Below are 260163 nucleotides of genomic sequence, written 5' to 3' on the forward strand. Positions count from 1 at the left end.
TCAAACACTTATTTCGGAATGTAGCCTGATTTGAGTGGGTTAGGGCTTACCTACAGGATAAGGCAATTTAAGAAGTCCGATAGAATGATTACAAAATGAAAGTCATGAATACAGCTGAACTAGGTAGTCTTTTGCCATAGTGACGAATGAACACATATACACACACACACACACAGAGACAAGAAGAATAATGAAGGGAATCTACAGTTCTTCTAGCTACATTCTTTCCAGATCCCACAGATTTACTTTGAGACATAAGGCTAGACCCACTCCCCTGAAATCACTGGATACTCAGGCCCTGATCCTCAATTTAGATATTTTAGCTCCTAACTTCCACTGAAATCAGTGTGTCCCTTTGATGCATTGTGCACAGTTATACAGTACCTCTCTGACAATTTTGGGTTAGGGTAAAATCAGTGGAAGTTAAGACCCTAAATACCTTTGAGGATCTGGGCCTCAGTACCTTGCAGGACAGAGACCGCACTCACTATGCAAACTCATTGTACCACACTCTGTACAGGGCCAATGGACTCCATCAGTGTCTTTTCCCCTACTTGTTTTGCCACTTACATGACTAGCACCAGATGCAGGAGCTGCAGAAAAGTTGGTAGCTGTCACAAGTCCAGAGGCCCTTTGAAGAAGGTACTTTAATCCTGAAAATAGTCAACAGGAACGTAACACCCAATGAAAAGGAGGAAGGATGAAAAGTTGTGGGGTTTTTACCATGTTCAGTGAGCGCATTTCTTGTGGAAGTTGCCACGCAGCCAGCTCTGGAGATAAAGGCTTCTGCTATCCACAAGGCAACTACAGCATAGGTACAAGTGGTTCAAGTTTTTCCCAACCATCTCATGGACATGCTGTAGCAACCCTAACACTTATAAAGGCGAGAGGGTAGTTTATGTATATTTGGTCCTTGGCCTCTCTGCAAACATGGGTGTCAGGGAGTGCCAATTGGAATTGTGGGTTTTCAATAAATTGTGAGGTCATAAGGGGTCATTATGATCATCAAGCCTGACCTCCTGCATAACAGAGGCCTGGTTTTGTGACATGTATGGCTGTCCACAGAGATCTGGACAAAGACCATAAATTCCTTTCACATATGCCACACGATAGCAAACACATAGTAAATCTCTTCAGTCGCTACCTGTCTGGAGTCCAGCAACCATCCTAGAAATTGAAGTGTTTACAATCTGTCACTAAGCCCCTGAGCCATACAGTCCCCAATGAAGTTACTGAAGAATCTTCTTTGTCACAAGCATTAAGTACTGTAGTGTTCTTTATGAATGTGCACAGTATCAAGACTACCTTATTGGTATATGACAGGTCTCCCAGAATTATGTACGTGCTACTCTTGATTTATCTTTCACACTCTACAGCACACAGTAGCTCTGTGATAATTCTGGATTAGGGTCATGCATATTTGCCAAGGCAGGTTTCCCACAGGAAATGGTTTTAAAATAGCTAATTAATAAACTAACAAAAAAAACAGGATTATCATGGAAAAGCTGGCAGACCTTAAGGAAAAAAAAACTTGTTTTTAAATATGGATTCTAATTTAATCCAGCGCTGATATAACAGAGAAGCAAAGAATGATCGCTCACACATGGTATAGAATAGAACTTGAATGCCTGTATATCATGAGCAATTACCTTGAATTTATTAGGGCTCTTATAGACAGGCAGCACTCAACAAAAGGAAAGACAATATTACAGCAGATATGCTAAAAGTTAGCATTACCTCTGTCTCCCTTTCTTGTTCCAAGTTTCTCCCATAAAACCTAGACATTATGATAACTAAATCAGAAATAGGTGAGTAACTTAAAATATTGGTAATAAACAACACCATTCACAGCTCCTCTTGTTTTGGTGTCTTAATACAAATTTATTGTTCTAACAATAATAATGTGCGCACAGTCACAAATGGAAGTGTAACTTTAAAGTTGCTGCTGTCTCTTTAAAACCTCTCCAAAACCAGAGCCTAGTGAATCCTTGAAGACCATATAACTTTTCCTGACATTGTTGAGAGAAAAGACTCTTGAAGGTAGGATGTTAAATAGTTTGCTTATTGGATAGGAATTAAGATCCCTGATTTCATTTAAAACTGTGTTTAAGGTTTTCTTGAACATCTTTATAAAGATCTCAAACAAGAATGGGAAGACAAAAAAATTGTGAAATCATTAAATTAAATCATTGTGAAAAATTAACATCGCTTAACCAAATCCTTGAGACAAGCAAAATACTAAATACCTATTGTAACAATGTTGCTCATTGTGAGACAATCAGAAGTATGTACTCTCCAATGATTGGAAACCGGCTATATATGCGATTGATTAGCTTCCTGTCTGGTTTATTTATATATCTTATATTTATATTTAGTTGGCTTCTATTTACTTAATGAACAAGTCATTTTATTGCATTTCCAGAATAACTGATTTAAGTCCTACAATAGTTATATATTTCACATTTAAAACTAATACATTTGGATTCACTTTACTTTCAAATCAGCTTTTAAGATAAAGCTTCTGAGCTAGTATGTCTGCAAAAAAGGAAATGTCAGGTTTTTGAAGTGTCTCTATTCAGCAGATGAATGGGCTCTCAAATATCCACTACAGATAATGAGGTCTGACATGATTATGTAGCTACCTATCTTCAACAACTCTAGGAACTGAAAACTGAGCTGTGCAAAGACTCTCAGAAGTTAGAGGTAAAACAAACTTTTTAAAAAAAACTAACCTTTTAAAAAGTAAGAATTTAAATTCTAACTTGGGGAAATTGTGTGCTTCTACATCACATGTTTTCAATCCATTGGTAAAATAGATGTATGTGAAAGAGATACACAGCTTGCATTCTGTCATACAGACATCAGTAACTCTCCTAGGATTAGGTTAATTTAGCAGCGCATTGAAAAGAAATAGCCATGATATTGGCAGTTGTAGGTAAATTTACTTTAACTGGATTATCTCAGTTAGGATATCCTATTTCAGTCAAGCTCTGGCTCCTTGCCTCTATGCATGCTAATATAATTGCTATTCCTTAGCTACTAACCAATTTATTTGAGCATAAGCTTTCGTGAGCTACAGCTCACTTCATCGGATGCATACTGTGGAAAATACAGAAGACGTTTTTATACACACAAACCATGAAAAAATGGGTGATTATCACTACAAAAGGTTTTCTCTCCCCCCACCCCACTCTCCTGCTGGTAATAGCTTATGTAAAGTGATCACTCTCCTTACAATGTGTATGCTAATCAAGGTGGGCCATTTCCAGCACAAATCCAGGTTTTCTCCCCCCACAAAAACCCACTCTCCTGTTGGTAATAGCTTATCTAAAGTGATCGCTCTCCTTACAATGTGTACAATAATCAAGGTGGGCCATTTCCAGCACAAATCCAGGGTTTAACAAGAATGTCTGGGGGGGTGGGAGGGGGACAAGGGGAAATAGGTTACCTTGCATAATGACTTAGCCACTCCCAGTCTCTATTCAAGCCTAAGTTAATTGTATCCAATTTGCAAATGAATTCCCAATTCAGCAGTCTCTCACTGGAGTCTGGATTTAAAGTTTTTCTGTTGTAATATCGCAACTTTCATGTCTGTAATCGCGTGACCAGAGAGATTGAAGTGTTCTCCGACTGGTTTATGAATGTTATAATTCTTGACATCTGATTTGTGTCCATTTATTCTTTTACGTAGAGACTGTCCAGTTTGACCAATGTACATGGCAGAGGGGCATTGCTGGCACATGATGGCATATATCACATTGGTAGATGTGCAGGTGAACGAGCCTCTGATAGTGTGGCTGATGTTATTAGGCCCTGTGATGGTGTCCCCTGAATAGATAGGTGGGCACAGTTGGCAACGGGCTTTGTTGCAAGGATAGGTTCCTGGGTTAGTGGTTCTGTTGTGTGGTATGTGGTTGCTGGTGAGTATTCGCTTCAGGTTGGGGGGCTGTCTGTAGGCAAGGACTGGCCTGTCTCCCAAGATTTGTGAGCGTGTTGGGTCATCCTTCAGGATAGGTTGTAGATCCTTGATAATGTGTTGGAGGGGTTTTAGTTGGGGGCTGAAGGTGACGGCTAGTGGCGTTCTGTTATTTTCTTTGTTAGGCCTGTCCTGTAGTAGGTGACTTCCTGGAACTCTTCTGGCTCAATCAATCTGTTTCTTCACTTCTGCAGGTGGGTATTGTAGTTGTAAGAATGCTTGATAGAGATCTTGTAGGTGTTTGTCTCTGTTTGAGAGGTTGGAGCAAATGAGGTTGTATTGCAGAGCTTGGCTGTAGACAATGGATCGTGTGGTGTGGTCAGGGTGAAAGCTGGAGGCATGTAGGTAGGAGTAGCGGTCAGTGGGTTTCCGGTATAGGGTGGTGTTTATGTGACCATCGTTTATTAGCACTGTAGTGTCCAGGAAGTGGATCTCTTGTGTGGACTGGACCAGGCTGAGGTTGATGGTGGGATGGAAATTGTTGAAATCATGGTGGAATTCCTCAAGAGTTTCTTTTCCATGGGTCCAGATGATGAAGATATCATCAATATAGCGCAAGTAGAGTAGGGGTGTTAGGGGACAAGAGCTGAGGAAGCATTGTTCTAAGTCAGCCATAAAAATGTTGGCATACTGTGGGGCCATGCGGGTACCCATAGCAGTGCCGCTGATTTGAAGGTATACATTGTCCCCAAATGTAAAATAGTTATGGGTAAAGACAAAGTCACAAAGTTCAGCCACCAGGTTAGCCGTGACATTATCGGGGATAGTGTTCTTGATGGCTTGTAGTCCATCTTTGTGTGTAATGTTGGTGTAGAGGGCTTCTACATCCATAGTGGCCAGGATGGTGTTATCAGGAAGATCACCGATGGATTGTAGTTTCCTCAGAAAGTCAGTGGTGTCTCGAAGGTAGCTAGGAGTGCTGGTAGCATAGGGCCTGAGGAGGGAGTCTACATAACCAGACAATCCTGCTGTCATGGTGCCAATGCCTGAGATGATGGGGCTCCCAGGATTTCCAGGTTAATGGATCTTGGGTAGTAGATAGAAAATCCCAGGTCGGGGTTCCAGGGGTGTGTCTGTGCGGATTTGATCTTGTGCTTTTTCAGGGAGTTTCTTGAGCAACTGCTGTAGTTTCTTTTGGTAACTCTCAGTGGGATCAGAGGGTAGTGGCTTGTAGAAAGTGGTGTTGGAGAGCTGCTGAGCAGCCTCTTGTTCATATTCTGACCTATTCATGATGACAACAGCACCTCCTTTGTCAGCCTTTTTGATTATGATGTCAGAGTTGTTTCTGAGGCTGTGGATGGCATTGTGTTCTGCACGGCTGAGGTTGTGGGGCAAGTGATGCTGCTTTTCCACAATTTCAGCCCGTGCATGTCGGCGGAAGCACTCTATGTAGAAGTCCAGTCTGCTGTCTCGACCTTCAGGAGGAGTCCACCTAGAATCCTTCTTTTTGTAGTGTTGGTAGGGAGGTCTCTGTGGATTAGTATGTTGTTCAGAGGTGTGTTGGAAATATTCCTTGAGTCGGAGACGTCGAAAATAGGATTCTAGGTTACCACAGAACTGTATCATGTTCGTGGAGGTGGAGGGGCAGAAGGAGAGGCCCCGAGAAAGGACAGCTGCTTCTGCTGGGCTAAGAGTATAGTTGGATAGGTTAACAATATTGCTCGGTGGGTTGAGGGAACCATTGCTGTGGCCCCTTGTGGCATGTAGTAGTTTAGAAAGTTTAGTGTCCTTTTTCTTTTGTAGAGAAGCAAAGTGTGTGTTGTACAGAACACCGCTAGCCGTCACCTTCAGTCCCCAACTAAAACCCCTCCAACGCATTATCAAGGATCTACAACCTATCCTGAAGGATGACCCAACACTCTCACAAATCTTGGGAGACAGGCCAGTCCTTGCCTACAGACAGCCCCCCAACCTGAAGCAAATACTCACCAGCAACCACATACCACACAACAGAACCACTAACCCAGGAACCTAGCCTTGCAACAAAGCCCGTTGCCCACCTATCTATTCAGGGGACACCATCACAGGGCCTAATAACATCAGCCACACTATCAGAGGCTCGTTCACCTGCACATCTACCAATGTGATATATGCCATCATGTGCCAGCAATGCCCCTCTGCCATGTACATTGGTCAAACTGGACAGTCTCTGCGTAAAAGAATAAATGGACACAAATCAGATGTCAAGAATTATAACATTCATAAACCAGTCGGAGAACACTTCAATCTCTCTGGTCACGTGATTACAGACATGAAAGTTGTGATATTACAACAGAAAAACTTCAAATCCAGACTCCAGTGAGAGACTGCTGAATTGGAATTCATTTGCAAATTGGATTCAATTAACTTAGGCTTGAATAGAGACTGGGAGTGGCTAAGTCATTATGCAAGGTAACCTATTTCCCCTTGTTTTTTCCTACCCCTCCCCCCCAGACGTTCTTGTTAAACCCTGGATTTGTGCTGGAAATGGCACACCTTGATTATCATACACATAAGGAGAGTGATCACGTTACATAAGCTATTACCAGCAGGAGAGTGGGGTGGGGGGAGAGAAAACCTTTTGTAGTGATAATCACCCATTTTTTCATGGTTTGTGTGTATAAAAACGTCTTCTGTATTTTCCACAGTATGCATCCGATGAAGTGAGCTGTAGCTCACGAAAGCTTATGCTTAAATAAATTGGTTAGTCTCTAAGGTGCCACAAGTACTCCTTTTCTTTTTGCAAATACAGACTAACACGGCTGTTTTTCTGAAACCATTCCTTAGCTAGCCACCTGCATTCCATGAGATAATTGGTTCATTTTCACAGGTTTCTATAGCAAGCCAGTCCTTGCTCTGTTTATTAAGGTATAGCTAAGATGATTTAATTAGAATGATATGAGGGTTCCTCTTAAATGCTCGAAGATAGTGGATTTTGTATGTAAAGATGCAGATATTCTAATAGTAAGAATCTTCTTGTGCAGCTTTTCTTTAAATATTCCCATGGGCTCATTTGGACACTAACTGCAATGCAAGCTAAAGTGCCCTTTAAATGATAATACTAAACTCTTAAACTGTCTAACAGCATGGATTTCTCTAGAGGTTCTTAAAGTATAATCTATGGTGGAACTTTGTTATAAACCCCTTTATCATTCAAAGAATATTAACTATAAGTGTACATAATTTATATTCATATTTAAACAGTTTTTTTTTAAAAAAGTAGCTCTACTTGTATAAGAATCCTACAGTAATCACTTAAAACAGTTCTCTGAAAAAAAAAAACTTCCTAATTAAGTCTATTACTGATTCCACCAATAGCATAATTAGAACGCATAAGCACTAGAAGTTTAGTATGATTATTTCTAATATGATATTTATCATCTCGTTTTAGTCTTAACACTTATAACACCAATAGGATTATTTCTCATTAAGATAGTTCACAGTAATAAAATCCTCACTTACCCTGCTAGAGTAATTACAAACATCTGCACAACTTTAATACAAAGATTGTAAGATCCTAAAGGGGATACATTAAGTTGCTTGAATAAAAGAAATCAAAATCTATTTTACCTTTGGGAAAGCATTAGTGATTATTTGTACAAAAATCATTATGGAAAGTCAGGGTGAGAGATTTCAAGTAGACAGCAGATATAAATAATGCTCATTTGCTATTTTAGGTCTGTAGCTGTTGCCTATCTTAACCAAACTAAATTTTGAAATGATTCTATTTCATACCTAAATCAAATGTAACTTTGACTGATTTGATGCTTTTGCTGGTTTCTAATGAAAAGATCTTGTTCATAAATTAAGATTAAAAACCACAAGCCAACAGTTTTACCACTTTCTTTTAACCTTGGTGCCGTTGTTCCAAAGTTTACTGTGAAGATATTATAAGATCAGTGAACACATTGTCATCAGTATAAAAGGTACTGGCTTTTTAGGATGAGAGTTGATTTGGGTTACTGTAGAATTGTTAGTGCAGTAGTATAGGACTAGGAACCGGTAAATTTCTGGGTTCTAATCCTAACTCTATCATTGACTTTGTGTATCCCTTTGCAAATCACTTTTCAAATTAATTCATTAATGTTAATCCAGAACTTTGGAAATACAAAGCATTATATAAATACTAAGTCTTCAGTCCAACAAACATGCCTGAGAAGAACTCTACTCATAGTGTCATTAAAGTCAATGGTGCTATTCACAGGTATGTTAAGCCCGTGCATGATCAGAGCCATTGTTATTGCTGCTACATAAATTATTTAAAGGAGTAGATGTTTACCTGCAATCCTTAGAGAAGTCTTCCCACTGTCTGTAGGTCTTTGCTTCCTTGCCATTTGAAGTGCAATAGGCAGTGTTTCCACCTGCTTTCCTCTTGAGGTTAGTGATGAAGAGGAATGGTAAAGTTTGTTATAAAATGTCAGTAGGTAGCCAAGGAAACTAGGAAGCATCTCCACACCTTTTTTCTTTTTCTTTTTTTTGTCTTAGGCAATTCTTAATGCCCTCTCCCTACCCCACCTGTGGCCTTCCCAAATCTTTTCACAGAATGTTTGCAAGGCAGTAGGCTTTGTCTCTCCACCACTTTCAGGTTAGTGGCTTACCACGGGGGACACTCAAATGTTCTGCTAGATAGCTATAACGTTGTTTCATATATTCCCTCCAGTCTCCCATTGAGACAGCTATGTTCTTTAGGTGAGGGAGGCAACAGGGATCAGTGGATAGGCCACTAGACTGGGAGCCAGGAGACCAGAAGTCTACTTCCATTCTGCCACCTCAAGTAAGCCACTTATCTTTCTGTCTATTTTCCCCATCTATGAAAAGAAATTAATGTTACTCAGCCATCTCTTGTACAATGGTTTGAGATATATGGAGGAAAGGCTTATATAAGAACAGTATTATTGTTTAGATGTGGTAGACTGCCTTACATCTCCGTGGGTAAGTCTATTGTCTGATCAGATATTATTAGTACCCCATGTAGACCAAATGATATAACAATAAGCCCATAGGGTTTTCAAAAGCAAAATGTCCTTTAGATATTGATCTCATAGACTAGTATCAGAGGGGTAGCCGTGTTAGTCTGTATCCACAAAAACAATGAGGAATCCGGTGGCATCTTAGAGACTAACAAATTTATTTGGGCATAAGCTTTCATGGGTAAAAAAATCCACTTCTTCAGATGCATAAGCTAGTATCTTTCACAGAAGTTTAAGGTGTCAGCAAACTTCCTTTCCCAGGCGTCCTCGCAGCTTTTTGATCAGTGGTAGTGGTAATGGAAAGTGTGAAATGACATTTACTTTATGCTAGTCACAGAAATGGATGCCACTTTAAAAAAAATCATTACTAAAGGATTGGACCACGTGGTCTGGGAGACCACCGTGATATAAGCAGTGAGAAATTAGGTCCTAGTCCTACAATCCATGGGGGCACAAAGGGCTGCTGGTTTCTCCGAGACCTCTTTCAATTTGTCCATCTCTGCAACTTCTCCTAACTAGCTCCTATATCAGGTTCTTCCTTGCAATTGTCTTGCTAGCAAGGGATCCTTCTGATCATCTTCCCATTCATTCCACACTTCCAATAAAATATGGTGGGGGGAAGTTCACAGGGACTTCATTTGACCAGGCATTCAGAACTTGAACCTGAGCTTGCAAACATTTATGCCTGTGAGAAATTCCACTGAATTCAATGGGACTACTCACTCGTATAAAGCTAGGCATGTGTATGCGAGTTTTCTGGATTGGGACCCCTGTTTAAAGCTGCACTAGCCTCGTTCATTTCTCCAACCTTAGCCACTATGTTGCTAATTAGCTAGTCACTGAGTGTAGGAAACAGTAATATTTTCTGGCCTGTTGACAGTTGTAGTTTTTAAGGCATACTGACACAACCACCTCTTTGAAACACTGAGGAATGTGTTGTGATGTGGTTGGATCCGCGTGGCTACTATAAAGGAGAACGATGCCTCTCCAACCTATTAATGTTCTCTGGGAGAATCCATAGAGTAGTGAATGAGGGAAAACCACTGGATATGATTTAGCTGAACTTTCAAAAAGCCTTTGAGGAGATCCCATGCAAGAGGCTATGAAGGAAACTAATCAATTGCAGGGTGAGAGGTAAAGATCTATCCTGGGTTAAAAATTGGTTGAGAGAAAAAACAAAAAGTAGGAATAAATGGCTAATTTTCAAGCTCATCTGCAGTTTACTCATGCCATGTGTAGGCTTCTAGGGCAATGAGCCAGCCCAGTCAAATAACCCTGGGCTATCCCCAGGTGTAGACTATTAACTCATATTACCTACAGCTTCTTTCAGGGGCTTCTCATTTCTGAAATCTAAGTAATTTCAGTGGCAATACTTAGGATCCTTGGATCTCAGGCCTGGGTGACTCATTCTAGGTGTGGCTTCCCCTGGGTTCCATCAGATTTCTGTCTGATCTTTTTCCTCACAGGTGAATGACTCTGGGAAGAGAGAAGTGGCTGAGACTGGCTTCCTCTCAGTCTTTGAAGTAGGTAAAACAGTCTAATGAATGTATGAGTGATAGGGAAAGAGAGCAACAAGGGAAGTAGAGTGATTGTTTCCCATTAGCTAGTACCTGCTTCTTGTTGCAAGGGTGGGGATACAGTGGAGACAGTGCATGGGTTTGTGGTCTGGGCTTTGCTCTTATTGATGCTGGATTATTCCCTGACATGGACATGTTAAAACCATGTTTAAAATAGAATTTGCTTGTGCAAAGCAGATTTAAACATCACCAGGTGAAATATTTCAAGTGAGGCCTGATCCTTTTGTATTTCCAGATGGAATTTTGCACTAACTGTCAGTACTGGAGAATTTTGCTAATCCATAGGCCTTATTATTTTGTAGAATAAGAAAACAGTATTGAGGAAGCCATGGAGGGACTTCCAGCACACAAGAAATGTCCAAATAGTAACAAAATGGCACAAAAGAGATTGGTGCAAAAAGTGAACAAGTGTGTTCAAGTTGACATGGACTTAGAAGAGGAGTCCCTCAGTGCAGATCAGAACACCGCTACAAATATCTGCCCTCCAGAAACACCAACCCTTTCACGGCAGCCACTAAGAACTTCAGAGAACTCTCTATCTTCCCAGCTACTGGCCTCTTCAGCACTGCCAAGGCAGTGTGCGCCTCCACTTCCTGCTCTGCCACCATCCCTCCTGCCCCCGCCACTCCCTCTGTGGCCTTGTATTGGGCGAAGTATGGGACCCATGCCACCCTCTTATCCCCCATCATGCACTAATGCTGCATGTGATGGTGCTTCTTCTGGACATGAAAACCAGCCTTGTCCTAAGAAGGCAAAGACACCAACATTACGAATGAAGCCGTTTGACTGGCAGAAGCTTCCCTTGGATGTGGTGAGAGGTAGGGGCTTGTAATGCTGCATTCATGTACTTACTTTACCACTCTTTAAGAAAAATGTCACCACCAAAGGTTAGGCCCTGATCACTGCAAGCTGCTTCATATGGGTGGCTCCTTACGCCTGTTCTGAGTCCCCCTCTGCCTGGAAGCAAGCATCCCACTGCACGGTGGGGCTTGAGAAACTGGGCTTTTAGTTAGTAGAAATATTTGCTTGAGTCAGAGGCCTTGTGGGAGAAGCACAGGACTGGGAGTCATAAAATCTGTATTCTGTTTCCGGTTCAGCTAAGTGAGAACACTTTGACATGTCACTCAACGCCCCTGCCCCCCCCACCCCCCCGCCTCAGTATCTCATCCATAAAATAGGGTTAATACAGAGACTTTACTAATTCAGTGTACTATAAATTCAGTTAAAGAGCACAATAATGCTTTAGCAATGAACTTCACCAATTTGTGGTGTTGGGTTTTTTTGTTTTTTTTTTTAAACTGGTGTTCTGATATTGTCTTTGATGGAAGCAGCAAAACAGATCTCGCACTGCCAGAAAACATCAGTCACCAACCCATTTCCAGGATTGTTTATGCAGCCTTGGGAGTCCTTAAGTATTTTAGGCAGAGATGTTAATCTAATTTGAGCTCAATGTCCCGTGTGTGCACACTGCTATTCTGCAATATGTAGCTGATCAGCTAGAGTAAACAGAGGTTAGTAGAATCCATTTAGCTCGGCTGCTGTCTTCAGTTCATTTAATTACAAATGGCTGTAGTTTTCCTGATTTAATTCGCCTTCAAACTTTTGGGATATTGTCTGTGGGAACTGCCACTCTGATAATTTCCCAGTGTTTCCCTTCTAGTAAGTAGTATTGCTTTGAACACGATATGCTGAGTTTTTAGATGTCTCTGTAGTCCCAGTCTTATTACCTTATCTTTTTCAGAAAGTCGCTCCATGTGGGCTTCAGTGACCAGCAGCAGCGATGACGTTATAGAGCCTGATTACACAAGCATAGAGCAACTCTTCTGTGTTTCACAAACAAGCCCCAAGGAGACAGCAGTACCCAAAATAAAGGAACCAAAAGAGGTACTTGAGCATGCCTCACTTCTGGCTATGGCAAAGATCATGGAAATGGCTTTCTTAAAATGAAAGACTTTTATTTTTGGTTGTCTCCTGTATTTTTATACCATAGTTGACTCTTTATTCTTATTAGCCTTTCATAATGCAGTAAGACGCCAGGGATATATTCCCTCCCCATGCCTTTGATAGCATGTGGCTTATGCTTTTAGGGTACATGAATGACAGCTTTACAGTAAACAATATTTCATCAGCACCAGTGAAGGTTAGATGCAGTCTTGTGGGTGGGTAGTGGGTGGAAATCAGGCACACTAGGGTACTCTGCCGCCTTATAGTCTTTGGACAAATGACTTCACCTTTCTGTGCCTCAGTTTCTCTAGCTATAAGCAGGAGATGATACTTGCACTCCTTTGTGAATTGCTTTGAGCTTAACTTATGAAAAGTGCCATCTAAGTAATATAAACCTGATACGCTAAAATCAAAAAGCCCTTGCCTAGATTTTATTAAAAAAAGGAAAATGTTTCTTCTCATCTGATTGCGTTTTTTAACACAGATCACATTTATAGATATGAAGAAAAGCCTTCTCTTGAACATATTTTTGAAGCAATTTAAATGGTAAGATTTGATGAGTACCTCATTGTTTGAATAAAATACAATAATGGCATGCAAATCAATTCAACAGAAATATTTTAGCAGATCTAAAATATCTTTAATAGGGAGTCAAAAAGTGTTTTCTTTTAAAACCGTAAGATATACCTGGCAATATATTCCTGGACCAAGTCCCAGATTGTGCTATAGGACCTAAGGGTGAATGGGCTAAGCCTCCAGACAAGGAATATTGGTACATAATAACAAAGGAATCTTTCAGATTGGTGCATCTGCTGGGCATTAGTGACATAAATGTTACTTGCTGACATCAAATGTGCATGGAGATTCCTGATTGGAAGTTCTAAATCCATTCAATAATTTAAAGAAACACTTCAAGTAATTTAGACCCAAAATATAGTCAGTGTCTTGAGTCATCTTTTCTTTCAAGAGGAAAATACTCTACTAATTAATAATGTTGTCAAATTCATGGGCTGAATTAGCCCATGGGATGGCGCGAAGGGGAAGAGATCGCAGCAGGACCTTGGCCAAATCTCTTCCACAGAGATTTCCTCACATGATCACATGGTGAAGGTGTACTTTCTCCCCCCACACGCACATAACCACCATGTAACAGGACATCTCCACTGGAGCCACACTGCCATGTACTCCTGCCTGGGCATGGCTGCTCCAGGACCCACCTTTAAGAGGAAATCCATACCTTGGAAGGAATGTCCCGGAAAAGATAGGTCAGCCCCAGCCTGTACTAACTTAGTATAAATGCTGCTTTCTGTGTGGGATATAGGGGCGGAAGGATGGAGAGAATGGTATGTAGCCCATCCAGTCACTGCTTCCTCCCTCTGTATGGACCCCTAAATGTAGAGAGAGGCCCACATGGGATCAGAGAGAGATTGGAATGGTGTTGCAAAGCTGGCTGAGCCTGTCCTTCCATTTGTGAGTGACGAGATCCATGTAAGCGTGACCTCCTCTGCTCTCAGCTTGGTGGTCATGCTCCATCCCAGTTAGTATAGCAGCTGTGAGTTTGCAGAACCAACACCAGAATCTTTTTGATTCATGTCAAATGTATCTTGTTTCACCAAGTTTGGGACAGCAGGGAGAGGTCATGAGGGGGTTCGGATAAAACATTCTGATATGCGCCCATCCCAAACTAGTGACATGTCTTCATTACGGCAGGAAGAGAGTTGTCTTTTGCTTTGACTTCTCTGAAAGGTGGGGCGGGAGGGACGAAGGAGAGAGGAGGAAGCTGGGGGATTAGAATCTTTCCCTATGATACTGGAAACTCAACCAAACTAAAAACGGAGCTTTTTTGGTTCAGTGTGCAAGCCAAATGAAGTTCAAAATGTTGCCAAGAAACATAAATAAACAGCGACAACTACATTAGGCTTCTAAAATTCTTCCCATTTTAATAATCTAAGGGATATGGATAAATGGAAGGTTTGCCTTTTGCACAAGCTGAAAAAATGGATGGTCATAAGGCTCATTAAGTAACTTTAGGAATGGTTCCAGTGAATAGACGTCATTTGAGGTGACTATGGGCTGCTTGTCGAGCCTGTATCTGCATGTGACTGAGTGATAGTAGGAGCTGCAGATGAACAATTCTTCCTTTCTCTCTCTCTCTCCTTTTTTAAAAAAAAAAAATTGTTTCTAACCTGTCTTGACAGTTTCTCTCTTCGTATCATCCTATTTTTCTAGCACACCTACGATCCTAGAAATAAAAGTAGGTAAACACAGTAGAGGGGAAAAAGCAGTAACTTCCACTTGACCGTGATCCATTACTGATGCAATGTTAGCTGCAGAATCAGTTCCTCTTATATTTGGCATGTTACTCCTAGTTCTCCTGCAGCTTTTAAGTCTTTCCTGCAGCTCGAATGAGGAGGTTGCTGACATGATTAAGAAAGGGGACAGGACCAAGTTTGATGCTGACACTCTGAAGCAGCTGATTAAGCTACTGCCTGAAAAGCATGAGGTATTGACACTATTTATTCATTCTTGCACACTGTAGACGTGTCTGGTTCTGTTTAAAATACAGACGAAATCCCAGTCCCAGCTCTTAAGAGCTCACATTGTATGGGACAGATTCTGCAACTGGATCCAAGGGTGCTCTAAGAGGTAATGTGTCTTCCCATCTGGAGCTGATTGCAGGATCTGGCACTGAGACAAAGATTAGACAACATCACGTTGGGAGATTCAGAGTGGATATCATTTTAAACACTGGGTTTAGCACAGTGGTCCTTTTAAATTGGCTGGGTGGTAGTCTAATGTTAAAATATGTTAGCACAGTGGTTTTCAACCTTTTTTCATTTGCAGACCCCTAAAATTTTTTGAATGGAGGTGCAGACCTCTTTGGGAATCTTAGACATAGTCTGCAGACCACAGGTTGAAAACTTTTGTTCTTTGGTAATGACCCCTTAGACATAGTCTGCAGACCCCCAGGGGTTCATGGACCACAAGTTAAAAACTACTGTGTTAACATATATAGGCTTCTCTAAAGAAGCCAGATTTCCAGATGTATAAGGAGGAAACTTTTAAGTTCAGAAGTGGCTGCCTAACTTGGGTGTATATTAATATTCATTTGTCTGGTGATAGATCCTCAGACCCCCCCCGACCCCTCCCCCCGCACCAGGTCACAGAAGAGGACCCCGTTGTGCTGGGTGCCATACAAACACAGAACAAAAAGATTGTAAGCTCTTTAGAGCGGAGACCATCTATGAATTTGCACTCACAAAACAGTCCTTGGATGCCCAGTTGCCCACCTTGTCCATGTAAATACTCATTGACATGTGCAGCATTAGGCGGTCGCTTTTGAAAAGTGGGCCCTGTGTGAGTATGGAATGCAATTACCAAATGCAATTATTAGTGTTAACGGATTTATTCCTTGTTAGATAGAGAGCCTGAAATCCTGCAAAGAAAAAGCAAAACTAGCAAATGCAGACCAATTTTATCTCCTCCTCCTTGGGATTGCTAGGTAAGGGAAATCTTCACTGATTTCAACGTGTGTGTGTGTGTGTGTGTGTGTGTGTGTGTGTGTGAGTTCTCTCTCTCACAACAGGGATCCTCCCTGGGGACTAAACCCACAACACTAGATGCCTGTGCCTCTCCTGCTTAATCTTAAGTAGCAACTCCTCTATTTGCAGCTGTAATAGACTCCTTTCTTCTGTGCACCAGCCACTGTCAGGCGTCACATAATAAACACTAAATAGTGGATTATGTATGTGCCAGACAGTATTTGACCAGAGGAGCAACCTTCCTGAATTAACTGGGCAGACTGGCAAACGTACAATCATCTTTGTACTATTTATGAGAACACTGTGACATGTAAATTGTAGTCGTATTCTACAAAAAATCCGAAGGTTTGACTATTCTGCATCCACAGAGAGACTGTTTTTAACATTCTGCAAAATGCTGTAGAAATTTATATCTGTCTCAAACTGCATTTATTGCTTTAAAATAACCCTTTTTAAAATGCTTTCTTGGCTATTCTAACATTTGTATACATTACTGTGGATCATTGTGCATCACTGAGAAAGATTCAGGATTTCCATGCAGGCAAATACTGCCTCTCATTTAAGAGGAGAAGTACAAACCCCAGCCAAAGCTATATAACAGGAAGCAGTGTGGTTTAGTGGACTGGGTCTCGGGAAACATGAGTTCTATTCCCATCTCTGCCACTTGCCTTCTGGGTGACCTTGGGCTAGTCATTTCACCTCCGTATGCTTCAGTTTCCCCATTTGTAAAGCACTTTGAGATCGACTGATGGAAAGTGCTAGGTATTATTATTTTATTACCATAATTGCAATGATGTGTTTTTCTTGCGTAGGTTGCAATATGATGTTGCCTACGTGGGTGTTCTGGTGCTATGGGGCGTGTTTATAGGACACTTGTCTAAATGTCTCAGAAGGTTTGATTTATTTGTAATCTAATCCAATGAGGGAAATATCTCACGTGGTGGCATTAAGAGAACAAGATAATACTTGCGCTGGTCTTCAGCAACATGTTGCTGTCATGCTAGACATGCTTCAGCTTATTTCTTGCATTGACTTTCTCTTTTAGCTACCAGTTGCGAATTGAATGTATGCTGTTATGTGAAGAGACAAGCAGTCTATTGGATTTGCTATGGCCTGAAGCACACATGATCAGGAGAGCCTGTGAAAGTAAGAGGGATGCAATTGTATCACTGCTTTGGGCTCAGAGCCAAGTGAAAACTCGCTGTTAGTTGAAATGAAATGACACCTACAACCTAGACTGGATGAGTCTCTTCATTATCTGAACAGGAAGCTCTGTGGGAGCACTAGCCACAGATTTCCCATTTCTGGAATATTTGATGCAGAACTGCAATTTGTACAGTTCAGCTGTGAGACGGAACACACAGAATGGGGGAATGCTTCTAGCAGATTGTGAGTAAAATATAGATGTGCTGACTAACTCCCTACCAAAGATCTCCACTAGTGAGGGGGAAGGTCCCAAATTCTACATATAGACCACTTGTTTTTTGTTTTAATCTAGGCTTATTTTTGTGTGTACCTTTTTTTTTTTTTTTTTTTTTTTTTTTTAACCATTGGGAACATGCACAGCAAAACACCTGATGATGACCCTTTTGGCCTGATCCACTTCAGAAATTGTTCAAGCAGTTCTTCCTACTATTGATCAATTTATACATAGACATATTCTAAACGTAAAGGGAAGATCAACTTTCCACATAACTATACAGTCCAAGCCTACTTGGGCCATTTTTATTCAAGTTATTTATTCCTGTTTCTAATTTGTACTGGACAAACAAATCCTATGCCTGGCATGTTTCCAAAGCCATAAAAATACTGGCCCTGCCTACTCTGAGAAAAGACCTTGGGGCAAGCCCTATTTAAACTTCAGGAAAATCCAATTTCCAGGTCTTCACTGAATTTATTTAAATCATCCATTTTAATTTTTTTAGCTCTTCTTACCAGTCACCGGCTGCCCATTTTCTGTCAGTTGATTCTTAAAGTTGGAAATTTTCTGAACTATGTAAGTAAGGCTTTTTAAAATCATTACATTTTTATAGATGGTAAAATATCATTTCAATCCAGTTTCCTGTGTATGTATAAAATAAAAATAACAAAAATTGAATAATGGAGCTTGCTTTATTTTAAGCTGAAACAAGGATTTTATTTTATTTTATCTATCTTTTTTAGGGGCGTCACACTGGAGATGCTGGTGGTTTTAAAATTAACGCTTTGCTCAAACTAACTGAAACCAAAGCAAACCAAACTCATATTACTCTGCTCCACCATATTTTGGAGGTACCGCTGCAGTTTCTTACTGGGAAGTTAGTCTTGCATGTAACATATTTCCAGACGTACATTCAGCTAATGTTAATGTGCTCTAATTTAAAATGTACCTCATTTACATTTTAAGATCTGCCCCTGTACCTGTTGAAGACAGTGGGAGCTTTGCCATTGATATCAGTGAGGACAGGATCAGATCCATATACAATGCCGTCTAAATTATACCGAGGTCCTGTTCTTGACTTAACGTATAAATGGCCATACTGAGTCAGACTATCTAGCCCAGAATGCTGTTGTCTGACAGTGGCCAGTGCCAGATACTTCAGAGGGAATTAACAGAACAGGGGAATTTATCAAGTGACCCAGCCTATGTTGTCCAATGCCAGCTTCTGGTAGTCAGAGGCTTGGGGACATACCGGAACATAGGGTTGCATCCCTGACCATATTGGCTAATAGCCATTGATGGACCCATCGTCCATGAACTTATCTAGTTCTTTTTTGAACCCACTTCACAACATCCCCTAGCAATGAGTTCTACAGGTTGACTGTACGCTGTGTGATGAGGTACTTCCTTGTTTGTTTTAAACCTGCTGCCTATTAATTTAATTGGGTGACCCATGGTTTTCATGTGAAGGGGTAAATAACACTTTCTGCACCCATTCATGATTTTGTAGACCTCTTAAAATATTGCCCCTTAGTCAGGGGTGGATTAGGGTTTTGTGGGGCCCCTAAGCCAGAGCAAGTGGGGACCCCTTCCCACCCCTTCCACTTGCAGTCGCTCCCCCTCCCCCCACGCGCTCCTGCTGGGGAGTGGAGGCTTGCAGGAGTGCCAGATGGGCAGATGGAGCAAGCCCCTGTGCCCCGATCCCACTCCCCGGCTGGAGCACTGGGTGGGTGAAGTTAGGCAAGCCCCCATCCCTCAAACCTGCTCCCTGGCAGCAGTGCCAGTGGATGGCTGGAGTGAGGCAAGCCCCCATGTCTCAATCCTGCTCCCCGGCAGGAGTGCCGGATGGGTGGAGCTGTCAGGTGCGGGTGCACCCATTTTTCTGGGGGGCCCCAATTGGCCGGGGTGCCTGGGCACAGACCCCATTGGCCCAATGGCTAATCTGCCACTGCCCTTAGTCGTCTCCCTTTTTCTTATCCGAACAGACCCAGGTTTTTAAACTCTCTTCATATGGAAGCTGTTCCATGCCCTTAAACATTTTTGTTGCCCTTCTCTGTACCTTTTCCAATTCCAATATCTCTGTGGTTGTTGTTGAGATGGGGTGACCAAAACGGCCCACAGCATTCAAGGCATGGGTGTGTCATAGATTTATATAGTGGTTTTATGATCTTTTCTTATTTTCTATCCCTTTCCTAATGGTTCCCAACATTGTTAGCTTTTTCGACTGCTGCTGCACATTGAGCGGATGTTTTCAGAGAACCACCACAATGACTCCAAGATCTCTTTCTTGAGTGGTAACAGCTAATTTAGACTCCATCATTCTGTATGTATAGTTGGGATTATGTTTGCCACTATGCATTACTTTGCATTTATCAGCTTTGAATTTCATCTGCCGTTTGATTGCCCAGTCACACAGTTTTGTAAGATCCCTTGATAACTCTCCATAGTCAGCTTTGGACTTAACTATCTTGAGTAATTTTGTATCATGTGGAAATTTTGCCACTTTTTTACCCCTTTTCCCAGATCATTTATGAGAATGTTGAACAGCTTTGCTTCCAGTACAGATCCCTGGGGTGGGGGGACCCTGCTAATAACTTTCTGAAAACTGATGATTTATTCCTACCCTTTGTTTCCTATCTTTTAACCAGTTACTGACACATGAGAGGACCTTCCCTCTTATCCCATTAGTGCTTAATTTGCTTGAGACCCTTTGGTGTGAGACCTTGTCAAGGCTTTCTGAAAGTCTAAGTACACTATATCCACTGGATCACCCGTGACCACATGCTTGTTCACCCAGCCAAAGACTTTTAATTTTCTTGGAGGCATGATTTCCATTAATAAAAGCTTTTTTAATGTAATATCTCCTAGCTGCTCCTTTTGTCTCCTCCTATCTTTGCACCTTCATTCATGCTATTCCCATGCTGGGCCAATCTGCCAAATTAAATGAATTTTCTGTCCTCTATTAGTGAGAGACAAGAGGTCAGGTTCTTGCATCGCACAGGCCGGCTGGTGTACGTTGGCCACAAACCCTGGCGAGCACCACCCCAGTAAAAGGTGATTCTGCAAGTGGTGTAGAGCTGGAACAGAGGCTTGTTTGGCCCGCATTCTCTCTGGTGCTGGCAAGGCAGGAAAAGGGGGTGTGGTTAGAAGAAAGGTGTCTTCAGGATGTTTCCTTTGCCATGCCATTCCTGGGTTGTATTTTTTTGTCCCCTTGTAGGTGTAATAGGCCAGCGCAAATCAGCACAGTCATCAGGTTGCTTTGTCGACACAGTGTAAATGGAGAGCATCTATAGGAACACACTGGGGTCAGAGCAATTCAAAGGAAACTTTACTCACACACCTCTGATTTGACTTCTGTGCATTTTGGCCCTGCCCAAGAATCTGTTTCAAGAAGAGTTTCTTGTTAGGTATGTGGAGGGTCTAGCATGTAGCACTTACTATAAGATGCAGCATTTACCCTATATATACCAATTATCAGATTTCAACATAGTAGAGTCAGATAAACTGATACTCCCCACGTGTACAATGTGTATGAGACTATTTAAGTCAATGGAGTAATAACAGGGCTAAACTTACCACAATACCTGTAAACCGTACTTTCTTAGTTCTCACTTTTTAAAATTAAGCATCTCGGTGCCCACATGAGTAAGGAAATGCACTATACAAAATAAACAAATTTCACTTACATTTTAGGAAATCGAAAAAAACCACGCAGATCTACTACAGCTTCCCAGTGACCTTGAATGTGTTTCAAAGGCAGCAGGGTATGACCTTTTTTTTTTTTTTTTTTCTTTTTTTAAATCTTTAAGGGTGGGATCTACAAAAGTACTTAGGCACATAAACCGCAGACTTAAGTGCCTAAAATAGGCACTTAAGTCCCAGTTTTGGCTCTACTGAAATCCATAAAACTCCTGTTGAAGCCTGTAAGCACCTAAACTTGCTCTGAGTCTGTTTCCAGAGTCAGAGGTCCTGAGGTCCCTATAGTTCTGCCTCTGAGCATGTGCATTGCTGCAGACTGCCTAATTGCTCAGAGTGATTTCACAAACCAGTGGAAGCTAGGCATTCAGCTGCATAAGGCCTGATCTGACCAGTATGCATATGCAAGGCCTGATCTGACCAGTGTGCATGCTCAGAGGCATCCTGCTGGATCAGGTCCGATTCAAAATCTGGCTGGATGAGGAGCCGCTGCCATCTGCCTTATAACTTTGTAGCGCAGTGGTTGGAGCACTTGCCTGGGATATGGGAAAGCCAGGTTCCATTTCCCCCTTCTCAGGCAGAGATGGAGAAAGGATGTGAACAGGGGGTTCCCACCTCTCAAGAGCAGTGCTCTAACCACTGAGCTATGGGATATTCTGGGGTGGGGCTCCCTCAGTTTCTCCTGCTAAAGCTATTCCACTATGGATAAATAATGAAAGAAAGACAGGACCCAGGATCTCCCACCTTTTAGGGGGGTGACCATAATCACTGGACTACAGAGTCATTTTGTTTCTCTCTTTTGCCTAATGACTAAGTATTTATCCACAGAGGAACACAGTCATTGAGGGAACACCAAATCAGAATTAACATTATAACTAGTGCTGATTTATGCTATATGCATTCACAAAATCTCTGTGGTATTCTAGGAGTCTGTTTTCCTTGCAGCTAGTCACTGAGAGAAACTGTAAATCTGAAGATGGACTCTCATGGTCAAGCAGTTGCTAAATTAAATGCAAAGAGTGTATTTTTAAGAAAATAGGTAGCATTTTGGCTTTAACTTAAATTCTGAAGTAGCTTGCTAATGCTGTTGGAAAGTAAAAGTATAAATATTCCATTACCTAAAGTTCAAATATGAGTATTAGTATAAACATGCTCATCATATATTTCTGAATGTAATGGTACTGGGGTTACGCCACTCCCTGAGAATTTTCAAAACAAATTTTCAAACCCAAAACCCTGTTGATTTAAATAGATATCCAGGTTTTCATTTGTAAATATGAAAGGGGGGGAGGGGTGGCTTTAACGCCGCTTTAGCGGTTTACATTTGGATGTACAGTATAATTCTGCCTCACATTATGAGGATACAATGCTTTGCCTACCATGAAGGGATAATCAGAAACTGGAAAGTATGTTTGGGCCCCTATGCTGCTGCCACATATGCTTTTGAGGTTCCCCATGAGCACAGAAGTCCACCCACTGGGATGCTATTGCAGGACTGGGATTTTACATCCTTCCTCCGTTAACAAACCAGGCTAGTCATTATATTGTTTGCAATCCTCTTGGTTTACTACCTTCCTGTGGAATTTTCAGAACCAACTTTGAAGTTATGAAGGCAGAGGCAGATGCCCATTTAAAGAAACTTTTGAAAATTGAGCATAACATGTCATCAATAGATGATTTAAAAGCACAGTATGGAAAGTCTATTCAAGTAAGTAACATGAGTCTGATCCATCTCATGCTTCCCTCTTCCAAGATGTCCTATATCTCTAGGAGGTCACAAACAGGTCAGAAAAAAGGGGTGTGCCTTAATTCCTAGATGGGAGGAGGGTCCTGAACCCTTTTTCAGAGTTCATGTGCAGTCGCAGTATGGAAATGGTTGAGAACCACTGGTCCATTTAATCCCCCCCTCCCCCCCAAAAAAAGCTAAAATTAAGCTTAGGATTCTATAGTACACAGATGTACCACTGCGGCATGACATCTTCTAGAAATGCCAAGGAGTTATTTGTGTTTTTTGCTTGAAAAACTGTTCACATTCCTGAAGAATAGCAAGGTTCTTTTGTATCCATTTATAAGCATTGATTATCACGGGTCCAGTCTTACTCTGCTTAACTTAACATAACAGGATCAGGCCCTTCCTATGTTTAGAAAGTAGGTGCATCTTAAACAAAACTAAACCCTTGTGTATGTATTGCATATCTCCAAAGTAAATAATTCACTATCACACCATCCTTCAGAGTCTGTCATATTATGAAGAGATACTCTTAAAGCAGGGTAATATTAATTAAGGGCAAGGAGGCAGTCATGTTCCTCACAAATCTTCTGCTTAGCCATGTAATGCTGGCCAAGAATGCCAAGTGATCATGTTGTGACAGTGACAATACATGTGTTGCAGGTAGGTAGGGTTCCCCAATAGTAACATACTTTTGAGGAAAACAACAATTACAAGTAAAGTAGCATACTGTAACCAGTTTTAACTTTCCATTAATTGCTGTGTTTCCAAAGCAAGCAGTACTTAGAGTTCTGTCTGATTTTCTAAAAGCTATTGCACTGATTTGTTAACTACTTTGCCCCTCCTCTTGAGACTTCAGGGTAATTGAGATGCATGTTGCTTTTAACTTGAATAAATTGCATTGTAAATATGTCTCAGGACCATATAAACCTTTCAAAAGAACTGGAGGAGGAACTTGGCACCATTGCAAAGAAGAAGGCAGAACTTGCGGATTACCTCTGTGAAGATCGAAATAAATTGTCATTAGAAGATGTGTTTAACACAATGAAAACCTTCAGGAATTTATTTATCAAGGCACTAAAGGTGGTTTACACTTGTGAATAATTAGGGCTAGATTGTGATTTGAACTTTTCACACTTCCATGCATGGGTGATTTCCCCTTCTCTTCTAAGCCCCTTTACACAGATATATGGGCTACCCAGACCTTGGATCTGAGTACCTAGGAGTCAGTGGGGCTGTTCACCTGCTTGTGTCCCTCCCCCTCCCCAGCAGGTGTCCAGAGAATGGGTGAACAAGCTAATACAAAAATCCATTATTTATATAAAAGAATTAAGGACGCTCCAATCTCTTGGGCTCTACTTAAAATGACTGGCTGGCCTCAGTGAAGTAAAAGCTAGTGATGTGTAAAAGTGAGTAAGCAAAACTGATACATTTTTAGAAGGGAGTGAAGATCTTACTGAATAGCAAGCCTCAAAACATGATAGGCAAGGCCTACCAGGTGTTTACTCTGAAGAGCCTTCATTCTACCACTCATCCCACAGCCCAGAATCTGAGTGACTGAGTCACAGCAGTGGGTATCAAGTGAAGAAGCATGTTTGGAATAGCTTTTGCTTATAACTGCAAATATCTCCATCAGCTCTTCTCTAGTTAACTTTTCTCTTAAATGTTTTATTTAACATTCTATCTGAATGTTTGTATGTAGGAAAACCAAGAAAGGAAAGAACAAGCTACAAAAGCAGAGAAAAGAAAGAAATTGCTTGAAGAGGAGGAAGCTAAGCGTCAAAAAGGAGAATATGGAAAGATCAGTAAGTCTCACAAATGTATTTTGGAATTATTTGCTACTTTTTAAAGAGAATGTATGTCTATATAGATGTGGATAATCTGATTTGTGACTGAAAAAGCATTGGTTAATTTTCTAAGTCCTTGGCATACTTATTCCATCAGATATGAGAGAAATTTAAAAAAAATACTAATTTTGAAGCCCTTTTTTCACACAAGGATGATAAAAATGTACACACCTCTTTTCTTACACCCCTCACAATGGGGCTCGAGCTGAAAATAATAACTCACAGTAAACAATGCATTAGCAGAAATAGAGGCTAATTTAAGTTTGGAGGCTTCTGATTTCTTTGCATTTCTTTTAATGCTCGTTTGCATCTTTTTAGGATATGACTCCATTAAGGAATATTTGAAACTAAGCTGTGTTGGGCAAAGCACATGTTACTCTTCCCCTTCTCCTCCTCTTTTCTGTCCTGATTAGGGCTTTGATTCAGTAAATGCTTAAAATTAAGCACATGCTTTGCTGAATAGGAACTGGATGAGTTGTATTCTTAAAGTTAAGCATGCACCTAAAGGGATATGCATTTTTAGTGTAAATGTGTGCATGTGTAAATTTAAAATTCCCTTTATATTTTAAGTTCACATTACATGAAGGTTTGTGCCAGTAAAATCTGATCACTTGATTGTTCAGAGATTGAATGTAAAAGGAGCATTAGCACAGCTGAACAGGATTCATGAAATTGACTGGATGGTCACACACAAATATTTTGCATTTTTCAACAAGCTCAAAGTAAGAATCTGTGGCCAAAAAAGCTCAAATCTTCTTTAGTCCTATTTGTTTTAACATCTATTCCAGTTATTGATCTTTAGAAACTTCTAAAGAAAAATCTGAATGTTGATAACCAACCACAAGAGGGCCAAGATTGTCATTGGACAGACTGTATTTCCAATGTGTTGTCATTAGCACATAACAACAGGTTTCAGAGTAACAGCCGTGTTAGTCTGTATTCGCAAAAAGAAAAGGAGTACTTGTGGCACCTTAGAGACTAACCAATTTATCCCATCATGCACACTGTAGGGATAGTGGTCACTTTGGATGAGCTATTACCAGCAGGATAGTGAGTTTGTGTGTGTGGTTTTTGGGAGGGGGGTGAGGGGGTGAGAGAACCTGGATTTGTGCAGGAAATGGCCCAACTTGATTATCATGCACATTGTGTAAAGAGTTGTCACTTTGGATGGGCTATCACCAGCAGGAGACTGAATTTGTGTGTGGGGGGGTGGAGGGTGAGAAAACCTGGATTTGTGCTGGAAATGGCCCAACCTGATGATCACTTTAGATAAGCTATTACCAGCAGGACAGTGGGGTGGGAGGAGGTATTGTTTCATATTCTCTGTGTGTATATAAAGTCTGCGGCAGTTTCCACGGTATGCATCCGATGAAGTGAGCTGTAGCTCACGAAAGCTCATGCTCAAATAAATTGGTTAGTCTCTAAGGTGCCACAAGTACTCCTTTTCTTTTAGCACATAACAGTACATTTAATGTAAACTTATATTTAATGTAGTCTTACTAATTAGAATCTACATTTTAGTGTAAATACAAAAAGTAATTTAATATATTGGAAAGTTACTTAAATATAAAATTAAGAGTGAAATTTACCCCCCATGCAGAGAAACAGCACAAGGCCCTTCACCATTTAAGCTTTCCAAATTGGGTTTAAGAAGGACTCAAGCGGTGTTGACCCACTGCATCAGGGTGAATCCCATCCTATATGGGTATAACTCAAATGTGAGTTGGGAATCTGGACTGAAGTTTCTTCCTCAATATTTATTGCAGAAAACTGTGCGCCTAGCTACTTCAGCACTTGTGGCCATTCTTAGCTGCAATTTCTATTCACATTGAGTTTTATTAAAGTAAGCTTGGGGACTATCAACTCTGATAAAGTTAGAACCTGGGTGTTTGTCTTATTTAAGCTCCCCTGAAAATTCCCATCCTATGTATACAACTCAGACATTTTAGAATCATGGTAATGGTGTTTTAGGTTTTTTGTTCATTTGTTTTTAAGTAGATGAACTAGATTTCCGTTTTTAAGGAAGAAAAACTGGATGGCAATGGATTAAGTGAAGTCCTATTAGCATGTATGGACCAGATTCTTAGGCCTTGATCCAGCAGAGAGTTAAGCACATGCTTAATTTTGCTCAGTGAGTAGTTCTACTGGAGTAATTGAGACTATTCATATTGTATAACGTTAATTAAGTGCATAAATCTTTGCAGGACTGGAACCTTAATCTTTGATTTACTGACATGAATGACTGTCACAAGTTCCTTCAAGCCAATATCTGGTTTCTGTATCTGTGCATATAATTGAGGATCACATATCTGCGGATGACAGACAGGCCCTTAGCTGTAGCTGTCTCTTAGGATTTCAGAACACACGGCATCAAAGTATTTTGATATGTATTATAATCTCTTCTTTATAGTTCAAAAAGGAGATGTGAGACCAGAAGCATGTGTCCCTGATCCCTTATTAGCAGATATAAGGGAAGGCTTTCAGCTATGGAAAACTACTAGGAACAAGTCTAAGCCAGAAATTGTTCCCAAAACCTCACCTACTGAAACTGGTAAGAGCACAGATCCAACTGCACCTGCAATGTGGCTACAACTATTAAACTCTAGTCTTCCATTAAACAATGCTAAAAAGATATAGGTTAGGATTTTCAAAGAAGCCCAAGGGAGTTAGGAAGCTAGGTTCCACTGAATTTCAAAGGAATTTAGGTACCTAGCTCCTTTAGGCTACTATTGAAATCTCAGACATAAGAGATTTTTATCTGCATTATTTTTGATGCTTTATAATGGACAAGAGATTATTTCTCTACTGCTTCATTTTTCTTTAGCTTCTGTTACTTCAGCTTCCATTACCTGAAGTTATCAGACAGTTACATTGTTGAAGTGCATCACACCAGCTTGCTTCAAGAAACTAGTCTATATATATTGTGTATGAGATGCTGAAATATTTGTTTTGCTTTAATCAAGTGAGAAATATGAACTTATTTTAATGCAAACATGCATATATACACTTTCCTATTAGTTAGAATTTTATATGAACTAATTTAATTACATGTCTTGTGTCATGGTTCCTTCCTCACTCTGAACTCTAGGGTACAGATGTGGGGACCTGCATGAAAGACCCTCTAAGCTTATTCTTACCAGCTTAGGTTAAAAGCTGCCACCACCAAAGTGTTACACAAAGAACAGGGAAAGTGCAACTTGGAAACTTCTTTCCCCCCAAAAAATATCTCCCCAAGCACCATACCCCCTTTCCTGGGGAAGGCTTGATAAAAATCCTCACCAATTTGCATAGGTGAACACAGACCCAAACCCTTGGATCTTAAGAACAATGAAAAAGCAATCAGGTTCTTAAAAGAAGAATTTTACTTAAAGAAAAAGTAAAAACATCACCTCTGTAAAATCAGGATGGTAAATACCTTATAGGGTAATCAGATTCAAAACACAGAGAATCCCTCTAGGCAGAACCTTAAGTTACAAAAACAGGAATATACATTCCATTCCGCACAACTTATTTTATCAGCCATTTAAACAAAACAGAATCTAACGCATATCTAACTAGATTGCTTACTGACTTTTTACAGGAGTTCTGACCTGCATTCCTGCTCTGGTCCCGGCAAAAGCATCACACAGACAGACAAGACCTTTGTTTCTCCTCTCCCTCCCCCCCCCTTTGAAAATATCTTGTCTCCTCATTGGTCATTTTGGTCAGGTGCCAGTGAGGTTATCTTAGCTTCTTAACCCTTTACAGGTGAAAGGATTTTTCCTCTGGCCAGGAGGGATTTAAAGGTGTTTACCCTTCCCTTTATATTTATGACATCTTTTCAATACTGGCAATACTAGATGTCTTTCATATTGGACTGTCCAATGACAAGTGTAAGCAACAAAGATATACACACACAAAAGAGGAGTAGGGGTTGGTTTAAACATCTGGTGTTAACTTATATTCATCTTATTTTTATACAAAAACTAGTGGCAGAAAGTAAAATTCTGTTAAATTGATGAAAAGCAATACAGAGTTCAATGTATGGTACAGAAGTTCCACTGAATTAAAAGGGCCTGTCCTGCCGTCTTTGTGCTCTCAAACCAGCCACTGACTTCTAGAGCTGCAGAAGCAGACCCCAAAACCAGTTTCTTAAGCAGTGTTCATTTTTAGTGAGAGCCAAATTCTGCAATCCTTTCTCAGGTAAAATTCCAATTGTCTTCAGCAAGAAAGGACTTCAGCGTTTGGTCCTTAAATAATAAACTCGGAGATGTCAAAAAGGTCAGCATCAATTGGAGAAGTGTGACTAATTGTTCACCCTTATCTACTACTTACAATGGTGGAAGATTCCAAGCTGCAAGTGAAACCAGTTGAAGGGAAATGTAGTTTTGTTACCTGCTTCTTCTTTCCTCTTTGATCATTGATTTGCAGTGATAAAGTGTAATAGTGGTGAAAAAGTACAAAGAATAGTCTGCAGGAAACAAGACACAGAAACTGAGTGTCTGATAAGTAGTACTTTGAAATATAATGTAAAATCTTGACGGTTTATTAATGGAGCATCATTTAAAAATAGATATACATTGTATTGTTTTCTATTTGTACTTGATGCATATTTTGTTCTTGTCTTTGTTCATCTCAGTACAATGCTAAACAAAGTTGCCTGTTGTGTATGTTTTGTTTTCTATGAAGAAAAAATGGTCATTCTTTTACTAAACTGAGCCCTCCTGGTCTCTCTAAGCATACCCTTTAGCTCTCAAGCCTCTAGAGGTCACCTGTCTCTCAGGGTGGAATCACATGATTCTCTCACTCTCAGACCTAGCTCTGGGTTGCAGTCCCCTGGTACTAACTGTGATTATCTCAGCAGGTCTGACCTAGACACAGACCCTGCAGTCCTGTATCTTCCAGGGCAACGACAGTGATAATCAGTGACCAAACAGCCTTCTGAAAGCAAAGTATCATTTATTTACAACAAAAGAATTTCAGAGAAAACATACGTTGAAAACAATGAACCACCCTATATATACCACACATATATTATATATATAATATATGTCTGCTTATGAAAAATCTAACCATCTCATGCATGGGGACCCTGGAAGGACTAATTCTGTAGACTCTTCTACAGAGCCCCCTCTCTGTCAGCACCTTAGAGACTAACCAATTTATTTGAGCATAAGCTTTCGTGAGCTACAGCTCACTTCATGCATCCGATGAAGTGAGCTGTAGCTCACGAAAGCTTATGCTCAAATAAATTGGTTAGTCTCTAAGGTGCCACAAGTACTCCTTTCCTTTTTGCGAATACAGACTAACACGGCTGTTACTCTGAAACCTCTCTGTCAGCGTGTGTCCCTCTCAGAGTTCACTGGCAACACCCTGCACAGCCCTTGGCAACTCACCACCTCTCCTTTTCCTCAGAAGGCTTTTTAAGTGTTCTTTTGAGCTCTAGCCTCCAAGCCTGGTACAACAGCTGTGTCACTTCTGCCTGGAGTCTGGAAATCTGCCATTGTTTGCAGGGCCGGCTCCAGCTTTTTTCCTACCCCAAGCGGCAAAGAAGAGAAAAAAACAAACCCCGATTGCGTTGCTGCTGAAGAGGAAGGGAGGGAATGATGGACCTGCTGCTGAAGACCCGGACATACCGCCCCTTTCTATTGGCCGCCCCAGGCACCTGCTTCCTTTGCTGGTGCCTTGAGCCGGCCCTGAGTGATTGGTAACTGCCCCCCAATGTTTGCTGGGAGGTTGCTTATCTGAAACCATTGTGTTGCCTTCCTGTTTATTCTTCCCACAGTCCCCTATTAAGCATTCAGACAGGAAAGTCTAGCAACCCCAATATACAATACCGTCCCTTCACTGACCCATCACATATCATGTTCATCAAATGGTTACGTCTCAGTACATCATTACATATCAGCTCCATGTCTATTACACTCCCTCTCTTCTTTTCTTGAATGCTTTGACAGGTAGGGAATTAATTTAAATCTCAATTTCTTTAACTATTATCATTAGGCAGAAGACTTTGAGGAAAAACCTCAGTGTAGACAAGAGTGTGTGAGTGTGTATGAGCCTAAATAGTTCTAAATATACTAGGAATCTTGTAATTTCTATAGAAAGTGTAAAGATTGTGTGCTCCATCCCTCAGCTCTTACAAATTCATATCGGTCTATGTGACCAAGAAAGTTCAGTATTCAACACAGTGAGACATTCCCCCTCTGGTGTTATCCGGACCGGTGATCTGCTAGTTCACTCCAATCCTTGACTCTGGAAGCCAGCCTTACCTTGCTCTGCTGTGAGAACCCCCACTCCTGGGCTGTTCACGCACAGCCTCTAGCACGTAAACTGCTCCTTGGATTGTGCTACCGAATGACACTAGCCAATATCTCTGGTCCCAGACACAACTCTAGGAACCTCTGTCTTGCAGTGTCCGGTTATGCCTGCTGGATGCTGCAAGCTTATATGAGTTTGTCAATTTAACAAAGAAATTGATATGTAGAATCATAGAATAGCAGGGTTGGAAGGGACCTCAGGAGGTCATCTAGTCCAACCCCCTGCTGAAAGCAGGGCCAATCCCCAATTTTTGCCCCAGATACCTAAATGGCCTCCTCAAGGATTGAACTGACAACTCACAAACTCGGGTTTAGTCAATGCTCAAACCACTGAGCTATCCCTCCCCCCCAGGTTTGTTATCCCAAGGGGAGTCTCTGACATGCTTCAAACCAAACACACTGCTTCAGGTAGAATAAACAAAGATTGTTTAACTATAAAGATAGATTTTAAGTTATTATAAGTCAAAACATAAGTCAGATTTGGTCAAATGAAATAAAAGCAAATGGCATTCTAAGCTGATTTTAACTCTTTCAGTGTCCTTACAAACTTAGATGCTTCTCACTACAGGCTGGCTGGTTGTTCTTCAGCCAGGCTCTCCCCTTTGATCAGCACTTCAGTCGCTTGGTATGGTGTCTGTAGATGTAGGTGGAAAAGAGAGCGCAAGCATGGCAAACATCTCTCCCTTTTATCATGTCCTTTCTTCCCTCTTTGCTTTGCCCCCTGCTTCAGAGTCAGGTGAGCATTACCTCATCACAGTCCCATACTGACCAAAGGATGGGGGATGACTCACTCGAACAGATCCTTTTGCTGCTGCCAGTGTCCTTTGTTCCTGTGAGGCTAGGCTGGGTTTGTTTCATACCAATGAGGTATGAACTGCCTCTCTGCTCTTGGAGAGTTTTTTCCTGGGCTTATTTTAAGCCATGAGGATACATTTTCAGCTTCATAACTATATACATGAAATTATAACCTATAATATTACTGTAACAATTACGATAACATCACTATAACAACAATGCTCAGTGCATCGTGAGCCTTTTGAAGACACCCAACATGATAAACTTTGCATTGGATACCACACAATCATTTTATAAAGATGACCATGGGGTGCTGGGTGTTCCCCCAAGGTACAAAGCATCACACACATCCACACAATGATGGAGAACCATGTGCATGAGGCTGGAACACGTTCTGTGATCTTCCATCCACCTTTCCCTCAGCAACACAGCCCCATGTGTCTCAAGCCAAAAGCCGTTGTGTCCATTCCCTCCCCACCGACACACACATACACTGACACAGTTCCTTAGGTCTCAGGTATTAATGTGCATGTGTGACACCTCCAGTGACACAGCCCCGTCCAGGGGTGCTGGAACAATTTGTATAGCAGTGGTGTTGAGCGCCATTGAACCAAACTGTAAACCTTGTATATCATGGAAACCACTTCAAACCAGGTGGGTGCAACAACCCCCCCACAACTCTAGTTCCAGCACCTATGGCGCCATCTACCACAGGCTGGAGTGTCTGTCTGTCCCCAGCCAGGGTCATCACTTGCTATGGGGAAAAGGTGGCAGTTGCCCTTCTGACATTTATTCCCCCCCACAACTTTTGGGATGTATAAGTAGGGGCATAGCGAGCAGATCGAGGGACGTGATCGTTCCCCTCTATTCGACATTGGTGAGGCCTCATCTGGAGTACTGTGTCCAGTTTTGGGCCCCACACTTCAAGAAGGATGTGGATAAATTGGAGAGAGTCCAGCGAAGGGCAACAAAAATGATTAGGGGACTGGAACACATGAGTTATGAGGAGAGGCTGAGGGAGCTGGGATTGTTTAGCCTGCAGAAGAGAAGAATGAGGGGGGATTTGATAGCTGCTTTCAACTACCTGAAAGGGGGTTCCAAAGAGGATGGCTCTAGACTGTTCTCAATGGTAGCAGATGACAGAACGAGGAGTAATGGTCTCAAGTTGCAGTGGGGGAGGTTTAGATTGGATATTAGGAAAAACTTTTTCACTAAGAGGGTGGTGAAACACTGGAATGCGTTACCTAGGGAGGTGGTAGAATCTCCTTCCTTAGAGGTTTTTAAGGTCAGGCTTGACAAAGCCCTGGCTGGGATGATTTAACTGGGAATTGGTCCTGCTTTGAGCAGGGGGTTGGACTAGATGACCTTCTGGGGTCCCTTCCAACCCTGATATTCTATGATTCTAACCCCGGTGCCTCAGGCTGGAGTGTGTGTTTCCAGTGACACAATCCCTGGTGCCTCAGGCTGGAGTGTGTGTGTGTGTGTCTAGTGACACAACTCCAGTGCCTCATGCTGGAATGTATGTCCGTCCAGTGACACAACCCCGGTGCCTCAGGCTGGAGTGTGTGTGTGCGTGTGTCCAGTGACACAACCCCTGGTGCCTGTGACTGGAGTGTGTGTTTGTGTCCATCCAATGATGCAACCCCTGGTGCCTCAGGCTGGAGAGGGAGTATGTGTGTGTCAGTGTAGTGTATCCAGTCACAGTCCCCCCCGAGTGTGTGTCGGCTCCGGCTGGGGCCGGCCTCTGAGTCCGCCTGCCCCCCACTGCCCGCCCCCGCCCGTCCCGCGCTCCGGGCTGGCCGGGCCCTGGGCAGGCGGCTCGCGCGTCAGCGCGCGGGGCGGGCTCGGGGCCCGGCTAAAGGGGCGGCGGACGCGGCGCGGTAGCGCGCACACAGCCGGGCTCCGGGCCGGGCGGCGCTGAGCGAGCCAGGCAGGCCCCATGGCCACCAGCCGGGCGTCCAACGGCCGCGCCGCGCACCCCAGCGCGGGGCTCAAGCGGGCGCGCGGCGAGCCGGGAGGCAGCAGAGTGACCGTGGTGCTGGGGGCGCAGTGGGGGGACGAAGGCAAAGGGAAGGTGGTTGACCTGCTGGCCACCGAGGCGGATATCGTCTGCAGGTGCCAGGTGGGTGCAGGGGGGCGGCGGCGGGGGCCGTAGGGGCTCGCAGGGGGGCAGGCTCCGCGGCTCTCATGTGCGCTGTGGCGTCTTGCTTGGCTCCTGGCGTGTTTACCCTGGTGCCTTTATTAATTATTATTCTTCTCTTCGCTCCGATTTGCCGTTTCTCTTCGTCTCGCTTTTCTCGGGCCCTTGTTCTGTCTTTTAACCCCTCTGGCATCTTCTCTCCTCCACTTTCCCCGGATCCCTTTTCTCTTTCTCCCTTTTGTCTCTCTTTCGGGTTCCCCCTTTTCTCTTTCTAGCTCCAGTTTCTTTAATCTAATCTATCTATCTGATCTCTGGTATCTTTCTCTTTATTTGTCTATTTCTGATCTCCCTCTATCTCTGATATTTCTCTTTGTCTATCTCTGATCTCCGCCATCTCTGATAGGTCTATCTCTGATATCTTTCTCTTTATCTCTCTGTTTCTGCCATCTCTCTCTGTCTCCTTTTGCCATCTCTGCAATCTCGTTCTGCCATCTCTCTCTCTCTCCTCTTTGCTTTTCTGGACATTCGCATTGTTTCTCTCTCCTCCTGTCCCCCACTCTCTGGTCCCCTGTTGTCCTTTCTCTCCCTTGTCTCTGTGCTCGAGGAGGAGGTGTGATTCTTCCCCAGGACCGGGCTGGGAACCTTCCCCCTCCTCTGGTTGCAGATTGAAATGTCACTGGGAAAGGGAAAAAGTCCTGAACTATAAATATAAATAGCTGAGCGTTCATGATAAGAGACACAAGATCCCGATGTTCAGACAGGCATGGGCCGTGACTGAGCAAGGCGTCTGCTGCCGTCTGATAGCGGCCCGTCGGCTGGCTGGGGACGCGATGCATGCAGCATGTGTCAGATGATTGCCTCTTGGAGAAAAGGTTGCCTAAGGTGACCAGAAGTCGGAGCAGCTAGTGTTTCCTGGGGGCCTGCCCTCTCCCCTCCTTGCACTACGTCCTCATGATCGATGGATGCTTGCCCCTTTGGGAAATTAATCTGGCTGGGTTCTGCAGGAGCCCTACATTTCTGTGATTATATGTAACAAGTCCCAAGATCTTTCGTTGAGCAGCCCTTTCCACTCAGTTGACCACTTGCACTTAATGGATTTAATACTACTCCAGTTTTGTTATTGTGTAAGGGAGAAAGTACTAAGTAGTTCAAAGACTGGTCACTAATAAATCTTAGTTTTCTTCAGTTTTGCCACCACATGTTTTGGATGGGCAGATCTTCCCTGCAGAATTGCTTGAAACTTCTTTTAAAAATATTTTGAAATAGAATGTGTATAGTGAAAATAGAGAAAGGAAGTAGCCACTTGAAGTATTTTTGTGTGGTCATGGAACTTATTACACTGCTTTGCTTAGATTTATTTCTGATTTGGTCTGAATACTAAATAGAGTATAGTTCACAGAGGCTCAACACACAGAGACTTGTTTAGTATAAGCTAAAGAATGTGGACATATTGTATACAATATACATAATCTTAATTACTTAAAAAAAAGATAGTCAAAGCATGAATCATGAAAGTGCTTATGCAAACATAGTTACAATGCTTATCTGAGGAAGAGCTCTGTATAGATGGAAAGCTTGTCTCTCATACCAACAGAAGTTGGCTCAATAAAAGATATTAACTCACCCATCTTGTCTCTCTTATCTTTTAACTGTTATAATTATTTCTATAAATTTTATTCTGATTGTATTCATACAAGTTCAGCTCAGTTAACAGGTTATATGAACTGTTTCGGTTTTAAAATGCACAAGGACAAGCAGTGAAAAGCACTGATATCCTTGAAACTGAGAACCCCAAGGACATTTCCTAATTAAATAAGTTAAGTAAATAATATTTAACTTATGTGTCAAAGTTTAAGAATGTGGGTAAAGTATTTTCAGTTGGTATTGATCTTGAATCCCCTTGGCAGGTTCTCTCTACAAATGGAGACTAATGAATGTGCATTAATATGACTGTACTTAAGGTTCCTCCACAATTTTCTGTGTCAACTTTCATAAGCAGCAGTGTATACTCTGGTTTTAGAACCACTTTAGGAGACTGAGGCAGGGAATTGGCTTGAAAAGCTTAAAACTGGACCTGGAAACACACTTTATTTAGGCCCTAATCCTGCAAATTTGTAAGCGTGCTTAATTTTACTACTGTCAGTAGTACCATGGCAGATGGTAATAAAGTTAAGCACAGTATATATGTGGCTGGAGGATTTGGGTCTTAATGGGTGGTGGCTGAGGGAAGACTTTAGTCATTTTGAAGGGAAAAATAAAATTAGAATAGCAATTTTTTATATTTGAGTGGCAAAAAAGTAGAAGTAGACATCTTAAGGTGCTTTAAAAGTGGTCTTTTTCCAAATAAAATATTTAAAGTGCTAATCTGGATTACAAATTTGCTATTTAGAGGACAACATTTTTAAAAGATTGTCAACTTAATCATATATTGTGAATAAATCATTGTAGCTTGTGTTAATATTAACACTATAGATTATTAAAATGGAAAGAAGTTTAAAAATCCTGTTTAATTTTGACAGGTTTCAGAGAAACAGCCATGTTAGTCTGTATTCACAAAAAGAAAAGGAGTACTTGTGGCACCTTAGAGACTAACCAATTTATTTGAGCATGAGCGTTCGTGAGCTGAGCTGTAGCTCACGAACGCTCATGCTCAAATAAATTGGTTAGTCTCTAAGGTGCCACAAGTACTTGAGCTGTAGCTCACGAAAGCTCATGCTCAAATAAATTGGTTAGTCTCTAAGGTGCCACAAGTACTCCTTTTCTTTTTGTTTAATTTTGACTATCTTGTTTCTTTACTATTTGTCTCCTCATTGGCAATGAAAATCAAAGAAGTCTTTTTCACTTGTGTTTATAGTCAGTTTCACATTCAAGGAGACAGTTTTGTAAACACATAAGCATGTGTGTAACTTAACTCATGAGAATTCAGATGGAATTGCTTATGGCAGTAAAATTATACACATGTTTAAGTGTTTGCAGAGTCAGAGCCCAAGTTCTCAATATGGCAATGTTTGGTTTTCAGGCTCTGGGCATAGACAATTGGGACTTGGATTGTTCAGGATTGCATTAGTAAATAAAGGAAAAACTGAATTTGGAACAGAAGTTCATTAAATATGTTTATTTTTAATAAACTGAGATAAGTTATGGTACAAAATGCTCATTAAAGTGATATACAACAGCTTGTTGTATATTATTATTGTAAAACTTTAACCCCCTCCCAATGAAAAAAAACTGCCTACTCTCCTGACTGTAGAGGAATGTTTATTTCTTTTAAAACAGTTGTTTCTGCTGGAATCAAATCTTTATGTCATGGGAACATGTTTTCTGGTCTAAGGTTTGTAAAGTATTTTCCTTTCTTTTTAATAGAATTTAAAATTGGGGCCAAATTTGTTTCTCAGGATCCCTTTAAAATAACAATTAAAAAAAATTAATGTGGATTCCAACTGGAATTTTTAGTATGTGGATTTATTAATGCAAATCTGTGACAATCAGATTCTCATAGATCTCAGCTGGGGAAATAAAGCAGAAGTCACAAGGACTAAATTAAAAGTGGAAAGCAGGGGTAGTCAGGAACTGTGGAGGTCAGCTGGAGAACATCCAGGTTCTTCTTCCCCATTCTGTCTTGCTTCTCCATATCCACATGGGAAATCTACAGTCACCCGGGCAGAAAAATCTGATTGTGCATTGGCCAGCTGGATTCTGCAATTCTGGCTGTGTTTGCAATATTAAATTTCGAAGGAATGGCTGATTCCCAAACTTTTTTGGTCACATTGTTTCAGGTGAGTTTTTTTTTTTTTTTAATGCATACTTAAGATATCTGCCCTGTAATTTATCTCAGTTTTACAACAAGCAGAGCTCAAAACTTTAGCTTTAAAAAAAAAATGAAATTTTAGGATGAAATCCTGATCCAATTGAAGTTAGTAGTAAACTTCCATTGAAGTTAATAGGGCCATGATTTAATCCCTGTAGTTTGCAGAATACAGCAAAATAAATCCTTGTGAGTCTCTTCTAGTTCAGCAATTACTTTTGTGCTTCTATAAATATGAAAGATTGTTACCTAGCTATAATCATGGACCATTCTAGGGGGCATGTTTTCAATCTCCCTTAATTAAAATGCCTGCCAGATATATGAGCAAATCTTATTGTATATGCAAATCCACAGAAGCAAGCACAAAAATGCATTTTATGTACAAATAAGTTTAATGACCCTAACTACAATTAGCTTTGTGTAAGCATACAAGTGGGATTACATACACATTCAGAAACCTGGATTTGTGTATTAGAGGTGGGCAACAGAAAATTTGGCCCCACAAATTTAACTCAAAGCAAAATTCAGAAATAAGAACATAAGAATGGCCATACTGGGTCAGACCAAAGGTCACCTAGCCCAGTATCCTGTCTTCCAACAGTGGCCAATGCCAGGTGCCCCAGAGGGAATGAACAAACAGGTAATCAAGTGATCCATCCCCTGTCGCCCATTCCCAGCTTTTGGCGAACAGAGGCGAGGGACGCCATCTTACCCATCCTGGCTAATAGTCATTGATGGACCTATCCTCCATGAATTTATCTAGTTCTTTCATTTTCTGGCAAGTTCCACAGGTTGACGGTGCATTGTGTGAAAAAAATCATTTTTTTTTAAGCCTGCTGCCTATTAATTTCATTTGGTGGCCCCTAGTTCTTGTGTTATGCGAAGGAGTAAATAACACTTCCTTATTTACTTTCTCCACTCCAGTCATGATTTTATAGACCTCCATCATATCCCCCCTTAGTAGTCTCTTTTGCAAGCTGAAAGGTCCCCGTCTGATTAATCTCTCCTCAGCTGGCAGCCGTTCCATACCCCTAATCATTTTTGCTGTCCTTTTCTGAACCTTTTCCAATTCCAGTATATCTTTTTTGAGATGGGGCAACCACATCTGCACACAGTATTCAAGATGTGGGCGTACCATGAATTTATATAGCAGCAATATGATAGTGTCTGTCTTATCTATCCTTTTCTTAATGATTCCCAACATTCTGTTTGCTTTTTTGACTGCCACTGCACATTGAGTGGATGTTTTCAGAGAACTATCCACAAGGACTCCAAGATCTCTTTCTTCAGTGGTAACAGCTAATTCAGACCCCATCATTTTATATGTATAGTTGGGATTATGTTTTCCAGTGTGCATTACTTTACATTTATAAACACTGAATTTCATCTGCCATTTTGTTGCCCAGTCACCCAGTTTTGTGAGAGCCCTTTGTAGCTCTTTGCAGTCTGTGGAAAAGTGGGCTAATGTTGGCTTCTAAGAACGGTAACACCCACAATATAAAATACTGTGCATTAATCTTGGCTCCCTGCAGTAACTACACAGAGTGGAATAAATTAAGGGTTTAGCTGAAAATATATAATCTTAAGTAAAAAAAACAAACAATCTTTAACGTGCTGGTGCGTTTTTGGGGGCACGTCAGGCTTTTGATTAATAGGGTATCAGGCATAAATGTGAAAGTTTATTGATTTTTAGCCTTCACGACATTGCAAGATGCAGCACCTAAGGGTAGATTTCTAGTGTAAAAACCACTTTAAATAGTTTGGACAATCTGCAGCAGTGGCTCTCAACCTTTCCAGACTACTGTACTCCTTTCAGGAATATTATTTGTCTTGCATACCCCCAAGTTTCAGCTCACTTAAACTACTGGATTACAAAATCAGACATAATACAAAAGTGTCACAGCACAATATTACTGAAAAATTGCTTACTTTCTTATTTTACCATATAATTATAAAATAATTCAAATCTAAATATTGTAGTTACATTTCAGTATATAGAACAGTATGAACAGTCATTGTCTGTATGAAATTTTAGTTTATAGTGACTTAGCTGTTGTAAAACTAGGCAAATAGCTAAATGAGTTGAGTACCCTCTGGAAGACTTCTGTGTACCCCCAGGGGTACATGTACCCCTGGTTGAGAACCACTGCTCTGCAATCATGTTAAGAATGACAGAAGTTCTATAATGCCGTGGTTACCAAACTGCTGTTCATGGAGAATCTTTGTGGTACGCAGTGAGCTGAATAATCACATGATGCTGGCTCTCTTCCTTGTTTTCAGGAGCTAAATTTAATTAAAAGAAGCTAACTATACATTAGAGAGACTTCTCTAAAATTTTCCTTTTTATATATAGTTGCCAAAGGGATGTTGCATGATCTCAAACGGGAGACGGTGTGCTTTGCACTATCTTGGGAAGCAGTTTGTGAGAATCTTTCTTGTAGTATGTGTTTTCACACTGAAAATGTTCATAAATTCCAGCTGTGATGCATATCATGCAATTAGAGCTGTCAAAAATCATTTGACACTTTTCCAACCAAAAAAGATTAATATTTTTTATTTTGTCAAAACAGAAATTTCCTCAGAATAGTCATTTTCTGATTTTAGGTTTTATTTTGAAAAACTAAAAATGGTTATTTGATTTTCAGTTGCCAAAAACTCAAACTTCTCGGTTTTCAAATTTCAGCAAACAATTTGGCCAGATCCCCTGAAATGTTTATGAACTTTGTTTTTTACAACCTGTAGGAAAAAAATGTTGACAAAACAATTCCATCAACATGTTTCATGGAGAGGGAAAATGAGTTTTCGTTATAAGAGAGGCTACATTGCTGATAAATCCTTCATGTGGTCCTCTTTTAACAGTCAGTAAATGTAATAGATTTTGTGGAACAGACTGATTAGAGTAGCAAAGTATTGCTATACAGCATTTATGCACCTCCCTAATTTCAGCCTGAAAGAAGTATAACATTGATTCAACAATAGTGACTAGTCCAATAAGGTAATAAGATTAAAGATTCACTCCTATTAAAAAAAGAAAAGGAGTACTTGTGGCACCTTAGAGACTAACCAATTTATTTGAGCATAAGCTTTCGTGAGCTCACTTCATCAGATGCAGCTCACAAAAGCTTATGCTCAAATAAATTGGTTAGTCTCTAAGGTGCCACAAGTACTCCTTTTCTTTTTGCAAATACAGACTAACATGGCTGTTACTCTGAAACTCCTCTATTAGAGGCTGGTTTTCCCCCTCTGTCAGAGGTCATGCATGCCCTGTCCCCTTTTGGGATGGGGTACGGGTTGTTATAGGCTCACAGGCATGTCTGCACAACCCCTCTGGGTCTCAGAGTAATGTGGCCAAACAGCCAAAGTCAGTCTACCTGCCCTCGCAATCAGGGCAGCGGAGCCCAGGTAAGCAGAGCAGCCCTCACAATCAGGGCCCAAGTCAGCAGAGTTGGTGTGGCTGGGCTGCCACCCCAGGGTGGGCAGCAGCCAGGATAGGGGGATCCACCCCATCAGGTCCCAACCCAGGGCCCTGTCAGTGGCAGTGTTGCCCACCACCAGCTCAGCAGGGATCCAGCCAAAATACAGCCAGGTCTCCAAACACCTCCTCACAAAGCCTCCCTGGGTTACTTCCTAGCCGCTTGTCTGCGGCTTGTGGTCTCATGGTTTCCCCGGTCTCTCCTCCTTCTGTGGCTTCTGGAGTTAGTGGGTAACTGCCATCCAGCTGGCCTCTGCATCATGGAGTGTCGGCAGTCCTTCAGCAGGAGTCTGTAGCAAACCTCCTTCCTCACCTGCAGTCAGCCTCAAATGAGCTGGGCTGCTCCCTTTATACCTGGCCTCCAGTCAGAGCATGCCCAGCAGAGCTGAGGGGGCATGGCCTCCTCAGCCCAAAGAGAGGAATTAACCCCCGCAGTCCCAGTGCGGGGCATGCACGCCCTGTTACACCCTCCCATCCATGCCAAACAGTGGACTTGTGAGATCAATGACACTTCTAGCTTCCAGATGTCTGGAAGGAAGGACTCTTAAAGGATTCCTGAAAAATACAACCTGGCAGCTCATGTCAAAATTCTTTTAGGAATGGGAAGTAGAGATGGAACGCCAGTTTAGTGGAGGTGGCTGCTGTAAGAGTTAGCCCAGTTCCATAAACAGTGGGGAAAAGTTTGCAAAAATCTATGGCTTACAAAAATCTACCATCAGGGCAAGTGCTATCTATTATTAGTTGTTCTCTGAATATATAGGAAAATTGTAGATAAATCACCTTGTGATGTTATTAATATAAACTGTGACCGTATAGATCATTGTTGCAACCAAGATCATATAGTGGCACCAAATCTTGTACAAAGAAGGTCCAGTAAGGTGTCTATGAAAAGGTTATGATTTGCTGGTTATGATTATGCTATCTATATGCGGGTATCATTTTTGTATTTAGAGTTATAGGTATTGGCTCTATACTGTCTGATTTCAAACTTGTGCTATGCTTCTGGGTGACACCCCAGACAATTTGGCATCAGCACTGCCTAGCCTGTTTGATGGCCCATTAAGGACCATCAGCTGTACAACTGACCCATTGAGAGAAGGCAGATACACCTTGTGACTCAGCAAGGCATGCAGGGACATGCCTATGGACAGAATTCTAAGGTTTTTCCATGCCATGTGTTGGGTAGTTTGTGCTTGGACCAAAGGAGGCATAAGCATAAGCAAGGGACTATAAAAGGCAGCTGCACCGTCTACATTTTGTCTTCAATCCTGCTTCTTACCTCTGGAGGAACTTTGCTACACTGAAGCTCTGAACAAAGGACTGAATGACCCATCCAAGCTGTGGATGTACTCCAGAGACTTGATTTGAGCCTGCAGTTTATTCCATCACTGCTACAAGCCTGAACCAAGAACTTTGCCATTACTGTATGTCATTGATTCCATTTAATCAGTTTTAGCTCTCATCTATATTTCTTTCTTTTTATGAATAAACTTTTAGATTCTAAAGGATTGGCAACAGTGTGATTTGTGAGTAAGATCTGACTGGTATATTGACCTGGGTCAGGGGCTTGGTCCTTTGGGATCGGGAGAACCTTTTTTCTTTTAATGGGGTATTGGTTTTCATAATCATTCATCCCCATAAGGAGTGGCGCTGGTGGTGAGACTACGGAACTGGAGTATCTGATGGAATTGCCAGTGAGATAAAACCGAAGTCCTCTCTGTTTGGCTAGTTTGGTTTGCCTTAGTAATAAAGGACACCCAGCCTTGGCCTGTAACTGCCCCGCTCTAAACAATTTGTCCTGAATTGATACTCTCAGTAGTGTCCCACCAAAGGCAGCATCATTATACACCTGTATCCAAGTTGGATTATTTTCCAATTAGGAATTGTCTCAGCTTTACAATAAAAGGAATGTCAGGCATGGATAGAAAGAGATAAAAATCATGGGTGATATTAGTGACGAAAGCAAAGTGCTGTAATTTAAAATGATAATGTAAATCCCATAATCTCTCGTTATTTCTCAGTTGTGACCCAGAAGTTTACAAACTCCTTTGTACAGAAGAGGTTATGAACAGCACATTAAAATGAAGTGTATCAGATGTTATCAAGTGAAGTGTTGAAAGATTATCAAATAAGAAAATCTAGGGGAGAGACTGGGATTCAGATGGAAGTGTAAAGGCTAGCAGGACTTGAATCCAGCATCCCCACACTGCCACCAGCAATTACCTGGCTACTCCCTGTAGCCCACAATCCACAGACATTTGATGCCACAGGAAGTTACACCTCAAGGGGTCTGATTGACAATGGTCTTAGCCATCCCTGATTGGCTCCTTGTCCCTATATAAGCCCATGGAGCATCCCTAGAAGTGTTCAGGTAACAGTATGGATCCTTTATGAGCTACCCTACTTCTCTGTTCCTAATCTCCTTGTATTGACCTTGGCTCTGACTTGTATTCTGACTCCTGATTGACCCCTGGAATTACCAACACAGACCCTGAGACCTGGTATTGACTCTCAGCCTGATTCCTGACTCTGTCTCTGACCCTCAGTTTACCTCCTGACTCTGACTCTAGCTTGGCCCTCAGCTTGACTCTTGACATTGATACTGGCTGTGACCCCTGGCTTCAGTTCCAGAATCCTAAACTCCTGCCACTAGTCCTGCGTTCCTTTGCCCAGGATCCTGATGGCTTGCCTGGACCATCCCTAACCTGTGGAGAAGGCTGTCCCTGTTGGACATCGAGGCAGTGGGTTGCCCCCTTCCCAACATGTCCCAAGGGATCCTAGACACAGCTGAATGGGGTGACAGCCCGCAGGAGGAGCTTCCCATATTGCAGACACAAGTGGTCCAGCTCTTGTCTGTGAACCAGACCCTGTAAGTGCAGACCACCCAGCTATTTGATGAAAATGCCATGTTACAGGCCCAACTGACACAGTATGCCACCAAGAACCAGATACTGTGAAAGCAGGCTGCCTGGGTGTGGGAGGAGAACACTGTGCTACAGTCATGTGCTGCAACAGCATACCTGGGCCAAAAATCCCCTTCCCAGAGCATTTTAGCAGAGACTACCAAAATTTCAACCAGTGCTGCCTTCTGTTCCTGCTCTGCCCCCAGTTCTTCTCCACTGACCAGGTCAAAGTCTCCTGATGGGAGAGGTACTGCAGTGGGCTTCACCCTAGTACAACTATGGAGCCCAACATTGCCAAACTGGGACACCTTCCTCCAGGCCTTCTCCTCTATTTTTGATGACCCCACCACATTGTTTGTTGGAAGGACCCCTGCGAAAACTATAGCCAGAACAGGGACCGACTGGCTCCTCCACCACCCACTTTTGGCAATTCAGCTCCAATAGAATGGAATGAAGCAGCCCAGCTCTACCAATTCAAGGGGAGATTACGTGAAGAGATCCAGCGTAAGCTAGCTCATGTGGAAATCCCAATCCACATAGATGCCTTCGTCAGTCTTGTCATAAGCATCAATAACAGGCTGCGCAAGCGAAGAGAAGAGAGGAAGTGCACGGCCACCCAGCAGCGTATTAACGCCTAGGCTGACAAAATTGCAGGGCGGCAAATTTATAATAGCAGCCAGAGGCTGCTTCCCCCCGCCCCAACTCCACCCCTTTCCTGCCCCCTCCCTGGCCCTATTGGTCCTCTTCCCCAAATCCCCGCTCCAGCCCCGCCTCCTCTCCTGAGCGCGCCGCATTCCCCCTTCTTCCCTCCTCCTTCACGAACCTGTTTCGCACACAAGCACTGGCAGGGAGAAGCAGGACCTGGCAGCACGCTCAGGGGAAGAGGCAGAGCAGAGGTGAGCTGGGGTGGGGACCTGCTGCGGGGGAGAGCGGCAATTATTTCAGGGCCTAGGGGCAGCAAAATCATTAATTTGCCACTGCTGCCACCTAGCTGATGTACCCCAGTAGGCTTACATTACTACTAAAACCCATGAAGGAGGAGATGCCATCTTCTCTTAGCACTTGTTTCTATAGCTAGCCACTAAAAGGAATGTAAACTTTGTGTAAAGAATGGCACACTATAAAAATTTAAAATTCATTCTTTTAGCAGTTCTGGTGATTGTGGTGATACCCACTCTAAGTCATATTTTCATAGCAGTAATAAATATATATAGGGTACATCAGATCATTATAGATTTAGAACAACATGGTGACACAGCTATTTTAAATTTAGGCCTCTCCTTTGGGTACCAGTGGGATCTTGTTAGGACCACCTGGATTATAAATACAGAAAGAGAACGTCAGGTTTAAAGTTACCAAGAAAACAAGAAAACAAGCTTCCTAAGAAAACAAGCCTAATTTCCAGTATCATATATAAAATCTACTAAATGTATTATCTGATATAAGCATTAGAAGAAAACAGCTGAAAATTAAGATCAAGTGACATCTTTTTTATTTCATTTGTTGTGTGACTGGCTAGCCAGTCACACAATTTATTTACAGATATCAGAAAAGTAATGTTCATGTCCTTAGGTCGTTACTCCCCCCAGGAACATCACTACTCTTCTGCAGAAGAGACGGGCTAAAGATGAGCAGACATCTTATGCTGTTCCGGTTTTAATTCCTCGGTTCTGGTGTTCTGCTCATTTTCATCAGGATGTCTAATTATCCTGTTTAGGATTTAGAGTGAATGGGCTGTAACAAACTTTGAATATGTTGCTTTCTTCCCATCTTCTGCAGCCCAGTTTTGGGGTTTTGTTCCGAGGAAGAGGGGTTCTATTTACAACCAAGAGTTATTTAACCTTACTCGTATGAAGTATGAAATACAGAGCTGCAGTTAAGGATATTAACTTTAGAAATATTTTGTATGTTCTTTCACAGGTCAGAAGCTTTGCTCAGGTCTCGAGCTGTGTGTATTTGTATTTATTTATCATACTAATGATGAGCTCATTAGGCTTTAGGAGATTGAAACATTTTGTTCTGATTTCAACATCTTACAATTTAAAAAAATTTATAAAAGTAGGGGGTTGCACACCTCGTAGCTTCTGTAGGCCAAGCTCATTGGATGCACCAGGGGCTCCTAGCATCCCTCCTTTCCACCCCACAAGCTCCCTATGTATGGCCTCCCATCCCCTTCTGTTTAGGGACTCCCTGCAATCCACTCACATGCCAGAGGCTCTCTGTGTGCCTCCCATCTCTCCCTCCCCCATCATTCTTTCCCCAGAAATTGAGGGGCTCTGTATATCCCCCATTCCTCCATGCTATGATCCCCCATGCTGGTGGCTCGGTGTGCAGCCCCTTTTTCCCTCCATGCCAGCCAGGGTCTCTATATGTCCCACCCATGCCAGGGTCCCCATTATTCCTGCATGCCAGGGGCTCCATGTACCCACATTTCCCCATGCTAGGGACTCTGTATGCCTCCTCCATTTCCCCATTTCTCTCTTTTCCCCAAACCAGGAGCTCTGTGTGTACCTCCTTTCCCCACATGTCAAAGGCTCTTTATGCACCGCCATTCTCTTTTTCCTCCTCCATCATGCTTTCCCATCCCCCTGCCCCCATGTTCTCCTTTTTCCTTCCTTCTTTCTTTCTCTGTCAGTATTTTAAAACTGTATTGGGAGGATAAGAACAGCTAATGTGAGGCATGTTGTTGTGCTGGAAATTGCAGAGCTGGTTGAAGCTTGATACGGGAATACAATATCACAGATAGGCCTAAACTCCAAAATCTTTAAAACTGGAAAAGTTTTAAATAAAATGATGTACTGAAGAAGGCAACAAGTTTTATGAGGTAACCCAAGAGACTTCTTATACTGTGTCCTTTGCAACCTAGGCACTACAAGGATGGGTGTTTGATAATATATTGTAAAAATAAATCTATTTATCAATGTATGCATTCTTTTAACGGAAGTCTCACCATGCAGGGACTCTTGTGCAATTAGTAGAATGCAGCAGTCCCAAGGAATTCCCCTTGTTTAAAATGAGAAAGTTGGTCTTATCTACACTTAAAAGTGATGTCAGCCTAGCTCCATTGGTCAGGGGTATGAAAAACCACATCTCTAATTGAGGGCTTGTCTACACTTAAAACACTGCAGGATGCACTGCACTGCAGTAGCGCTTCAGTGAAGATGCTACCCACACTGATGGGAGAGATTCTCCCATTGACGTAGCTCTGTCTACACCGGGGGGTTAGGTCCGTTTAACTCTCACCCCGAGAAACATAGCTATCCCAACCTAATTTCCTAGTGTAGTCCAGCCTCAGATATAATGGAAGACGGCTTCTGTCAATGTAGCTAACATTATTTAGGGAGTGGAGTTCCTGTACCAGCAGAAAAACTGGAACCCTGTTGGTGTGGACTACGTCTATCCTAGTGGGCTGTCCTGGCATAGCTCTATGGATATAGGCTTACTCTCACTTAGTGCAACTTCCCCTCTTATGTACACTTAAATCTCTTTTTGAGCCTGGAATATGACATGCATCTCAGGCTGCACTAAATTTAGACCAAATTGTTGGAAAGGGTTTTAAAGATTTAGAAGAAAGACAGTATGATTTTAAAACAGCACAGGAATGTAGAAAAGTTAAATAGAGCAGCCTTTGGGCTGGAATTTATTGAAATTCCACATAACATACAAATGAAAACAAGTAACATAACAGTAATATTATGTACATACTAATGTACATAAAAGTGCATTAAAATAAACTAAAATACCTCAGATTTTCTTTCATATAATATAAGCCATGTAGTAATGAATACACAGTGTTGTCAACTCTTGCCTTTTTGTCATGAGTCTTGTGATATTTGATGCTTTTTATTAAAGCTCCATTTTCTAGAGCTATGTAATTACCTGAAAATTTCTGATTTCATTAAAAGATACAAGTTTCTAGCCCTCGTGGTTGTGGAGAAAAGCTTGCAAATGTGACCTGAGTGCACCCTAAAGGCTCAAAACCCAGAAGGCAATTAAAAGAGAACCCAACCTTTATTTTTTTAATATTTATTAAATCTCATGATTCTTAAATCAATCCCATGATTTTGCCCTTAGTCATGGGTTTCGAATGCTCTGAGACTGTAATACTGAATACACATCCTATAACACAATTAATATAGCTATGAGGGCTCCAGGCACCCATGGTCAGCCCTTGAAGGGAAAAAATATCTTGTGGTGTTCTTGAGCAAACTACTTGGGAGTTAGATCCCTAGGCACTTGTAAAAATCCCAGTAGTCACCTGTCTGTGTGTTTTGGTGCCTAAACAGCATTAAAAATCTGGCCCTTAGCTTTCAAGGGTCACTTTCAGTTAGACTTAGGTTTTTAAGTACCTAAGACAAGTTTAGAATATGAGACTTAGGTTCTTTAGTAACTTAGGCACTTTTGAAAATTTCCCCCCTATTCTCCAACTGCAAGACATTAGTGACTTAAATAACAGAACGCCACTAGCCATCACCTTCAGCCCCCAACTAAAACCTCTCCAACGTATCATCAAGGATCTACAACCTATCCTGAAAGACGACCCATCACTCTCACAGATCTTGGGAGACAGGCCAGTCCTTGCTTACAGACAGCCCCCCAACCTGAAGCAAATACTCACCAGCAACCACACACCACACAACAGAACCACTAACCCAGGAACCTATCCTTGCAACAAAGCCTGTTGCCAACTGTGTCCACATATCTATTCTGGGGACACCATCATAGGGCCTAATCACATCAGCCACACAATCAGAGGCTCATTCACCTGCACATCTACTAATGCGATATATGCCATCATGTGCCAGCAATGCTCCTCTGCCATGTACATTGGTCAAACTGGACAGTCTCTACGTAAAAGAATAAATGGACACAAATCAGACGGCAAGAATTATAACATTCAAAAACCGGTCGGAGAACACTTCAATCTCTTCGGTCACTCGATTACAGATCTAAAAGTTGCAATTCTTCAACAAAAAAACTTCAAAAACGGACTCCAACCAGAGACTGCTGAACTGGAATTAATTTGCAAACTGGATACAATTAACTTAGGCTTGAATAAAGACTGGGAGTGGATGGGTCATTACACAAAGTAAAACTATTTCCCCATGTTTATTCAATCCCCCCCCCCGTCCCACTGTTCCTCAGACGTTCTTGTCAACTGCTGGAAATGGCCCACCTTGATTATCACTAGAAAAGGTCTGTTCCCCCCCCCCACCCCGTGTCGCCCCCCCCCCCCTTGTTGGTAATAGCTAACCTTAAGTGATCACTCTCATTACAGGTTTCCACACCCTCAGTAGGTAAAACAATCACATCACCTTCATGCTCTCCTTGTGCCCTGGCTAGGATCTCACCCTGATTAGACAGAGTTGCTACACCCTTTTCCAACAACACACTAGCAACAGGCAAAATACAAGCACCAGAATTGTCTGGTCTCTGGGATTTTACATAGCCCTGGTCTACACTAGGACTTTAGGTCGAATTTAGCAGCGTTAAATCGATTTAAACCTGCACCCGTCCACACAGTGAAGCCCTTTAATTCGACTTAAAGGGCTCTTAAAATCGATTTCCTTACTCCACCCCTGACAAGTGGATTAGCGCTTAAATCGACGTTCCCAGCTCGAATTTGGGGTACTGTGGACACAATTCGATGGTATTGGCCTCCGGGAGCTATCCCAGAGTGCTCCATTCTGACCGCTCTGGACAGCACTCTCAACTCAGATGCACTGGCCAGGTAGACAGGAAAAGAACCGCGAACTTTTGAATCTCATTTCCTGTTTGGCCAGCGTGGCAAGCTGCAGGTGACCATGCAGAGCTCATCAGCACAGGTGACCATGATGGAGTCCCAGAATCGCAAAAGAGCTCCAGCATGGACCGAACGGGAGGTACGGGATCTGATCGCTGTTTGGGGAGAGGAATCCGTGCTATCAGAACTCCGTTCCAGTTTTCGAAATGCCAAAACCTTTGTGAAAATCTCCCAGGGCATGAAGGACAGAGGCCGTAACAGGGACCCGAAGCAGTGCCGCGTGAAACTGAAGGAGCTGAGGCAAGCCTACCAGAAAACCAGAGAGGCGAACAGCCGCTCTGGGTCAGAGCCCCAAACATGCCGCTTCTATGATGAGCTGCATGCCATTTTAGGGGGTTCAGCCACCACTACCCCAGCCGTGTTGTTTGACTCCTTCAATGGAGATGGAGGCAATACGGAAGCAGGTTTTGGGGACGAAGAAGATGAGGAGGAGGAGGAGGAGGTTGTAGATGGCTCACAGCAAGCAAGCGGAGAAACCGGTTTTCCCGACAGCCAGGAACTGTTTCTCACCCTAGACCTGGAGCCAGTACCCCCCGAACCCACCCAAGGCTGCCTCCTGGACCCAGCAGGCGGAGAAGGGACCTCTGGTGAGTGTACCTTTTAAAATGCTATACATGGTTTAAAAGCAAGCATGTGAAAGGATTACTTTGCCCTGGCATTTGCGGTTCTCCTAGATGTAGTCCTAAAGCCTTTGCAAAAGGTTTCTGGGGAGGGCAGCCTTATTTCGTCCTTCATGGTAGGACACTTTTATCACTCCAGGCCAGTAACACATACTCGGGAATCACTGTAGAACAAAGCATTGCAGTGTATGTTTGCTGGCATTCAACCAAAATCCGTTCTTTCTCTCTCTGTGTTATCCTCAGGAGAGTGAGATATAATTCATGGTCACCTGGTTGAAATAGGGTGCTTTTCTTCAGGGACACATTCCTGCTGGGCTGTTTGCCTGTGGCTGAACAGAAATGTTCCCCGCTGTTAGCCACGGGGAGGGGGGAGGGTTGAGGGGGTAGTCACGCGGTGGGAGGAGGCAAAATGCGACCTTGTAACGAAAGCACATGTGCTATGTATGTAATGTTAACAGCAAGGTTTACCCTGAAAGAGTGTAGCCACTGTTTTATAAAATGTGTGTTTTTAAATACCGCTGTCCCTTTTTTTTTCTCCACCAGCTGGATGTGTTTCAATGATCACAGGATCTTCTCCTTCCCAGAGGCTAGTGAAGCTTAGAAAGAAAAAAAAACGCACTCGAGATGAAATGTTCTCCGAGCTAATGCTGTCCTCCCACACTGACAGAGCACAGACGAATGCGTGGAGGCAAATAATGTCAGAGTGCAGGAAAGCACAAAATGACCGGGAGGAGAGGTGGAGGGCTGAAGAGAGTAAGTGGCGGGCTGAAGAGAGTAAGTGGCGGGCAGAAGACAGGGCTGAAGCTCAAATGTCGCGGCAGCGTGATGAGAGAAGGCAGGATTCAATGCTGAGGCTGCTGCAGGACCAAACCAGAATGCTCCAGTGTATGGTTGAGCTGCAGCAAAGGCAGCTGGAGCACAGACTGCCACTGCTGCCCCTCTGTAACCAACCGCCCTCCTCCCCAAGTTCCATAGCCTCCACACCCAGACGCCCAAGAACGCGGTGGGGGGGCCTCCGGCCAACCAGCCACTCCACAACAGAGGATTGCCCAAAAAAAAGAAGGCTGTCATTCAATAAATTTTAAAGTTGTAAACTTTTAAAGTGCTGTGCTTAAAGTGCTGTGTGGCATTTTCCTTCCCTCCTCCACCACCCCTCCTGGGATACCTTGGTAGTCATCTCCCTATTTGTGTGATGAATGAATAACGAATGCATGACTGTGAAGCAGCAATGACTTTATTGCCTCTGCAAGCGGTGATTAAAGGGAGGAGGGGAGGGTGGTTAGCTTACAGGGAAGTAGAGTGAACCAAGGGGCGGGGGGTTTCATCAAGGAGAAACAAACAGAACTTTCACACTGTAGCCTGGCCAGTCATGAAACTGGTTTTCAAAGCTTCTCTGATGCGTACCGCGCCCTCCTGAGCTCTTCTAACCGCCCTGGTGTCTGGCTGCGCGTAACCAGCAGCTAGGCGATTTGCCTCAGCCTCCCACCCCGCCATAAACGTCTCCCCCTTACTCTCACAGATATTGTGGAGCACACAGCAAGCAGTAATAACAGTGGGAATATTGGTTTCGCTGAGGTCTAAGCGAGTCAGTAAACTGCGCCAGCGCGCCTTTAAACGTCCAAATGCACATTCTACCACCATTCTGCACTTGCTCAGCCTGTAGTTAAACAGCTCCTGACCACTGTCCAGGCTGCCTGTGTACGGCTTCATGAGCCATGGCATTAAGGGGTAGGCTGGGTCCCCAAGGATACATATAGGCATTTCAACATCCCCAACAGTTATTTTCTGGTCTGGGAAGAAAGTCCCTTCCTGCAGCTTTTGAAACAGACCAGAGTTCCTGAAGATGCGAGCATCATGCACCTTTCCCGGCCATCCCACGTTGATGTTGGTGAAACGTCCCTTGTGATCCACCAGAGCTTGCAGCACTATCGAAAAGTACCCCTTGCGGTTTATGTACTCGCCGGCTTGGTGCTCTGGTGCCAAGATAGGGATATGGGTTCCGTCTATAGCCCCACCACAGTTAGGGAATCCCATTGCAGCAAAGCCATTCACTATGACCTGCACATTTCCCAGGGTCACTACCCTTGATATCAGCAGATCTTTGATTGCGTGAGCTACTTGCATCACAGCAGCCCCCACAGTAGATTTGCCCACTCCAAATTGATTCCCAACTGACCGGTAGCTGTCTGGCGTTGCAAGCTTCCACAGGGCTATCGCCACTCGCTTCTCAACTGTGAGGGCTGCTCTCATCCTGGTATTCATGCGCTTCAGGGCAGGGGAAAGCAAGTCACAAAGTTCCATGAAAGTGCCCTTACGCATGCGAAAGTTTCGCAGCCACTGGGAATCGTCCCAGACCTGCAACACTATGCGGTCCCACCAGTCTGTGCTTGTTTCCCGAGCCCAGAATCGGCGTTCCACAGCATGAACCTGCCCCATTAGCACCATGATGCATGCATTGGCAGGGCCCATGCTTTCAGAGAAATCTGTGTCCATGTCCTGATCACTCACGGGACCGCGCTGACGTCGCCTCCTCGCCCGGTATCGCGTTGCCATGTTCTGGTGCTGCATATACTGCTGGATAATGCGTGTGGTGGTTGATGTGCTCCTAATTGCCAAAATGAGCTCAGCGGCCTCCATGCTTGCCTTGGTATGGCGTCCGCACAGAAAAAAGGCGCGGAACGATTGTCTGCCGTTGCTCTGATGGAGGGAGGGGCGACTGACGACACCGCTTACAGGGTTGGCTTCAGGGAGCTAAAATCAACAAAGGGTGTGCCTGTACATCAAGGAGTATTTCAGGCAGGACTGCACGGAGGGTTCCAATAAGAAATGGTGCACCAAAGTTATCGTTGTTATTGGAACAAGGAGGTTAGCCTGGCCTCTGATTGATACATGGCTAGATTAACCTCGCTGTGCCTTCTCTGTGACTGACTGCAGTGTGATCTAGACAGGGGAGGAGGAAAATGAGTACAAAACAAATCTGGTCTATTTCTTGTTCTGACCCACTCCATCTATCCTTTACATCTTTGGCTGGCAGCAGACAAAAAAGGCGCGAAATGATTGTCTGCCCTTGCTTTCACGGGGGGTGGGAGGGTGGGAACGGGGTCCTGACGATATGTACCCAGAACCACCCGCGACAATGTTTTAGCCCCATCAGGCATTGGGATATCAACCCAGAATTCCAATGGGCAGCGGAGACTGCAGGAACTGTGGGATAGCTACCCACAGTGCAACGCTCCGGAAGTCGACGCTTGCCTCGGTACTGTGGAAGCGCTCCGCCGAGTTAATGCACTTAATGCACTTAGAGCATTTTCTGTGGGGACACACACACTCGAATATATAAAACCGATTTCAAAAAAACCGACTTCTATAAATTCGACCTAATTTCGTAGTGTAGACATACCCATAGACACTAACTGGATGCGACCTAGTTACAGTGCCATTCTCCCGAGCAGACACAAACTTAGGACCCTTCCCTTCCTGGGCTTTAGCTGAATCCAGAACCAACTCTGAGACAACTGCACTATTTTCAACCATCACAGGCTGAAAGGGCCCTTCTGTCTGCTCCACAGACAAAGAAGAGCTGGACACACTTTCTCCTTTACCAAGCACCTTGCCACTCCCAACAGATAACCTGCCCTGCCTGTGTCTCCCCACACTCAGCTGGGGTCTCAGCTCCCACTGTGCGCAGCGCTGCCCTTGCTGTCCCAGTGGGGGTAGGCAGCAAGCTCGCTGCTTTCCTCACTGCATCAGAGCCAGCGTGAGCCCCCTCTCCACCGATTGGTTCCCTGGATTCAAATTCAAACCCTTGGCAGTTACAGGAGCAAGGCCTGGATCCTGTCCCAAAGAGACACAGTCACCCCACAACAGGGTCTCGCAGCTGGTATCCTGGAGAACCCCAAGGACCAGCCAGCCCGACCCCTCCTGGGTCTGCACAGGGATCTGGGCCATAGGCAGGGCGAGGGGCTTCATCCCTGGGACCCTCACCCAGCTCACACACCCCTCAGCATCTGAGGCTGCACCACCCAGGGCCTGACAACAGTTCTCTCTGTCCCAAGATCTCGCCACCCCAGGAATGTCTCCCCATTGACCATCACCTTCCGCTCCCACTGGAGGTCCGAGGGGCCTGACCCCAGGAAACTCCACACAGACATATATGTTGGGGTCAGGAATGGGAGCCTGTCCACCTCCCCACCCATCTGGCTGACGGAGTCTATGGCCTTGGGACCCAGCAAAGGAGCTAGACACCGGGGCTTTTCCGCAGGGTCCCCCTGGTTCAAATCTTCAGCCTGCTCAAAGGCAGTGAGGTGGGCATCCACATTGCCCCGCACCTTAACCAGGGGCAGCAATTTAGTCTCGAGGTTCCCTGCAGAACTGGCACCCCGGGGTCTATCCCCACTCACCTCTGGGAGGTCCCCTAGGCCTCTCCGCTCCACCACCGCCAGTTCATGCTGCTGCTGCTTCTGCAGCTCTTTCTCGGGCTCTCGCTGTCTCTCACAGTCCTCTTGCTCTCTCGGACTCAGCTCCAATCCCATCCATCTCTGATCCCCCGATGGGGAACCCGATCATGAAGACCCTCGTCTGGTTGGGGACAGGAGTCTTGGTGATGCCTGGCTACCACTCCAGCTGCTCCCAGATCCTGCTATAGCCCCATTTGGGGTCAGGAATCTGTTCCTTAGAGCGGTCATCCTCCTCCAGCTGCATGATTAGCTGTGCTTTGGTGAACTTTCCAATGCTCAACCCTTCCTTTCTGCATAGGGTTACAATGTCCTTCTTAAGGAGACGGTGACAGGCCATCACTCCGCTCTTCCCAAGTTGTTGTGGACTCACAGGCCTGTGTGCTCTCAGCTCCCCACGGTTTCCAGGGAGAACCCCTAGTGTGCCTGCCCTTCTCGAGGTCACCACCTCTTTGCCAGGGTCGAGCTGCAGACTCCTCCGCCCCTGGGACCGCTTGCTGCAATCCACCCTGTTGTGTATGGTAACACCCATTGTTTCATGTTCTCTATGTATATAAATCTCCCCTCTGTATTTTCCACTGAATGCATCCGATGAAGTGAGCTATAGCTCACGAAAGCTTATGCTCAAATAAATTTGTTAGTCTCTAAAGTGCCACAAGTACTCTTTTTCTTTTTGTGGATACAGACTAACATGACTAACATTGTTTCTTGACTTTAGCAAAGCTTTTGACACGGTCTCCCATAGTATTCTTGTCAGCAAGTTAAGGAAGTATGGGCTGGATGAATGCACTATAAGGTGGGTAGAAAGCTGGCTAAATTGTCGGGCTCAACGGGTAGTGATCAATGGCTCCATGTCTAGTTGGCAGCCGGTATCAAGTGGAGTGCCCCAAGGGTCGGTCCTGGGGCCGGTTTTATTCAATATCTTCATAAATGATCTGGAGGATGGTGTGGATTGCACTCTCAGCAAATTTGCGGATGATACTAAACTGGGAGGAGTGGTAGATACGCTGGAGGGGAGGGATAGGATACAGAAGGACCTAGACCAATTGGAAGATTGGGCCAAAAGGAATCTGATGAGGTTCAATAAGGATAAGTGCAGGGTCCTGCACTTAGGACGGAAGAACCCAATGCACAGCTACAGACTAGGGACCGAATGGCTAGGCAGCAGTTCTGCAGAAAAGGACCTAGGGGTGACAGTGGACGAGAAGCTGGATATGAGTCAGCAGTGTGCCCTTGTTGCCAAGAAGGCCAATGGCATTTTGGGATGTATAAGTAGGGGCATAGCAAGCAGATCGAGGGACGTGATTGTTCCCCTCTATTTGACATTGGTGAGGCCTCATCTGGAGTACTGTGTCCAGTTTTGGGCCCCACACTTCAAGAAGGATGTGGATAAATTGGAGAGAGTCCAGCGAAGGGCAACAAAAATGATTAGGGGACTGGAACACATGAGTTATGAGGAGAGGCTGAGGGAGCTGGGATTGTTTAGCCTGCAGAAGAGAAGAATGAGGGGGGATTTGATAGCTGCTTTCAACTACCTGAAAGGGGGTTCCAAAGAGGATGGCTCTAGACTGTTCTCAATGGTAGCAGATGACAGAACGAGGAGTAATGGTCTCAAGTTGCAGTGGGGGAGGTTTAGATTGGATATTAGGAAAAACTTTTTCACTAAGAGGGTGGTGAAACACTGGAATGCGTTACCTAGGGAGGTGGTAGAATCTCCTTCCTTAGAGGTTTTTAAGGTCAGGCTTGACAAAGCCCTGGCTGGGATGATTTAACTGGGAATTGGTCCTGCTTTGAGCAGGGGGTTGGACTAGATGACCTTCTGGGGTCCCTTCCAACCCTGATATTCTATGATTCTATGATTCTATGGCTGCTACTCTGAAACCTGTAATTAATTAAGATGAGCTATTATCAGCAGGAGAAAAAAACTTTTGTAGTGATAATCAAGATGGCCCATTTAGACAGTTGACAAGAAGGTGTGAGGATACTTATCTCACACCTTCTTGTCAACTGTCTAAATGGGCCATCTTGATTATCACTACAAAAGTTTTTTTTCTCCTGCTGATAATAGCTCATCTTAATTAATTAACCTCTTACAGTTTGTATGGCAGCTTCCACCTTCTCTGTATGTGTATATCTATATATCTTCTTACTATATGTTCCATTCTATGCATCCGATGATGTGTGAGCTGTAGTGCACGAAAGCTTATGCTCTAATAAATGTGTTAGTCTCTAAGGTGCCAGAAGTACTCCTGTTCTTTTTGTGGATACAGACTAACACGGCTGCTACTCTGAAACCAATCAGACTATAGTTCTTGAGAAAGCTGGGAAAAACTGAAAAACTAAAATAAGGTGGAAAACATGGGGACCTGACCAAGACATGGATGCAGAAATAATAAAGATCAAACTGCCAAATCTTTAGCTGCAGTAGTAGAGAGACATAATAATGTCCTTAATCATCTGTTTGTGTCTTTCTTTTGCAGGGTGGGAATAATGCAGGCCACACTGTCGTTGTTGATGGGAAGGAATATGATTTTCACCTCTTTCCTAGTGGCATAATTAATCCAAAGGCAATTTCTTTCATTGGTAAGATAAACATCTTGTCCTGTTCAAAAGTTAATGTTGCATGGAAGGCAATCATAATCAGGGTTTTATAAAACAAATAAACAAAAACATGAAAGGTTGTGAGTAAGGATTCTTTTGGCTTCAGCTGTTTTATTTTTATTACTACAGTTGTAAGATTATTTGCCACATTTCACACCGTTATTTCTTATTCAATGTCATGTTAATATCCATCATTAGAGAAACCGTGAAAATATAAATCTTCCTTTCTGTATCCTTGCTTTTTTAATGATATTTGGGAGTTCAGCTCTTGTCTTCCAGATGTGCATGTTCAAAATTGCATATGCATATACATTTGCCTGCACTTTGCAGATGCGAACACCTGTACATACACTAACCGATCCTTTTACTTTTCTCTAGCCTCTCCTCTTTTCCCAAATTTCAGAAATAGGTCCCAAGATTCAGTGCTTTACTTGGCAGAATATCTTCCAGGCAGTCTTTTGCCATCCATACTTCTTGAAATGTGTGCTCTTCTGGGCTGATGTCACATCGCAATGTTATGATTTTTGTGTTACAACATCATGATATAAGTGTCATTGCAACACTGCATTCATTGGGTTTGTCGAACATGGTAGCTGGAATGCAAACCAGAAGCTGGATTTCTAAGAATGTATCTAGCTCCATTTCCTACATACTGACTATCGCTAGCATGAACTGCATTTCATGAATAATTTTTCAACAGGATATTTACTATAGCTGAACTAAACTAATGGGCCGTTTGAAAAAAATAGAGGCCAATGGTCAGATTTTAAAAGAAGTTAGTGCTTGAGCCTACCCAAGTGGTAACTCTGTACTTGTTTGCAAATTGGTTGTTTTACATGAACAGCCTGGGTTTTCTTGGCACAATTTATGCATCTGAGTTTGACTATTTGGTCCTAGCAAATAAACAAAGATTTGAATGGTTTGTATCTTGCTTATTGTCCCTAATTATACCACTTGTCAGCAACATAGATATTACAGGGAATATGCAAGACATGACAAATGTAATTAAAGCTTTTAGAAAAAGTAGATGTCACAGTACACTCCTTATATGAAGTATACCTTACTCTGAGATTTTACGTTGTACTAATCAAAATAGCTTCAATTTTCCTTTAACATTACACCAAAAGCAACACTAACATACTGTTATAAGTACTCTAAAGGTTGGCCTGAGTCAGATTACTTAGGGTTGGTCTACACCGGGAATTTACATCAGCGTAGCTGGGTCGCTCAGGGGTGTGAAAAATCCACACACTGAACGACGTAGTTAAGCTAACCTAACCCCCAATGTAGACATCAAGTCAACAGAAGAATTCTGCCATTGACCTAGCAACTGCTTCTCATGGAGGTGGATTAGCTAGGCTGATGGGAGAATCCCTCCTGTTGACAAAGGTAGTGCCTGCACTTGAAATGCTACAGCAGCACAGCCCTTAGATCCAATCCCAGATTTTAAATCTTTTCCCATTCCAAATTTTGGAGGTGCTCAGATTTGTGGTACTGGTTCCAGCCCATCTCTAGTTTCAATACTAAAATATACTAAGTAAAACTTCTGTTTTTCTGGTGATAAATATGGTTGGTTCTGTTTCCAACTAATAACTAATAACCAATCTAGATTTATGCAGAGAAGCAGGTACTGCATGTATTTCTGGTGCTTCCAGGAAGAAGCAAGTAGCAGCTGTTTCCAGCCCACCATGTCTCTAATCCTTCCTCATCTCCAGTACACACTGTATTGTTTATGGAACTTAATTTCCAGTTTTAAAGAAAAAAAACATTTCTCATGTATCACAGTAGCTATTTTGAGCTCAGTGTAAAGATATAAGAACATAAGAGCTGCCATATTGGGTCAGACCAAAGGTCTGTTTAGGCCAGTATCCTGTCTTCCAACAGTGACCAATGCCAGGTGCCCCAAAGGGAATGAACAGAACAGGTAATCATCAAGTGATCCATCCCCTGTCGCCCAGTCCCAAATGCATTTGATAGATGAAGACTTAAATAATATCAGCCATATATGTCCCTGGTGTAAGTCCATTGACTTCTTTGAGCTTACACCAATGTGGAATTGAGGTCCAAAAGCCATTTCAATCAAAAGACTCCATTGACTTCAGTTGGCTTTGAATCAGACCCCAAATTCAGATCTGATGTAAGCAGGTACCATTCTATTGACTTTAGTAGACTTAGCACCTGTTTATACCAAATGTGAATTTGGCTCCAAAGGTTCTTAAAACCAATTAATGATGAGCACAGGGTAATCTTCAGTCCTAGGGAAGTTTTAATGAGATTTTTTCAGTACAAAATATGATGTTTACATGAGTCATTTTAAAGGATGGATATTCTATCTCCTGCTTTTTAAAATAAATCTTTTGTGTTTTCCCAAAGGTAATGGGGTGGTTATACATTTACCAGGCTTGTTTGAAGAAGCTGAAAAAAATGAAAAGAAAGGTTTGTGTCAACTAATCTTGTAAATAATTTTTTTTATAATGGTAGGTAAATCAAAGTACATTTCAGACCCAGATTTTGACCACTTGCCATAAATATTCTGCACAGCAATTTTCCAATTTAAAATAATTTAGAGAGCAATCCTGACAAAATACAGGGTGTAAGTGTCTTATGGACAAATTTTAAAGAACAGTCTCTGAATTCTATGGGGGCAGTTATTTGCTGCAACAAAAGATAAGGTGAAATCCTGGTTCCACTGAAGTCAGTGGCAAAAATCCCATTGACTTCAATAGGCCCAGGATTTCTGTGTCCTAGCTTCTGTGCAGAAATGTTTATAATTGCAAATTCTATGCTTTGGTGGGAACAAATTGTGGGTACAATTTTTAAAAATTTAGTTAAAGCTTTTTTTCATAGACAGGCAGCACTTTGGAAAAAAAATTAAAGTATCATCATTAGCAACACAGTTAATAGCTTTTGACTTAATTTATAACAAAAATTGAATGTGTGCTACAGTATAATGGGATTATGAAGAATACCTGATACCTTTATCCATACCAAAATCAGAAAGTATTGTCCAGTTGAAAACAGTTGATTGATGTGTTAACCAAGGTGACTTCTACTCCATTTAAAGTAAACTGTACATCTGGATTTGCAACACATTTAACAAGAAAGAGAATTAGAGGAAAGATACAGTAAAACTAAAAGTAAATGCCCAAGTCTGACAACCTCAGTAGAATATAAATCTTAAGTCTTTAATGTATATCTTCTGACAGGTTTAAAGGATTGGGAGAAAAGACTCATCATATCAGACAGAGCACACATTGGTAAGTATTTATCAAAGTGAAGATTAAAGCATAGAAAGGACTGATAGGAAACGCAAATGATAGGCCCAGGATATGCATTCAAAACTGCTATTTTACCTTGAAAAGGAATCCTGTATTTGTATCTAATATTGTTTCTTCCCATGCTGTAGAGAATGAATAAACTTTACCAGTAAGATATTAATAGAATTTATAGTTCCTAATATGTAGTTCTGCGTATTGTTTTCATAATATTCTGTAATACTTCATGTGAGAACAGTGCATATTCAACAATCACAAAGGCTTTTGGACTTAGCATTTAAATTGTAGATACCAGTGTGTTTTGTTTTGTTTTTAAGATGTTTTTCTCCTTCGGTGTCTCATCCTGTTCCTGTGGTTTTCCTTTGCTGTGCAGTGTTTGACTTTCACCAGGCAGTTGATGGACTTCAAGAAGTACAGCGTCAAGCACAAGAGGGAAAAAAGTAATTATATATCAACATCTTTATTACACACACACACCCCTCCTGCCCTGGGGGTTCTTAGCTGAGTTGAGCCAGATCCAAGGATTGAGGCCTTTTCTGCACACAGTGCATAGTAGCAATTATTATGCATGTGTACTGAAGCAGGAAAACTTCAATATCTGTAATAATAAAAAGTTAGAGCTTTATTCATAAAATATTCGTCTCCATTTTGGAACACTTCCCGAATATGTAGTATAATGAAAAGTTTTGATAAAACTCAGTAGCATAAAACATATTTTTATACACACGTTTAGACACACTTTTTTCTTTATTTAATTAGTATTGGTACGACAAAGAAAGGAATTGGACCAACGTATTCTTCCAAAGCTGCACGAACAGGCCTTCGTATTTGTGACCTCCTTTCAGACTTTGATGAATTTTCTTCAAGGTACAATTATTAATACTTCTAAAATAGTCCATAGAGGAATGGTACGTTTTGGATGACAAGTTGGCTTTATAAGGGGATATTTTTAAACTAGTGTGTATGAGTTTGTGTGCAAATCCTTTAAATAAAAAAAATTAAGGAAGTAGGTGCAGGGGAAACTTTAGTAAATATTTATTGTGTGTGTGCACAGCTTCCAGTCACTTTAAATGACCAGGGCATGGATAAACGTTGTTTATACTCGTATGTGAGTCATATGTATTTTCACTGGAGAACCTTTACTATACTTATTTTATGATACAAACTGAATAGTTGCCAAAGATTTTTAAAACAGAAACTACTGCAAGTTCTGCATATACAAGTTTTTGGTATTTTGCAGGTTCAAGAATCTGGCACACCAATACAAGTCAATGTTTCCCACTTTGGAAATAGACACAGAAGGGCAACTGAAAAAACTAAAGGTAAAGATTTAATATTGGGGAAGATTCATATAGTCATAGATTCTAAAGCCAGAAAGGAACACTGTGATCATATATAAAGATGTAAAAAGAACCAAGGTAGAAAAATGTTAAAATCTAAATCCAGCTGAAAATGTCTCTGAATTATTTCTTATAAAAACTGTAAAACTACAAAAATTGTATAAGAAATTAAAGCATATTGAGGAAATACATACATACATACATACATCATCATACAACTGATGAATCACAGTAAAATATATATTTTATAATAGAATGCTCTCAGATAAGGAATATTAAAAATAAGTCCTAATAAAAAGAGATGTTCAAAACATAGTTATTATTCTAATGTAATGTGTATCAAGATAAATTGATCATGCTTTATTAAAGAGATCTGGGCAATACAGACTTGCGGTCACTTTTCTTATCCTTCTGCCCGTGACTGAATTCTAGGCTATCTAAGAGACTTCCAGGCCTATTGCAGAACTAGTTTTAGCAATTAGTTGTTGCACAGAGCATTTCTGTCTCATCCATATGTTAGTATGGCTAGATTATGTTCTGTTTAAAATATGATGTAGCTGTGCATCATTGCTGCTGAGGTACACAATATAGAAATGGTATACAACATTCTAACAGTAATCGTCTTTTTGGGTGTGTGAGTGATTAGGCACAGTTTTGTTATGGCATGATAACGAATTGTTTTGTTTTCCAGGTAAAATGTAGTTTTGAGGCTGGCATGTTAGAGTCATTTGTGAGTTTTTACAGCTGACCATATTGTTCATTGCTCCAGCCATTCTGGTAGCATTGTTTGGTGAAATGTACATTTATATTGAAACTTTCAGGGATACGCTGAAAAAATAAGACCAATGGTCCGAGATGGTGTTTATTTTATGTATGAAGCTCTTCACGGCTCCCCAAAGAAAATTCTTATTGAAGGTGCCAATGCAGCACTACTTGACATTGACTTTGGTAAGTAACCCTGTAAAGTACATTTAACTCCTGAGAGATGGCTTGTTTTCATTTGTCTTTGCATCAGCTTTGCTAACAGTAGGAAATCAGAAAAAAAAATCCTCTTATTATATCATTTGGGGATTATTGGGAGAATGGCCAGAACATTATTTCACTTTTCATAATTCTGAACTAAACATTACTGTTCAGGCAAATAGCAGCAGTGCACAAATGCAGTGGCTGATGATTTTACAAGATATGCTAAAGGAGGTGGCTTTGCCTCTGTGGGCCCTTACACCAAATTCTGTTATCCTAAATCCAACCGAAGTGAAAGCTTTATCAGTTTCAATATATGTATACTAGCCTGGTGGATAGGGGGAAGTGGTAGATGTGGTATATCTTGACTTTAGTAAGGCTTTTGATACTGTCTCACGTGACTTTCTCATAAACAAACTAGGGAAATACAGCCTAGGTGGAGCTACTATAAGGTGGGTGCATAACTGGTTGGAAAACCCTTCCCTGATAGTAGTTATCAGTGCTTCACAGTCAAGCTGGAAGAGCATATCAGGTGGGGTCCTGCAGGGATCGGTCTTGGGTCCAGTTCTGTTCAATGTCTTCATCAATGATATAGATAATAGCATAGAGAGTACACTTTTAAAGTTTGTGAATGATACCAAGTAGGGAGGGGTTGTAAGTGCTTTGGAGGATAGGATTACAATTCAAAATGGTCTGGTCAAACTGTAGAAATGGTTTGAAGTAAAGAGGATAAAATTCAATAAGGACAAATGTAAAGTACTCCACTAAAGAAGGAACAATCAGTTGTACACATACAAAATGGGAAATGACTGTCTAGGAAGGAGTGTTGTGGAAACGGATCTGGGGGTTATAATGGATCGTAAGCTAAATATGACTCAACAGTGCAACGCTGTTGCAAAAATAGCAAACATCATTCTGGGATGTATTAGTAGGAGGGCAAGCAAGACACTAGAAGTGATTCTACTCCATGCTGATAAGGTCTCAACTGGAGTAATGTGTTCAGTTCTGGGCACCATATTTCAGGAAAGACATGGACGAATTGGAAACAGTCCAGGGGAGAGTCATAAAAATAATTAAAGGTCTAGAAAACGGGTCTATGAGGAAATATGAAAAAAATGGGTTTGTTTAGTCTGGAGAAGAGAAGACGGAACAGGGACATAACAGTTTTCAAATACATAAAAGGGCGTTAGAAGGAGGAGGGAGAAAAATTGTCTCGTTAACCTCTGAGGATAGGATAAGAAGCAACGGGATTAAACTGCAGTAAGGGAGGTTTAGGTTGGACATTAGGAAAAACTTCCTAACTGTCAGGGTAGTTAGCACTGGAATAAATTGCCTACGGAGGTTGTGGAATCTGCATTATTGGAGGTTTTTAAAAGCAGGTTAGAAAAACACTTTTTCAGGGAGATCTAGATAATACTTAGTCTTACCCTGAGTGCAGGGAACTGGGCTAGAAGACCTCCAAGGTCCCTTCCAGTCCTCTGAGACTCTACCTCTGAGGACAAAAGAATGGTGCACTACAGCTAACAAAGAGAGATCTACTTATGGGTATAATCACCTATATTTCTATTGGTAGAAATGTGACAAAGTAAGCTTTAGCAATGAGGAACATGAAATGGGCACTCCCTGGAGAATATCATTCTGCTGGCTCTGAAATCTGAGTTGGATACTTCCAATGGGTACAAATCTGGTTCCTTTAAGTCTCATGCTTGAACACAGGAAAAAACACCCATGCTTCTTACTCTGGTATTCTGAAATGTCAAGGTATTCCTCTCAGCAGGAATATGTGTAGGAACCCGGAAGAAATGTATCTGATATCACCGCTTCAAAATGCATGTCCTGCTGAGGAGCCAAATGGAGAGAGTAGTCTTCACAACTGTCAAATACCATGTATGAGGGAGCCATATATAATGATACTTCCAAAACCTAACCTTTAATCTGGTGTGGTGACTGCATGATTAAACCTGTGACAGCTGGCAGAGCTGCAGGTTGGCCTAACTGACTGCAATGATGGTTTGTCTTCAGACTATCGAATCATGGAAATGTAGGGCTGGAAAGGAGCTCAAGAAGTCATGAAGTACAGACTCCTGCACTGAGGCAGGACTAAGTAAATCTAGACCATCCCTGACAGGTTTGTCGAACATCTTCTTAAAAACTTCCACTGATGGTGATTCCATAACCTCCCATGGAAGACTATTCCAAAGCCTCAATACCCTTAGAGTTAGAAAGTTTTTCCTAATATCTAACCTAAATCTCCCTCGCTGCAGATTAAGCCCATTGCTTCTTGTCCTACCTTCAGTGGACATGGAGAACAACTGATCACTGTCCTCTTTATAATAGCCCTTAATGTATTCAAAGACTGTTATCAGGTCCCCGCTTTAGTTGTCTTTTCTCAAGACTAAACATGCCCAGTTTTTTTTAACCTTTCTTCATAGGTCAGGTACTATTATAGCTCTATATACTTAGCAATCCATTGGATGGCAGAATCGTAAGTCTGTGTTTAATGTAGCAATATTGTATGTGGACTGCAGATGGCCATGTTCTCTTTTCATCTTTTATGTTTTGTGCTCTATGGCTGAAAGTAGAAGATTCCAAGTGAGATTTTCTGCCCTGTTGGTGCACAGAGATCTGCATGCAATGAGGAGGATACATACCATGCATGGGGCAAACCTTCCCTCCTCTTCAAGCTTGCACAGGGGTTATTACTGTCCTTGTACTGTGGAATTGTGCAACAAAAAATTATCCTTCTCTTTACCTATGCTGATCTGCCAGGTGTATAGCATGATCACTCAGGCACTACACCAGTAACAAGATTTGCCTTAAGAGGCAAGAGGTGAAATCCTGGCCCCATTTCAGTCAATGGCAGTTTTGCATGTGTGCATGCATACATACACACACACAGAGGTCTCACTAAAATGCTATTGAGAGTAATTCATGTTCATTGGGAATGAAATTCATCCCAGTGCAGGCAGCCTGTACAATACTCTGTGCACCTGTTATGCTCTAAGATTGATATCCATTGCATCCACATAAAGCCTCTGAGTACTTGGGCTCCATGAGGTTGAAGTGCAGAACAGTAGGGAGGTGAAATCCATGCTCCATTCTAGGGCCAAGGTGTAAGGCAGCTGAATAGCATCCTGTAGACTGGGAAAGAAGCTGAAGCCCTCTGCCAGTTGTATAGGACTGTCTGATCCACATAAAAGTGACTATGCAGTCCCTGCTCTTTTGTGGCCTTACAGGCCAGATTGCGGGGGCTGATGTAGACACATGCAACTGCTTCCCCAGCAATTCCACATTGCAGCCCCTAGGCCTGCTTTGAATGTCATCCTGACAGCCAGTCTTAAATGGGATGCAAGAGATGTATGCTTATGACCTTGTGTGGGCCTTCTGTATTGGGATAAATTTCACTGTGAAAGAACTGTGGTTTTCTTAATTTGGCAGAGCTAACGATTTTGGGCACTCTGAAAGCCGCCTTATATCACATGGAAGCATCAGTCAGTAAAGTTATCTTAATTTGAATAAAGTCACCTTTAAATTTCTAATGAGACTTTAGAGAAAAAAATTATACTACTGAAGCTACTCTGATCACCAAGTGGGAGTGTTAAGGGAGCAGAGCTCAGCTTTCTCTGCTAAATTGCTACCCCTCCTCACCTTGGGGTAAACAGCACTTCTCCCTCCTCCTTGACTGGTGTGGTGAGAGCTTCTCCTATAGAGTCAATCTAATTTAGCCACCGGTGGTAACCATGTGAAGTTACAAATGCAAGCCCATCTTTGATTAATACAAGGAAAGGTAGCCTTTGTTTTCCATCACCATGGAAACAAGGTTGTGCTGTTTTGTTTTGTTTTTTGGCAGGCACGTACCCATTTGTGACATCATCAAACTGTACTGTGGGTGGTGTATGCACTGGACTTGGTGTTCCTCCTCAGAACATTGGTGAAGTATATGGTGTGGTGAAGGCATACACTACTAGAGTGGGAATTGGAGCCTTTCCCACTGAGCAGATAAACGTAGGTTTAACATTACATTACAGTAACCGAGAAATAAGGTCAATGGGATAGAATATTGTAACAGGATAATGGTCTCCTGCTGACACATAAATGCCAAGCCAATGTCAAGGGACCACATTCATCCCTAGTGTAACTCAGTTGAAGGCAGCCTGAGATGTTTTTTGCAAAGCAGACAACACTGATGTGATGGCATTCTATTACAATCTCTGTACCTGTCATAACAAATTACAGATATAAATGTCTTCCATTGTTGTATGCTGTGTTGTTGTAGCCATGTTGCTCCCAGAATATTAGAGAGACAAGGTGGGTGAGGTAATAGCTTTTATTGGACCAACTTTTGCTGGTGAGAGAGACAAGCTTTCAAACTTACACAAAGCCCTTCTTCAGGTCTGGGAAACGTACCCAGAGTGTCACAGCTAAATAAAAGGTGGAACAGATTTTTTTTTAGCACACCCATAACGGGTATCATCAAACAACTACAACCCATACCTGATGGGGATCCCATCTGGAAAGAAATCTTTCCTGAACCCCCTCTTCTGGCCTTCAGACAACCCCTCAACCTCTTCAAGCTCATCATCAGAAGCAAGCTCCCCATAGACCAGGACACACCACCTCAAAGCTGCACCAGACCCTGCCAGAACAACAGATGCAAAACCTGCAGACATTTCTCCACTGCTACAATGATCAACAGCCCCCACAACACATCTTTCAAGAACAATGGATCCTACACGTGCCTATCACAACATGTGGTGTATCTTAACTGCCCAAATAGCAACCATGCGCATGAAACTAGGCAATCACTACACTCTCAGATGAGCACACATAGGAAAATGATAAAAGACAAGAATACAACATCACCTGTTTGATGAACACTTTTAACAAAGCAATTACTCTATATCTGACCTTTCAGACCTTATCCTCAAAGGAACACTCAAAAGACAAGCCTTTTTGAAAGCTTTTGGGAGCTTAAATTCATAATTTCGCAAGACACTAAAAATCATGGACTGGATAGAGACACTAGATATGGCTTATTACAACATCTATAACCCCCTAACAGCCCCTCCCTCCTTTCTTCCGTATGACTGGAGGGGTATTAATGGGCCACTTCACCTTGAGTTGTCCCTTGCAATATGTGTTAAATACTTATGCTAAACCCTCTTGTACTTAGCTGTGACACTCTGCTGAAGTTTCCCAGACCTAAAGCTTGTAAGCTTGTGAGCTTGTCCTCTCACTAACAAAAGTAGATACAATAAAAGATATTACCTCACCCACCTTATCTCTCCAGTATAAATGTCATCATTTTATCTCACGGCTATTGGTGCAGTTACACTGGCAATTGTTTGTTGTTGCCAGAACCTCCAGCCTTCACTCAGGCAAAACTCGTTGCTTCACTAGGAATTTTGTCTGTATAAGAACTTGGGAACTGCAGGTTATAGTCTTGTGTTATTAACGATATGATGTATTCTGAATGATTTATAAAATAGACCAGTTTGTGCTTCAGCCAATCATGCAAAAACTTCTTGATTAAAAATGGGAAGTGGGTAGGGTTTTTAAATGTATATTGTACCTTCATTATCAGTAAACTGGATGGCTCAGGAGAATAATAATGAGATATGCGTCCATAAACTTCTAGGTCTCTGGTCTGAATCCTCTTTAATGTTACAGTGACTAAATCTAATGGATGCAATGAAATGAATTGGTGGTCTGGTTCAGTTCCTCATGGGAAGGTTTTTCTCTTCTTTTTGTTCGCATAACAAAAATTGCCATCCCAATGGGCACCAGCTGGCACTTTTAGTTATTTGTATTATTATAATGACACTTTTTATTAATATTTATTATTTGTATTATCATAATGCCCAGGAGCCCCAGTCATGGACCAGGACCCCATTGTGCTAGGCTCTGTGAAATACAGAACAAAAAGATTGTTGCTGCCCCAAAGAGCTTATGGTCTAAGACAAAAAAGGCACAACCCCTCCTGCAAACCACCAGATGGAAACAGACATACTGATGGGGGAGTGCAAGGAAATAAACTCTTAACAGAGAAATCAGGGGCTGAATTGCTAAGAAGATTTTCTTATCATATGAAGGGGAAATAGGGGCTCCTCCAAAATAAGAACCAGTCATACTGAAGCATATTGAAGCACATTGTGGGAAAAGTCATACTGTTGATGCTGTACTGTACCAGTTTCTGTGGATAGGGGCATTAGTTTCAACTGAAGTCCCCTTTTAAGAGAACTAAGCTTTACTTTAAAAAAAAATTGATTTGACAGGCTGAGGTTTGTTACCTCTGTTGTTGAAACACCATCGACGTCTCTTTATCTTCCTGTAGGAAATTGGAGACCTCTTGCAGTCCCGAGGCCATGAATGGGGAGTAACCACAGGCCGGAAAAGGCGCTGTGGCTGGTTAGACCTTGTCATTTTGAGATACGCTCACATGATCAATGGATTCACTGCGTAAGCGTCACAGATTTTGCGTTACATATGGAACAGATAATTTTGTTTTTCACAAAATAAAATATGTAGGTCAAGTTAATATAAGTGCAGTTAAGTGTTACATTTTATTCAAAAATGCAATAAAATATTGTCATAGGGAAAATAATCTCAGACTGCTACCTAAATGCCCATGAAATGCAAATATGTGTATTCTTAGAGCTAGAGACTTTGTGTGATATGATGACATTCTGATACAAATACTCATTTGCTCTGCACCAAATGACTGATGTCGAACATATCAGTGTATCAGAGTTTGCTGCAGCCGTTCTTCTGTCTGTCATTCTTTACCTAGTGCATTCAGAAAGACTCCCATTGACTCCAGCAAACATTGGATTGGTCCATTAGAGAGCCTGGCAAAGATCCACAGGATCTGTGCGATGACCCAGCTTTCAAACAGTTTCTTGGCCATCTGTGCACCAGGCCCCCAAAGGTCCCACTTTTCCTTAAGGGTAGGCCACGCAGACTCAGCATCTCTAAGATGGTGCCTCTGGGCTGCAGCATTCTTGCTTCTCACTGAGAGCTCTGCCCATTGAGCCCAACTCGGAGAGACTCGTGTTCAGGGACGTGCACCCTCTTCAGGGGTCAATGCACGAGAATTTGCAGTGTCTCCAGGTAGCATTTTCAAAACAGAGTAGGGTTTGTTAGTGAACTGGAACACAGCATTGGGAAGTCCTGAGGTTTGCACAGAGAAGCAAATGTTAAGGCATAGTTCATACTGGCCAATTCCAGGGCTCCCTCTTAAGCCATACAACTATAGGAACCATCTCTGTTTCCTTTCCCTATCTCGGTCCCTTTTTCATAGGCTATATCTACACTAGCACTTTTATTGGTCAGGGGTGTGAAAAAACACCCCCTGACTGACATAAGTTCCATTGAAAGAAGTGCTGGTGTGAACAGCGCTATATTGGCAGGAGATGCTCTCCCCCAAACATAGCTACCACTGCTCCTGAGGGTGGTTGAATTATGCCGATGGGAGTGCTCTCTCCCGTCGGCATAGAGCGGGTACATGGGAGACCTTACAGTGGTGTGGCTGCAGTGATATAGCTGTGCCACTGTAAGGTCTGTAGTGCAGGCGTAGCCTTGGTCCCAGGTAGGAGCTCTGAATCTCTCTGTGACCCCAGTTCCTATCACCCCCTCTGGTCACCATCCTGCATTGTCTTCCTGCTGAGTTCATGTGTGCTCCAGCCAGTCAAGCTAGGAGCCTCCTGTTAAGTGTCGGTTGTTCAGTCCTTGGGGTTTCCATTCTCTCTGTAGGGCTTTCCATTGATATGGGTTGGTCCCAGCCAGTCCTCAGTGCGGAACTTTCCAAACTTTTTGCTGGCACAACCCCATTTTAATGAAGTATTTCCTGCTGAGACCCCAGACAGCATGGACGATGCCATTTTGAAAAGCAAAATGGCATCCACCATACACTAGGGATCACCGCAACCCCATCTGCTGATGATGCAACCCCATTTGGGGTCGTGACCCACAGTTTGGGAACCACTGCCTTAATGACCCATTCATATCATCCCAGACAGCTATGCCACTGTAGTGCTGTAGTGTAGACGCTTGCTACAGTTACAAAAGTCATTCTTCCATTGCTGTAGTAAATCCCACCCAAGAGGCAGTAGCTCTGTCAACAGAAGAATTCTTCTTTTGACCTAGCGATGCCTATACTGGGGCTTAGGTCAGCTTTACTATGTCTCTAAGGGGTGTGAAAACATAGATTTTTATCAGTCATGAAACAAACATGAAACAATCTTTCTGCAGTAACTTATCTGAATGTTTTGTAAAATTAGTGTTTACCCAAGGCCCTATGTTGTTTTCACTTCTGCATCTCCATTCTTTGTAGAAGTGACATTAAAGAGCTATAGTCTGTTTCCTTTTCAGTTACATGGAATTACTGTTTTCCCCATCAGCAAAACTATGTTAATCCTGGGGACTTTGGCTCAGATCCTCAAAGGAACTTAGACTTCTAATTCCAATTGATTTCAGTGGAAGTAAGGAGCCTAAATACTTTTGATGATTTGGACCCTTGACACCTAAGCAACAATAGGAGGTGTATGCCAGTGGCTCTCAACTATCCAGACAACTGTACCCCTTTTCGGGAATCTGATTTGTCTTGCATACCCCAAGTTTCACCTCATTTAAAAAGTACTTGCTTACAAAACCAGACACAAAAATACGTACATGTCACAGCACACTATTACTGAAAAATGACTTACTTTCTCCTCTTTACTATATAATTATAAAATAACTCAATTGGAATATAAATATTGTACTTATATTTCATAATATATAGAGCAGTATAAACAAGTCATACTAAATTTTAGTTTGTATTTACTGCACTAGTCCTTTTTACATATCCTGTTGTAAAACTATGCAAATATCTAGATGAGTTGATGTACCCCCGGAAGACTGCTGTGTATTCCTGGTTGAGAAGTGGGAACCACTGATATATGCCATGAATGAGGCAAAGAACAGCAGCCCTGTGCATCTCTTTCCAAATTTTTAATGACTCCTTCATCCTCCCAAAGTCAATCTAACATTGAAAACATGCGTATGTCTGGCCAGATCCCTAGATGAGTGATGCAAATATCAGTGGAGCTACACCGAGGATCAGGCATGTTGTTTTTAGAGATATTTGGGTACTATTTTCAAGTGCAGTTCTACTTCGAAAAGTGACTCTGCAAAAACAGCACCTTAAGATTCCACTATTTATCCCTTTATGATTTCTACATGAAATGTGTTTTGTAAAAGATAGCCAGGCTATCAATTAAATAAACTAACTCATCTAGGGATCTGGAAGTCAAGCTGGGATCTTTCCTGACTGCATATCATCATCAGTAATAAAGGTTCTGTAGGCCAAATTATGCCATCAGTGGGTTTACACAGGGCTAAGTGCTTGGCCCTGTAACTGGAACTTATTAAACAATTCTGTTGAGGCCGAAGAAAAAATAGAACTCAGCTCTTTTTCTCTTAGCCTTGTTAGTTCTGCAAGGATAATGTGAGTAAACAGTAGTACCACTAAGGTAAGAAGATGTGCATCTTAATACAGTGACTACGCCTGATAGTTAAAAGTGCCGTTTCACATAATCACTTTTCAGTGCATAATTGCATTTTAAAGGATGTGATTGAACACACTGTTGTTCACCTATATGAGCAGGCAAATGTGTGGAAGTAAAACATGATAATTTGGTCATCACAGAGGCATGAATTCAATTAACAAAGTTCATATTCTAATATGTCTGAATTTTCCTTTATACTGGGTTGGCTGAACTTGGTCTATGAGTACAAGAGTAGAAAAAGCAGGTGGAAGGGATTAAAGAAGACGATGATAGAAGGATTCAACTTGTGTGTAACTTTATCCAATGTTTTTCTGGACAGTCTGGCATTAACAAAACTGGATATTCTGGATGTCCTTGATGAGATTAAAATCGGTGTTGCTTACAAACTGTCTGGAAAAAGAATTCCATATTTTCCAGGTATGTTTTTAAAAAAAGAGTCTTGGTGATCACTTCTCTCTTTTCTGTTAAGTATTTTGTACTTAAAAGCCAGACCTGATTCTCTGTTGCCCAGCGCTTTGTAGGAACTTACACCGAAGCAAAGTGGTGTAAAACGCTTCCACCAAATCAGAATAGTAGAGTTTTACTGTCACTTCGTACAGGTGTAAATGACTCCAAGATATAGGACAATGGAGAATCAGGCTATGTATACACAGTGATATTGGATTTTTTGTTTTCGTTTTGGGGTGTTTGTTTGTTACATTTTAATCTCTGATGAACGAGGGCTGCAGTCTCAGGAGTATGTCAATGAAATCATGCTTCGCAACGGAAAAGTAAAGGGAGTATTGTTATGTTGTAAAAGCTGAGACACAGAGACAAACTGCTTTGCTCTCTTTGCAGAGTGCCAGTATAATTAGCAGCAATTGACATTTTAGTTCATAAAAAGATACAGTCCATTTCAATACATGTTAAAACTTTTTTGACTTTGGTTTAAAATAACATGGGATTTCAGATGTTAGGACTCTTACTGGTCTAATGATAGCCTACCCCATAATGCTTTGCAGCTTTTCATGCTCTGATTTTCTTACCCAAATGGTGTTCTCCAAGCCTGAGGATCCCTCCTATTTTTTCACTTTTACTCCTCCCTCTCCGAGGCCCTGCATTGTGCCAAAGTATCCTTGGGTAGGGATTTCAAGGCAGCCTAAGGGAGTTAGATGCTCAGCTCCCATTGAATTTTAAGCTGGAGGGCTTCCTCTGGAGGCTCTCTGTTTAACTTCTAAGTTGATTAGAATGGCTACAGTAAGTAGACTCCTTTCCCCCATGAGCTATGTTTACTGTTCCCAAAGGTGGCCAACCTGAGCCTGAGAAGGAGCCAGAATTTACCAATGTACATTGCCAAAGAGCCACGGTAATATATCAGCAGTCCCCCATCAGCCCCCTGCCCCCGCTCCCAGCACCTCCTGCCCACTGGCAACCCTGCTAATCAGTGCCTCCCCTTCCCTCCCTGCACCTCCCAATCAGCTGTTTCACGGCATGCAGGAGGCTCGGGGGGGGGGGAGGAAGGGGAGGAGCGAGGGCACCACAGGCTCAGGGGAGGAGATGGGAAGGGGTGGAGTGGGGGCAGGGCCTGATGGCAGAGCCAGAGGTTGAGCAGTGAGCACCCCCTGGCACATTGGAAAGATGGCATCTGCAGCTCCAGTCCTGGAGTTGGTGCCTATACAAGGAGCCACATATTAACTTCTGAAGAGCCGCATTTGGCTCCAGAGCCACAGGTTGACCACCCCTGACTGTTCCCATGCCCTGCTGATGTCATGCCTGAGAATAGACAAGACTCACTTGTAGTCAATACGAACTTGCTGTTTTTATTCAGACTGCTGCACACAGTGACCCTGTAGCTTCCCCTGGCTCTCTAGTTGCCAAACTAAGGGCTTGGCTACACTTGCAAGTTAGAGCGCGTTAAAGCAGCCCTAACTCATGACCCGTCCAGACTAACAAGGCACTTAGAGCGCCTGGACTCTGCAGCTGGAGTGCTCCTGGTAATCCACCTCCACGAGAAGCATAACACTTGCTGCGCCTCGGCTGTAACGCCCCAGTGTCAGTGTGAACAAGGTATTGCATTACTGCGCTCTGATCGGCCTCCAGAAAGGTCCCATAATCCCCTTACATCAAGTGGCCACTCTTGTCATTGTTTTGGAATCGGCTGTAGGAATGCGGCTGTGCCCTTTCAAAGCTCCATTTCTGACAGCCAGCTGCTTATCTGCCCCAGGACAAAGCAACCACTGGTGTGGAATGTTGCTTGCTGTGAGTGTGTGAGAGAGAGAGGTGGAGGAGAGGGAGGGTCTGCTGCTGTCTGAACTTACAAGACAGAATGCTGACATGCTCTCAGCCCCCGCAAAACCCACTCTCTCTCCCCTCACATACACACAACACACTCCCTGTCACACTCCCCCCCTCATTTGAAAAGCATGTTGCAGCCACTTGCATGCTGGGATAGTTGCCACAATGCACTGCTCTCTGTGGCATTGCAAGAGCTGCTAATGTGGCCATGCCAGTGCTCTTGAATCTGACAGTGTGGACACATGGCAGTGCTTTCCCTACTGCGCTCTCCAAGGGCTGGTTTAACTCACAGAGCTCCACATCTGCAAGTGTAGCCATGCTCTAACTAAACAGCCTATGCCTAATGACACAACACAGGGTTTCCCTAACTTACGCAAGGTCACTTATGGCTCTGACTGCTTGCCTACACTGAGCAGTCATGGAAGAGTCCACTGACCAAACCACAATGGCCTAAGGCTCTGCCAGTGCTAGACCTTTGGGTCAAAAATTTCCCACCATTTCAACTAGTTCAGCTCCATGGGTGGTAGCGATGGTGAGAGTTCTGTGTGGAAAGGGCTGCCTGCAGCTGCCAGCATTTTAACCACTGTGTTATTTAACTCTGTCCTAGAGATGAGACACTGGCTAATGTGCTGGCTCCCATTTTTGCTACCACTTGTACAGTTGAACTGATTAAAAAAACCAAACAGACAAAGCTTCTGTAGATAAGGCCTAAAATAATTGTTTCCTTATCTTCCTAGAAATATTAGTCTCATCAGTATAGCTCTATATATAGCATCACAGGGTACTGAGGAAATGAAACCAAATGAGCTGGATCCTTTTCATCAGAATGGTCTTACTCTGTAGGACTGAGGCTTGGTCTACACTACAGACCTAGATTGACATAAGCTGCTAGCTATGTCAGTGTCTACACTGCAGCCTTGCTTCCGCCGCTGGAAGTGCACTACTACACCGACAGAATAGCTCCACCTCCGCGAGAGGGGTAGGGCTTGTGTTGGTCTAGTTAGGCAATGCAGTGTCTGTCTAGACACTGCGTTCCTTACATCAGCTGTTGGCTGCCCCCAGCCGGGCTCCTGCCCGGTCTCCGCTCCAAGCTGGGCTGCCACCCAAGTTCCTGGCTTGGTCTGCAGCCCAGGCTCCCCACTGGGAGCCCTGCTGCCCCCCCCCCCCGGGTCCCAGCTCCCCGCTGGGGACACAGCAGCCGACCTAACTCTGGGTGGCAATATCCCTGCCAGAGGCGATAAGCCCCAGGCGCTGCCCCTGGTTCCCGGCGGAGAGCAGGGAGGCGAGAAGCCCAGGAGGCAGCTGGGCTCCTGGCGGGGAGCTGAGCAGAGCTGAGTGCCCTGGCTCTCAGCCCCCCCGCCTCCCCTCCCCCCCACACACACTGCCCCTCTTCACTCAGTGGAAGCGCTCCTGGTGAGGAAGGAGGGTAGTGTGGACATCAGCCACCGCATTAATTACTGCTGTGGCTGTAAGTCAATCTAACGTGGGTCAACTTAAGTTTGTAGTGTAGACATGCTCTCAGTTTGTCTTTGGATATACCGACAACAACAGTACTAGTAAATAGAGTGAACTGATGGATCAACATTATAAATGTTCCTGTTTCATGTCATTATTTTCATTTTTTTAAACATTCATTAAAATTTTCCTGCTCAAGATCTATAGATATCATCTTTTAAAGTAGAACTATTGTATTCATACATGTTGCTAACTGTGCTTTCACAGCTAATCAGGAGATACTGCAGAAGGTGGAAGTAGAGTATGAAACAATGCCTGGGTGGAAGACTGACACGACTGGGGCGAGGAAATGGGAGGATCTCCCACCCAAGGCACAAAATTATATTCGATGTGTGGAAAACCATGTTGGAGTGCCAGGTAAATGTCTCTTCACCTGTGCTCATGGATAGGCCACGGCATGTACATGAGGCTGTGAATGAATACTCAACCTGCTAGCCAGTGTAGAGCATTGATGGGGCCCAAAGCAGTGGAGATACCAGAATTGGGAGGCAGGTGGGAGATCTCAACCAGAAGCAGCTCGGGCAGCATACTGTGTTCTCGCTCTCTCTGCTCCCCCCTTCCTCCCACTTGTCTTCAGCTTATGCATGTGGGGGAGGTTGCTTTTCTTTCCCTTCCCTCCAACCCCCTTCCTTGTGCTTCAGAGTGTGTGTGTGTGAGGGAGGAAGGGTATCACATACTGAGTCAGGTATTAGAGATTGTCCCACCCACTGCTGCTGCTAATGGTGGTGGGGATGGTAATGGGACCATGGAATTGGCTCCTGCCTGCAGGAGCTGGAGGGGGAGGCAGTTTGCTATCATCTGCTGCCTAGCCAAGTAGCTATCCTGGGCTACCTGTTTCAGCCCCACCATTCCCACCTTTGATATAGTTGACGGATCTCCTTTGACTCCAGGACTAGGCTGATCCCCAGTTTTGGGGTCTGGAAGAGTTTTTTCCCCATATGTCAAAAGTGGCAAATTACCATATGGGTTTTCACCTTCCAGCCAGCACCCAGGAGGTCGGATTTGGTGGGTGTCAGTTACTTGTCACAACTTTAGCAGATTCCAGTGCAGTTGTGGGGTGGGTTAGAAGGTGTTTCATGGAGGTCCCTGTAACTCACAGTGCTGTCTGGACACTGGTCCTGAGAGCAGCAATGCATGGTGAGCAGATATGTCTCCATGGCTCATGCAGATGTGGCTCCTCCTCATCTTATATCTTCTACCTCTGATGTGGAGGAGGGGAATGTGTTTGGGGTGTTAACTTCCAGTCAGGGTCCCTTGGCAGCCCTTAGGGCATGGCCTTCACACCGATTCTCACATTTGTAGTACCCAGGGCCATTGGTGCCAGTGGAGAGCTTCACTGGGTGAACTCTACCAGATAGTTGGATGATTACCAAGGCTGCCCAGAAGATTCAGGGGGCCTGGGGTCTTCGGCAGCGGAGGTCCTACCGCTCCGGGTCTTCGGAGCACTTTGCCGAAGACGTGGAGCAGAAGGACCCCTCACCGCCGGAGACCCGAAGCGGAAGAAGCGGTGGCGGGTCTTCGGCAGCGGGTCCTTCACTCCGGGTGTGTTTGGTGGCACTGAAGGACGTGCCGCCGAAAACTCTCGTGGGGGCCCCACTTGCCCCCCCCCCCTCTCGGCAGCCCTGATGATTACCCCATCTGTGTAATCATTTTAAAATAAAGTGACAACCTCCATATTTAACCATGCTATGGTGTTTGTGTCTCATGGTTTTCACATCTACATTGAGAAGACTATAAAGTCTGACAGAATTCTTGCTTTAGATTGCATGGGTTTAGCTAGACATCCATCACCCAAGATAATGACAGTTGACCATGCAACTGACGTGCCTCACCCTTCTGTTAGGCCTTCAAACTGCAATGCTTTGTGTTTATAGCATAATTACTCCATGCTTTCAATGCTCCAGTATACTCTGTGTTAGTGATACAGCAGGAGAAACTATTTAAGAGAGACACTTTTTCAGCACTTTGTTTCAGGTTTGGAGTTTGTTGCCGATTTTGTACCAAAACTTCATATTAAAAAATTAAAATGATTAAAATTAATTCATGATACTATTTACTCCCAGTCAGTGTTCTAATAGTCGTTTCTCTCCCCTTCTATCCCTCACCAGTAAAATGGGTTGGAGTTGGAAAATCAAGAGAGTCAGTGATCCAGCTATTTTAAACAAAGAACTTCAGTGATGAGAAGCACAATTTAATGTTCATCTGTTCCTTACTACTCCCAAGTTAAAATGGAGCTGCTGTTTAAAACCAAAATGTTCTTCTAGGAAATTATTTGTAAGAAATATATATTGTATACTTTAATATTTTCATTTGCCAGTAAATGCAAATTGTCAGTGATAAAAATCTGCTTGGTAGCTACCATCTTTTTCTCCCACACATATGCGCAAAAGCATAAAGAATTCAGTAACTGAATAAGAACTGGAATGAAAAAACAAGTGGTTTTCTTCCCTTTTCTCTGACTTGAGCCATGTTGCTATTCAGAAGTGTTTTACGTCCATTTCTTTGGGCTGATGACAATACTGAACATTTTTCAGTGGTTACTGAATGATTGGAAAAGCTGAAGTTATTCTTCAAAGGGAAAAGTTATAATTCCTGTTTCTATGGGTTGGCAGCAATAAGACATATATATTGCATTTAAAATTGTCCTGGTTATGTAGATCTTCAGTCCCCAAAACACAGTAAAATTAGGTAGGCATTTCTGATTTCATAAAGCAAGGCAAATGCGATTAGCTTGAAGCCTGAGATATTTTTTTTACAACCTACTAAAATAAATGGGAGAGAAGCTACAGTGATTGTATCACAAAGTGATGCAAGCCAGTAACTGAGGTAACTTCTGGGGATGAGCCAGACTGGAGATAGCTGAGCTGTCTATGTATTTCCTTCAAATCTCCTGTTTACCAACAGGCACCCCACATGGAGGCTGGCAGAGCAGCTTTCCTCCCCTCTTGTGCAAAATAAAGGAAATCAGAGGAGTGATGAAGGGTATAAAGGGCCCCAAAGCCACAGAAATGGTGTGTGGGGGAGGGAGGAAGTAGAGCCAATGTAGCATGATGCATCTTCTCCCTGAATCTGAGATGTGTCTCCATGCAAACACTGTACTTCTGGAGCAACCCCGATTTTGTTGGGCATAGGTGGTGAGGCACTGGAGAGTACCAGCTGTATGGTGACATGCTGTCCTCCAAATCTGGTGCATTTCCAAGGATAAATCTATGCATGATTTAATGCTGCTAGTTGCAGCCTTAACTCCCTTTCCCAGCTTTTGACCCCATGCACCAAACTGTAGGGGGTGATACCTAGTGCTAAAGGAGGGAGCATATGACAGCACAGCTCCTGACAGGGCTAAGCTGTTTGGGCTAGTGAGGTACAGCACAGAGGTTCCAAGATTTCCAGGGATGGATCTGGAATTCCTCATGGATCCTCTGGTTCTGCATGGTTAGAAGGTCATGCTCTCTGCCCCCTCTGCATGGCCCAAGCCCCTCTTTTAGAGAGGTGAATGCTGCGGAAACTGAGTTATTCCAAAAGTTACGGAATTTTCAGAGCACATTGACGTTTCTGTGAGTTTTTCCACAGGTAGGGAGAATATAGCCCAATATTTTTATGATATTCCCAGATACCTTGGTGCACATCTAGGAATGGCATCACCACCTCTGCTGGTTCCCAGTGCATTAAGGCCATGATTTCCTTTGTGAAAACACCCCTTTTTGGGACAGTACTTCCAGGAGTAATGGCATCCAAAATGGTGGTACCCTTGGGTGCAGAATGGGGAAAAATAAGACCTGTCCATGGACCTCCAAACACTTCCAGATCCAGTTACCTCATGTGCACTCCCCCATGTTGTCCCATCTCTAACAATTATCTAGATATCTTTTAACATTTCAGATCTGTTGTATTTTTTAAAGTAAACATAACATATGAGCAGCCATGGCTTCTATAATCACCAGGTAGTAAAGCAGTTTATGTTACCACACAAAGATGCATTGAGGCTTGTAGTACAGTCCCTCTGCACCCTCCTCTGGTAGCAGTGCAGTCTCTTCACACACCCCTCCAGCGCAGCCTGTGGCTTTGTGGATAGGTGCTGGGTTCGTAAAAATTGAGTAGGGGGCCAGGAGTTAGAGCCTGAGGATTAAACCCTCAGTAGGGGTATAAGGAGCAGAACCCCCCTATACTTGGTAAGGCATGGCAGAGGGGCAGCTGGGCCAAATTTGAGTGTCATTGTGACCCTCTGCACCAGATCGCAGTGCCACTCAAATTTGGTCCAGTCAGGCAGGTAACCACAGCTGGGGATGGGCCCGCTTTCCCCATGAGTCCATGTAATCTGGCTCCTATGGCTTTATGCCATCGTCTAGTCCTTTATGTCCAGTGATTTAAGCACAAGAACTCCTGAGTCCTAAACCTGACTTCTTCTGTGGCCTAGGGCAAGTCATTTAACCTGTGTGCCTCAGTTTTGCCATCTATAAAATGGCAGATAATAATACTTACCTACCTCATATAGGTTTTGTGAGGATTAATTAATATGGGCCAAATCCTGTAGTACTTACCCTTCTCTTTTATTAGGCAAAACCCCCATTGATAATCAATGGGAGTTCTGCCAGTGTAAGGACTGTAGGATTTAGATCTTATGTAGTGTTTATAAAGCACTTTTGAAAAGTGCTCTGTAAGTGCTAAGTATTATTATGATTAGCACTGTAAAATGTAGCTCATGTTATGAGGTATCTTAAGCACAAGCACTCTTGGCAATGCACTGCTAATCAAGTTTCATTTCCAATGGGCTCAATCTCATGGCAGTGATCAATTAGAGGGTTCAGATTGATTCCTTCCCTCAGCCCACTGTCCTCAGCACATTTTTATTAGCACAAAGCCATTTTATTTGGGCTTTGTTCAGTTTTATAGGATTAGGTCCGCAGTGAGTAACAGTTACTCACAATGTATCAACAACCATTGGATTAAGTGATCAACCCTAAATAAATCATTTTGGTACCTTAAAAATGAAGTTATTATAAATTAATTGTCACAGCATCAATGTCTCTTGCTTGACCTAGACCTTTATTTTCCATGAAGTGCCTTTCCATTTTGCCTTTGCTTTAGGGCCTCATCCAAGCCCACTGAGACCCTTGATTTGCACCACATCAGGAGACCATTATCCTGTGACAATGTTATGTTCCTTGCATTTAATTTAATTGCATAGGTTTTTTTAAATTAGATTTCTTCTCCTCCTGAATTCTGGGAATTTTGCCACTGTGTTCAGTGTGAACAGGTTCAGGCCTTTATTTTTAGAAGTTCTTTACAGGCTATGTGATGACACAAACTTTTAAAAGGAACACGTTCGATTTAAACCATACGTTCATCTTGACTGTTTCCTGGGGCAGACTACTTTAGATTGGAACCTTTGCTTGGAATTTCATTGTAATAATAACCACTGTGGCTAATTTAATTTTTCTTTGTACACAAGTTGAATGTAATAATTATTGAAAGTTGTTCATGTATCATGTTAGATGTACTGATGGAAGAATAAGGGAAATATCTACTAATATGGTATATTATATTGTGATGGATTACAGTAAAAAAAAGTTACTAAACCATTCAGGTAAAACATGTATTTGACAGATTTTTGTCAGACTTGCCATCACATTGCGGCCTTCATAATCAGGTGTACACTTCCTAACATATGCTAGTTTTTTGGGTGGTTTTTTAACTGACCTGTATATGCTCTTACAGCACTGGCCAGCTGCATTTTATAAATTGAAACAAATAAAACAAAGAGTTTTCAAAGTAATGTGCAAAATGTACATACATTCACCCACGCACCCATGTAGATATTGCAGGAAAACTTTGAAATCTCATCTCATTCTTTTACCCTCAAAGACACATTTAGATTCATTTTAAAACAAATGTTTCTTAGAGTTTGGGGATAAAATTCACTACTTTCAAATCCAGAAACATAGACAAGTGTTTCCTAATGCTTTTAAAATAACGATCAAGAAGTTTTGCATAAGAAATGGATATTTTCTTTCTAGCTATGAGCAGCAGATATTTACTATTGGCATTTCATTCGTATATTCTTAGGAATGGATAGGGTGAGTCCTGGCTAGCAATTCCTGGCAGAAACACTTACTTCACTCATGAAACAGAACTTTTCCCTTTGAACATTTTGTGACTGACTCCAATGAGTTCTTTCCATGATAAATTGCTTAAAGAAACTTGAACAATTAACTCTTTACAGTTCTTTATCATTACAAATCCATCCATAACACACTATTGGGGAAAGGAAGGAAAAAATGATCTCACCTAATACAACTAAGGCTAACCCCTACAATATGGCAGGCCTTCAGAGTGGTGGGGGTGGGGACTTTTGGGATCCTGTTTTACAGGTAGGAAAATCTCCATTTCTCATTATCTCCTGAAATCAATCTGGAATAGGCCATATCCAATGAGCGAGAGACCAGGTCAGTACATCTACTGAAGGAGATGTCTGAAAAGGGACTGGGGAGACTTCTGTGTTGCCAGTGGATAGATCTTGTCTACAAAGGTTGACTCACTTTCTTCCAGTCACATGAAGACACCCTTAGTGAAATGAGCTTTGACTGGTAACTGGCCTCCAAAGCAGTTTCATCACACCCCATAAGTAGGGACTTGTGTAAATCACAATTTATTTTTAGAAAATTAATGACAATGCAAATGGCAAAGTATTGAATTTCACTGAGTTTGCACGGAATGAATTTTACAAGTTAACATTAGTCAATTCAAAGGATGAAATGAATTTTACAAGTTAATTTGACCAATTTTACAACTAAAATGTATTCCATCCTGGAAATTGACTAACGTTAGCTTGTAGAATTCATTCCATCCTTGGAATTGACTAACATTCACAGTTTGGGGGCATTTTCATGATTTCTGTGTCCTCCATGAAATTGTGGTTTACACAGGGCCCAATCCATAAGGCACTGGTGTGTCTGGAGCTGCCAAAGACAGAATGGAGACTGGGTTGTCTGCTGAAGCTACCAGTCAGGAGCCCCTCCATGGGATAAATTCTGCTTTATGATCAGTCCAGATGGGCAGTGGAGAATGCTCCACCCCACTCCTGGTTTAGACTCGGGAAGAAGGGAAGGAGGGGGGCATGATGAGAAATATCATGTGGAAACTGGATAACCATTTTTACTTTGTTGAAACACACTAAATAAAGGGCATTACTGGTCCTAACCATTTTATAACAATAATGACTGTTTATGGGGCCAAATCTCACAGGTCCTACTTACTCCTTACAGAGGGTCTGATCCACAGACATGTGGCCTTGTATGCATGGATCACACTCCCTCCCCGAGGGAGTGTGTGTGTGGTGGGTTTTCTCACCCCCTTTCCATACCAACCTCTGCCCCTCTATCTCGCTCTCCTCCCCCACCCCCTGCCACCCACAAACCTTTCAGAGGGCACTGTGTGCATCTGGGAATCTACACAGTGGGCTGGCGCATCATCTGTCCCTCCCCCTCCCAGTGAATCCTGTAGGAATCAGGGCAGAAAGAAAAGACAACTCCCAACTGTTATCCTTCTAAAAGTTCCTTCTCTGTGGTGTAGGCCGCCATTAAAGAAGTTCCCCAGACAGTCATCAGATGCAGAAATGCTAGCTGTATGGCGCCCGTAAAGCTATACTGCCAAAAAACAGGGGTGCCAAAGACAGTCAGCCAAAAAAACGAGGAGTCCTTGTGGCACCTTAGAGACTAACAAATTTATTTGGGCATAAGATTTTGTGGGCTATAACCAGAGGTGAAAGTAAGCCGATCCGGTATGACGTACCGGCAAAAGCCAGTACACAGTACTGGACCGGACTGACTTCCGCAGGCTGCCACTTTAAATACCTTGCCAATACCTTCAAAAGATGAGCCTGGGAGCACAATTTCATAACTTTCTTAGACACTAAAAATCATGGATGCAATAACTGATGCATAACTGGATTTATGACTCATTAAAAAAATCTATAGCCCATTAACCTTCCTTCCGCCTAGACTGCAGAGGCGTTAACTACCCACTTCACTTTGAACAGTCTCTTAGAATATGTTAACTGCTTATGCTAAACAAACTGTTCCACCTTGTCATCTCTGTGACACTGAGTGCCTTTCCCACCCTGAAGAAGAGCTGTGTGTAAGCTTGAAAGCTTGTCTCTTTCACCAGCATAAGTTGATCCAATAAAAGATATTACCTAACCCATACTGTCTCTAGCATTTATTCAGGTATGAACACATCTATTTAAACCAGACACATTTTGTGGTCCACTTCTGTATAAGCCTGCATTAAACACTGAACCTGGGACCAGATGCTTAGCTGAGATAAAATGACATTGTTCTGCTTACACCAGTTGAGGTTCCGGCTCAGGATGTGAACAAAGGGGAAATATTTAGTACAGAATGTATCATGTAGTCCCGTAACAAATACCCATTACATAGCAAAATGATAATAAAAATATATTTTTGCTTTCCTATTATCAATCACTTACTCAATATGTGACAAAACTGATTGCCGATGCAAATCATTTTTAAATCTAGGTGCACCTGCAAAAATATGCATGACCATAGAGCTAACATAACCCCATATTTGTATGCATAAACCAGAATTTGTGCACACAAAGTAGCTGTGGATACAAATGTTGACTAAATTCCTATTATGTGGACAAAATGGGTTCATTATACAGTATTTAGTGCATTTGTGCTCACATATTTGCATGCACAACTGCATAGCTAAATTCCCTCTAAGCTGCATGGCCGTGCAGCAGCCTATTTAGTGGTGCACAGGTGTTCAGGGATGTGGCAGGGAGAGATTCCTTTCCCCCAACCCTGGCCCCAACCCAGCCCAGCCACGGACCTGCCACGGCCGTGGGAGAGGCGCCCTGAACCCAGCCTGAACCCAGCCCCATCCTGGACCTGCTGCGGCCTTGGGAGAGCTGCCCCACCCCATGCCTCAACCCAGCCCCAGCCCGGACCTGCCGCAGCCGTGGGAGAGGTGCCCCTCTCCTGGCCTCAACACAGCCCCGCCTGGACTTGCTATGGCTGTGGGAGAGGCACCTCTCCCGTGGCCCCAACCCAGCTCCGGCCCAGACCTGCTGCGGCAGGGAGAGGTGCCTCTCCCCCAACCCAGGTGCTGCTGTGGGGAAGGAGTGCTGGGAGGACTTCTTGCTCCCCGTCGCAGCCCCAGGGCAGCCTGCATCCCATCCCCTCATCCCTGGCTCCATCCCAGAGCCCGCACCCCCAGCCAGAGCCCTCAACCTCCTCACACCCCAACCCTCTGGCCCAGCCCTGAGCTCCCTCCCACACGCTGATCCCCTCGGCCCAACCCCCGCCACATGAATTTTGTTATGTGCACCAATACGGAGGTAATGTGTCGCACCTCACCTCCATACTGGTGCACATAACAAAATTCATTCTGTACATGGGTGGGAAAAATTAGAAGGATCGCTGCTGCATAGTTCTCTTTTTTTAGTTCTACAGCTAGATTAACATAATCTGGAAGAAAACAAAAGGAAACCACTGTCCATAGTAAAACCTTAAGGGAGACATGTAGAATGGGTAGAAAAACTAAATAAAGAGGCCTCTTTGTAACACCTGTACATATCCAGCTGCAAAAACCAATGACGGATCTACAATAGAGTATCAAACCACAGTACTGGAAACACCCTGCAGCAGTAGTGAAGGAAAGCACGAATGTTGTTGGTATAGCATAGTTGATAGACTAGTAGCACTCTATGAAATTTGTCCAAGCCGTGCTAATTTAAGAGCAAGTGCGGGCTGTCACCTAGACTGCAGCATCTTGGCATAAAATGGCATAGTCTCTAAGTCTGCACTTATTCTTGGTTTATCAAACTTTATTTGATGCATATATTTATTTATCAAGATTAGAACCATGATCTCTGCTGCTAAAATATAAATATTCATTATAAAATAATAATGTACAACTTTGTTTTGGCACTTGCTATCACATAATTGCTGAATATGTAGTACCTTTCATGGAGTTTGTAAACATGTTGATTTGTTAAGGTTGACAGGCTATAATTAGGCTTGAGAGAATTCAATTTTTTTTAACTTGATGGATAATATTGATGTTTATTTTTAATCATTTTCCAACTTTTATCGATTTAAATATTCACACTTGTACAAAATTATGGAGTTTAAACTTTTTTTTATTTGTATCTATTTACATTTTCACAGTTGTTGGAAACTATAGAGGAGTGTCAGCAAATATGTGGGGTCAGGAAAGTAATTATTTAATGACAGTAGATATTGAGATTCAAAAAATTAAAGCTTATAAACATTAAAACACAAACTGTCAACATCCCATGTCAAAATATATAAACTAAGTATCCTTAAATCAGACTAATACATTATCAAGCAGCATTTTTCTTACTTGCCTATCTGTAAACTTGATGGAAATTTGTTATTGCTACCACTGTTATATAATTGCAACAAATTTTGTACAAAGTGTAACACATGGCCAGAAAGGGTTAAGCACCCTGCAGGCTAAGTGACCCAAAGCCAACCATTAAAGACATGTTAGAAAGTATCTGAAGGGTAATTAGGGCCATTCCCTGCTAGACAGGCCAGAACTTTGAAGTGCAAACCTGTATTAAGAAAAGGAGTACTTGTAGCACCTTAGAGACTAAAAAATTTATTTGAGCATAAGCTTTCGTGAGCTACAGCTCACTTTGAGGTGATACTAATTGTGTGTGTTTACTTATATTTTGTTTAATAATTACCCATGTAAACAGACAGTTTCTGTCTGTCACTATAGCTATTGATTCAGAGATCAAAAGGGAATATTAACACTTAGCTGAATCTTGAATGCAATAATGTCATTGTCTATATGTCTCTTTATAGTTTGTGATAGACTGCCTAATGGATACATTATTTTATGTTAATCCATGACTTTAATTACTGGTGAGGTTTAGGAAACAGAAGGTTACATCAAAAGCCTATTGTTCACCCAGGACTGTATTAGAACAGTTCAGAAATCTCGTATAACCTCAAGGATTACAATTTATTAGCCAATTGCAACAAAAATGGAACAAAAATATTTTATAAAGTAGTAACACTTCAAGAAATACCATTATACTTTGGGTGGTTGATGGCATTTATGTTGAAGGCATAGCTGAGGTATGCCAGCATTTATAAATGTGTTGTTTGTATTACAGATGGAGCAGAATCAAAATCAAAGATATGAACACCTTTGAATTTTGAGGTGTTCATAATCCCCACCTATGCACAAATGTTGTAAATGACCTTTATTTTCATAATGGACAGAATCAGAACCCCAGATCAAACATGCTCACAATTTGGGGGTGTTTGAAAGCTGGACTGAAAAATTGTGTGGCATCGGCCTGAATGTGGCTTGCATAATAGATACTTTTTTCAGAGTAGCAGCCGTGTTAGTCTGTATTCGCAAAAAGAAGAGGAGTACTTGTGGCACCTTAGAGACTAACCAATTTATTTGAGATCTGAAACTGTAAAAATATCTAAATAAATAAAAATAAATTGCTTTGTTTTAGGAGTTAGAAAGTTTTCAGCCAACCATTTTTTCATAATACACACAAATATGCCTAGATGATTCTTGGAAGAAGAGCACATTGAAAATGGGATTGTCTAATTTTCCTTCTTGCTTCCTTTCACAAACATGCTTTCAAAGATAAACCAAATTAACATATTCCCAATTACTATTGGTAGTCTCTTTTGTTTTTTCACAGTCAGAAGTAGAATAACATAACACAGACTCTCAACTAACTGGGAAATTGTCACCATTAATTTTTGTGAATGTTAGATGCTAGCAAGCTTTGCCAGATCAGATCATGGTCCTCTCTTCTGTTTCCAAGTCACCAGTGGATCTTCCTCAAGGCATATTGCAGTGAGATTAATAAAAGTACTCCTGGATCAGTCTTTTGGGTGAAGAGTCAACAGACTAGCAGATGAACCAACTCTCTCCCCACAGGACACCAAGCCATGTTGAGACACATGAGACAGAATTATTTTGCCTTGTAGCCTACAAATTGAAGATGCCTGATCACTAGCAGATGTTGTCAAGGACGAGGCTTGTGAAGCAATTAAAGAAGAGATGTCAGCACCTTAGGCAGAATCTAATGGTTGCAACAGAATAATTCTGTGTTTGCCCTGGAGTGGGGTGATGGCAGCATATTGCAAAGAGAATTATAACAGAACATCTTGACAATATCATATGTCAGCCTCTAGGCAAAATGCCCTAAATTCTGCCCTTAAATGAAAGATCCTGCTGTGCAGTTGTAGCACATGTTGCTCACTTTCAACCCTATTTCTAAGATCAAGAGTTTTAGAATCACCCTCCACTACCAGAACATAACTCTTATTGTTTGATTTCTCATTTCATCTGATGTACAGAATCCAAAACTCAAGCAGAATTTGACTGAATTATTACACCCTCACCCCACGTATGCTATCTTAGCATACGTGCAACAGGCCACAGGTGGCACGCGACCAAAATTCATCACTGAATTTGGTCCACTGGTTGGACCATTAGCTTCCCTGGCCTGCGTATTGATGGGGAGTGCGATAGGAATGATGATCACACTCCCACTGATCTCATATTTACCCACCTTTGTAAAGCACAGAGACAGCCTAAGAAAGGTGCTAAACAAAGGCTCAAGACTGCAAGGTGCTGAATGCCTTCCATGGACCTAGGATCTTATCATGAACTCCCTTTACGTACTCAGCACCTGGCAGGTATGGGCCCTTACCAAAGGGTATTATTAGAAAATAGAGAAGTAAGAAATGTGTTTACATTTTCAGCAGAATATTGTACCTGATTGGGGGAGGAGGGTGTCTACAGGATTCTATGCCCTGAGAGGGAACAGAGGGCTGGTGGGGGCTATGTTTCTATAGTATTGATTGACCCGTGGATCTCAAAATGCCTCAGGGACATTAAAGTTCTCCCTTTCATCCCATTTTACAGATGGGTAACTGAGGCATAGAAAGGAAGTGACTTAAACCCAGCCTCGAAGTCCTGGACCACAGCTTTATCTTCTAGGCCCCCATCACCCAAAGAGGCAGAGCAGCACCAAGGAGTCTTGGCACCTGGCTCTACCCACTAGGCCCCCTGGCACCTCCAGAACCAGAGCAGAACCCAGGACTCCTGGCACCTGGCTCGACCCACTAGGCCCCCTGACAGACACAGCACAGTACCCAGGAGTCCTGGCCCTCCACGCCCCTCAGGCTGCCCCTTCCCAGTGGGGTCCAGCCCCTAGGCAAGGCAAGGCAAGGTCGGGCCGGGCCGGGCCGGGCCGGGCCACGCCATCCAGCAGCCCCGCCCCCCTCTCCCACCATTTCACGGTTAACGTGCGAGCCCCGCCCCCTCCACTCTTCTGCCTCGCCGCCCCGCTCCTGCTCGCCCGCGCTCCGCCCTATTCCCTTCCCTTGATTGGTCGGGAGTTTGGTGATGTCAGCGGTCAGGGCTGAAAGTGGGCGGGGCCGAGCTCGGGCCTTCGCAGCTTCAGGGTCGCTCGGCCTCAGGCTGGTGTCTCCGCGGCGCGTCCCTGCGGGGGTCTGAGCGCGGCGGCGCCCGCGGTGTCCCTCCGCCGCCGGGCCGGGATGCCGAAGCGCTCCTGCCCCTTCGGGGACACGGCCCCGCTGCAGCTGAAAACCCGCGTGGGGCTGCGGGAGCTGAGCCGCGGCGCCCTGGGCGAGAAGTACCGGCGGGAGCTCTTCGGTGAGGGGCCGGGCGCGGGCGCCTCCCTGCCCGCGGGGAAGCGGCAGGGGCCGCGCGGGGCAGGTTATAGCGGCCCCGGGCGGGAGTCCCCGGTGGGCGCGGCGGGGCGGGGTGGTCTTGTGTCGCCCCGGGCTCCCTCCGCGGGCAGACGGGGGTTGCGGTAGGTCCCCGCTGGCGGGGCCTGGGGCTGGCCAGGGCTGCTCCCGGGGCGGCTTGTGAGGTTGGTGGACAGCGCCACGGGGGGGAGCTCTGGGGGCGCCGGGCAGTCCCTTCCTGAGGGCAGCCGAGCTTGAGCTTCAGAAAGCTCCAGCGTTAATAACCCCTGGCACACAAGCTGTCAACGTCACCTGGCAACATGTTCCCGGGAAACGTCCTTAATGCCAACTCCCAGCCCTCAAACGGCGTCTTTCTTCCTCCGCCCAGCCCTAAATTGCAGCTGTCCGGGGAAGCAGTTTTTCTGTGGGTTTCCATGCCTGCGGTGAAATGGACATTGACCCATTTAAAAACTCATCCTTCCAGGCCTAGGATGAGTTCCTAGCGTGCCCCTCTATAGGGCTGTTCTTACCGTGACTCTCTTCTTCCCATCCCTGTTGCTGTCTCCTAGAAAAGACCAAGGAGCTACTCTTCCGAGGCGCCCAGGCCTACATGGATAGCATGTGGAAGGGCAACGCAGCAGGGACCTGCACAGTCCCCTGCTTTCCAGAGCCACTTAAAGATACACAGGAAACTTGTACTAAGTACAGTTGGAATGGACAAATGCTCATTGGGCAAGATGGAAAACTACTGAGGCATTCCCAAGCAATGGAAAAGAGTAAGTGGCATCTAGCTAATTATTTGTTATATCAGCAGGTATCTGCAATGTCTTTGGATCAGCAGCATAGGGAACAGAGTCTCAGCCGTGTTAGTCTGTATTTGCAAAAAGACAAGTACTTGTGGCACCTTAGAGACTAACAAATTTATTTGAGCATAAGCTTATATGCTCAAATAAATTTGTTAGTCTCTAAGGTGCCACAAGTACTCCTTTTCTTTTTGCAGTTTAGGGAAGTGGACTTCATTAGTCTCCTTTGATGAATGCACAGAACATACCTTTTTCTACTAGAGTTGCTTAGCTGTTGCTAATGACATGTTTAGTTGATGTCATGTGGCTCCCTTTTTGTTTAAAATATAATTGATTTAAAAGCTGAGATCCTCATAATCGGTTTATAAATTTAGTTAAATATAATCTGCTTGATAACCTAGGTGTGGCATGCCACAAAATTCTGTCTTCAATGAAACTTCATAGGTGGGCTATATTTTGTGCTGATGCCTGGAGTAATGCACTTTAGCTGTCAAAATTTCCAACACCACTAATGTAATTGCAGTCATAACATTGATATGGAGGTAATCTACTATCCTGAACATTGTAGAACTTTAAACATCTGATGTTCAAATCTTCTGTTCTGGTATAAGAATCTAAAAACCTATTTCTAAAACAGCTCCACCAGTCGGAGTTTCCAAAGCCTGTTCCTCCTGCATAAGAACTGTTGATATCAAAGAAGCTTGCACACAGTGTGATCGTTTTGTATGCCAGAATTGCAGCAAACTCTGCAAGTGCTGTAATGCTGTTGCCTGTTCCTTGTGTTCGATTATCGAGTAAGTGCCTCATGCAACTTTTTAGAATATACTATTTCAATAAGGGAAAGGCTGCAGTATGCATCAGATTGTAATGGCCAATTCATATGTTGTGCCTTCACATACTGTATCTTCATGTTGTACCCAAGTGATCCTGAAATTTTCAAGGGGCATGTAGTTTTGTCATTAAACTATCTGAAACAGGAAAGGATATAGTGTATGAAGTAATCTACTCTTACTGTAAGTGACTCTGCTTTCTATCCAAATGTTCTGTGAGGTGAGAAAGGCATGTCTCCTATCACAGCTCTGTAGAGCTGATAGAGGGAATGGATACTTGTGAAGTAGCTGGAAAGAATTTACAGCACCATTAGTGTTTCTCTAATGCAGCGGTTCTCAAACTGTGGGTTGGGACCCAATTTTAATGGGGTTGCCAGGGCTGGCTTAGACTTGCTGGGGCCCAGGGCTGAACACCAAGCCTTAGTGCCCGGGGCAAAGCCTGAGGGCTTCAGCTCTGGGTGGCAGGGCTCAGGTTACAGCCCCCCTGGATGGGGCTGGAGCCCTTGGACTTCAGGTTTGGCCCCCCTGCATGGGGTGGGCTTGGGTGGGCTCAGGCTTCTGTCCCCTCTCTCCCCCCGGTCATGTAGTAATTTTTGTTGTCAGAAGGGGGTCTCAGTGTGATGAAGTCTGAGACACCATTTATGTACATTACAGCAGGGGTTAAGTCTTGTTTGTGGTGAGCTTTGAAGAAAGGAGGGGAAGCTTTATACTGTGTCCAAAATAGTGTACACTCATTTGACATGTGACTGTTTCTCTTCTAGTTACAGTGATACTGGCGAGCAAGTTCTCTGCAATGGCTGTTCAATGTTTGAAGCCTGAAACTCTTAATGAACTATCAACACCTCTTTATGGCTAAGGTATCAAGTGCCATGAAGAACATGTTTATATCTGACCCTTCTAGTGTGTGGAATTAACAATGGGATTTCTATGCATTTTATGTGATATTTTTTTAATACTGTAGCTAAATAAACTTTTTTATATGTTGAAGAGACTTCTGAATTACTGATGCTATTATCTGAGACTACAGTTACCTTCAAGGACTATCTTGAGCTGGATTCTACTGGCATAGATGAGCATAGTTCTCAGCATTACAGATAACAGAACACACATTTTGTGTCTGAAGGCTGTTCAGTTGCTGCTATCTCTGGATACTGGTTTATGGGTCAAAATCGTATCAATTCATGTAGTGCTTTTTCATAGGGGGATGGCATTGTTCTAGACACACAACTTTCATCTGTGAGGTCTAAGCTCAGGCACTTGTCCTAGGTCACATAGCTCAAAGCAGAGACCGGAGTAGAGTTTGACTCACAATATGATCTGACTTGTAAACGTTCTCTTCCATACGCATTATTGGCTGCCTGAATCTTCATGGTTCCTTCTAGCATAACCTTGATCTAGAAAAGATGCATACGTGGTACCCTCCTTCGGAGTACACATCAGAAATCTAATTATTCAATGAGCAGCTTTGTATGTAACTATATCTGGACATTAAGTTTGATGTCTGCCTCAACCAGAAACTGCAGACTGTCAGTGGGAAAGGATACTTTTTCCTAAAATATTCAAACTTTTTTTTTAAAGTAAATTAAATTTAAAGATCATAAAAAGTTATACCAAACACTTTTTTTGGAACGGTGACACCAGCTCTACAGCCTTCCTTCATCCTTCTGTTTTTGTTATAGTGGAAAATAGCTTAAACCTGTATTTTGTGAATGTAAAACATTCTTTGGTAGATGATGTTACTGTGCTTAAATATCAGGGTTTTTTTAGAGAGATTTTAGGAAACAACTTTTTGAACAGAAAACAGTGGTTTAAGGTTAAGCTCTTTCTACAAACTTGAACCTCTGATGTGTCTGCTTTTTTTTCCCCTTTCCACTTAGGGTTACAGGCTGAAAATAGTGACACTCTTCCAGGCTCCTGGAGAGATCAGGCAGGTTGTTTACAAAGTATTTGTATTTCAAAATAGTTGACAGATGCATTTTGGCTCATTTATCCTTACATTTTATTTCATATGAGCTTGTGGTCGAAGACCACTGAAGTGGATTTCATGGCTCAAAATCCCTATTAGTTAGTGATCCTCAAGCCTGTCCCTTCGAAAGGTGGCTGTCATGATAGATGCCTCATGCAGACAATGTAGATTTAGAAGGAAGGAGGGAGAACCAGAAAAGGAAAAGGAGTGCTTCTCTGGGTTGCATGGATGGGAAGAAAAAGGAAACCGAAAGCAGAGAAACAAATGGCAAAGAAAACTTGCCCGTATTGGAACGGTGTAATGTGCTCCAGAAATGTTATTTAAAGGGCACCTGCCTTCTTTGTTTCTTCACAATCCAATTGGAAAGTCTGAAAGGTTTATTTTTGCCTCAGAAATATCCTTTTGGTGTAGTTGTATTTTAACTCTCAAAGCCTGACACGTTTTGTTTTTAGGGGAGGATTGGGGAACTGGAGCGAGAGCTTTTCAGCCCTCCATTAAATGTTTTAAATCTTTTAACGGACTTATTCCCCTAATAGGCAATTCAGCGGGGAAAGGATTTTTAGTCTGAGTATCGAAATCTCTTTTGGCTTTATTAGCTGAGGTATAGGTACTAACGGTCCTTCCTATGCCATAACGGGAAAGACGCAGATCACAAACACTTTCTACATTTTCAAGTTACTTTTAAAGTGTGTTGCTGGATCTCCTGGTTCCCTTGGTGCAGTTTACTATGGAGCAGTATAGGGTCTGCTCCTGGGATGCTTACAGAGCTGCAGGCAGTGGTAACTGCATATGTTCCATTACTGGAATGGTAAATAGGCCTCACTTTGTTGCATTCAGCTGCATTTGAGTTTTCTTTGTGATTACAGTATTCCATTATTCCAAGGTGGGCACTGAAAACTTTAAGTTGGGTGGCTGCAAGTATTGGGACAGTGTAATAATGCTAAAGGTTCAGACAAAGAATAAGTCTCTCTTCTAGCTGCTGGGTTGGCTGTAGTTCTGGAGTTTTAGCTTTTACACCACGGCTATGAGAGGGTAGGGGTTTCCTTTAGGCTATGGATATAACAAAATAACTGCATGAGACCCTTCCATTCCATTGCTATACTTACTTTGTTCTAAGGCTCTCTGTGGGTACATCTTACACTATGTGCTTTTTTTGGTGGTGTGTAGTGTATGTAACCGAGTAGCTTCCCCAGCATGGTATAATTGCAGTGTAGATAGTGGGGTACAGCTAGGGCAAGTAAAGACATACATGAAAGGTGTGTGTGTGTGTGTGTGTGAGAATACATGGCTCTCACCTTGTCCAAGCCATGCCTCCATGTCTACAATGCTACCATTAGCAGTGTAGTGTCCCACTACCAACTGGCTGCTGGAGCCCTTCCCCGACCACAGGGAAAGGCTCTGGTGGTGGAGGGGAGGCGCCAGTGCCTCCCCCCTGCCAGATTCTTTCCTTGCTGCAGTGAAAGGCTTTGGCAGTGGAGAGTTGCTGAAAGCCTTTCCACGCTGTGGAGCCTTTCGCTGACACTTGTAGCTACATACTGCAGTGTGGGTGCAGCTTGCTTTTTACTGCAGACACTAGTGTGTAGTGTAGATGTAGCCTGTGTTGCCTTCTAGCTTCATTTCACCCCACTGAGTTGGCCTCACAGAATTCACCTTTTTCAAAACAAAAAAGTAGATGCTTAAGATAAAGGAGATAACACACTTAGGTTACTATCGTTTCTTGTCCCTGAGACCCTTAATATGCAGGAAAGAAAGAAAGTGTATCTGGAAGTAAGGCAAGGATCTAAAGTGAAATGCTTTATTTTATATATGCTTTGTTTTCTGTGAAAGACACCTCATTCCCCTACAGTGTGATGTAGGAAAATTGTAATCTGTTTTTAAAGGGCGTGGGTAAGATGGTGGGAACACGTGCTGTTTACCTGCTGGCCCCATGGAGCTCGGGGAGAACAAGTAATCCAGCCTTGGAGACTGTTCTGCTGTTGAGGACAGTCACTGTTCGAGGAAGCTGCAATGCAGCCTTACAGCTGAGGAATGGGGCAGAGCTGCTGCAAAGGCACAGAGCCTCAATGTAGCCATCTTGGAATGCTTGTAGTACATAAGTGAACCTTGCAGCCTCTTTGGCAGGGGCAAACCCATCATAGAATGAGTGGAGAACTCCTTGAAGATTTTCTTTCCTACAGGCCCCTTGTGCAGGCTTTCACATGGGAGTGGCTAATCAAGTCCTATCTCAGTAAAAATGGTGTATAAAGGAAAAAATCTGGTTATGCAGTACATCGATTTCTTTAGGTTTGTTCAGCAAGTTTGCAGGGCACAGTATGCTTTGGATATTGTGTTAACTGCTTCTCACTTATGCTGAAGCAAATCAATTATCCTACTATAAACAATTACAAGGACAGTCCAAAGGCTTTATAAAATTTTAACATGGTTCATTGGATAGTAAATAAAAGATCCTTAATTAAAATGGCTGTAGTGGTTTAGGATGGTTTCTGTGCCTTTTCTTGCCAACTGTCCTTTGAATCTTATATTTTGGGTTAGCAGAGATGGACCAAGTGACCTGACAGATGATTTATTTTTCTAGATTGACTACTTCCGTTGTACAGCATTTTGTACCTTTTGCATTGTGTAGAGGTTATTTATTTTTAAGTGGCTCAGATGTCATACAAACAAGCTGCATAGCACTTTAATTTCTGTATTGTAATGCCATTTGTGTTGCCAGCTCTAGCAATTTTAACATGAGTTTTGCAATATATTGGTGTGTTTTTCTTAGCTCTCCAGCTCCTGGTGTCAGATGATTATGTGAGAACCTCAGCTTTCATTTTTTTTTTTAAAAAAAGAAAAACAAACAAAAACCCCCCAAAAAACCCCACAAGTTTCTTGCCCACATGATTGCAGAGAAAAGCTTGAAAAAGTGAATGTTAAAGGCTCAAAACCCTGAAGACAAATTAAGACTGAAATTATCATTTTTAAAATATCATTATTTTGGGGGGGCATTTTTGAATGTTAATTCTTGAGGTTGGAAATAGTGATTTTAAATGTGTTTCATTTGTTCTTCAGTTCAGCTATATATATATATATATATATTTTTTTTTTTTGTTCCTCATTTAATAGTGTAAATTTTTCATCGCTGCCCCAGTGTCCATTTAAACTGGCGGTATAGGTAGCGCAGGTTGCTTTAAGGTTTTATACAGTGATAATTACTTCGTATATGGATGTGTGCACTTGCTTTCAGCTATTTCCGTAATTCTATTTTTATCAAAATGTAATGGTTGGAACTAGAAACATATTACTACTGATTGGGGTTTGTACTTTATTTTTGTAATCTTTTAATTTCTTCCTTCTATTCATTCTCTCGGAGGAATACCAATGTAGGTGGTAGGCCAGATCCACAGCTGGTAAAACAGCATAGCTACATTAAAATCAGTGGAGTTACGCCAGTTTATACCAGATGAAAATCTGGTCCACTGTGAATGGAATAGACTTTTTTTTCACTGAAATACTAAACCTGTTCAAATACACCTGTTGATCTGTCATAAATAAATAGGCTATTTCAACAACATTTGGTAACAGTAAGATGTTTAAAATGCTCCCATTATTTTCAGACTGCTTAATGACTTAGGCCCTGATTCTTTTGTTCAATATCTTCATAAATGATCTGGAGGATGGTGTGGATTGCACTCTCAGCAAATTTGTGGATGATACTAAACTGGGAGGAGTGGTAGATACGCTGGAGGGGAGGGATAGGATACAGAAGGACCTAGACAAATTGGAGGATTGGGCCAAAAGAAATCTGATGAGGTTCAATAAGGATAAGTGCAGGGTCCTGCACTTAGGACGGAAGAACCCAATGCACAGCTACAGACTAGGGACCGAATGGCTAGGCAGCAGTTCTGCGGAAAAGGACCTAGGGGTGACAGTGGACGAGAAGCTGGATCTGAGTCAACAGTGTGCCCTTGTTGCCAAGAAGGCCAATGGCATTTTGGGATGTGTAAGTAGGGGCATAGCGAGCAGATCAAGGGACATGATCGTTCCCCTCTATTCGACATTGGTGAGGCCTCATCTGGAGTACTGTGTCAAGTTTTGGGTCCCACACTTCAAGAAGGATGTGGATAAATTGGAGAGAGTCCAGCGAAGGGCAACAAAAATGATTAGGGGACTGGAACACATGAGTTATGAGGAGAGGCTGAGGGAGCTGGGATTGTTTAGCCTGCAGAAGAGAAGAATGAGGGGGGATTTGATAGCTGCTTTCAACTACCTGAAAGGGGGTTCCAAAGAGGATGGCTCTAGACTGTTCTCAATGGTAGCAGATGACAGAACGAGGAGTAATGGTCTCAAGTTGCAGTGGGGGAGGTTTAGATTGGATATTAGGAAAAACTTTTTCACTAAGAGGGTGGTGAAACACTGGAATGCGTTACCTGGGGAGGTGGTAGAATCTCCTTCCTTAGAGGTTTTTAAGGTCAGGCTTGACAAAGCCCTGGCTGGGATGATTTAACTGGGAATTGGTCCTGCTTCGAGCAGGGGGTTGGACTAGATGACCTTCTGGGGTCCCTTCCAACCCTGATATTCTATGGTTCTTTAATGTGATCTATGTGGATCCAACCTTGCACTTACCCCACTGCCATCAGGGGGGTTCCCTGAAAGCACAAAGGTCCAGGCACACTTATCTGATTAGAGGATTGGGGCCTATGATTTAAATTTTGAAAAGTTTCCAATATTTGAATAAATTGAAGTGTGTAATGGCAAATGCCCACTGTGCTAAAACTAGTTTTAGCATATAGCCACAAGGTGGCATTGCCTTGCAAGTTTTGCATAAATTCTTAATCAATATTCTGTTTTTCCTCAAATCATGGCAGCTGGATAGAGGCAATCAAGTCATGATTGGGTCAACAGTTTTAGTTTGTAAAAAGGTGCTTTTACAAAACCTACAGTAAGAACAATAGAATGTTTCCAGGAACTTTAAAAAAGTCAGGGGGAGGTAGTTATTTAGCAAACATTCCTCTGCAATATTAACTTTGAGGGGACTACTCATGTAAATAACTTTAAGCACATGCTTAGGTATTTTGCTGGATGAAGCTCAAGTTAAAATTTTAATATGCTGTTATTTGTCCTAGCCCATGTTAGTTCCATTTTAAACGCCTGATGTGCCTACTCTTTTACAAGCAGATTACTCATGTACTGAGATTTTGATTTCTTTCCATAATACTAAGATAGTTTAAGGCTACAAATTAGATTCAGAAGTAGAGCTTGACAGTAAATGGTTTTCCCATTCTATGACCATCTTTGATATTTCAATTCTTTTCCTCCCCTCTCCCCCTGTTTTGTATCAAGATAAAACTGAGATCTTTGGAAAATTTTCAGAACAGAAGTGTAAATATCCTACTGCACATTCAAACTGAGATATTGTGATCTTGTGCAAGATTTTTTTTTTTTTTTTTAAATCATCATCATCTGGTCATTGTCCTATAAACCACCTTTGTTCTGAAGATGAGTAAACTTCTTTCCAGGTGGTGATAGTTGTTAGTGTTACTGCTTCTAGAGCTGTGTGAAGAAACCTGTTCTATTCAGTATTGGACAGATTTTCACAAGAGCTCAGCACCCAACATGCAGAACTCTTCAGATCTGCTCATACCTGTCTCAATGGAAGCTATTGTGTGCTGAGCTCTTGTGAAAATCTGGTCCTGACTGTAAGATTTAAAACTGAGGCAGACAATCATTTTTTTTTTAAATATACACATGGACATAACTTTCTCTATTGTTCAGACAGCTTTGGAAATATCCAGCAGACATGTAGGAACTGGAATTAGCCAAAGAGCCTTAGATCTTTAGTAGTTTGGTGAAAGGTGTTTGTTGTTGGGGAGAAGAGGGTGTGTGCCTGTCTGTGGTTTTTTGTTTTTTAAACACCAAACCATTCAGAGTGATGACACTGGTATTTCATGTTACTGAGAGAGAGTTTGCACCAGCTCTAGAATCTTATCTTTATGTGCTCGGCCTATATTTAAACCTACCTCCAGCAGTCTTTAGTCTGGTTTGCTTAGCTGAGGGTACATTCTTGGTAGTGGTTTATGTCTACTGAGAAATTTGCTGTTACTTTTCTTATAAAATAATACAAATTCTTACTCCATCCAGAATTTAGTGAGATACAATAATGCTGATTTAGTTACTGAAAAGAGTATTATAGTGCATTTTTTGTAGGCTGCATACCAATTGAGAGCTCTGTAGCTGAACTGATGCTGGTACAAATCCAAAGGGCCAGATCTTCAGCTGCTGTAACTAAGTGCAAATACACACTGAGTCAATGGAGCTATGTTGTTTTATACCAGCTGAGGTTCTGACTCTGTTTTGGCATAAAGCTGTGATGTCATCATAATTTGTTTAATGATAACAATAGGCTTGGCTGCCTACACATCACAAACCCTTAGCCTGAAGAGTTTACAGTCTGAAAGGTCAGACAGAAAAAGCCAGGCTACACTGGAAAATCCAGAGAAAGGAATGACTGGATTTTTGAAGTGGTAAACTAATTTCTTCTATCAAAGATGGTTGGATGGTTAATTGCATGCTGTGATGTTTTAAATATCCAGGGTAAAATCCTGGCCTCATTAAAGTCAATTGGAGTTTTGCTAGTGTCCTCCTGGGGTCAGGATAATCACCCCATAAATGTATATACCAGTATTCTACAGGAACTTCATCTACCCAGGGGGCAGTTCTATATAGATATTGTACAGCACAAAGCAATGCTACACAACAGTTTGCGCCAGGCAGGAAAGAATACTGTACACAACTGCAATGGAAGGAGGAAGACTCACTATCCAAAATAACCACGCTCTCTTGGTCAAATTCTAACACAGCTGCTCCTGCAATAAAGTGCATTGTGAAATTTTGTGACAGCAAGTGTGGAGACCTTCCATTGTACATGCTACTGAAGAGTCAGTATTCTCAAGGGCACTGGCTCAACACAGACCCAAAGTGAAGGTTTATTGTGTTCACTCTCTAATAATTCTGCAGGGGTAGGTTGACATCAGATCTGGATTTGACACCGTGAAGGGGTTTGCCCCTACTGGTATCACCAGTCTCTGCTGTGGGAGCATAGATCAGCACTCCATTAGCTCTGCCCCAAAGCAGGTAGGACTGACAGCATGCATCTGTCATCAGGCCTATCTGGCCCAGCAAGCCAGGCCTTGGAGTGTTTCAACTGCTGAGCCTCTGGTTTACCTCTGCTCTCTTATACATGGGGGAAGGCTGGAAGAGAAAACAGCTCTTATTGCCTCCTTTCCCTGTGGGGTTGGAGGGCAGAAGTGGCTCCTCTATAAGTAGCCACAGGAAGAGGGGAGCTGCACAGTGGGATTGGGAACAAAGTTAAGAGAATAGTAGTTGGGGAGAGGAGAGAGCATGGACCAGAAAAGATGAAGAAATCTGGGAGCATCTGCCAGAGACACCAAATATATGTGTGTGGCCGGGGGGGGGAGTCAAGTCTCAATGAGAAATTAGTCAAAAGAAGAAAAAATACCAGTACAAAACGTTGAATATTATAGAGAAAACTGAGGGAAAACTGGCAAAGATTAAGACAGTTTTTATGCAACATTAATAAGTAACAGTTGGCTGGTCCATGTTTCCCTTCCATTCCTCTGTATACAGGCAATACACAGTGGGCCAGATCCGACTAAATGGCAGCGGCAGCAGCAGCTCTGTGGAGCAGGGAAAAGAGCTCATACAGGCAGGGGTAACTTTCATCTTCCTGTATGAGCTCCTTTCCCTGCTTCCCCGAGGGGGCTTCATTCGCTGGAGGGAAGGCAGATGGTGGGACCAGTGCCCGCCCTCCTATGGGGTTGGTTGTGTGGTTTTTTTTTTTTGTTTGTTTTTGGCCAGATGGGGAGTTTGAGGCTACTTTGCACTGTCATAGACTCTCTCTGTGGCAGCTCTCAGCTGCTAGAGGCTTCCACCAGGGTCTGCACCAGCAGAAGCCAACCTAAATATTATGTTATATACACACACATGCTGTGGCTCTGTACATCTGAATTGATGCTACTGTGGCTGTACTCTAGGAAAATATACCTGTGTATTTGGGACTGTTACTTTAGTGTATCTTTTTTTCCCCCTTTCCTGGAACCTGCATGTACATTGCGTTATTATTATGGAAGGGTTGCTTATGAGCACAGGGCTGTTTGCATCTGTTCTTTTTAAAGAAAACCTGAGTGAAAAATTTTTAGATAGGAGAACCCCAGATAGTGCTATGGACGTTGCAGCCGAGGGAGGGTAGGTCAAATCTGAGTGCTGTAGATTTCAAAAATGTCCTTTTTAAATAATGACCAGCCATGTTTTGAGTTCTGCTCCATGAAGAAAAGGAGTGCTGAGTAGTCAAGCTTCAAGCAAGGTGGTTTTATTCACAGTTATATTTTAAAAATACACATTAAATGCTGCACTGCTATTTTTTATTTAGGGATTGTCTGATACTATCATTAAGGTGAATTTATTATGCCAGATTCCAGGTCCATATATTGGGCATTCAGCAGCTAAACTTCTATTACATCTAAGACCCTGGGGGAAAGAAGATGATGTTTCCAACAGCATCAGACTTCTTAGGCATGTTGCTGTGTAAATGTGCTATTTGGTTAGGACTAGATTTGGATACCTTCACTCTATCCACATTGAACAATAACTAGCCTCAGTGCATCTGGATTCCTTTGAAATCAGTGGGACCACTTATGGAATACGGTGTGACTCCAGAATTGTCAGTTCAGGTTGGGTCACCTTTTCCTACGAAACTGTTTAGCAAAGAGAGAGTTTGACTTGGGACAGAATTCATTTGTAAAATGTGCAATTATGGAGAAAAACTAAAGGTGATTCCTTTAGCTAGATCTACACCACAAGCCGGGGATGTGATTCCCAGTTTCCACAGCCAGGCTTGCCCTAGCACTCTTTGAGCTGCCCTACGAAAAAGCAAAAGCATTGTGTAGTCAAGGACGTACAGGCTAGGTGCCTCGGTGCATACCCCGAGCATCCAGATGGGTTTGGACTCAGGGCAGCTAGCCCATGTTACCCCAGCTACGCTATTATTTTTAGTGTTCTTGTTCAGTGAGAGCTAGTGCGAGCATGTCTACTACAGCTCTAGCCTCTGCTTTATGCTCATGCTTTCCCCCCCTCTGGTCTTCTCCAGTTGCACCAAATGACGTTACAGCTCTCCTTCAAATCCTCTGATACCTCACTCGGCTTGGACTCACCCTACCCTCTGCAGTGCCATCCATTCTTACTCTAGTGCCTACATTTTACTCCTCAAATTTTGCTAATAATTTTTATATCTAAAAATGAATTAGTGTTGTTTGTGCAACTGAATCCTATGACGATTCCTATTGCATCCTTCCCTTTCTTCCTTTTGCAGCAATATTGCTTCGCATTTTTATTATTCCAGTTTATAAAAATGCACCTGTTGTGATTTCTCTGTCCATGGACAAGCGCTATGAAGCCATGTGTGGGAGCAACATTAACTAATGAACTTTGCTACCCTAAAAAGGTTTCCACCTGAACCTCAAATCCTCAAAGCAAGAATGAAGAGAAAGGCCTTGCAACTGTACCTCAGGAGTCAAACTTACACTCTGTTGGACCAGGGTTAGAAGCTAAATTTCAGAACATAGTGCTGTTCACTGAGAATACCTTGCCTCACACAGCTAGGGACTTCCTGTTGAGGCTCTGCTGAAATATGATGAAAAAAAGTGGTCTTTTCAGGTATATGGAATCCAAAAAATGTTTCACTAAACTGATGGGTTAGTCACACCCATAAGACCAGAGACACAGCAGTCCATGGAAAAGAGTGAGGGAGTGGAGTATTGTAATGAAATGGTTTGGTTTGAAATGATTGCTCTCTGACAGAGCAACTAGTCATCAGTTCATAAGACTGCAATACATATGCCATTAGACTAAGCTAAGAAATGTCTGCACTCAGCAACATTTGGGATAATAGGCTGCTTATTCGCTATATGCACTGTGTGTCTTTTCCCCTGTTATTAAAGAAGTTGATCTAAAAGGGACAAACTTGCTTGTTTGCAATATACACCACCCAGGAAAAAAACAAAAAACAAAATCTTTCTTCACGGCCTGATTTCCTCAAATGAGCTTTAGTGATACACTGCTGTGAAGCCTACAATGAGGTGGACCAGACCTTCATCCTAAATCCCTGCTTGGGGGGCAGAAAGTTGCTTAACATATGTTCCCAGTTCTTGTTAAGTTTGGCATGGGCAAGCAAAGAGCAGGATCCTCAGTCAGAGAAAAATATTCAGAATTGTCAATAGTACAAGTCTCATAGTTACTACTTAAAATAAATACGTGTAAGCAATTTGAAGTGGCAACAAACAGAAAATGTGTTCCAAGATAAAGCAAAAGTCCCAGAGTTTAGGTAATCATGAGCTTGAGCCTTGAAAGTTGAAAGGTCATGATACTCAATTTGGGGAGGAAGACATCTTGGATTCAGGTTCAAGCAGCAGGTGGGCTATCTCACTCTGGTTGGGAAAGGAGCAGAAGCTGTGAGATGTGTGGAACCTAAGTATTTGTAAGATGAGAATGTATTGTAGGGGGAGGAATGGGGCATTTAAGGGAGCTATTTTTCTCTGAGGTGCCAGTCGATAAAGTTTTGGGTGTTTGGAGACCTTCTAAATATTGCAGCTGCCCAGAGAACACAATGCTTTTTGCCCATGTTTGTAGGAAATACACTTTGGCGTACGCTAATGGAATATGTGGTGCTTTTCAGTTTGCCAGTAGGAGAGTACAAAATGTGGTTTGCATGACCCACTGTTTTTTGTCTGATCTAAAATTTCTCCAACCCTGTGACATAGGCAGAAGCAAGGACAATGCATTCCTGCTTCCTTGTCAGCATTCTGAAGCATTCTTGTCTTGCCCTGGCTGTTGGCCTCAGATAGGTAGAGGCCTTGTGCTTCTCATTTGCAGTTGCAGATTTTCTCTCCTGTTTTTACTACAGTGGTTCCCCGTCTGTGAACCACTGGTGGTCTGAGGAGAGCTATTACTTATTACTTGTATTACCATAGCACCTAAGTCAAGGACCAGGACTATGCCACACAAACAACAAAAAGACAGCCTCTAGCCCTAGTAGCTTAGAATCTAAGACGAGACAACAGATGGATACAGACAGACCGAAGCTATAAGGAAACAATGAGACAGTATTGGTCAGCGTGACAGGAAGTGGTCTCAATCCACCAACAGCTGAATTGTTGTCAAGTTTTTTGTAGGCATCACTTTAAAGGAGTTTGAAGAAGGGATTTGAAGGAGGATAATACGTAAGTTTTGTAGATGTTTATGGTGAGTTCCTCCAAAGCATGTGGGGCAGCATGGGAGAAAGCCTGTTTGCAAATTTAACAAATGGGAGATGGAGGTTGGCCTCATGTGCCAATTGGAGGCAAAGGATGACATCCTGATTCTGAACGAAAGACGATAGGGTGAGGATAGGCCATGAAGGGGCTTGAAAGTGAAGACAAGTAGTTATGTCTGATGTGATAGAGAAGGGATGTAAAGAGATGGTGACATGGACAAAGTGATGGGCTAGGAAAATCATCTTTGTGACAGCATTCTGAATAGATATGAGCATGGAAAGTAGCATTTGTAGAAGCCAAAGAGAAGGATGTTATGATAAAAGCCTGGGTGAGAGTTTTAGCTGCGTGGACAGTTAGAGGAAGGCTGTATTTTAGGGCTGGTCTACACTACCGCTTAAGTCAATGCAACTTGCATCGCTCGGGGTGGAGAGTTTTTCATACCCCTGAGCAATGTAAGTTACATTGACTTAAGCACTGTCCACACCGGCGCTATGTCAGTGCGAAACACTCTCCCACCAGCATAGCTTCTGTCTCTGGCGGAGGTGGAGTAATTATGCTGACTGGAGAGCATTCTCCTGTCAGCAGACTGCATCTTCACCAGAGTGCTACAGCGGCGCAGCTGCATCAGTGCAGTTACACCGATGTAGCACTCTAGCGTAGACTTGTCCTTAGCGACGTTATGCAGAAAGAATCTGCAAGACTGTCCTGGATGTGGGGACCTAGAGAGAGGGCTGCGTCAACAATGAGCCTAACAGGCGGGATGCAGGGTGTTGTTCACAGTGATTGACATGCAACTGACTCTCCTTATCTTCATCTACTAAATCATAATGAAAGTTAAAAAGATGTTACATTTCCATGTAAGCAAGTGTAATAGCCGTAGGGATATCATGCAATCAGAGGCAAGATGGGTGGTATAATCGCAAATGGGAGGGGATATGATCCATGAGACACTCTATTAAGATGCGGACCATACTGTGAAACAGAATTGGTGACTGTTTTACTCTGTTAACACTGGCTTCATTAGTTGGTTCTTACTGATTTGCAGGGTTTTGTTGTTGTTCCGTTAAGTGGCATTTTGTGTGGTGGTATTGAGACAGAATCTATCACCGCAGCAAACTGGCAAAACACCCCAGCGAGATATAACTTTTCTCTGGAGCATCTGAGATGGATTACATTATTTTTCTGACTTGTCTTTCTGCATTTGGAAGGCAAGGTCGCTCTTTGGGAGGTTTAAACAAATAGGCAGAAGTTATTGCAACCTATATTAGGATGCTTTATATATATGTTGGCTCAGAACTTGTAACAACTTGTAGAATCATAAAATTGTAGGACTGGAAGGGACCTTGAGAGGTTTTCTAGTCCAGTACCCTGTACTCAAGGCAGGAATAAGTTTTATCTAAACTCTCCCTGACAGGTGTTTGTCTAACTTGCTCTTAAAAATCACCAATGATGGAGATTCTACAACCTCCCTAGGCAATTTATTCCGGTGCTAACTACCCTGACAGGAAGTTTTTCCTAATGTCTAACCTAAACCTCCCTTGCTGCAATTTAAGCCCATTGCTTCTTGTCCTATCCTCAGAAGTTAACTAGTAAATTTTTTCTCGCTCCTCCTTGTAACAACGTTTTATGAACTTGCAAACTGTTATGTCCACATCCCCCCCGCCCCGTCTTCTCTTCTCCAGACTAAACAAACCCAATTTTTTCCATCTTCCCTCCTATGTCATGCTTTTTAGACCGTTAATCGTTTTTGTTGCTCTTCTCTGGATGTTTTCAGTTTGTCCACATCTTTCCTGAAATGTAGCACCCAGAACTGGACACAGACTGAATCAGTGAGGAGTAGAGCAGAATTACTTCTCGTGTCATGCTTACAACACTCCCGTTAATACAGCCCAGAATGATGTTTGATTTTTTTACAATATTGTTACACTGTTGATTCATACATAGCTTGTGATCCACTATGACCCTCAAATCCCTTTCTGCAGTACTCCTTCCTAGGCAGTCATTTCCCATTTTGTATGTGTGCAACTGCCTCTTCCTTCCTAAGTGGTGGAGTACTTTGCATTTGTCCTTATTGAATTTCATCCTGTTTTCTTCAGACCATTTCTCCAATTTGTTCAGATCATTTTGAATTTTAATCCTCTCCTCCAAAGCATTTGCAACCCCTAACTGCTCAGTATCGTCTGCAATGTTTATAAGTGTACTCTCTATACCATTATCTAAATCACTGATGAAGATATTGAACAGAACTGGACTCAGAACTGATCCTTGCAGGACCCCATGTGATATGCCCTTCCAGCTTGACTGTGAATCACTGATAACTACTCTGGGAACAATTTTCCAACCAGTTATGCACCCACCTTATAGTAGCTCCATCTAGGTTGTATTTCCCTAATTTGTTTACGAAAAGGTCTTGCGAGACAGTATCAAAAGCCTTACTGAAGTCAAGATATACCACATCTACTGCTTCCCCCACATCCGCAAGGCTTGTTACCCTGTCAAAAAAAGATATTAGGTTGGTTTGACATTTGTTCTTCACACATCCATGCTGAGTTACTTATCACCTTATTATCTTCTAGATGTTTGCAAATTGATTGCTTAATTATTTGCACCATTATCTTTTCAGGTACTGAAGTTAAGCTGACTGGTCTGTAAGGCCCCAGGTTGGCCTTATTCCCCTTTTTATATATTGGCATTATATTTGCCTTTTTCCAGTCCTCCGGCATCTCTTCCATCATCCATGACTTTTCGAAGATAATTGCTAATGGCTCAGATATCTCCTCAGTCAGCTGCTTGAGTATTCTAGGATGTATTTCATCAGGCCTTGGTGCCTTGAAGTCAGCTAACTTGCTAAGTAATTTTTAACTTAGCCCTATTTGGTCTTGGTGTGCTGGTTGGCTCCATTTCTTAACCCAAACCTAGGCCCAGGGTCAAGAGCAATAGGACTCAAGGATGTGTTATATAAGACAAATGGGGCATGCTGTCTGGCACACACTGAAGGCATCCCTTTGCAAGGAAATAGACCCCACTCTGCCCCCCAAAATTTCATGTGACCACACAGACACATGCTGATGCTCCTAGCCCACCATGATGCTTAATAATTATTGCTTGGTTGGGTGAAGAAGACTGCAGAGAAACGCTTACGCTCCCTGGTAAGAACTTGAGCTTTGGTGGACAGTAAACTTTTTAGGAATTACAGCCCGTTGCTTAAACCAAACAGACCTGGTTTGGGTGTTTTGTTGCTTATTGCACAGCTGAAGCATCCATGGTTAGCTTCAAATATATTGTGTTTAAACAACACAGTGTTTTTTTTCCAGCACCTACAAGGAGAGGGAACACTCTTTTTAACAGGAGCCCCTGGAGTCAATGAATACTGGCCTCCTGTGGCCCTGACTCAAGTGACTGGGGCAGGAAATAAAGATTTAGCAACATTCCTGCATGTCACACCTTAATTATACTCCAGCCCTTTCTTGTGCAGAGAGCTCAGGTGACCTGATCCTGCATACTTTTAATGATTAGTCCCACTGACATCAGCAACAGCTCACAGACTAAACATGGCAAAGTGAGTCCCTTCCTTTTTCATCCCCCCTAGAGAAGATCTTCCAGTGCAGAATGAATTATTTCTTTAACAATCTACTGCTGAAAACACCTGTTACTAAACCAGCAGCAAAAGGAAGGAGTGTAGGGAAGGCAAATTCCACTCACAGAGGTGAGAGCTTTAGAGTTTGGATCAGGGAACGATGGAGAGAAATTTGAGAACAGCTTTCACATTCCTCTGAATCCATAAAGCTCCTATCAAAAGAAATAAGCACCTACCGTGTTTAAGCAATTTTTATTTAAGTATTTAGAGGGAAACTTCCATATCATAAGTAAAAATACTAGAGTCGAACCTTGTGTACAAAAAAAAGTCACGGCAATGGGCTTTCTGCTGGACCACAGTAGTTTCTCGTGGAAAGGGGAAGTGAGGGTATTTCCAATACACTCTCTTCCAAATTAAAAAAATAAATGCTAATTAACTGCAGTACATTTCATCATTTTTATACAGTCAAGAGAATGAAAACAAAAAGCGATCTAAAAGAATGCAACCTACAAGGGAATAAAGTCATTTGGGCAGTAGAGGCAGAATAAGACTGTTTTTACGAAAGTTACAAAGAAACATGATACAACAACAAAAAAGGGAGTGGGGGAATTTCTCACTAAGATTAAAAACAAAATATATTCACTTGAACACCCTATTACTCAAACACAGAGAAAGTTTCAACCTTCTTGCTTTTTTTCTTATTTACGGGAAACACGTTAAAGTGCTTCTTCAAGAGTCAGAAGGCACCAATGACAGTTGCCTGATACCTTGAATGCACACTGAAGAGTGAGGAAATTGTCTGGCATGATGCAAACAGTAATTGTTTACGTATCTTTATACAACTTCTTTAAAAAAAAAGCAGCGACAAGTCATTACTTCAGTGCCATAATTTACTTCTGTTTGGTTGATTCATTCATCAAGATGAATTTCTCCCTTAGACCTGTGTGTGGCTTTTTATACACTGTACAAAGTGGGGCAATTCTGCAGTACAGCATTTTAGATTAGATTGGTAATCAGACTGTTTTCTAAGTTTTGAGCAGCCAATCCTGTTAAATACTCTTAAACATTAGACAAATGGAATAATTAAATGCACTATCTTGAAGGGAATACTCATCTGTGCGATGTAGAAATGGACTAGATTCCACAGAATTCAATTTGATACATAATGTCTTGTAGCAGATGTTATAACAAAATAACTTGCTTTTTGAACTACCTCACTGAGGCCATTAATGCTGTTCCTATAGTTGATTTTCTGGAGTAGGATGACACTTCATTGCTGTCCAAAGTGAGTTTGAACCTTTAACTCTCCAGAGTTTGTTCACTTCGTTGCTTATATTATTGCACTAGCTACTAAAGTCTTTATAGCTTCCTAAATAAATCTAATTGTTCAGAGTGCAGATTCTATATTTAGATAATGACCTGTATGAAATAAATAAAATAAGGGGATTTTTCTGGTCAGAGTTGCTGATATGTTGAATATCTTAATTATTTCTAATGTAAACTGTTTTGGTACGTATTCTTAAAAACCTAGTCATTCAGCATAAAAGGTTGACTTAAACAAATCCATTCTTAAATGTTTTCTTCTCAAAAATGCATCAGAGAATTGTTTTAAATACAGAATCTGTGAGGCTTCCAACAAATTCATGTAAATTGTAGTACAAACATAGTTTGTAATTCCGATAATGTAGACAGTTTTCTAGTGTCCATTGAAGTAAGGTCCCCAAAATGTAGTCTGTTTTGTTTCTGAATGGGAAAAAAGGCAAAACATTAAGCTGTTCCACTGGCTGAATAGGAGAACTGAGGAAAATGAGGTCTTCTCTCATTATCTACACAATCCATACTGTCATCTGCAAAGAGAAAAATAAATTTTACCCACATTGAATAATGCCGCGTATATTTTGATTTTAAACAGAGCGGAGGTTAATGATTTTCATGTCTTGGAACAAATGCATTGTAACTTCCCCCCTAGACCCCAAACTAAAAATATAGCTAAAGATAGTAACAGAAAGGCATCAAACTTAAGACCTGCCTTGACTCTCTATTTAATGTAAGTCACAGAAGAAGTTAATTTTCAGCACAGAGATGTAGCTGTGTTGGTGTCCATTTAACATTGCTGGAAGTTGTATGGCTGAATACATACTCACTGTACTGAATTTTCACCCCTCCGTGTCTAGTAGTACAAAGTGAATGCTAAGTTACCATGGAAATAGAGTATACTTAAATTAAAAAAGCACATTAGCCATTATGCAACAAGTGTTTGTTAATATACACCATGTGTATGTGTATGCATTTCTAAGCTTATGAATATTGGTGGTTGGAAATTTTCCAACGGAATGTTTTTCCGTTGGAAAATGCCAATTCATTGAAAATGAAATGTTTTGAGGAAACTTGTTAATTTGAACATTATTTCATTTGGAAAAGAGCCAGTGCAAAGTGTTCTGACATTTTCAGAATGAAGCATTTTGATTTATTATTTTGAAACAACTTATTAACATTTTTATATCAATTTTTGTAAAATGTCAAAATTAGAATGAAACTTTCTGATCTTGCAAAATTAAACATTTCAACTGACCTGAAATTATTCTTTTTCTCAGAACTTCATTTTCTAAGATATTTCATATATTTTGTTTTAGTTCCATTTCAGAACAGAAACCAAATTTTGAACTCTCAGAACTCCCCACAACAAAAAATCCAGTTTCTACTCAGTTCTCTTTATGATGTTCTATGCCTGTGAAAGGCACCAGACTGGAAGTCTCTATTTAGCTGTGGAGTGGGTACAGTCATTTACACTTCCCCAAAACACTAGACTGGAGAGACCACCAGTAGGGGCTGAGAGGGCAATTCAGTTTCTATGCCCAGTCAATAGTTTGCTTCTCTGCTGAGGCTACTAATAATGGGGTCGGTTATAGTATTGGTTTTCGAGGTATTTATGAGGATAGGGACTCAGACCGCCAGATCAAATCACATAGCTCACTGAGCAGCCACTAGATAACAACTTTCTGGTACTATCAATTAGAGATGGGCTCAGGGTGCAAAATTCAGTTTCAGATTTCTAAACATCCCAAAGCTGGAGCTGGAAGTTTGGTATGGACCCATCTTTGCCGCCATCCCAGATCTGAATAGGCAAACTAACAGTGAAAAGCTCCATATCAGTTTACTAACACCATGATCAAGTATAATCATACAGTTTAATTACTGTATATGAAGAAACCCAGATGAATCTGAACGGACATTTCTCTGATATTTTCTATAAGGCCAGATAACACTACTGAATATTATCTTGGGGTGGGCCTAAAAAGAAAGAGAGAAATATTTAGGAAACTTTACCTTGGTCAGGTGGAGTGATTGTAATCATCTGTGCTGTAAATTCTTCGTCAAAATACCTTGTGTCTGTTTCAGATGTAACTTGTGGTTTAAATGGAGGTATAAGCTGAAAGACACAAAAATACTGCAAGCTTATAGTTTATTGAAATACATTCTTTATAGGTTGGCTTTGAATTTCAGCTATAAACCACAGTGACTTTTCCTATACTGCTAATAAAATCATGGCTCGTAGGAAAGAAACGTATACAATACAAAGTATTTAAATGTGCATTTGCTGTTTATAGGATGTGAACGGCTTTGTTTCTAAATCGTGTTTGCAGTAGAAAGAGTTGTGAGCTCTTGATGCTACTTCAAGCAATAAATAAATAGCTGATATTTACAGTTAAGAAATTAATAGTCTGTTTTTTAAAAATAGTATACATACTATAGGCCTTATCACCTCTGCTTTATGCATGGGAGAGGGGCAAAAGGAGCAGAAAGCCTGCCTAATTACCCAAAATTGTTCAGAGGCAGAGGAGCTGTACTTCAGTGGCTTTACAGCTCCCTCCTATCCCATGGAAACAACTGGATATAAACTCTGCACTTCTGGAGCTCTGAAGGTTTAAGGGAAACTGGCATGGTCAGTGGAGAGCTTCTTACATTGCATCCTTCTCTGGCTAAACCATGAGTAGCACTAATAAGACCCTACGCTGTGCTGTTAAACTCTCTTGGGTGTGAGGGGTAGAAGTCAGCCCCGTGTAAGCAGGGAGTCCGGCAGCAGGACTGTAGGTAAACAGAGCTGTTTGAATGGGGTGAGGGAGGAGGGAGCGTGGGAAGTAGCACGCCCACCATGCTGGTCTTATGCAGATGCAGCGTTCCAAAGGATTTTTGTAATGTGCAGTTCTGGAAGGCAGCATATCTGGTAGACAAACCTTGTTCTGTTTCCCACTACATGATACAGCAGAAACTTGAGTGTGAAGTCACAGTCTGTAGCCCTTCCACAGAGGACATGATGCTGGGCATCAGTTCACCCACCACTGGGGATAAATCTGGCAGTCGTAATAGCAACTACACTACACTAGGCAACACAACAATTGGGGAATGGGATCATGGAAGCATACCGTATCCCACTGAAACTGCAGGGACTACGTTAGCTAAGCAGAACATTAAATCACTCAGGCCTGGTCTACAATTAAAAGACAGATCTACATAGCTATGGTGCTCAGAGGCATGAAAAATCCACACTGTGAGTGCTGTAGCTATGCTGACCTAGTCCCTGGTGTAGGCACAACAAGGTCAAATAACTTAAGGACGGCCACACTGGATCAGACCAATGGTTCATCTAGCCCAGTATCCTGTCTTCCAACAGTGGCCAATGCCAGGTGCTTCAAAGGGAATGAACAGAACAGGCAATCATCAAATGGTCCATCTTCTGTCGTCCAGTCCCAGCATCTAGCAATCAGAGGCTTAGGACACCCAGAGCATGGGGTTGTATCCCTGACCATCTTGGCTAATAGCCATTGATGGACTTATCCTCCATGAACTTGTCTAATTCTTTTTTGAACCCAGTTATAGTTATGGCCTTCACAACATCCCCTAGCAATGAGTTCCACAGGTTGACTCTGTTATGTGAAGTACTACTTCCTTTTGTTTGTTTTAAACCTGCTGCCTATTATCCTGACCCTAGTTCCTGTGTTACGCAAAAGGGGAAATAACACTTCCTTAGTTGCTACTGCAATACATACAATAAATAATACCATTAGGCCCCTTTAATTTTATTTCAGATTAGATTTAAAATTAAAGACAAAAATATGATCCACAGACACAGAATCTGGTGATACTTCAAAGAAAAATCCTGTGAGGTTTAGAACTAACAATTCAACATTATGGGAAGTGAGAATACAACTGTTTTAAAAATGGCCCTTATTATAAATACCTAATACAGTTACAATATGCAAACAATATACATATTTTAAACCTAAATTTTCAAAACTAACTAATCACTTTGGGTGTCCAATGATACCTTGAAGGAGTCTGAGGATTGGATAAGTGCTCAGCACTTTCAGAAATTCAGGCCCCTTTAAGAGGTCTCAATCATAGAACTGGAAGGGACCTTGAGAGGTCATCTAGTCCAGTCCCCTGCACTCATGACAGGACTAAGTATTATCTAGACCATCCCTGACAGGTGTTTGTCTAACCTGCTCTTCAAAATCTCCAATGATGGAGATTCCACAACCTCCCTAGGCAATTTATTCCAGTGCTTAACCACCCTGACAGGAAGTTTTTCCTAATGTCCAACCTAATGTCCCTTGCTGCAATTTAAGGCCATTGCTTCTTGTCCTATCCTCAGAGGTTAAGAACAACAATTTTTCTCCCTCCTCCTTGTAACAACCTTTTATGTACTTGAAAACTGTTATTAAGTCCCCTCTCAGTCTTCTCTTTTCCAGACTAAACAAACCCAATTTTTTTTTCAATGTTCCCTCATAGGTCATGTTTTCTAGACCTTTAATCATTTTTGTTGCTCTTCTCTGGACTTTCTCCGATTTGTCCACATCCTTCCTGAAATGTGATGCCCAGAACTGAACACAATACTCCAGCTTTTAATAGATCGGCACTATATTTGCCCTTTTCCAGTCATCTGGAATCTCTACCATCTTCCATGACTTTTCAAAGATAATCACTAATGGTTCAGATATCAATGTTAAGTACCCCAAATTATTGGACCCTATTAAAAATGAAGGCTTTGTAGTCTATATGTTATTAGAGGTACATTAGAAGGGAGCTCCATTTCATAAGATAACAATCCTATTCGCAAGTGAGTCCGACCAATCTATTTTTTTGTGAGGATAAACATCCTTTCTCCCTGATACTGAACCCTCAATATTCTGATCATCCATAAGGCAGTTTCTCCATCTAAGCAATAGCTTGGCCCTTTTTGCGTGTTTGTTCTATCCATAACCCATTTAGCTAATGGTGATTTTGGCACATGTGCTGCTCCCCGTCACTCTCTAAATTGTCTGCAGTGCTGAGTCTCAGAATGCGTGAGTGATTAAGGACTCGGGCTCTGCAGCAGAAACCTAAACTCTATGCTAGAGAATGACTGGGAACCACAGAAGGAAACAGAAAACAAGTATAAGATGTGTTTTAGATTATTTTTTACAAAATATTTGTAAAATACAATCTAAGACAGGGTGAGCTGCACCTACAAAACGAGGGAAATATTTTTGCATATGGTCAGATTTGGATTATTGAACTACGAGGGGAAGTGGGAGAATGTAGCAAGGAGTGGTGAGGTTTGTTTTATTAAGTGGATTTATTAAGTGGATTGCAGCCCTCACTGCAATAGCTCAGCAGACTATGGTTGAGAGGTGCCACTTATAGTGTAATGTTGCTGCATGCCAGCATAAGATACGTGGACTTAAGTTGCTTACCTAGCCAAGAGAAACTGGTGAGAAGATGCAATTAAAATATCAATATTTACATGGAGTTTGTGGAAGGATGAAGTACTGCACAGTTAAAATGCAGCCTTCTCCAAGGACAAATGGCAAAGATTTTCAGCAGGGATCTTCTGATAAAGATTTTAAATTTCTGTGACTAGACAAACTCAGCCAAACTCCCTGTTGTTCAAAGCAAGGTCTTGTCTCCCAGAAAATGTCCTTGTTCATACAAAATCTCAATTATGTAAACATATTCAACATTTCCTGATGACACTGGGGAACCATGTCTGTTCCAGAGATTCATGTAGCATATTTCACTCACTATGGGGTGATATTCTATCACTTTCAGAAGCTCCTCCAGGCCACTTAAACCTGTCTCTTTGGCTTTCACAGAGTGGGTATTTCTACAGTAGATAATGTCTTAGATCCAATTTCTGATTTGCCTACTTGCTAGAAATGGGCCAAAGAGGCTGGGTTTTGGTTTTGCAAAGACAATGTCAGAGGTAGTCTTGATCCAGGCACTCTTTTCCCCAAGGCAGCAAAGGTCTGGAGGGACTGGAAAAAAAGACTGAAGTTTTTGGCCCGTCACCACGCACTATAAGCTTCATGAAGATCATATTAAAAACAATATTTTTTACCCTGAACTGTGTAAACTCTGCAGTCAGAATGCTGGCACGCAGAAGTCCAAGACCTGATAAATTCACTGCAGACATTCTGCATGTGGCAGTCTCCTTTGATATCTGGTCTTAAAAGGGATATTGTCAAGGCTAGTAGACCCAAAATCAGACCTTCCAGACAGCTCTTTGTTTCCTGGCAGATGCACAAAAGGCAAATAAATGACTTGCTATCCCTCCAATTTGTTTGGCTGCCTTAGTCTGGGGAGCAGACAGAGTATGGAATATACACAACTCCTATTCTCTCAAGAATTGAGATCCTTGTAAATTTCAGAACTCTGCTTTCTGACAAGAATAGAGCAGGCAGAATGAGAGGCGCCCAGTAAAACATGCATGTGTGATCATGAATTAACATAGTTCTAGGGTTTGTTTTCCACTTGCCCAGCAGAAGAGTTGGAGTTCTGTCGGTTACAACCTTTTCTTTTAGAGGAAATGACAGATTTTCCAGAAGCAGAAGGGCAGAGTTATATTGTAAATATTAAAATGTGTATATAATACAACAGGTTAAAATTTTAGTCTGGCAACCTGGACAGCATCCTTTAAAAGGATCAATATATGCTGAATGATGCATAGGCATTCAAGTGTGAAACATGCAATGCTGAAATATTTCATCAGGATTCAGATGCATCTCTCTCCCTTCTGTGAAATGATATAAAGGGGCAACCATCTTTTCTAATACAAGAGTCTTCTAGTATTAGGAACGTGCATGTCATATTACATTTTGTTTGCTGTATCTTTTGCGTTCTCCAGGGGACTATTCAAAATCTTCATAACTTTATCAGGAATACAAAGAGGGACACATTTCTGCAAGGAGAGAGGGAAGTTTTGGAAGGAGAAGATAGGGTACCCTTTGTACTCCCAATACAATAGGAAAGCCCACAATGTTAATCTCTACTGGTATGATATGGAAACTGCTAACATATTATTACATTAGTTATACCAAAAGCTAAAACCCTGAGCAGATCATACATTTCTATTCATTAATAAGAGACTTTTAGGTTAAAAATAAATTATTATTGATGCCTACTGAGGCCCAAAGGTGGCTTTAGCACTTTCCAAAACCAAGGGAAGATATGACTCTTGCCTCCTAATTAAATTAGCTCTGATATGATGCGGGGAAAACAAGACAGTACGGAGGGCAAAGTGGGATAACATGAATAAAATCACACCGTTACTCAACAATGGCTAGTGCATGGCATGATGAAGTAGTTTCTCTTTTTATCACTAAGTAGATGTCTGAGTTCCATGTGGGTGTCATGACAAAAGTGTGTGTGAGGAGGGACTTGAATGAGTGGAGGGAAACTCTCGGAAGAGGTAATGAGGGCAACGTGGAAGATGGCACTAAGATAATGGAGGAGGAAGTGACTGAGGCCGACATCACTGACAGAATAGTGGTTATGCCAGTCACATGGCAGCTGGTCAGTCTTTCTGACTCTAGGGGCTCTTGTTAGAGAACATGGGGGCAGGGCTTCAGAAAAGAAGGTGACAAACCATGAATTCAGATACTTAAAATTGTCCTTCCCTTCTTTGTCACAAACCCCTTACTAGAACTGGACTAACTTTAAAAAATCCAAGTTTTACTTTGCTGTGTTTATGCTATTTGTCTGATCTAGTCTATTTGCATTATTCAAACAGAGAGAAATGCGAAAAAGCAAAAAACAGTTTCGCTATTATTTCTGATTAGTTTCATGTTCAGAGTCTCAGGCACTGGTTCAATGAGCCAGTTTCTGGGCTTCAAGCATCTTAGGGGTATCACTTGTTAAAGAGAAAACTGTTTCAACTAGAATTAAAACAGAATTCATGGAAACCAGTTTTGTAAAAGCTTGTGTTTACAAAAAACTAATATTTTGAGCCATTTTTGACCTAACAGATTCTCTTTTACTCCTATTATTGATTTAGATATGTTTTCTTTAGCAGGAATTTTTTAGTTAGAAATAAAGAACTATATTGGTGTAAGAACTATGTAACAATTCTGGCTTAGAAAAGCTGACTCAGAAACATAGCAAACCTTTTTTATGAAGTAATCTTCAATAACCAATATAGGGGACCACCTCAAACGTATTCAGTTTCTCCACAAACCCACTTTACATCAGAGGAATTATTATAAGTACCTTTTTCTCATATACGTCTTGCCAAACAATGCCAGAAAAAAATTTGTGTTGCATAATCTCCTTTGCATCATCAGAGCCACCACCTAACCTGTTTTGGGGCAAAAAAAAAAAAAAAAGAAAAAGAAAAAAAAAAAGAACACTTGAGCATATGTAGTTTTCAAATAAGATTATTACTGAGAAGTGAGGAAGTCATGGGTTATATGGTTAAGTAACCAACAGTTTATCAGTTTCGGGTCTGAGAACAAGCCTTTACCTTGATGCATTTGTTTCGTGTACTAAGACTCATGAATACTGTTTGATTGTCCATTTCAGACTTCAACATGCTTTCAAAACCTCTAGTGGAACTATTTTAAAGAGACAAATTATTGATACAGAAAAAGATGCATCTAAAATTTGTGCTTCAAACTATCTGACCTCAAAATGAAGTTCTATTATGTGACTTTAAAAGGGGGCTTCTCTTACTCAACATCTCTGCTCTAATTCATATTTGTTTTAGTGGCAAAAGTAAGTTATTACTTTTAGCATGCAGAGCTTGTGCATCCCTATGGGAGAGTGAGCTGGATTCTAGTCCTTCTTGTGCATTAAGTTTTACTGTGTTCCAATTAGAGGTCCAATCAGTTACACCTGGCAACTAGGAAAAGGGAATGAGGTTTGCTCATGTGTAAATTAAAGCTAAAATCTGAAGATAATGGGAGTTATACCATAGAAATGAAGAAAGGCAGAATTTGACCTGTAGAACACTAATCATTTGTTGGAAGCATAACTTACAGGCCATCAAAAAACTCTCTTTGTGGAAATATTTGATATGATTCATAGATTCCAAGGCCAGAAGGGACCACTATGATCATCTAATTTGACCTCCTATATAATACAGGTCATAGAACTTCCCCAAAATAACTCCTAGATCAGATCTTTTCAAAAAACATCCAATCTTGATTTAAAAATTTCCAGTAATGGGGAATCCACCACGACCCTTGGTAAATTGTTCTCACTGTTAAGAAGCTGTTATGGAAGATAATGAAACACAAACACAGAACCCCATGTTGCCATTTTAGTCAACTTTCAGAGAAGAGCTGAAGCTTAAAAATACATTTTGTAACAAGAGTTGAGTGAGCCCTGACTGAGCTAGCCAGACTTCCTTCTAACTCTGTTACAAGGAGTAGTCACTTCTCAGTGGGCTGGGATATTTTCTTGGAAGCCAAAATGATCTTAACGACCAACAGTGAAAGACACAAGGCTTTAAAAAGAAATGAATTATGCAACCTGATGTAAATGTAAATTATAAGAAGACACTTGGTGCTATAACAACACAAATAATATTATCAAATTGTACACAAACAGTACCCTCCTTCCTGGATTCAGGGAAACACAATGGGTTTTCTATTGATTTAAATTATATCGAGATAGGGCACTTTTATTACGACAGAGTCTTCACACAGACATGACCCAACATAATTACAGGTATAAATTAAAACAATTTAGTTATTTTTGTTCCAGTTAACGTGTAGAGAAGCCCTGAGTCAACAGGAGTTTTAACTTTATTATATGGGTGAAATGCTTTCTCTCAAAGACTGAACCACATTATCCAAACAATACAAAAAGCATGTTCTTCTGGAACAAAACACACACAGAGATCAACAGGCTTCTAGTTCACCTATCACCTTCAGACAGATGAAATTCACAGATATGAAGGCTGGAAGGTACCATTACAACCATTATGATAATCTAGTCTGACATCCTGCATAAGGTGCCCATCACCATAATTTCTGAGCACCTCATGAACTTTAATGTATTTATCCTCCCAAACACCCCTGTGTGGTAGGGAACTATTATCATCCCCATTTTACAGGTGAGAAGCTGAGCCACAGAGTGGCTAAGTGACTTGCCCAATCACACAGGAAATAGGGTAGAGCTGGGAACTGAACTCACTACTCCAAGTCCCCGGCTAGCACCTTACCACTGGGCCACACTTCCTCTTATAACACAAGCCACAACACAATTTCACTCTGCAATTCTTGCAATCCTAACTATGGATATAAATAACACTATAAAAGCAATACACCATTAAAAGTTTACAGTGAAATATTACAAAGATTAAATGAGAACCGAGACCTAGAAACTACAGAAAAAACTATAGTCTAAATCAGGGTGGATAAAAATCAATGATTTAAAAAAAAATAAATAAAAAAAATCAGATTTTTTTAATTTAAATTGGATTTTTTTTTATAAAATGCTTTTTGAGGAAAAAACCTATCTAAAGATAGTTTTAATTAAGATACATTATAGCTCAAAGATATCTCATAATGGAATAGGGATTATAAAGTCTAATTCTATAGTATGAGACAATATATTCATGTACTGTTTAAGAAAAGTTTTGTAAATGAGTTCCAATAGTTCATGGATTAGGGACGCAATCTTATGGGGTTCCAGGGGCTTCTGTATAGATTTTATTTCGGTTAGTCTTTCTATCTACCCAGTGGGACTCAGTGCTCAGTCTAGAAGATACCATCAGAGAGGCTTAGTTTTGCAGTTCTCAAACTGTGGATTTGTGTCTCCAGAGCTAACATGCTTGTTAACAGCAAAAATGTTTTTAAATCAATCAATCAATAAATAATATACAGAGGTGAGAAATAACAGACCTCAACCCTACTGTCCCTCTGCAAATTTGTGTACACAGAGTCAATCACTTACCTCTCTCTAAAAGTGAAAAGTTTCAAAAAGTTCAATGAATAGAAGATTGTTGGGAGCGGAACAGATCTGGACAAGGAGAAGAAGTCTGGAGATAAATGTGAGAAGGGAGGGACAGGCAGTAGAAACAAAAGTGAAACCATTTGAGCAGCATATTCCAGGAGTCTTGAGGTCTTTCTGAGTGTAGCCTTCATTGATCTACTATACCATTCTCTCACTAGAAGGGAAAACCTATAGTGGCAGCAGACCGTAAAAGAGACCCAGTTTGGGAATATTTTAATGAAGCTCCTCTACCTGTGGGTAAGACAGGATGCGTGCAAAATGCAAACAGTGCAACAAAGAAATGCAAGGCCTGGTTGCCCGAATGAAACAACATCATGAGAAGTGTTGCTTCTCAGGAGGAAGCTGCATTGAAGATGATGAAAGGAACATGTCCTAACATGCAGGATCTCCTGGTTGGTAAACTTTTTTATTTCATACTTCTTTCTTAAGGACTGCCTGTCTTCCTTCTGGACTAGTCTTGAATTCTCATGTTTGAGCAAAAAATATAGTTGTTACTCTATTGTACTATCATTTTAGATGCAGTGGTGATAAAAAATAAATGGCTGAAATAGGCTGATCTTCCTTTTACAATAATCATCTCTTGTGGTTCAAAAGAGAAAAATCATCATTAGGAAGGTGCTTAGAAAAAACCATGAAACATGTGCATTCTCTGAACTTATAAAACTGCATGCAGCCTGGAAGTTATTTTAATGATCTGACTGCAAACATCTGTGCTCCAGAAGTGAAAGACAGCCAGCTATCATTCTGAAGAGAAACCAAGTGCAAATACAGTAATCATTCTGCATACCTAAATCACTGACAGGATTACAATTAGGGCCCTATCAATTTCATGGCTGCGAAAAAAGTGTCACGGACCATGCAACAAGCCCTTCCTCGTGAAATCTGATCTCCGTCTTGCTGCTGGGAGTGCCCCAATCAGGGGGCTCCTAGCTTCGAGTCCCTGCTGGGCTGGGGAAGGACAGGACTTGTCCTTCCCTTGCATGGCAACTCAGTGTGGGGAAAGGGAAGATCAGATCGACTTCCAGGTACCTTTTGGGTTGGGACCCCCAAGGTTACAATACCATAAAATTTCAGATGTAAACATCTGAAAACATGAAACTCCAATTCCTATGTAGTCCCAAATCAGCACTAACTTAAGCCACTTTTCATTACTAGGTCTTAAAGTGTGATCCTTCTGACTTTATGATAAAGACTACATACTCAATACACCTAAGTTTACAGAATCTGCTTCCTTCCGTTCAAATTTCTACCATTCCAACCCTGAAAAGCACTCTACGTATACTGGTTAAACAAATGCATTAAACACACTGAAGTTTAATTTTCACAGACAAGGTGGGTGAGGTAATAATATCTTTTATTGGACCAACTTCTGTTGGTGAGAGGGACAAGTTTTTGAGTTATACAGAGATCTATTTCAGGTCTGGGAAAGATACTGAGAGCATCACAACCAAATACAAGATCAAACAGATAATTAAGCATAAGTAGTTAGAATATGTGAAGGTGAAGTGGTCCATTAATATCCCTATAGTCATAGGACAAAAAGGGGGGTTAATGTGTTACGGATTGTTGTAATAAGCCATAAATTCAGTGTCTTTGTTAAGACCATGATTTTTAGTGTCTAGTAAAATTATGAATTTAAGCTCCCAGGCTCATCTTTTGAAAGTGTTGTGCAGGTTTCCTTTGAGGAAGAGTTAGATACAGAGCGATCGCTTTGTCAAAAATGTTCACTCACAGGTGATATGGTGTTTTTGTCCTTTATCATTTTCCTCTGAGAATTCATTTGCGACTATAGTGATTGTCTAGTTTCACTCACATAGTTGTTATTGGGGCATTTAGTGCACTGGATGAGGTACACCACGTTTTGTAGGATCCATGGATCTTGAAAGATGTGTGTGTGTGTGGGGGGGTGTTGATCATTGTAGCAGTAGAGATAAGTCTCAAGTTTTGCATCTGTTGTTCTATTAGGGTCCAGTGCATCCTGATCTGTGGGGAGCTTCCTGCTGCTGATGAGCTTGGATAGGATGGGGAGTTGTGTGAAGGCCGGAAGAGGGGATTCAGGAAAGATATCTTTCAGAATAGGGTCCACACCAAGTATGGGTTGTAGTTGTTTCATGATACCCCATATTGATTCCAGTGTGGGGTGATAGGTGACAATCAGGAGTGTGCAGTCAGAGGGTTTTTTTTTCCTGTATTGAAGCAGGTTCTCTTGGGGTATTTGGGTAGCCCGTGCCATGATGTGATCTACTTCTCTCGTTGAATGTCCTTGTTTGGTGAAGGTAGTTTTAAGTGTGTTAAGGTGTATATCCCTAACTTTCTCCTCAGGGCATATTCTGTGGTATTTGAGTGCCTGGCTGTAGGTAACAGATATCTTGGTGTGTTTGAGGTGGTTACTGTATCTATGAATGTAGGTGTGGTGATCCGTGGGTTTCTTGTACATAGTTGTCTGAAGGGTTCCATTATTGAAGTTGATTGTGGTGTCCAGAAAGTTGATGTTAGTGTGGGAGTGTTCCAGAGACAGTTTAATGGACAGGTGATGGTGGTTGAAGTTGTGGTAGAAATCTATGAGGGAGTTGAAGTCATCTGTCCAGAAAATAAAAACATCACCGGTGGTATCTCAAGAATATCATTGGTTTTGGGGTGCATTTGTCTAGAAATTCTTCTTCAAGATGGCCCATGAAGAGGCTGGAATATTGGGGAGCCATCCCAGTACTCAGGGCTGTTCCCATGGTTTGGACAAATTGTTTGTCGTCGAATGTAAAATTGTTATGGGTGAGGATGAAATGGATGAGTTTGGTGATGTGTTTTGGGGGGAAATCTGAGAGTTGACCATTGTCTTGTCGATATTTGAGGCAGGCAGTGATGCAATTATTGTGAGGGATGCTGGTTGATAGGGAAGTGACATCCATGGTGGTAAGGAAGGTGTTCAGAGGGAGGTTGTTAATGTTGCAGAGTTTCTGGAGGAAGTCAGTTGTGTCCTGAAGGAAGCTGTCCCTTGTGTCCTGAGTGGTTAGGATGGTTTCTGAGTTCCAATATTCCTTCAGTAAGAATGCTGTGGCTAGATGATGGGTCTACTGGGGTTCCCTTGTTTGTGTATCTTGGGAAGAATAGAGAAGCTCCATGGAGTGGTGTCACAGGGAGGATTCCTGTGAGTCTCTCCCACCTTAGATACAGACCACACTCACTCCAGGTCACCTTCACCACCACCATGCTTTATGATAGTGTTCATTCAGGATGCTGACTGTCATACTATTTACATATATACAAGTCCCAGTCACTTCCCTTCTTACTTCTGGGGTAAAAGGGAATGGTACTAGCAGCAACCAGATCTTCTTTCTTTGAGGCTGTGTCAGCCCCCTTCCCCTTTCCAGGGCTTCCTTCCTCTCTATTTATATGCTCCCAGCTGCTGGGGTTGCTTCTCCTAAATAGCCATTCAGCTGTGGCCCTACTTGTTATCTGGTCTTCCACTTAGATTCCAGTTAAATTTGTGGGGATTTGAGTGACAGGTTACTGAGTCAACTCCTGACTCAGAACCCCTGTCACAGGTGGGCTCATGGGGGATGAGTTTGTAGAGTTTTTCTTACCATTGTTTGAGGAAGGATTTGAGGATATCCTTATGTTCCTGGGTAAATTGTGGTATGGGGTCTTCTTCGAGTTCTTTATAGTAGGTGGTGTCAGGGAGTTGTTGGTTGACCTCATTCATGTAGTCATCACGGCTGAGGACTACGATGGCACCTCCTTTGCTGGTCTGATCACTATCTAGTGGTTAGATTTCAGGGAGTGCATAGCTGTCTTCTCGGCAGTGGAGATTGTGTTGGATGTGCTCTTTGTTAAGGATTTCACAGTTAATTTTCATGTGAAACAATGTAATGATCAAGGGTGTGGGTTAGTCCGCTCTGTGCTGGTCAGATTATTCTTTTTTCTTATGGTGGTCAGATTATTCTTTTTCTTATCACTGTGGACATGGGGTGATTGTTGGTAGGGACGTGATAACTGTGAGTGGTTTCGGAATTGTTGAAAGAATTCTTTGAGGCAGAGTCAGCAAAAGAATTCTTCTAGTCCTCCGCATGTTAGTATGGTATCAGGTTCTGTGGTAGTTTAACCACTTGGTTTGGTCTTCAGTTCTGACAATTATGGTCTGGTCAGAACTAAGCCTATATAAACATTCAGTGAGAGACCATCGCCATTCCAAATTGGCTTCTCCCCCATTTGCAGAGCTCTGTGAACATGCAGCATTTTGTGTGAAATTTTTACAATGGTAAAGTTTCCATCAAAACTAGAAATGACTTTTTAAAAAAAAAAAAAAAATTGTGTTTTTGAAAGTTTTAAAACGAACGTTTCATGGTGCATTTCAGATTTCCAGCTGGGATTGGTTATATGGGCACCAGGAACTGTTTATTGCATGGTTCCACAATTGGCTCAGCATGGTCCAAGGGCTCAGGAGGATCAGCTCAGCAGTGGGAGTGGCTGCAGGTTGCCAGAGGGAAAAATTACTTCTTTGAATAAGGACCTGAGCCTGGAGACTTCTCTCTAGCAGCCATGCACAAGGACTTAGGGTTTGCATCTACCTTGTCTCCCCATGAGCAGTATTAGCCACAAGAACAGACTCTGTGCTGTTCCCTTCTGTATGGCAGAGCCACTTATTAAATATTATTTTGAGTTGGAAGGGCAATGATCTATTGCACATGCATCTATGAGGGTGAAAATACAACTTGTCATCTACGTTCAGATATCTAAGATGTACTGACAATATAACATGATTCCAAGTTTTTGCTTTCAACATTAGCTTCTCTTCCCAGCTTCTTTGTAAGATAAGTAGGTTGGATGCAGAAGCAGTGGATTGTGGGAAATTTCAAAAGGCCACCCAAGCATTGTAGACCAGTAGCAGGACGACTATTTAACTAATTCATCTTGTCCATGCTCATGCTGGTGCTAAACTGGTTCAGACTGAAATGGTTTAGACTAAACCAGTTCATACACCTGCTTACAGCCTCTACTCTGTCTAGATCTGCTGAAGCACTGTGTGCAGATGGGAAGTGCTTTACAAGCAGTATGCAGGGCTTAAGGGAGTTCTTAGGTCACATTTCTCTAGGTGAAGACAAAGCTTTAGTAGTTGTGACATGCATGTAATGAAACAAAATGATAAAATTCACCATCTGTCTTGCGTGTTTGTGATACTCTAATGTAGAGAGGAGGAAATGGCAGACTGCCTCTCTTGGGGCTTTAACTGTGGATTTTCACACTTTCAAAGGTTTGGTTTCAGAGTAACAGCCGTGTTAGTCTGTATTCACAAAAAGAAAAGGAGTGAAGTGAGCTGTAGCTCACGAAAGCTCATGCTCAAATAAATTGGTTAGTCTCTAAGGTGCCACAAGTACTCCTTTTCTTTTTTCAAAGGTTTGGATTTCTTGTAAGGTCAGGTTCAAGCACTCAAACCACTGGCATGTGCCTGCAGCCTTAACAACATACTTTGCAAGGGAGTAACAGTACTAGAAACAATGAGATGCAGGAGCACTTTGTGTTGCTAAAAGGAGTAATTTTTGGTTTTAGATTAATAGATTCATAGATATTAAAGGTCAGAAGGGACCATTATGATCGTCTAGTCTGACCTCCTGCACAACACAGGCCACAGAATCTCACCCACCCACTCCTATGAAAAACCTCTCACCTATGTCTGAGCTATTGAAGTCCTCAAATTGCGTTTAAAGACTTCAAAGAGCAGAGAATCCTCCAGCAAGTGACCCGTGCCCCATGCTACAGAGGAAGGTGAAAAACCTCCAGGGCCTCTTCCAATCTGCCCTGGAGGAAAATTCCTTCCCAACCCCAAATGTGGCGATCAGCTAAACCCTGAGCATATGGGCAAGCTTCACCAGCCAGATACCCAGGAAAGAATTCTCTGTAGTAACTCAGATCCCACCCCATCTAACATCCCATCGGGCCTATTTACTATGAATATTTAAAGATCAATTAATTACCAAAATCATGTTATCCCATCATACCATCTCCTCCATAAACTTATCGAGTTTAATCTTAAAGCCAGATAGGTCATTTGCCCCCACTGCTTCCCTTGGAAGGCTATTCCAAAAGTTCACTCCTCTGATGGTTAGAAACCTTCGTCTAATTTCAAGTCTAAACTTCCCAATGACCAGTTTATATCCATTTGTTCTTGTGTCCACATTGGTACTGAGCTTAAATAATTCTTCTCCCTCTGTGGTATTTATCCCTCGGTTATATTTATAGATAGCAATCATATCTCCCCTCAACCTTCTTTTGGTTAGGCTAAACAAGCCAAGCTCCTTGAGTCTCCTTTCATAAGACAAGTTTTCCATTCCTCGGATCATCCTTGTAGCCCTTCGCTATACCTGTTCCAGTTTGAATTCATCCTTCTTAAACATGGGAGACCAGAACTGCACACAGTATTCCAGATGAGATCTCACCAGTGCTTTGTACAACGGTACTAAAACCTCCTTATCTCTACTGAAAATACCTCGCCTGATGCATCCCAAGACCGCATTAGCTTTTTTCACGGCCATATCACATTGGCGGCTCATAGTCATCCCGTGGTCAACCAATACTCCAGGTCGTTCTCCTCCTCCATTACTTCTAATTGATGCATCCCCATCTTATAACAGAAATTCTTGTTATTAATCCCTAAATGCATAACCTTACACTTCTCACTATTAAATTTCATCCTATTACTATTACTCCAGTTTACAAGGTCATCCAAATCTTCCTGTAAGATATCCCGGTCTCTCTCTAAATTGGCAATACCTCCCAGCTTCGTATCATCTGCAAACTTTATTAGCACACTCCCACTTTTTGTGCCGAGGTCAGTAATAAAAAGATTAAATAAGACTGGTCTCAAAACTGATCCCTGAGGAACTCCACTGTTAACCTCCCTCCAGCCTGACAGTTTACCTTTCAGTAGGACCCACTGTAGTCTCCCTGTTAACCAATTCCTTATCCACCTTTCAATTTTCATATTGATCCCCATCTTTTCCAATTTAACTAATAATTCCCCATGTGGCACAGTATCAAACGCCTTACTGAAATCTAGGTAAATTAGATCCACTGCGTTTCCTTTGTCTAAAAAATCTGTTACTTTTTCAAAGAAGGAGATCAGGTTGGTTTGGCACGATCTACCTTTTGTAAAACCATGTTGTATTTTGTCCCATTTACCATTGACCTCAATGTCCTTAACTACTTTCTCCTTCAAAATTTTTTCCAAGACCTTGCATACTACAGATGTCAAACTAACAGGCCTGTAGTTACCCGGATCACTTTTTTTCCTCAAAAATATGAACTATGTTAGCAATTCTCCGATCATACGGTACAACCCCTGAAATTGCTGGATTCCAAAACTGACAGAGGTTTATGATGCTCTGCTGAGAGGCTTAGTGGCTCACTTTCTATCTTTTAGTGGTGGACCTAATTCTGTTTCTCATTCCTCCCTAATGACAAGGGCAGAAAGTGCCATTAAGGCAAGAGAGGAAGGAAAGAAAACTTGGGGTGATGACTTTTTCAGAGCTTGGAATGTGAGAGAGAATACAAACATTTGAGACCATCTTTATCTGGTGGGCTGGAAGTGCTGGGACACGGAATTACCATGAGAAGGGTCAAAATCCAGGCATAAAATCTGCAGGTGCTGAGACTCCTCCAAGTTCAGCAAGGCTGAGACTCATTAGAGGGTTTATTGGGTACTTGCTGCTGATTGTGCATGCGCACACACACACAAACGATACACAAAGCCATCCAGTTTAGGAGGAGCACGTTGTCCCATTCAAGCTTTACTGGTCTCTGATCTTTGAAAAAGAATAATAAAGTTCTTTGGAAGCTTTGCAATTTCAAATGCAACAACGCACTAGAATTTTTGCCTGCTTCAGTCTAAGATCCATCACAAGGCAGCAGAGGAAAACTTCAGATCATATTAAAAGGAAATGTTTATAGAAGCGCTTTGCTCTTTCTACAAAAACTGAGGTTCACATTCCAAGATGAGTAAGCTTATATGCTTCCCAAAAGAAACCTCAAAATTCCTTTACTCTTAAAAAAGAGGGGTACAAGATTGATTCTGGGAAAGAACAGTGACTAAAAGGCTGAGTATAATTATCTTTCCTCATATGCTCATGACTTTGAAGTTGGATCAGTTTTACTGAAAACACATGTTGCCGAATGCTAAAACATCTCACACAGGGGTGGCCAACCTGTGGCTTCGGAGTGGCACGTGGCTCTTCAGAGGTTAATATGCGGCTCCTTGCCTAGGCACTGACTCTGAGGCTGGAGCTGCAGATGCTAACTTTCCAATGTGCTGTGGGCTGCTCACTGCTCAACCCCCTGCTCTGCCCAAGGTCCCGCCACCACTCCACTCCCTCCCCCAAGGCCCCTGTCCCTTCCCCCTGCCTGCCATGCCCTCGCTCCTCACCAGAGCCTCCTGCGCACTGTGAAACAGCTGACTGCAGCGGGCAGGAGGCATGGGGAGATGCTGATTGGCAGGGCTGCCGGTGGGTGGGAGGTGCTGGGAGCGGCTGCTGATATATTACTGTTGCTCTTTGGCAATGTTCATTGGTAAATTCTGGCTCCTTCTCAGGCTCAGGTTGGCCACCCCTGCTCTCACACATTACCAGCTGAGATAGGACAGGTAATTCGTAATCTTAAAATTCCCTGATACCAGGCCAGGATTCATTAGTTACTGGCTATTTAGCTGAAATTTCCCAAGCACAGTACTTCACTATATCATCATCTGAAAAGAGATTTTATTGTGGGGGATCACGTGGTTCAATTTCCCTTATAACTGGGGCTCTCTCCTCCCTCTCTACCACTTACCAGTATCAATTCAGTGTTGCTGATTTTCGGGATGGGCGACTCCTGCTGCTGGCAGTCTCAAGATGACACAAAGTTCTAGCAATCATGTGACTTGAGGGGGGCGGGGGAGGAGAAGGCTTCTAAACAGTTTTCTGTAGCCTAGTGGAAGAGGCACAAAACTGCAAGCCCAGAGACCATGAGTTCTAATCCTGGCTCTTTCACTGACCGCTGTTAGTATTTTGGTGCCCATACAAAACCTCATTATTAAACAAGGTTTTAGCCTATTAGACAGGAAGACCCAGAGACTTATAGACCAATCAGCCTAACTTTGATATCTGGAAAGATCCTGGAACAAATTATTAAATAATCTGTTTGTAAGCAGCTAGAGATAATAGGGCGATAAGCAATAGCCAACATTGATTTGTCAAGGACAAATCACGCCAAACCAACCTAATTTCCTTCTTTGACAGAGTTATTGGCTTAGTGGATATAGGGGAAAAACAGTAGACATGATACAGCTTGATTTTATTTAGGCTTTTGGACACAGTCCCACATGACATTCTCATAAACAAAGTAGGGAAATGTAGTCTAGATGAAATTACTATAAGATGTGTGCACAACTGTTTGGAAAAAAACAACAACACAACCATACTCAATGAGTGGTTATCAAAGGTTCACTGTCAAACTAGGAGGGCATATCTAGTGGGATCCTGGAGAAGTCAGTCCTGGGTCCGGTACTATTCAATATTTTCATTACTGACTTGGATAACGGAATGGAGAGTATGCTTATAAAATTTCCAGACGACACCGAGTTAGGAGGGGTTGCCAGCACTTTGGAATACAGGATTAGAATTCAGAACGACCATAACAAATTGGAGAATTGGTCTGAAATCAACAAGATGAAATTCAATAAAGACAGGTGCAAATTCCTACACTTAGGAAGGAAGAAAAATCAAATGCACAAATACAAAATGGGGAATAACTAGCTAGGTGGCAGTACTGCAGAAAACGATCCAGGGGTTATAATGGATCACAAATTGAATATGCAACTGTGATGCAGCTGCAAAAAAGGCGAATAGTCTGGGGAGTATTAACAGAAGTGTCATGCCGAAGACACAGGAGGTAATTGTTCTGCTCTACTTGGTGGGGCCTCAGCTGGAGCAGTGTGTCCAGTTCTAGGCACCACACTTTAGAAAAGATGTTGACAAACTGGAGACAGTCCAGAGGAGAGCAACACAAATGAGAAAAGGTTTAAAAACCTGGGAATGTTAAGTCCTGAAAAAAGAAGGCTGAGGGAGGAACCTGATCGCAGTCTTCAAAAATGCTGAAGGGCTATTCGAAAGAGGACTGTGACCAACTGCGCAGGTGGTCCCCCAGGAACTGGTTCTTGGCCCTATGCTATTTAACATTTTCATCAGTGACCTGGAATAAACATAAAATCATCACTGATAAAGTTTGTAGATGACACAAAAATTGGGAGAGTGGTAAATAATGAAGAGGACAGGTCACTGGTATAGAGCAATCTGGATCACTTGGTAAACTGGGCACAAGCAAACAATGTGTGTCTTTAATCCGCTAAATGTAAATGTATACACCGAGAAACAAAGACTGTAGGCCATACTTACAGGATGGGGGGCTCTATACTGGGAAGCAGTGACTCTGAAAAAGATTTGGGGGTCATGATGGATAATCAGCTGAACATGAGCTCCCAATGCAATTATGTGGCCAACAAAAGCTAACGCAATCCTTGAATGCTGTAACGGGACTGGCCACCACCCGATCTCCCCGTTATCGCCAGAGATTGCCCTCCAGCTCCCTGCATCTGTTGTCCCCCTCTTTAGGGCTCCTTAACCAAACTCAAGATAGTCCAAAGGAAATTAAAACATTCCCCACCTGGGGTCCACTTTATTCAGTTCTCAGGTATACACTGGTCCTCCAAGCCCCAGCACCAGTTCAGTGTCTCTCCTCCTAGCTGCAGGGTTCCCAGCCCTTTTCCCCAGAGCTGGGCATAGTTCAGTCTCTGCAAGCGCAAATCGTGTTCCCTGCAGCTGTTGTTTCCTCAAGCCAGCTACAGCTTCTCAGGCTTCTGCTTCCTGAGCATCTCCCATCTTACTGCAGCCAGCTGCTGCTCTCACACAGGTGTACCTCCTTTAGTAATCAGGGTTGGCTAGCCCCAGGCCCTCCAGGCATTAAGGGGTGAGCCACTTTGTTACAGATACATAAAAAAAGAATCTTGAGTGGGAGTAAAGAGGAACTGGTGTGACTGCTGCTGGAATATTGTGTCCAGTTCTGGTGTCCACAATTCGAGAAGGATATTGATAAATTGGAGAGGGTTTGGAGAAGAGCCATGATTAATGGATTAGAAACTAATTAATGGATTAGAAAACATGCCTTATAGTGAAAGACTCAAGGTACTCAGTCTATTTAGCTTAACAAAGAGAAGGTTAATGGGTGACTTGATTACAGTCTAAGTCAGAGCCTCATAAACAAACTAAGCAATTGCTTAGGGCCGCCAGCAGCTCAAGGGGGTCACTTATTCAGTTTTTATTATAAGAATTTGCTCATTTTAGAATGGGGGAGACAAAAATATTCCTGCTTAGGGCCCCCAATGGGCTAGCACTGCCAAAAAGTACCCACAAGGGGAACAAATATTTACTAATGAGCTAGTCAGTCTAAGAGAGAAAAATAAACAACATGATCCAATGGCTCAAAATTGAAGCTAGACAAATTCAGACTGGAAATATGGCATAATTTGTTTAATGTTGAGAGTAATTAACCATTGGAACAAAGGTCATGGTGGATTCTCCATCACTGGACATTTTTTCAAGATTGGATTTTTTCTAAAAGATCTGCTCTGGGAATTATTTTGGAGAAGTTCTATGGCCTGTGTTATGCAGGAGATCAGAGTAGACCATCCCTTCTGGTCTTTGAATCTATGAAAAAAACAAGTATTTACTTGTATTGTTACTGTTGTTCTTAGAGAGGAGGTGCAGACATGCATACATAGGTGTACACCCACCCAGGCTAGACTCTCCCCTGGTTATATAAGGGTAGCATCAACCAGACCCCCTCAGATGTCAAGAGTATAAAGTCTGATGTAGAGGCGACAGAGAGTGGTTGTGGAATACACACCTGCAACTCATCTCAAAGAACAGTTACAATGTAGGAAAAAGAAAAGGAGTACTTGTGGCACCTCAGAGACTAACCAATTTATTTGAGCATAAGCTTTCGTGAGCCATGCATCCGATGAAGTGAGCTGTAACTCACGAAAGCTTATGCTCAAATAAATTGGTTAGTCTCTGAGGTGCCACAAGTACTCCTTTTCTTTTTGCAAATACAGACTAACACGGTTGTTACTCTGAAACCTGTCATAATGTAGGAAAGGAACCATTTTTCTTCTTTGAGGAGACGCAGCTATGTTCCCTGTAGGCAGATCACAAGAAGTACCCTTGAATGACTTTACAGATGGAGCACTGTTCCTTAATGTACCGAGACACAAGCACCTTGGGTAGGGGACACTATTAGGGATGGAGGGTTCAGCACTCGTCCTGGGGTCTCGTTTAGGGCAGCTAGGCCGTGGGGTCCCACTTCTAAAAAAGGATACTTGACAGAGTCTGGGACCAGCAAGCATTCCAGAGGCCAGAGCCAGACATAATGTCTGAAGCCTACCGTGACTCAAGGAAGCTTGAAAGTACAAAGGCCCAATGTGTGAGTCCAAACACAGCAGCCTGGTGAGTGTTCAGAAAAGGGCTGCTTGACCAGGACTGTGACACCAGGTCTCAGAGGCCCAAATCTCAGCCACTTTTCCACACAAGTCTTTCAGGAGGAACACGGCAAATACATGCTTCTGTAACCCACACCAATATAGCATGATCCTGTGTCACCCTCTAGGAGCTGGACCACATATAGGAATGTACGACAGGATACTGCTTTGATACTAAGAGACATGGCTCCTTTGCTCAAGTAATATAGGGCCATACTTCATCCACAGGCCCCAGGTTCAGTTCCCTGCAGATGACCCGAACAGAGTCATTGTTACATCTGCCTATTCTGTCTGTAACCATTAGGCCACAGTCTGATCCTAGAGCTGGGCAGAGAAACTAAGATTTCTGGTGGTCATTGTTCCACAGCTGTCTCTCAAATATTTATGTCATGTATACTTGTGTAAAGTAACTAGCAGTGTGCATGTCATGCCTCCTGGTACAGGCTAGTCCACAGAGAATAACAGCATACTTTCTGCCTCCCTGCTTATACCTATAGCGGACACTGAAGATATCTATGTTCTATGGCAGAGGTTCTCAAACTGTGGTCCGCAGACCATAGCTCCTTTTAAGGCACACCTGGGCAGCAGCACACAGAGAATGAAGGGCCACCCACCTAATCAGTAGAGCCATGCAAGTGTGACTCCACTTATTAGGTGCCTGGAACCTGGAGAAGACACACATGTAAGGTGAGGTGGTGGCCTTGGGTGGAATGGGGGTAAGTGGGGTGAGAAGAGGGGGTGGGGAAAATTTGGGGCGTGCAGGGCTCAACTGCCATAGAAAGAGGCTACTTTCCCCAGCTCCAGGGCTGGGGCTGCTGGGGAGATACGCCCCTCCTTCCCAGCCCCAGCTCTGTGGCTGCTGTGGCCGGGGAGAAACCGCCCCACCTTCCCAGCCCCAGCTCAGGGGCTGCTGCAGCAGGGGAGAGAGGGCACATCCATCGCATTAGAACGTAAGATTACTGATAGTAAAATAAGAGTTGTGTGCTTTTATATGTAGAGCAAAAAAAGTTAAATATTATTAAGGTTTTTTTATATAGCGCTTTTATCCAAAGCTCTTTGCAATAGTTAGCTAATGGTGCAAATAACATTTGGAAAGTTCATTAAGTGGTCCGCCGAGATCCTCAGCAATTTTAAAGTGGTACACCTCTACCCCGATATAACGCGGCCTTCGGGAACCAAAAAATCTTACCGTCTTATAGGTGAGACCGCATTATATCAGGGTAGGGAGAGGAACTGCTCCCCGGCCCAGCTCACCTCCACTCTGCCTCCACCTCCTCCCCTGAGCGCACCGCTGCCGCTCTGCTTCTCCTCCCCTCCCTCCCTGCCAGGCTTGCTGCTCCAATCAACTGTTTGGCGCGGGAAGCCTGGAAGTGGGGGTGGGAGGGGGGGAAGAAGTGGAGCGGCGTGCTCAGGGGAGGAGGCAGAGTGGAGGTGAGCTGAGGTGGGGGGCTGCAGCAAGTGGCCGGGGGGGGGGGGCAGAGGAACCGCTTGCGGTAACACAAATTCGGATATAACGAGGTAAAGCAGCCCTGCTCCCCGGAGCACTGCTTTACTGCATTATATCCGAATTCACATTGTATCAGACTGCATTATATTGGGGTAGAGGTATATGCAAAAAAAAAAAAAGTTTGAGAATCACTATTCTATAGATCAGAAGGTTGTACATTCAAACCCTGCTGAGGATGATTCGTGTGGAAGTGAAAACATATACAACGGCAAAGTTAGCATAAGAACCTTGGAGTAATAGTTGGAACTATTTCATATTGCAAAACATTGCATCTAGAAGTGAATTTGAATGCTGTGTTAATATTTATTTTATTGTTTGTATTTTGGTTAATAGGAGCTGCTCTGTTAAGGGGGTATGGCAGACAGAGAAGCTTGAAGGAGATTTTGCCTGTGTTTCCAGAGATTGGAAGAGGCTGTTTGCATAAGCTACAGAAAGATGATAACTTGATCTAAGATGCATACTTTTCTGGAAAGCAGCCTCATTCTCACAGTGCAATGTTAATACTTAATAGCGATTGGATTCCTCAGAGTATTCCTAATAAACTATAGAACCTCTTCATTTGTAGGTTACCGGTTTGGATCCTAGCCAGCTCAGAAAGGATTAAAAATTGTTCCCATCTGATGGATGTTTGGTAGCCCCTATATGAGTATGGCAAGTCCCAGTTCCAGTTCCTAATATCGCCATTAAGCTTTGAACTAGATTGATCCCTTGTGGGCAGGGCCTGGTTCTTACTAAGTGTTTGTACCTACCACTATGGGACCCCAACCTAAGTGGGGTCCTCCAGCTAAAACTCCTGCAGTGGGGGCCAGTCATCTTGCTATACATTTGTAAGAGTTGGGAAGACTAATGTCACATGCACACAGGAGTCTGGGCATGGGAAGTTCAAAAAAAAAAAAAAAAAAAATCAAAGGACAGACCAAAAAAACCAGGCCTTACATTTTTTTAAAAGTCTCAATTTCAGGGTCAATCTCAGTTTTTTGGGGACAGACATGTTATTTTTGTATGTGTGGGGTTGGCAGTGGTGCAAATGGTTGTAAGCAGTGCCAGGTCACTGTGGGAAGGTCAAATGTCCTTTGTAATCCTGTGATACTGTACTGGTTGTTGTGTATGAAGTCTTTCACTTATGGTTATCAATAAAAAAACAACAAGAAGGGAGCAGAGAAAGAGGGCTAACTTCACGGCACAGATAACACCATCTACCCACTAAGTTGCGGAGCAGCACTGCTAACAGCCCACTGATTCAACATGGAACTAAGAAACAGAAAACAGAATTGTAGATGTGAAAGCAGTCACTGCAGAGCATGCAAAAGTCATGTTCACTGTGATCTAGAATGGGTTATGTGGTTTGTTTGGGTTATAGCCTTCTGTACAATACAATGGCAGCCAGGGTATTTTGCAGTTCTGCCTCTCTATTACTGCATTTGCTTCCTGTTGCCATCTGGAGTATCCAGTCTGTACCAACATTTAAAACAAGAAAGACGACACCGGTTTGTTGGATCTTCCAACTACCCTTAGTTCCTGATAAATCTGCAATATTTAAAGGGATGTTGTCATCAAAAAAGAAAAAAAAAATCATCACACTTATCTGAAACCCTGAAAGAAATTAGAGGGGAAAAACCCCTTTTCCCTTTTCGTGTGTTTACTTAGGGTTTGTCTACACTGGCACTTTACAGCGCTGCAACTTTCTCGCTCAGGGGTGTGAAAAAACACCCCCCCCCCCGAGTGCAGCAAGTTTCAGCGCTGTAAAGCACCAGTGTACACAGTGCCCCAACGCTGGGAGCTACGCCCCTCGTGGAGGTGGGTTTTTTATGGTGCTAGGAGAGCTCTCTCCCAGTGCTGCCGCGGCACTGCTTTAACGTTGCCAGTGTAGACTAGCCCTTAGTGAAAGTGACCATTTACAAAGTGTGGTTGAACGCACAATTTGCTCTGATTGTGTGGGTTTTTCCAACAGCAACATTGGTGAGAAACTATTTTTAACTAATTTTCTGAAATCCACTGGACAGGCATATGTGTTCTTTTTCATTTAGTACCTCAGCTGATTGTGCCCCTGTGTTTGTTTTGATGTGGTGGATCCAAACAAGAAATGCGACCATAGCTATCATTCAGAAAACCGAAGAAATTAAAATGTTTGATTTTTAAAAAACGGTCTCACCTTTGCTTAGGATCCTTCTTCAGCAAACCTGACAGAAGAGATTTTGCTTCAGGTGACAAAGTGCGTGGAAACCTAATCTCCTCCATGAGGATAAGTTCAAAGAGCTTCTCATGGTCCTGATTGTAGAAAGGGAGCCGGCCACACATCATTTCATACATTACGACTCCTAAGCCCCACCAGTCTACTGCACGACCATAGTCATTATCTTCCAGCACCTGCAGAAACACAAGAGAACAGCTTTAGTAGGTATTCCTGTGCTGTGACTATGCAAGGAATTCAAGTGACAGGGACTTATACTATTATATTCGTTTTCATGCATTTCACAACTCTGCAGGCACAGCATACTTGCTGCAGCTGAGAGAGCAGATCCCGTTGCACACAACTGACACTAATGCACACCAATGATTTATCCACAGGGAACGCTCTAGGCAAGCAAGAGGGAAAAAAGGCTAGAGAGAGATGGCTCTACCCCCCTTCCCCCCCACATTACTTCCATGATATGCATAACCTAATGCCTAGAGGCTGAGAACCCAAGTCTGTTCTCAGATTACACAGCCAGCTGTTAAATCCTAACTTATTCATTAGAAACCATTCCAAATGGGGCCTCATTTTAAAAACAGGATGCCATTTGGGGGGCAAGAGAGGATTGATTAACCTATTGCTTCAAAGCTACAATCATATCTATATCTGTTCCCTTTCCATGTCAACTTGTACGTTTTCTTTATCCTCACCAGAAAAGCTGTGCAGCAACCCAGGAAAGACAGCTTGCAAGTTTTAGAAGAATTGCTGAGCTGAATTAAACTGTAAGGGCCCAAGGTTCAAAATAGCTCAGTTCTCTTTTGCACTTCTGGCCTTTATGTTGCCCTAAATGGGAGCCAAGTGCTTTTGAAAATCTGGCCCTAAATCTTTTCAATTTGCAATCTCCTTATTATACACACAGATGTTCAGAAAAAAAAATTGTTTCTCTCTCACAGTGGAGAAAATCTACTATTACAATTTTCTCTTACTTAATTGTATCCTCAGGTTTAGGTTGGGTTACATGATATTTGATAGCTTTACTCTCCTTACAGTTCTGCACTTTACTGCTTCTCACTGGTACGAGGTAAAAGCACTGTTTGTTCATTCTTTAGTGCCTTGCAGTGTCAGTGCCTACCCAATTTACAGAACTGCACTTCAGAACCATTTATGCTCAGAAATAAGTCTTCAGTAGGACTCAGGACCAAAGAGCCAACTGAAGCCAGAAGTAGTTTTGCCGCTAACTTCCATGGGAGCAGAATCTGGCACTTTATGAATTAATTATTAAGATCCTGTGGATAAAGAGAAAGATCAAGATTTTCTTTGTAAAAAATTGTTTGTGTTCTCTCTATATATTCACTAATTATTTAGTACTCTGCCTTAAAAATGATCTGAATCAGAAAAAAAGTCCTGCAGTAAAAATCCAAAGGCTGTCAGGTATTAGATTACCCCGCACAGGTCTATTTACAGCATCTCTTGCTGTATGATTCACACCAAACGACAGCTGGTTCTACAGCTGCCCCATATATGTATAAGACCAACACAGCTGCTTGTCTGCCAGGATTCCAGGAGCCAGCCTCATCCTTTATGAGGAATCACAGTTTCTAACTTTATAGGAGATAGTGTGTGATAATGCAGTTAGCCATATTTCTGAGCCACACCCTTTCACGAAGCACTTCCTGTTCATTCTAAACCACTTAGGTTACTTAAAATAAAGTAGACACATTGCTGCTAGATACACAATAGGAATATTTTTTTTTTTAAAAGCCAAGATCGAGTCCTACAAAATCAGGCCTTCTAAAACTCAACAACGATAATTTGGCCAAGATACTAAAAGAACACTAGTTATAATTCAGATTACTAACTAGAACCCTGAATTTCTTACCTCCATACAGCACAAAACAAGTACCAATCCTTATTTTTCAAAGTAAAAAATACTTCTCACAAACCCCACAGTGCTTATATTAATGTTTATACAAAACAGGACAATGATTTAGTCTTACTTTAAGTATGTTCACAACTGAGAAGAGAAAAAATAATACAGAAGTAGCATGAAAGGTACTTATATACCCATGATTTATTGCAATGTGCATGGTAACTGAGAAGCAATAGGTAACAAGGTCATTTAACTTAAATTAAGCGGATGGTCAGTTCACCACAGTTCTTGGCAGCTGTGTGATGGAATTTACAAGAGAAGACACAACAGCTGTAAACAGGACAGTCATCAATATATCTGACACATCAAAGCGGACGCAGTTCAGTCCCTGCCATCCATGCACAAGATTCCAATACGAACCTAAAAACAACTATGCAACAACTGTATAAACATGCTCTTATGCTGGATTCAAGTTACAAATAGAGAAGAAAAGAAAGAGACCCCTACTTTTAAGGATACATGACCTTAAACATACAGAATACTCATTCATGCACAATTTCCAGATTTTTTGCATGCTATCAGCCAGATGACAAAAGCCTTCAGAATTTAACACTCTAACCAATAGCTGGGATTTGCAATGAAGAGCGTGAGCTAGGTTAGTCAAAAGGATTTGTCCTTCTGTGTTATGCTTAAGCCAGATCATTATAAATATTAAAGGAAAATATTACAGGTAAAATTATTGAGGGGTAATTCATATAGAAACATTCCGTGGCTGCTTCAGACACATTCCGCGTCAGGAAAAAATTCAAAAGTAAAATAATCTCCAATGAGATTTGCCCAGTCTTTCACTGGCCCACAAAATCCACAGTTATAATCAGAGACTAAAGTTTAACACTGCTTTTAAAAGGGATAATGGCAGATTTAAAGCCATATTTGTAAACAACAAACTGCCTTAGCTGTTTTACTGATAACTCTTTGTGTCAGTGGTTCTCAACCTATGGACTGCTGATGATTCACAAGGAGCTTCTGGTTGTCCATGAGAGCTGGCAGACATCATGGAGCTGGCTCGATCTCCTTGCTTCAAGCTACTTTGACAGGTGCCCAGGTTCTTCATTTCAATGAAGCGGCTGGATGGCTGTACAAAGAGCTGGAAAAAATGAACACAGCTGCCTCCCCGCCACTGCTGTGTAGGAGGAGAGTATAAACAGAAGCCTCCAGAAAGGACAAGAGCCATCAGTGGAACAAAACAAAAACAAAAGCAATGTTTCCCAAAGGTAACTTTTCCATGTAATCAATTCCTGTACTTGTGCCTTACGCTGCTATAACTGAAAGCATGTTTACTCGTGGCTCCATTTCACCCAACTTGGACAAAGAGCGAAATGGAGCCACGGTTTCATTTTCATGCTGTTGTGCACTGGCACAGTGCTCCACTGTCCGGACTGCAAACAGTTCAGGGGAAAGGTTTAAAAACTTTTAAAGAGGGAAGTCATGAAAACATTTCTGCTAATTAAGTTCTGCAAAATGTCTTTAGTACAAAGAAATGTAAAATTCTGAACACAGATTACCTGTCCGTATTGTTCCTTCCAGAAAAGGATGGTACACTATTCACTTTGGGGAATATCTATCTATCTATAATGGTATATGCTAGCTGCACCTTTGTCCCCTACCTAGTCTCTCTGAGTGTACCTCCTCAGGTGTCAAACCTTGTGCCTTTACCTATCCCAGGCCTGAATTCCACTTTTCTACCTCTAATTAGACTGGGCCCTAGACCATCAACCCTGTGTATCAATCATGCTTACCCAGCAAGTCTGAGTGAGCTCTGACAACCTGTAGTTCTTCCCTTTGGGAGTCTCTGACCAGTGTTGTACAGTGACAAAACAGCTTTCCTAAAGGATGGTTTATTTTGCAGAAGGAATAAAGCATTTAGAGAAAAAAAGAGGGTCACTCACCTTGTGCAGTAACTGAGGTTCTTCAAGATGTATCCCCCTGTGGGTGCTCCACTTCAGGTGATTGGGCGCCCCATGCCTCTAGTCAGAGAGCTTTGACAGCAGTACCCGGTTGGGCTGCACATGCACTCTCCCTGTCTCACACCTGTAGCAGTGGTTAACAAGCGCTGTGTGGCCAGCCCCCATCTCAGTTCTTTCTCAACTGCAGAGGACCTTGCAAAAACTCCAAAGCAGAGGGGAGGAAGGTGGGTAGTGGAGCACTCACAGGGACATACATCTCGAAGAACCTCAGTTACTACACCTTCTCTTCTGCTTCGAGTGATGTCCTTGAGGGTGCTGCACTTCAGGTGACTGTAGAGCAGTGCCCCTCAGTGGAAAGGAGGGGCTTCAGAGTTGGATCTGTGACAGATGATAGGACCGTGAGTCCTAATAAAAAGTGTCAGATGTCAAATCTTGCTTGATTGCGTAGTGCTGAATGAATGTGTGGGCCGAGGACCAAGTGGCTGCTTTACATGTCTAATAGTCACAGCATTAAGGAAGGCTACCAACCGGAAGAGCGACCTGGTAGAATGCGTTCTAACCCCCCAGTGGGGGTTCAAGTTTGTCTTGGCGTTAGCAGAGATGAATGCACTCTGAAATCCATTTGGAGAGTCTCTGCTTATATATAGCTTCTCCTTTGGATCTCTCCGTAGTTGAGAGAAACAGTTTTGGTGCCTTCCTGAATAGTTTAGTCCATTTGAGATAAAAGGCTAGTGCCCTTCTGACACCTAAAGGATGAAGTGCTGCTTTTTGCCTGTTGTTATGAAGTTTAGGGAAGAATGCAGGAAGATTAATAGGTTGGTTGAGGTGGAACGAAGAGGGTACATTAGGTAGAAATTTAGGATGCACTCAGAGTGACCTTGTTCTTGAAAAAGATCGTGTATGGGGGTATGCCAGGAGGGCCCCATATTCTCGTACACATCTTATGGATGTGATGGCGACAAGGAAGGCTATTTTCATTGAAAGGCGTAATAGTGAACGGCAGCCAAGGGCTCAAACGGAGGTCTGGAAAGTGAATGAAGTACTAAATTAAGATGCTATGGAGGCATTGGGACTCAGAGTTCAGGACAGAGGTTCCAGAAACCTTGTAGGAATTGTTTTGTAGTTGGATGGGCAAAGACTGAAAAAACCTCATCCACTTTAGAGTGGAACATTGTGACAGGTGTGAGGTAAACTCTGAATGAGCTCAGTGAAAGACCCAGGTTTTTTTTATTGAAGTATATAGTCCAGGATTAGTGGTAGAGCAGAGGTGGTAGCTCTGATTTGTTTGTTCTGGCACCTGTGTGGAATCTCTTCCATTTGTGGAGATAGGCTGAGTATGTAATCAACCATCTCTGCTGCCTAGCAAGGTATCCTTCACCCTTTCTGAGCAGGTCATCTCCTTGCTTTGAAACCATGGAGGAGCCATGCTCTCAGGTGGAGTATCTCCAGGTTCGGGTACAAGATCTGACCTGCATCTTGTGACAGGAGATGTGGAAGAAGTGGGAGAACTCGCAGTGAACATGCAGACATCTGCTGCAAGTATGGAAATCAAATTTGTCTGGGCCATGTGACAGCTATCAAGATGACCCTGGATAGGTCAGTCTTGATCTTTTATCTGACCCTAGACAACTACGGGGTAAGAGAGAAAGCATAAAAGCGAGGTGCAGCCCATCTGAGGAGGAAGGCATTGTCTATGGATCCTGGCCCCAACCCCACTTTGGAGCAAAATGATGGGCATGTGCTGTTCTGACTCATGGCAAGTAGATCTCTGGGGGGAGAAACCCCATTGCTGGAATACATGCTGTATCACCGAGGTATTTATTTCCCACTCATGATTGTAGGAGAACTTTCTGCTTAACATGTCTGCTGTGGTGTTGTGACGTCCCAGAAGATAGGAGGCTGACATGGTGATGTTATGATAGATGCACCAGTTCCACAGTCTTAAAGCCTTGGCGCAGAGGGAGCGTGACCTTGCTCCTCCATGTTTGTTTATATAGAACATGCAAGCAACGTTGTCCATCGGGATCTGTATGGTTTTGTTTTTGATCATAGGCAGAAAGTGGGTTCATGGGTTGCGAACTGCTTGCAGTTCCAGAACATTTATGTGCAGTGCTGATTCCGAAGAAGACCACCTGTGCTGTACTGTCAGGTTGTTTAGATGGACCTCCCAGCCCACTAGGGAGACATCCATTGTGATTATCATTGTGGGGGAATCTGTAGAAAGGGGACCCCTGCACACACCTTGTGTGAATGGGACCACCACTCTAGCGAGTTCATGACCTTCTGTGGTATGTTGAGAGGCTTGCTCGGACTGTGTTTGTGGGGGATATACACTGTCCTGTGCCACCCTTGTAGGTAGCCCATGTGTAATCTGGTATGTTTTACGATGGAGGTGGTTGCCACCATGTGGCCTAGTAGTTTGAGGCAAGTCCTGGAAGATGTTTGTGGACTGTTCACTGTAGTGTTGATCAGATTCACTAATGTGACAAATCTGTGCCGCGGTAGTGAAGCTTTCGCCTCCAACGAGTTTAGGTGAGCCCCAGTGAATTCTAGTTCTTGTACTGGTGTCACTGTTGGCTTTTGAATGTTTATTTGGAGACTGAGTTTTGTAAAAACTGATGTTGTCTTTTGTGTGGCTTTGATGGCTTCTTCCCAAGTGGGGGCTTTGAGTAGACTGTTGTCTAAACATGGGTACATCATGACCCTTTGCTTGCATAGATGGGCCGCTACCACTGCTAGAACTTTGGAAAAAACTTGAGGGGCCATGGAGAGGCCAAAGAGCAGTATCTTGTACTGATAGTGATCTTGTCCCAAAACAAATTGGAGGAACCGCCTGTGTGATGGATGTCTGGCGACATGAAAGTATGAGTCTTGCAGGTCAAGGGCCGAAAACCAGTCCTCTCATGGGATTACTGTTGCTAAAGTAACCATCCTGACAAAAGTGTTTTGACAAATTTGTTTAGGTTTCTCAGACCAAAAATGGGCCTCCAAACCCTGGATCAAGAAATATGGGAATAAAAGCCCTTCCCTCTGTGTTGTACCGATACTGGTTCTACTGCACCCAAGTGCAGGAGATGGTCTACTTCTTGTCTCAGAAGGTGTTCGTGAGGGTAGGTGGGGGGAATAGAGGTGAACTGGATGGACTAACTGGTGGTGATAATTTCCAGCACCCATTTGTCTGAAGTAATAATTTGCCATGTTGGTAGAAAGAGGTTTCAGCAACTGGAATTGGGAGAGGTCTCTCGGACCCTCAACCAAACCATCAAATTTGATATTTCAGTCCAGGTTGTTATGATGTAGGAGATTGAGATGGGAGTGGCCTACGTCTTGTGGGTCTTTGTCTCTACCTCTGGGCGTCATATTACGTCTGCGGTTGTGTGTAAGGCACTGGTCTGGAGTGTTCTGATGGGTAATATATGACCTGTTTTAGTTTTTGTGCAGGTGTGTAGATGCCTAAAGACCAAAGAGTCGCTTTAGAGTCTTTCAATGCATGGAGGGACTCATCAGTCTTACCTGCAAATAATTTTGACCTTCAAAGGGAAGATCCTCTCTGGTGGATTGCAGCTCCTTTGGGAATCCAGACAGGTGGAGCCAAGAGGCACATTGCATTACTATGGCAGTTGCAATGGATCTTGCCACTGTGTTTGCTGAGTCTAAGGATGCCTGAAGATCTGTTCTTGCCAGGAGATGGCCTTCAGAAATGACTGACCTAAATTGCTCCTTTTTGTCTTCAGGGATAATGTCAATAAATTCAAACAGTTTTGAGTAATTTGTGTGATTGTATTTCGCCATCATGGCTTCATAGCTGGCTATTCTGAACTATAATGTTGCTGATGAATAGGTCTTGTGATCAAAAAGATCCCATCTTTTCCACTCTATCATATGGGGTGGTCCTTGAATGGTGTTGCCTGCCCTGCTCGTTGACAGCTTCTATGAGTTTGGCTGGGGGTGTGAAAATAGAAACTCTAGGTCCTTCAATGGGACATAACACTTCTTATCCACCCTCTTACAAGTAGTGGGGGGGATTGCTGTGGGTGTCTGCCAGATAGTCTTGGCAGGATGCATGAGTGCCTCATTATAGGAAGGGCTATTTTACAAGAGGCTGATGTGTGTAATATGTCCACCAACTTGTGTTGGGAATCAACAACCTCTTCCAGGGGGATTTGGAGCGTGTCTGCAATTCTTTTAAACAGCTCCTGAACTTGCTTAAAATTGTCTCCTACTGTAGGTGGTAGAAGCATGATGGTTTCATCTGGAGGGGAGGAGGAGGAGGTGTTAGCTGCAGAAGTGGCCTCCTGATCTAGAGCCTCCTGTTTCATCAAGAGTCTCCTCAGGGAGCTCACAGAGCCCCTCCTCTGATGCTGATGGGGAGCATCTCTGTCTTTCCCTGGAGTTACTGGGAAGCTTGGAATAATGTTCCCTACGGGTCCCAGTATGGCAGGAATGACACTCGTGGTGGCATCCATGAATGTCCATACCACCCCTGGGTGCCAACTCTGGAGCGGTGTCCTGGCTGTTCCTATAGATCTGGTCCGTTGATTCTCTGGATGGGTGAAGAGTGGTGTGAGGAACAAACCACTCCTCATCATCGGCCTCCTTGCTGGAAAAAGGAGAGGCAGATCTGTTTGTCTGTCTGTATAATGGTGCTGAATGTACCGATGCTGTATCAGTACTGATAGGAGGTGATTCTGGTGCCGCAGCAACTACTAAGTCCTTATGTCAGAAAAATTGGTGCATTCCAAGAGATCTCAGTACCAAAGACGGAATCTGTAATTGTTGCAGTACTGGGAATTGTTGTGGTACCAGGAGGTATTGCGGCACCAGGAGAATCGGTGCTGATTATGTCCGTACCGAAGGGGGTAAAGTAGACTTTGGTACCGCTGTCTCTACACTATGCGCCAGAGGGCCAGGAGATGGCGCCATAAGCTGAAGCACTGCAGAGGTGCTCAATACAGAGTGTTTAATTGCTGCAGTCGGTGTCATGGTAGAAGGGGTGGTCTTGTCTCTGCAGTCCTTCTGAGAGCCTGCCCACTTAGGGTCTTTGGCCTTAGTGGTACTAGTAGGTACTTAGCCGTGGCGTGGTTTGTACTGATGATAGGGAGAGTTGGTGAACGCTTCTTTTTCAAGACTCCTTTCATAGGAGAAGTGGTAGCTCTCTTCTTCGTCTTTTTTTCTGAGAGACAGGCCCTTCCTGTGCAGAATCAGTGAGGGAAGTCTGTCAAAGCCGAGGTATGCAACCGGTGATCGGGAGGAGTTTGTGATCCCAGGTCAGAGGCTGGGCAGAGAGATTTCTCCATGAAGATGAGTTTAAGCTCCTTGCTTTGGCAACGAAAGCACTTCTGAGGTACATGCGTTTCCCCCAAGCAGCAGACACGCTAGGAATGTCCATCTGAGACTGGAATTGCCTCTCGGCAGGAGAGGCAACGTTGAAAGCCCAGAGACCCAGGCATTCACAGATAAAATTATCCCAGAGAGGAGTGAATGAAAACAAAGAAAAAAAATTTTTTTTTTTTAAAATGGGGAGAAAAAAAGAAAAAGAAAAGGGATAGGAAACAAATTTTACGTAACTACTCAATCTACTACACTACACAGCTAATCCTAAATTTAAAGGTAAGTCGTACAGAGGCACTGCCGAAGCTCTGACTTGGATCAAGGGTGATTGAGAAGGAACTGACAGAGGGTTGGCAGCTAGTTAACTGCCTCTACAAGCACAATACAAAGAGAGCACATGTGCAGCCCTACTGGGTACTGCTGTAAAAGTTCTCCGACGAGAGGCACAGGGGCGTACAATCACCTGAAGTGGAGCACCCACAGGGACATCACTTGAAGAACAGATTTTAGAACATCAGTCTATCTTACCTAAAGCCTTACCATCCTCTGATGATAACCTAAGAGGGTAACTTCTTCAGATACCCCCTTTAGATGCCTATCCCTCAATCTGGTTCCCCTGGACCAACTTCCTCCTAACCACCACTCCGCGCATTCCTCAAGTCTTCCTTTTCAATCCTGCCACAGTTCTTTTGATCTTCTGCTTCCCAAGACCATTCCTGTCCTGGCTTTGTCTCTAAATGTCTCTCAAAGGTTTGCTGAGAAGTGGCTTGTCTTGAGCCATGCTATTCCCCAGCCTGCTTGTTCTTTCTTACAGACCCCTATTAAACTAGACCAATAGATTCATACAGGGAGCATCCCAGTAATCAGATCAACATACAGCATTCATAAATTATTATATGGAGCAGTTCCACATCCATCACAAAAGTTACTCATTTAATTTTTAAAAGGATTTGAAATATATTCAAAATATTTTCTATAGCTATTTAATTTTAAAAATTTAATATAAAATATATCCTGCTATATAATTATAACTTTTTATATACTCCCTGAAGTGAACTGTACTTTTCTCTTCTTAAAGACGCACAGACAGAAGAAAATAACCTATGTGAAAACATTTAACATTTCTCTATACTAATGAAATTTTGCAGAACAATGAATAAAAAGGTTTTTATCTATATCATAAAATAAAATATACACATTTTTACAAATAAACAGTGCAGTTAGTACAGGAAATATTTAAATAACAATTCTGCTATCTCAAGAATGGCATTTATTTAAGAATACAGTTAGGTACAATAGCTGTAATAAAAGGTACCTCTGGTGCAAGATATTCTGGAGTGCCACAGAAAGTCTTCATTGTTGCTCCATCCTTGATACCTTCTTTGCATAGCCCAAAGTCTGTTATTTTTATGTGTCCATCTTTATCCAGCATAAGATTTTCCAACTTAGATAAAAATCCAAATTAAAATGGTCATTAGATACACAATCCATAGACTTGAGTGAGTTTGTAAAATACTTGGATTTCTGCAGGTTATTCTTTTCAGCCCTGTTCACCCTGGGATAAGAATTATACTAGCTACCAAAGCACATATAATGTAAATATACATTTACATCATTTCCCTTAGGGATAACTTCAGAAAAGTAACTTGAGATCATTGGGCAGTTGACATACATATAGTGAGAATACAGAAAACAGTCATACTACATCTAAGCTCCTTAAATGTTACAGTCAGCAAAAGCACAAATTTAAAAACAAAGAAACTCCTTCGCCCCTGCTTTTACTTAGAGCATCTTTCATAGGCCATTTCAATACTGACAGAGGCTTGCAGCAGTGACAAAAACAATGAATCAATTTAAAGCTAAGGGATCAATTTACAATAGCACACTGTACATGGTAAATATGCTGTAAATTTACTCAGAATTTGATAATTATATAAAAACTGAGAGAATGCTGGCACTATCCATTTCTGATGGCACTACCCATAGCTCATGAAAATAAAGCTCTATATGCTGACGGTACTTATGCTATAGGGTGGGGTTTTCAAAGGAGCCTCAGAGAGAGAGGCGCTTAACTCCTACTGAATTTCACAACAGCTTGAATATTCATAGATTCCAAGGCCAAAAGGGACCATTGTGATCATCTAGTCTGACTACCTATATAACACAGGACAGAGAACTTCCCCAAAATAATGTGTAGACCAGATCTTTTAGAAAAAAACATCCAATCTTGATTTAAAAATTGTCAGTGATGGAGAATCCATCATGACCCTTGGTGAGTTTCTCCAATGGTTAATAACGCTCACTGTTAAAAATTTACATCTTATTTCCACACTGAATTTGTTTAGCTTCAATTTACAGCCACTGGATTTTGTTATATCTTTCTCTGCTAGACTGAAGAGCCCATTATTAAATATTTGTTCACTGTGTAGACACTTACAGACTGTAATCGAGTCACACCTTAATCTTCTCTTTGGTAAATTAACTAGATTGAGCTCCCTGAGTCTTTCGCTATATGGCACGTTTTCTAAACCTTGAATTATTCTTGTGGCTCTTTTCTGAACTCTCTCCAGTTTATCCACATCCCTATATACACAGCGCCTTTCATCTAGATGGCTCCTAAAATGAACTGTGGACTGAAAGAATAGTAATAGCACGTCTCATACACTTCTGGTGAGGGAATGCAGCCATCATTCTTAATCAGAAAGAACACAAAAGTTTGTATGATTCATTTTTCCCCCTCAAATAGAAAAGCCAAGGAAAACGTAGTCAGTTTTAACTGCAAGTGAAAAATAGAACAAGGGAGCAGAATGTTCACACAGTCTGAATTTGTACATAGAGTGTACATTGACCAAGACACCACAAATACCCTCCATCGCTTAGAAGAACCAGGGTCTTTTTCATAATAAAGTGGTCAATTCTTTAATTTCATATCCATGTGAAGATGCATCCCCAATAACAGAGTGCCCCTTCGTATTCTACCAAGGCACTGGTTCCATACACTTGGGGAGAATCAATCCCAAAAATTCGCTTTCTGCAGCAGTAGAGTATTCAAGTGCTTAGTTTGAGATCTTATAACAATCATGGCCAAAAATAATATAGCTGTAATATTTCTGTTATTACAAAGTTTGGTGGATAGATTTATTGTATTTAAGTGTAATCAGCTTCTGTGACTTTAAGAACTGTAACAGTCCAAACCCATTTTTAATAGCCTATGAAATGAACAGTCTTCTAAGTACCTTTAAATCTCTATAAACCACATTCTTCTCTGAATGCAGGTAATCCAGTGCTGATACAATCTCAGCTCCATAAAACCGAGCCCGGTCTTCAGAAAAGACACGCTCTCTTGACAAATGGAAAAACAACTACAACAGCAAGAATTTATTACATTTAGAATGCACATACTTCATATACGTTATAGACAATCCTGCCTGGAATCAGATATTTACCCAGAAAGGAACCTTTTTCCCCCCGGACACAGCTGTGCTCCGAAACATTCTAAAAGCTGCACCATAAATTAAATGATTAAACGTAAGTGTAATAATATATTTCAAATTCATAGCTGCTCTATTTGACAATTTGATGTACTATTAATTTTTATCAGTATATATAAACAACTAAAACAAATCAAATTATTTTCTTAGCTCGTTACTTATTAAACCAGATTTTTATTGCATTACTTTAAAAGCAGGAGATTCCTTATTTGACATAAATTGGATTTCTCTTCTTCTGAAATGTCTAACAGTATGTGTTTTCATTTACAGCTCTGTCCTCAAAGTACCGTGTGCTTTGAAATTATAATACAAAAAGCTTCAATGGTGTAGAGAAAGCAGCAACAAGATGTATAAACCTCCTGCACCAATAAAGACAGACTTTAAGATACTAGTATAATTTTTGTTAACTAGGGGCTCACCCCTGAATATCCTTACTCATGTATGTAGTCCTAACTCATGTGAACAGCCCCACTGATGTAGGACTACTCATGTAAGTTAGGGCTATATATATGAGTAAGTTAATGAGGGCTCAAAGACAGCAAATCCTAACATGAAACTGAATACAAAAAAATATAGGAAAATCCCAAAGCCTTTTAACATGGTTTCCTTACCTCTCCTCCATTAGCATACTCCATAACAAAACACAAACGATCATGTGTCTGAAAGGAATACTTTAAAGCCTGAAACAAATTTAAACAAAGACTTAGCAGAGATCCCATATCAAGATTTACAAAAGCGCTTTCAGTGAAGTTTTAGAAACGGGGACAGAGAGAAAATACATTATATTGTAATATTTTATAGAAACTTCTCTCTGATACGTTCTTCAGCAGCATTTCTTCATCACTGATCCCATGGTGGTTTTACTAAAACAACATATAGGTCAGATATGGGAGTTTAACTAAAGTAGGGATCAATTCTGGAAAAACACACATGGATTAAAAAAAAATTGTCAAAGGGTTATATTACTATTGGACAGTTATATCTCTGTCCCTTCTGCTTTCTCTACTGCTGCTGCTCCAGGCTGACAGCCAGCCAGGGGATTGAGAAATTCTGTCAATATGCATTTACCATCAATTCACAAAAAACAGAACAGGCACGGAGAGTGATGAAATGTCATGAAGTGCCTTCATCCAGTTGTGTCATGTGCATTCCTGCATCACAAGTCCCACCATCTTGTTTGCCACACCCTTGGATTTATTTTGTTTGGGTCATAACCCAGGCTTACAGCTAGGTTTTCAAGCCAGGCAGTTGCAGCCCTTTGCTTTGAAGATATATTTTGATTTATGCAAGCATACTTTTATATACAAACAATTATGTCAATCTGGTGGCACATTTGAATCAATAACATCTTGTGCAGGAAGCGAGCATCAGATTTTGGGGTTTGTCAACTCTGACAGTATTCTGTAATAAAAAGTAAACAAACATATGCCATACAGTATATTTTCAAAAGTGACCAATGATTCTGGGGGCCCAAACTGAGACACCATAAAGCATCTCTGATTTTCAGGAAGTGCTGAGCATCTACCCTCTGAAAATCAGGATCTTTGAAAGCGTCGCAAGTTGTCCACCCCAAAAATAAAGGTACCCCAAAACACTACTTACTGTTAAAAACCCAGACCTGTGAGACTTGTTTTATAATCATGATAATAAGGAGGAAAGCCGTAGCTGTCACAATGCTCAATTTGCTTACCAGATGTACTAAAAAAGGAGGAACACTTACTGTCAAGAATGGGTGCCTCGAATTCTGTAAAACCCGGTTTTCTGTCAGCGTGTGAGCTACTTCATCCTGCAATGCCACCCAGAGAAAGTCATCAATGCAATCACTAAAGAACAAGAGTTCGATTAACAACAACAAATACATGGTCACATACACAGTGTAAATTGCAACCCTGAGGTCACTCTTTAGAAGCTAGAGGGTTACACCAGGGGTGAACTGGGCCCAGAATGTTCTAATTTACTCACCTTTGCAACAATAACTTCCTTCTTCAGGATTTTCATAGCATAATATCGTCCAGTTGCTTTTTCTTTGACTAGAATGACCTTGCCAAAAGTGCCTTTTCCCAGTAGTTTAAGGTATTCAAACTCATTCATGGTCTGTTAAAGATATGTAAGTTAAATATAGGTCATGATCAACTTCATAATACATGTAAATACTGTCTAAAGTAGATGAATTTACTGTTTTGGTCAGTTAAAATGATGTATATACCGTTTATGATTTGCTTCTAGAGAGTTAAAATAAAAAACTAGTTCTTCAAAAAGAATAGGATTGTTACACTTCCAAGGATATGACACTTCAAACCCATAGAATTGCTTAATAAAGAAAAAACTCTCCTCCATGTAACTGAGAATTTCTTCACATGAAATAGGTAAGAGCCAAAATAGGTGTTTTATTCACGCAGCCTGTGTCAGTGCGCAAGCTTGGGAAGGCCATCCACATCTCATTCTAAAGATCTGTCAGTCTGATTCCCACTCTGAGGTTCTGATATGAAAATAAGTCTCCCCATATTTATGGAGGATCAGCTTTGCTGTGACCCACAGAACAGTGCCAGAAAATGTGCAGAAACCACACTGCACATAGACTATCTTTCTCTTTCTTGTTTGTTTTTCTATTAAAAAAGGTGGAGGGAAAATAGGAAAGGGTTTGTCTCTTAGATCCTATTCCAGCATCTTCAACGGACAGTGCCAAAGGGGTGACAGAAGATCTGTGTATCCAGGGGCTCACAAGTTCCTTGCTAGAAAGGATTATGAGATGCTCCTGATAACAGCTTTCTTGCTCCCTGAAAGCATGATGAACTTTACTCCCACACTGTATGCTCTGCAAGGACTGTTTTAGTTCACTTTGAAATGCATTAACAAAAGCAAGACTGCACTTTTGGTTGTGTGGGACAATTGGTTTCAGGATTTAAACCAGGGGTACTCAATTTTCTTTGTCAAGGTCCACATTTCTTGGTCAAAACATAGTCAAGGTCCAGACTACAGAGAAAATAATTCAAAAACAACAATGATAATAAGAAGTAAATAAAAAGATGTCAGGGTCCGTTCAAATGCATCTGGCAATCTGGATTTGGCCCATGAACCACCTACTGACTATTCCCGATCTGAACAGTCATTCAGACCGATCCTTGCTCAGAATGAATCAGCTCACTAGAGCTGAGAAACTTTCCACCACCTCCATGACACACTAGCCAAGCTAGTGAGGTCCAGTCCTTTTAAAATTCACCTGCAGCATCCTACTGGAACCCTCCGAAAAGATTCTAAGGGCCCAATTAGTAGGGGTCATATTAAACTGATGGCAGCCGTGGTTCAGAGTGGCATATGGGTAGTTGCCCAGGTTGGTATAAATTTAATTTTGTAGCATAACCAAGCGTCAAAGCATACGGTGCATGTTCATTAATGATGCAATTTGACAGGCATGATCCTTTTGCTGTTCATTGTTTTGGTTCATTTTCCCAAAACACAGGCACAACTCTGGGAACAAATGGAAGTGAGAGGGGCAAGGGCACAGAAGAAAGCCTTACTATAATTTACAGAGTAGGATCTTCTCACAAATAAATATATTGCTATGGGGGGAGGGGTGTCTTAATGGCTGCCTCTCGCTTGGATTCAGTATACCTAATAGTGCTCCTCCTCTTATAATTATTCAGGATCTAAAGGATTACTAGCTGACACTGGACTCAAAGCTTGGAGCTGTGGCATTAGCTAGGTGTGCACATGTAACAAGGTTCCCTTTAAAAACACTGATCCTGCTATACTAACTTACCACTTTATGTTTTGGTTTTGTCATAGAAACTTCCATTTCTTCAGCACCTGAATTATCACTAGGGGAACCAGATCTAAAATCCATCATTTCCTCCTCCTGTTTCTTAAGGCTGTCTGCTACTGTTTGGATGGCTTTTGTCCATTCTTCCCTGAGAAAATGTAAGCAATGACATTTGTTATTCATGACCTCAGATTACCATCTGCCTCAGCAAGAGTCAGAAAAACATAAAGCGTGATTATCTGATAATGTCAAACCAGTTCAATGAATGGAAAAATCCCATGTGTTTTTAGATGTAAAAGTTGGTGTTCAAAAAAACGCTTTTAATGTATATATCCATTATTACAGCTATTAATTGTTTTACAAACAGGAGATGACTCAAGTCCCTGCAATATGAATACAATAACTAGGACCTTCAATATATAGCAAAATTTCTAAAATGCACATTCAATCTTTAGGGCAACACATTGTCTAAGGATACACACATTACATCTCAACATTAGGCCTGCCAAAGCCAAAAAGCTACAAGGCACCTCCACAGCACAGAGCTATTTAACACACCCTCACTTTTTCACAGTACATTGTAACAAAAACATGCAAGAGTTCGACACATAGTGACAACTCATGACACACTTATGCCATTTTTTAAATGAATATACGTTTTCCAGTACCAGATAACACTGCCCAGGGTTCTTGGGCTATCAGAGAGGACACTAAATGTGTTGCAATGCTTGTATACAATATACAGCGTTTAACAAAATATCTCTGCTTTTGTCAGTTGTTCTCGCCTGCTTTGAGATTCCTCCTCCCCCCCCCCCCCCCCCCGCGCCCCCAAAAATAGTATTTTTGATCTGAGATGCGGGTACTAGGTTACAGGAACTAGGTTACAGGAACGTGTCCACCATTGTTTCAGCAATGGATGCTCTAGTATCGCGCCCCTATTCCTTTGGAGACACTCCAATTGCAGTGAAAGTGTCCTGTGGGGAATTTTACACTGTAGGAAGCTACTGGAGTTAATGTTCTTGCCATTCTGGTTCATTTCAATGCAAGTCTACCAAAACAACAATTCGCATACAAACAATCGCTTATTTAAGTTTGTAACTGTAACCATGTCAGGTATTTTCCCTCATCCCTACCCCCAACTTGCTAGAGAGGCCAAAACAAAAAATAAAGTGGATTAAGTTTGGGTATCGGTAGATTGACAAAAGTGGTAATTAACAGCGAAGGAAAAAGTGCTGGGTTTTTTTGGTGAATCTTATGAGGTTTCTACTGAGCACTTACCTACATTAGAAAAATGGGTCGAGATTCAGTTGGTGTATTAATTTACATCAGTCTAGCCACAACTTTTTTCCTACCCTGGACAAACTGCAGTGCCTTCTACTTCAAATAAGCAGGTGAAGGTGTACTCAGATAAAAAAACCTAGCCGACATCTTGACCTGCTCTGTCAAGTTAAAAGGTGTTGCAATATATACACACACTAGGAAAAAGATCATGGTTAGGAGAGGTTAATTAACACACCCGGGCCTGCAGACAAGCCCTTAGGAGATGAGCTCGCTATGTCCCTAATACACCCAAACTCTTGGTACCAATGGACAAGAGCCAAAAAATGGAAGTTTGATATTCTAAATGGCTGTGAAAAGCCCTGGAAACCTATTGGACTGGCCCACTTCTTTGTCCTTAAAATAAAATTTGCACTTGGTAAGCAGTATTCACCGACTGAAGCCAAAATAGAGCTGAAAACAGGAACATGCTTCCTTTTAAACTGTTTCCATAGACTTCATTTTCTAGATTTATTTACAGCACAATTCCTGACAAAGAACAGAATGAAGCCAAAGGAAACACCACTGAGAAGCTGATGAATTTCAGAAATCTTTGCTGAATGACACTGCTCTGCCAATTAACATCAACACCCACATTTTAGCAACCTATTTATTCAATATTGAAACAGCTACATGTGAAATGTCCTGCGATTAACAACAACATAAATACTGCACAGGACTATCCAACTTACAAAAGATTTTCAGAAGTGTTTGGCATTGGCCTAACCCTTCTCCCACTAAGTCACAGGTGGTAAACTCCCAGTAACTACAATTGGAGCAGAGATAGACCAGTGCTGAATACTTCGGAAAATCCCCCCCTACAGCTAGACAGGGAAAAGTAATTAAGAGCATTTAATTCTAAAATTCTGGATAGAGTGACTCTGCAGCACAGGCTCCCATGATTATATCCAAAAGATCTGCCTAATAAGAAGAAAGTGTTAAAAATGTTTAAGATGCAGATACTGCTGTGTCCACTTCATCATAACATACAAATTTTTCAAATACGCCTCCACAACTGCACCTCCAAATATGCACTGGAGTGAACACACTAGAGTAAGTAGTTTGCAGGCAGCTACACAGAATTTGGGGAGATATGTTTCCCAGGTGCATTTTGAGGGGCCATTGAAAAAAATTAGCTTTAGAAAGTACATCTTTCAAAACAGCTGAACTTCAGTTTGAAAAATAAAATAGGAAAAAACAAATACAAGGTCCAGGCAAGAGAGAGTATCTGGCATATAATTCTAGTTAAAAACATAGCAGCTGTACCGGCATTTCCTTGTAAACCCCGCACTCTCGCCTTGCAGTACCTTGAATTTTTCACTGTCTGAATAATACACTTGTCCTATCTAGTTTCTTTAGGCAAATTATGTTCAATTTAGTATTCTCTGTCTGAAGAATATCTGCCTATCCTCAAAGAGGGGATGTGGAGTGAAGATAGCAAAACCTGTGGATTTTGTCCAGGCAACCTTAACTTGCATGATCAACCCTTGTTCAGAAGATCCTCAGCCACTGGAGTCTTGAGGTGAGGCCCTTGAGATGCCAAGTGGTCACATCTGCACACGGAATAATAGTTTCTGAACAAAGGCACAGATTTTTCTTCAACATTAGGAATGCCTGTCTTTATGCCCCACCTCTAAACATTAAAAATAACCATTACAAAGAAAACATCCTTCCTCCATTTGTGTTCACATTTCTCCATTTCCCTCTTAAAAGCAGCTTTTGGGTTTAAAGGATAAAAGGACATTCAAGCTACTTCTACTTTTAAGTCTATTTTTAGATCTCTTTTACTGATTTTGGGTGAAATGCCACTGACTTCACTGGGGCCAGGATTTCACCCTTAGATCCTGTCTACACTGGTGGAGGCATGTAGGCTACGTGTAGCTAGAAGCCACAGTGAAAGGCAGTCTGTGTCCACACTCAGTGCAGTGTATAGCTACACAAGGCAGCGAAAGGTTCTGGGAGTGGGGAGGCAGTGGGGAAAGGTTACTGCAGATCCCTGCTGACGGAGCCTTTCCCCAGGCAATGCAGCAGGAAAAGGATCCAACAGCAGGATGCTACACTGCTAAAAATGGCAGTGTTGATGTGGAAAGCGCTGCATGGGCATCCAGAGCACCACATACAGTATATACCTTGGGGTTCAGGTGTGTAGGGCACTCTACTCGACTCACCTAAGCAGTCTACACTGCTATTTATACCCATGCTAGCTGGGCGTGCAGTGTGTGTATTCTACATGCCACCGCATGATGATACACCACTGATGTACCTTCAGACTATCTTCCAAATGTATGTTGCAGAGATGACTAGTATTAGCATTCCAGGCTGTGATGCAGGCAGGGTGGATTTGATTTAACCATAGTTTTACATAAAAGTGCATTCTTGTTGGTTGTTATAAACTTAATACATATTCTTCACAACTCAGAGATAGATGTAGGTTTCATTTTTAGAAGGTACACACTATTCATTTTTAAACAGTGACTTATTTTGAAAACTTTTCTGATTAGTTTTACAGCTATATTAGAAAATGAATGAATGATTAGTTGGTTATTTCATTTACCAAAGGTAACTGAAGCAGATATTTATGAAGTCATTGGGAGGTGAACTATCATTAATATTTGGAGGATTTTCTTGCCATGCTGTATGAGGAGGAGAACATCACTAGACAGACATTTAAACTGTTCTATTTAACTAAAACGATGTTAAGTATTGTGGATTTTTTTTTCAACAGCAAAGATATAATATTTTAACAAAAAAGCATATGTCCCTCACTTCTCACATTTATCTCCAGACTTCTTCTCCTTGTCCAGATCTATTCTGCCCCCAACAATCTTCTATTCATTCAACTTTTTGAAACTTTGCACTTTTAGAGAGAGGTAAGGGATTGACTCTGTGTACACAAATTTGCAGAGAGTCAATAGAATTGAGGTCTTTTATTTTTCACCTCTATATGTTATTTATTTATTTTAAAACATTTTTGCTGTTAAGCATGTTACCTCTGGAGATATAAATCCATAATTTGAGAACTGAAAAACTAAGCATCTCTGACGGTATCTTCTAGACTGAGCACTCAGTCCCATTGGGTAGATAGAAAGATTAACCTAAATAATCTATACAGAAGCTTGGGGAGCCCCATACAATTGGGTCCCTAATCCACGAACTATTGGAACTCAGTTACAAAACTTTTCTTAAATATTACATGAATATATTGTCTCATACTCATATAGAATTAGAATGTATAATCCCTATTCCATGGTGAGATATCTCTGAGCTATAATGTATCTTAATTAAAGCTATCTTTAGATAGGCTTTTTCCTCAAAAAGCATTTTATAAAAAAAATCTGATTTTTCGGATTTTTTTTTTAATCATTGATTTTTATCCACCCTGGATGCAGCCTTTCTAATTGGTTGGGAGGGACGAAAGGAAGACTGAAATGCCATCTCCCTGAAATGGACGGTGTCTCATTCATTTTTGGGACCATCTGCTACAAAGTGATAAAAGAAAACACGTAATTTACTTTTCTTTGCTTTAGTTTGTTTTCATCCTCCCCATGTCCTCATAACAGAATCATAAGCCATTAATATGACACCAACTGGAATCAATGAATGAAAGACTAAGTAGAAAATAAGCTAAGAAAATCAGGTAAAAATATGTGGAGGTTAAAGACAAATATTGTGCCTGTCATACATAAGGGGGGGCTGGGATTTTAAATACCCCACAATGATACCGGGGAACAATCTAAATTCAACAGCTGAACAGCAATTTAAATATTTAAACAGCCAGTAGTTGTAAACAGCTACGCTGGGATTCTGTTCTCTCAGCAGGTAAGAGATCAATTCTCCACTAGTCAGAGTACAGGATACATTCTTTTAGCTCTGTTTCCTTCAACAGCTGAAATACAAGTCTCAGGCAGCAGCATATTACTTCTTTGTCATCACTTTTATCATCTTATTTACATAACCCATTAGCAGGTGGTAGCAATACAACTAATTTGTTCCTTAAAAAGGTGTCCTCAGAAAGGGTCAGTAGGCGGAGACAGCTCAACTCTGCTGGGATTTTTGTTTTGCTTTGTGCTGACCTCTCCCTGTAATCTCAAGGTGGGAGAACCTTTATTTCTTACGCAACGAGAGCCCTGAAATCAACAACTCGCGTGGGGCTGAGCACCCATCCTCTGAAAAATCAAGCCCCTTTATAAAGGTCTCTCAGGTTGGACCACCCCAAAATTGTGATATCCATGATCATTTGTACTTTTGAAAACGTAAACCTATTAGATTCTAAACGTATGTCACCTGAGAAATCAGAGCTTTCGCAAGGACTGCACTAATAGCGCTGAACATTCACATCTGCTTTTGCAAGTAGTTTATGTATTAAATATGAATGAAACATACCGCTCCTCTAGAGTCTCCACATGAAATGTTCTTTCAATTACTGTGGTCCACTGGAGGCATCTAATGATGAATGTGTTTGGTTTAGGTCGTTCTGTCTTCATCAGCTGGCATTCTACCACAATCAAGGAAGAAAAAGTCATGGTACATAAGCAGGTTTAAATAATCATTTGTCTTTATTCTTATCTAGCAAACTGTTGCAATTAATCAGCCACAGAAATCTCTAAGTACTTCTTTAGGAGACATAAGACAGTTTGCTATGCTGATGAAACCAATAAATAGCTCAGTAGATAGTCATTTAAGCTTTGCTTGAACCAAGTTCTATTTAGAAAGCCTTCAGAGCTGACCAGCCATACAGGGTAATGCCACTAAAGAGATCCAAACTCAGGTCCCACATTCCCCTGACCGTGTGGAGCAGAGCACATGACAGGGGCAGTTCACAGTGGGTCTGATTACTGCATCCACTGAGGTTAATGGCAAAGCCCTCATCAATTTCAGTCACACAGGCTCAGGCCCATAGCTTTGAAGAAGTTAGCAGAGAGTTTCAGAGTAGCAGCCGTGTTAGTCTGTATCTGCAAAAAGAACAGGAGTACTTGTGGCACCTTAGAGACTAACAAATTTATTTGAGCATAAGCTTTCGTGAGCTACATCGGATGCATCGGATGAAGTGAGCTATAGCTCACGAAAGCTTATGCGCAAATAAATTTGTTAGTCTCTAAGGTGCCACAAGTCCTCTTTTTCTTTTAGCAGAGAGTGTGTTTGCAGTCCTTGTTCTACAAAGACCCCTGTGGCTAACAGAAAGATCAACAAAACAGTCTCTGGAGGAAAGAACCTCCAGTCCTCATTACCTTATCATTATAAGGGGCAGATCACAAAGGGGCATTCTGAAAAGCACCTTCTTAGCATAAAAAACACCCAGAGAATGGATGTGCAGACACCCATGTTAAACTCTGGTGACAGCTTTCACCCCTGCAGATACCACAACACAATCTAAACTAACAATTCCACAGAAGTAAGGATCATTTCATAACATCCATAAAGTGGACTCCTTATACCGTCATTCACACAGCACTTTCTTCAGAAAATTATTTCTGCATCTCTTAGGAATAAAGTGGCCCTTTTTTTCTTTCTTTCAAAGCCACATTTGGTATTTTATGGCCATTCCTCATGAGACAGACAGCTTAAGATCCTTCAAATTTGGGGCCGACACTGATCCTCATTAATAGCAGAATGGCTGCTGTAAGCTGAACAAACTCAAATAAGTTCAGCTAAGTAGCAATCTTCAGGCTATTTTAAGACATTTTTTGTACCTAGTTTTCTGAATTGCATTCAGCAGAGCTCTAATAATAATAGAGTTCCTCCTTCTAATGGAAACCTCAACCAATTGTCCAAATAAAAACAAAAAGGACCAAAAAAAAAAAAAAAAGGGGGAAGAGTTGTTGAATGTAGCTGTTCTTGTTCCAGTATCAAGTCTCTTGCTCTGCACTTTCTGAAAGCACTGCCTCATTATTATTTGGTCCAAAAGTTCTAAATTAACTTCACAGTAAACAAAAGGCCCTATAAAAAGTCAAGAAGACATCTCTACTTACTACTAAAGCTTCTAACAGGTTCCACCTTCAGTAAGATACAATTTAATAATGTGTACTGTCACTCTGGATCCATTCTTTTCTTAAGAGTATACACTCTAGCATTGTGAGGCAAATTTTATTATTGTGAAAACTTAGAGCGTCCCATTTTAAATTCAAGCCTTTAATTAGCACATTGTCTGTAAGATAAAATATTTACTGCCAGGGTATTTGGGTTCTGTATTTTTGGCACTATATTTCATGCCTCATTTGCTGCTGAAATTATAAGCTTTTCAACAAATCTGCATTTTTTAATCACAAGAAAATCTAATTTTTCTTTAATAGCATGCTGACGTTATACTGTGTCCTACTAAAGAACTGCAATAAGAAAAGAGAAAGTTTATTAATGAGTCATGGAAAGGTTTTAGTGTGATAAACAGCACTTCCTCATTCCCTAGAAAAATGAACATTAAAGAACCACCACAAACAGATGCAGTTATGCTTTTATTATGCTGCACCCACCTCTACTGCATGTGCTCCTGTGGCTGCCACCATCTTTTAAGGAACTATAGTTTACACTGTATATTATGATAAGAGTTAGCATGGTCCAGTGGATAGGACTCTGGAATGAGTTCTACCTTTGGCTCTGCAACTGACCTGCAGCGTGACCTTGGGCAAGTCACTTTACCTCTCTTTGCCTGTTTCCCCTCCTATTTTTAGTCTGTTTTGTCTAGTTAGACTGTATTCTCTTTGAGCAAGGACTATGCGTTTGAACAAATGGAGCACTGATCTTTGCTGAGGCCTCTAAATACTACTGTATAATACAAACAAATAATAATACTGGCTATAGCTAATGAGATTAAAAAATTGTGAGTTGTCTGCTATGTTTACCCTGCAGCTCAATATTATTTTTAAGAGACTATTAATAAAATTTTTTTACATGTATTTAGTCAATGTCCTTGTCATGGACCCGCTTGCTACACTACTTGATATCTATGAATAGATAATTTCAGCTAGTAAGTATTTCTGTAAGTCACCATAAAAACAAAAATTAACTATTTAACTTCAGCATAACAAACTATGCTAGGCTTTTCAATACAGAGAACTGGACCAATTAAATATCAACACATTTCGTCTAAATCAGCACTGTCCATTGATATTTGTTAAGCTTGCTGATCCAGCAATCTTTAACGCATGCAGCAAGATGAATAATAGAGATTTGTCAGTTAATAACCACTATAATTCAAATATGTCACACAGAAGTGTTTTGTTTGGTGAACAATATGCTGTCTAATTACTCTGCTCAATCATAACAGAACGTATCACAAAATGCAGTAATCTTTATTTTTAACTTGCATTACACTAAAGTACTGTACCACACAGATTTTTTAAAAATTAATCAAGTTACTACCCAATTTCCTCCAGACATAGCTGAGTCTCCTGGACTTTATTTTATCAATGAACCCAGGAAATACCTCTTTTAAAATAAATAAATAAATAAAAAAAATCTTTAAATCTGACCGTGCTCTTTGTGGTACTTTACAAACTACTCAGGACAGGTTACCATTTTTATATGTCAGTACAGCATCATGCACACCTATAGCACTCCATAAATAAAAAGTTATTACTGGCCCTATGATACTATGGATGACTGATATCACATTTTTATGTTCTGATATGAAAACAACCTCATGCCTCCAATATCAGCTGAAGATCACCTGCACACTTAGAAAAAACAATCAGTCCTGTCAAATGAACCCATACCACTATTCCCCATTTGCAACGAAGTCTGTACTATAAACTGCAGCCTGTTTAAAAAAAATGATGTAAACTATTCTCAAGAACCTCTTGATTCTTTCTTGGCATTTGGTCTTAAAATAAGTAGGACAGAGAAATTGTTTAACAGGAACAGACACGAAGGCATTCAAATGCAAATGATCATTTTGTATTTGAAAGACACTTAGTATTATCCTAGTGACTTTCTAAAATGTCACAATATTTGCTTCCCTAGCACTTAAGCAAAAGCCAGATTATTTGTGATGAAGGTGTCAAACTCTGCTCCCTATTTAATGACATCACGTTTTAAACCAATAATGTCAAGGAAGACACCTTCGCTCCCCACTTTTTTTTTTTAATAAAGAAAAATTAAAAGGACAGACAGTAAGAAGAGCAGTCTGGTGAAGAAGAGATGGTTTGAAAAGGCAAATAAGGAATGTTATGTCTCATAGCAAGCCTTCTCTCTGTGCTACTGGATAGACCTAATCATACAATACCAAGGTGCAAGTGAGAACAGAGTTCTGAATGCCACCTTATGCCCAGAGTCAGCAAGGTATGTAAATTCATTGGACCCTGGAGATCGCTGATAAAATCAAGTTATCTACTGGAATCTGATCACCTTGTGCAAAACCAGAACACTGATAATTCTTGGCCACAGATGCACAGTCCTGCCCATAAAACTACTAATAGTTTAGTTGGGCGTCTGCAGTTGTCATATACCAAATGCAACAAAACCTCTTATATTGAACATAGTCCACTCAAATTTTGATGACAGGAAAATAATCTGTTCCTTGTAGCAGGCTCTTCTCTATTTCCATGTTAATTTTTTCTATAAATTACCTCTTTCAGATGCATAACATTTAAAGGAGGGTTTATAATCTAATATGGAGATGTGCGTGACACCCAGAGATTACCATCACTATGAGTTCCACTAACCTAAGCTGTTCATAGCAATAGAATCTATTTGTTATTTGCCTGCATGATCTCTGGGGTGTTTCACATTATTTCAGAAAAGATCCACATGAACACTGATTTGCTAGAAGGTCTCTTACCTAATCTCTCTTGGTAGTGCAGGAAAAACAAAATAAATTACCAATAAGAGCAGAGATTCAACCCTGCAAATCTGTTGGAGCTGCACACTCAGATGGATTAGGCATTAGTTTTGATGGAATAAATTGAAATCACCAACAAGTATTTTATGGGAGGAAATTTCCAAATTGTATCCTTGAACTACACAAACAGGTGAACGGAGATTTCAAAATGTACAGTAGGCAAAAGAGAAGCAGGCTTTTTCTTTTTTTCCTTTTTTAAATAAAGATAAGACTGATTTTACAGAGGCGGCTTTTCAGACAAGCTTTCACAGACAGTGATGGGATCAAAGCCCATTCCATCTGAAGCATGAGAGTCTAGCCTGATCCTAGAGTAGTGAGGGACTTGCAGATTGCAAAACTGTAGATGCAACTTATATTTCTGCATCTACTGTGCAGAAATGTGGTTAGCATTGGACCCACCGTCTTATTTATTCTTCCTTGGGGGGGGGAATCAAACTCTTCTCTAATACCATCTACCCCCTTCCTTCAGTGTGTTATTCTCACATGTGTAGCAGGAGGTGCAACTTATTCACAACAAAACTGGAATACTCAATATTTGAGTTTTTGCATTTCATTACAAATATGAAAATGGCCCTATTTTCATTTAAAACCTTTTCTTCTGGAAGATTAGACCACTGAGTGAAAACTGAGCTGTTTTCTAGTGAAAAACATGAAGATTTCAGGCAGCAACAGAGTAATTTTTGAGCAAAAGTAGTTTTGCCATGAAAAATCTGCAATTTCACAAGTTTTTGACAGAGAAAGAGCCACTTAGTTGAATTTCACTAAATAGCAAATATTTGGAGTTGTGAAATTACTGAAAACAAATTGAAAAGTTTTTATGTAACACTCTGGGGCAAGCCTGTCCCCAGTTTTGCTAGTATCAACCTTCCCTGAGCCACTGCTAGCTATGTGTATCCCACTGGCAGAGTGAAAACAGTATTTTGGGCTGTGTTCTTCATCTGATACTTGTAAAGGAAACCCGAGTTAACTTTATACATTTTGGACGGCCCTTTACCCAACTACAAGCATGCTTCACAGACTAAGACTCCAATCCAAGACAAATGAAAGCGATCAGATTTGGGTACCCCTTATGGTGGACCTGTGTCTGTCTGTAAGATACTCTGATACCATGACAATTAGCTTGTTATACATGCCTAGACCAACAGGCTTGATCTGCCAAAAATTCTCAGAACCCTCAACTAAGGAATAAGTTAACCCCTTCTGAATGAGTTATGGAAGAAAAGCAGAAGAAAGGAGGTAATGCTCACCATTTTCAGACCTTAGCATTGACCTTTCCTCTGTAATTACCATAAAAATATAGTTAGCATCAACTTAATGAAGGTGTTAAAATCTTCAGGGTACATATCAAGTGCTTGAAAAGACAGTCTAGGACTTTGTCTACACTACGCACCTTTTAGCGACACGGCTTTGCTGCTACAGCCGTGCCACTAAAAGACACTCAGTTTAGCCACTGTGTCATCAAGAGAGAGCTCTCCCACCCACAAAAAACTTCCATCCCCAACAAGCAGTGGTAGCTTTGTCAGCAAGAGAGCGCTCCTGCTGACAAAGCGCAGTTTACACCGGTGCTTTTCATTGGCAAAACTTTTGTCTTTCGGGGGGTGTGTGTTTTTTTTTAACACCTCTGAACAACAAAAGTTCAGTTACCAGTGTAGACAAAGCCTAGGATTTAATGGCTTTCTGCTGCTTTCTTTACTTTTCTGACCTGTAAGGAGAAATCAGCATAAAGAGGGAAGCATAATAGGCTCTATCATTGCTGAGGTGAAAATACTAATCAAATCTCTCTTGGGATTGGCTTGGCAAGACAAAAGCCCCAAACACACTCTCTTGTCATTCTGGACTGATGCAACTTGTGATAACATGCTTGGTTTTTATTCCCAACCTCATCTCACCCTAAAATAAGTGACTACACACCTATTGGGCACATGGGTACCAGGTCTGTCATGCGAATGGCTGGCACAGAGCAATAATTCCCAAGAACCTTTTTGCGTTTTAAGAGGCCTCAGGATGCCCTAGAGGAAATCTGATTGGAGATTCATTTTTGTACCTAATCTTTAAAAGGCATCTATCTCCTTCCAGATGTGCAAGCTCCCCCCTCAATGTATGGAGTGCCCACTGCTGCTCCTCAGGCAGAGCTTCACTACCCAGCCTACCAGGCAGGGACGCTCAATGGAGCACTCTTTATAACAAATGCGGCATGATTCCATTTGTAAAGCTGTGGGAAGTGAGGTGAAATGAAGGGCGGACTGCATATCAGCATGAGGAAGATAGACGTTGAGAAAGAATTGCGGACAATAAGATGCAACGGAAGCCAAAATAGGGGACGAACAGGTTAAAGAATATTTAAATAAGTTAGATGTATTCAAGTCAGCAGGGCCTGATGAAATTCAACATAGGGTACTTAAGGAACTAGCTGAAGCAATCTCAAAACCATTAGCTATTATCTTTGAGAATTCCTGGAGGACAGGTGAGTGGAGAAGGGCGAACACAGTACCTATATTTAAAAAGGGGAACAAAAAGGACTCAGGGAATTATAGACCAGTCAATCTAACTTGGATACCAGGGAAGATACTTGAACAAATTATTAAACAACCAATTGGTAAGCACCTGGAGGATAACAGGATTATAAGGAATAGCCAGCATGGATTTGTCAAGAATAAATCCTGCCAAACCAACCTTATTTCCTTCTTTGACAGGGAAAGTAGGGAAATGTGGTCTAGATGAAATTATTATAAGATGGGTGCACACCTAGTTGAAAAACTGTCCTCAGAGAGTAGTTACCAATGGTTCACTGTCAAACTGGGAGAATGACTCTAGTAGGGTTCCACAGGGGTCAATCGTGGGTCCAGTACTATTCGACATTTTCATTAATGACTTGGACAATAGAGTTGAGAGTATGCTTATAAAGTTTGCAGATGACACCTTGCTGGGAAGGGTTGCAAGCACTTTGGAGGGCAGGATTAGAATTCAAAACAACCTTGATAAACTGAAGAACTGGTCTGAATTCAACATGATGACACTCAAAGACAAGTTGCAACTGGCAACTCAATTAGGAAGGAAAAATCAAATGCACAACTACAAACTGGGGAATACCAGGATAGATGGCAGTACTGAGGAAACACATCTGGGGATTATGGTGCATCACTAACTGAAAGAGAGACACCAATGTGAAGCAGCTGTGAAAAAAGGCCAGAATTCTGGGGTGTATTAACAGGAGTATTTCATATAAGACCCAGGAGGTAATCGTCCTGCTCTACTTGGCATTAGTGAGGCCACACTTGGAGTGCTGTATCCAATTCTGGGGGGGCCACACCTTAGGAAAGATGTGGACAAATTGGACAGAGTTTAGAAGAAAGCAACAAAAATGATAAAAAGGTTTAGCAAACCTACCCAAGCAAAGGTTAAAAAATCCTGGGTGTTTAGTTTTCAGAAAAGAAGACTGGGGGGGTCAGGGGACCTAATAACAGTCTTCAGATATGTTAAGGGCTTTTATAATGAAGATGGTGATCAATTGTTCTCCATGTCCACTGAAGATGTACAAGAGGTAATGGGCTTAATCTTCAGTAAGGGAGATTTAGGCTAGATATTAGGAAAAACTTTCTAACTACAATGGTAGTTAAACTCTGGAAAATCCTTCTAAGGGAGGTTGTGGAATCCCCATCATAGGAGATTTTTTAAGAACAGGTTGGATAAACACCTGTCAGAGACGGTCTAGGTTTATTTGATCCTGCCACAGCGCAGGGGGCCGGACTTGGTGACTTCTCATGGTGCCTTCCAGCCCTACATTTCTACGAACATGGTAAAGAATGCCAGGAGAAGGGAAGTAGGAAGAGGACCAATTTCTATTATCCCCTGAGCCCAAAAATTCTCTTGTTGCCTCTGACACACAATTTTGATTTTAAAATAAATAAAAAAATTGAACACATTCCATCAATTTCAGGGCCTGATCTCATGCCCATTGAAGTAAATGGAAAGACTCCCATTGATTTCAACACACTTAGAACCATATCCAAACAGCAAACATGTAGTTTAGGGTTGAAAGCCCTGATTCTGCAATGTTCTTAACCTTATACTACTGAATGGGATTAGCCATGTATAAGTACTTTGCTGAATCAGGGCTTAAAGTTAGCTATTTTTCCTAACGTACAATGTATAAGAAGAGTAAAGGTAAAATAGTAAAAGAGTATTTTGTATTGTAACTATAAACAACGATTAGTAATTTCAACTAGAAAAGACTGAAAAATAACAGTGTATTACATAAAGTAAATGTAATCACACCTTTGCATTAATCATTTGTACTTCAAAGCTACAAATCAGATTAACACTGCAAAATCTAATATTACATAAAATGAAAACTTTTTATGTTTTCATAGAACATTTGTCTTGAGCTGATTTTGATTTAACATGAAAGATATTGAGTATAAGGGCTATGCTTACAATAATTCTGTAAAACCCATACAGCAAGAATGAGAGTGCCTGTGAAAATGCTTACGAGCTACGGAGAAATTATTTAAAGGGGATTCCCGTTGGTCAACATCCTGCGGCCGCTCTTTGTAGCCAATGAACGTGCCATCGTTCTTCAACAGAAAATACCTTGGCCTCCATGTCTTTATGTATTCTCCTGGAAAAAACAGAGCAGAAAAGACAGTAAAATATTCCATATATTCCATCCTAATTCCTCATGTTCCAGAATTCCAATGAGAACCTCTTTAAAATATTAATACTGTACATCCTCTTAATACGGAAGGCATTTTAATTCATTGTTTGTTCTGCTGAAAACAATGGAAAAATATAGGCATCAGTTCAGATATTGACAGCAGATTTAACCATAAAATGGGACTTCATAAAAAGTAAATAGCTATATTTCCCCCATCTATGCCTATTTCATTCAAATTCTGCAACATCTGCTTAAATGCAATTTAAAATTTAAAAATCAGAGCAGATGTCCTATGTATTATTTTTGCCATTGTCATTTTTCATACTGACACGTGGAGACATTTTTTTCATTTACATTTTGCAGCGCAAGTATTTTAAACAACGGTGGGTAATTTAGTAATTAGTCAACTGCTTTATCAAACCCACAATAATTTTTAGAGCATAAAGAGGCAATTCTCCACTTAAGTTACATAACATCACTCACTTCTCTAAAAGAATGAAGCACAAGAGAGATTGCAATGTGAAGGGTAAAAACCTAACTTTTAATACGCAAAAGTTCTAAAGGTCCTTCAAAGTGCTTGTTCTCTCTTTTCTGAGGAAAGCATCCCTAAAGCATATCATGCCACTGGTCGTACGAATATTTTGCAGAGATAGCGTATTGTTACACACAAACAATACAGCCACACATAAACTCCTGGCAACAGAAGTAACAGTGATTACAAAGATCAAATCTCTATTTACTAGGGAAGCAGAGTGGTCTACTTGACAGGGCATTGGACTGGGATACAGAAAACATGGGTTCTATTCCCAGATCTACTGACTTGTTGTGTAACCTTGGGGCTCCAGCCCCACCTATTCCCCACCTTCCGCTGAGGCCCCGCCCCCATCCACTCTTCCTCACTCGCCGCTTTTCCCCTCCCACCTTCTCCTGATCCAGGTCAGGAGGGACTTGCCTGGAGAGTCAGGGTTGGGAGCTGCAGCGGCCCGATGAAGGTAGAAGGCAGCCCCAGCTCAGCAGGGGCTGGAGCGGGGGGTGATGACTGGCGCCTCCTTGCCTACCCCGCTCACAGTAACCAGACTTTAGGTGTCTGGTCAGTAGATCTGCCAGGTCCCCTTTTCAATCTGACCTTCCGGTTGAAAACCAGGCTCCTGGCCACCCTAGGCATATCACCTCCCCTCACACTGCCTCTGTCTCCCTTCTCACTCTTTGCCTTTATCTGTTTAGACTGTCACTCACCACAATTCTGCAGCACCTAGCACAGTGGTATCCAATCTCAGCAGGGCCTCTAGGCACCATAAGTAATTTCTGAAGAATTATTTCTATTGCATTGTGCCTAGAGGTCCTCAATCCTGGTGTTAACAAATCCAGGGACTCTGCTCCAAGCTTTCTTCATCACTTGCAATTTGCTAATTTCATTCAGTTTCATTATAAAAAGCATGCAGGTGCACATACATACAGGAGAGTTCACTGTAGCAAGATATAGTGATCCTGGCTGGTTGTTTGAAGGGTTTGCTCCCAAATTAAATAATAGACAAAAATTACAAAAAAAAAAAAAAGGCACAACAGGTTATTGACCAAATCTCCTTTATTCAGCTCTCTTCCCATCCCCCATCCCCACCCCACCTCTCCTGCTGTTCTGCTTTCCACCCCAGGTGATTTCTTTCATGATGATGTGTACTCTGCCCCAGGAACTCCCCTACAGCTGCCTTGCCTCTTTCCCTCTCCCACCTCTCCTTCTGTGGTGCAGCCTCCTCCTGCTTCTCCTACCTTCTCTCCCCTTTCTCAGGGGCACGCACACAGCTGGCTGTCGCTTGTTGCCACAATGGCTTTTGTCACCTTTTATTCTAAAGCAAAAAAAAAAAAAAAAAACTCAGAGTAAGTGGAGGAGAGGATCTGCCCAAGACTTAAGGGGTGATCTCCTCTGGGTATTGGGACTGTCTGAGAACATCTATTAGCACTGATACAAGTGTTATTGCAGACAGAAAAAAACAAAGACCCTGCATACAATCTAGTATGTTTGCCCCAGTTGAAACAGGTTTAGAAATAGTCAGAGGTACCTTAGGAATTTCAGAGGAACTCATCCACAGGTGTTGTGATTTAACATTTACATTCAAAATGTTAAATATACTTTTTTTTTTAAATCTGAACTTTAACGTAACACTGGCAACTCTTGGGAATCAGTAATAGGCTACGGAGCCTTTCACTTCTAAACCATCAGTTCAAATCCAGCCCAGGTCAGCAGTGTCCAAGAGTCATTACCATCAGGCTGATTATGTACCTACTCTGAGTAGAATGAGCTCGTGGTGTCAGCTGAGATCTTGTAGACAAGAGTCTCAAATGAGAAGAGCCACCATCATGACTGGACAGGGCAGACTGGGGGCAGCTTGCCCACCTGCTGTCTGGACTGCCACTGTTTTGTGACTTGTTCTCTAGGGCTGTCAGGCTGGCACCATCTCCAGCAGTGAAAACGTTCTTCACTTACTAAAGCAAACGCAGCTACAGACAATGAGCATCAAAATAACCAATATCCACTTACAGAGGGTAAATGCTTCAGCTTACCCTACAAAATAACCCTCAACCCCTCCCAACAATACATGGTATATTTAAAATAAAAACAGACAAGGAAATAAGTTTCAAATGTGGAGGACTAAGCCCCTAACAATTTTAAGGTAGGTCAGTTTTCAGGCTTAGAAATCTTGATGATATCCCTTTAATGATGAACTAGAGCAGTGGTTCTCAAACTTTTGTAGTGGTAACCCCTTTCACACAGCAAGCCTCTGAATGCAATCCCCCCCCCCTTATAAATTAAAAACACTTTTTTTTATGACAGGTTTCAGACTATTATAAATGCTGGAGGTGAAGCGGGGATTGGGGTGGAGGCTGACAGCTCGCGATCCCCTGAGGGGTCTCTACCCCCAGTTTCAGAGCCCCTGAAATAGAGAAAGGGTCTAGTTCATCATTAAAGGGATTTAATTTAACCTGGCACCTTACAGTGTCTTGCTGAGTTCCCTCAACTCCCACCGACTTCAGTGTCTTCAGCACCTGCAAAATCTGATCCTCACTTAAAGCCAAAATTATAATTAATAGTTTTACCCTGCAAATTCACTAAGAGTAAGAGTGTGACGTTACAATCTGCCCTTTGTGAGGAGTGGCATGTAGCTATGTCCCACAAGCGGACCAGAGAATGAATTCTGTCAGTGTTCCTCCCCTGTGTTCCCCCATTGCTCTGGGGAGGAAGTTATTTCACTTGTTTCATGGAGCAGCTCACTCCCAGCTATGCACCTATCCAGTAACTCTAGCCAGTCCCCTCCCACTTGCACAGGAAGGGACTGGAGTGGAAGGGTCAGGCAAGAAGTAGCTGCTACTTGTACTTCCCACCACAGCCTGAGTCACAATCTGAGCAGGGTTCAGCAAGGGATTTTTACTCTTCCTTTCTCTTTTCTACAAATGAGTGACAATCTGCCATAAACTCTTTCTCCTCATTAAAGTTTTCAGAGGAAAGGTTTAATTTTAGAGACTTTTTTTTTTAAGTGAAATATGAGCAGGATTTCACACAAAACTGCACTGAGTTGTTGCAACAAACATTTTACCTCCTCTTTCCCATTTTACATTTTATAATTTTATTTCATGTTTAAATTTAATCACTCCAGTATTTTTGCCCTACAGCTTTATTCCACCAATAAGTTCCAGGTAGAAACCCTTGAGGAATTAGGATTTTTGTTACCGTCTTCTATACGCTTCTTTAGAATGGGACCTTCACTTATTCATCACTGTAGGTGGTTCTCTTTCCTGATTCACATTGCTAATTTGCAGACTAGTAGTAAATTTCTAAATTTTCTTAAATTTTATGCTTGGTCTATGTCTGGAGCTTAATAAATTGTTGAGTCTTTTGGTTTTTGTTTGTTTGTTTATTTTTATTACCAGTATCAAGGATTACAACCAATCAGTAAATAATAATAAGTACAAAAACAAGATGTCTTGATGACCTGCAGCATTATGAAGCACATTGCAGTAACTATAGCATATGTGCCATTACATAACATGCTCTGAAGTGACAGGATAAACCAGAAATGTAACGAATGAGCATGAAATTGACTTATCCGTGGTTACAGGTGAAAATGATTAGAGAAGCTTGAATATACACTTAATCTATAGATTAATAAAACCGTAGGAAGTCTGATGATCCATCTACGGAAGCGCTGGAACACAAATTTGTCGATAAAAATCATGAATACATTTATGAAATTTCTGTTCTTGATAAACAAGTTTAAATTTCTATGATCGGCAATTGTAACTGCTAAAAAATATAAACCTACTTTACCTGTGACAGCTGTCATATTTTATCCCCCTTTAGAAACCATTCTTAAGTATAGAACAGTAGAGGTGTTATATGTAAAGGAGTTGGAACTTTAAAAATAATCACTCAGTAAAGCAATAGAAATGTATGAAATGAGGTGAAGTTTTGCTTTTTTTAAAACTGTGTGTGTAATTTTGCCTGTTTATTAGAATACAAACTAATTACAATAGGATATTTGAATATCTAAAGACAGAACTCTACGATTTTTGTTAAAACAGACAAGATACAGCAATGTCAAAATGCCCGGACAAAGCTGATTTAAAAAACAAACCAACAGCCTTTCCTTCCACTCGTGTTTGGAGTGTTGGACATTGGCATATTTGAAGGGTGAGTTAAAACATCGTTTTTAAAAAAGGTTTTATGTTCTGATTTTATTTCTTTAAGACAATTGTAAGTAAAAAGATATCTGAAGTGGCTTATATTAGTCATGTTGCTGCACATCCAACAGTTTCAATACATAAAAAATTCAAAGTGCAAGAGATGCAGGATAATGCAAAAGTGTGTGTGAATAAGAAAAGTAAAACTGCAGCTTTATTAGGTAACAGTAAAAAATAGCAATGAAGCACCATAGAAAACTGAACAATTTACAAAGCAAAACATTTTTTCCTCTGTGATTCATTGCTTGTGTAATGCCTTGGCAGTCATCTTTGTTTTCAGTAACAGAATGCTAACAGTGCAAAGAGAGAAAAGCAAAAGTATATTTTATAAATCCTACATATAAAATCTGGATTTGAATAAACTCATCTACAACTTGCTAGCTTAAAAAAAATATGTAAAATCTTTATACACCATTCTATTTACCCAAAGCAATTTTTGAACTGCAAAAATTCCAAAACTATACATTTCTGTAAATATACACAAAGATTGTTAGACCGGTTTCATTTTGTTGCCTTGTCTCTGCCCCCCGCACACATAGCACATTAAAATCCTTAATATACACTTTGGTAAACCTGTCTCATGCCAAAACCACTTTTCATTACAAGACGTACTGCAAAACATACTTGCACTTTAATATTTCAAAAGTTAAACATGAAACTCTTTTGGTTCATGAAAAGTTAATTCTACAGAGAATTTACAATAATGCAGGGTTATTTTTTTTCCTCTCCTCCCCACAACAGTGTCTTACTGAATCTGGAGCTGTCTACCACTGATAAACTGTCTAACATCAGAAACAGCTGCCACTCCCTGGGAAGCTTACAGGGTAAGTGGAGAATAATGAGCAGCAAGCACCAGCAGAACAAAAGAAAATCCATCTTTATTTACCAACTGCTGCATGCTTGTTGCTGCATCAAACTCATTCAAAGCCAACACCACACCCTCTAATTCATAACAGACTGTATTTAAGCAGTCTTTGCTTAAAATATTTTATCTAAACTCATGCATACACAGAGGATTTTTTAAAAAAGAATTCGATTAATAAAGCAAGAATCGAACAAGTTTACAAAAAGTACAGGTTTGACCGTTAACTTTTTAATGCCCCAAGCTAACTAGAACCTGCTTAGAAGCTTTGGGGGAAAAACAAGCCCACAATTATATTAAATGTACTAGAGTGACTATCAGGAAACTATGGACAAATAATGTATTATTTATTCTGCTCTGAGCATCAAAAAGCACCTTTATTAATGGACAAAACGAACACACTAAATATTACATACAGAGAAAATTATAATGCACTCCTTGATTGCACACATTACTATCTGAGTGCAACATGAATGTTATGCCAAATGCAGTACTAATGTTTCGCCAGTCAAAGAAACAGAATGACTCATTTATAAAACTTCAATGGAAGCAAAGAGTGGTCTGCATCCTGTCTGCCCAATAAGGCTTCAGCAAAACAGATGCCAGCTTCCTTAAAGATGTGAAGTTTTTAAAACATGCCATCTCATGTGCACTGGTGTGACTGAAAAACGGGATGTGAATTCACAACTAGTGTCTGCTGTTCAAGCAAATTATGTCCATTCACTTTAAAATCAACTTTATTAAAACCAAGACAGATTCTTTTGTTGGAAAGGGTTTGACAACCCTCCTTGTGGTGGTGGGTTTTTTTCTTTTTTTGTTTTTTTTAAATAGAAGCAAGCAGTTTTCAGACAGGGATTTAGTTTCACATCACATGTACATTTGATGCTTATAAATTAGAGAAGTCAGTTATGCCAAACAAAATATGTGTTGTAACTTTTTTGATTTCTAATTTGTTTCCCTCAGTTGATATGCCTCCTTTTTCTCCCCCTGAACTAACTGTCAAAACAGTATTTGGGTTTAGGGAGCTTGGGAAAAAAATAAAATGTATGCTAATGTCTTTCCCAATATGCTCACTAAGAGGCGAGGACCTCTGGTTTGTCTGCCTATTCACAGGAGTACAGAAGGGGGCCAGTGCTTTGATTATTTTTGGGTCACACTCTGGATGTGTTCTCAGCCTTTGCCTCCAGCATACAGCTGCGGACACTTTGGCTGTGCCCTGAATCTCAATGAGCCAGCTCAGACTGCAGTCAAGGGTGCTCCCCAATAGGGAGGTCAAGCCTGAGTCAGCAGACTGTCTGCACCAGACTGGCGCTCCACAGCTTATCCCAGCTCTTTTTCCTTTCACTGACCATATATGGCAGTCCACTGTCACAACAAGCTAATTCAGTGCAAGGCAAATCTGCTCACTGCTTTATTCTTACTCATTTTCCGTGCAGCTGGATAGTAGTACATTACATTTAAGGCCCTACAGCAGCCTGCATGACAATGATTGACATTATTGCCAACAGGTTAAGAAGAAATGCCTCTGCCTCTAGTGTGGCTCTGATTATCCTAAAACTACTACTGTTTCTCACGGTCACACAAAGCTACAATATATGGCACCTGCTTAATTATCATATCTTCAGGGAATTTGAAGAGGGGGGAGGGAAGCTGGAGGAGGGGCAAAGGGGACTGATTAAATGGTCTCATGTTCAGAGCAGCACTTAAAAAAATCTTCACACTGTACTCAAGTAGAAGCCCATTAAAAACAACCAAACAGCAACTTATGTTCATCTGGTTTCACACATCTGTAGATTATTTTTTAAAAAAAACCAACACCACATCTCTCACATAGGGCCACAGCTACAAAACAATACGACAAATTATTTGGAGGAACTAGCAAAACAAAGACACCAAGATTGCTTTAGAAGCTATGTTGGTCTTTAAATATATGGACAGTGTAAATACAAACATTAATTAGGGGACCAAAAGATGCTCTAAATCATAAAGCTAACTTGTGTGCACACTGGACACCTATGAGACATCAAAATAAAGAACATGGGGAAACAGACATTGATGATGACTTATTCAGGCACCATTTTCACATAAAAGGTGGACGGTGACTGATTTACATTTTATATATACTTAAAGTTTTAAGAACACCCAAGTTCAAAACTAGGCATCATCCAACAAGCAACACCCTGATCTGTATCAGAATATCTATATTCTATACCACAGCATTTCAGTTTTACTTCATAGTATATTTGAAACACAGGGTTGGGTTTTTTTGGTTTGTTTTTTTGTGGGGTTTTTTTGCAGCGTTTTGTTTAGAAGGTCAAAAATGTTGCCATCTTGCTTACAGTAATCAATTTAAGCAGTGCCAGATATTCCCAAAGGAGTCCAAGAGAATTAATCAGCATACAAAACTCCTTACTCCTACCTTTGGCACAGCTTACTCAGGCTAGTCCTAACCTACAGCTGTCTCTAGTGAGAAAAGATGCAAATGAGGTTTCATTAAACACTGCAATTTTAAGGATAGCTACATAAATTATAAGGAAGGATACACTGAGCTCTTAAAGTATGGTAAAAACAATCAGAGTGAACTTTGTCTCCATTACGCCATGGTGGAAGTAAAAGGGCTAAAAAGAAAAGCTATTAGAAGCCATGCAATGTAATTTTAAAACTTTTCCATAACACAATATGATCAGCAATTACAGCATTTTAAAAATGAAAACATGCAAGTAAGACGTGCCATAGTGTATTACTTTGTTTTTGACAAGTGCCTTTATGTATTTTAACAACAGAACAAAGGCCAGAGGCATCAAACTGAATTAAATGTATTTTGAACCGTTTTTTCCCAGTGTTTTAGTTAGACTTTAAGGGGGACATGTCCAAAAGCACTTAAGCAAACAAGCCCCACTGACATTTGAAAAGCCTCTTGATTTTTCAGAAGAGTTGCGCACCTACAACTTCACCATGACTTCAGCTGGATTTGTGGGTGATCAGCACTTCTCTAAATCAGGCCCCAAATACATATAAACATAACCAATTGTTTGTGACGGGTGTGACATAATCCCCAAACAGCATAATGAGCACTAGTAAAATAAATAAACTTTGCTGACATTTTTGGACACCCATGGACTTGTCTAAACAAAGTCTAAAGGCCTTGGGTAGCCATGAAGATGGACACACACCATGCCTACACTGCAAACTTTTGCTGCCACAAGTTACCTCGACATAAAGCTGCCGCAGTTAGTATATGGCTTGTACATGTGCATACTTGGTTCCTTGAGTCTATGCTGCATGTACTCACCAGGAGCGCTTGTGTCAACTCACAGGGTGTGGTGCAGCATGAGTAGGTAACCCAGTGTGCATCTCACTACCATACAGCACACACTCGTTTGAGAAGTTTTAGCAATGCATGATGGGGCAGAGACAAGTCACACAGGGGTGACTGGGAGCAATGGATCAACTTCCCAGCACCCAACTGGCTCCGTCTCATAATGTCAGTTATATCCCATAATTTTCATGATTTTTTTAAAAAAATCCCATGAACTTGCATGGCCCTCCTCACTGTCCACCATCTCGGACAGAAGCACTGAGCCTGCAGAGCGCTACACTACTGCAATAAGTATAGCAAACACAGGACACACAATCCTCCAGTATTTTCAGAGCTGCAATGACAAACGAATCAACAGAGAACATAAGGATTTCTTGGAGGACAGATGGCTGTGAGACATAGTGAGAACCAATTCAAGACTGCTAGTGGCATTCACGGAGCAGCTGCAGACAGTGGTGCTTCTGGGCCCGAGAAACAAGCACTGACTGGTGGGTTCACATCATAATGCAGGCCTGGGACGATGAGCAGTGGCTGCAGAACTTTCAAGGCCACATTCCCGGATGTGTGTGCTGAGCTTGCCCCAGCCCTCCAGCACAGGGACACCAAAATGAGAGCTGCACTTACAGTGGAGAAGCAAGTTGCAATGACACTGTGGAAACTTGCAATTCTGGATTGCTACTGGTCAGCGGGAAATCATTTTGGAGTTGGAAAATCCACTGTGGGGCCCGTTGTCATGCAAGTGTGCAGGACCATTAATCACCTCCTGCTATGCAGGATTGTGACTCTCAGCAATGTGCAGACATAGTGGATGGATTTGAAGCAATGGGGTTCCTGAATTGAGGTGGAGCAACGGATCGCACACACATCCCTATTTTGGCACCAGACCACCTTGCCACAGAGTACAGCAACAGAAAGGGCTACTTTTTTGTCGTTACGCAAGCATTCAAGGATCACTGGGGACGCTTCACTGACATTAGTGTTAGCTGGTCAGGGAAGGTGAGTAACACTACCATCTTTAAGAACACATGACTGTTCAAAAAGTTGCAAGCAGGGACTTTCTTTCCTGAATAATGGAAATGCTGAAATGCCAACAGTGATCCTCAGGCACTGAGCATACTCTTTGCTCCCCTGATTCATGAACTGTACACTTGCCACCTCGACAGCACCAAAGAAAGATTCAACTACCAGCTCAGAAGATGCAGAATAACAGCTGAATGTGCTTTTGGTTGACTGAGGGGACGCTGGTGTTGTTCACTCACGTGACTGGATCTCAGTGAAGAAAACATTCCAGTGGTTATAGCTGCTTGCTGCTTCCTGCATAATAGCTGTAAAGCAAAGCGGGGGAAGTTGCCACTGGAGTGGAGGTGAAGCGGTGTCTCCTGTGTTTGAACAGCCAGACACAAGGGCTATTAGAAGAGCTCACTGTGGAGCTATATGGTTCAGTGAGGCTTTTAAATACCACTTACAGCGAGCCACAGTAATACCTCCTGGTGTAATGTGCTCTACCTGGCCCTGCTGTTTTGGGGCCTCTTGGGAATTCTACATCTAAGAATATAACACTGCAAATGCACCTGTTGATTCTGTGGTGCATACTGTACATTTTTTATTATTATACTGTGTTTGTCACTGATCCTATGAGTTGTGTCATACAGCACAACAGCAAGTATGTGGGTGCTTTCTGATCTGCTCGGCACTCTGCAACATATGTTGTGAACTAATGAAGATGAATTATTTTCCAAATAGAATTTTATTCAATAACAAAATTAGTGCAAAGAAAAATCTGTAAAATTTAAAAAGCAAATACATTAAAAACTTAATAAATTAATGGAACTGAACTTAACAAGGGGAGAGACTATTCATGCCCATTTTAGCTACACATACAGCAACCGTGGCTTTCACAGGTCAGTGTATGTAAAGCTGTGGTTGTCCTTACTGTCTCCCAGGAGGGATCCGACCCTGGGGGAGGGATCCGACCCTGATGTCATGTGCAATGCTGAGGGGCGGTGTAGGGAGGTGCTGCAGTGGAGATCTCCATGGACTGCTGTTGGATCATATTAAAGAAGTTCTGTATTAAAATCACAAATGAGTTTGATTCCCCAGAGTTTCAATTCCAGGGTATTACTAATTAAGAGGTCTCTTGGTTTTTGGTACTTTCTCTCCCTCTATGTGTGAAACTTGCAAGCTGCTAATTGTGTTAGTACATTCCAAGACAGAGTCTGTTCTCAAAGCAATTCACAGAGAGAGAGACTCATAACAATACTCTAACAACAGAAACAGCACCCAGAGACTCCCCGCCCTTTTGTTGTATTAACCATTGTGATTAAAATAGAGATAGAGGATGTATGTGGATGGATGCTTGGTGTGGATAATAACTGAATGATCAGGGAGCTGCCAGCCTAAGAATCCAGTGTCCATCGGCTGAAGAAGGCGTCAAGTGGAAATAACCAGAGGACCCCCCGGAGGGCAGACTGGAATCCACCCAACAGCCTCAAGAATGGGAGAACCAAAGAACAAGATAACATCTTGGAGCCGTCAGGAATGTGCTATCTGCTGATTGATTCAGCAACAGCATGATGAAGCAATTCCCATAGACTGGCATAGGAAGAAATTCCTATAAAAATAGACTCTAAAAAGTGAGAACTTTGGGGTCTGATTCTGCAAACCAACTTCCAGGAGCATCAGATGAGCATCTGACAAGGCCCTGCTCCCTCCTCATGTCCAGGCCCACCTGGCCAGTGACTTGGCATGAGCAACTCTAAGGCTGGTAACTATGATAACAACCTTGCAGAACCTGTGTGTGTGTGTGTGTTTGTATGAATGAATGTGAGAATAAATATGAGATTGAATGGAATGTTATAGCTATAACTAACTGCTTACTATGATTCTTTCTATATTTATAATAAATGTGGTATTTTGCCTTTTTCCCTTTAATAAGATCCTGCTGGTTTTTATTTTATTGGTACAACATTTTGGTGGAGAATTGCGAAAGGGGGAATATTGGTAAAAAACCTCAGTTATTGTAAATATTGGTGTGCACACCGCCAGCTCTAGTGAGCTAGGCATTTCTATTAGGTTAACCAGACCTGCTGGCCTCCGAGAAGGTAGCAGGGGACCTGCTGGCCTCCGAGAAGGTAGCAGGGGACCTGCTGGCCTCCGAGAAGGTAGCAGGGGACCTGCTGGCCTCCGAGAAGGTAGCAGGGGACCTGCTGGCCTCCGAGAAGGTAGCAGGGGACCTGCTGGCCTCCGAGAAGGTAGCAGGGGACCTGCTGGCCTCCGAGAAGGTAGCAGGGGACCTGCTGGCCTCCGAGAAGGTAGCAGGGGACCTGCTGGCCTCCGAGAAGGTAGCAGGGGACCTGCTGGCCTCCGAGAAGGTAGCAGGGGACCTGCTGGCCTCCGAGAAGGTAGCAGGGGACCTGCTGGCCTCCGAGAAGGTAGCAGGGGACCTGCTGGCCTCCGAGAAGGTAGCAGGGGACCTGCTGGCCTCCGAGAAGGTAGCAGGGGACCTGCTGGCCTCCGAGAAGGTAGCAGGGGACCTGCTGGCCTCCGAGAAGGTAGCAGGGGACCTGCTGGCCTCCGAGAAGGTAGCAGGGGACCTGCTGGCCTCCGAGAAGGTAGCAGGGGACCTGCTGGCCTCCGAGAAGGTAGCAGGGGACCTGCTGGCCTCCGAGAAGGTAGCAGGGGACCTGCTGGCCTCCGAGAAGGTAGCAGGGGACCTGCTGGCCTCCGAGAAGGTAGCAGGGGACCTGCTGGCCTCCGAGAAGGTAGCAGGGGACCTGCTGGCCTCCGAGAAGGTAGCAGGGGACCTGCTGGCCTCCGAGAAGGTAGCAGGGGACCTGCTGGCCTCCGAGAAGGTAGCAGGGGACCTGCTGGCCTCCGAGAAGGTAGCAGGGGACCTGCTGGCCTCCGAGAAGGTAGCAGGGGACCTGCTGGCCTCCGAGAAGGTAGCAGGGGACCTGCTGGCCTCCGAGAAGGTAGCAGGGGACCTGCTGGCCTCCGAGAAGGTAGCAGGGGACCTGCTGGCCTCCGAGAAGGTAGCAGGGGACCTGCTGGCCTCCGAGAAGGTAGCAGGGGACCTGCTGGCCTCCGAGAAGGTAGCAGGGGACCTGCTGGCCTCCGAGAAGGTAGCAGGGGACCTGCTGGCCTCCGAGAAGGTAGCAGGGAAAAACAGGTTAACCGGACCTGCTGGCCTCCGAGAAGGTAGCAGGGAGAAATAGGTTAACTGGACCTGCTGGCCTCTGGGAAGGTAGCAGGGGACCTGCTGGCCTCCGGGAAGGTAGCAGGGGAAAAACGCATAGATTAAGCTATGATTTCAGAATCTAGGCTGTGTCACTTGCTAAGTAATACCAGCAGTGACAAAGAGATTGAAATATCCATGTTAAGATGTTTAAAAGAAAACAGGGTAAGCCAGTACTAGAGGGAGGAATGGAGTCAGAAGGAACTCCAACCTCACCTTTTGTTAAAGAAATTACACCTTTTAAACAAATCCTTCAAAAATTTGGGCACAGTCCTTGGACTAAACAAGGCCTAGCTGATGTCTGCACTATTTCGGACCTAGAGGATAGATTGGCTCAGTATATCCTCATATACAAACCTTCTAGTGCTGCCAAAAGAGATGCAGCAGCAATTTGGTTGTTGTGGGAGGCATGTAAGGATTCTTCCCTCCGCTTGTCTTCATGTAAAGAGGAAAAGGCACAAATGGAAAAGGGAGCAGACAATTGGAAGGTGCTGGCTACAAATATCCAAAGCCAGCTGAAAATAGTGAAAGAGGCACTCCAGGAATACAAAAAGAGTGAAAAAGTTAACTCTGCAGAGGCTGGAGGGACGCAGGTAAAGGGGGAGAAGGTCCTATGTACGGCACCCCCAGGCATAATTACAAAGAGAAAAGAGAGTAAAAAAAAAAAAAAGTTAACTCTGCAGAGGCTGGAGGGAATTAAGCAGTTAAACTTTGTATTTCACCCAAACAACTTTTAATCGAAAATGTTAAAAAGGAAAAGTGTTAGAGCATTCTTGGTTTCTTTGCAGCCATTCTGAAAGAAAAATGGGCCCTTTTCCAAAGGAATGTCTGTAAATTAGCCAGGCAAAAATAAACTATCTGATTAAAATCATTTGACTGGACAATTTAGTCAAATTTGCTAAAAGAACATAAGAGGGTTCTATTGGAACTTAACTGCCTCAAATGTATAAAGGGAATGTAAGATGTAAAAAACAGAGCAGTGTGGAAGGGATGTTAAGGAAAAGAAAATGTGTATGTATCTGTCTGTGTGTGTGTAAATATGTAAAGTTCTAAGGACCAGTTAGTTTTGTTTTTGTTTTAAATAATGCCACTAAAAATCCATTTGACTCTTTAATTCAAAGTTGCAAAACTGACAGACCTTTTTGCTAGACACAGGTAATTAGTGTTGTTTGGCTTTGGGATTTGGCATTTAACCCTTAAAAGGTAACTCAATGCTTTACAAAATTTAAAATGTTTTTAAGTTGTGGCTGCAGCAGGGCAGTCAAAATCAGGAGAATATAAAAAAAAAATTTTTTGGATTCTTTTTGTTTGTTTTTTGTTTGTTTTTGTAACAAAATAGCAGATGAGAGTTGTAGTAAAAAAAAAAAATTAAAAAAGACAGTGCCTCTCTGAAGCAACAGCAGGGGTGAGGTGCACAAAACAAAAAGGAGCAATGTTAGAAACACTGAGTCTTAAAATGGCTCTGAGTAATCAGACTGTCACTTTGATAAAGGTACATGAAAACTCTGTAAGCAAAAAAAGAAATAGTGACACCTTATGTAAAAATGGATCTGGATAATGTTATAGAAGTTAAACTATGGAAGGAATGTGCATTTGCCCCAGAACATGTGCAGGGTATATTGTAGAAGGGGCAAAAGAAATGCAAACATACCATGCTACTTAATTAAAATGCTATTAGGGCTCCAAAGGGAGCCACAATAGGTTGGGTTTTCTTTTTCAGATTGCTGTGTGTTTTGGAAGCAGAAGTTAAAAGTAATCAAAACTCTGGTGAAAGTTGATTGTGTCCCTTTTAAGATAGAGTCTCTGAGCTGCTGATGGCTTTAAATCCAAAAGCAGGAAGTTTCTGTGAAAATGCAAATTACCTAAATGATAAAGGAAGGAAAGAACTAGCAGCACAAAGGAGCTGCAGATAAAGGACATACCTGGTCAGCAAACAAATTGTCTAAATAAAAGGCATGGGATAACAAGATAATTTTAATACATTTAATGATAATAAGTATCCCTGTAACAACGTATAGTATGTATGATTTTTGGAAAAATCCTTTAAGGTCGTATGGTAATGATGCTTCTCAGTTATTACCTGTAAATACAACTTAAAGCTTAACACAGCAGGAAAAACATTATAAACTTGGTCTGCTGTATAAGAAGGAAAACTCAGGGATTTAATGACTAAACAGTGGGTTAATTTCCCCATAACCCTTAAAAGATAAAAGCCTTTGAAACCTGGCCTGCCTATAGAACAAAAACAGGAAAATATGGGGGCAATTTCTCTGTTTTGCCTGCAATCAGCAAGGGTATTTGTAAAAGAAATATTTTAAGCAATAATCTGCCACCCCAAAAGGGGTAGAAACATGTTCTTTTTGTCTTTCAGAAAATCAGGAAAAGCTGCCAGCTGAAAAGCAACCCAATACCATGAATCTACTGTCACAATAGAAATTGTGTTCTGTCTTCTATGTTTTGTCTTGTGTTTTGTGTTATTGCTCGCACTGTTGTGTGTTTAAAAAAAAAATACTGAAGACCTGCAGGAACTTAAAAATAAATTAAGCTTTCTGTCCCAGCTACAGGACAGCCTGATACAAAAACAAGTACATGCCAATGTAGACTTGGTCCAAATTGGTCTGGGTAACCTAAAAGGCCAATGGAATCTTTAGTAATGGCTTAATACTACCACATGGCTTATCCATAAGAAAAAAAAAAATATTAGAAATAGGAAACTACACAGCCATAGCTATGGGATGCACTGAAATGCAGATACTTGCACTAGCTACTTTGGAACACAAAATGTTCTGGGTCATATTGGGAAATATTAAGGGTTTGATGCATTTGTTAAAAAAGAAAGATCATTGTTTGACACTTATCAATATGAATGGATGCAATATGTTTCCACTATTGTAAACCAGACTTGTTAATGGGAGAAATTGTTGTCAAAATTGCACACCAACAGTCCCTGGAGGCAAAGATATTGAAGGTTAACCCACTCCCCATATTACACATGGGATCCTTTTGGCTACCCTGGACCTTGAGCCAGTGAGCTGGGGAGGGAGGGAAGCTATTGGACACTAGAGGTTGTACCGAATGGACTCCTCAAAAGTGGGTGTGCCTCACCTTGCCTGTTGCCCCAGAACCTTGTAGTAAAGATACATCACTAGGATCATGTATGTGGCAAGAATTGGAATCACAAACTCAAATTGCCTCACAGTACTTTCTCTTGAATAGGCTACATAGAAAGTGACACTGACGATTATAAATCTTAGTGTCAAAAGGGGGATTATGTTGGATCATATTAAAGAAGTTCTGTATTAAAATCACAAATGAGTTTGATTCCCCAGAGTTTCAATTCCAGGGTATTACTAATTAAGAGGTCTCTTGGTTTTTGGTACTTTCTCTCCCTCTATGTGTGAAACTTGCAAGCTGCTAATTGTGTTAGTACATTCCAAGACAGAGTCTGTTCTCAAAGCAATTCACAGAGAGAGAGACTCAAAGCAATACTCTAACAACAGAAACAGCACCCAGAGACTCCCCGCCCTTTTGTTGTATTAACCATTGTGATTAAAATAGAGATAGAGGATGTATGTGGATGGATGCTTGGTGTGGATAATAACTGAATGATCAGGGAGCTGCCAGCCTAAGAATCCAGTGTCCATCGGCTGAAGAAGGCGTCAAGTGGAAATAACCAGAGGACCCCCCGGAGGGCAGACTGGAATCCACCCAACAGCCTCAAGAATGGGAGAACCAAAGAACAAGATAACATCTTGGAGCCATCAGGAATGTGCTATCTGCTGATTGATTCAGCAACAGCATGATGAAGCAATTCCCATAGACTGGCATAGGAAGAAATTCCTATAAAAATAGACTCTAAAAAGTGAGAACTTTGGGGTCTGATTCTGCAAACCAACTTCCAGGAGCATCAGATGAGCATCTGACAAGGCCCTGCTCCCTCCTCATGTCCAGGCCACCTGGCCAGTGACTTGGCATGAGCAACTCTAAGGCTGGTAACTATGATAACAACCTTGCAGAACCTGTGTGTGTGTGTGTGTGTTTGTATGAATGAATGTGAGAATAAATATGAGATTGAATGGAATGTTATAGCTATAACTAACTGCTTACTATGATTCTTTCTATATTTATAATAAATGTGGTATTTTGCCTTTTTCCCTTTAATAAGATCCTGCTGGTTTTTATTTTATTGGTACAACACTGCAAAGGCAGGCAAGTCTGGACTTGTTGAACCTGTAGGTCCACAAAAGTCTACAGCATCTCTGTTTGCTGCCAGAGAAGCCTCATTGTTTCCCGACACACATCCCTCTCCTTTTCCTGTTGGGACTCCCAGGCCTTTTTCTCCTGCCTGCTCTTTCCTTCTCCAGGCTGTCTGCAATATTCACCCTCCAGGCCCTTTGCACATGGTCTGATGCAGCACTGGCTTGCAGGATCTCATTGAACTCGTCATCCTCCTCTTTCTTCTCCTTATCTTGCTCACATATTCCGTGGATGTGGAGGGGAAACCCTTCAAGGCCACAACAACAGCAGCTACAGATAACACACACAATGTCAGTACAGTCACAACAGAAAGTGAAAGTTAAGATTCAGAACTCCCTTTCCTTGCTCCCCTGAAGTGTTAAACAAGACATGCTTATTGACAGTTGGTCTTCGGATTGCTTGTGCATGGCACCACTCACAGCACAAGCAATGGTGAGTACGGCCCACCGGGGTGAGGGGAATGGAGAGGAAATTGCTCAGGTGCATGAAACCATGAGTGCAGGGCAATGGCACTGACTACTGGCACCATTTTCCACACACAGTGGTGATTTTAGCAGATATCTCACTTCTGAGGGTAACAGAGGCAGAGAGACCACAGCTGCAACTGGCCTCCCAAAGCTGCCCAGGCCCGTATGCTGCTAGCCTGTTTACTGTGACGGAGCCTGCTGAAGTTATCGCCAACTGGCGTAGGAAAGTGTCCTACTGCAGAAGAAGAAATAAAGGCTGCCATCCTTAGAAACCTCTGGGAGAGGACTTCAGAGCATGTCCATGCAAATCTCTCAGGAAGATTCAAGGAACATGTACATAAACAAACTGTGCTGCATGGCCCCCACTGCCAAACTCTGTAGGGGAATGACAAACAGGTAACGTTACCTCTCATTGTTGCACCGCTACCTCTTCTAGTACAAGTAAATAAATTAAAAGTCGATTGTTGTGTCCTGCTAAGTTGGGGGTACCACCAGCACATCATTGTAATGGGAAAAGCAATTACACACATACCCAAGGTTCCTTCTCCTGTACCAGGCTTGCCTATGCTTAACTGGCACGACCGACTGAACTGTGGTGGAGTCTCACACAGGTCCCAGCTTGCAACACAGCTGGATCCTCTGGTTACGTATCCCTCATCCTGCTCTTCTTCCTTCTCCATCTCCTCCTTGCTGTTCATGCCAAGGGCTTGTGACTCGGGATCCTCGGAGGTATTGATGTTGGCCTGCGGGATGGTGGTTGGGCCTCCGCTAAGTATGGCATGCAGCTCCTTGTAAAAGTGGCATGTCTGCAACTTGGCACCAGATTGACTGTTGGCCTCCCTGGCCTTCTGATATGTCTGACACAGTTCCTACACTTTCATGCAACACTGCTTCTGGTCCATCATACTCTTCTCCTGCATCCCCTGTGCAATATGCTCGTACGTGTCAATGTTTCTACATCTGGTCCATAGCTGTACCTGTAACACCTCCTCTCCCCACAGGCCCAGGAGATCCAATATCATCTGTTTACTCCAGGCAGGAGAGAATGTCTGGAGCGTGTAGCTGGCCTGGTCACTGAGCAGTTGCACACAATGGAGAGCTGCTAGGTGTGCTTGCCAAGCTGGACAATCAGGAAAAGGCATTTCAAAAATTTGTGGGGCTTGAAAGGTGGGGCAAAGGGACCTTCCACTCTGCGTGACCCCTGGTCAGTGGCGTTCACAACTGTGACCAGAGTGGTCAGTGTCAGGCATTGTGGGACAGCTGCTAGCAGACTGTTAGGGTCGACACAAGTAACACAGTGTTTACACTTGCATTGTATTGGCCTCAGTACATTGACCACGGCTCAGTGCTGCTTGGGAAGAAGGTGTTACTGTGTCAATGGAAAAGGGTGCTTACAATCGGACGGGAGACAAATTTAAGTGTAGACACATGCGCAACTAGGTCAACACAGGTCAGCTTACATGGACCTAACTTTGTAGTTTAGACCAGGCATAAGTTTCTATAATTCCTGGAATAAATTGCAAGCAGCATTATTCTTAACATGAGTGTTGCACTTATTTGAACTTTGAGTTTATTTAAATAATATACCATATCTAGTATTGTTCTTCAGTGAAATTCTGTTGAAAGATTCAGAGATCTGGGAGTGGGGACAGGCAGAATGCAAAAAGAAAAGCAAATACAAACCAAAGAAGCATCCCTCGCAATGTATGAAAAACAAAAAGTGAATCAAAAGGCATAATGCAAGTTTTAATTCCACACACAGTTTATATATACTGTGCGTTGAAGACATTTAGGACAAGCTCTATTAAATGAAATAAAAATTGATTCCTCTTTTCATATAAAAGTTAGTAGAATCCAATATATACAAATTAGAATTTTATGGTGCATTTAAACTCTTATGCACTTTGCAAACATTAATCCTCAAAACCACTGTGAGGAAAATTAAATATTAGCATCCCAAAATTACAGGTGGGGAAAAGAGACAGAGAGGTGAAGTAATTAAATTAAGGCCAGAAAGAGAAAGACTGAGAGTGTGTCACAGGTAGAATGAGGGCTCATGATTTCTTGGCTCACGCTCCTGGGCTCACACCACTACATCCTGGCTTCACTAAAACTCAACAGAGACTTTGGAGAAAGTGAAAAGAAACGGGAAAAAAAAAGAAAGGACTTCAGAAGAACAAAAGGGGTTACCAATACCTTTAGGGAACAATAGTTTCACTGAAGCATGCATATGAATAAATTTTAGAAACCTGCCATTTTGGAATAGAATGAAATGGTTGCATTCAGCACACCTGCCCAATAATCCACTTGATAATGAAGATAAATGGGTTTATTCCACTCAGTAAATTAGAGGGAGTTGAGAATAAAGACTCAATCCTGCTATCCTTTGGGTTCTGGGTTCTAATCCTGGTTCTGCCACTGATTCACTGTGTCATTCAATTACTGGAGTTTTGCATGAGAATGGAAATATTCACCATGAGAATGGAAAGGTCGAACCCTAGCTCCAAGTTGTCTTGAACAATACAGATGTACCTCAGAAAGTTACTTTTTGTTTTGTTTTTCAAAGTCAATGAAAAAGTTCTAACTAATTTACAAGCAACAGAATGGACACATTCAAGATAGACTCCGGAAGTCCTGGGTGTATTCCAAACACTCTACACATACATGCAAAAAAACCAAGTTACAAAAACAGGTCAGTGCTATACAGATGCAATACCTAGTCTGTAAGAAGTCACATGAGAAAAAGGATGGCCTTTTCCATAGACAAGGCCAACTCTGTTCTCCCCTCCCCAATCCAACACACTCACTTGTAAGTTTATAAAACCTCTGGAAGTGGATGGTGAGACCAAGATAGTCCTGACTGTCTCATTAACTTGACTATTTAAATGGCTGCCAAGGGAAAATTTCAAGCAATTGTCAGCAAAAAAAATTTAATGCCTGTTATTATCAGGGCATCCCTCCCCGCTTTCAGATTTGGTATTGTACAGATAAGAACAATAGCTCTCTTTCTAACTTAGATTGAGTCACTGCCCTGATGCTCAGTGAGGAAAGCCCCATGTAAGATAAATAGTAGGAATGCCCTGTTTGTTTCAGAGGAGTTATGAGAAGTAAAAATACACACCAGTTGGTTAATGCATTATCAGTGCAAACTGATATGCCATCCGAGCCCTGGCCCCAGGCGTATCAGTGCAAAGTGGCCCTAAATGGGGAGCTGAGGATTCCTCCTATGGAGGATTTGGAGTCGGCCTGCCCAGGATCAGGGAAGCAGAAAAGGTGACTTACAGCCATCCCCAATCTTACTCTCCTCAGTCGTGCCAAGTGTAAACTCAGTGCAGCTGAGCATATGTGCCAGAAACCAGATTATCTACACTAATGTGATGGAACATATCATAGCTGCCTACAGACAGTTTCACTGGAATTCATTCTTTTTTTTTTCTTTTTTTTAAATCACCACCACCACAACCACCAGCAATCAGTGTCCTTTTGTCAGTTTCAGCACAGAAACTACTGACTGAATGGATGTGGAGAAACCTCTGGGGTGGCTTCTTTGGGCTCGGATGAGGCATGTTATCAGGGTAGCATAGGGCAGCTATGTACCATTACAGCCCCAGGATTCTACCACAAAGCAGAGATCGTCCATCAGCCACTCTTCATAATCCTGGCTCCACTGAAGTCAACAGCAAAACTCTGATTGACTTCAGAGGGGCCAGGATTTAACTCAGTCTTGGGGGAAAAAAATCTCTAATACTCAATAGGAAACATTACTGCATTTTTAGCACACCTAATCTCCATTCTAATGGAGCATCAGCTTCATCCCTAACTGCTCAAAGTCCCAGCTGAGCAAACATCCCGTTCACTCCCATGCAAATATACTGCTTACTAAAACAACAGGATGTGAAATATAACTAATTCAGTGGATTGAACAACTGACTCTACACCAATACAGTATTTATTAATGTTCATATTGCACTAACAGCTTAGAATGTTAAAGATACTTTTGGTTAAATAAAGCAACCAGCTAAGGTGCCTATCCAATTCCAGGGACAGTCAGGATTTTCAGCTGAAGATGCAAAAGCAAAAACTCAAGGGTGAAGGCAGAGGAGAGACAGGACATTTCTTATTTAAAATAAGATCACAGGCTTTGCAATTAGAGCAATCCTACAGTAATGAGGATAGGCAGGGGGAGGAGAGAAATTCAGTGGTTCCACCCTCTAAAATTCCCCCCATTCCCAGGGGACACAAACAAACAAAGGACAAGCTCCCTCACTCTCCACACACACAGCCCACCCCCCAAAATCTAGTAGGGCGTCCAAAATAGCACTTCCTCCACCATAAGGATGTACAGAGGTCGGGGTCAGCTGCATAAGCGCCACCTTCCAGAGCACCTGATATCTCAAGTGCAATGTGGCACATGCACGTGATTCTCCTCCCCATCACACACGCACGTCTTCTACCCCCAGCATGTATCCAGGGAGCCCCCAGGGCAGACCAGCGTTGGTTTTTCCCCCCAACATTTAACATGACAAAAATCACTTGCCTAGTCAGGATATATTTACCCTAATAACTGCACATTCTGCTATGAACATGAAAATGGCTCTCTAGCTAAGTCAGATACCTGTGCTTTAAACATGAGAGAACCAGGAAGCCGTAAATAAAGCTTATGTGAACCTTTCCTGCTGAAGGTCATCTGGGGTAACGCTCCTGCAGAAGGGCATCTGGGAAGGCAGTCCTGCCTCAGGGAGTTTTTGCACAGGAAGGTGCACAAAAAAACCCCACAAATCCTGCTTTGCTTAGTGTACGTTTTGGACACATGGCAAATTTCCCCCTCCTCCTCCCAGCACTCCCTGAGCTGATACTGTCATCTCACTGCAGCTGCTATAGGGGGTTTGCTGCTGCCACAGGGGTCAAACCAAGAGAGGCCACCCTGACGATCCTGCTTCTGCCAGCAAGTTAGGTGGGGGAGGGGAGAAGCAAGGTCTGGCAGAGATCAGCCAAGATGTTCCGGCTACTGTGACTCCGACTGGAATCAGCTGCCCCAGAGAGGATGCTGCTGATAAAATGACAGGATAGGGGTGGGGTAGATGGCCATGCTATTAGACCGGTGGGGTCTCTGCCAGTCTAGGATGCTGACTCTTCTGCAGTATACCCTAAGTCTCAAAATCCCACACTCAGGACCACCATGGGTCACCAGAGCACACAGTGGGGTCGGGGCGACGGATTGGCTGGAAGGCTTTGTTTTGTTTTTAAAAGTGGGCTTAGCACTGCTCCACATCCAGGGTTTCTTTCCTATCTCTGAAAGCTGCCAGTTTGGATTGAGGCAATTTAAATAGCCTGACTATGTCTATGAAAAAACAAATGTCAACTGGGTTCCAATGCAAAGACTGTGGATGGAGTCTGAGAGCTACTCACTTCTGTTCTCACCTACGACTTTGTAGCCCAGCAGAAGGGCTGCCAGTTTCTGTAGTGGAAACTCACAAAAGATCAGCTCTGCTATGGAAGCCTCGGCCTGTCCTTTTGTTTAGTGACATTATAAATCTGGATTATTCCTATAATTAAACTAAGATTTTAGTCCCTCCGCAAAAGTAAATATTGTACAAGCCAAGTTTTAATTTGCATGGTCACTATCAAACCTAAGGACAAGTGAATATATGTTCAACAGCAAATCTCCACTGTTCATTTCATCCTAAGGATAGTAAGAAGGATTGTTTTGATGGGGGGGGGGTATTTGTTTGTGGTTTTTTAAAGGGCTACCTTCTTGCAAAACTGTATTTTTCAAAATTAAGACATAATTGGCAAAGAAGAAGGCAGAGAAAAAAAACCTTTTCAGTCTCTCCTTTAAAAAACAAAAATTAAACCACTGAAATAATTTTTGGCAACAAAATGATATTTCAGTGAAACACTTTACTAAGTACCTAGCACACTTTATGAGTGCTCTATAAACAACAACAACATCCGAGAAACTCCGCAGTCTCACACTTTTCATCCTCCACCCCTTACTTTAGTACGTGAGCATCCGAGTTTAGCCACCTTTCCCTTTCTATGAAGAAATGGATGTCCTCCCCCAAAAGAATGACAGGCATTGAATCCTCTAACTACAGTAGCACTAATGGCTGGAACTATTATGAATCCAAAATAAATGTCTCCAATATTATAAGCAAGTTTCCCACTAACTTCAGATCAAGGGTTTTAAAACTCTCAGGTTAAGGTGTAAAATTTGATTAAAGTAGCATATCTTATAAATTCACCTCCCTTTCTTTTCCTTATTAAAATTACTCCCCAGAATGTGATTTCCATGAAGAAGTGAATCTAATATTGACAAGAGTCGTATGAAAAGGGAATTTTTGAAAGCCTGCACGGGACTCTTGCAGAAAGCCTAAAAAGGTAAAATCTATAGTAGTTTATCACACAAAATCAGCTGCTCTGCAGATCAAGGCTCAAATTCCATACTTCAGCTGGAATTCCTACGAAGAGGATGGGTAAACAAATTCCTGCATTTTTAATTCTTCGCACTTATTTTTAACAAGAAACAGACTAACTAGAAAGAGAGTTATTATTTTACAGTTTGCACTTAGTTCCTTGATGGGCATGCTTACTCTTGAAGGTAAAATTGGGAAATTATAACAAGCATTTGATAAAAAGGTTGGTTACAAAACAGCTGCCCCCCCAAAAAAATCTTCGCAGTACTGCAATTGTATGATTGTTTTAAAAGAACAGAGCCAGTATAATTCCCTTTTCCTCTTTACTGAAGTTTAATAAACATTTTTTCTGAGTTACCAATTTTAGGAAAATTGCTGGATAAACACTTGCGTTAACCCAGCAGAATGGCTCAGTGCCAAATGTAATGCCAAACTTCCCAGTTGCAAAATGAGCTGTTTTTACACACCAAAGTAACCACACAGCAGGCCTGTGGAGTCTGAAGACAGCTGACAGAGATGACTGTTGCTGTCCCCCCATTGCACCGACATCCATCCAAATACCAACATCTGCTGTGCTACAATTTACTTTTTACACAACATTTAGCAAAACAGTGCCTCTGACTGCAACATCATTAAGGAAGTAACAACAAATAAATCGCGAAGTCCCATCAGACAATTGTAAAATTAAAGCGTAGTTTGTCTTGCATACGCTGAGCTTTAGTTCAGATCTATTTGGACTTCAGAAATAAGCACTGGAATCTGTTTCCTTTTATTAAACACCCAAGCCAAAATTCCATAAACGGTGACAAGTGTAATCCATCATTACAGTGAAAATTACAGTTTTGAGGATATTGACTTGACTCAATAGACCAAAAAGCAGATGTCTGAGAGGCATCCTGGCCTGCCCAGTACAATCTCTGCAATCCAAACTGCTGAAAGGATTACGTTATGCCTTGAAGCAAGAGAAGTGTGCTTTCGTTTCAGGGCCCACTCCTTTTTAGGTGACCTGAGTGCATATTTGGGTTTGTGAAGCAAGGAATTAGCATTCCTAAAAACTGAAGTAGTCCTTGGTGTAAATGCAGCATAAAGTGCAGGGCAAACGCAATCCAATCTGATCACACAAGACCAAGGTGGTATGGTGGGTTGATACACCAATCCTTTTAATTTTGTAGACCTGGGTTCAAATCTGGATTTAAGTTTCTAAGGCCATGTCTATACGAACAGCACTGCAGTGTACCGGCTGCACCGCTGCAGAGTGTCCGATGAAGATGCTCTATGCTGACGGCAAAGAGTTCTCCCATCAGCATACAAAACCAGCCTCCATGAGCAGCATAAGCTATGTCGGTGGGAGAAGCTCTCCAGCCGACACAACACTGTACACACAATTGCTTATGTCGGTGTAACTTATGTTACTCAGGGGAGTGGAACATTCCCACCCCTGCGTGACATAAGTTTTACAGACTTAGGCTATGTCTACACTATAGCCTAAGTGAAAGCAAGGTTTGGGGGTTTCAGTTTATTTCCCACAGACATCTGTTCACAACACAGAACACAATCTGACAACGGGCAGTCGCTGGTTAGCTGTCTTTCAGGATTGTGCTGCCAGGGCTACTGCAAGTCAGATTGGTAGAGCACTAAAAGCCACAGCAGGGTGGGGAGCTTAGAATGTCTGCCCTTTGCTTGGCTATTGCTGATAGTGTTTGTCCCTCCTTTTCATAAGCACAAAAAAAAAAGGGGGGGGAAGGCAACAAGTTCTGTCAGTGAAATCCTCATTAGCATAAATTGTGACTTTTTAAACATAAAAAAAGGCACCCAATTGCTTCCCAAAGAAGTGTTTGAAATTTTTCATTCAAAACGTTTTTTCAATGAAATATTTTAATGAAAAATGGAAATTTTCACAGGAAACTCACTTTTGATTTCTTTTGGGTTTTATAAAAAAAAATTACATTGAATGTGTTTGTTTTCAGCAGCAACAATATCTGGGTTTTTTCAGTTTTTGATAAAATCCTTAAAGCTTTTAAAGAAAAGTTGTTTTTCCATCAAAACATTTTCTCAGGAAGAAAAAACATTTCCCTACCCAGCTCTAGGCAAAGTGTATTTGCCCACTTCACTAATCGGCTATACCAAACACTCAGCTGACGAGTGCAGCAAACTTGACAAAAAGAACCAAGTCTCCATCACAAAGCACCCTATGTCATCCTATAGAAGCCATACAGCTCTCTCACTGAATCATGTGGTTAGAACAGACCACAAGAGTCATCTAGTCTAACCCCCTGCCAAGATGCAGGGTTTATGTCATGTCTAAACCAGTGGTCCCCAAACTGTGGGGCACACCCAGAGGAACATTTAGGGAGGCACAGTGCGGGGCTCAGGCCAGCCCCGACGGGGAGGGAGTGCCATCCAGCCTCACTTCCACTCCATCCCCTGCCCAGTTCTGCCCCTATTCCCTCTCCACCCCAGCCCAGCTCCAGCCCCACTCCGCCTCCTGCTCCGCCCCCAGACCACTTCTGCCCTTATTCCCTCTCCACCCCAGCCCAGCTCCAGCCCCACTCCGCCTCCTGCTCCGCCCCCAGACCACTTATCATAGAATCATAGAATATCGGGGTTGGAAGGGACCTCAGGAGGTCATCTAGTCCAACCCCCTGCTCAAAGCAGGACCCATCCCCAATTAAATCATCCCAGCCAGGGCTTTGTCAAGCCTGACCTTAAAAACTTCTAAGGAAGGAGATTCTACCACCTCCCTAGGCAATGCATTCCAGTGTTTCACCACTCTCCTAGTGAAAAAGTTTTTCCTAATATCCAACCTAAACCTCCCCCACTGCAACTTGAGACCATTACTCCTTGTCCTGTCCTCTTCTACCACTGAGAATAGTCTAGAACCATCCTCTTTGGAACCACCTCTCAGGTAGTTGAAAGCAACTATCAAATCCCCCCTCATTCTTCTCTTCTGCAGACTAAACAATCCCAGTTCCCTCAGCCTCTCCTCATAAGTCATGTGTTCCAGACCCCTAATCATTTTTGTTGCCCTTCACTGGACTCTCTCCAATTTATCCACATCCTTCTTGAAGTGTGGGGCCCAAAACTGGACACAGTACTCCAGATGAGGCCTCACCAATGTCGAATAGAGGGGGATGATCACGTCCCTCGATCTGCTCGCTATGCCCCTACTTATACATCCCAAAATGCCATTGGCCTTCTTGGCAACAAGGGCACACTGCTGACTCATATCCAGCTTCTCGTCCACTGTCACCCCTAGGTCCTTTTCCGCAGAACTGCTGCCTAGCCATTCGGTCCCTAGTCTGTAGCTGTGCATTGGGTTCTTCCGTCCTAAGTGCAGGACCCTGCACTTATCCTTATTGAACCTCATCAGATTTCTTTTGGCCCAATCCTCCAATTTGTCTAGGTCCCTCTGTATCCTATCCCTGCCCTCCAATGTATCTACCACTCCTCCCAGTTTAGTATCATCTGCAAATTTGCTGAGAGTGCAATCCACACCATCCTCCAGATCATTTATGAAGATATTGAACAAAACCGGACCCAGGACCGACCCCTGGGGCACTCCACTTGACACCGGCTACCAACTAGACATGGAGCCATTGATCACTACCCGTTGAGCCCGACAATCTAGCCAACTTTCTACCCACCTTATAGTGCCTTCATCCAGCCCATACTTCTTTAACTTGCTGACAAGAATACTATGGGAGACCGTGTCAAAAGCTTTGCTAAAGTCAAGAAACAATACATCCACTGCTTTCCCTTCATCCACAGAACCAGTAATCTCATCATAGAAGGCGATTAGATTAGTCAGGCATGACCTTCCCTTGATGAATCCATGCTGACTGTTCCTGATCACTTTCCTCTCCTCTAAGTGCTTCAGGATTGATTCTTTGAGGACCTGCTCCATGATTTTTCCGGGAACTGAGGTGAGGCTGACTGGCCTGTAGTTCCCAGGATCCTCCTTCTTCCCTTTTTTAAAGATTGGCACTACATTAGCCTTTTTCCAGTCATCCGGGACTTTCCCCGTTCTCCACGAGTTTTCAAAGATAATGGCCAATGGCTCTTCAATCACAGCCGCCAATTCCTTTAGCACTCTCGGATGCAACTCGTCCGGCCCCATGGACTTGTGCACGTCCAGCTTTTCTAAATAGTCCCTAACCACCTCTTTCTCCACAGAGGGCTGGCCATCTATTCCCCATGTTGTGATGCCCAGCGCAGCAGTCTGGGAGCTGACCTTCTTAGTGAAGACAGAGGCAAAAAAAGCATTGAGTACATTAGCTTTTTCCACATCCTCTGTCACTAGGTTGCCTCCCTCATTCATTAAGGGGCCCACACTTTCCTTGGCTTTCTTCTTGTTGCTAACATACCTGAAGAAACCCTTCTTGTTACTCTTGACATCTCTCGCTAGCTGCAGCTCCAGGTGTGATTTGGCCTTCCTGATTTCATTCCTACATGCCCAAGCAATATTTTTATACTCTTCCCTGGTCATATGTCCAACCTTCCACTTCTTGTAAGCTTCTTTTTTATGTTTAAGATCCGCTAGGATTTCACCGTTAAGCCAGGCTGGTCGCCTGCCATATTTACTATTCTTTCGACACATCGGGATGGTTTGTCCCTGTAACCTCAACAGGGATTCCTTGAAATACAGCCAGCTCTCCTGGACTCTTTTCCCCTTCATGTTAGTCCCCCAGGGGATCCTACCCATCCGTTCCCTGAGGGAGTCGAAGTCTGCTTTCCTGAAGTCCAGGGTCCGTATCCTGCTGCTTACCTTTCTTCCCTGTGTCAGGATCCTGAACTCAACCAACTCATGGTCACTGCCTCCCAGAATCCCATCCACTTTTGCTTCCCCTACTAATTCTTCCCGGTTTGTGAGCAGCAGGTCAAGAAAAGCTCCCTCCCTAGTTGGCTCCTCTAGCACTTGCACCAGGAAATTGTCCCCTACGCTTTCCAAAAACTTCCTGGATTGTCTATGCACCGCTGTATTGCTCTCCCAGCAGATATCAGGAAAATTAAAGTCACGCATGAGAACCAGGGCGTGCGATCTAGTAGCTTCCGCGAGCTGCTGGAAGAAAGCCTCATCCACCTCATCCCCCTGGTCCGGTGGTCTATAGCAGACTCCCACCACTACATCACTCTTGTTGCTCACACTTCTAAACTTAATCCAGAGACACTCAGGTTTTTCTGCAGTTTCGTACCGGAGCTCTGAGCAGTCATACTGCTCCCTTACATACAGTGCTACTCCCCCACCTTTTCTGCCCTGCCTGTCCTTCCTGAACAGTTTATAACCATCCATGACAGTACTCCAGTCATGTGAGTTATCCCACCAAGTCTCTGTTATTCCAATCACGTCATAATTCCTTGACATCACCAGGACCTCCAGTTCTCCCTGCTTGTTTCCAAGGCTTTATGCATTCGTATATAAGCACTTGAGATAACCTGCTGATCACCCCTCATTCTCAGTATGAGGCAGGAGCCCTCCCCTCACAGACATTCCTGCCTGTGCTTCCTCCCGGTATCCCGCTTTCCCACTTACCTCAGGGCTTTGGTCTCCTTCCCCCGGTGAACCTAGTTTAAAGCCTTCCTCAATAGGTTAGCCAGCCTGCTCGCAAAGATGCTCTTCCCTCTCTTCGTAAGGTGGAGCCCGTCTCTGCCTAGCACTCCTCCTTCATGGAAGACCATCCCATGGTCAAAGAATCCAAAGCCTTCTCTCCGACACCACCTGCGTAGCCATTCGTTGACTTCCACAATTCGACGGTCCCTACCCAGGCCTTTTCCTTCCACGGGGAGGATGGACGAGAACACCACTTGCGCCTCAAACTCCTTTATCCTTCTTCCCAGAGCCACGTAGTCCGCAGTGATCCGCTCAAGGTCATTCTTGGCAGTATCATTGGTGCCCACGTGGAGAAGCAGGAAGGGGTAGCGATCCGAGGGCTTGATGAGTCTCGGCAGTCTCTCCGTCACATCACGAATCTTAGCCCCCGGCAAGCAGCAGACTTCTCGGTTTTCCCGGTCAGGGCGGCAGATAGATGCCCTTATTACCTCTCCACCCCAGCCCAGCTCCAGCCCCAGCCCCACTCCGACCCCTGCTCCGCCCCCAGACCACTTCTGCCCTTATTACCTCTCCACCCCAGCCCAGCTCCAGCCCCAGCCCCACTCCGACCCCTGCTCCGCCCCCAGACCACTTCTGCCCTTATTACCTCTCCTCCTCAGCCCAGCTCTGGCCTCAGCCACAGCTTCTCTCTGCCCCCTGCGCTACCCCAGCCCAGCCCGAGACTCAGCCCTAACTCTACTCTGCCCGCAGCCCAACTCTGCCTTCATTCCTTCTCTGTCCCCAGCCTCACTCCGACCCCTGCTCTGCCCCCAGCCCAGTTCTGCCCTTATTCCCTCTCTGCCCCCAGCCCAGCTCCAGCCCCAACTCCACTCCAACCCCAGCCCACCACTGGGGGCGAGAGGGACGTGACAGGGAAAGTTTGGGCCCCACTGGTCTAAACCATCCAAGACAGACTCAAAACCCTATTAACTGCATTGTGAAGAGAAAACATCTTTTAGCAGATACCGCTAAAACTTCAAACTTTTCACTAAGGCTTTATCAACACTGGCAACTGAATGACAAAACCTTTGTCTTTCAGAGGTGTTAACCCCCCCCCCCGAAAGACAAAAGTTTCGTCGACAAAAAGCGCTGGTGTGAACAGTGTTTTGTTAGCAGGAGCGCTCTCCTGCCAATAAAGTTAACACCTCTCGTTGAGAGTCGTGTCACTAAAAGCTGCGTAGTGTAGACATAGCCTAAGTAAGGGTATGTCTATACAGCTGACATTAAATCACTGCCACGGCAGCGCTTCAACGTGGCTGTGTAGTCGCAGCTCCAGTGCTGGGAGAAAACCACCTCTGCAAGGGGAATAGCTACCAGTGCTGTCTACAATGCCACTTTACAGCGCTGAAACTTGCATCACTCAGAGGGGTGTTTTTTCACACCCCTGAGCAAAGAAAGTTTCAGCGCTGTAAGTGGCAGCATAGACAAGGCCTTACTGTGGCTACTAATAACCTCTTCACCCACAAACCAGATACAACAGTTGGAATCCAGTGTTTGTTACTGACATTAGTACAAAGTGTGCCAGTCCTGAGGATACAAGAAATTCAGTCTAAGCACAAATCTTGCCCAGAATTTCTTCAGGGAAGAGATTTAAAAAATATTAAATATTAAATACAGAATTTCACAACAGGAGTTAAAGTCCATAGGAGACTTATCTGAAGATTCGTTCTCTTGAGAATTTTAGGCTGAATCCCAGAGCTCAGAACTGAAACCCCGTATGTGTCCATTGATCCCCTGTTCCTGTTAGCTTTTGTCAAACAGATGCATGCCTCGTGCATATGCAAGTCATTTTATTTCCCAATCATTCGGCCACTTCAAGTGTTTTGACCATATTCTGACCCGTCAACAAGTATTCTAATTGAGGAAGAAGGGTTTCTTCACAGCAATTTTATTACAGGGTATAAATGTTTTCTACCACCACCACTCACTTCTGAAAACAAACGAATACCTTAAACCCAGCAGCAACAGAAGAGAGGATGAAAGGAGAGAGAAAGGCTAGATTACACAGAAGTTATTTTTGTCTACTTGAAGTGATGGGCACAGACAACTAAATATAGGATTTCCCAAAGCAGGTGAAAAAGGAAGATGACATGAGCCACATGTTTAAAGGATTCAGAGTAACAGCCGGGTTAGTCTGTATTCGCAAAAAGAAAAGGAGTACTTGTGGCACCTTAGAGACTAACCAATTTATTTGAGCATAAGCTTTTGTGAGCTACAGCTCACTTCATCACATCACTACATCACTGCATCCGATGAAGTGAGCTGTAGCTCACGAAAGCTTATGCTCAAATAAATGTGTTAATCTCTAAGGTGCCACAAGTCCTCCTTTTCCTTTTATGTTTAAAGGAGATGCCAATACATGAGCTGCTCCACACTCCAAAAAAGCCACACCCCTCAATTTGCACATGCAAGATGCAATTTTACTCTCCATTTCTTTATAACCTCCTTTGGATAAATGGCAATAGAAGCCTTAGGCAGATAGATTTCCTGTCTCTTACCTGTATGTGTATAAGTACATACATATACACACCCAAACACAGAGTCACTGTAAAGGATCCGTGTTAAGCTTAGCAGAGTGTGAACCTTTTCCAGTGGCATTAGATAGAAATTCCTTAGAAAAATATGTTTGCACACACATTTGGGTATAAGCTACTACCTGAATTCAAACATTAGGGAATGTTGCTGTCGTCGTCACTGGTAACAACAAGGATGTCGTTTTTATATAAATCTGACTACTTATACCAAAGACAATTTCTGTTTTATAGTTTGCTCAGATTACAGTCTATGCCACTTGAAAAGCTTGTGCGTATAACAACTGAATTATTCTGAACTCCACGTTTGGAGATATAACACTAGAGTTTGTAACTTTTTCTTTAAATCTACTTTTAGTGTTTAAATTAGTTTGTGAAACATGCTGCATTGATAGTACCAGAGTCTGAAGCCTTCTATTTAATCACTGTGACTATGCCTGCAGGGCAAACATGAAAGCTAGCTCATGTACAGATACTTGGGTTCCCAGACTTTGTAGTCAGTGGTCCAAACATCATTTAATAAGGAAGTTAATTGCAAGGTTTTATTTGCAATACATTCAGACAGTGAGAGACAGAAAGACATACAGGGGGAATACATACTGCAGTGATCAGCTCTGGGCTTACGCAGGTGCCCCATTCACATCAGCATTCTAACCTACTACTAGCTTGAGAAGCAAAAGAACGGTCAGGAGGATGCTACATAGAAACATTCTATCCATCTAGCCTGGGTGCTTATATGGCCCCTATTACCATAATATCCAAGTGCCTCACAATCTCTAAGGTATTTATCCTCACAACCCTCCTGGGCAGCAAAGCAGTATTATTCTCCCCATTTTGCAGACAGAGAACTGAGGCACACAAAGACAAGGTAACACAGGAGGAAGTCTGTGGCAGAGCAGGGAATTGAACTTAGGTCTCCCAAGTCCCAGGATAGTGCCCTAATCATGAGACCATCCGTTCACCACTTTGTTTCACTCTCTTCTCCTATCAACCAACTAATGGAGACTACCTATTCCCTTTCGGCAATAGGAGTTGGGGAACGTCTGCACACTTCGTGGGTCCCTTTCCTACTCCAGGCAAGTTGAAAGGGGTGCAGCACACGTGCCACCTGCACTGTAGACGTGCGCACCCGTCTTTCATGGAACGGCTACCGCCACTTTAATGTGGGAGGAGCTTCTCTTATAGTCAAGGTTCTGCCCGCTTTCAGGAAGTCTGTCTCTCCCAACTAGGTAAAGAAACTGGTGTCCCTGATCTTCAGCATTAGCCTGCCTCTGGGTGAGGGGAATCACACACGAAGCATCTGAAATAAAGGAAATTCCACAGGAGGCAGGAAATTCCACGTTTTTAAAAACGATCAGTGAAACACATTACAGAGGCAGGCACATGAAGCATGCATCCTCCAACCACCTTACCTCTCTTTTCCAGGTATTTTGTTTTAAAAATAAATAAATAAATAAATAAATATAGAAACGCCACACCAATCCAGCTTACATACTGATGAAGCTCCATACACAGATCCTGGCTTCAGATTTCAGGGTAGTGATGAAAGTCTCAGACCCAACACCAGGTTTCTCCATAAGCAGTGGACAGCACAAGATAGCCCCTCTCCCTCACCACGTCTCAACCCCGTCCTTGTGTGGTCACCTTTCAGAAAAAGAGCATGGATCAACCTCTAATGTCCATCCTGTCCTCAGCTATTTCACTGAGAGCCACCAAGAGCACAAGGTGTGATAGGGAGAGCTACAGCAGCTGGTAACATTACAGTGAAGCTTCAGAACTGCCATCCAATGGCAGCAACTTTTAGTCACTATTATCCTGGAACAGTTTCAAAATTAGCGACCTAGACATAACAAGGGTCCATTATCCTGTTACTAACTACCTAAGCTAGCCTGTCTCCCCACTGGAGGTGGGTCCTCTACAATCACCACCGTCAGGGAAAGGGAGAGGTGTCTGTCATTCCAATACCACTGGGTCTTGTTGACAAGTGTTAGCACTTTCCACTCTGCCCAAGCACTGGGAAGGACAGAAATGCTTGGATCAGTTCTGTCTCAGGCACAGGGCATGACATGTCAACCAGTGAGCCAAGCACAGCAGCAGATCAAGTGAGCTGTAGCTCACGAAAGCTCATGCTCAAATAAATTGGTTAGTCTCTAAGGTGCCACAAGTCCTCCTTTTCTTTTTGCGAATACAGACTAACACGGCTGTTACTCTGAAACCTGCCTCTACTTTGTCATTTTGGCCTCCAGTTTATCCACAGAGACTGGAGGGACAGGTTCACTGACCAAAGGCCAACTCTTCTGCACTAGAACAGGTAATCTAGTGACCCTAACCTTTAAACCTCACTGATACAGCATGAATTGAGACCATGTCTTGGATACAGCATTGATGCAGTGGACAGCAGCAGCCACAGGCAAGCTGTTGTGGCTCCTTGATCTTCAGCCACCCAGTTATGATGGATGTTAGAGTAGGCCCCCTGCTGCCGTAACTCAGCCGCTGGCACAAGGTAGCAGACTGCGTACATGCAGATCACGCAGAGTAAAGCTCAGTCCACCACACTGCCTCCCGACCACACCTCACCCCTGCAACTCCCTCTCCCTCCCCTTACGCCAAGAGATCACGAAAGCAGCTGGCATCAGAAACAGCTGTTTTCTGACAGCAGATAGCCAGTAGGGAATTTCTGTGTAGGGGAACTATCTCTGGCCATTTTAAGACCACTTTTCATCCTTACTGGACTAGAGAATTGGCCCCACGTATTTAAAAGCAGGAGGAAACTGTCTGTCCCAGTGACTGGACCGTTACACTAAATCAAAAAGAGTAATAATGTCTCTATACTTGGTTACCCCCTGAACTACTTCTCTTAAACAGCCTTATTTTCAATTTATCTGAACACAACATACAGAATACTAGCAATGGAGAAAACCTGCTGACAACAGGGGGAATGACTTTTTTTTCTCCTTGGATAGGACAGCGATCAGCATGGTTTCCGTCACAATTAATATTGGGCAGGATGAGTGCTCATCCAAATAGCTTTGGTCTGGAAATCAAGCCGCCCTTCTCACACACAGATCAGACTCAGCCCTGCATGAGATTCCAAGCATTGGAGAGACTCCCCAAACACTTTAGCACTTGTACTTCCAGCCACAGCCAAGAAGTCAAGAGAAAATCAAAGGCGGGAGGGGGGGGCGGGGAGAACAACACAATTAACCATACTTTTTCAAACTCTTGGAAAATATTCAGGTCAAATTTAGGGAGACGGGGCTGGTTGGTTTATCGAAGTCTGTTTGGCCACCCTCATTTTATTCCTCTTAGCTCCAGTCTTTGGTTGGAAGGTATAAAAGCCAGCAGAATGATGAACACTCAATAAATATCCTGTATGTATAATGGTTAAACAAGTAGAAATGAAAATTCTGAGTTCTCCCATGCTTTTATTTCACCACATGAATCATAAGAGAAATTGTCCGGCATAGTACATCGTCAGAGATATGTACAGACACTGAAGTGTGAATGTATGTTTACAACCACACATCCTGTTGTGTCATTCCATTTCTAAAATGGTACAGCGAAAGAGAAGTCTCCAGCACCATCTGGTCTTGTCATTATCACACCCAGTCTAGTCAGTCACTAAACAGATCTGTCTGAAACAAAGCTAGACAGTCCAGCTCCAGTCTACTAGCCTTCATCTGCTGACAATGACATAAGCATTACTCCAACTTCAGGCCTGAACATGTTACCCCTAGCACAGGTAGGAGAGGAAGCGTCAAGAACACTGACTGCTGCATGAACTTACCACCAATCAACTAGCCAGCCCAATGACATTGTCTAAAAAAAAAAACAAACAACTATTTAGAAAAGATATAATAAATCTGATTTTTCTATTCTAAATAAAGCCTTCTAGATTCTAATACTTTTGGGGAGAGAGCGGTAATTTTCCCTTTGTATTTTACTCGCTTTTGATTTCCATGAATACCCAAGAGGCTTCAGGACCATGTAGGACACAAAAAAACAGTAGCTTTGGACATATCAGTCTCTTTAGGCCCAGAGGTACTGTTTCAGCTGATAAACTAGTTAAAGTTGCCATATGTTTGAGAGAAGCCACTATTTCAGAGAGAAGGCCTCCTCCTCGACTAAACTGAGTCTCTGACATACACACACACACACTGCTAAACTCTTTTCCAAAATTACAATTGGGATACAAGAGAAAAAAAAAAATCAGTAATCTGCAAGATATGCCTAAACTGCAAGAGGTGTTGTTGTAATAATGACTTATACGTGGCTGGCTAATGATTATTACCTACCAGTCACATGGCAAATGTTTCATCTTTGCCCATTTTATAACCAGGATTTTATATTCTCTCTGTTGACCAAACAGCCATGGCCATTTTAGACCTTTTGCTTCTTTTGAAGTTAGGGGTAGTGTGTGTATCGGAGAGGCTGGAATATCTCCAATCGTCAGGAACAAGAAAAGAAAAAAGAAGTGTTAGTAGCAATTGCCAAAGGATGAAAACCAACAATATGACAGGCCCCTAACGCAGCAGAAACAGGATTTTCTAAACTGAAAAAGTACTTAACAGGTCTGCACCAGGAGAATATTCAAAATCAGACCTGCTTGCTCCAATGACAAGAATAAGTTTTTCCTGCTTTCTCTCCTCTAAATGCGCAAAGCCCAGAATGGCTACAGAGAAGACAAGCTGGATCCCATTCCATCCATGCTTCATTGACAGAAATGTTTACTATGGTCCAAATGGAAGGCCAATAATTCTTTTATTAACCCTGCCAGGCTTTCAGAGATCAAACTGAGTTTGCAAGACTGATGGTGAGGCAAAAAGACAACCTCTTTCTACCTGTAAACTGAAAAACGCTGATCTGGAAATGATTGACACAGAAAAGCATGGAACCCACAGAACCTTTTAAAACACACAATCTGGACTGGAACCTTACTTCATGTTGCACAGTCAAAGCTTTGTTTAGGAGACATATTTTCCTGCCTCAAACAATTCTGTCACCAGGACAGTCTAGCTTGGACTCAAATGCTGCTCCCAGTTACTCTGTGAAGCCCAGATGAAATCAGTTGGATTGCACCGGTTGTAACCAAGAGCAAAAGATGGCCCTCCATCCTTCAGGAACGCCCACCACCTCAATATGCATTTACCTGGATCCTTCCAGCCCTGTGACTTCCACAAACAATGCACACTCTTCCTCAGCCTGCTGGAACACGTTATTCTGCCTGTCCTAAATATAAAACTCCCAACAACATGAAGAACAACATGAGGAACCAACATCATAATTAAGAGGAAGATGGTGTCGCTAAGGAATACCAAACATCTCCTCACAACAACTTAGGCTTTACTCAGGAGTTGAACTTCAGGGAAACAAAACAGTTTTTAGGGTCCCAGAAATAAAGCATAAAAAGACAGAAAGAAAGAAAAATATCTTAATTAAAAGCCATTCGTCCAGAGACATTCAACATAGCTGCTCAGATTTAGTTTGCCAACTTAGAGCGTGCCTATACTGCAATAAAAGTCCCCCCTCACAGACGTTGCTGGCCAGGGTCAGCTGACTCAGGCTCACGGGGCTTGGGCGCAGGGCTAAAAACTGCAGTGTAGACATTCAGGCTCGGGCTGGAGCCCGGGCTCTGAGACCCACCCTCCTCCTGGAATTTCAGAGCCCAAATGTCTACACGTCCATTTTCAGCTCTGCAGCTCAAGCCCCATGAGCTTGAGTCACTTGACCTGGGCTCTGACACACAGCAGACCTGAAAACAATGATAGAATTCCGGGGAACAAATCTGCAGGACAAGATCAACGGTGCATTTATATTCAGCCAGCAATATACCGTGAATGGATAGTTTCGTTTTTGAAATGAATGTTTGCATTGTCCTCTAAAAAATGCCACTCTCACCTTATGTTTTTAATATTGGAAATTTATAATTGTGGAAGGAAGTGCTCCAGGAGCCAAAATTTACAAATTCTTACCATAACTTTGGAACGGTAAACTTTTCTAGTGTCACAAAGGCCTAGTCTCCAAGGGCTTTTTTCAGAACACACACACACATTTGGTGTCTATTAGTGTGAAGAATACACATATGAAACGCCAGTGGATGCACAACCATATACCACATACTGCAGATTTCATTTCTTTTATACTTACCTTTGCCTTTTCTTGCTGCAAGGGATATCTAATGACAGTTGGGAGTCGGACCTGTTTTCTGCCTCTCTTTGCTTTTTTTCTCCCCCAAACCCACACTTTAATACACTCTGATTTTAATTACAAATTAAAATAGGTGACAAAACCCCAGTTCTTATGAGCAATGTCTGACAGCATACACGCAGGATTAAAGGATTCTGACAAGGGAATAACGGTCAGTTGCCACCTTTCATGGAATTATTTTAACCAGAGTAGAAATCCTTAACAGTAACCTTTTAATATGTAAAAGGCACCTTCTAACAATCTAAACAAAAGACCCAAAGCCATAAAACTCTCAATGTTGTTGCATTATAAAGACAAATCAAACATTTTGAGAGTCAGCACTTTTTTCTCCCATTATCTTAAGTTATAAAAAAAATCTTCCAACACATATTTCAAAAAGAAAAACAATAGAAAATCTAACTTGATCTAAATGTATATAGTTATCTTTCAGTTTTCACAACCTCTCCTAGCACTTGTGTGTATGGAGTAATATTGATTAGCTAAAACAAAGCCAAATGGTACATTTAAAAAACAAACAAAACAAAAAACTGACTTTGAAATATTGTTATGAGAACAGGGGCAAGCTATGTAAACCCTTCAGTTCTGTGGATTCTTTGTATTCACGATTATTGTCACAAACCGAAAGGCTCATATTCCCTACTAAGCAAACATTTACAATTAAATCCATTCTGCACAACACATTTGCATTTTGAGATAGAATAGTCAGTTGTTCAGCTGCTGTGATTTAGATGGATTGGTTCATTATTGCTGCAGTTCGTTTTCAGCTACACTGTATAACAAAGGGGTGCCAATGTAGTCTGGAATGGCTTTAAACTCTAAGTATTCTTCCGTGATGATGTAATTTAAGTATTTCCCCCCATCTCTCTCTCTCTCTCATTAAAAAAAAAAAAAAAATCAAGGTATCAGGACTTCACAGGCTAAACTTCACTGAAAACGATGAAAACAATTGTGCTCAGAAGGGTAGGTTCATGAAAGTCAGTGGGAAGGTTATTACTGGGGAATAACTGACAACTTCCCAAATATGAAAACTGTATTAGTTTCCTACTTCTCACTTGGAGGAAGTTATTAATTATATTATGGGGGGGGGGGAATAACACACCCATATCATGCAGGCAATTTAAACTATATCAAGAGAGCACAGAGAACAAGGAAACAACAATTTCTAGTTTAAAAAATTAGAACCACCTCATGGGATAAACCACGAAAATCTCACTGCAAAGAGTTTTTCAGGTTAAGAAACAAACCATTATCCCACTCCCTTAACCCCTGACAGGTGAGGGACAATGCCAACGAACTGAAATAAGTTAGTTCTCCAATTGAGGCCCCCTTTTAAAAAATACAACTTTCTCTAAGGTAGTCCCAATCTCAAATCTAAGCATGTTTCATCAATGACAGTGAAAAGTCATAATGCGGGTGCAGTCCACCAATATAAACATGGTCCTCACCAACATATAATGGCAAAGCACAACAGCAAAACCAAGAAAATGCTATACATCGCTTGCTATTACAACTCACTGAGGGCTTATCTACTTGGGAGCACACAGGAAAATTAATCCAAATTATCTAAAGGTGTGAATTTAAAGTGGATTAGTTAAACTGGATTAAACCTAGGTGGATGTTATTCTTCAAAATTCAAGTGCCCTTAATTCACTTCCGAATTAGGCCTTAATTTGGTTTATCTTAATTCCCTTCCAAATTGAATTGAACTAAACCAAATTAAGGCCACTTTAATTCAGAATAAGTGGGTCCATGGTGAGATTTAACATTGTTTAGTTAATCCACTTTAAAAAATAATTTGGATTAAATTTTCCTGAGTAGACAAGTATAGCATACCCTCTCTCATGTCCAGAAAATAAAACTCTAACTCTAAAATTACTTCCCCTCCCCAGAGCAAGCAACACTGTCACATGCTAATTAGTACCATTAGGCTCAGGCCTTGCGCCCAAAACTTTGAAATTAGGGGCCTAGTCTATGCACCAACCTGCACTGAAATAACAAAAGCTGAAAATGCAAACTGATCTAGTTTCGAGTATTTTGGCACAAGTATTTTTATTCTAAAATAACAGTGTCCACACGTAGACTTGCATGAAAATAACTAACCCAGCTTAGTTAAATCAGAGAAGATTTGAACGTAGATCAGGCCTGGGATTAAGAAGTAAATGTCTTCAGCTGAGGATCACTCACTTTACTTGGTTTCACCAGAATTTAATTTTTACTTAAAGCTGATTTTTTAAAAAATTCTATTGTAACTGTGATCTGGAAAGTAACATTTGAATTTAGATAATTAATACAAATAATTCTATTAGAATAGCGCCTACAGATCTTAACCAAGACCTACATGTATGAACACAGAGAATGAAGCAGTCTCTGCCCTGAAGAACTTACAGTTTAAAACTCAACATACAAAGGAAGAAGCAGTATCCCCATTATAGAGATGGAGAAAACTGCGGCATAGGGAGATTAAGGTCTGACCCACACATAGTGTTTACAGCGATATAAACATTTTGGTTAGGGGTACAATTTTCACCAAAATTGTTATAGAACAGCTCCTAGTGTGAACATTTATACTGGTATAAAAATGCTTTAAACCAACATAGCTTATTCTCCTAAATTTCGGGGAATCAACTACACCAAAATAAGCACCTTTATACTGTTATAATTGCACTCATATGACCGGAGTGGTACCGTTTTAACTGGTGTAACCTGTGTTTAGACAAGGCCTAAATGGCTTGACCATGGTCACACAGGAAGTCTGTGGCAGAACCAGGAATTGGCCTCAGATATCCTGAGTCCCAATCCAGTGCTTTAACCACAACATGATCCACTACATATGATTAAATAATAAGCAGGGCCTAATTTTGTAGGCATTCTTGTTAAGTTATCTGGTCAGTTTTAGTTTGAAGCTTACAGTAATGAACAGTGTAAACTCAGTTTGCAAATGATTTGTTTGTGTTAAAAATTGTTATATGCAAAGCAATACCATTTACTCATATCAATGGGGCCCTGATTTTCATTTTGTTGGCTGTTTTACTGGATAATCTGAGGAAGATAAAAATCAGTTCTGACAGAGTTCCTTATTGATTCTGTGTGTACTAGAACTATTATTTGAAAATAGTAATACACTAATTTATTAAAGGAGGTTGAACCTTAGGTTTTTTTAGGCATTTTTGAATTAAATATCTAGATGTAATTTATCAGATAAAAAGGCAGTTTGGACATAATCCCAAAATAGAAAACTATATAGCCCTGTTAAATTTCTTACAGTATATGCTGAAGTTATTCTTTTACACTGCTAGCTTTTTAGAAATGTATCATGTTTGCCTCAAGACCCCTTCATGGGAATGATCTCAGTTAATGGAGAGACCAACAATATTGCTAAACCTAAGCATTAAAAAATTATGAATCATTCTCCCGAAACCATGAGACTTAAAAACTAATACAATTTCAGTTCTTTTTTCTTTGCCTTTTGGTTTTCAAGCCTTTGCAGTACACTTAAGTCATGTTTTCAAGCTTTCATTTACAACCATGAGCGTTACAAACTTTCACTTAAAAAAAAAAAAAAGCAAGCTGAGATTCTCATGTAATCACTTGACAATTCCTAGAGCTGGGACTTAAAAATACCAAATATCACAAGACTTGTGATGAAATCATGGAAGTTGGCAACAACACTGTAAGCAGCCATGACTCCCATAACACCTACATTCTGCTGGAACAATGGTACCATACACCTCAAGAGGAAGAGTCTTTTTGTACTTATGAGCTACCGCTTTTCCAGCAACTGTGGAACTCACTCCCAAGACAGATCATATTGCCCACCAAACTCAGGACCATCAGAAGAAAGGCAAAACCCACTTCCCTGGCTTGTGTGTCCCTCTATGATCCCCACCAAAATCACATATTAAAAAAAAACAAACAGCATCCTACACAATGAAAAGGAAGAGAGATCCCCTTGTGTTCACTTTATTAAACTTTCAAGCCACTCAGACACTGCACACTTATGCTCTTGGTAAAAGAACTTAGATCCTGGACCTACAATGCACTCCCTCCACCCCTCCTGAGCCCTATTGATTTCCCAGATTCTGCCCACACGCAGACCACTGCATGATCAGGGCCTTAGATGGGTACTTCAAAATACTCCCTCCAAACTCACTCAAAAATTAAAAAGTGGACAATTTTAGCCTCCTCCCCACAACCCTCAATTTATAACTTCTGTGTACCTCTCCTATAATCAGAGATGATCAAGTCTTTGTTGAATAAACTGATGATTCTAACAATTCTTTTTGGACCAACTGTCTTTTTTCATTATTGGCTCAGTTTAGTGGTGGGAGCATAATCCATGAATTCTATAACTTTTTCCAACTAAAAACATTCTAAAAATAAGCTCTTGTTATTCCACCCCCACCCCATTTAGTTGCAAAGTATAATTCCCACAAATACGAACTATATCACACCTAATATGGTGCTATTGTTTCTCCATTCTTTTTCTTCCTCTTTCCTTGTATGGTTTCCTGGTTTTTGTTCCTTTTTTAAGACACACATTGCACCTGTAGTGTGATGCATGCAATACCACTGGGGTGAGGGGAAGGGGAATCTATTTTTAAATATATTTTTAAAATTAATTAAATCTTATAAAAAATCTCTTAATAAATATTTCCAATATGTTTAGCCTGCATCACAAAAGAAAAACATGGCTTAGAGATATATTTCCCAACAGGCCACGGAGTTATTACTGGAAGATGATTCAAAAAAATGTCCATCTGAATGAAAGGTTAGCATATTAAGTAGTAAAGTCTGTTTCTTGAATGAAGCTATGTCCATCAACTGTCCTAGTCATCTTTAAAGAGTTTTCCTTTAAGAGTACTTTGCAGATTAAACAAATAATGTCGCATGGCAGCTACATTCTGCCACAGATGTATGGTTCTTTTCTCTACATTCTCTTTATCCTGCTTTCAGACTACCCCCACTCAGTACTCTATTTCTTGCTAAGCCCAGACTTGATGATCTTACATTACAGATAAGTGGGAAAACACATAAGCCATTTATTTACTCATTCTCCCAATTTATTTTTTTTTTTCAAATATGTGTATGTACCAAGGACTCATGAAAACGAAAAAAATAAATGATACAAGTTAGAACTAGAAATATTGTAGGCAGGGACTGTGCAACCTGCCCTACAAAGCATTACCAGCTCACATTAAGCTGGGCTTGAAAGACTCCAATCCCTCATTGCTGAAACACAAGCAAGGTGGTCTTTAGTGACATGATCTGATACTTATTAAGGATAAGGCTGAAACTTAATTCATTTAGTTTCTGACAGACAGTAAGCAAAATGTGAAACTACGTTTCCAGAGGTGTAGTGACAGGGCATTAATCTAATGAACTGCATAGTAACATAAGATATCAAATGTGCCAGCATCTGATCTCTTCTTTGTATCATTTGATCGGAAAGTCTATATAGTATCATGCTTACACAGGGGTTCCACGGCAAGTCATTTATAAACATAGTGAAAAGTATCTGGCCCAGTGTAATTCTTGAATATGGGGGGGGAGGTGGCAATTTCATTTCTTCAAAATTCAAAGCAGAAGCAGTCATTTATTTTTAATTAAAAATTTATTCCCAAGAAACTAAAAGTTTTGACCAAAATAAAAACTTTTCATAACAAAATCTGTTTTGCTCAGAAAGATATTTGCCATTGGAAAAAAGTTTCAGTGGAACACTTTTGACTCTACTCCCGTGGTAGCCTGTTCATGCCCTTCCTTCCTCCAAGCAATCTTTAATCTCCCTTCAGTCAGCCTTTTTGACTGTTCAGTGCTGATGCCACCTATGTTATACTGGCTAACCCTGTCCATTTGTGTCCTTTGCCATCCAGAACAGACCATCTCCAGTGCTTTACACTCATTCCTGCTTCTTACAATCTCTCCACAAATAATTCCATCAGTTGAGATTTTCTTTTTAAAATAGTCTAGTGACTAGCCATTATCACCTCATATTTCTCCAGATGTTTTGTGATCTCATCCTTTCTTAATGTCTCTAGCATCTTGCCTACCACCGACGTCCGATTTATTGGTCTATAATTTCCTGGTTCCTCCCAGCTCCCAGAGCAGGACAAGAAAGAGACAGAAACTGAGAGCTAGAGCACACAACTATTGCACCTTGTGTTGAAAAAGTGACCAAAGCGCAAAGCCAAAGACTAACATTGTTTATCAAAGGTTCTTTTTAACCCTAAACCTCAGTAGCAACAGATTTCCCTATAAGATACAAACCTTCAGCTATATACTTTGTTATTCTCTTTAAAACAAAGGAAACAGCAACTCCTTTCCCTTCATTATGAATCCCTCCCTTCCCGCCCCCCCGCCCCACTTCGTTTCTTGTTCAAACCCTAGCTTACTCCTTTTCTTTCCTCATCACCCTGCTTTCTCCTCTGAAGTATCTTTATACTTTGCAGCTGGCATCTCCTGATGTGTTTTAAGATACTCTGTATCAGGTGCCACAGCCACTCCTTTGAAATACCATGAAAGTCCGCAGATCCTTAAGCTAATCTGAACCTTGAAGGTTCTGGTTGCACGTGTCAGTGGGAAAAGCCCAAAATTACATTGCAGGAAGAGACGAAAACTCCCCAAAAATTGAAGAGCCAAGTAGGGGGCAAGATGATAACAGAAGAGAAAAGCAGTAAGAGTTGAAGGGGAGCAGTAACACTGTGTCCCAGGGATTGCCAAACAAGCCAATCGGTGGAAACATGATCATGTGACCCTGGTTCAATCGATACTAATAGATGAACAGTTAAAAATATTGACTGGCTCTCAGGGTAACAATGTTAAAATATTTTAGGCTATGTTACACTCCCTCAGCAGAATGGAGTGTGCATCAACCCAATGGTTTAATTATGCATATCCTGCAGTCATCTTATGCTGTGATTACAACAGACCTCACAAGATAATCAGGTTGGCAACAGGTCAACGCCTGGCTTGGAGATCTCTGAAGAACACCAGCTATTCAACAGGGGGTAATGGTCCCTCCATGTCGGAGCAGAATCAAGTCTCCAGTGTGTCAGTGGAAGGCATCCTGCCACTGGAAGCACTATCTTACAAATGAGACAAGGAGCCATTTGTCATTAAAAATCTGGTAATATCTGCCTGTTGGTCAGCCAGATACACAATTGGGTAATTACAGTCTACATGCCTAAAATCCTTCTGGACAAGGTATTCTACGCTTGTTGGCTTTACTGCTGTGTGGTGCTTGTGTTCACTGTTTAAAAATACCACCACCACATTTGGTACCTACCGGTGGACAAAATCCCTGTGTAAATTTGTAACTGCTTTGGGATTCCCATGAGGATTCTTATCTCCTTATTTAGCCCTGACAAAATTCTCATCTGTATACACTATATACAAAAGAGAAAATCCCTTCCCCAAAGAGTTTACAACCTAAATAAGAGAGACAGAGGATAGGACACACTGGAAAAGGCAGATTTAGGGATGGAGAGTTGATATTGGGAGGACCCACTAGTGTGAACAGATGAATGAAAATGGGAAAAGGAAATCATTAGGACCTTGAGACTGGTATTTACTTCAGTCTAGAAGAAATTCCACATAAAAGGGCACCCATCCAAATCTCTGGGTGCCACGGACATACATTTAGAAACACAGTTACATGGAGTTTCAACATCTAAAACCATTCAGAGCAGACGATTTTCTCCTCCCTCCCGCATATCATTTAATCATCAGTCACGGGACTTATACCGCTTAACTGACCCGTTATGCCTTCCCACAAGACAAAATCCTAGCCTCCAATGTCTCGTCCCTCTACCAATGTAACACCGGGTGCTGTATGTGCATGCACATATACACCCCTAAACATGACAAAGTCTAAGTTACTCCACTCCAGGTTTTCCACATGTGCATAAAGAAATACTGCAAAGAGAGGTCAGGGTTTCTAACTATTGTTTTCATATGTATAGCTGATGAGCAAGCACTTGTTCCATCCTGATTAGGGTTACAGAGCTATGTGCTGCCAACTGAAAAAATAAAATGAGTTCATTCATGAATTCTTATACATCTGATTGGCTGAGGCTAGAAGTGTCATGGAGATAGATGCCCCGGCCCCTCCACAAATAAATATCTGAACTACTGGAAGTGGCATTTCCCAGCAGTCCCATGAGTCAGTCACTTAAAGGAACTATCAGACATGCACAGAAAAAGATGTTGAATTTCATTTCTCCATTTATATTTTTCACTTTGAAACAAAAAAAAAAAAAAGACAAGAAAGCTACCCAAGAAAGTCATGCTACTTCTATTTCTACCAGGTCAAACACACCTGCTCTAGACATTAATGGCATATAGAGCACCTGCCATCCAGAAGGGCTCCGAAGCCCTTTGCAAGCTGATTTACACATACACAAATCACTGCAACCACTGGAACGCAGCCACCGCTGGGGTGAAATGTAGCAACTGTTTAACTGCACACAGCCATGCTGTTCTACTGTTCAGGACAGGAACTAAAAGATACCTTATCCAACTGAAACTGAGGAGGGAATTTAAGGTAGGCAGAACATAATTACCCAAACTGGCATTTGGCCAGTTGGGGTTAACACTGATTACACTTGTGAAAAGAACCATGGGATCTTTAAAGACTGCAAGCAGTAAGGATCTCGGTTTTACTTGTTACCCAAAAGACAAACTGTATATGTTTACTATATCTGTAATCCTCCCTTTGTAGTCCTTCCCTACAGTAATTACTTTTTATGTCTTCTTTCACAAGCTCACAGTACCAGGCATCAGTTTTGGAAACTTCCTCTGGCTGGAGCATTTAGCCTTGCAGAACTAGCAAATTAATCTGGTCTTTTTCAAGTGCAGATCTATAACAAGCATTGTAGCTGTGAAGTCACTTAAAAAACAAACACACTCATGGACCAGCCTCTCTCCCTCCATGCAAGTGAATCAATTTTCAAGACCAATCTCATCATTGCTGCCAATGAAACTCAGAATATAGTAAAAAGAACAGGAGTGCTTGTGGCACCTTAGAGACTAACAAATTTATTTGTGCATAAGCTTTCGTGAGCTACAGCAACCAGTCAGAATATAGTGGAGCTTAGCACATGTGGTATCCTGGCAAGCAAAGAAGGGGATACTGCATCGCTTTCTGAAATCTCCCATCAGCAGGTTAGTGAAGTAACATTACCAGTTGTGTTTCGCTACTGAAGTGGAAAGAAATACGTGCCAGAGTATTCATCAGGAAGGGGACAGGAAGAGGGGAAAAGCTGTGCAGCAACCACGATAAATAAATGGGGTTTACTTAGATGCAAAACATCAAGATGAATATGCAAACTCCGAGCACAAAATTAGAATCTCAGATACACAGCATGCACTACTATTTACCACACCAAAAAGAAAAAAAAAAGTTACAACACACATGGTCAGCAGGCGGTCTTGTCACATTAAATTACAGATTATAATCTCTGATGCCTGGAGGGCAATAAAGTGTCTCTAAAGGCATTTAGAAATCAATTCAAGAATCTAGAACCAAAATGTCCCCCCAGCTATATTGCAAAGTAAGAAAAAACAGTACGTGTGTTCAGCTCATCTTTTTATCGTAGGAAGCATAGAAATTTCAATTTTCAATATGAGGGTCACTGTCATCTTGAAATCTAGTCAGACTGTTAAAAAAAAAAAAAAAGAGAAAAATAAATAGTTTTGGATACTACATCTGCCCTTGAATTCCCCTTGAACAATGTCTGTGGATTTACAACAATGCTTTCTTATTTAAAAAAATGTTTCTCTCTCTCTCTCACCGTTCTTGTGAGAAAAAAAACCACCTAAACAGAGGAAGACTGACTACAATAAAACTGCATAGACGAAGTGCTGCCAACGTGTGCGCACACACAAAATACACATTTCCCTCCAACCTCTTTCAGTTATAGTCATGTTAGCTGTTACTAGGTAAAACAAAATATTCAGGCAGAAATGTGATTTAAGTCCACAGTGTCCCTTTAACTGAAAGAGTTTCTAGGATCCTAAAATGGAAAATAAAATGTAAGCAATTCTTTTCCTTGGCTTGTTTTACCCAATCAAAATGTCTCTCTCAAACATATTTATTGCAAAAGATAGTTTAGATTCTTCAGAACTATCCAGTGACATGAATTAAGATGTTATACATTTCTCTAAGCTCTAGAGAGGGGACATTTACGTGCATAAATGCTGTTTGAAACAAAACTGAATAAAAAATTATAGTGCTTTCATATGGCCATGTCAAAGTCTCCTGACCAATCATCAGACGAGAATGGAAAACTAAAGGCTATAACAGATTTTAGAAAAAATAATTGCCCTTTTATTTTAACAACATGGATTTTATCAATTTTATTCTTGCAGAAGAATCTTTAACCTTTATCAAGGTTATGATAAGGAATGCCATCTTCTTCCCCCAAAAATTATTCTGTACCTTTGCACCTTCAGGTTATATTACTTTGCTGTTGCAAACTTTCCAGAAAAATCCTGAGTCTGCAGAAGCAGCAAGCTGGAGGATACAAAATCTGGAAGATACAAAATCTGTTGTTGTCTACAACAAATGATGAGATTATGAAAAGCACCTAATGATGTTCTCTCCTTTCCAGGAAGCAATAGTACAGTACAAAGAAACAGGTAAGCCAAATACCTGATAGCATAACAACACTGTTCCTAAGGAAAAAAAATCATACAATAAAATTTCACTTACTCTTAGCAAGACCTTGAGGGAGTGGGGGAATGTCTCGTAATGCAACAGGATAGAGGGACATGCAATTACTGTGTCAGTTATATTTCAGCTTTCTCTGCCCCACCTCTCATACAGAAGGACTTTATTAAAGTTTTATTTTACCAGTGTTAAAACAGATGTACATGGAGTGTGCAAAATTAATGCTACTGCTCATGTCTTGGGTACAAAGAGTGAAAGGGTTTTTTAAAAAAAACAAATCAACCAAACAGTGCATTCACTAGCAAATCTACATGGGATCACAGTGGGATCACAGCATAGCTAATAATCATTGTATCCCTTGCTGTCCACGTGAAGATTCATCTTGAGAATTATATTTTCTGGTGATACATGCTCACAGATAGAACAGCTACAGATATGTTATCCCCATTTAAAATGATACCATAGAGACAAAATAAATTGTCCCACCATTGCAATAGTCCAACTTTCAAGTCTCTATTTTAAGGAGCCTCTTTTTTTCTATTAGCGTAATTTTCAAACCAAACAGTGAAGACACTGAGTTTTCTGAGAAAAACATAATACACACATTTCACAGAGTCTTGCATGCCTCATGGAAAGTCATACACCTTTCCTATGTATATTTAGTATTAGGAAGGGTCAGATTTTAAGAGAGAAAAATAAGGAAGAGCTATTTAAAGGTATGTTGTTAAAGGTGAGACCAAGCCAATTTGTTGGTTGACCCAAACGGACAGTGTTCCTTTAAATGGGAAGGAAAAGACACTTACCTCGCTTGTGAAGCCATCCTTCCTTCACTATTGCTACTTCATTCATAATGGCAGGAATGTCTCTTGAAAAAACAGTTTATGCCAAAAGATCACCCCACTGTTATTTCTGGATTCCAGCAGAAGGGGCCACGGAAAGGGCTTCTTTCCTCTCTCTTTCAGCTATTTCTAGAAATTAAAAAAAACAAACAATGTTTTGCAGCATTTCACATATGTGCAGTAAGGAACACAACAGAAGGTAGCTTATATTGCTGTTTTGATTACAAAGTCCAAATGAGGGATTTGTTCTTCAGAAGTATTTTTATTTGGGGGAAGAATGGGGATGCCAAAGTGAATGTCTGAGGAAGTTCTACCTAGTCACTCAACAGATAGAACAGCAATGTCAGTACAAAACCCTACATTAGACACGGACTGCAAGTCTTAATCCAGGTCTCTTCCGTCTCCCCACCAATAAAAAGTACTCCCCAACAGTAATTTTATCCAGTCTAGTTTTTATATCCCTCAGTGTGGAAGCTTCCCGCACTTCCTTTGGGAAACTTCTACAGCCTAATGCATCTCAATGTCAGGAAGGTTTTCCTAATATTCCACTTCAGTTTTACCTGTTAAACTCATCCCATTACTCTCACTGACCTCTCTAAGCAATTCAACTCCCTCTTAAATGAGCATATGGTATCTTGGGTAAAATCATTTAATTTTCTCTTGTCATAAATCAGCCCCTACATCCCCTTGCTCTTGTTGCTTGAGGCCTCTGCTTATGCAGCCCCAAACTGTGTTCCTTGGTCTTCCTGGCTATTATAGTTCTCTGTTTGCTCTCCACTATCACCAGGAGGTCTGTTTTCCAAGTTTCGCTCCCTCACTGAAAATCCTTCTTTCCAGAACTATAACCTTGTATTATCTTCCAAACTGAATCTGATTTTGTTCCTTATTTTCTGCCCACATTGCCAATTTCTTCAGGTTTCTTTTTATAAGTCCTCAGAGGTATCTGCAACTTTACCTAGTTCAGTATAACAGGGGAGTATCATTAAAATGTAATTTATGCCAAATTCCAGATAATGGTGAAGACATTAAAATAACACCCCCTCACACCCCATCCCCAGCAACTAGACACACATCCTTCTGCTACTGAACTCAGTGCACTGGCTAAGATAAGACTGGACAAACAATAAGGGCTGTTATTCACTCCTCTTCTGAAGGGATCACATCTTTATGCCTATTCAGTCCATGACATCTCTACTTGGATTGGCAACAAACATAGCAGTCATGATGGGGATAGCAGTCCATTAGGAACTGGACTAAGGTCAACTAATTTCATGTTATCCACTGATGCGATCACTGATTGTAACAACCTCTTGCCATTATGAACCTGGACTACGACTGAACATCTGATAGAGATGGGAGGTTCCATATTTCATTGCCAGTACTCTGAGCCAGCCAGAGCTTCTGTCTAATGAAGTTAAAACTGACTTATATCAATCACTGTAAATATAAACTGTGCAACTTTGAGTGGGATGAGTTGTGAGAGAAAGGAGGTCAGGTCCCTGTTTGTATTTCTGTGAACTTTCACCAGTTATCAGAGTTCTATATCTTTAGAAGTTACACCCTGTATTTTTCAAATAAATAAATAAATTCACTGTTTTTCCAAGTTAGTAATCTGCCATTTCTCACTTCTTATAATTATCAGCTCTAAGAAACGAGCCTGAGATTTGTCTGCCGGGGGAGAGGGGGGAATACAAAAATCTGATCCTGGAACACAGACATGTAGGAATTTCTTGACATCACAGACAAGTACAGAAGAATTATATGTCACAAAATGGAGATGAGTTTCACCAAGAAGGTATCTTAGGACAAGCACCTTTTGACATGCAGCTAAGATAAGACTGGACAAACAATAAGGGCTGTTATTCCCACACACCTACTGACAGTTACACCAAGGCATCAATGGGAGAACAGACCTCATTTAAAGCCTTCTCTCAAATACGGAGTTATCTGCAAAGTGTTGAATAAAATCCCTATGATTATCACAGCTACAGTCTGAAAATGGAATTGCTGTGTGAAAGTTAACACACATTACTTATTGGTATAACACTATGCCACAACAGGTTAGGGTACTGTACATCATACCCACGCACTGAATTTAAAACAATGGAAATAAGCAGCCAACCCCTTTTCCACAGTCACTTGGTGAAAGAGAAAGTTAAAAGCAAAATAACTAATTAGTAGGAAGGCTAATCCCCCGATTAGAAGAAATAAAAAACAATGACAAAAAGGTTTCTGGAATTTCAGGCTAGGTGATGCCATATCCATCTGGAATCACAAACCTATATATTTGCATAGCACCACCTTATTTATTATGGGCTTGATTGTCAATTTGCGCAGGGTTAGTAGCAGCATCTTATTCCGCTACCCCTGAAATAGCCCTAGGTGGACTCCTCCTGAAGGTCGAAACAGCAGACTGGACTTCTACATAGAGTGCTTCCGCCGACGTGCACGGGCTGAAATTGTGGAAAAGCAGCACCACTTGCCCCATAACCTCAGCCATGCGGAACGCAATGCCATCCACAGCCTCAGAAACAACTCTGACATCATAATCAAAAAGGCTGACAAAGGAGGTGCTGTTGTCGTCATGAATAGGTCGGAATATGAACAAGAGGCTGCTCGGCAGCTCTCCAACACGAGTTTCTACAAGCCATTACCCTCTGATCCCACTGAGAGTTACCAAAAGCAACTACAGCATTTGCTCAAGAAACTTCCTGAAAAAGCACAAGATCAAATCCGCACAGACACACCCCTGGAACCCCGACCTGGGATATTCTATCTACTACCCAAGATCCATAAACCTGGAAATCCTGGGCGCCCCATCATCTCAGGCATTGGCACCCTGACAGCAGGATTGTCTGGCTATGTAGACTCCCTCCTCAGGCCCTACGCTACCAGCACTCCCAGCTACCTTCGAGACACCACTGACTTCCTGAGGAAACTACAATCCATCGGTGATCTTCCTGATAACACCATCCTGGCCACTATGGATGTAGAAGCCCTCTACACCAACATTCCACACAAAGATGGACTACAAGCCATCAAGAACACTATCCCCGATAATGTCACGGCTAACCTGGTGGCTGAACTTTGTGACTTTGTCCTTACCCATAACTACTTCACATTTGGGGACAATGTATACCTTCAGATCAGCGGCACTGCTATGGGTACCCGCATGGCCCCACAGTATGCCAACATTTTTATGGCTGATTTAGAACAACGCTTCCTCAGCTCTCGTCCCCTAAAGCCCCTACTCTACTTGCGCTATATTGATGACATCTTCATCATCTGGACCCATGGAAAAGAAGCCCTTGAGGAATTCCACCATGATTTCAACAATTTCCATCCCACCACCAACCTCAGCCTGGTCCAGTCCACACAAGAGATCCACTTCCTGGACACTACAGTGCTAATAAACAATGGTCACATAAACACCACCCTATACCGGAAACCTACTGACCGCTATTCCTACCTGCATGCCTCCAGCTTTCACCCTGACCACACCACACGATCCATCGTCTACAGCCAAGCTCTGCGATACAACCGCATTTGCTCCAACCCCTCAGACAGAGACAAACACCTACAAGATCTCTGTCAAGCTTTCTTACAACTACAATACCCACCTGCAGAAGTAAAGAAACAGATTGATAGAGCCAGAAGAGTTCCCAGAAGTTACCTACTACAGGACAGGCCTAACAAAGAAAATAACAGAACGCCACTAGCCGTCACCTTCAGCCCCCAACTAAAACCCCTCCAACGCATTATTAAGGATCTACAACCTATCCTAAAGGATGACCCAACACTCTCACAAATCTTGGGAGACAGGCCAGTCCTTGCCTACAGACAGCCCCGCAACCTGAAGCAAATACTCACCAACAACCACATACCACACAACAGAACCACTAACCCAGGAACTTATCCTTGCAACAAAGCCCGTTGCCAACTGTGCCCACATATCTATTCAGGGGACACCATCACAGGGCCTAATAACATCAGCCACACTATCAGAGGCTCGTTCACCTGCACATCCACCAATGTGATATATGCCATCATGTGCCAGCAATGCCCCTCTGCCATGTACATTGGTCAAACTGGACAGTCTCTACGTAAAAGAATAAATGGACACAAATCAGATGTCAAGAATTATAACATTCATAAACCAGTCGGAGAACACTTCTATCTCTCTGGTCACGCGATCACAGACATGAAGGTCGCTATCTTAAAACAAAAAAACTTCAAATCCCAATTCAGCAGTTTCTCGCTGGAGTCTGAATTCATTTGCAAATTGGATACTATTAATTTAGGCTTAAATAGAGACTTGGAGTGGCTAAGTCATTATGCAAGGTAGCCTGTTTCCTCTTGTTTTTTCCTCCCCCCCCCCCCCAGATGTTCTGGTTTAACTTGGATTTTAACTTGAAGAGTGGTCAGTTTGGATGAGCTATTACCAGCAGGAGAGTGAGTTTGTGTGTGTATGGGGGTGGGGGGGATGTGAGAACCTGGATTTATGCAGGAAATAGCCCAGCTTGATTGTCATGCACATTGTGTAAAGAGTTGTCACTTTGGATGGGCTATCACCAGCAGGAGAGTGAATTTGTGTGGGGGGGTGGAGGGTGAGAAAACCTGGATTTGTGCTGGAAATCACTTTAGATAAGCTATTACCAGCAGGACAGTGGGGTGGGAATAGGTATTGTTTCATATTCTCTGTGTATATATAAAGCCTGCTGCAGTTTCCACGATATGCATCTGAGGAAGTGAGCTGTAGCTCACGAAAGCTTATGCTCTAATAAATTGGTTAGTCTCTAAGGTGCCACAAGTCCTCCTTTTCTTTTTGCGAATACAGACTAACACGGCTGTTACTCTGAAACCTGTCATGATTTGGGAGTCATTCTGCCTCCTGTTCCAGGGAGGGAGTGGCAGCATGAAGTACAACATACACCAGCATGTTGGAGAGGGTAATTACACACTGCCAGGCACACCCTTGCTCCCTCTCAGCCTCTTTGGGGAGAGGGAGAAATAACATAGTGGCTCTGTGCACTGAAGTGGCAGTATGGCACAAAGAATTAAGAGGCCCATAATACCCTTCATGCCAGCATGCAGAAGAGGCCAGAGTCGGGCCTTATATTCTTTATTCAGCTATGCTGGTGTGTGTGTTAGTGAGAGCAAACTCATTTAAAATATCTTCAATTCATAACACAGGAAGGTGGGATGTCTTAGTGCAGTTGGACATAAAGCTGTATCTAGCATAACCTCACTATACCTGGTGCAATTTTAATTGCACATCCAAATTATATCTAATGCAATTCAACAGAGAGAGAGAGAGAGGAGGGTGTTTATTTTTAAAGACACAATGGTAGCACAAAGATCTCACATAGGAAGAGGCAGTCAGCTCTCCTGGGGGGGATCTATGCATTAGTGAATATGGACAAATGAAAGGTATGCCTTTTGCACACGCTGAAAAAATGGATGATCATAAGGCTCATTAAGTAACTTTAGGAATGGTTCCCAGTGAATAGATGTCATTTGAGGTGACTATGGGCTGCTTTTAGAGCCTGTATCTGCATGTGACTGAGTGACAGCAGGAGCTGCAGATGAACAATTCTTCCTTTCTCTCTCTTTTTTTAAAAAAAGATTTGTTTCTATGACACCTTATTCAGTATCAAAAGACCACCTGTACTCATCATTCAGACAGATTAAAATAAATAATTATTTATATAAATAATACCTTGTGTCTCACTGCTGACTATTCTGCCAATATAGGGAACAGTTGATAAGTACGTGCATAAAATTAAGTTGTGAAAATTCAGTACGCTATTAATTTTAGAAAGATACATCATCTCCTTATGTACTAGCATAATGAAAGCTGTCTTAAGGGACCACCCAAACTAATCTTCCAATAGAAGGTAGAGCAGAACTATACTCAATATATTTGGGGCAGCCTCTTAAGACAGGAAAAAAGAAAAGGAGTACTTGTGGCACCTTAGAGACTAACTAATTTATTTGAGCATAAGCTTTCGTGAGCTACAGCTCACTTCTGAAGTGAGCTGTAGCTCACGAAAGCTTATGCTCAAATAAATTAGTTAGTCTCTAAGGTGCCACAAGTACTCCTTTTCTTTTTGCGAATACAGACTAACACGGCTGTTACTCTGAAACCTGTTAAGACAGGAAGTTGCCTAATCAGGGTGCTCTCTTTTACTGTCTTTCAAATGTGCCCCTTTCCTGTTGTAGGAGCCCCATACAAAATTAAGAGATGTACCTGTTCTCCTCTTACAGAGAGCGCTCTCCTGCTCAGGAAGAGATTTTATTTTGTCTTCATTTCCTGCACAATCTGTGGAGCCAGGCCATGCTCAGGGGGAACATGCTGGGATCTTGGTAACAGAGTTGAGGGAAATACCAGCACTCTGCAGTAACAACTGCAGAAGCAGCAGACTCTGTAGGCAGTGCCCTATCCTCAGTGAAAGGATTTGAAAGGTAAAGTATCAGGCTTTCATTTTAACAATATCCCGTGTTCCCTTTAGCTGGAGAAAGTTTTAGAAAGAAAAAACCCACCCCTTGTTTGGCAGTCTCTTGGGTGGTCTCAAAGATTGTAGTAACTGTCCTTTTGGGTAAAAGAGAAGAAATTTGTCCAGATGAGCTGGAGCTGTTGTTGCTGGTGCTGCTGTTACAGTCTGAAACTGTTTTTCGTTCTTTTATTCATCTTAATTAAAAGGTTAAAAGGATTTTTAATGGTGTGTTTGCCATGGTGCTAAGCAGGCTGAGGTCTCTGTATATTAAACCCTGGACCTCGCTTAATACTGTTTAATGTTGGACACTGACTAGGTTGTGTTAACACCTTTGCCCCATTTATTCCATCTAAATTCATACAACAGGTCAACCCAAGCAGTAACAGATCCTCCAGCCTCACCCTTTTATCTCTATCTTGACTTGTATGTTAGAGCCCCACAAATTCCACCATCATTTCAACGAGAAGAACCATTAATTCCACTGTGTTCACAGGCTCGATACCAACTGCAGGTGTGGGGAGGTAGAAGCCGACCCACAGCCATCAAATCCTAATGACTAATTTTCAAGAAAGCAGAAAATGAACAACCACCTTTATATCTCAGCTTAATTTTGAAAATCCTGTTGTGGGCCACCAATTATGTGTGATTACTGATGTTCTCCATTAGTCTAGAAGGTTTCAGAGTAACAGCCGTGTTAGTCTGTATTCGCAAAAAGAAAAGGAGTACTTGTGGCACCTTAGAGACTAACCAATTTATTTGAGCATGAGCTTTCGTGAGCTACAGCTCACTTCATCGGATGCATACCGTGGAAACTGCAGCAGACTTTATATACACACAGAGAATATGAAACAATACCTCCTCCCACCCCACTGTCCTGCTGGTAATAGCTTATCTAAAGTGATCATCAGGTGGGCCATTTCCAGCACAAATCCAGGTTCTCTCGCCCTCCACCCCCCCACACACAAATTCACTCTCCTGCTGGTGATAGCCCATCCAAAGTGACAACTCTCCACACAATGTGCATGACAATCAAGTTGGGCCATTTCCAGCACAAATCCAGGTTCTCTCACCCCCCCACCCCCCTCCCAAAAACCACACACACAAACTCACTATCCCGCTGGCACTATTGATCACTTTAGATAAGCTATTACCAGCAGGACAGTGGGGTGGGAGGAGGTATTGTTTCATATTCTCTGTGTGTATATAAAGTCTGCTGCAGTTTCCACGGTATGCATCCGATGAAGTGAGCTACAGCTCACGAAAGCTCATGCTCAAATAAATTGGTTAGTCTCTAAGGTGCCACAAGTACTCCTTTTCTTATTAGTCTAGAAGATGTTCCACTTAAGACACCACCATGTCAAAACAGATTTCAGAGTAACAGCCGTGTTAGTCTGTATTTGCAAAACAAAAGGAGTACTTGTGGCACCTTAGAGACTAACCAATTTATTTGAGCATAAGCTTTGAAGTGAGCTGTAGCTCACTTCATCGGATGCATATAGCTCAAGAAAGCTTATGCTCAAATAAATTGGTTAGTCTCTAAGGTGCCACAAGTACTCCTTTTCTTCATGTCAAAACAGGTATTTTGTCATAATTATACATGGAGCTTATGATAAGGCTTAGAAAAGCTTTTCCAGATATTGCAAGCTACAGTAGAAGCACAAGCTGAGAGCAAAAGAAAACTGTACCACACGTCCCATTTTCTGTGACTCCATAAACTTAATCTAGACTTCCAAACTGCAATTTGCAATGCTTACATTTCTCATGTCTTTAATGGTCTAAGAACCAACAGATACATCTGTTCAAGATGGGGGGGGGAGGAGAGGGCTACCCAAGTTTAGCTCTCCTATCTCTGGTTCTGGTTGTAGTGTGGACAAACTCTAAGCAGGGTAAAACTGAGTGTGGCTGCAGAAAGGGGACAGCTTCTCCTGAACCCTACATTTTTATTATGCCCTTCAAGTGAGAAACAAGCCAGTTTATAAAATTCTTGTACAAGTGTTAAATTATATGAGCATATAGAGTCAGGAGACTGTACAATGGAATCAGAGGGAACACATTCGTAAACAAATGGTTTGCCCCAACCTTTGTAAAGATAAAACAAGTCATAGGTCCATTTAATTCTCAACTAAATTACTTCTATCAAATATTATTAACAACTGAATGCTAGAGTTCTTGGTACCACATAATAAATTGGGACACTTCTTTTAATTAGTGACTGCATACTTTCAAGAATTTGTGTACAATATTTGCAAAACAACAAAAGCCCACATATTCAAAAAGTAAAAGGTAGTGGCAAAGTCTTTACATCCACAAATACTACTGTCATGGTAAATATCCTGGCTGTCACTATGAAATTAATAACTACATAAAATCTAGTAGCCACACAACACATATTTTTCACTTGTAAAAAAATATTATAGTATACTTAATCCAGCAACTCCCCTTAAAAACTGCATTTTAAAACGTATGTTCATGTCATGATGTAAAGACAAACAAATCAATTCACGTATTTGCTTCTTGTATATTGGGAAAGGGAAATAAATACAGTTAACACTTCACCTAAGCAAAACATGTAAAAAGGCTGTAACCACATGAGTACCAATGGCACCAAATCAAAACTTCTAATGCATCTTCACATTGGTTATGATAAACAAATCCAAAATACACCGGTCACGTTAAGGAAACACCCACATACACACGGAGTGTTTTTCAATGAAGCTGAAGTGAAGTGAAGGTGCTAGAAGTCTCCAAGGAACAATTTAGTCATTACAGAAGTTGGAAGGGGGCGGGGGGGGGGGAACCACCTCGATTATATTGATTACAGTTCTACCCTACATTGAGTCATAACTTTTGGGGAGACTTAGAAACCTAGTATGAGCCGTCAACAGCCTTCAAAGCATGGCAATATCCGCCGGCGCACACAGAGAGAGGCTTGTGAAAACCGAAGGGCTCCAACGAGCAAGGCTCGAAGAAAGAGCCAACCTCGCTCCTACCCAGGCACTGGAGGATGGGGGAGGCTCGAGGAAGGAGATCCCAGGCTGGATCCACCCCAGAGCTGGCTCCGCCGGTGAGAGACCCCGGACGCTTCACTCACCGACACTCGCACGTACTGATTCCCGGCCCGCCGGCGGGCCGGCCCCTTCCTCTTAGCGACGCCCAGACCCCCGGCAGAGCGAAGAAAGGGAGTAAGTCAGAGAGGGGCCAGCCCCCAGCCGCTTCTCCTCCCTGCAGGCTAACCCCGGCCGGGGGGGCGCCGCCGCCGCCGCACGCTGCAGCGCGCCACCCCCCGCCCCGCCGAGGCCCAGGCGGGTCGCTAGGCGGGTCGCTGGGCGCGCCGGGGGGGGCGGCGGCGGGACGCGCCCCCCAGCCCCCGGCGCGATGCGCCAGCCCCGGCGGAGCAGGCCCCGGCGCTTCCTCCCGCCGCCCCGCGCGCCCGGGGAGCGGGGCACTTACACGCCTGCGGCGGGGAGCAGCCCCCGCAGAGAGGCGGCGACGGGGGGCTTGGCCGCGGGCGGGTTCTCCTCCGGCGCTAGGGCCTAACCGGGCTAGCGCAGCCTCCCGCTCGCCGTGCCCGGCCGCTCCTCCGCCCCCTCTCGCGGGGAGTCAGCCCATGGAGCGCGCCGGCCGGCCGGACCCCGGCCTGCGCTGCCCGCCCGGCGCGGGGCTGGCCTGGCTGTGGCCGCTCCGGGAGCAGAAGCGGGCGGCCGGGCCCCGAGCCGCCTGCCGCTGCCCCAGCCAGCCCGCTTCAGGCTGGCCCTGCTGCAGCCGCCGCTCCCGGCTCCGCCAGCCTGCGCTCGCCTCCTCTCCGCCTCTCGCTCGCTCACACCCACAGGCTGGGGGAGCCGCTGCCTGGCCTCGGCGATGCCTGCGGGGTCCTACCGCCCGCGCAATCAGCTCGTCCCCTCTGCAGAACCCGCCCAGCCCGCCTGGGCGAAGGGGGAAAAGGTTCTGCAGCTCCAGAAGCGCTTGTCCCGGCCACCCCCCCACACATACACACACACTCTCACACTCTGCGGGTCGACAAGAAAAGGTGTGTGTCCTGCATGCTGCAGGAGGAATGGGGAACTCTGCTGGCTTCCTGCCCGCAGATTTCCTTGCCGTGGTAACTAGGGCTGCTTTCCACTCACCCGGGTGTTTACTAAAAAGAGAGCTCAGCTCACACACGCACATGGATGGGACCAGAGTCCAGCCTTATTAGCTCGAGTCACAGCTCAACCCCCCCCCCGCCCCCGGCAGACTGCAAGACAAACACACAGTGACAGAAGAGGGGAAACTGGCCAGACTTAGATCGGGAGCTTTGGGGGATTTTGTTGTTGTCGTCTTTGTACAGTGCCTAGCACAGTCGGGCCCTATGCAGTTAATGCCTTACCACAATACAAATAGCAATAAAAGCTATGTGGCCAGCTCTCCCAGTCTTTGGTGTGTTGAGTTAAGCTCCAGCTCTTGGATGCATTTGGTAATGTGAGAATCTCAGTTTTCGTTTTTAAAAAGTAAGGGGTTTTTTAGGCCTCATGATTCTGCAGATAGGCCTAAAAATGTGATTCAAGAGATTTCTAATAGCTCAAAATGCAGAAGTCACCTAAAAAAAAATTCTGTTCAGAATTTTTTTAAAATTGGATGAATTTTAAGCCAATCTCATGATTTTGGAGGGGGCATGACTCATGATTTTTTATGTTTGGGATTGGCAACACAATTTTAAAAAGAGTGAAGACAACCTCCACCCACGTATAGACAGACAACAACCAGAGGTATGGGCAATTGAGTTACAGATCGGGGCGAGAGACAAATATATGAGACACAGAAGTCTCATGACTAGGGAAAGTAATAAATACATATATCCTAAGTGAAACAGAGTAGCAGCAGTAATCCCCAAATGGTGTAGGGAGGATTTTGATAGCCTCATTCTCCTCCTGCCTACACTTCACCAAAGAGAAGTTATTCATTAAGGTGATTGCTTGTTTCACCTTACAGACTTGAATTTTTCATATTTAGGCTTCAGGCATGCAAATATACACATATGAGGAATCCATTGAAATCAAGGGGGCTCCATGCATGCACAGTGGTGGTCAAATTGCAGATCTGGAGCCTCAGCTATACTTGCAAGAATTATTTACTCCACTGAAATGTGTCTCGGAAAGAGCTTTTCCCATTCCATTAGAATTAATCTTTTAGTTGTAAGAGCACATTACAGTACTGAGTAGATAGAATGGAATGAGTCAGGATCTATTGCTGATTCAAATTCTCCCTTAATTCATGGTGAAATTTGTGCTTTGCATTTCTCTGAGGACCTCAAAGCACTTTACAGAAGTGAGTAGTATGGTATGGCTCAAAGTAGAGGCACAGGTGTAGATTAAGGCAGCGGTACAGAGGCCAACAAACAGAGCTGTAAACAGGGGAAGGAGTACTAGTAGGACCTTAGAGACTAACCGATTTATTTGAGCATAAGCTTTCGTGAGCTACAGCTCACTTCATCCGATGAATTGGTTAGTCTCTAAGGTGCCACTAGTACTCCTTTTCGCGAATACAGACTAACAGGGCTGCTACTCTGAAACCTGTAAACAGGGGAGTTTGGGGGGAAGACACAATAAGAGCCAGGCAAAGGAACAGACGAGCTAGTGAAGGGAGTGTGTGGTGTTCTGGCAGTGTTTTGGTGCTCATTGGGGGTTTGTGTTGCTGTGGGTGGTAGTGTTTTGGTTTGGTTTGTTTCCCCCAGACGAACAGGACTTAGGTGAGAAGGCTACAACAGACACAGAGGCAGCAGCGGTAGTGACCCAAGCAGTGGAAGACACAATGAAGATGACTGGATGTGGAAGCTGTGGCAGGTACATTATCCTGGAGGGGGTACCTGAAAATAATTTCATCTGCATGAAGTGCTGCCTGATAGAGCTGATGGAAGAGAAGATCTGAGGATTGGAGATGCAGGTGGAGACTCTGGTTGAGTTTAGAAGGGGATTCAAGCGGATGATGGAGCAAAGACATGAGGATGCTGAAGGGAAAAGCTCAGACTTGCAGATGGAAGCAGGACCAAAGAACTCTGAGGGGATACTGCTGGGTGAGGAAAGTGGATAGTGGAAGCATGTGACTAAGAGAATCAGGCAGAGGAAAAGACCGGCCAGTGAAGGAGAAATAGAGCTCAGGAACAGGTTTGTGGAGTTGGAAAATGAAGAAGGGGCACAGCAGGTGGTCACTGAAGGTGAGAGGGCAAGGAAGAAGAGAAGAGCAGATAGTCCTATAGGAAGAGGGCAAGAGTCAATGGAGATAACACCAAATATGAGCCCCAGGAGGATACGGGATGGGTTGCAGAGGATTGCAAGGGACAACAGGAATTGAGCCAGATGGAACAGGGGATAGACTGGAGAATCGCACCATAGCCAGGAAAAGGCAGGTCTACGTGATTGGGGACTCATTACTGAGAAGAATAGACAGGCCTGTAACAAGAGCTGATCCAGAGAACAGAAGGGTGTGCTGTCTGCCTGGGGCTAAGATACAGGATGTGGACCTGAAGCTGAAGAGGATCCTAACGGGAGCAAGAAAGAATCCATTGATTATTCTTCATGTGGGAACGTGTGATTCAGCTAGATTCTCACTAGAACGTATCAAGGGAGACTATGCCAGGCTGGGGAAGACACTTAAGGAAATTGAGGCTCAGGTGATCTTCAGTGGGATTCTGCCTGTTCCTAGAGAAGGGCAACAAAGGTGTGACAAGATTGGTGCTCAACAGATGGCTCAGGCAGTGGTGCTATAAGGCGGGCTTTGGGATATGTGGCCACTGGGAGGCATTCATGGACAGAGGACTGTTCTCTCGGGATGGACTTCACCTGAGTAAGGAGGGAAATAGACTTCTAGGATGGAGGATGGCACAACTGATCAAGAGAGCTTTAAACTAGGAATTCAGGGGAGATGGTTGGGAGATGTCCAGGTAATCTCCATGCCGGATTTTCTCTTTGAGAGGGAAGAAAAGTAAGAAAGGGTACAGCCATGGGTAGGAGAATGAACATAAGGCAGAAGGGCAGTGTACATACCAATCTAACAGGTAATATTGGCGGTAGAATGTCTGTGCCCAATCGGGTAAAGAATGTGAGCGAAGACAAACAGCAAAAATTAAGATGTTTGTACACCAATGCGAGGAGCCTAGGTAACAAAATGGAGGAACTAGAGCTACTGGTGCAGGAAGTGAAACCAGATATTATAGAGATAACAGAAACATGGTGGAATAGTCGTCATGACTGGGCTACAGGTATTGAAGGGTATGTGCTGTTTAGGAAAGACCGAAATAAAGGTAAAGGTGGTGGAGTAGCATTGTATATGAATGATGAGGTAGACTGTAAAGAAATAAGAAGCGATGGAATGGATAAGACAGAGTCTATCTGGGCAAAAATCACATTGGGGAAGAAAGCTACTAGAGCCTCCCCTGGGATAGTGCTTGGGGTGTGCTAAAGACCACCGGGATCTAATTTGGATATGGATAGAGCCCTCTGATGTTTTTAATGAGTAAGTACTAACGGAAACTGCGTGATCATGGGAGACTTTATCTTCCCAGATATAGACTGGAGGACAAGTGCTAGTAATAATACTAGGGCTCAGATTTTCCTAGATGCGATAGCTGATGGATTCCCTTCATCAAGTATTTGTTGAACCAACAAGAGGGGATGCCATTTTAGATTTGGTTTTGGTGAGCAGTGAGGACCTCATAGAAGAAATGGTTATAGGGGACAACCTTGGTTCAAGCGATCATGAGCTAATTCAGTTCAAACTAAATGGAAGGATAAACAAAAATAGATCTGTGACTAGGGTTTTTGATTTCAAAAAGGCTAAGTTTAAAAATTAAGGAAATTAGTTAGGGAAGTGGATTGGACTGAAAAACTTGTGGATCTAAAGGCCTGGAATTACTTCAAGTCAAAGTTGCAGAAACTATCAAAAGCCTGCATCCCAAGAAAGGGGAAAAAATTCATAGGGAGGAGTTGTAGACCAAGCTGGATTAGCAAGTATCTCAGAGAGGTGATTAAGAAAAAGGAGAAAGCCTACAAGGAGTGGAAGATGGGAGGGATTAGCAAGGAAAGCTACCTTACTGAGGTCAGAACATGGAGAGATAAAGTGAGAAAGGCCAAAAGCCATGTAGAGTTGGACCTTGCAAAAGAAATTAAAAGCAATAGTAAAAGGTTCTATAGCCATATGAATAAGAAGAAAACAAAGAAAGAAGAAGTGGGACTGCTTAACACTGAGGATGGAGTGGAGGTTAAGGATAATCTAGGCATGGCCCAATATCTAAACAAATACTTTGCCTCAGTCTTTAATGAGGCTAATGAGGAGCTTAGGGATAATGGTAGGACGACAAACGGGAATGAGGATATGGAGGGTAGATATTACCACATCCGAGGTAGAAGCCAAACTCAAACAGCTTAATGGGACTAAATCAGGGAGCCCGGATAATCTTCATCCAGGAATATTAAAGGAACTGGCACATGAAATTGCAAGTCCATTAGCAAGAATTTTTAATCAATCTGTAAACTCCGGGATTGTACCATATGACTGGAAAATTGCTAACATAGTTCTTATTTTTAAGAAAGGTAAAAAAAGTGATCCGGGTAACTACAGGCCTGTTAGTTTGACATCTGTAGTATACAAGGTCTTGGAAAAAATTTTGAAGGAGAAAGTAGTTAAGGACGTTAAAGTCAATGGTAAATGGGACAAAATACAACATGGCTTTACAAAAGGTAGATCGTGTCAAACCAACCTGATCTCCTTTCTTTGAGAAGGTAACAGATTTTTTAGACAAAGGGAACGCAGTGGATCTAATTTACCTTGATTTCAGTAAGGTGTTTGATACGGTTCCACATGGAGAATTATTAGCTAAATTGGAAAAGATGGGGATCAATATGAAAATTGAAAGGTGGATAAGGAACTGATTTAAGGAGAGACTACAGCGGGTCACACTGAAAGGTTAACTGTCAGGCTGGAAGGAGGTTACTAGTGGAGTTCCTCAAGGATTGGTTTTGGGACCAATCTTATTTAATCTTTTTATTACTGACCTTGGCACAAAAAGCGGGAATGTGCTAATAAAGTTTGTGGATGACACAAAGCTGGGAGGTATTGACAATACGGAGAAGGACCGGGATATCATACAGGAAGATCTGGATGACCTTGTAAACTGGAGTAATAGTAATAGGATGAAATTTAATAGGGAGAAGTGCAAGGTCATGCATTTAGGGATTAAAAACAAGAATTTCTCCTATAAGCTGGGGACACATCACATGGAAGTAACAGAGGAGGAGAAGGACCTTGGAGTATTGGTTGATTACAGGATGACTATGAGCCACCAATGTGATATGGCCGTGAAAAAAGCTAATGCGGTCTTGGGATGCATCAGGCGAGGTATTTCCAGTAGAGATAAGGAGGTTTTAGTACCGTTGTACAAAGCACTGGTGAGATCTCATCTGGAATATTGTGTGCAGTTCTGGTCTCCCATGTTTAAGAATGATGAATTCAAACTGGAACAGGTACAGAGAACGGCTACTAGGATGATCCGAGGAATGGAAAACCTGTCTTATGAAAGGAGACTCAAAGAGCTTGGCTTGTTTAGCCTAACCAAAAGAAGGTTGAGAGGAGATATGATTGCTATCTATAAATATATCTGAGGGATAAATACCATGGAGGGAGAAGAATTATTTAAGCTCAGTACCAATGTGACACAAGAACAAATGGATATAAACTGGCCATCAGAAAGTTTAGACTTGAAATTAGACGAAGGTTTCTAACCATCAGAGGAGTGAAGTTCTGGAACAGCCTTCCAAGGGAAGCAGTGGGGGCAGAAGACATATCTGGCTTCAAGACTAAGCTTGATAAATGTATGGAGGAGATGATATGATGGGACAGCCTAATTTTGGCAATTAATTGATCTTCAACTATTAGCAGTAGATATGCCCAATGGCCTGTAATGGGATGTTAGATGGGGTGGGATCTGAGTTACTACAGAGAATTCTTTCCTGGGTGTCTGGCTGGTGAGTCTTGCTCACATGCTCAGGGTTTAGCTGATCAGCATGTTTGGGGTTGGGAAGGAATTTTCCTCCAGGGCAGATTGGCAGAGGCCATGGGGGTTTTTTGCCTTCCATTGCAGTGTGGGGCACGTGTCACTTTCTGGAGGATTCTCTGTACCTTGAAGTCTTTAAACCACGATTTGAGGACTTCAATAGCTCAGACATAAGTTAGGGGTTTGTTACAGGAGTTGGTGCGTGAGATTCTGTGGCCTGTGTTGTGCAGGAGATCAGACTAGATGATCATAGTGGTCCCTTCTGACCTTAAAATCTATGATTCTGTGATTCTATGAAGACTCTGTTCCTACAAATACAAACAACTGCCATGCTGGCTCAGACCAACTGTCCATCTAGCCCAGTATCTTGTCTCCAACAGTGGCCAGTACCAGAGCTTTAGGAAGAATGCAGAGAACAGAGCAGTTGGAGCGATCCACCCATCTTCCCCTGTCAGCTTCTGGCAGTCAGAGATTTAGGGTCACCCTGAGCATAGGGTTTCATCCCTGACCATCATGGCTAATAGCCATTGATAGACCTATCATATATGTAGTTACCTAGTTCTTTCTTGAACCCACTTATATTTTTGGCCATCACAACTTTCCATGGCAATGAGTTCCACAGGTTGACTCTGCATTGTGTGAAAAAGTACGTCCTTTTGTTTATATTAAACCTGCTGCCTATTCATTTCACTGAGTGACCCCTGATTTTTGTATTGTGGGAAACAGTAAATAACACTTCTCCATTCACTTTTTCCACACCATTCATGATTTTATAGATCTTTGTCATACCTTCCTTTAGTCATCTCTTTTCTAAGATGAACAGCCCTAATCTTTTTAGTTTCTCCTCAAATGGAAGACTTTCCATACCCTTCATCATCTTTTTTGCCCTTCTCTGGACCTTTTCTAGTTCCAGTATATCCTTTTTTAAACAGGGCAACAAGAACTGGACACAGTATTCAATGAATGGGTGCACCATAGGTTTATAGAATAGAGTTATGGTATTTTCTGTCTTATTTTCTATCCTTTTCCTAATAATGCTTAACATTCTGTTAGCATTTTGACTGCTGCTTGCACACTGAGCTGAAGTTCTCAGAGAACTATCCACAGTGGCGCCATGATTTTTTTCTTGCACGGTAACAGCAAATTTAGAACCCAGCGTTATCTATGTGTAGTTTGGATCATTTTTTCCAACATACATTACTTTGCACTTATCAGTGTTGAATTTCATCTGCCATGTTGTTGCCCAAGAAAGACAAGGTGGGTGAGGTAATATTTTTTATTAGATGAACTTTTGTAGGTGAGACAGACAAGCTTTCGAGCCACACAGATCTCGTCTTCAGATCTAGGACAGAAACTCTCAGCTTCAGAGTGAAATGCAAGGTGGAACAGATTGTGTAGCATAAGTAGTTAGCACATATTGTAAGGGATCATTCAAGGTAGATGGACAGATTAACATCTCTGCAGTCGGGACAAAAAGAGGGGGTTAGAGAGTTAAAGATTATTATAACAAACCATAAATCCAGTGTCTTTATTAAGATCATGATTTTTAGTGTCTAACAAAACTACGAATTTAAGTTCCCAGGCTCATCTTTTGAAAGTGTTGTGCGGTTTCCTTTGAGGATGAGGACTGAGAGGTCAGATATAGAGTGATCGCTTTGCAAAAAGTGTTCACCCACAGGTGATAGGGTGTTTTTCTCTTTTATCATTTTCTTGTGTTAGTTCATTCAAAAGTGTAGTGCTTGTCTGGTTTCACTCACATAGTTATTAGGGCATTTAGTGCACTGGATGAGGTATACCATGTGTTGTGATAGGAATGTGTAGGATCCACGGATCTTGAAAGCTGCCATGAGAGGACCTTTCCTATTATCCCATGAATACTTAGTTTCTTTAATAGTCTTTAGTGAGAGACCTTGTCAAAGGCCTTCTTAAAATCCAAGTACTCTGTATTGCAGGGGTGGGCAAACTTTTTGGCCTGAGGGCCACATCGGGGTTCTGAAATTGTATGGAGGGCTGAGTAGAGAAGGCTGTGCCTCCCCAAACAGCCTGGCCCCCACCCCCGATCTGCCCCCTCCCACTTCCCGCCCCCTGACTGCCCCCCTTAGAGCCCCCAGCCCATCCAACCCCCGCTGCTCCTTGTCTCCTGACTGCCCCCTCCCAGTACCCCCCACCCCTAACTGCCCCCCAGGACTCCACCCCCTATCCAATCTCTCCTGCTCCTTGTCCCCTGACTGCCCCAACCCCTATCCCCCCCTGTGTGCCCCCCCCCGGACTGCCACTCCTATCCAACCCCCCAGTTCCCTGTCCCCTGACCGCCCCCCCCACACCGAGAACCTCTGCCCCATCCAACGGCTTCCTGTCCCCTGACTCATGCCCTGGACCCTCTGCCCCTTATCCAACCCCCCCACTCCCCACCCCCTTACCATGTCGCTCAGAGCAGCAGGACTGGCAGCCACATGGCCTGGCCAGAGCCAGCCATGCTACTGTGCTGCCCGGCAGGAGCTCGCAGCCCCACTGCGCAGAGTGCTGGTGGCACGGCGACCTGAGGCTGCGAGGGAGGGGGGGCAGCGGGGGAAGGGCTAGCTTCTCTGGCTGGGAGCTCAAGGACCAGGCAGGATGGTCCCACGGGCTGGATGTGGCCCGTGGGCCATAGTTTGCCCCCCTCTGCTATATTGACTGGCTTACCCTTATCCATATGTTTGTTGACACCCTCAAAGAATTCTAATTGATTGGTGAGGTATGGCTTACCCATACAAAAGCCATGTTGACTCTTCATCAACAAATCATGTTCATTTATGTGTCTGATTATTCTGTTCTTTACTATAGTGTCTACCAATTACTATAGTGTCTACCAATTTGCCCAGAACTGAAGTTAAGCTCTCCAGCCTGTAATGTCAGGGTCATCTTTGGAGCCCGTTTTAAAAATCAGTGTTATCTTAGCTACCAGTCATCTGGTACAGAGGCTTTTCGGTGATAGGTTACATATCACAGTTAGTAGTTCTGCAATTTCATATCTGAGTTCCTTCAGAACTCTTGGGTGAATGCCCTCTGGTCTTGCTGACTATCAGTGTTTAATTTATCAGTTTGTTCTAAAATGTCTTCTGTTGACACATCAATGTGGGACAGTACTTCACATCAGAGCTATCCTTTTTGGGTGTTGAAGTCAGTGGATCTACTCACATGCTTAAAGTTACACCCTGATACTGTAAGCATGTATCTAAGTAATTTTCTCATGATCACATAGTAAAACAGTGGTTGCACTGAAAATAGAACTCAAGTCTTATTATGCATGGTCCCCTGCCCAAACCACTAGATTATGCTCCTTCCCATAAATTAATTTTGGAGGAGACCTCTGATTATACCAGCTGAATTCTTTGGAAGTCCCATAACAAGACAGTTATTATTATTTAATATTTATGTTACAGAAGTGCACAGATGGCCCAATCATTAGTAATGCCCCATTCTGTTGGGTCTTGTTAAAACACAATGATGCCCCAAGAGTTTACAACCTAATCTAAGAAGGAGTTTACAATCTAAGGCCCAATCCACCTGCAGGAAAGGGGTTTAAACATTGTCTCATCATTATTACACTTCTAGTAGGGTTCTAAGGAAATAAAGTTAATTGTTAAGGTACAGTGATTTCCAATTATCTTAAATTGGATTGAACTAATCTTTAGTTCTATGGACATTTTAAATACCTTAATACTGCCATCCATTATCAAAATATTATAATACAATAATGGTTTGCATTTGTACAGTGCCTTTAGTGCAAGATTCCCAATGTGTCTTATAAATATTAATTAGTTAGGCACCACAGTACCTCAATAAGGTATTTTAATATCCCTTTTAAGAATAGGAAAACTAAGGCACAGAAAGGTTAAGTGGCTTGCCCCAGTTTGCTTAGAGAATCAGTGGCAATGGAATGGTTGAAGGAATGGAGTCCAGGAATCCAGACTCCCAGTGCTCTTTTTCCAGTCATTAGATAATATTGACTCTGCAATAATAATGGCCCACAACATTGGACTTTCAAATTATGGTACTTTCAAATTATGCAGTGTTTTGAACCATTGCTAAATATATTGTAATAATTTGTAAGAGTTTTAGTGCAGTTATGTTCTGAAAAGTGATTCTGTGACAATGTGACTGATATATTTTTTGTTTCTCCATATCAAATTTGCCTTGTTTACTAGTTAAAAGATGTTTTCCGAGCTGAAAACTCAAGTTGGGTTGTGAGAGTAAAGTTCAATTCTTTCAGAATCATAAAATCACGAGTAATAATTGAAGTTTCTGTAACTGGAACCTAGTTAGCAAGTATACTGATGATGTAGAATCCAGAAAAGAATTCATTACACTTTCCTACTGCTCAGTTGACTCTGCACTGATAACACAAATAAAAAGGGATAAAAACGTACTAGCATCAATAAAGTCAGCAGATCTGACTTTGCATAGACACAGGTAGCAAATCTGTTCAATATGCAGGTGTAATTTTTATCAGTTGAATGATTATACACATTCTCTGAAATCAGCAACCAAACCCCATATCCTGTGGTACCTATTTTCTTCTCACAATTTAATCTAATGGATCTATCTGAGCAGTTATACCATGGCCACCACAATGGTCCATAGATTCTAACGCCAGAAGGGACCATTGTGATCATCTAGTCTGACCTTCTGTATAACACAGGCCATAGAACTTCCCCAGAATAATTACTCTCTGAGTTAGAAATTTACATCTTATTTCTGAATCTGTCTAGCTTCAACTTCCAGTCAGTGGATTGTGTTATACCTTTCTCTGCCAGATTGAAGAGCCCATTATTAAATACTTGTTCCCCGGGTGGTTACTTATAGGCTGTAAACAAGTCACCCCTTAACCTTCTCTTTGTTTAGCTAAATAAACTGAGCTCCTTGGGTTTCTCACTGTAAGGCATGTTTTCTAATCCTTTAATCATTCTCATAGCTCTTCTCTGAACCCTCTCCAATTTATCAACATACTTCTTGAATTGTGGGCACCAGAACTGGACACAGCATTTTAGCAGTCCCCACACCAGTGACAGATACAGAGGTAAAATAACCCCTCTTTTCCTATTAAAGATTTCCCTCTTTATGCATCCCAGGATCGCATTCGCTGTTTTGGACACAGCACCACTCTGGGAGCTCACGTTCAATCGATTATTCACCACAACCCCCCAGTCTTTTTCAGAGTCACCACTTCCCAGGATACAGTCCCCCATCCTGTAAGTATGGACTACATTCTGTGTTCCCAGATGTACACATTTACATTTAGCCATACTAAAACCCATACTGGTATCAGAGTGCCTAATGGATTATTGTATGTAACCCCAGCCCTGCCCCCAACCCTTAAAAACCCCACAACAATGAAGCACCAAGAAAATCCCTAACAGGAAAGAGGAGCTTGGGTTTCATTCTCTCCTGTGTCAGGGGAAAGGGAGTGTTTGTTTCTCCTTTTCCACCAAAACTAAACTACAATCAAAACATCTTTATAACTCTGTCCTCCTGATGAAGAAGCATTAGTAATATTATATGATGTATGACTGATTGCTGATATACTCAAGCATATATCAGTATATATTTTAAAATCTGCTGCTTCAGATGGTGGTACATGCCATACCACCTCATCTTGGGCCAGGCCCAACACCTGCTGAAGACACTGGAAACTTTTCCATTGACATCAGTGTGCATTGAATTTTTGCCTTCTGTAGGATGTAAATGCACTTAAAGGGAAGAAGCAGTGGTAAACCCTGCTGTTTCACTTCTTTTTCCCAGGTTTGTAAGCACACTTATGCTTTACACTAAATATCAAGCATATATTTAGCTGTAGGTTAAAATGAGTTTGAATACAGAAGGTATCTCTAAAACTTATGTTGGTGGATTAAAAGGAAGCTAAAAGTCAAAGTGTGGAGCCTGTAGCATATTAAATAGACCTAAATGAAAATTAATAGATGAATCTAGAAGAAAGTTAGTCTAAAGGATTAATTTCTTTTCTATGGCCCCAGTTCTGTAATCAGATCAGGGGTCTGTGCTAACAGATCTGATTGCAGGATATGGGCTACATTTCTTGCCCTTTTTACCAAATCTTGTTCTGATTGGTAAGATCCCCAATCAGTTTGGAGAACAAGTTCTGTAGGGTTTCTCCCACTAATAAAGCAGCAGATTAAGAAGTAAGATCACAGAAGAAAAGGCAAATATCAGCCCTGAGAGAGGAAAAGAAACCTCATTTTGTTTGCTGAAAAGGAAGTATTTTAAAACAGCAACAGATCATTTAGATTTACCAGCTGCTTATTTACAATGATATTAGAGATGGGTTCAAACAGCAAAGTTCTGGATCTGAACTTCCCCAAAGTTTTGGAGGTGTTTAGATTTAAGGCTTAGATTCAGGTTTAGCTCCAGAAAATATGAAAGTACTAGAGATAAAATACCGAGGTAAAGTAGGAAGTGGCTGCTTTGCAACAACAGTTGGGATGTGTATTAAGGAGTGAAGAAAAACATGGCATTTTTTCTCTAAGGACAATGAAATCACTAGGGAATTGTTATAAATGCATACATCATGAGTTTTATAATACAATTATCACCAATGGCATTACAGTCTATGAACCCTATTTTTCAGGGAAGTCCCTAGATTTCCCTAAACACTTCCTCAAACTTCACATCTGTTTACTCTGGTTTATCAAATACTAGGAGATAAGGTGTACAAACTGTTCCCCTGGTATTATATTACCATAAAAGTACTTAATATATAGGTTAATGGCAAAGAATGGGTGGATTACCAGAATATAAATCAATGGAGTAGCATGAGACAGGCCCTTCTGTCCTATTCCATTGTTAAAGAAATATAGCGATAAGATACAATTTTATGACAAATTTTAAACAGTTTACTTTAAAACATTTCAATTATTTAACTTCAGAGAGAATATTTATATCCAATGACAGGAAAGAAAAATCAGAGAACAAACAGAAGCATCAGAACTAAATTAACCCTTGACATAACAGGTGCTAATCCACTGGTGTTATATGCCAGTGGTGAATTTGTTCCTCTGTTTTTAAAAGATATATTACACTGAACTAAAGAAACACCAGTAAAGAGATGGAGGGTGAACTCTTGATCCCACTGAAGTCAATAGGAGTTTTACCATTGATTTCAATAGAGCTAGGATTTCACCTAGGTAGTTGCACCTTTTAAATAAAGATGAATTTGGATTAGCCCAAAAATCTAACTTGATAAATAAAAAAAAAATAAAAGAACATAACTTCATGGTGCCAAACCTAGAAATCAACAACTGGTTCTAAACTGTAAAAGTCTGGTGTTTGAAGGGATGTTAAAAATAGATATTTCTGGAATAGCCATAGAGTAGTTGACTAACTGGGAAGATTTTTTTATAGCTATATAGTCACATGGATCATTAAAACTCTTGACTGTGAGAAATTTACATTAGAAATAATTTAATATATTATTAATTATTATTTGGTTTGCACTTCTATAATGACTTTGATCCTAGGATCTGAAAGTGCTGTTTAAATTGATATTTTAAAAAGATGGAAATCTGGACTAGTCCCCATTTACTAAAGCATTTGTTGGAAGTACTTCCCAATGGCTTTGAACAAGCACTCTGCACAGTCTTATAGGAGACCTGTTTGGTTTCTAGTCTGTTTCCTGCTCCCCAAGATGACAAAGCCTGAGAACATTGAGGAGGCAGTATGCTTTCTTCAGCTGGAGAAGTGGGAGGAAGGCATGCTTCTGAAGAATTCAGTAGCAGTTTCTCTGTCTCTCAGGGCTGTGTGGTGAGCAGCCTAGAGTAGGCTGCTCAGTATCTGTGCCAGAGAGTCAACGGTCATACTGGGGCCAGCCCAGGTCAAAACTGCAAAATCAGAGACCATTACCAAACTGAGTTCATAAGGCAAGAAGTGGGGTCAGGCTATGCCAGGGTCTTGCACCAGGGTCAGCAGTGGCTCTAAGCCAAGATCAGGGTCAGGAACCAGACTGAGGTCAAGAGCCAAGAGTTTGGGATCCAGGCAAATCACAGAGAGAAGCGGTACATGGGGTCTGAGAAAAGAAGCATACCAGAGGTTTACATTGCTTAGACACGTTCCCAGCCATGCCTTCCTGCTTTATATGGAGAGTGTCAGGAAATCACAAAGGACTGTCGTTCATCCCCCCACTTCCTCCAGGGCTTAGCGTCTCAGTACTTTTCGGTGGCATCTTTCCATGGGCTGATGAGGAAGCAGTGCCTGCCTCAGATTTGCAGTCCTCAGTTCTAGGCCTCTGGGTTCTTACATGACTTTCCCTCTTCAGGCTTCTCCTCTTTGGGGTGCAACCAGGCCAGGCTTGTCTGGATGAGCTTTTGAAACTCTCTCACCAGGCTGGGGGCATGGATGAGGAGGCAGGTTCCCAAGTCCTCTCTTTGGATCCATATCCTTCCCAGTCTACAAGGTAGTATAGTCATCATTAGGTGCATTTGGAATTGAGGATGGCGTGCACCTTGTATTCTTCATGGTTCTCGTCTTCAGCAGGTGGAGGTGGAGGAATAGTTTGGCCAGGGAAAGGGTTTTCAACATAGGGTTTTAGGAGGTACACATGGAATCCAGGGTGTATCTTGAGGGATTGGTTAAACTGTAATTTGAAAGCAACTGGATTGACTTGCTGGCAGAGTTAGAAAGGTCCCAGAACAGGTGGTCCAGTTTGTGGGAGAGTCTACTGGATGGAAGATGCTTTGAAGTGAGCCAAAATTTCTGTCCTTTGGAGAAGGCCGGGGCCTCCTGGTATCTCTGATCAGCATATCACTTATAAGCTCTCTTTGCATTCTCTAGTTTCTCCTGAGTATGATGGATTTGTTGGACCCAGTCAGCATCAGCTGGATTCGGCACTGCTGCTGATTGTGCTGGGTGGAATAGGGAGTGGAACTCATAATTTGCAAAGAAGGGTCTCTTTCCTGTAGATTCATGGTCCACATTGTTGTAGGAAAATGAGGCAGGTGGTGAGAGGTTGTACCAGTTACCCTGATGACAGTGAAGAAACTGAGGTACTGTTCCAGTACCTGGTTCACCCTTTCAGACTGTCCATCGGTTTGAGGGTGGTAAGTGGTGGAGGTAGCGGCATAGAAGTCCAAGAGTTGCAGGATTTCATGCAGGAAGTATGAGGTGAATTGGGGTCTGGTCTGAGACAATGGGGTCAGGGAGCATCTGAAGACAAATAATACGTATTATCAACAATTGGCTGATTCTCTTGACCGAGGGAAGGCAGCTGCAGCAGACAAAGTGGTCCATTTTCATCATACAGTCCACAACTATCAGGATGAGAATGTGACTGTCAGAGCTGGGGAGTTCTACAATGAAGTCTAATGTAATCGATGTCCAAGGCTTTGGGGGTATTTCTAGGGATATTAAAGTACCAAGGTTCAAGGTGTCTTGGTGTGGGCACAGAGCTCACATGAATCTACATAGGCTTCAACTTTGGCCATCATGTGGGGCCAATAGAAAAAGCGGGCGGTTGTGTGGGATGTCTTATGATAACTGAAATGTCATGACAGTGGGTTGTTATGACAATGATGTAGTACCTTGCGGTGGGGGCCCTAGAGGGGCATGCATGTGCCCACAGAAATATGTTATTTCTTCTTTTTGTGGAGAAGGCATTCAAGTGCTCATCCTGAGTGCTCCCGAGTGTTCAGAGGCATCCCGAGTGCTCAGGAAGTGGTTCCTGGGCAAGGGGGTTCTCCTTCAAGGTGGACTGAATAAGGGTGATCAGAACTTGGCAAATTGCCACATTGAGGAAATTACTATGTTTGAGGAGGCATGGTGGTTTGGAGGATGGTTCCTCACCCTCCTGTTAATGCTCTCCTTTTTGCAACAGGTGTTGGTCTTCCTTTTCAGGACTTAAGCTGGTAGGTCATGGTGAACTCAAACTGAAAGAAAAACAGGGTTCGCCTTTGGTTTAACACTCAGGTCTTGCAGAGATACTCAAGGTTCTTGTCTGTGAAGACCTGTGTAAGGTGCCAAGTCCCCTCAAGGTGGTGGTGCCACTCCTCGAATGCAGTTTTAATTGCGAGCAACTCCTTATCTAATATTTTGTCATCTCTTTCCACTGGGGTGAGGTTGCGGAAGTAAAATGCACAGGGGTGCAAAACTTGCTGGGGTCTGAGCTTCTGTGAGAGTACCATCCAAGGGCCACATTGGACGCATCAGCTTCCACTATGGACAGCCAGGCTGGGTCAGAATGCACCGGATGGGGGCCATTGTGAAAGCAGATTTGAGCTATGTGAAGGCATGCTGGGTTTCGGGCGACCACGTGAACCAAATGGTCTTATGCAGGAGCAAAATCAGAGGAGCCATTTTTCCTGAGAAGTCAGTGATAAATAAGGCTATGATTTTATCATGGAAGTCACGGAATCCATGACTTCCAAAGACCTCCATGACTTCATCCCTGGGGGCTGGAAGCTGCAGGGTCCCATCACTTCCACAGTGGCTGGGAGCTGTGAGGTACCCCTGCCGCCTGAGGCAGCGGGCGCCTAAGCTCCAAGCTACCCTGGGCAGTGGAGATACCCTGCAGCTCCTGGCCACCGTGGGTAAAGGGGATACCTCGCAGCTCCCAGCTGCCATGGTCGACAGGGGGACCCCCGGCAGCTGTGGTGGCAGGGGGATTCTGGCAGCTCCCCCGCCTCTGCGGCGGGGCAGGGGGATCCCCGCGGCTCCCCACCACTGCAGGGAGGGGCAGGAAGACTCCCACAGCTCCCCGCCACCGCTGGGGAGAGGGGACCTTGGAGCTCTGAGCCCCACGGGTGGTGGGGGCCCCAGAGCTCCCAGCCACCCTGCAGCTGCCCAGCCCCTTCCCATTTTATCATGGATATTTTTAGTAAACGTCAGGGACAGGTCATGGGGTTTCGTGAATTTTTCTTTATTGCCTGTGACCTGTCCATGATGTTTACTAAAAATATCCATGACAAAATCTCAGCCTTAATGATAAACCACTGATAAAAATGGGCAAAGCCTATGAAGTGTTGTAATTCACAGAGTTCCAGGGAACTGCCCAGTCACAGATTGCTGCTATTTTTTATGGATCCATCCGAATGTCCTATGTGGAGAGATGTAGCCTAAAAACTCCAGTTTGGCTAACAACCTGTGCTTCTGCAGCCTTTCTAGAACACGTCAGACATGACAACGGTGTTGTTCTTGGTTCTCCGAAAATATCAGGTTACTGTCGAGATAAACGATGACATATTGATCCAATATGTCCCTGAACAGGTAGTTCACAAAGTGTGGGAAAGTTGCGGGGACAGTGTTAAACCAGGGGTATTCAAAGTGCCTGTACTGGGTATGGAAGTTGGTTTTTCATTCATCCCTGGCTCTTATATGCACTAGGTTGTAAGTTTCTTCAAGCTTTAGCTTCATGAAGATCCTGGCCATTCACATGCAATCTAGCAATTCTGGAATATTAGGCAGAATATACTGGTTGTGAATTGTGACCTGATTTAGGGCTCAATAGTCCATGTAAAGTTGCAGCAATCCATCTTTCTTCCATACAAAAAAGGATTGGTGCCCTGAATGGGGAAGTAGATTAGCAGATGAAGCCCTTCTCAAGATTTTCTTAGATATACGTGCACAGTGTTTCCAGTTCTGATTAAAACATGGTGTATGTTCATCCATTAGGGGCCTTTGCCCTGGGCTGCAAATCTATGGGGCAATCATAGTCCCAGAGAAGGGGCAGGATGTCCACATTTTTTTTCTCAAAAACATCAGTGATTTCTTGGAGGGACATGGTTGTGGGCTCAAGGTACCTCGTTTCTGGCTGGCTCCCACTGCCCGGGATGTCTCCTGGGGTGGTAACATCCCTTCCTGGAGAACAAAGGTTAGCTCATATGGGGGTTGGAGGCCCACTTTTTCGCAGTAATTGAAAGAAAAGTTGACATTCTGTCTCCTCCAGTAGATAAGTGGTAGGAGATGTACCTGCTCTTTCCATCATCTGTTGAGAGATTAGCGGAAAAGGGAAGTCTGGGGGTGGTCTGAGCAGTCTTTTAGGGCTGGGTTGTGGGTGGCCTGTGGGCATGGGGTGAGCTGCTCAGTGTCTAAGCTGAAGAATTGAACATCAGTCTGGTGCCAAGCCAGGTCAAAATTGTGAAGTCAGAGTTTAACAAATTGAGAGCATGAGGCAAGAATTGAGTTCAAGCCACCTTGGGTCTGGTCCCGGGGTTAGCAATGGTCCTAAGCCAAAAAGAGTAAACCAAGATCAGAGTCGGGAGCCAGACTGAGAGTCTGGGATCCAGGCAAGTTGCAGTGAGGAGCAGCAAGCAGGGTGTGGGGTATAAACATACAAGAGGTCTGTGTTGCTCAGACAACTCCCAGAAGTGGTTTCCTGGGTTATATGCAAATTGCCAGCCAAACAGGGAATCAGAGGGTAGTCTACACAGCAAAGAAAAACACGCAGCTGGCCCATGCCAGCCAACTCCAGCTCACAGCGCTTGGGCTGTGGGGCTCTTTCATCGCTGTGTATGCTTCTAGGGTTGGGATGGATCCCAGGCTCTAGGACTCTGCAGGGTGGGAGGGTCCCAGAGCTTGGGCTCCAGCCCAAACCCAAGCCAGGAAGTCTACACAGAGATGAAATAGCCCTGTAGACCAAGCCCTGTGAGCCTGAGATGGCTGGCACAGCCACGGGTTTTTCTTTGCTGTGTAGATGTAGCCAATGAGGCCAGTTGTTTAGACCCTGTTAGGCAAGTCTATCCCTTTCAAGTTCTTCTCAGGGATAACTCTGCCTGGGTCACCGGTGGCAACGAGGTAGCAGCACCTGACTTAGACCCTCTGGTCCTACGTTCTAGGCCCATGGGTTCTAATAGTGACTGATTAATTAATAGTGTTGACAAACTCTTGCAGGAGTACCCTTCATTTCTCCTTATCTGAATGACTGTGACACAAGCCAAAACGTATGCTACATGGAATATAATGACTGAATTGGTTAGATATTGAACATGCTAAAGTAGCAAACACATGAGTCCTGTCCCTTAGATCCCCCCAAATGATTAATTATCATCACAGTAGTACCCAGAATTCCTGTCAGGATAAGGTCCCTGCCATGATAGGCACTATACACATACACACAGCAAGTTCTTACTCTGAACACACAGGAGTCTTTCTTCTGAAGAGATTACAGTCTGCTTTGAAAAGCTGAATTTTACTCTCTCCGTAATTATAATATCTGCTATGGCCTCATTTTGGGGAACTTGTTTGAGAATGCTAAAATTTGCAATAGATTTTGGAAGTTAGATCTAAATCTTGTTAGTTATGTAAAAAAGGGGAAACCTTAATTAAGATTACAGACACACATAAAAGTCTGGAAATAGAAATATTAAGATTCTTGTAGTAGACTTAACTCACTCACATTGCTAGTTGCTATTAATCTGTAAATGTACAAGCGAATCAATGTAATGGTGCTAGCAGAGATTCTAGTTGTAAATTTCCATTTGGTTCCTGACGCTAGGCCTTGGTATTGAACAAAAGGTCTATTGGGCTAGATTGGTTCCCATGGTACTGGTTTCCCAGTAGAAACAGATTGAAGCTTTCTGATGGAGTCTTCTGGAATTTCCTCAAGGGTAAGAATTTTACTTTCTGAATCTAACAGTTCAGCACATAGTTGCTTTGGGGGGGGGGGAGAGGTGCTTTATGTATGCAGATAGATAGATTTCAAGTAAAAAGAAAAGGAGGACTTGTGGCACCTTAGAGACTAACAAATTTATCTGAGCATAAGCTTTTGTGAGCTACAGCTCACTTCATCGGATGCATTCAGTGGAAAATACAGTGGGGAGATTTATATACATAGAGAACATGAAACAATGGGTATTACCATACACACTGTAACGAGAGTGATCAGGTAAAGTGAGTTATTACCAGCAGGAGAGCGGGGGGGAGGGGGAACCTTTTGTAGTGATAATCAGGGTGGGCCATTTCCAGCAGTTGACAAGAATGTCTGAGGAACAATGGGAGGTGGAAGGGGGGAAATAAACATGGGGAAATAGTTTTACTTTGTGTAATGACACATCCATTCCCAATCTCTATTCAAGCCTAAGTTAATTGTATCCAGTTTGCAAATTAATTCAAATTCAGCAGTCTCTCGTTGGAGTCTGTTTTTGAAGTTTTTTTGCTGAAGAATTGCCACTTTTAGGTCTGTAGGTCAGTAGGTTTCCGGTATAGGGTGGTGTTTATGTGACCATCACTTATTAGCACCGTAGTGTCCAGGAAGTGGATCTCTTGTGTGGACTGGTCCTGGCTGAGGTTGATGGTGGGATGGAAATTGTTGAAATCATGGTGGAATTCCTCAAGGGCTTCTTTTCCATGGATCCAGATGATGAAGATGTCATCAATGTAGCGCAAGTAGAGTAGGGGCATTAGGGGATGAGAGCTGAGGAAGCGTTGTTCTAAGTCAACCATAAAAATGTTGGCATACTGTGGGGCCATGCAGGTACCCATAGGAGTGCCGCTGATTTGAAGGTATACATTGTCCCCAAATGTGAAATAGTAATAAACACAACCCTGTACTGGAAACCTACTGATCGCCATGCCTACCTACATGCCTCCAGCTTTCATCCAGACCACACCACACGATCCATTGTCTACAGCCAAGCTCTACAATACAACCGCATTTGCTCCAACCCCTCAGTCAGAGACAAACACCTACAAGATCTCTATCAAGCATTCTTACAACTACAATACCCACCTGCTGAAGTGAAGAAACAGATTGACAGAGCCAGAAGAGTACCCAGAAGTCACCTACTACAGGACAGGCCCAACAAAGAAAATAACAGAACGCCACTAGCCATCACCTTCCGCCCCCAACTAAAACCTCTCCAATGCGTCATCAAGGATCTACAACCTATCCTGAAGGACGACCCATCACTGTCACAGATCTTGGGAGACAGGCCAGTCCGTGCTTACAGACAGCCCCCCAACCTGAAGCAAATACCAGCAACCACACCACACAACAGAACCACTAACCCAGGAACCTATCCTTGCAACAAAGCCCCTTGCCATCTGTGTCCACATATCTATTCAGGGGACACCATCATAGGGCCTAATCACATCAGCCACGCTATCAGAGGCTCGTTCACCTACACATCTACTAATGCGATATATGCCATCATGTGCCAGCAATGCTCCTCTGCCATGTACATTGGTCAAACTGGACAGTCTCTATGTAAAAGAATAAATGGACACAAATCAGACATCAAAAATTATAACATTCAAAAACCAGTTGGAGAACACTTCAATCTCTCTGGTCACTCGATTACAGACCTAAAAGTGGCAATTCTTCAACAAAAAAACTTCAAAAACAGACTCCAATGAGAGACTGCTGAATTTGAATTAATTTGCAAACTGGATACAATTAACTTAGGCTTGAATAGAGATTGGGAGTGGATGGGTCATTACACAAAGTAAAACTATTTCCCCATGTTTATTTCCCCCCCTCCAGCCCCCATTGTTCCTCAGACTTTCTTGTCAACTGCTGGAAATGGCCCACCTTGATTATCACTGCAAAAGGTTCCCCCCCACCCCCTCCCCCCCACTCTCCTGCTGGTAATAACTCACTTTACCTGATCACTCTCATTACAGTGTGTATGGTAACACCCATTGTTTCGTGTTCTGTGTGTATATAAATCTCCCCACTGTATTTTCCACTGAAGGCATCCGATGAAGTGAGCTGTAGCTCACAAAAGCTTATGCTCAAATAAATTGGTTAGTCTCTAAGGTGCCACAAGTACTCCTTTTCTTTTTGTGAATACAGAATAACACGGCTGCTACTCTGAAACCTGTCAAAAGATTTCAAGTAGGTTTTTTGTACCTAAATATGTCACATTAACAGTGCATTAACAGTTCTTTTTATTATTTGTGTATTAGCATTAGGAGAGGAGATTGCATTTAATTTCCTTTGTGCTTCTACCGCCCACACTATATTTTATTAATACACACAAAAAAAATCTGCCGGTGCATGTTAGCATTTGCATGGTCTCATTTTAGTTGTACAGTTCATAGATTTTATAGATTTGAAGGTCAGAAATTACCATTATGTTCATCATTCTAGTCTGACCTCCTGCATAACACAGGCCATAGGATTTCACCTAGTGATTCCTATATCTCCATTCCTGCACTTACACGTACCTCATCAAGATGAATGGCCTCTGGGTAAAGAGATCGCACTTCAGGAAGGTGAATAAGGCAGGGATGAGCTCACATCTTTGTTGTTCTCTTCCTTCAATGCTCTCAAGACCCACTTCTGCAGTGATGTCTATGAGAAATCAGCCAAATTAACAATGGCCATTTAAGTGACACTGTGGAATAAATGGATCCTGTTTAATTCATAATAAGAAACTGCAAATGCGTATCTCTGTATACAAAAATAGTATATATTTGAATGCGTCCCTCTTCCTACACTTTGTGTATTACTGGTTTTCTTAGGCTCTGATTCTGTAAACTCTTTATTAGTATTATTTATTATTTGCATTACTATAGGACCCAGGAGACCCAGTCACGGACCAAGACTCCTTTGTTTTAGGCACTGTATAAATACAGAGCAAGAAGACAGCCTCCACCCCAGAGCGCTTATGCATGTGCTTTACTTTCCACATATAGGTAATTTGAAGGAGACATCAATTGAACTACTTAGGGGTATAACATGAAGCAGATACATAAGTTTTTGCAGAACGGGGGCCTTACATTCAAAGCTGTTTGGGGCAGGAACTGTCTCTTAATATGCCTTTGTGCAGCGCCTAGCACAATGTGGCCCCAATCCTGATTGGAGTCCCTGAGTGTTATTGTAATACAAATATTAAATGCTGAAAATAGTAACAAGGGCAACAGTAATAGAGAGAAACCAGGGGGCCAGTCCTGCAGTCCTTACCGCAGCAATCAGTCTCCTAATTTGTGTTATGATGAAGGCCTCTGCTTTATGTTTCAATGAGATACTTATTGCAAGACAGGCCCACTGTATTTTCTTCTGGCTTCCATCTGCCTCCTATATATTGTTCCAGCAGCAGCCGTATAATCAATGAGGACATGCAGGGAAGCTGTACAAAGTGATGTCACAGAATGGCCAGAGCTTCTTTAGGCTCTGATAAAATCTTAGCAGATGCCCACTGAGCATGATCACTGTTCTTTTCCAGTTCAATATCTCTCTGTTTTTAATGTCCCTTTCACCCACCCACCTCCTAAATTAACGAAGAGCCTTCTCCTGGGTAAAGACTATTTATATGCAATATTTGTTTGGAGGGGTTTTGTGGCTTTTGCTTTTGTTAAATATTTTTGAGTTATCCTTCAGCCAATAAATAAATAAACAAATAAATAATTGAACAAATAAAGAAGGTCTTAAGCCTTGATTCAGCAAAACACTAAGCACATGTTCAACCTTGCTCATATAGTCCATTGGCTTCATTGTTGAAGCCAATGGGATATAAGTGCTTGGCAAAATTGAAGCCTGACTGTTGAAAATGTGCATTTTGTGTGTACTAACGTAGTAATGTTCACTTCTCTTATTTCAGAACAAAATAATCATTTTCAAAACAGCAATTTTCATCAGATCTCAAAGCACTTTACAAACGTGTTCAGTATCATTCCCCATTTTGCAGATGGAGAAACGAAGGCACAGAGAGGCGAAGTGAAGTCACTTGCCCACGGTCACCCAACAGGTCAGGGGCAGAGTTGGGAATAGAATCCACATTTCCTGAATCCCTGTCCATGTCTCCATCCACTAGGCCACACTGCCTACTAAGCAAACTAGGATGCCTCCACATTGCACAATTACCTAACACACCCATCCATGCAGTCTTATTACCCATGGTCACCTTTCTGTTCCCATAAACCCTTTGACTTGTGCACCTGTCTTGTCCCTATTTAGGTAATCAGCTCCATATGGGTGGACCCTTATGCCTCTGTAGAGTTGCAATGAAATCACTGGAGCTCCACATAGCAGTAGGGGTCCATCCATGTGGTTATTATCTCTTATTCTATGTTTACACTGTAAATAGAACCTAAACCTGACTTGGACCTCTGGATGCTACTGCTATTCACTGGCATTGTGGCTAAGTTAGGGACTTAGACTCGAGATCTGGGTTCAGTTCCCTGCTCTGCTATTGGCTGCCTGCATGACCTTGGATAAGTCACTTAACATCTCTGTCTTAGCCCTATTCTACAGATTAGGACATAATAGTATTTTACTTTCTTTGGCTATTTAGATTGTAAGCTCTTTGGGGCAGAGACTGTCTCTTACTACATGTCAGGACAGCTCAAGAGGGATGGGGGTCTCTAGGCTCTATTGTAATACAACTAATAAATGAATAATAACCTCCAATAGTTGACAAATAGCTGAAGGGATTGTCCTCAAAAACTCACCTTTGGGCTAAAACTAAGCCTGGAGAGAGTCAGCATCAATGGGATATTTTCATAAAAACATAGGGTTCTAATGCAAATCACTAGAGCAGGTTTTCAATAAAGTGAAAAAATAAATATAAAGAAAAAGAATTATTTTTTTTCAAATTTAATACAATATAGATGGTTTAAAATCTTGGATAAAATATCACCAGCCATCCAGCTTTCCTTCTTTATGATCGTAGATGTGGAAAGCTATCATTATAGTTTGCAAATAATGTTACCCTTTTATGTATGTTGTCTGAGCTTTTTTATGACAAGTCTTCCACTAGACAGTTTCTTACATGACGGCATTCTTCTTTTTACTTCAGAGAAAGCTGTTAGGCAATGATTTTTCACTGGCAGATTTTGTTAATAATATCCACCGAAACCTGCACCTTCAAGAAATTTTCCACTTTGAAACTGTCATGACATATTTTTTCTTATTAGAATGTTTGCCTAATGCTAGACATAGAAACAAATATTTATCACTCTAGGTATGCTTACACAAATCACCATTATTAATCTAAATCACTTCAATTAAAATTGACACAATTGAGATAATTAATACTATTTTGATTGATAAATAAACCCTTGTTCCTTTTATCCTGGCATTCATTAATTACCTGCCTAATGTTGTTGCTGACCGGGAGGGATATACTCCTGTTCTGTGGATGTTGTGTATTTGTGTGCATTCCATTTTACCAGTGATTGGCTGTGTCTTGAAAATAACAATATTTTTGGACTATGATATAAAGTTTTGTCTATTTGTCTGTCTAATTGCTGGGGTAGAGTGTGCATTACCTCACATAGAATAGGGTAAATATTATTTGCTATTTGATTTGAGATGAAATTCCAGTATTATTTCATTCCCATATTTCTTCCTCCCCACTTCCCCCCAATTCTATGGAGCACTGGTATCCACCACAGCACTCTAGAATAGTGAGCAGACTGCGACACTGTTGCAGGGTTTCCCTACAGCAGACCTGTGCCAGTACTATTGTTCAAGACACAGGCACTAGCTAAGCAATGCAAGGTTGTTCTAATTCCCTGACTTATCTCCTCCTCCCTCTACCCACTGGAAATAGTAAACCCTGGTTCTCAAAATCAAACTGCAGTCTTCTGACTGCAGGGAGTCTAAGTAACTTTGATTGCTGAGTCATTCAATTGACCCACATATATAAAATTTCTGTGTGTAGCTAGTGATCATATAAAATGCTTATTGTAATCCTGTAAAATTGGAAGCTCTAACTAAGCACTATTTTAAAATATATTCAGCTTGAGATTCTACAGGCTCCCCAAATCACCATTCACTCAATGTTCACCAAATAATATTTCATTATATCCGCTGAATTAGTATGTTCTTAGGGGTCCTTTTTTTCATTCACAAGTCATCTTAGTGCTAATCAGCAGTCTGGTCTTATACCTGCTACTGCTGAGAAAGTCAGATCTTGAAAAGCCACAATTTCAAGACAATTTTTTCCCGTCAAAAATCATATATGGGTTTTTTGGATCTAGTATGTGATGTGGAGGAAAACTGAAGATTGACTTATTTTCAGCTATGTATTAAGTCTGTTTTTAAGCAGCCAAGACTTCTCTCTGCTCTGCATTATGAAATTCACCTTGTAACCCACTGCATCTTTTTGTAAACATTGTTTTTAGGAGTGTGAGCTGTTTTTTGGAGTAGCTGATCAAAATGTATATTCCAGTACCACTGCACCAACATGAACTACTAGTGTTAATGTTGTTTGAGGGGCTCCCACCAATCCCTTCCCCCATTTCTAAGGGTGTTATAACTGGGCCAGGAACATTTTGGTCTCGTCTGAAACTTGACAAAATGTATGTCATGTATGCATGTAAAGATGGATGCATAAAAGGTGATTCCTGCATCTATATTTTGTTGGGCAAGTTATTAAACTGGTCTCAATCCTTCAGGATGAAAGTTGCTGTGTCAATGTGATTGTAATAATTATCCTTCATTAGGAAAAATGATACTTCTTGTTAACCAGTGCAAATAGTGGATGAGAATGGATGCTCCAGGTACACTTTCAAACTGGCTAATTCATAACAGTCAGGTTACAATTCATACCAAAATAAGACAATTTAAATAAAAGGAGAAAAATCAGAGAAGACATGATCAGATGAAAAGGTATGTGATCAATCTACAATATGAATGAGCTTCTTCTGCAACAAATCTCTTAAATTGCCTTCTTCACTGCCACGTGAATCAGAGCTCATCAGCCAGCTGTCCAAGAGAAAAGGAATTTTTCCATCTACTTTATTTTCACTTTTGGGCTGGCCAGTTTGGGATGTATATGCTGTATTCCAATCACTGCCCGGATAATCTGGTGTCTTGCTGAAGTAAATGGGAGTGTGACTCTGGCAGACAAGGTGCAAACTTATGTCAAGATTTCTAGACCTCACTGAGTGCTGACAAATGTATAGCTAGAAACCAGTCTGGCTCGCCTGTGTGTTAGTAGTGTTAAAATGGGTATTAAAGTTATAAAAATGTGTTTAGACTTTATGAAATGCTTGTGAGTTTCTTCATGCATTAATCTCTGTAATATCTGTATCCCATTTGCTCTGAAACTATAAACCCTCATAGTCAGGAGAGATGCATTACCAAGTTCTCCACAAGAGGTGTCATCTTCTGCCCAACAAAAGAAGGCCCATAGACACCAGATGAGCCACTGTGGAACATCAGAGGAAAAAAACTTTGTTGATTGCTTCCCCCACACCCATGAAGAGGAGATGTGCAGGTGGACTCATCCCATCAGTTTGAACTCTGGGAGAACGGAATAAAAATCTCTGACTAGAAGGAATTGTATCTCTTTATGCTGCTTGGACTCTGAGAGGCAAAGATTTCTAAGCATAAGCAAGAGATCCCCAGCTGCTTAGCCTGGCTTAGCCCTAAAGGACACATAGAGCTTGCATATCACAGCACTTCTACCACCTTTTGAAACCTAAGCCTGTAATTCATTTGTGGGTGTATGTTTACCTACTTTAACCTTGTAAATAACTCATTTCTCTTTCTTAGTTAATAAATCTTTAGAGAGTTTATTATAGGATTGACTACAAGCATTGTCTTTGGTGTAGGATGTAAGGTGTGGTTGACCTTGGGTATGTGACTGGTCCTTTGAGACTGGGAGTAACTTGAATGGTGTAAGAGACCATCTATCACAAAGGCAAGCTTGCCTGAGTGGCAAGATAGATGGGAGTACACAAAGAGACTGTCCGTGACTCCATGACAAGGTTGTTCTAGTGCTTGAGGAGTTTACACTTGATATTTGGTTGATGAAATCTAAGTATAGAATTCACAACCAGTTTGGGGTTTGTGCCCTGCTTCTTCACAGTCTGTCCTGAGGTTGGTATTCATGCTCGTGAGCCACTCCAGACAGCTTGACAGGAAGTCTTTTCATTGATTCGTAGATTATAAAGCCAAAAGAGGCCACGTTGGGATAATCTAGTCTGACTTCCTGTATAACACAGGCCATAGGACTTCCCTGAATTAATTCCTGTTTGAACTGCAGTGTATCATTTAGAAAAACTTTCAATCTTGATTTAAAAATTGCCAGTGATGGAGAATTCACCACAACCCTTGGTAATTTTTTTCAGTGGTTAAATTACCCTCACTGTTAAATATTTGCACCTTATTTCAAGTCTGAATTTGTCTAGCTTCAGCTTCCAGCCATTGGATCTTGTTATATCTTTGTCTGCTAGATTGAGGAGCCCTCTTTATCAAATTTCTGTTCCCCATGTAGGTTCTCATATACTGTGATCAAGTCACCTTTTAACCTTCTCTTTGATACACTAAATAGATAGAGCTTCTTGGTCTTTCACTATAAGCAGGTTTTCCAATCCTTTAATCATTCCTCCAGCTCTTTACTGAACCCTCTCCAATTTAACAGCATCTCTCATCCAGTAAGTACTGCCTGCATTCTTTGTTGCTAGATGAATCACATTTGATCACATCAACATGCATATTGTTTGTTTGTCCCCAGCTTACCAAGTGATCCAGATTGCTCTGTATCTGTGATGTGTCCTCTTCAATTATTTACCACTCTGATCAATTCTGTGTCATCTGCAAACTTTATCAGTAATGATTTTATGTTTATGTTTAACATTGATAAAAATGTTAAATAGCATAGAGCCAAGAACCAATCCTGGTAGGACCCTCTAGAAATACACCCAACTTGATGATGACTTCCCCTTTACAATTACATTTTTAGACCTATCAGTTAGCTATTTTTTAATCCATTTAATGTGTGGCATGTTGATTTTGTATTGTTTGGGTTTCTTAATCAAAATGTTATACAGTACAAAGTCAAATGCCTTACAAAGGTCTAAGCATATTCCATCAACACTTATCAAGCAAACTTGTAATCTCATAAAAATATCAAGTTTATTTGAAAAGATATTTTTTCCATAAACCCAACTTTATTGGCATTAATTATATTACCCTCCTCAAATTCTTTATTAATTGAGTCCTATCTCAGCTATTCCATTATTTTGCTTAGGACCAATGTCAGGCTGACAGGCTCATAACTACTGCGGGTCGTCCCATTTACTCTCTATAAATATTGGCACATTGATTTTCTTCCAGTCCTGTGGAATTTCCTCAGTGTTATAAGACGTTTTGGAAATTAGTATTAAAAATCCATTGAGCTCCTTGGACAGCTCTTTTACAATTCTCAGATGCAAGTTATCCAGAACTGCTGATTTTAAAATGTCCAATTTTAGTCGCTGCTGTTTAGCATCCTCCTGAGTTCCTACTGGAATAGAAACTATTTCATCATCACCATATGATATGACTATATCATCTGGCTATTTCCCAAATACAGAACAGAAATCTCTATTACATACTTGTGCATTTTCAGCATTATTATTAACAATTCTACCATTCTACCAATGGACCAATACCATTAAGATTCCTTTTGTTCCTAATATACTTTAAAACGCTTTTTTGTTGTAAACTTTTCTGGACTTTGAGTTCTTTTTGTATCCTTTTGCTTCCTTTATCAATTTTCTACAGTTCCTAGCTTCTAGTTTATATTCATCATTATCAAATTCCCCTTTTTTCCATTTTTTATATATTGTTGGGTATTTTCATAGCTGCTTTTGCTTCCCTCTGAGCCAGGTTGTTTTTTAAAGCCATGTAGCCTTGTTTCTTAATAGTGGTATTGTGGATTTGGGGGCATTTAGTAACATATTATTAAACAATTCCCAACATCATTCACATTTTAATGTTAAAATTCTTCAGGCTGATTCAGCTCATAATTATTTTTAGTTTTGTGAAGTGGCCCATTTGTCTGTATTACTGGTCTGGACTTTATTCTGTTTGCACATAACAAATGTAATCAAGTCATGATGAATTATGCCTAAGCAACCTCTAATTTTTAGTTCTGTGATCTGTCCTCCTTATCTGTCAAGATGAGGTCTAATACAGAATTCTCCCATGTTGGATGCAACACTTTTTGATTAAGAAATTGTCATCTGTAATATTTAGAAATTCTGAAGACATTTTAGTCATGGCAGTATGAGACCTCCAGCACTTGTCACTCAAATTCAAGTCCCCCACATGATCATGCTGTTCTTTTCCCCTACACATTATAGATAGGTGTGGAAGGAGTCAGTCATCCTGTTCCCTAGTGTGATTTGGTGATCTGTAGCAGACACCAACTAGTACCCCATATTGTGCTTTATCTGTTAGGACATGGATCCATAAGCATTCAAGATCATTTGCTTCCAAATTGTTAATGACTTGGAAACAGAAATGCCATTTCTGGCATAAAGTGTCACTCCTCTTCCCTTTTTGCCCACTCAGTCCTTCCTAAATAGTGATTTTAACATTCCAATCATGCAAATCTCCCACCAGGTTTCAGTAATATCAGCTAGATAGAATTTATGCTCATAAATGAGAAATTCCAATTCCTCTTGTTTATTACACCAAGCTAATAGCCTTGGTGTGTATGCAATTAAAACGTTTAGTCTCTTCATTTTCCTTAGTGCCTTGATTATTTTTGTTCTATTGTTTGACTATTTTGTTTTGTTTTGTTCAAGATCATGACTGGGTTCTAAATGGGTATGTATTTCTCCTTCCTTTCACGCTTCCCTTTTGTTATTGGCAGAACGCCTTCCGGACGAGTCTAGTTAGCACCTGTGCCCAAAGAGATTGGATCCCCTAGAGCAGGGGTCCCCAACGTGGTGTCCGCAGGCGCTGTGGCACCTGCTGGGGCAGTTGTGTGCGCCCAGAGGACACAACGCCGCCGAAATGCCGCCACTGAAGAACCGCCCGTCGAAATACTGCCGAGAAGCGTTGCCGTTTCTCGGCAGCATTTCGGTGGCAATGCTTCTTTCCGCTGCTATTTCTTAGCGGCATTTTGGCAGCGGGTATCTGGTGCCCACCACAGTCTTCTGGGAATAGGAATGTGCTATTCCCACAGAAAGGTTGAGGACCACTGCCCTAGAGCTAGAGGCCATCTCAGCTCTACAGCTCCCTCTCCCCCTTGAAAGTGGACCAATGTTCCACAAAATCTAACTCCTCTACTTTATATCACTTAGCCAGCAGTTCACTTTGGATGGAGCCCTCGATGGTGACCACAGCTGGGGTTAAAGGTGTTGTTTGTTTTTTAAATAAAGTTCAGTCCACTCTATTCCATTGGTTCCCAGCCTTTTGCAGGGGAGTGTCTC

At 42.1% G+C, this 260163-nt stretch overlaps 4 protein-coding genes across 6 annotated transcripts; 3 read left to right on the forward strand and 1 right to left on the reverse strand.

Annotated features, from left to right (window-relative positions):
* Positions 1 to 33642: 33642 nt before the first annotated feature.
* On the forward strand, positions 33643 to 82277 carry ADSS1 (adenylosuccinate synthase 1). Its single transcript, XM_084631757.1, has 13 exons — positions 33643 to 33896; positions 57452 to 57554; positions 59946 to 60008; positions 60779 to 60829; positions 61221 to 61287; positions 61607 to 61714; positions 62088 to 62169; positions 63009 to 63135; positions 67001 to 67155; positions 69485 to 69609; positions 73018 to 73115; positions 76695 to 76844; positions 78596 to 82277. The coding sequence occupies exons 1-13, from the start codon at positions 33714 to 33716 to the stop codon at positions 78646 to 78648; spliced, it is 1365 nt and encodes a 454-aa protein (XP_084487883.1). The 5' UTR covers positions 33643 to 33713; the 3' UTR covers positions 78649 to 82277.
* Positions 49899 to 55059, forward strand: LOC311522594 (uncharacterized protein; the record flags this gene model as incomplete). Its single annotated transcript, XM_084632066.1, has 3 exons — positions 49899 to 50484; positions 51061 to 51583; positions 55038 to 55059. 3 exons carry the CDS (start codon positions 49899 to 49901, stop codon positions 55057 to 55059), a joined length of 1131 nt encoding a protein of 376 aa, XP_084488192.1.
* A 7661-nt stretch (positions 82278 to 89938) lies between the features above and the next one.
* Positions 89939 to 92849, forward strand: SIVA1 (SIVA1 apoptosis inducing factor). Its single transcript, XM_084632636.1, has 4 exons — positions 89939 to 90194; positions 90799 to 91005; positions 91670 to 91826; positions 92624 to 92849. The coding sequence occupies exons 1-4, from the start codon at positions 90077 to 90079 to the stop codon at positions 92679 to 92681; spliced, it is 540 nt and encodes a 179-aa protein (XP_084488762.1). The 5' UTR covers positions 89939 to 90076; the 3' UTR covers positions 92682 to 92849.
* Positions 92850 to 108946: 16097 nt separating this feature from the next.
* On the reverse strand, positions 108947 to 228908 carry AKT1 (AKT serine/threonine kinase 1). Of its 3 annotated transcripts, none has more exons than XM_084631025.1 (14): positions 228513 to 228904; positions 218530 to 218694; positions 168282 to 168410; positions 159343 to 159454; positions 153643 to 153790; positions 151845 to 151976; positions 151603 to 151668; positions 150494 to 150562; positions 149628 to 149753; positions 147707 to 147835; positions 137203 to 137417; positions 118237 to 118324; positions 112039 to 112141; positions 108947 to 110558 (listed from the first exon to the last, which is right to left on the reverse strand). In XM_084631025.1, the coding sequence occupies exons 2-14, from the start codon at positions 218573 to 218575 to the stop codon at positions 110479 to 110481; spliced, it is 1443 nt and encodes a 480-aa protein (XP_084487151.1). In that variant the 5' UTR covers positions 218576 to 218694; positions 228513 to 228904; the 3' UTR covers positions 108947 to 110478. The 3 variants fall into 3 exon arrangements, with proteins under 3 accessions (XP_084487151.1, XP_084487152.1, XP_084487153.1); XM_084631026.1 differs by lacking the exon at positions 228513 to 228904 and adding an exon at positions 228154 to 228287; XM_084631027.1 differs by lacking the exon at positions 118237 to 118324 and having other exon boundaries at positions 228513 to 228908.
* Positions 228909 to 260163: the final 31255 nt, after the last annotated feature.

This window comes from Lepidochelys olivacea (assembly GCF_965140295.1).
Source record: "Lepidochelys olivacea isolate rLepOli2 genome assembly, chromosome: 6".
NCBI lineage: Eukaryota > Metazoa > Chordata > Testudines > Cheloniidae > Lepidochelys > Lepidochelys olivacea.

What these genes read in the sequence shown, in the direction of transcription:
- ADSS1 (XM_084631757.1), top strand. Translation starts at nt 33,714, where the DNA reads ATGGCCACCAGCCGGGCGTCCAACGGCCGCGCCGCGCACCCCAGCGCG. An exon ending in ATATCGTCTGCAGGTGCCAG is followed by an intron (nt 33,897 to 57,451) that starts GTGGGTGCAGGG and finishes TTTCTTTTGCAG; the next exon opens with GGTGGGAATAATGCAGGCCA. An exon ending in ACTACTTGACATTGACTTTG is followed by an intron (nt 63,136 to 67,000) that starts GTAAGTAACCCT and finishes GTTTTTTGGCAG; the next exon opens with GCACGTACCCATTTGTGACA.
- SIVA1 (XM_084632636.1), top strand. Translation starts at nt 90,077, where the DNA reads ATGCCGAAGCGCTCCTGCCCCTTCGGGGACACGGCCCCGCTGCAGCTG. An exon ending in GTACCGGCGGGAGCTCTTCG is followed by an intron (nt 90,195 to 90,798) that starts GTGAGGGGCCGG and finishes GCTGTCTCCTAG; the next exon opens with AAAAGACCAAGGAGCTACTC. An exon ending in TTCCCAAGCAATGGAAAAGA is followed by an intron (nt 91,006 to 91,669) that starts GTAAGTGGCATC and finishes TTTCTAAAACAG; the next exon opens with CTCCACCAGTCGGAGTTTCC.
- AKT1 (XM_084631025.1), bottom strand. Translation starts at nt 218,575, where the DNA reads ATGAATGAAGTAGCAATAGTGAAGGAAGGATGGCTTCACAAGCGAG. An exon ending in AAGACGTATATGAGAAAAAG is followed by an intron (nt 112,142 to 118,236) that starts GTACTTATAATA and finishes TGTGTCTTTCAG; the next exon opens with CTTATACCTCCATTTAAACC. An exon ending in AATCACTCCACCTGACCAAG is followed by an intron (nt 110,559 to 112,038) that starts GTAAAGTTTCCT and finishes TTCTCTTTGCAG; the next exon opens with ATGACAGTATGGATTGTGTA.